Source organism: Bos mutus, chromosome 2 (genome assembly GCF_027580195.1).
Source record: "Bos mutus isolate GX-2022 chromosome 2, NWIPB_WYAK_1.1, whole genome shotgun sequence".
Taxonomy (NCBI): domain Eukaryota; kingdom Metazoa; phylum Chordata; class Mammalia; order Artiodactyla; family Bovidae; genus Bos; species Bos mutus.
The window spans coordinates 119,192,609-119,480,966 of record NC_091618.1 but is presented as its reverse complement, the minus strand read 5'-3'; the positions used below and the strand labels follow the sequence as shown (position 1 = coordinate 119,480,966).

General features: G+C 38.4%; 1 long non-coding RNA gene across 1 annotated transcript; it reads right to left on the bottom strand.

Annotated features, from left to right (window-relative positions):
* Window positions 1-91,116: 91,116 nt before the first annotated feature.
* LOC138990407 (uncharacterized) lies at window positions 91,117-273,753 on the bottom strand. The gene is made up of 4 exons (XR_011466498.1): window positions 273,684-273,753; window positions 201,910-201,969; window positions 93,102-93,244; window positions 91,117-92,321 (listed from the first exon to the last, which is right to left on the bottom strand). It is a non-coding gene; the product is annotated as an uncharacterized lncRNA (long non-coding RNA).
* Between the last annotated feature and the right edge of the window lie 14,605 nt (window positions 273,754-288,358).

Below are 288,358 nucleotides of genomic sequence, written 5' to 3'. Positions count from 1 at the left end.
TTGCGACCCCAAGGACCATTGCCCTCAGGCTTCTCTGCCCATGGGATTCTAGAGGCAAGAATACTGGAGTGGTTTGCCATTCCTTTCTCCAGAGGATCTTCCAGACCCAGGGACTGAACCAAGGTCTCCCACATTGAAGGCAGATTCCTTACCATCTGAGCCACCAGGGAAGCCCGAAGTATTGGAAGGGATAATAATTACATTAAATGTAAATAATCTAAAGACACAAAATAAAAGGCAAAAAATCTCAAACTGGTTTAAAAATAAAGCAATACCCAACTACATGCTGCCTACAAGAATCTTATTTTAAATATAAGGACACAGATTGGTTCAAAATAGAATGATGGGAAAAGACATACCATGCTAACAACATAAAGCTGGAGGGACTCAATATAAAGCAAAGTAATTTTCAGAGCAAAGAATATTTCCAGGGATAAAGATTCATAAAAATATTCATTTTAAAAAATATTCATAAAAATTAAATGAATCAAGAGGACATAATAATCAAGAGGACATATTAATTTGTATACACATAAGAACAGAGCTTCAAAATATATGAAACAAAAACTTAGAGAAAGGGAGAAATAGACAAATGCACAATCACAGCTAGAATATTTAGCATATCTATTTTAATAATTGATACAAAACTAGAGAAATAGAATCAGTAGGGTAGAGTATCTCAGAATTATACTGTCAACCACTTTAATCTATTTGACATTTATAGACTATTACCAGTTAACAACTGCAGAATACACATTCATTTCACATGTACAGGGAATGAATACCAAGACAGACAATAGCAGGACTATAAGCAAGTCTCTATAGATTTCAAAAGACTAAAACTTTACAGAGAATATTCTCTGACCACTACAAATTAGAATTCCACAAAAACAAAAACACCGATTATACAGAAAATAATTCACCTCTTTAAGCAATGGATCAAAAAATTAAGAATATTGGAAAATATTTTGAATGAAATGTCATCTAAAGTACCACATACCAAAATTTGTGGGATGTAACTAAAGTTGTATGTACTTAAAGGTATTTAAAGCATCAATTGATTATTAGAAAACAAGAAAGCTCTCAAATTCAGTATAAAAGTTTCAATCTACCAAATTGGAAAAGGAGTGGTAAATTAAATTCAAAATAAATAGAAAGAAGAGAACAAAAATATGGGAAGAAATAAAATAGAAAGACAATAAACAAAATCAATAAAATCTAAAATTCATCCTTGAAAAGATTAATACATTTAATCAACCTCTTGCCAGACTGATAATAGAGAGAGACGGAGAGAGGATACACAAATTACTAATATCAGGGGTAACAGGAGGATCATGAGTATATATAATATGGGCATTAAGAGGATAGTAAGGGAGTATTACATAAAACTTTACATCAATGAGCTATAAAATTTAGATGAAATTTAAAAATTCCATAACAGAATACTATTGAAGCTTACCAAATTAAAAATAAATATCTGATATGATCTTATGGTTAGCTTCAAATCATAGCCTTACCACTTAACCCTTAGTTCTGAGACTTTGAGTAGTTCTTAAACACTCTTTGTTCCATACTTCTTACATGTAAAATAAATATGATAATATTGACAGGAGTACCAAAGTATAATCAAGCTCATAACTCTAGAATTTATGCCAAAGCATAAACAAACTCACAACCCTAGAGTTATGAAGAGTAAATGACTTAATACATATGAAGCATTTTAAATATCAAACACTTGGTACACATTAGCTATCAGTACTATTGCTATTATTATTCCTGATCAAAGGGCAAACAAATATTTGGTAATTTTGTGGCACTGAGGGAAAGGCTATTGATAGTACAACTCAAATCATTTTTGCAACCATTTAGTTGGCTAGTCGGCTAACTAGAAAAATGGCTTTCCCCCATGTTGTTTCTTAATATGCCAAGATGTCTTGCATTCCTTTTTTATTAAATATCATTACAAGAATAATGCATTCTTTTTTCAGCTGCTGGTAAGGAGTTACTTCCCATTATGTTAGAAGTGTCCCAGCCAGCAGCTCATGGTATTCTTAGCTGAGGAGTATATTTTATGACCTCTTTATGGTGTTCTCTGAAAATTAACAAGGTGACTACATTAAAATGTTTATTAGTGTGTTTATGCTTTGGCACTCCTGTTAGACTTCTATTTAATTTCAAAAAGGGATAATGATTGGGAGGACGGTTTCGTACAAACAGATAATGTGAATGGCAAAGGAAACTAAGTATTTTAATAGGCTGCAGACGCCCTGAGTACTGTGGAAATGCTGCCTCTGACACCATAAAATGTGAGTCCAGAGATTTCTTAGATTACAAAATTTGAGTTGGATTGTATCTATGAGGTTGTTTTTACTTATTGCTCATTTTACAGGTGTGGAAAGGAACCAAGAAAAAGAGAAGTTCAGAAACTTATTCAAAGTCAGATCTCAAAACAAGTTCTTGGACCTCTTGACTCACAGTCCAACCTTTTCCACTATGCCAGTTTTCCTCTCTTGTTGATTTTCCTTTCCTGAATGATAGTCCCTAAGCTTGCAGCTGAATTTACTTTTCCACAGCTCAAACAGACTATTCATTCAGAAGTGTTTCCATTAATCATTAAAATAGTTGATTGAGGCTTAAGCCCAATATTATTCTGTTTAAACTATTTTGCATTTACCTAACTAATCCCCCTTCCGAAAGAACAGAACTCCAAGTTACTTATAATAGACAGTTTCCAAACTTTATTAGTGCATAACTAAGCCATCAATAAGCAACCAAGGAAGTATGTGAGATTTCTATCAACAATTATCTCCTTAAGGCGAATTGGAAATTATTTCTCAAAGATTTTGAGTTCAATTACTCTGATTTCACTTGAAAGAGTAGTCAAGATAGTTCACTTGCACCACTTAATCTGTTTAACTCCAGAAATGAATTTTATATATGGTCGACCCTGAGGCAAGTCATTCAGTTTGGAAAACCTTTGATAGAGAGTTTAGGAAACTTTACCTCTTCACAGGATCAAACAACTACAAATTGAACTTCTCAAAAATATGTAGAATATGCCTAACCTAGAAAACAAATCTAATAAATTTAAGTATGGGGTAGGGGAAGGGAGTGAATAACCAATATTATACTCAGTGTTCTCAGCTAAGAAAGCTTTATCCACATATGGAGCACACTATGTTTCAAGGCCTAAAATTAAGGTTTAATATTATATGCTGCCTTGATGCCTGGTGACATTGGCAGGGCTTCATAACGCCTACTACAGGCAGGTCATCCTCCTCACTCTTCTGCCAAGCACAAGTCCCCCTACCCAAACAATCTTCCTTATCAAGTAGATCAAGTAGTCCTTTCTTATCCCTGAGTAGCAGTTTCAGTTCCCTTTCAGCCTGCAGAATTATCCAAACAAGGTAATCACAGCCTCTGGGAATCAGGCAGCACCCTCACTAATGTTATCATGAACGCTGCCGACCACAGCTCCTGGCTGTTCACCCTGTCCCCAAGGACAACCCTCCTGTGGCCCAGCACCGTGTGCCATGTCCTCTCCCCAGGCTATGGGTACATGTGACCAGAAAACTGCTGTGATCTCATCTGCCCGATGTTGGGTGTCACATGTAGGGCTTTCCGCATAACCCTGGGGCTGGACTCCCTCTAACAATGGAGTGAATAGGTGGTGACTGAAATACACACGTGAATGGCTCTGATTTGTTGCAGGTGAGCCCAGCTGAAAGCGGAGAGCCCAGTGGGCTGGTCCTTTTCCACACTATCTGCACTTGCTTGGCTCAGGGACCGCTTTTAAAGGTATGAAACCACTAAAATTATAAACCAAACCTTTTATAACTCGCATCCTTTTTCAATGGGAGGCTAGCTATTTTCCATTTCAGATGACAACAAGAACCAAGGAAATGAATGAAATGCTAAATGAGATTACACAGAGAAAGTGCCAGGTGTTAAACACTTTACTGGATATGCTTCGTTATCATCTAAAAAAGGACAGATTATCATTTTTAATTTGATGCAAGAAAAAGAATAGTAAATGATTTCACATGGATTTTAATACAACGATGATACCATAATGACAAGATAATTTTTACAAAACACTTATAGGAGATTTACAGGTTAAGATAGCAAACTTAAAAACAGATTTATATCCTCCTGATATAATCTTACCTCCTGAGTAACATATATATGATATATATAAAATCTTACCTCCTGACATATATCTTATCTCCTGAGAACTCACTGAAACAATAGTAAAGGAATAAGTATAAACTAACAACAGAAAAAAAAAGATTGAGAATGGGGCCATGAGATCAAAAGTAATTTTAATGAATATATAAAATGAATGGCTACATTTTGTTCACCAAGACAGAGTAGAAGTCACACTCTGAAAAATGAGCAAATGTCTGGAAAGTGACCCAGAGAAAGTGGTAACTCATAACCTACAAGTCAGAGAGAGAGAGAAAGAGAAACATGAGCAAAAGTGAGGGAAAAAAATGAGGGGGAATATTTATGGGTATGGTTTTTCCTGTGGTCATGTATGGATGTGAGAGTTGGACTGTGAAGAAGGCTGAGCACCAAAGAATTGATGCTTTTGAACTGTGGTGTTGGAGAAGACTCTTGAGAGTCCCTTGGACTGCAAGGAGATCCAACCAGTCCATTCTGAAGGAGATCAGCCCTGGGATTTCTTTGGAAGGAATGATGCTGAAGCTGAGACTCCAGTCCTTTGGCCACCTCATGCGAAGAGTTGACTCATTGGAAAAGACTCTGATGCTGGGAGGGATTGGGGGCAAGAGGAGAAGGGGACAACAGAGGATGAGATGGCTGGATGGCATCACTGACTCAATGGATGTGGGTCTGGGTGAACTCCGGGAGTTGGTGATGGACAGGGAGGCCTGGTGTGCTGTGATTCATGGGGTCGCAAAGAGTTGGACACGACTGAGCGACTGATCTGATCTGATCTGATTTATGGGTCTGCAAAAAGGATTTTATGATCCTACACTCACTTTCAACTAACAGGGAATGATACAACTGAAAACCAAGAAAAGAATTACATCTCTGTCTGGCTGGAATGGGAGAAGGCAATGGCACCCCACTCCAGTACTCTTGCCTGGAGAATCCCATGGACAGAGGAGCTGGTAGGCTGCAGTCCATGGGGTCATTAAGAGTCAGACACGACTGAGCAACTTCACTTTCACTTTTCACTTTCATGCATTGGAGAAGGAAATGGCAACCCACTCCAGTGTTCTTGCCTGGAGAACCCCAAGGATGGGGGAGCCTGGTGGGCTGCCATCTATGGGGTCTCACAGAGTCAGACAAGATGAAGCGACTTAGCAGCAGCAGCAGCAGCATAGCTGGAATGTGAAGTCAAGTGGGCCTTAGGAAGTATCACCTCAAACAAAGCTAGTGGAGGTGATGGAATTCCAGTTGAGCTATTTCAAAACCTAAGAGATGATGCTGTGAAAGTGCTGCACTCAATATGCCACCAAATTTGGAAAACTCAGCAGTGGCCACAGGACTGGAAAAGGTCAGTTTTCATTCCGATCCCAAAGAAAGGCAATGCCAAAGAATGCTCAAACTATTGCACAATTCACTCACCTCACACGCTAGTAAAGTAATGCTCAAAATTCTCCAAGCCAGGCTTCAGCAATACGTGAACTGTGAACTTCCAGATGTTCAAGCTGGTTTTAGAAAAGGCAGAGGAACCAGAGATCAAATTGCCAACATCTTCTGGATCATCAAAAAAGCAAGAGATTTCCAGAAAAACATATATTTCTGCTTTCTTGACTATGCCAAAGCCTTTGACTGTGTGGATCACAATAAACTGTGGAAATTTCTGAAAGAGATGGGAATACCAGACCACCTGATTTGCCTCTTGAGAAACCTGCATGCAGGTCAGGAAGCAGCAGTTAGAACTGGACGTGGAACAACAAAGTGGTTCCAAATAGGAAAAGGTGTATTATGTCAAGGCTCTGTATTGTCACCCTGCTTATTTAACTTATATGCAGAGTACATCATGAGAAACTCTGGGCTGGAGGAAGCACAAGCTGGAATTAAGATTGCTGGGAGAAATATCAATAACGTCAGATATGCAGATGACACCACCCTTGTGGCAGAAAGTGAAGAGGAACTCAAAAGCCTCTTGATGAAAGTGAAAGAGGAGAGTGAAAAAGTTGGCTTAAAGTTCAACATTCAGAAACCTAAGATCATGGCATCCAGTCCCATCACTTCATGGCAAAAAGATGGGGAAACAGTATCAGAGTTTATTTTGGGGGGCTCCAAAATCACTGCAGATGGAGATCACAGCCATGAAATTAAAAGACGTATACTCCTTGGAAGGAAAGTTATGACCAATATAGACAGCATTATAAAAGCAGAGACATTACTTTGTCAACAAAGGTCTGTCTAGTCAAGGCTATGGTTTTTCCAGTGGTCATGTATGGATGTGAGAGTTGGACTATAAAGAAAGCTGAGCACTAAAGAATTGATGCTTTTGAACTGTGGTGTTGGAGAAGACTCTTGAGAGTCCCCTGGACTATAAGGAGATCCAACCAGTCCATCCTAAAGGAGATCAGTCCTGGGTGTTCATTGGAAGGACTGATATTGAAGCTGAAACTCCAATATTTTGGCCACCTGATGCAATTAGCTGACTCATTTGAAAAGATCCTGATGTTCCAAAGATTGAAGGCAGGAGGAGAAGGGGACAACAGGGGATGAGATGGTTAGATGGTTTCACCAACTCAATGGGCACGAGTTTGGGTAAGCTCTAGGAGTTGGTAATGGAAAGGAAGGCCTGGCGTGCTGTGGTTCATGGGGTTGCAAAGAGTTGGACACGACTGAGCGACTGAACTGAACTGATGGCTGTGTCAATCCTAAAGGAAATCAATCATAAATATTCATTAGAAAGACTGATGATGAAGCTAAATCTCGAAACCTTTGGCTACTTGATATGAAGAGCCAACTCATTGGAAAAGACCTTAATGCTGGGAAAGATTGAGAACAGGCAGAGAAGAGGACAATAGAGGATGAGATGGTTGGATTGCATCACTGACTCAATGGACATAAGTTTGAGCAAACACTAGAAGATGGTGAAGGACAGGGAAGCCTGGCATAGGGTCACAAATAGTTGAACACGACTGAACAACTGAACAACAATGTTGGTTGTGTCTATGTCTTTTAAATTAATACTTTCTAGGATGTGGCATGTACCCTCAATCTAAAATTTCTTTGAGTCCCAAATAAGTTTTACCATTTTTCATAATATTGTACCTTCCAGTAGATATCAGTCACTTGTAGCTATTTAACACCTTTTAATGATCTTCCCAGGTGGCTCAGATGGTAAAGAATCCACCTGCAATGAGGGAGACCTAGGTTCGAACCCTAGATTGGGAAGATCCCTTGGAGAAGGGAACAGCTACCCACTCCAGGATTCTTGCCTGGAGAATTCAATGGACAGAGGAGCCTGACAGTCTACAGTCCAAACTCTGGGAGATAGTGAAGGACAGGGAAGTCTGGTGTACTACAGTCTATAGGGTTGCTAAGAGTCAGATATGACTGAACAACAGCGATGGTTATATCCATATCTTTTGAGTTAATACTTTCTGGGATGTGGCATGCACCTTCAAGGCATGCACCTTCAATCTAAAATTTCTTGTAGTCTCAAATTTTATCATTTTTTGTATTATTGTACCTTCCAGTAGATATTGGTGACTTGTAGCTATTTAACATCTTATACAGAGAGGGCAATGGCACCCCACTCCAGTACTCTTGCCTGGAAAATCCCATGGACGGAGGAGCCTGGTAGGCTGCAGTCCATGGGATCGCTAAGAGTCGGAGATGACTGAGCGACTTCACTTTCACTTTTCACTTTCATGCATTGGAGAAGGAAATGGCAACTCACTCCAGTGTTCTTGCCTGGAGAATCCCAGGGACGGGGGAGCCTGGTGGGCTGTCGTCTATGGGGTCGCACAGAGTCGGACACGACTGAATCGACTTAGCAGCAGCAACATCTTATAATACTGTCAATAAATTTTGGTAATTTTCCACAGTGTGCCTTCCACCCTCCAAGTTAGAAATCAAAATAGTCAGAGAAGGAGCTGATATTCCGGCAGGCATGGTATTAGAGACGTAGCATTCTCAGGGCATAGTAGGGCAGAGAATCTTTTATTCCTTTCCTTAAATAGTGGTGCTGGTGCCATCTGCACCATAAAAACGCCTCTGTGCTTAAGCACCATTCTTAGCTGTGGAGCTTCAGAAAATGGTCATGAGTGGCAAAGGTGGAAGTGGTGAATCAGTCACATTTTTGCTAGAGAAGTCCCCAAGTTTTCCTTGGGTACTATGTTTATCTCCATAGATTCATAGGCTAGCTTCCTAGCCATACCACAAATATTCCGCCAAATACATTTTAATAAATCCTCTTACTTTAGCTAGGCAGAGGGAATTCTGTTGTTTTCAGGAAGCATGACCAACATATGTTTCCATATATTCTATTTTCTCCTTACGACAATCTTACCATTAGAATGTATGGTCTTCTAAATCATTCATGTTTTTTATCAATATAATCACAATTTTATTTCTTTGTACTTCTGTACTTTCTTAAGATTTCACATTTCTTTACTTATTCCAGAATATGAACTTGGAGGTCATTTTAATTTTTTTATTTCTCCATTTCAATTTAAAATGTTGAAATCATGTTTTATTTTTCTCCTAAAGGCCTTTATGGTCTCTAATCATAATATCTTTAAAGTACATAGTACTCTTAATGTTTCTTCCAAAGGGTGGCCAAGATGGCAGAGTAGTAAAATCTTGAGCTCACCTCCACCCACTCATACCAAAATTAGAAATATTTATAGAGCAACTATTGATGAGAAAGATCAGAAGACTATTAAAAAAAAAAACTTATTGAACTAAAGATATAAAGAAGGAACCACAACAATATGTGTAGGAAGGACAGAAAAACAGTATAGTTAAGAAACCATACCTCTGGGCAGGTGACCCATAAATGCAAGGATAATTACCATTGCTGAGATTCTCCTCAAGGTGCAAGGGATGAGCCCTACATCAAGTCCCCTGGCCTCAGTTCCTGCACTGGGAAGATGAACATTCAGAATGCGTGTCTTTGAAGGCCAGCAAGACTTACTTTCAGATATGGCTGTGGGAAATAGAAACTCCACATTAAAGGCTGCACATAAAATCTCATGTGCTCTGGGACCGGGCAGACGACAGCAATTTGCAAGGATTTCTGGGTCAGAACCACTTACTGATCTTGGAGAGCCTCCTGGAGAGACAAAAGGCAATAGCAGCTGTCCCTGGGGACACTGACAGTAGTCATAGCCATTTGGGGGAGCGTGTTCTAAATGAGAACGGTGCTGGCAAGCGCCACTTTGGCATCCTTCCTCTGACTTATTAATGCCAGGATCTAGCTCCACATACCATCAGTCCAACACAAGCTTTGGGACACCCTGAGTCCTCCTGACAGCTGTGTCAGATAATGACTCTGCATCAAGTCAACACCATCATTGGGACCCCCCAGGGTTGGGCAACCAGAGATCTTGGGACCTGGCTTTATCCACTAGTGGGCCAAGACTAGACTTGGGACCCCTTGGGTCTCAGCAACCAGCTATCTCATGACCTGACTCTTCCTGCAAGCAGCCAGCAACCTCCACAAAAAGCAAAGGCTGACTACCAACTGGACCGGGGGCCAGCTACACCTACCAGACTGCCTGCAGTAATTAGCCTGCCACAATAGAAGGACCCATGCAGCCCACATAGGAAGAACCCCTAGAACATATAGCTCTGGTGACCAGAGGGGAGTGTGCTGCTGTAATGCACAGAACATCACCTACAAAAGGCCATTGCAAAAGTGGGAAATGTAAACAACTCATCAAGTACATAGAAATAAAAATAGAAAATTAGGCAAAATGAGGCAGCAGAAGCATTTTTTCAAAACAAAGAATAAAGATAAAACTACAGAGAAAGAACTAAGTGAAGTGGAGATATGCAATCTATCTAATAAAGAGTTCATAAAAGTAATGATCACAAAGATGTTCAAAGAACTTGGGAAAAGATTTGATGAGCAGAGTGAGAAGCTAAAATATTTTAGCAAACAGAAAATATAAAAAAGAACCAACTAGAAATGAAGAATAACTGAAATTAAAAATAAATTAGAAGGAATCAAAACTATATTAGACAATACAGAGGATCAGTGAGATAGAAAACAAATTAGTGGAAAGCATTGAAGTTGAACATAAAGAAGAAAAAAATAAAAATAAATTAGGATTCTGTAAGATACCTGTGCAGAGAAGACAATAGCACCCCACTACAGCACTCTTGCCTGGGAAATCCAATGGACGGAGGACCCCGTAGGCTGCAGTCCGTGGGGTCACTAAAAGTCGGACACGACTGAGTGACTTCACTTTCACTTTTCACTTTCATGCATGGGAGAAGGAAATGGCAACCCACTCCAGTGTTCTTGCCTGGAGAATCCCAGGGACGGGGGAACCTGGTGGGCTGCCGTCTATGGGGTCACACAGAGTCAGACACGACTGATGGGACTTAGCAGCAGCAGCAAGATATGTGTGAGACAATATTAAGTGTGCTAATTTACATTATAAAGGTCCTAGAAGGAGAACAGAGAGAAGCACAGAAAATATAGTTGAAGACATAATAGCTGAAAACTTCCCTAAATAGGGAAAGGAGCAGACACCCAAGTCCAGGATACACAGAGTCCCAAATAGAATCAACCTAAAAAGGACCAAGACACACTGTAAGTAAAATGGCAATAAATAAATAAAGAGAGAATATTAATGTGGCAAAGAGAAAGCAACAAGTTATATCCAAGGAAACCCTCATAAAGTTATCAGTTGACTTTTCAGCAGAAACTCTGCCAGACAGAAAGAGTGGCACAATATAATCCAAAGAGATAAAAGGGAAAAACTACAACCAAGAATAGTCTAGCTGGCAAGGCTGTCATTTAGATTTGATGGTGAGATCAAAAGTTTCACAGACAAGCAAAATCTAAGAGTTTAGCACCAACAAATCAGCTTTACAATAAATATTAAAAGGACTTCTCGAAGTAGGAAAAAAAAGGTCAGAACAGGAAAAATGAAAGTTGTGAAATGAAAAATATCATTGGTAAAGCAAATATTCAGTAAAGGTAGTTAATCAATCATGTATAAAGCTAGTAGGAAGGTTAAAAGATTAAAAGGAATAAAATCATCTATGTCCACAATAAGTAGTTAAGAGATTCACAAAATAAAACATGTAAAATATGATATCAAACACAGTCAATGGGCAGGGGGCAATAAAAATATAGGGTTGTTAAAATGCATTTGAACTTGAGAGATCAGCACTTTAAAATAATCACACACACAATAGAGAGAGAGCGATTGATGTATAGAGATACAGGTATAAATATAGATCGCTATATATAAACCTCATGGTAACCATAAGCCAAAAATCTGTAATATAATAGATACACAAAAGAAGGTAAATGAATCGAAAAATAGTATTAAAGGCAACCATCAATTCAGAAGGGAAGAGGGCAAAAGAATGAAAAAAGAAAGAACTACAAAAAAAATCCAAAACAATTTTTAAAATGGCAAAAAAGTACATATCTATCAATAATTAAATGTAAATGGACTAAATGCTCCAATCAAAAAGGCATGTAATAGCTAAATGGATACAAAGACAGGGCCCATGTATTTGCTGTGTATAAGAGATACACTTCAGATCTAAAGACATACATATGGATTGAAAGTGAGGACATGGAAAAAAGTATTCCATGTAAACAAAAATTAAAAGAAATCCAAAGTAGACATGCTTTTATCAGGCAAAATAGCCTTTAAAAGACAAGGATGGGCATTATATAATGAGCAAAGGCAATCCATGAAAAAGATGACAGTTGTCATATATATGCACCCAACATAGATGCAAATAAATACATAAAGCAAATATTGATAGACATAAGGGAAGAAGCTGACAATAACACAGTAATAGCAGGGAACTTTAACACCCCACTTATAAATAGACAGATTATCCAGACAGAAAATCTATAAGGAAACATCAGCCTTAGATGACACATTAGATCAGATTAGTAATCAACTACAAGGGGGAAAAAATGCAGAAAACCACAAATACATACAGCAGAAATCCACAAACAACATAATACTCAACAACAGCAGATCACTAAAGAAATCAAAGAAACCAAAAAATACCTGTAGACAAATGAAGATGAAAACACAATGATCTAAAATCTATGGGACACAGCAGTAACAGTTCTAGAAAAGCACAGAAATGCAAGCCTCAGTAAACAAGAAAAAAATCTCAAATAACTTTTATTATTATAAAATAATAATCTTATACCTAAAAGAACTAAAGAAAGATGAACAAATGACTGAAAGTAGTAGAAGGAAATAAATCATAAACATTAGAGCCGGAATAAATGAAATAGAAACTAAAAAACTCTAGAAAGCATCAAAGAAACTAAGAGCTGGCTCTTGACAAAGAGAAATGAAATTGATAAGCCTTTAGCCAGGCTTATCAAGAAAAAAAAAGAGGGCTCAAATCAATGAAATCATAAATTAAAAGGAAAAAAGTATGGAGATTGCTCAAAAATCAAAAACAAAGCTACCATATGATCCAAAAATACCACACCTGGGTATTATTCAATAAAATAAAAACTTGAAGCAAGCATGAATAGATGAGAAGTGACATAAATATAATGGAATAGTAGCCATAAAAAAAGATGAAATGTAGCCACTTGTGAAAACACAGATGGACCTAGACAATAATATACTAAGTAAAATAAGTCAGACAGAGAAAGACAAATACTATATGATTTCACTTATATGTGGAACTTAAAAAACAAACATGTTAACCATGGTTAACCATCATATCATATCAGATCAGATCAGTCGCTCAGTCATGTCCTACTCTTTGCGACCCCATGAATCACACCACACCAGGCCTCCCTGTCCATCACCAACTCCCGGAGTTCACCCAGACCCACATCCATCGAGTCAGTGATGCCATCCAGCCATCTCATCCTCTGTCGCCCCCTTCTCCTCTTGCCCCCAATCCCTCCCAGCATCAGAGTCTTTTCCAATGAGTCAACTCTTCCCATGAGGTGGCCAAAGTATTGGAGTTTCAGCTTTAGCATCATTCCTTTCAGAGAAACCCCAGGGCTGATCTCCTTCAGAATGGACTGGTTGGATCTCCTTGCAGTCCAAGGGACTCTCAAGAGTCTTCTCCAACACCACAGTTCAAAAGCATCAATTCTTCAACGCTCAGCCTTCTTCACAGTCCAAATCTCACATCCATACATGACCACAGGAAAAACCATAGCCTTGACTAGACGAACCTTTGTTGGCAAAGTAATGTCTCTGCTTTTGAATATGCTGTCTAGGTTGGTCATAACTTTCCTTCCAAGGAGTAAGCGTCTTTTTATTTCATGGCTGCAGTCACCATCTGCAGTGATTTTGGAGCCCAGAAAAATAAAGTCTGACACTGTTTCCACTGTTTCCCCATCTATTTCCCATGAAGTGATGGGACTGGATGCCATGATCTTAGTTTTCTGAATGCTGAACTTTAAGCCAACTTTTTCATTCTCCACTTTCACTTTCATCAAGAGGCTTTTTACTTCATCTTCACTTTCTGCCATAAGGGTAGTGTCATCTGCAAATCTGAGGTTATTGATATTTCTCCCGGCAATCTTGATTCCAGCTTGTGCTTCATCCAGCCCAGCGTTTCTTATGATGTACTCTGCATAGAAGTTAAATAAGCAGGGTGACAATATACAGCCTTGATGTACTGGTTCCTATTTGGAACCAGTCTGTTTTTCCATGTCCAGTTCTAACTGTTGCTTCCTGACCTGCATATAGGTTTCTCAAGAGGCAGGTCAGGTGGTCTGGTATCCCCATCTCTTTCAGAATTGTCCACAGTTTATTGTGATCCACACAGTCAAAGGCTTTGGAATAGTCAATAAAGCAGAAACAGATGTTTTTCTGGAACTCTCTTGCTTTTTTGATGATCCAGCAGATGTTGGCAATTTGATCTCTGGTTCCTCTGCCTTTTCTAAAACCAGCTTGAACATCTGGAAGTTTATAGTTCACCACTGTTGAAGCCTGGCTTGGAGAATTTTGAGCATTACTCTACTACTGTGTGAGATGAGTGCAAATGTGCAGTAGTTTGAGCATTCTTTGGCAATGCCTTTCTTTGGGGTTGGAATGAAAACTGACCTTTTCCAGTCCTGTGGCCACTGCTGAGTTTTCCAAATTTGGTGGTATATTGAGTGCAGCACTTTCACAGCATCATCTCTTAGGTTTTGAAATAGCTCAACTGGAATTCCGTCACCTCCACTAGCTTGCTTTGTAGTGAAGCTTCCTAAGGCCCACTTGACTTCACATTCCAGGATGTCTGGCTCTAGGTGAGTGATCACACCATTGTGATTATCTGGGTCATGAAGATCTTTTTTGAACAGTTCTTCTGTGTATTCTTGCCACCTCTTCTTAGTATCTTCTGCTTCTGTTAGGTCTATACCATTTCTGTCCTTTATTGAACCCATCTTTGCATGAAATGTTCCCTTGGTATCTCTAATTTTTTGAAGTGATCTCTAGTCTTTCCCATTCTGTTGTTTTCCTCTATTTCTTTGCATTGATTGCTGAGGAAGGCTTTCCTTGCTATTCTTTGGAACTCTGCATTCAAATGGGTGTATTTTTCCTTTTCTCTGTTGCTTTTTGCTTCTCTTTCCAGAGCTATTTGTAAGGCCTCCTCAGACAGCCAGTTTGCTTTTTTGCATTTCTTTTTCTTGGGGATGGTCTTGATCCCTGTCTCCTGTCATGATGTTCATAATGTCATGAACCTCTGTCCATTGTTCATCAGGTACTCAGTCTATCAGATCTAGTCCCTTGATGTTCATAATGTCATGAACCTCTGTCCATTGTTCATCAGGTACTCAGTCTATCAGATCTAGTCCCTTAGAACTATTTCTCACTTTCACTGTTTAATTATAAAGGATTTGATTTAGGTCATACCTGAATCATCTAGTGGCTTTCCCTACTTTCTTCAATTTAAGTCTGAATATGGCAATAAAAATACAAATTATTTCTCAATAGCAAAATAGTCAAGGAAGTATCAAGAGAAACTCTAAAATATTTTGAAGTCAATGAAAATCAAATGTAATTAATTAAATTTATGAGATACATTGAAAGCTGGGCCTAGAGGGAATTTTATAGCATTCACTGCACATTTCAGAAAAGAAAAAAGGTCTGATATCAATAATATAACCTCCTACCTTAGTAAACTAGAAAAAGAAAGCAATTTAATCCTAATAAGGAAACTAAAATAATAAATATTAGAATATAAATCAACAACATTTAAATAAGAAAACAACAGAGGAAAAAAATCAATGAAAACAACCTCTCATTTTTAAAAAATCAACAAAACAGATAAACCTATAATCAAGCTAACCATGTATAAGACCAATAAAATACAGGTAGTAAATCAAAATAAAATATGAATCACCATTACTGATCCCGTGGACATTGAAATGATAATAAAAGAACACTGTGAACAATTATATGCCCATGGATTAGAAAAGTTATATTAAAAACTATTTCCATTAAAGACTAACACTACCAAAATTCATACAAAGGAAAACAGATACTTTGATTGGCTTACATATATATGAAAACATTCTTGCCGGAAAAATCCCATGGACAGATGAGCCTGGCAGGCTACAGTACAAAGGATCAGAAAGAGTCAGACATTACTGAGCAACTAGTCACATATATTAAAGAAATGAAATCTATAAATATTTTCAAAAATATAAAGCATTAAGATTTATAATGCTTAACCTGATGGCTTTAATGGTAAATACTAAACATTTAAAGAAGAATGATATCAATTCTGCACAAACTCTCCCAGAAAATAGTAGCAGGGAAATAACAAGGCCAGTGTTATTCTAACACCAAAGACAAAGACACTATATACAGACCAATCTCTCTCGAGAATACAGACGCAAAAATTCTCAAAGGGCTACCAAGTCAAATTCAAATAATTGTACACTAGAACCAAGTAGAATTTATTCCACCTGTGCAAAACTTGTCCAACATTTGAAAAACCAATTAAGGTAACTTATTACATCAACAGGCTAAATAAGAAAAATCGTATGATTATATAAATTAATGGAGGAAAAATATTTGACAAAACTCAACACTTATTCATGATAAAAACTCTCAACAAGCTAGGAATAGAGAGGAATTTCTTCAACTTGATAAAGGTCATTTACAAAAATTACAGTCAAAATCATACTTAATGATGAGAAAGTGGATGCTTCCCTTAAGATGGAGAATAAAAAAGGATGTTCCTTCTCACCACTCTTATTCAACATCATGCTGGAAGTCCTGGCTAGCACACTAAGAAAAAGATATAAAAGATTGGAAAGAAAGAAATAAAACTACCTTTGTTTGCATATGATATGGACATATTTATAGAAAAAAAATCATAGAATGAATGAAAATAAACAAAAAAACTCTGAAACAAATAAGTGATTTATCAAGATTGTGGGATACAAGGTTAATATACAAAAGTCAGTTGTTTACTATATATAAGCAGTAAAAAAAATGATAATATTAAATTTAAAAAATACTTACCACTAGAAAGTTAATTAGGTATAAATCTAATAAATGATCTCTAGAATCTGAATGAGGAAAACTAAATTTCTGATGGAAAAATATTGTTAAGATGTCAATTAGTTCTTTCCAACTTGATCTATAGTTTCAATGCAATTCCAATCAAAATTACAGCAAAGTATTTTGTGGATATTGAAAAACTGATTCTAAAATTTACAAGGAAACAAAATCTCAGAATAGCCAACACAGTACTGACAAAGAATAAAGTAGGAGACTCAACTTCAAAACTTACCATACAGTGACAGTAATCAATTCTGTGTGGTTTTGGTGAGAGAACAGGCATATAGATCAATGCAACAGAACATGGAAACCAGAAATAGACCCAAACAAATATAGTCAATTGAACCCTGATAAAAGAACAAAAATGATTGAAAGAAAAAGGATAATCTCTTCAATAGACAGTCGGATATCCATAAGCAAAAAAATAAATCCAAACACAGACCTTTCACAAAAACTAAAAGGAATCATAGATCTAAAATATAAAATATACTATGAAACTTCTAGAGGCTAAAGGAATAAATTCTAGGCTTGAATTATACAATGAACTTTTAGATATACCATCAAAAATGCCTTTGTGAAAGACAAAATTAGTAAATTAGACTTTATTAAAATTAAAAGCTTCTGCTCTACAAAATACACTTAATAGAATCAAAATTCAAGCCACAGACTGGGCAAAATATTTGAAAAATATGTATCTGATAAAGAACTTACATCCAAAGTATACAAAATACTGTTGAAGCTCAACAGTAAGTAAAGAAACAATCGAAGGAGGAATTGGGTTGGATTTTTGCCATTCTAATAAGCCATTCATCGTTACTGTAATTTGCAATTCCCTAATGGCAAACAGTGGTATCTTTCACATGCCTTATGCTTAAAACAATGAAATACACACTTATTAGAATGACTAAAATCCAAGTCTTGATAATACCAAATGCTAGTGAGGATGGAGAAAAACAGAAATTCATTAAATGCTATTGGGAACACAAAATTCTATAACCACTTTGAAAGAAGGTTTGATAACCTATTATTCAGCTAAACATAGTATTACCATATGATCCAAAAAACAGGCTTCCAGGCATTTACCCAGTTAATTTGAAAATTCACACTAAAACCTACATGTGAATATCTATAGCAGCTTATTCACAATAGTCAGAAACAGGAAACAACAATGATGCCTTTAAATAGGTGAATGGATAAGCAGACTGATACACACATACAGTAAAATAATATTCTGAGATAAAAATAAATGAGCTATCAACCATGAAAATACATGGAGGAATCTTAAATGAGTATTTCTACATCTTAAAATCCTATATACTCCATGATTCCGATTGCAGCACATTCTGAAAAAGGCAAGACTATAGCAATGATAAGACCGAGGGATCAGGAGAAAGGAAGCGCTGATCAGGAGAAGCACTGGAGGTTTTTTCAGAGTAGTTAAACTTTTCCATGCAATAGTGTAGTTGTAGAAACGTGACACCATATATTTGTGAAAATTTAGGTGCTGATCTAAGTAACTGGAGAAATGAATGGAATCTCTAAGACTAAAGATAAAACAAACTGTACATAAACACTCTTCTCTAGTCGAGAAAGCTATCTCTCATGGGACTACAGGTTAAGAATTCTGATACCGTTATATATGTACACTAGAAGTGAACAGTTAAGTATATGGATGACTAATGGTGGGAGTTGGATTTCGCACTGTTAGAGTGTAAGGTTATATAAGTAAGCAAAAGAAAGCTAGAAAGATCTATGCAGTAATAGATTATGAGTTGGAGACATTAATATAAACTCAGGTTTAGCTTTATATAGACACAGTTTATTTCATTTCTTACAGAAATATTTATGTGAAAGTTAAAGTCAGTCGTGTCCAACTCTTTGCAACCCCATGGACTATATAGTCCCTGGAATTCTCCAGGCCAGAATACTGGAGTGGGTAGCCTTTCTCTTACTTCTCCAGGGGATCTTTCCAACCGAGGGATGGAACCCAGATCTCCTGCGTTGCAGGCGGATTCTTTACCAGATGAGTCACAAGGGAAGCCCAAGAATACTGGAATGGATAACGTATCCCTTCTCTAGCAGATCTTTCTGACCCAGGAATCGAACCCAGGTCTTCTGCATTGCTGGCAGATTCTTTACCAACTGAGCTATCAGGGAAGCTATAGATATGTGTAAATATACAGAGCAAAAAAATACATGTATGTATATTAATCTATCAGTTGAAAGGGCCTAGAAGCAAGCACACTTCAACAAGTGTGTGTTGCTACTTCAACAAGTAGCAACAAGCACATCTAGCACCCAGATCTTGGTTTCTGAATACTCTACATCATTAAAATGAACCAGAGTTCCTAGAAGAAATAGTTGGTTCTAAGACTGGGACAAGAAATATATGAGTAGAGGCTAGAGTATCTTATAGTGTCAAAAAATAAGGATATGCTAAAAAACACAAAACTATAATAATGGTGGAATGTCAAAGGGACACAGGGTCAACTGAAAGAGCTCTCAGTGGCCAAGGCTGGAACAATTTGAGCAACAAATAAATAGTAATATTAGTTATAACCCTAAGTAAAAAAAAAAAAAAATCCATGAGCCTATACTGATTTAACCACTGCTGGGTTATCCAAATTTGCTGATATATTGAGTGCAGCACTTTAAGAGCATCATCTTTTAGGATTTTAAATAGTTATGTTGGAATTTCATCACCTCCACTTGGACAAAACTTGGCAACTGAACAGCAACAAAATACTGATATAAACAGTCAAATCAACAGTAAGAAGAGATAAATCTCCCATGCGGAAGAATCCAAATAATTTATGTAGATATTCCACTTTTAAGTAGAGGAGTATAATTCCTTACTCCTTAATGTGAGCTGTGCATAGTGATTTCCCTTCATCCAGTGTGAAAAGAGGAAGAAGAGTAACTTCATAATCAAGAATCCTAACACTACATCAGCTAAGTGATCAAGGTCAACAGCAACAGTGATGTTGACAGAATGTCAAAAGAATGTATGACAGAATGTATCCTTGATTCAATGTGATGAAAATGGCTCTTCATCTTTGTGGTCTTTCTCCCAAACCCAAAATCCCAGTCACTCAAGATTAGATCATCAGGCAATTTTCAAATGAAGACATTCTACAAAATACCTGACAAGTACTGCTCAAAACTATCAAGGTTTTGTTATTAAAAACAAGGAAAATCTGAGAAATTGTCATGTCTAAATAAGAGCATAAAGAAACAGAATGACTACATGTAAATGTGATATTGTGGATGGGTCCTGGATTAGAAAGAGACCATCAGACAAAGATAAAAGAAAATGAAAGAAAGTATAAACATTAGTTAATAATAATGTATTAGCATTGTTTTGCTAATTGTAATTCTTACACTATAATTATGTAAAGTGTTAATAATAGGGGAAATTGAGTAAGAGGTATATGGGAATTCTTAGGCCCATCTTCACAAATTTTCTGTAAATCTAAAATTGTTTTAAAAAATAAAGTTTATTAAATGCTAAAAGAAAAAAAGGCAAATTTATCTTTGCACTGCCAGCTCTGTATAAATCAACTTAAAATGACACATCTTAAATCAGAAAAACACATTATATTAGCAAAAAGAAACCCCAAATGCAGCTTTTCCCTTTGGCCAAAAGATTATCCTCCTGTTTCTTATAACACCTGTAGAGCTTTGTAAGAAGATCAGAAATGACAACCAAGTTTTCATAAGCCATTTGTTCCTATAAAATTTAACAAAGCTTTCATATATACTAAAGTCAATAAACTTACCAACAAAATGACCATTTTAGGTAAGTGTTACTAGTCTAAAGAGGGACCTTAATTAATCTTGGAAATAGATTATTCATATTGGATGTTGTGTTAAGTTTGAAAGTCAGTCCCCAGGAAAGCCAAGAGAGAAACTATTCTCATACCAACTTCCTCTCAAAACCTCTAGGATTGATTTTCAATTAACGGTATCTCTGAAGTGAATCTATGTATTATTAGTGTTTGTTAATTTGGGCCTTATGTAGACATTGTTTAACATAGGCACTGATTAAAATAGACATTCAAAAGTTAATGTGAAGAGGGAAAGAGTCATAAGAAGAGAAAAGAATTATCAAGAATCTGTGTATCATTTAGTGTTCCATGTAGACAACAGAAGACATTGGGGCTATAGCAAAGCAAAGAAATTTAATACTGAGAATGAGGTTTTTACACAATTGCTGGAAAGTTTACAAGTGCTCTGGGCTGGGCCTCTAGGAGCAATTCCCAGATCATCACTGCATAACTGGAATAAACCGCCACCTTGACTACAGACAGGAAACTGGGAAGCAAGAAGACAGTGCCTCACATCTGCTCCAAGTATCAGGAAGCTGCTGCTGGAAGCAGCAGGCCCTGCAAGGAGAAAAATGCATGACCCTTCCAGGCCCCCCTCTCTCTACTTCACTCTGCTCTGCATTCAAGACTCTCATGAAAGCATTTGATTGATTGAACTTAAATTACTTCTGGAGCTTCTGCTCAAAAGGAAGTCTGAAAAATGTACTTTTAAGCTCCTTAGTCTCTGCCATACAGAAAGAACATTAAGGAAGGTGGAATAAATGTTGAGTCAGTCGATCTAGCTTATCCACCATGTGTGACATTGGATGACTGTAATGTGAGTAATGCATTTGAGGGGCTATTATCAACTGGCCTCTTACTAGAGACATATTTTTCCTCTAGAGTTTAACAATGATCTATTCATATAGATCTTGTGGCAGATGTATCACTCAGAAACCCAGATGAGCCAAAAGTAGAACACCCACTCAAGTTGTCACAACATCATAGATCATCTGCATTTGTTCTCCTAAAACATATACATACCACAGGATCTGCATCCAAAATCACTTTTTCAAAGATTTTTCCAAGATTCATGTAATCTCTCTTTGGATTTCTTGCAATGTGCACACATTCACACATATACATACACTGTCTCACAAACACACTCTATTCAGTTTTAAACATAAGAAGAGCCCCTGTGGATATACACATACCTATTAATTATCAAGATGACTTTATCCGAGCTCACAACTTTCATATTTGTCCTTCCAAATTAAAATCTTTTCCCCCAGAATACAAAGTTAGCACTGGCTATTTGTAGCATTATCAAATATTCTTACAGGCTAAGCTCCTACTTGAGCTCTTGCTTTCTAACATAGACAGCTTCATCACTAACTTAGCCTGGTTTTCTACAGATAAAAATAAATGATTAAATTTCTATTCCATTAAGTGACAAACAAGTTATCCTAGAAAAAATACTAAATAGATATAAAAATTAGCCTAATTATACTTTGCACAGAGTAGTATCCTGTGGATCAAGTTGGAGGAAAAAAACTCCTTAGACAAACAAAAATTAAAGAAAATCTAGTAGGACTGGTTTCCAAGATGGATTAGAAAAGATTATTAAAGTCAAAAGAATTATTGTTGAATGGGATATGAATGATCTCTTAAATAGCAATCAGAACAAGAGTCCTGTTCCGCTTGTTCAGTTCTCCTGTGGATCTTGATCAGCCATGTGTCACTCCACTCCTGTTGCATTTGTGGGTAAAGACAGATGAGATGCAAGAAACTGCCAGCCATTTCTGAACTGCTGCAGAACCTTTCAAAGTGCCTCTCAATTAAAGATGGTACCAATGAAAATGCATAATTTTGAAACAAAATCTTCCTCTATTTTTTATTCATTCTTTAAATTTTTTCTAAATGACATACTCTACGATAGAAACTGTTACCAAAAAGTTCTTTAAACCAACTGGAAATAACAATAAAGAAGAGATCTGGGCACAAAACTTAAAAAATAAAAGCTAAAATAACCTTCTCTTCCCAGTCTATAAAATTCCTCAGATAAATTTTTGAAATGAGTATTCATCACTCAGAAAGAGTGCCAAGAAATAGTTATTTAAAAGGACCCTAAATTTAACATGCTTTCACTTGAATTGCTACTATATCAAGAAAAGAATGTACCACATTGAATTTACTAGCACACATCAATTTATTCAATGAAACGTCTATTCCCCAGGTAAAATATACTTCATTTTATCTTCACTTTTGTACACCACACTTGAAGATAGGAGTTGTTTGTGAATGTCTTCAGGAGAGACAAAAAAAAAGGAAGAAACAAAAATTTGCACTATCAGATTTTCACTAAAGTCCAGTCTTACACACACTATAATTTTATGAACCAAAATCAGCAAAGCATAATATAATAGGCTTCTATCAAAGAAAGTTACTTTTTAAATCAGAAGTAACCTATATTTTATTTTTCTTTAGATATGAACTTTAAGAATTATTTTATAATAAAATTAAAGCTGTCAAAATCACAGGTGAATAGTAATATTCCCTCATGCTTCATTTTTCTATCAAACATTTCTAAGACTTTTTGAGCTAGAAAACTATAACCCTATCTTTTCTCTATTTTTGGTTATCAATCAACTGATAATAATTTAAAAATAGGTAAGTAGCAGAAGTTTATTAAATAACAAAACTTTTTAGACCATATACACAGGGCAAAAAACCAGCATATAGTTAGTACCTACAGCCTTGTTGTGGTGAAGGAGCTTGCATAACTCAGTGAAACTGAGTCAGGCCATGCAGGGTCATCTAAGACAGACATGTCATAGTGAAGAGTTCTGACAAAATGTTGTCCACTGGAGGAGGGAATGGCAAACCACTCCAATACTCTTGCTGTGAGAACCACATGAACAGTATGAAAAGACAAGAAGATATGACACTGGAATATGAGTCTCTCAGGTGAAAGGTGTCCAATACGCTCCTGGGGAAGAGCAGAAGGCAATTACTTACAGCTTCAGAAAGAATGAAGCAGCTGGGCCAAAGCCGAGATGATGCTCAGTTGCGGATGTGTCTGGTGGTGAAAGTCCAATGCTGTAAAGAACAATGTTGCATAGAAATCTGGAATGTTAAGTCCATGAATCAAGGTAAATTGGATGTGATCAAAAAGGAGATGGCAAGAGTGACCATTGACATCTTAGGAATCAGTGAATTAAAGTGGACCAGAATGGGTGAATTTAATTCAGATGAGCATTAAGTACAGTAGGCACGAATCTCTTAGAAGAAATGGAGTAGCCCTCATAGTCTACAAAAGTGTCTGAAGTGCAGCACTTGGATGCAATCTCAAAAATGACAGAATAATCTCAGTTCATTTCCAAGGCAAACCATTCAACATCAGAGTAATTCAAGTCTATGTCCCAACTACTAATGCCAAAGAAGATGAAGTTGAATGATTCTATGAAGACATACAAGACCTTCAAGAACTAATACTCAAAAAAGGTGTCATTTTCATCATAGGGGACTGGAATGCAAAAGTAGGAAGTCAAGAGATACTGGGAGTAACAGGTAAGTTTGGCCTTGAAGTATAACATGATGCAGGGCAAAGACTAACAGAGTTTTGCCAAGAGAATGCACTCATCATAGGAAACACCCTTTTCCAACAACACAAGAGACGACTCTACACATGGACATCACCAGATGGTAAATATCAAAATCAGATCAATGATATTCTTTTCAGCCAAAGATGGAAAAGCTCTATACAGTCAGCAAAAACAAAACCAGGAGCTGACTGTGGCTCATATCATGAATTCCTTGTTGCAAAATTCAGACTTAAATTGAAGAAAGTAGGGACAACCACTAGGCCATTCAAGTATGACCTAAATTAAACCTCTTATGACTATACACTGGAGGTGATGAATGGATTCAAGGGATTAGATCTGGTAGACAGAGTACCTGAAGAACTATGGATAAAAATTTCTAACATTGTCCAAGAGGCAATGATCAAAACCATCCCAAAGAAAAAGGAATGCAAGAAGGCAGAGTGGTTGTCTAAGGAGGGGTTTACAAAAGAAGAAAAGTGAAAGCAAGGGAGAAGAGAAGCATATACCCAACTGAATGCAGAGTTCCAGAGAACAGCAAGGAGAGATAAGAAAGCCTTCTTATATGAACAATGCAAAGAAATAGAGGAAAACAATAGAATGGGAAAGACTAGAGATCTCTTCAAGAAAATTGGAGATATCAAGGGAACACTTTTTGCAAGGATGGTTCAATAAAGGACAGAAACAGTAAGGACCTACCTAACAGAAGCAGAAGAGATTAAGAGGTAGCAAGAATACACAGAAGAATTGTATACAAAAGGTCTTAATGACCTAGATAACCACAATGGTGTGTTCACTCACCTAGAGCCAGACATCCTGGAGCATGAAGTCAAGTGGGCTTAGGAAGCATTATTGCAAACAAAACTAGTGGAGGTGATGGAATTCCAGCTGAGCTATTTCAAATCCTAAAAGATGATGCTCTTAAAGTGCTGCAATCAGTATGTCAGCAAATTTGGAAAACTCAGCAGTGGCCACAGGACTGGAAAATGTCAATTTTCAGTCCAATTCCAAATAAGAGCTGTGCCCCCAAATTTCAAACTACCATACAATTATGCTCATTTCCCATGCTAGTAAGGTTATGCTCAAAATCCTCCTAGCTAGGCTTCAGTAGTAAGAACTTCCAGATGTACAAGATGGATTTAGAAAAGGCAGGCCATACCATCATCTCGTTTCTTCTGTGGCCCAAGATATGCACTGACTGTACACCCTTCAGGGAAGATAGTCCATCTCATTGCAATAAGAAAAGTGTCCGGACCAAAAAAAAAATTCTTTTTGGAAACCATCTGTTTTGTCAAAAGTTATCCATGCTCTAATTTGAATTATTAAGTTGGGGCCACTAAATACAGCACAAAAAGGGAAACCAATACCGAATAAATATATAATCTCCCCAAATTTTCACAAATTAATTCCACATCCACCATTTCAGTGTGAACATGGTTTTGATGAAATGTTTTCATAAGAGGCAAACAAGTGTCAGGGGACATTCTGCTTAAGCTAGTTATAAAGGACCAGATTTCACTGGGAAATGAATCTCAAAGGAAAACTGCCTTCACATTGTGTTCACATCTGTCCTCACAGGCTTTTTTAAAGCAAACAAATACAATAAGGTTGAGGCTGAAGGAGTCTGTGATAAAGAGGAATCAAACTACTGATATTTCTCCCCTTCTCTGGGGAAAAACACTGAGTCAGTGCCAAAAGTAAATGATATGGACTGATATGGACCCATTTTTTGTTTTCATTTTAGCATGGGTGACCTCTATGAAGATCATACCAGAAAGGGCAGCTAGTTATCCCCAAAAGTTTTCTTAATTACACCTAAATGCTTACTTTTCAGAGTTTTTTTTTAATTGAATATATTATGCTACAATGGAACAGTCACCAGTTAAGTGTATCACAAGCAACCCCAAATCATCTTTTCCTGGCAGAATCCATCATATCACAGCTAATCTTATCACATTTTTATAACGTGAACCTGAGCCAGACAGATTATCAAATATGTTGCAAGAGTCTCAGATAATTCTGGGTGTTTACTGATGTTCATTCTATATTCCCCAACAAGGTCATTGTAAGAATATTTTTCGGTAATATTCTTATTTATCCTATCAAGAATATTTACAATTAAAATGAAGAAAGTATCAGTGGAAAGAAATTGATGAGTTGGTCTATGAAAGAATCTATAAACACTGCACATTTAATTCAGGCAAGTATGACAATGGCTTCTAATATTAGAAGGTCACAGCCTGAAGTATATTCCAAACTTGATACAACTTCTCCTAAGATAACAGCTACTGATTATCTTGGCAGAGCTGGTTTATCCAGCTATATTCTCTCTGCAAGAAGAACAAGGATATGTTCTTAAAAGCCAAGAAGGCATAAGGACTCAGATGAAAATCTAAAGGGATTCCACATAGTGTCAGATGTGATAATCCTTTATTTTTCCCCCTAATCCTTTATCTCACTTTTGTGAACATGGGAATAATGGCTATACACAGAAAGCTTAGGGTTAAAGAAGCTGATGTCCTGGAAGGAGAAAAAAGTTCAAATTTTTTTCAGCCATTGGTGCAGGATATAGGAATATTTAGATTTTGAGAGACAGAAGTAACACTTTTCAAAGATTTCTTATAAATGTTATTGAAGTAAGTTTAAAATCAACAAATTATGTGGATATTAAACATATTGGAGCAAAAGCAATTAAGAAATTGTTGTCAGTTTTTTTTTTTAATCATAGTAAAGCAAGTAACTGAGGGGTTGCACAGTCATTAAACAATAGTCTAGATTTAATATTCAAAACAAGGAAATAAGGTTAATTATTCTTAAATATTTTTAAGTAACAGGCTCTTCCACAAGGTGGTAATAGCTAGTTCAATTTTCAGTCACATGTCTCACAGAAATTTTCATTAAAATTCTTACAGAGACAAAGTTTTAACAGTAGTAGAAGCCAAAGTTACTTATAAAAGTTTACTAAATTGTGGGAGGCAAATTCCCTTATAAAACTGCATAGATGAAATGATTAAGAAATGATCAATGTCCATAACTAGGCTGTGTGATAGGATAGCCACTAGTCACATGTAGCTAATAAGTGCTTGAAATGTGACTATTCCAAATGGGAACATGCTGGAAATTTAAATTCCATGTCAACTATCAAAGACGTTCAACAAAAATAAGAATGTAATTACTTCATAAGCAATTTTTCTATTGGTTACTTGTTTAAACAATATTTTAAATATTGGGCTGACTGCAACATATTATAAAAATTGCTTTCATTTAGTTTTCTAAATGCAGTCACTAGAAAATTTTAAATTACATTATGTGACTGGAATATTTCTAAGAATGCTGGTTTCGATGTTTGGCCCAACAAAATCTCTCTAGAGAGAGATTACATTAAAGGAAGTTTCCACTCTCTTTCAGGGAGGCCTTAATGTAAGAGAAATGATGCCAAAACCACTGATCTCCCTTTCATATGAGATATATTCTTAGAAGTTCTTGGTGGTTCAGTGGGTAAAGAATCCACTTGCAATGCAGGAGATGCACGTTCAATCTCTGGGTCAGGAAGATCCCCTGGAGGAGGGCATGGCAACCCACTCCAGTATTCTTTCCTGGAGAATCCTATGGACAGAGGAGTCTGGTGGGCTACAGTCCACAGGATTGCAAAGTCGGACATGACTGAAATGACTAAGCACACAAACACACATTCCTTGAGAGAGTCAAATTGGTTCTTCCTTCCATACTTCTGCCATCTATCTGTAACTTTCTCCTTATATCCATTAATGAAGCTACATCTCCTAGCAATGTGATACAGACAGAATAAAGAGCACAGGCTGTAACAGAGTACAACCTGAGGTTTCACTTTAATAGGACTGAGACAGGAAACACCACAGGAATCTTCAGTGTTAACAAGTGGCTAAAACTTTCTTCTAGCACACTGTTCAGGAATAAAGACACCTATTCATGTTACAGAGAATAGGTAGGTAATCAAATAAAAATAACTCTTTCCCTATGTCAAAGGAGTAGTTAAAAAAAAAGATTTTATAAAATAGAAATTTCACTAGTAACTGCGACGATCAACTTTTGCTCTACTGTGTAGTCGAAGAATCAGAATCTGGCAGCACAGAGATATACAATAAAGAGGATCAAAGCAAATGAACATATCTTGTCCAGTGGCATATTGGGTTTGCCTAGATCTCTTTCAATTCAAGAAAGATTTCATAGGATAAAACAAGGAAATGAACCCATGTAGGTAACATTCCAACTCAGAGAAACACTGATGAACTTTCAGTGTTGGAGAGCCTAGGATGATGATAGGTTTGCAGCTGGAGTCTTGAGAGAAGTCCATGGATCCTTGAGGAAAAAGCTGACATGGCCTCAAGAGTATACCTAGATTTCCTCATCCTTGAATAATAGAGGAAGGGACTTTCCCAGCGGTAAAGTGGTCAAGACTCTGAGCTTCCAATGCAGAGGACATGTGCTTGATCCTGCTCAGAAAACAGATTCCACATGCTATGTGGTGCAGCCAAATAAATCAGTTCAGTCCAACTATTTGCAACCCCATGGACTGCAGCACGCCAGGCCTCCCTGTCCATCACCAACTCCCAGAGTTTACTCAAACTCATGTCCATTGAGTCATTGATGCCATCCAACCATCATCATCCTCTGTCATGCCCTTTCCTCCCACCTGCCAAATAAATAAGTAAATTAAAAAAAAAATCTATAACTAAATAGAGGAAGATGCAGACAATGGAGCCAAATAAATCCAGAAAACCAAGAATCTTCCCCCAGACTTTTGTTTGGCTTCAATCAGCAAATGAGTTATCAACAATGATCATTGTAATTCAAGATGATGGAAAGAAACTGAGTTCATGAAGACACTGTTAAGCCCCTGAATCAATAGAATATCAACCCAACTTCTAAACTATCAATTAAAATAAAATAATTTTTCATATATTCTCTTTATTTTCAACTACCTTAAAATCCATTATGTTACTTTTCATAAGAAGCTTCTTAATTAATACGAGAAGACTAATAGGATAGAAAATTGTGATGGGCAGTAAATCTTAAAATTCACATTGCTAAATCCAAATAAACAATGTCAGATTATGGGAATGTGTCATATATGTGATAAATTTAAGTTTCTTAAAATACAAAAGAGACACTACAATGGAAATCCTAATATTCACTTGGTACTAAAATTTCTCTACTAGAATTTGGAGCAAGGTGGGGCAAAGCCAGAGCAAGAGTTTTCAAAGATTTCACCTGGGATGTAGAAGTAAACCTTAGGGGAAAAAATGACCAACGAGAGGTATAGTAATAATCAACATCACGGTGTTGTAATGTGCTCCCTTCACCTCTCTCCTTCCATCTACAACTAGTAAAACAGAACTTTTATGATTTAACATAGGATGCCCTATCCAACACAGTAGGATGCTAGAGAGATCCTCTCATTTATAGACCTGAAAATGAGTGGATTGAAACATAAACAGAAGGCAGAACCAGGGAAACAGTGAAGGTGGTGCCTGAGATTTCAGCTCTCTGGCTGCAGCAGCTAAGTCTGCACCCCAGAGAACCTCGTCAGAGATGGGGAGGTTGTGCACACAACTCTGCCTTCCCACCAGCAGAGGCACCCACGACCACAGGGAACCAGGCAGCAGAGGCAGCAGGGCCCATGCACTACATACACTATTCTTCCAGCTGCAGCGGTGCCCACAACGGTGGCCCCCCATCCCTAGCAGCGGCCACAGTGCCCACAAACCCAATGACCCTGGGGGCAGTGGGGGCACCTGTGGCCCCAGCTTACACTTCTCCTATGTCCACCGCAGCAATGGTGCCCATGACCCAGGTGGGGCATGACATGGCAGAGGCACCTGCCATTCTGGTGCCCCAATAGTGGCACCAGTGACCGCAGCAAGGCACCAGCAACTCCAAAAGCACACAGAGCTATGACGCAGGTACCAGCAGCACCTCCAGCAGAGACAGTAAAGGGTAGAAAATGCCCATTCTCAAATATAGCCAGAGGCAGCTCAGGCTAAAAAAAAAAAAAAAATTAGGTATTCCACCTACTGAAAAATAAAATAAAGGCCTCTAATTGCCAATAAATTGAATTGTTTTGAGTAAAATTTTTTGGTTTTCTTGTAAATTTTTATTTTATATTGGAGTGTAGCCAATTAAGAATGCTATAACAGTTTCAAGTGGACATCAAAGGGACTCAATCACACATATACACATATCCACTCTCCCCCAACCTCCCCTCCCACCCAGGCTGCCACATAACACTGAGCAGAGTGCCCTGTGCTATATGGTAGGACCTTGTTGAAAATCCATTTTAAATAGAACAGTGTACATGTCAGTCCCAAACTCCCTGACTATCCTTTCCCACATCCTTCCCCCTTGGCAACCAAAACTTTTAAAGCTTACCTAAATAAGAGAGACATTTGCTACTTCAAATATACTGGCTGAAGAACCATGAAAAACCATGATAACATGATATTACAAAAAAAAAGGACAGTTCTTCAGAAACCAAACTTAAATTCACAGAATTCTGCAATCTAACTGAAATAGAGAATTTCAAATAGCTGCCAACAAGCTACAAGAAAACTCAGGCAGTTCAGTGAGCTCAGAATAAAATTAATGAACAGATGGAATGAATACTTTACCAGAATGACTGAACTAAGAAAGAACTAAACAGAAATTCTGGTGCTAAAGAACTCAATAAATGAGATGAAGAGTTCAATCGAAAACATTGGAAACAGAGCAGACCATATGGGATAAAGAATTAATGAGCTCAGAGTTAGAAATCTAGAAACAATTCGGGTAGAAAAGGAGAGAGAGAACATTTTTTTTTTTTTAATGAAGAAATTCTACGAGAACTATCTGACTCCATCAGGAAAGGCAACATAAGGGCAATGGGTGTCCCTAAAGCAGAAGAGAGGGAGGAGGGAGCAGAGGGTTTACCTAAAGAAATAATAGCTGAGAACTTCCTGAATCTGAAGAAGAAACTGGATATACAAGTCCATGAACCTAAGAGAATACCTAATTATCTCCATGCAAAAAGACCTTCTCTAAGACATTATAAGAAAACCATCAAAAGTCAGTGATGAAGAATAAATTTTAAAGGCAAACAGGGAAAAAGATAGTAACCTACAAAGGAACCCCCATCAGGCTATTCAGCAGACTTCTCAGCAAAAAAACTCTATCAGTCAGAAAAAAGTGGAATGAATTACACAAAATATTAAAAAATAAAAACTGTCAGTTAAGACTACACTATCCAGCAAAGTTGTTTTTCAAATATGAAGGAGAAATTAATGCATCCCCAGACAAAGGCTGAGGAAGTTTATCATCATTAGACACGCTTTGCAAGAAATGTTTAAAGGATTTCTTTTACCTTAAACAAAAAGGCAACAGTACACAAACCTTTAAGATGATAAATAGAATCAGAACGTAGTTCCAACTTCATATCAGAATAGGAGGTTAAACATGAAATTACAGCATGAATGTTAAAGGGGAAAAAGGCAGCAACTTGGTAACTAACTCACAACATAAAATGGATAATTTGAGATTTCAAAAACATAAGAGGAAAAGAGGAAAAGATGGGATCTGCATAAGTAAAGATAAGATTCTATCAGCAGAAAAAGGACTACCATGCTATCTATGTTTTGTGCAAACCTTATATTAACCACATATTATTAATCTAGAACAGAGACACAAAACTTAAGAGAAAACTGAGAAAAACATCATTGAAAACCAAATTAAAACACAGACAGAAACACAAGAAAAGAGAAATAACAGAGATATGGAGCAACCAGAAAACAAAACAACAGTATTTGGTCCTTGTCGGTCCATAAACACCCTGGATGTCAATAAAAAAATGAAAAAAAAAAAAAAAGACTGAATGGCTGAGTATATTTAGAAAACAAGACCCAACTATAGGCTGATTCCAGAAGACTCATTTAAGCTCTAAAGACAAACTCATTCCAGGTCAAAGTGAAGGAAAGAAAGATGATTCTCTAAGCATATGGCAGCCCAAAAAAAGTAGGGGTAACCATACTCATATCATACAAAACAGATTTCAAGGAAAAAAGATAGTAAGAGACAAAAGTAGACACTACTATACATGCACCTAATATAGAGGCACCAAAATATATAAAGCAATTATTAATAGACATAAAGGAGAGACTGAAAGCAACAAAATAACTATAGACAACTTTAACATCGAACTTACATCAGTGGATAATTATCCAGACAGAAAATCAACAAGGAAATATCAGCCCTAATTGAAACATTAGACCAGATGAACTCAGTAGATTTATATAAAACATTCTATCCAAGTGCAGAATATACATTCTTCTCAAGTGCACTTGAAATACTTTCAATGATGGACCATATGTTAAAACACAAAACAAGCCTCAATAAACTTAAGACAAATCACACTGAGCATTTTTTCTAACCACAATAATATGAAACAAGATGTCAACTAGAAGAAGCTAGAAAAAACACAAATATGTGGAGACTAAACAGTGTGCTACTAAACAACCCTTAGATCAACAACAAGAAAAACCAAAGGACAAATAAAAAATACCCATAGACAAATGAAAATAAGACACGCCAAAATCTATAGGATGCAGCAAAAGTGGTACTAAGAAGAAAGTTTATAGGAACATACTCCCTTAAGAAACAAGAAAAATCTCAATCTAACCTTACACTTAAAGGAACTAAAAAAATAAAATGAACAAAGCCCAAAGTCAGCAGAAGGAGAGAAGTAATAAAAATATGTCAGAAATAAACAAAATAAAGACTACAGAGACAATAGAAAAGATTGGTGAAATTAAGAGCTGGATTCTTAAAAAGATAAGATTAACACACGTTTAGCAAGACTCACTAACAAAAAAAGAAAGAAGACCCAGATAAAAAAAAAAAAAAAAAATTCCAGGACCAGACAGCTTCATAGCTGAATTCTACTAAATTACTTATCCTTCTCAAACTCTTCCAAAACATTAAAGAGGAGGGAATGCCTCCTAATTCATTCAATGAAGTCATCATTACCCAGATAACAAAACCAGACCAAGACAACTACAAGAAAATTACAGGCCAACATCTCTGCTGAACTAGAACTAAATGCAAAAATTGTCAACAAAATCAGGCAAACTTAATCCAACAGTACATCAAAAGGATCACATACCACACTCAGCTGGGATTGATTCCAGGGATGCAAGGATGATTCAATATTCACAAACCAATGTGATATACCACATTAACAAAATGAAGAATAAAAATCATATGATCATCTCAACAGATGCAGAAAAAGAATTTGATAAGGTTGAATACCCATTTATGACTTTTAAAAACTCGATAAAATATGTATAGAAGGGACACACTTAAAAATAATAAAGGCTATATATGACAAAACCACAGTTAACATCACACTCAATGATGAAAACGTCAAAGTGATCCATCTAAGGTCAGGAACAAGACAAAGGTGTCAATTCTTGCCCTTCTTATTCAACATACTATCACAGTCCTAGCCAGAAGACTTAGCAAAGAGAAAGGTAATAAAAGACACCCAAATTGAAAACAAAGTCAAACTGTCACTCTTTGTCAATAAAAGTTTTATACGTAGAAAACCCTAAAGACTCCATCAAAAACTATTAGAAACATTCATTGAATACAGTAAAGTTGCAGAGCACATGTCAACAGAAAAAAATTTATTGCATTTTTATACACTCACAATGAACTCACAAAAAGAGAATTCAAGGAAACAACCATGTTTACAACAGAAAAAATAAAATACCTAGGGGTAAATTTAACCAAAGAGGTGAAAGACCTGTGCACTGAAAACTATAAGACGTTGAGAGAAATTGAAGACACAGAAAAATGGAAAGAATTTCTATATGAATGGAATGGATGAATCAATATTGTTTAATGTTCATATTACCTAAAACAATCTATAGATTCAATGCAATCTCTATCAAAATCCTAATGCTTTTTTAACAAAAATAAAACTAAAAATTATAAAATTTCAGTGGAATAACAAAAAAATAAACCCCGAATAGCCACAGCTATTATTAGATGCTGAGAAGTTATTTGATAATATTTAGCAGACCCACCTACTAAAAATCTAATAGGAAAACAGAAAGTCACTCAGTTGTGTCCAACTCTTTGCAACCCCAGGGACTATACAGTCCATGGAATTCTCAGGCCAGGATACTAGAGTGGAGAGCCTTTCCCTTCTCCAGGGGTTCTTCCCAACCCAAGGATTGAACCAGGGTCTCCTGCATTACAGGTGGATTCTTTACCAACTCAGCTATCAGGGAAGCTCTTAAATAGGAAAAAAAATCTATTTAAATATAAATAAATCTACTCAAAGTTCAATAGCAAATATCACACAGAGTTAAAACACTAAAATGATGATTTATAGTTTGGAACTCAGGTGTTCAATACTGTCGTTATTTTTTATTCTTATTTTGGATGTTCCAGAAAATTTATTTTAAAAAAGAAATAACTCCTATTTTAAAAGGGATAAAGCAGTCATTTGCTGATAATGCAGTTGTATACTCAGAATACCAAAGACATTCTAACTTAAAAATTACTAAATTTTACAGAAGAGATTTATAATGTGAATGGGTAAAAAAATATACAAGATCAACAGTTTTAACTTAGTATATGACTCTACATCAAGAAACATAAATGGAAAAAAAAAAACAATAGTAATGAAATAGATAGAACTGAACCTCCCAGGGGCCAAAAAGCACATGAAAAACTTTATAAAATTTAATTGACACTACACACATTTAAGAGTCGGACACCACTGAGCAACCGAACTGAACTGAACTGAACTGAACACACATTTAAGAATGTATGTTTACACACTCTTTTAAATTCCACTTTTAAAAACAAATAGCAACAACAGCAACAATGAAAAAACTCTAACAATGTTATATTCTGGCCAGGACATGGAGCCGCTGGAACTGATAGACTCCCGGTAGGATTCAAATAGTACAACCACTTTGGAAAAACAGTGTGATGGTGTTCTTTAGATTAAACATAATTTATTGCACAACCCGGCAATCTCACTCTTAGTTATTTAGACAAGAGAAATGAAGACATATGTTTCCACACTAAAAAGTGCAAGTGAAGTCGTTCAGTTGTTAACAACTCTTTGCTATCCCGTGGACTGTATGTAGCCCACCAGGCTCCTCCGTCCATGGGATTCTTCAGGCAAGAATCTGAAGTGGGTTGCCATTTCCTTCTCCATCCACACTAAAACCTATATCCACAATAAAACCCTATCCACCAGTGGCTCAGATGGTGAAGAATCTGCCCTGGGTCAAGGAAGATCCCCTGGAGAAGAGAATGGCTATCCACTCCAGTATTCTTGCCTGGAGAATGTCGTGGATAGACAAGCCTGGAGGGCTACAACAGTCCATAGGGTCACAAAGAGTCAAGCAGCTTTATTAATAATCATCACAAAATGTCTATAACCTGGTAAATGGAAAAACTGTGACTATTCAATAGAATATTCACTCCATGATGAAAATTTGAACTACTAATACTTTCAACAATTTATACACATTTTAAATGTATTATGCTAAATGAAAAAAAGTTGACACCAAAGGCCACATTCTATAGGCTTTCACTTATATACTATTCTGGAAAAGGCAAAACGAACTGAAGAAGAGCTCAGTGGTTGCCGAGGTTGGAGGTAGGGAAACAGTCAACAAGGTACACAAAGAGGTGAAAAATTGTCTTGTCTTGATTATAATGGTGGCTACATAACTGCATACTTGGTCTAACTCATCAAACAGCACATCTCAAAAAGAGGAATTTTATTGAATATGAATTATACAATCAACAAATCTAACTTAAAAAAATTAATTGAAAGCCTCAAACAAGGTGTGAATAAAAGGGAAAAAACCATGTTCTTAGATCATGGCTTAAAAGCAGAAAATATTAATTATCTTTAAAAGTATCATGTAAACTGATGTGATTCCAATTAGAATCCCCAAAGTATGGTTCTAGAATTGAATAAAATGATCTTGAACATTGTATGGAAAAATTAGTGTTCAAGGATAACTAAGAAAAAAGGAATGAGAGATAAGTAAGGACACTCATACTAAATACCAAAATATACTATAAAACCACTATGATCATATTAGTAAACAGACTAGAGTATGATAAAGTATATAAAAACAGATTCCAGTATAATTTATTGTATGATGTTTAAAAAGAAAGTTTTTGACTGCTGAACAGAAAGCATTTCTCTAAGTAAGAGAACACAATATTGAACCCCTATCTCATACCATAAACAACAACAAATTACAGAAAGATAGAAGACCCAAATATCTTTTAAAATTACAAAGAAATTTTTTTAATTTAAGTGTGGAAACTTTTCTTAACAAGACAGGAAAGCCCTGAATCTATAAACAAGAAAGGAGACATATTTTGATAAAAATAATAAATGGTTTATATAAGAAAAATACTAAAAATATTTCAGTGCACATATGTGCAATAAAATACAAAGAGCTCTTTAAAATTCACAATAAAAACAATTCAGTGGAAAAATGAACAAAGGATATAAGTAGTTCACTAATGAGCAAACTAAATGACAAAAACAAAATGAAAAGAGTTTAAACTTATAAATTCAGAAAATATAGATTAATATAACAATGAAATCACTGTATTTATTAGACTATCAAAAATGAAAACAAATGACATATGTTGCTGTTTAGGATGTTATTTAGTTATGATCAGACATTGCTGGTAGAAATGTAAATTATTGCAATCTTTTTGGAAAACAGTAACACAATATCTGCTTTTTTTTTTTCCTCTTAGCAATCCTGTTCCTGGGAATACATCACCAGTACAGAATATTCCTTGTACTTTTGCTCATAAAGGCAAAAATGTTAGAAGAAAAATTAATACTCATTCATAAAGAGAAATGTCAGAATAATACTCATCATGAAATATTATACAACAATTAGAATGGAATGAATTATTAATAGTTTTATACCAGTTGACATGATAACATTTCCATAAGGTATTACTGACTGAAGAAAAAGTCATTTAATATGATGATTAGATAGATATAGATAAAATCCTATATGTCTGTACAAAAGCCTGTAAGTCTATAGAGGAAAACATAAGATAAAAGCAAGGTTATTAGATATCCAATAGGGTTGGAAGGAGGTAGGAAAGTGTGCAGATGACATAGAAAAAGAAAGGATGAGACCACTCAAAAAGGAAAACTGCACTGATTTCAGTTAATATGTAAGAAACTTATCTCTTTTATGTACAATTACAGGTATAAATAAATATATATGATCCTATGGATGCATGAATTAATAACTTCAAAAAACAAAATTAGATTTACATCTGATATATGGGAACATCAAATGATAATTTTATGTGGAGAAAAACAAAATTTTGAGTGTATGGGTATTATTTTCGTATGTTTTTGAATGAACAAAGAGAAGGATATAGAATGATGATACCAAGCTATGAATCTTAACCCCAGAGGCTTGAAAATGGGTGACAGAGAGGTGCATGCAGTAAGGTGGGCATAATAAACAGGTTTGTGATAATAACCTTTCCTCTACTCATCCTATTTAATTGTTACAAAAAGTATATCTAGCTATTGTTAATTTAAACAACATCAAATAAAGGGAAATATATTGCAATGAAGGAAGAAAATAAAATTACTATTTAAGGTTAATGCTTTCAGAATAATTGGGGGAGTAACACAGATCTAAGGAAATAATTTACTGTGAGTCCCTGGAGAAAGTTTCATTTACAAACATGCATTTTAATCCAAACCAAGCACTAATCATTTACTTTGATAGAGCCCATAGACTAGCATTTCTGCAAATGTAAGTTTTTAAGTGACCTCCTTTAGAATTACTTGGGAAACCTGTAAGGGGAACATGCCTAAACTCCATTCCATATTTTCTGAATTAGCATCTCTAGTGTGAGACAGGAATCTACATTTTTAACTGCTCTCCCTCCCCAAGATGATTTTTAGGCAAAAAATAAGCTGAGAAACATAGCTGTAGACCAGTGATTCCAAGAGTTTACAGATAACACAGGCGTGCTAAGTTGCCTCAGTCGTGTCTGACTCTTTGCTACTCTAAGATAGTAGCTGGGGCTTCCCCAGTGGCTTAGAGGTAAAGAATCTGCCTACAACGCAGGAGACACAGGTTCAGCCCCTGAGTCAGAAAGATCCCCTGGAGCAGGAAATTGCAACCCACTCCAGTATTCTTGCCTGGAGAATCTCATGGACAGAGGACACTAGCAGGCTACAGTCCGTAGGGTCACAAAGAGTCGGACATGACTGAAGCGACCAAGCATGCATGGACTGTAGCCCACCAGGCTCCTCTGTCCATGGGATTCTCCAGGCAAGAATGCTGGTGTGGCTTGTGATGCCCTCTTCCATGGGACCTTCCTGATTCAGGGGTGGAACCGGTGTCTCTTACCTCTCTTGCATTGGCAGGTGGGTTTGTTCTTTTTTTTTTTTTTTACCACTAGAGCCACATGGGAAGCCCCTTAGAGATCATAAGAATCATCATTTAAGAAAATATGATTCAGCAAGTTTGGAAAACACAGCCTCAGGCAGTGTTAGCAAAGACTTCTATAAAACAATTGACACAACCAAAAAACAGGGCCACTACTTTACTGAAACATAGCTATAATTTTTCATCAATATTAACAGTGTTTATGCAACAGAAAAGGAAAACTGAGATCACAGGTTGCCTTGGTGAGGGATTTATGCTAACATCTTCTCACATTTACAGTCTCCCTTTCCACACAGGCCACGTTATTATAACTAGTAACTTCCTCCCAGTATGTGGCTGATTCCCTGGCCCATTATTTTGGGGATTTTGTCATTTAGTTCAGTTCAGTAGCTCAGTCGTGTCTGACTCTTTGCGATCCCATGAATTGCAGCACGCCAGGCCTCCCTGTCCATCACCAACTCCTGGAGTTTATTCAAACTAATGTCCATCGAGTCGGTGATGCCATCCAGCCATCTCATCCTCTGTTGTCCCCTTCTCCTCCTGCCTCCAATCCCTCCCAGCATCAGGGTCTTTTCAAATGAGTCAGTTCTTCACATCAGGTGGCCAAAGTACTGGAGTTTCAGCTTTAGCATCATTCCTTCCAAAGAACACCCAGGGCTGATCTCCTTTAGAATGGACTGGTTGGATCTCCTTGCAGTCCAAGGGACTCTCAAGAGTCTTCTCTAGCACCACAGTTCAAAAGCATCAATTCTTCAGTGCTCAGCTTTCCTTATGGTCCAACTCTCACATCCATACATGACCACTGGAAAAACCATAGCCTTGACTAGATGAACCTTTGTTGACAAAGTAGTCTCTGCTTTTCAATATGCTATCTAAGTTGGTCATAACTTTCCTTTCAAGGAGTAAGCGTCTTTTAATTTCATGGCTACAGTCATCATCTGCAGTGATTTCGGAGTCCGAAAAATAAAGTCTGACACTGTTTCCACTGTATTCTCATCTATTTGCCATGAAGTGATGGGACCAGATGCCATGATCTCAGTTTTCTGAATGTTGAGTTTTATGTCAACTTTTACACTCTCCTCTTTCACTTTCATCCAGAGGCTCTTTAGTTCTCCTTCGACAGGTAGATGATAAACTCCAACAGGTAGATGATAAACTACAAATCCATTCTAAATTCCATCTCAAGTCAACTGTGTGGTTTTGGATTGCTCACTTCGCTGTGCCTCAGCGTCTTTGTTATATGAAGAGAAGGGACTTTTACAGATGCATGTAACATCCGTCTATAAATTTCAAGCTATTCAGTGGAAGAGAACTTTGCAGTAAATGCAATGTTCTAAGAAAATTTAGGGGATTGCCATAATGCACTGATAAACCAATCTTAAATTAGCAAATAATCTGGATATTCTATGGCCTTCTCACCTTATTTGTGGGGAGGGGTGCCTTTCTGCCATCTTTTCAGCTTTTGTCAAGCTTTGGTTTTTAGACATAATAAATTTAGCCAGCTTAGAGATTTATGTATAACAAGAAGAAATAAAAGTTTTAGTTGGTATAAGAATTCTTCCTAGAAAGAGAGAAACCCTTTGTTAAAACAATGCAGCAATAATCTTATTTGGAACAGAAGATGAGAAATAATGGGGCTTAAATATGGGTAAAACTGTTCTTCTTAAGACAAGACTACAGACTATTTGCTTTACAAAAAAAAGGAAAAGAAAAGAAAAATGAAAAGAGAGATAGAAATAAATGAACAGTGGAGGTGAAGCAAGAGGAAAGGCTGTGAAATGTGTGATGGGATTTCTGCAGAGAGCACCCATGTCTGCAATGGAACCTACAAAAATCACAAAGTGCTTGCTGCCAGCAGATTTTAAAAAACAACAATGCAAAGTAAAGCAAAACAAAACAGAAAAGTTGAAGTTCTGCACATCAGCAACAAGGGGAGGAGATGAGGCAACATTCTCTGCTGAGAACTTGCAGAGATTATGGGAAGCATTTTGGTCATACTTTCGGGCTTGAAACCAAGTTTACAGAAATTCTCAAGGGGCAGAGAAGCTCCTAAAGACATTTAACAAAATGACATCTGTATATTTTGGAGATCAACCATTAGCACCTTATTAAGAGTCTGAGAATTTACATGTGGATCCAGAATGAAAAGTAGCATATCTGGGTCAAATGAAGGCTTTGATACCAATAATGACATATAACTATCTCAAGAACAACATCATATACCTTAAAATTTTAACCCAGATTGGTTCTCTGACATCTGTACACAAACAAGCTTAAGCAGATATCAGTATGTTAGGTCTGAGACTGCTATATAGTGTTTTTGTTATGCAGGGAACATCAACTGGCAAAACCAGTTCTATTGTTTAGACAAACACCTTTTAAGTGGGAGTAATATAAAAACTATTCCGTAATTGATGTCCAACATTCAGATATTTATTTACCAGCTATTTATTGAGTACCGCTTATATACATGCCACTAAAGAGTCCCTAAAGGGCTTCCCTGGGGGCTCAGATGGTAAAGCGTCTGCCCGCAACGTAAGAGACCCAGGGTTCGATCCCTGGGTTGGGAAAATCCCCTGGAGAAGGAAATGGCGACCCACTCCAGTATTTTTGCCTGGAAAATCCCATGGACAAAGAGGCCTGGTAGGCTACAGCCCATGGGGTTGCAAAGAGTCAGACACGACTGAGTGACTTCACTTTCACTTTCACTTTCAAAGAGTTCCTAGAGGAATTTAAAGATATGTAAGAATTCATTCTGGAAGAATCTCAATAACTAGGTAAACAGAGTTTTATTCATATAAAGTTAAAAAAAATTTTTTTTAATTGGCTAGAAAGGAATTTCAGAAGCTCAAGTGTTCTTGGTTATATTTTAGGAACTATGTTAATAAGTTGGGCTCCTCCAGTGGTAAAGAATCTACCTGCAATGCAGGAGACTTGGTTGGGTTCAATCCCTGGGTCAGGAAGATTCCCCAGGAGAAGTATGTGGCAACCCACATGGATCCCGCAGGGTAAAGTGATTGGAGATTTGTTCTCTGTGGATCGAAACTTCAAGAAACGAGAATGGCAGGGCAATTAAGGCGAGGAGGCTGGGCCTGCCCAGACCATGTATTTCTTGTTCTTGAAGTCAGGAGACCTTCCTGCCCGCACATGCACAGATAAGACTCCTTGAAGGTAAAAAGGGAGTGAGGCTAAATAATGCTAGGCTATCCAGATGCCTCTTCGGGTAAAATCTATCTTGGCTAAGCGATGAGTGCACACACATGGGAGGATCCTGAGATATACTAAATACGAACCAGGCACTAAATGTGAACCAGGTAGATCAAATGACTGGCCAAAGGAAAGCTGGGGGCAGTGCCCTATAAAAGGAATTCACACTGCCACAAGGGTGAAACTCGGTGACTCTCTCTCTCTCTGAGTTCACTCATGTGTCTATCCTCAAGTACTATACTCTTTTCCTCTAATAAATGCTTTACTTGTTTCAGTACTTTCCATCTTTGTGGAAATTCTTTTCTGCAAAGCCAAAAGCCAGGGTCCTTGTCACTGACTACTAGTCTAGTGGCTAGAATCTGGTGCTTTCAACCCAGCCCAGCATCTGGCTGGAAACCCAAGCCCTGCTCCAAGCTCTTGCAGGCCAAGCCACCCAAGATCATATCCCGTATTCTTGCCTAGAAAATCCCATGGACAGAGAAGCCTGGTGGGATACAGTCCCTGGGGTCAAAAAGGGTCATGAGTCAGATAACGACTTAGCAACTAAACAACAACAATATTAATAAATTACACATTAACAAAAGCTATATTTCAGGTGACAGAAAGATCAAATTGGATTTAGTAACCAGTGATGTCTTCACATAATGGAGAAGATGGACTTGGTTAACATTCCAGTGTGAACAATGATATGGAAGCTAAAATGTTAGGACATGGTCAGATCTGCAGGGCTGAAATGTGGTCTGTAGGGAGGAATACTGAGGGATGGAGTGGAAGGAATGGAGAAGCATCAGCAGCCTAGGATCTATCCCTCTCTAGTTTATGAGATCCATGGCTGACTGCTTAACATCTTTGAATGTGTGTTTTCAGATTATAAAATGGAAATTAATAATATCTACTCTGCCTTCCTCACAGCTGTGCTATAAAAATCAAATACGTTCAAGTATGTGGATGTAATACAAATGCATTAAAGTTTCATATGAATATAAGTTAGTTTTCATTTTTTTTACTGTCAGAGTCTGACCTACATTTTTAAGATGGGTAACCTCTTAGATTCTCAAGGAAGAGTTTTAATGGACTTCATCTCAGCTATTCTGAGACCTAACACTGGTGATTTCTCTAACACCTATCTGTTTTCTCAGATTCACAGTTTAAGTTTTGCCCTGGCATTCTTTACGTTTTCAATATCCAAATAAGACCCATTTCAAGGGTTTCTGCCTCCTGCTACCTCGCTATGATACTGCCTCCAGAATTAGGAAAAATTACTGTGCACCTGTGCTCAGTTGAGACTGCATGCCCATTATTGGACAACAAAATCTGCATAGCTCACCTCTGATGAGAAAATTAATATAGATGAACATGGACTGTAGTGCATATTCTCAACACTAAACTGGGTGTCTGGATTTATTTTGAGAGTAAAAGGAACCAAAGGCTTTTAAAGCACATGTTGGGAGGGTAACAAATAAAACAGATATATGATTTCTTGGTAATATTAACCTTACAATTGGATTAAGGATAAATTGAATGGAAAGGTACCAATAATGTACCAGTGTTTCATTATCAAGTTTATATATATATCATCTCATGAATATTCAAAATACTCAATAGATATTAACTTATGGCAGACCTTAATCTAAAAAGGAATTAAGACAGTTTACAATAATACAGACAACATTATAAATTTAGATTGTAAAAACTCTAAGAGAAAAATAGATGAAATGTAAAATGAAGGTAGGAAAGATATAATAAACTGAATGATAATGTTAATGTATAAAATCACTCTTCAGAGTTACTTATCTTTGTTGAAAAAATGCCAAAAATTCATCTGTGTATGTTTTTAGCATCCTAAAGAAAGAAGAAAAGCCAATATGTTTAAGAAATTAGAATTATAATTTTTAAAATAACACTTTGTCATTTATTCAAATATTTGTTGATTATCTATATAAGGTGAAAGCACAGTTCTATGAGCTACCAACATGATGCCCAAAATATTTGCCTCTTAGAATTTGCATGTGAGAGACAGATAATACACAAATATATACTACAAGATCAGGTAGTGAAAAATTGAAGGAGGGAAATTAAGGTATGAAATCAGTTCAGTTCAGTTCAGTAGCTCAGTCGTGTCCAACTCCCTGCAACCCCATGAGCCACAGCATGCCAGGCCTCCCTGTCCATCACCAACTCCCGGAGTTCACTCAAAATCATGTCCATTGAGTCAGTGATGCCATCCAGCCATCTCATCCTCTGTCGTCCCTTTCTCCTCGTGCCCTCAACCCCTCCCAGCATCAGGGTCTTTTGCAATGAGTCAGCTCTTCGCATCAAGTGGCCAAAGTATTGGAGCTTCAGCTTCAATATCAGTCCCTCCAATGAACACCCAGGACTGATCTCCTTCAGGATGGACTGGTTGGATCTCCTTGCAGTCCAAGGGACTCTCAAGAGTCTCCAACATCACAGTTCAAAAGCATCAATTCTTTGGTGCTCAGCTTTCTTTATAGTCCAACTCTCACATCCATACATGACCACTGGAAAAACCATAGCCTTGACTAGACAGACCTTTCTTGACAAAGTACTGTCTCTGCTTTTTAATATGCTGTCTAGGTCGGTCATAACTTTCCTTCCAAGGAGTAAGCGTCTTTTAATTTCATGGCTGCAATCACCATCTGCACTGATTTTGGAGTCCAGAAAAATAAAGTCTGACACTGTTTCCACTGTTTCCCCATCTATTTGCCATGAAGTGATGGGACTGGATGCCATGATCTTAGTTTTCTGAATGTTGAGCTTTAAGCCAACTTTTTCACTCTCCTCTTTCATTTTCATCACGAGGCTCTTTAGTTCTTCTTCACTTTCTGCCATAAGGGTGGTGTGATCTGCATATCTGTGGTTATTGATATTTCTCCCGGCAATCTTGATTCCAGCTTTTGCTTCCTCCCGCCTAGCATTTCTCATGAAGTACTCTGCATATAAGTTAAAGAGTGACTAAAACAGCAGGTATAGTTATTTTAGATTAAGTAGCCAAGAAAAGCATCTTTGAGGAGGTAATATTTGAGCAGACATGACAGAAGTTGATTTCATTCTGAATTTGGCAGGAAGCCACTGAAGATTTTAAGCAAGGAATGATATGATCTAATTTATATCCTTATAAAAGGATTTCTCTAGCTTTTGCATGAAGAACAGATTGCGGGCTGACAAGAGACAAAGTAGGGAGATAAGTTAGGAGGTTATTCCAACAGATAACATAATGGCCTAGATAAGCGTGACAGCAGTGAAGGTGATGAATAGTTGGATTTTGAATGTATTGTGAAGGGAGCTTGCAATATGAACCAGACATGGAGTGTGAAGAAAACAGCAACATCTAGGAAGACCCCTAAGTTTTTATATTGATCAAATGAATGGTGGACCTATTTACTGAAAGGAAGATGCCTGGGTAGAGCAGGTTTAAGAAGCAAAATCAAGACATTAATTTTGATATGCCTATCAGATATCTAAAATGAAGATGCTTGAAAAGCACACATCTGAAGAAGGAGTCCGGACTGATGACATAAGTCTTATGATAGAATTTAAATATTAATTTAAATTTTAGATAGGACTAGATAAGATTCCTAGGAAGAAGAGAATGTAAATAAAGAGGCCGTACCTAAGTACTAAGTCCTATAGGCATTTCAACACTCAGAGGTTGGTGAGTTATTTTCTCTTTGCAACCATCCCCTCTAAGGTGATCAATCATTTCAGTTTGCTCAAGATTGAAGGCTTTCCCAGGTTGTAGGATTCTGAGTACCAAAGCCAGAAAGTCTCAGGCAAATTAGATGAGATGGTCACCCTAAACCATCAATCCATCCATTTTCACTCTTTCTTCCCTGCGCTATGCCCCAGGAAGCTGACCTCAACAGACTGCCATCACCCCAGCTCCCTTCCCTCTGTCTTTCTAGGATTCACCAAATGGGAGGCATCAGCAGATTTGAAGGTGGGATGAAAGGCATGGATATTTATTTCTGTCCACCTCCACCTCCCTGGAAAAAAAAAAAAAAATGGTGGATTTCACTCCCATGGAGCATGCCTTTTTCAGGAACCAAAGGCCTTTTTCCAAGCTCCATTGCCATGCCCTATCCCCCTGTACATCTGGGCCCGAGGGTGGTAATAGCTTCCTGCTGATGCTAACCCCCAGGTGCTTCATAGTCTTTACACAGCAAAGTCCTGCTGCCACTAACCTGTCTAAATAGCCCCTAAGTTAAACTCTCCCAGGTCAAATATGATAAAGCTAACAATAGCTTGGGAAGAGCAGGAGGGTCCAAGGAAGGGCAGTGAGGTGGAAAGGAGCAAGGAAGTTCAGGAACTGGGAAGCCAGGGGAGTTGTGAATCATCAAACTCAGTGATACTCAGTTTGGTAATACCTTCTCCTAAGAGGGGTTTTATACACTTGTGGGGTGTTTTTTGCTCTCAATAATAATTGTGAGGGTGCTACTGGTATTTAGTAGGCAGGAACTAGGGAGCTTGAGGTCCTCCTATATTCTAGATGGTCCCAGTTATCAAACTTGAGGTCCTCCTATATTCTGCATGGTCCCAACTATCAAACAATTGCCTCATGTCCTGGTAGGTTTTGAAATACCTGGTTGAACATTCTTAAAAGTGGGGAGGGGGAAGGTTTGATCTGATCTTAGACTTTATTTCAACATAACATATTTTTGCAGAGTTTTAATACATATTTTCCATTTTCAATAAATGCAAACACCATGTAAATCAAAGGGAGGTTGTATGGATTTATTTGGAAATTTACAAAAGTAATTCATCATTTCAGAAAAATTATGTTATGACAGCATGGTATTTAATTCTCCATCATAACAATCACTTCAGTCGGTAATTCTACATTTACCACAAGCAGATTACTATTTATATCTTCTAGTATAGTTGTGTTAGAGCAATCATATATTAAAGAACATATGTTATTTTTTTCTCATATTACCATTAGGCAATTATATTGATTTTTAAATATTGTGTATATTGACAGATGATAAAATCATTGAAATTTATTTCAAAATAGCAAAAAGGAGCATAACAATTTACATTGTAAAGCATATAAATATTTGTTGTGAGGGAGGTAGTGGGTCTGATAGTTAAGAATAACTGATAAACATGGACACTGAAATCAATGAGAATGATAACAGCTAACTGGTAGACAGAGTCTGGTGGGAAAAATGAGAAGGAATGACTAGGACCATGGCTCTGAAACTTTGCTGCACCTTCAGATCACCTGGGAAGCTTCTGTGAGTCCTAACACTCAGGGCTGGCCACATCAGAATTTCTGGGTGAGACCTAAGCATCACTCTTTTTAAAAGTTCTCCAGTATGTCAAATCTGAAAATCTCTAAATGTAGAGATCAGAAGAACACTATAGCAAGGAGGTTTTGAAGGAGATCAAATCTGATGGAATTTCATTTAAAGAATCAATGGTTTTCCAGGAGTGGAGAAAGGGGAAAATATGGTTTAAATTGACAATGGGGAGCAAGAACCCCATTCTACCTCCGAGTCTAAAGAAAATAATAGTTCCCACTGGAAAGATTTTCAGGAATCTGGAACCTTCACATGTGACAGATTTAATTATGAGGAATAACTGTAAATTAGAGGAATGCAGTAAAGGGAACATTTAAGAATGAGGTTGGGGATAAGAGGATGTTTGCTAAATTTCAGAGGTACAGTGGAAGGGCATAGAGTAGCTGAGAAAGGAGACAAGTTTGAGTTATCTTCGGAGATTACAGAGAATACGCTGATGAAAAGAGTTCCAAGAATAACCTGTGAGAGGCAGATGGAACACATGATGAGCTGTGTCTTGATGTCTTTAGAGGAAGATGGACAACCCTCCTGCTGGTGCTTGGGGAGTGCTCTGCCCAGGGCCTCTGGCATCCCTCCTCCTACTTCTAGTGTCCTACCCCCAGCCTCTTCATGTTTTGCTTGTAATGCTTGGAACCTGCAACTCTCTTTAGAAGATTGCCCTTGAGCCAGTGGAGCCACCTAGAAATACCTGCAGGCTTATGTTCTCACAGAGACAGCCTTAGCCAGTCCATGGCTGGTGCAGATATATGAAGATCTCCCTCACCTCATTAGGAAAACTCTAGAGCTTAATTTATATGCCAGAGTTTTCCTGTGGGATCAAGCTGAAATGATCCTTCCTACTTTGCTGAAAATTGTCCCTTTGCTTGGCTTCCTCTCCTTTCTGGTCTTGCTTCTCCCACTTCCTCACCAGTTTCTCCTTGAAAACACCTTAATAAATCACTTGTTCTTGAGTTCTTGTCTTGGGGTAAGCTTCTGGGACGCTTGACCCAAGACAGCCTCCTCCTTATGGTGGATCAGTAGCAGCATGTGTAAGCAGGAGCAGGAGATGCAATGGAAGGTTTCTAAGGTACCTGCTAAGGCTGAGCAAGTGGGGGACAGTTTTACTATGTGTAAGTCAAACTACTGAGATGACTAATTTTGACATATCAGAGTAGGTTTTTCCACATGTCCTTGTAAAGAAGACAAAATTCTCAATAACATCTTCCAAGAATTCCAACACCAATTTTCAGAAGGAAAATACATTATCTATCATTCAGTATAATTGAATACTGTCATTTTTTGTGCATAAAAAGTCTTAATATATTGAAGAAAACTGACATTATACAGAATTTAGTTTGACCAAAATGGAAATGATATGGATCAAGCGCAAAGAGATGTCTCTAGAAACTCCCAAATATTTGATACGTATTTAAATCTTATAACTTTAAAACAAACCTAATCATTTAGAAACAAGCAGCAATGTAGGTTGCCAAAACAACATGGCAGTATGTGTACTCAGGTTTTCTATAGTCTGGTTTCATCTTGGGATAGATTCTAGAGTATCTAAAAAAGAAGATAGACCCATTTCCTTCAGGTAACCCCCCCTAAAATATTGCTTAAATAGTAAGTTCAGTTCAGTTCAGTCACTCAGTCGTGTCCGACTCTTTGCGACCCCATGAATCGCAGCACACCAGGCCTCCCTGTCCATCACCAATTCCCAGAGTTCACCCAAACTCATGTCCATCAAGTCAGTGATGCCATCCAGCCATCTCATCCTCTGTCATCCCCTTCTCCTCCTGCCCCCAATCCCTCCCAGCATCAGGGTCTTTTCCAATGAGTCAACTCTTCGCATGAGGTGGCCAAAGTACTGGAGTTTCAGCTTTAGCATCATTCCTTCCAAAGAAATCCCAGGGCTGATCTCCTTCAGAATGGACTGGTTGGATCTCCTTGCAGTCCAAGAGACTCTCAAGAGTCTTCTCCAACACCACAATGATTATGCATTGGTAGTAACAACGAATGCATCCACCTGACTGTGTCTTGTCCCCTCCAATATTCAATATTTCAGGGGCTGAGTTCAAAATGTACTTAAATCCAAGTCCCAGACCTAACACAACAGGAACAGAGATCTTCATAACCCACTGCTTCATATTAGGGAATATTGATTATACAGGCTTTGATTCCTCTCTCTAAAAGTACCCTTTAAGTTCCAAAGGGAAGGGAAAAAGAAGAGAATGTGCCCAACAATTAATAAGTGGGTGAATTAGAGAGATAATTGGTACAAATGATTAACAAAACACTCTCATTTTAAGGACCATCTTGAAAAATCACATGATGGCTACAATATGGAATTTTCTATTAAATTCTTCCAAGGATAATACCAACATAATGCTTTTAATTACCAGCATGGTAATATGAAAATGTGATTGTAACAATAACTGAAGTCATCAGGTTATTGTCCTCTCTGTTTTAATGAGGAGACATTTCCAACATTCAAAGTAGCAAAACTATGTAAGTTTATAGTTGTACCATGTATGACTGCCAAAGCATAAGCTCTCTTGAGACCTTTAGTCAAAAGGCAGCTCACTGAAATGAGACCCCACCCCAAAGCAGAACAGTGAAGGGTAAATGGTTCTCTGTGGAGCTAGAGAGGAAAAATCCTTACTGTGGAGTGGGAGGGCAGATGTCCCAGTTTGACCATTTACCCAAAAAACTGCACAGAGGGAAATCCCCTGCAGAGACCCTGAGAACAATAAAGTTGCTATCGGAGAAAATCAGTGTTTGATAGTCGACTGCAGAGCCACCGCTGGATGAAGGAGCAATAATCCTCAGATGAGGGGGTCAACAAATTCACCACCACTTTCCAACAGGCAGAACCCCCCCTTCTGTACTCCTCACCACCCACCTCAACACACACACACACACACACACACACACACACACACACACACACACATTTGGGATAAACAGGCCCAGCATGTGGAATATAAAACTGGAGGAAGAAGAGGAAACACACTACATTCCCTTCAGCTGAAAAGAATTTTTACTCTCCTTGGAAGTCAAGTGTGAGCTGAATGCTGGGATTTTGAAGAATTTTCAACAACCATTGAAATAAATATAGCATTTGCTCCCCAAAGTAACCACAAATGATTATACCACTTGCTGTCAATTTTATATTATCTTCCTTATCCACTGGTATATGCCAGCCAGGATGTGTTATTAGTGACCATAGGGGAAAAAATCCCCTATTTTTACACTGCTGAGTTGGGATCTTGCATTTCTGTAAGGATCTGACCTCCATCAGTAACCCGAACTTCAACAGATTGACCTGTAAGCCATTAAAGAAAAAAGTGTGTAGTAGAAAAAACTATACTGATCTAGCTATCAGTGTGACTAGCTTATACAACTGTATGATTTCAAGCAAGTTTCTCTCTTTCTTTTTGAACATCTGAGTCTTAATTTTCTAAACCTTAAAATGCGGTTCATAATGCTTATCTAAAAGTAAGCGCTCAAGATCAAGAAATGTTTGTTTTCATATATGTATGACTGAGTCCCTTCACTGTTGACCGGAAATTACCACATTGTTAATCAGCTGTACCCCAGTACAAAATAAAAAGTTTAAAATTTGGAGGGAAAAATAAATGTTTGTTTTCATCTCACTCATATCCTCAACCTGCAGGTCAATTTTGAATGCTGTTTTTTTTTTTTTTTTCAAACAATGGACATGCAATTCATTAATCCCTGTGAATTTATATTTTTAAATTGAATTCTTTTCTTTTTAAACCATGCTAAAGAAGTGAACAGATCGTTGCCCTCTAGGATTTTTTTTTCTTTCATTTTGCATCTTTAAATGATACTTAACATTTAGACAGCTATTATACTAAAAATCTAGGATATGTGTGAATTTAGAGCCCCAATTCACCTTAGCTTGTTAAATCTGTGCCTTAACAGCTTTTACAAAGCAGGAATACCAACATAGCTGAGTTGTATGTCTTTCCTGTGTGCATATTTGTCTTCCTTCATTGTTATTTGAGTTAGTTTTTTTAATTTTTTTAAGACAAGAATATGTTTGCATTTGGCCTAGTTCAGTTATAATAAATTCTTACTCTATCCCATGACAGTTTTTCTTAGGCTGTCATATAAGTGTCCTGTATCCTGTCAAATTTGCAATTTAAATACTTGGATTTTTTTTGTCTTACTTTCTTATGGCTTATCTTCTTCTAGTTTTTGGTGATAATTGTACCCTGACCCTCAAAATCTCTAATTTGCATGCCCCTAGTAATGGATTTTGGAGAAGGCGATGGCACCCCACTCCAGTACTCTTGCCTGGAAAATCCCATGGATGGAGCAGCCTGATGGGCTGCAGTACATGGGGTCGTGAAGAGTCGGACACAACTGAGCGACTTCACTTTCCCTTTTCACTTTCATGCATTGGAGAAGGAAATGGCAACCCACTCCAGTGTTCTTGCCTGGAGAATCCCAGGGATGGGGGAGCCTGGTGGGCTGCCGTCTATGGGGTCGCAGAGTCGGACACAACTGAAGCAACTTAGCAGTAGCAGCAGCAGCAGTAATGGATTTATAGGAGGCTGCTATAATTGTCCACAACAGTGCCTAGAGTCTTTAAAATAGTTCCCTTGGCAAATCCTATCTATAAACGTTTTACAAGAAGGGTAAGTCAACATGTTTAAACAGGCTTCTTCAGAAAGAACCTGAGTAAATTATGGAGTAGAATAGAAATACTGCTACCCAAAGCATTTTTCATTCCCACAAAAACTATAGAGTGGTTTCAATGTTCAGTGACTGACTTCGTTTAGGGAAGAGATAGAGGAAAAGGAAACAAATTTTCAGGTACTCTTTTGGAATCTAAAGTCTTCATCCTACTTTACATAAACATAGACAAATCTAGATCACATCTCTTGAAATTCCCTTTCAATATACCTTGACCTTGGGTAAGTTTCATTAGTAAGTTACCTCTGGGCCTCAGTTTCCTCATTTGCAAAGTGAAGATGATCACAGAAATCTCTTTCCTAAGATTCTTCTGAGGATTTAATGAGATTATACACTAAAAACGCTTAAAATAACCCCAGCCCTCAGTAGGCACTCAGCAAGTGTTAGTTATAATTTTACTCCTCTGTCACCAACTCAGTAGCTTCTTCATCACCTCCATGCCCTATCTAGTGGGGCAAGGAACATAGAGAACCAAAGCCAGGGAGGGAAGACCAGTCCTGTTCTTGCGTTTACTCATATCTAGTTGAGCATCTCATCAATGAGAACTTCAGATCTTTTGTTCCAGTTCATATCCCTCTGTCCCCTACTATTGCATAGACTCCCCATATATCTCCTGAACCTTACTGTAGTGAACAAGATTACAAACGAAACATGCTAGTTTTAGTTTCCCATTTATTATTACTGTCACAGGGAACAAGCCACAAATTAGGAAGAATCAGAGCTAAGAGAAATCAAGCTAAGGGTATGTAAGATTAATAGCAATTGAAAAAGCAGCTTCCAATACAGGCCTTCCTCAAGTTTCCAGTGTTCTCTACTCTGTGACCCTCTTTTTGTATTAGCCATGGAAATATCTGAGAGATTTATCAGGAAGCCAAATAGATGCTCTGATCATTAAAAGAGCAGCATACAATTCCCATTTGTAACCACCATTAATTGAAAATGATTTCCCTACATCTAACTTGTTCAATGTGTCCACTGCTGTGCTCAGTTGCAGCTGTTTCTTGGTGACTCCAGGAACTGTAGCCCACCAGGCTCCTCTGTCCATGGAATTTTCTAGGCAAGAACATTGCAGGAATTGCCATTTCCTACTCCAGGGGAAATCTTCTCCAGGAAATCTTCTCAATCCAGGGTCAAATCTGTGTCTTCTGCATCTCCTGCATTGGCAGGCAGATTCTTTACCTACTGAATAACCTAGGAAGCTCCTGTCCAATAAAAACATATTTAATAACTATTAAATGCACTGAGAAGGCAACGGCACCCCACTCCAGTGTTCTTGCCTGGAGAATCCCAGGGATGGGGAAGCCTGGTGGGCTGCCATCTATGGGGTCGCACAGAGGCGGACACAACTGAAGTGACAGCAGCAAATGCACTGAAGTATGAAATAATAAAATACAGCCTTCAAGTAGCTTATTATCTGAGCTTTCCTGGTGACTCAAATGATAAAGAATCCACCTGCCATGCAAGAGACCTGAGTTCAACCCCTGGGTCAGAAAGATCCTCTGAAGAAGGGAATAGCAGCCCACTCCAGTATTCCTGCCTGGAGAATCCCACAGATAGAGGAGTCTGGTGGGCTACAGTCCACAGGGTCGCAAAGAGTCAGCCATGAGTGAGCGATGAACACTTTCACTTTCAGCTTATTACCTAATGGGGCAATAAGCTATGTGTACAAATAGACGTTATATAAGACAGAAAATATTAAGTGCTGTGGCCAACACATAACAAAATCTCACAGGCAAAAACTGAAAAGTGTAGTCCATGAAATTCAATTTTTGCCTCAGAATGTCTACTAAAATAGCTACTCCGTATTCAAGTAAAATTTGACTAAGCACGTGGTCTGAGCAAGGCCCTGTTCTGGTTTCTACATTAGGTTCAAAGGTCAGCAGGAACCTGTAATCTTATTGATGATGTAAGATGTACAGACATGTGATCATGTAAGAGGCTGAATGGTAAAAGGAGCATGGGAACACACAGCAGAAAGTATTTTGGGGAGGGGGTTGTGGGTGACATGGATGAAGACAACACCTCCCTAGTCCAAGACCACTCTTGGGGCTCAAGTGGTCTCCTGCCATTGAAGCAGAGCAAGACCCTATGGTCCTTCTGCCCATGTCATCTACCTGCCTTTTGTTTGTAGAAAAGTTTAGTTAAAGAGTAAGTTCAATCAGAGAAGTGAGAACATGCAGAAACAAAGAAAAAAGGTCAAGGGAGACCAAACAATAATAATGTTCTCATTAAGCACAGGCAAGGACCTTTATTTATAGTTCCTCCTAAGGGGTTATATTGGAGAAGGCAATGGCACCCCACTCTGGTACTCTTGCTTGGAAAATCCCATGGATATAGGAAGGCTGCAGTCCATGGGGTTGCTGAGGGTCGGATACGACTGAGAGTCTTCATTTTCACTTTTCACTTTCATGCGTTGGAGAAGGAAATGACAACCCACTCCAGTGTTCTTGCCTGGAGAATCCCAAGGACAGAAGAGCCTGGTGGGCTGCCGTCTGTGGGGTCATACAGAGTCGGACACGACTGAAGTGACAGCAACAGCAGCAGCAAGGGGCTATATAGATAATATTCTGAGCCATATCTTATGAGTTCTCTTATAGATACTGAAACTTTCACCAGGTAGAGAAGTTAACTACATGAGGACCAGACTGTAGCCATGACATGAGCTGGCCTCAAAGAAATGGAAACAAACTGACCCTGGACCTAAAGACAAACTGTACCCAAAACAACCAAGATGATGCTGGTCAGACCACTGATGACCAGTTTGGAGATGACTGTCAGAGCTGACTGTGCTGTTTCTGCATGTAGCCCCCTCTCCGTAAAACCCCTCACCTGCTGCTTGGGGCTGGGGGGTGGAGAGGGAGTCAGCCTTTGGACAGATGTCCACCCTACACCCCACCCAGTTGCCCACATCTGAAATAAAGCAGATCTGAAGTCTACCAACTGGCCTGATTATTGGCTTTTGAGCAGCAAGCAACCAGACCCCCCACCTTTTGGTAACAGCATCACTTTGCAATTGTCTTACTTTCTCGCTTTCCCCTGACAGCCTCTCCTAACTTACATTGTGGCCAGGCTGATTGTAAAATGTAAAATCAGATCATAGTTCTTCCTTTTCTTTGGCTTTTTGAAATCCTCTCACCCCTCATCACCCTAGAGTCAGACACGGTGCCAGGACCTATGGATTCCCAGCAGATGCTAGGCCCACCTACTTCTGTAGGCTCGGTTCACACCACTTGTTGACTCCACTCTGTCTATACTGGCTCCTGGCTGGGCCTTGGCTATGTCAAGCATGTTTTCTTCTCAGCATCTTTTACTTAGTTTCCTAGATCCCTCTTCTCCACACTCTGATCATTGGTCATACCCAGATTCTAGCCTCTTGAAAACTCCTCTGCCCCAACCTGGTAGTATGCTGCTGCCAGAGTTTTTCCTCCTATACCTGAGTGATAGCTTGGAACTCCACCTGCTTTTCTGGTGCTATCTCCCTTTACTGTGATCTCCCTTTACTGTCCCTGAAATAGCTCTCAGAGTAGATTCTTAAGGCTCTTCTTGGGGGCAAAGTGGCCCCATGTACCCTTATTGAGGCACTGGATTAGATAATGTCTTGGCCAAAGTGTGGTGACAGTGGTGTGTGTGAAACACATGCTCCACTTCCAATGCTTTCCATCCTTACACGTGTGATTTCAATCAAGTTGCTTAACTTCTTCTGAGTCTTCTTTTGGAAGGATCTCTATTGTTACTCCTAGGTTTAACCTTCTTCATTTCTCCATTTCTTCATCCCACACATATTTATTGAGAGCCTATTTTATGCATGGTACTATGCTGGCCCCAAGGACTGAACTATGAATAAGACAGACCTTTATGCCTTTAGGAACTAAATCTGAGCACCAGGAAATAGACATTAAGTAATTTATCTCACATACTGATGGAATGTTCTCTCTCCCAGACCCTTGATCAGAGTATGTCCCAGATGGGGAAGAAGACAAATTGGGGGTTTTTCCAAATCCTATTAGAGACCAGAGAAACAGAACATCTTTCCCAGGAATTTCAAATGGTTCAAGGTACAGTGAATATTGTCATTTCAAAGCATCCATTGTTAGTTGTTTTGCTTACTTGTTTGTTTTCCTAAAAAGTAGATGGCTTTGCTGTTTGAAAAGGCACAGTAATGGGTCCTGCTTCTTAAGTCCTCATTATGGACTAATAAGCTCTGACCACAGTCTATAAGCAGTAAAGCTCAACAAAACAAAATAAATTCCATCTGCATGAACTGTCATCTCTCATCTCCACTAAGGAGAGTATAAACTGTACAGATTAAGTTAGATTTAGAAGAAGTTTTCATTACTCAATAAGGATCTAAGCTAAGTCTATGAGAATTATTGTTTTCCCTGGAGGGTATGTATGTAAATTGTTTTAGCAATTTCTACCAAGAGATTTAAGAAAGAAAGAGGAAACATACCTTCACTTCATAGGAGTAGAAAGTTTGCTAAGGTTAGCTACCTTGAAATTAAAAACCCTGTCTAAGTGGTCTTACAGAATGCCTTCATTGTTTTATCTTAGAACTCAGATTTTAAGAAATATTGCATTGTGGTAAATTTCAGGCCTTTGCTAAACCTTAAAAATAGAGAGCATGAATTATAAAGCATGATCAACACTTCTGAGTAGGGCGCTGAACAAACAAATCACAATTTACCCCAGGTAGTCTGAAGAGAAGATCTTACTCTTTAAGATGTGAAAGAGGACATACCTAGAGACTGGGGAAAGTAGTTAGAAACTAAGATTGCCTGTAAGGAGAGCCCACGTGAGATTCTTGCCCTTGAACTTTTGGATCAGTGGTATTTCGCATAGTTTCAAGATGTTTTTCTCCTGCACTATGATTTCCTCTGGTAATCTAACCCTTCAGTCAACTGTGCCACACATGGAAAGCCTTTTGTTAGTTGGATTGTGGGTAATAGTTCAGGAAAGAGAACTGTGGCCTTTCCCACATCACCTCCTGCTGAGGCTGGAAGCAAATGCTGAAAAAGTCAGTGGACCCAAAGTCCCACAGAGGGAGGCAAAGCAAATAATATTTACAGCATTGCTGAGAGGAGAAAGAGGAGCCCTTGATGTGGAAAAGTAGATGCCAAGTGAGTGAATTCAAAATGGCCAGGAGCCAAACACTCCTTTCCCCCAAACATATCAGAGGAAGGAGATTCTCAAAAGGATGAAAATGGCATTTAGGATACAAACACACACACAAAATTACAATTGTGGTGGGTGTTCCCAGAGAAAGCGGCAGAGACTAAGAAAACAAAGAATGGAGAAACTTAATTCCCAAGGGTTTTGAAGACTGAGTGGAGTTTATCAAGGTGAAGGGGAGCCCACCAAGTGCACCCCTGGCAAAAGCAGAGGGGTGTCCAAAGAATTGAAGGAAGGCCAGTGTGGCTAAATCACTCACCCTAAGACATGATGAGGCTGGTGAAGGACTTGAGGGCATTTTTTTTTTAATATTGAATTTTATCCTAAAGCAAGAAGGTTGAACATTCCTCCAGGACCCTAAATCTAAGTGCCAGAACCTGAGGAAGTAATAAATTAGTGCCATAACTTGCAAGAGCAGGAAAACACAGTCCAAAAACAGTTTATTAGAGCAGGTATACTCCAAGGATGATCATGAAGGACTAATAGGACAGATCAAGAGGATGAAACAGGGTTTCTAGACAAGAAGAAAAGAATACTCAAAGTCCAGAAGTTGAGAATGATTCTTTATAATTACAGGAAGTAGCTAAACCTATCTGTAAGGACTAACTCAATTTTTTCTCTCCCATAGAAAAGATTGTTTCCACTTGCAAAATATCTCAATTTCAATTTTTTTTCTTGCCAGTAACATGTGAAATTAAATACTTTAAGACAAGATGAGCTTTAACTTTAATTGACAACTACACTGCAGGATAATTCTTATTGTTATCATTTAAATACTAGAACTCCTTCATGCTAAAGTTTTACTAATTTAATCTAAAATAATTTTTTCAAGGAATTGAATATTTTTTTTAACTACATCTACATCATACGTGTATACACACAACACACAAACCCTAATTCCTGATTACCTGCCTAGGTTAGTGGACCACCTGCAGTGTTTATAAGCAACTGAAGTGATATTTGTCAAGTCAAAATTTTGTTCTAGATCACTTTTATTAAGAAAAATAATTCTCTTGGTTGGAATGCTTTGAGCTGCAAATGACATAAAAGTAATTCTAAGTCATTTAATCAATAATGGGTGTACAATTGTACACAGCAAGGCAGGTGGTTCCAGAATTGAAAGTTTATAGGTACGGTGATCCTAGTAAGGGTCTGGGTGCTCCCCATCTTTCTGCCCAACCAGTCCATCCTAAAGGAAATCAGTCCTGAGTATTCACTGGAAGGACTGATGCTGAAGCTGAAGCTCCAATACTTAGGCCACCTGATGCAAAGAACTGACTCATGGGAAAAGACCCTGATGCTGGGAAAGATTGAAGGCGGGAGGAGAAGGGGACGACAGAGGATGAAATTGTTGGATGGCATCACCGACTCAATGGACATGAGTTTGAGTAAACTCCGGGAGTTGGTGATGGACAGGGAGACCTGGCGTGCTGCAGTCCATGGGGTCACAAAGAGTCAGACACGACTGAGTGACTGAACTGAAGTGAACTGAACACACAGGATGTCAGAGATGTCACCCTCCTGGTTGCAAGGTGGTGATAGCAGCTCTGAGTGTCAAACACAGTCATATCAGTACCTATCCTAGGAGAGGAAGGCTTCTTTTATAAAGCCTCTCTTCATCGGAAAGGAAAAGTCTCCCCAGAACTCTCTGGTGGCAGTCTTCCCCTCAGGCCTCACTGGCTACATCTAGGTCACAGGTACATGAATAAAGCAATCACTAAGAAGATGAATAGAAAGAAAATGGTTTGCAAGACAAATTGTGATTTATGCCCCAAGGCATTATGAGTTGTACCTTTCCTAAGCAGAGAGGAAGGTGAATGCTGAAATAAACCTGGCGATCTCCTAGAAGGGAATAAAGAGGGGAAGGCAAGAAAAGGTAAGACAAAGGGCAGAGAATGAATATTTCTGAAACCAGAGGGCCTGTTTTAAGAGAGTCTAGGAAAACCACAGGAGGGTGCTCGGGCTTGAAGGGTGAGAGGAGAGTGGGTACCAAAAGCAGAAGGAAGAGGTTCTATTGATAGCCCCACACCCCCTGAAGTCTTTAAAAGCTAGCCCAAGGCAATCCCACTATTAAGGAGCCAGAAAATCACCTTGACCTCGTTCTTTTGTTGAAGTTTCCCATTGGCCAACCTTACCTGGAAGTCAGCAGGCAAACAGTTCACACAGCAGAGTCTCCTGTGGCAGAGTGAGGGGAATGGGGCAGAGTTGGTTTGCATGTGCAAATCTAGCACAATCAATACACTCACTGATTAAAACCATTTTCTCTGTCATTTCATTATAAATAAAAAAACACACGCATTTTCAAGCAAAACAAAAGATTGCTACTTTTAATTCAGTAAAATAAAGAGTTGTTCTCTTTCCCTTTCTCTTCCTCTCAAAGCATATACAACATTGACTGTTTCCTTCAGGTAGTAACTTTTGTTTTTTCAGTCTGAGCAGTTAGTGACATGTTAGTAACCATTGACAATGGTTAAGCACACAGATACGGGATAAGAAAGGGGAACCCAGTGCCTTCACTGTACATGTTGGATAGAAAACCTCCATCAAGTTGAATTGTGAGAAATGCAGTTTGGTGAAGGAACAAATAGCTTAGTTTGATTAAGCTATTTCAGAGAATTTATATTTTGAAATGTTTTTCAAAGCCTTTAAAAAAATTAAATAATTCTAACCTACACAGACCAATATTCTCATTTTGCCTCCCTGGGTTTTGTTCCAATTTTTTTACAAGATCCCCTAGCATTCTTTAGAATAGTTGAGATTTTTCTAGACTCTGATTCCTGCAGCATGAGGAGATGGAGGGGAAAAGGCAGAAAGGTATGTATAAATCACAGAAAAAACAAGTAAAATTTGAAGGTATCTTCAGATTTTTAGTTTCGAATCTGAAAGAAAAGTGAAATTCACTCAATCATGTCCAACTCTTTGTGACCCCCATGGACTATACAGTCCATGGAATTCTCCAGGGCAGATTACTGGAATGGGTAGCCTTTCCCTTACTTCTCCAGGGGATCTTCCCAACCCAGGGATTGAACCCAGGTCTCCCTCATTGCAGGCAGATTCTTTACCAGCTGAGCCACAAGGGAAGCCCAGGGATACCGGAGTGGGTAGCCTATCCCTTCTCCAGCGGATCTTCCAGTCTCAGGAATTGAACTGGGGTTTCCTGCATTGTAGGCAGATTTTTTTACCAACTGAGCTATCAGTGAAACCCCAGTTTCTAAGCTACACCCATCCAACTTTCCTTCTGTCCTTTGCTGCTCTGATAATAGAACAAGAAACCATCTGAAGTTCATTAACTATTGCAGTTGGCTTTCAAGAGCCTCATTTTGTCTTGTTCCTGGCTAAAGTACTAGAGCACATTCCAAATGCAGATATCAAGGTGCGAATACCACGCTTAATCAATTAACTCTCTATTTTAAAACATGATGGTTTCAAGTGAAAGATCCAGAAACTGAATAAGATAGTTATGCAGGCCCTGTTATATGGTACTAATTGGTTTTTAGTACCTATTCTAAGCCAGAGAAATTTAAATGGGTTAATTTGGAATAGCTGTAAGTAGCACTTAATCTATTCATGCCTGAAATGCATACTTTATCTATGGCTAAAATTAAGAAATCCCTTTGAAATATTTGATATCAAGAATAGAAAAGCTGGACTTTATTTTAAGTAGCTAATTCCTAATAGTTGAGTCTTGTTGCTAATAGAAAGGCAAGATTATTAGCTCACAAATATACGGTCCACAAAAAAAAAATACTTTTATCTGTTCTATTCACTAATGTACTTTCAGTGCTGAAAACTGGCCCAATGTAAGTACTCAATTAATATATGCTGAATAATGAATGACCAGCTAAAGCAACAAAGGTCCATCTAGTGAAGGCTATGGTTTTTCCAGTAGTCATATATGGATGTGACAGTTGGACTATAAAGAAAACTGAGCACTGAAGAATTGATGCTTTTGAACTGTGGTGTTGGGGAAGACTCTTGAGAGTCCCTTGGACTGCAAGGAGATCCAACCAGTCCATCCTAAAGGAGATCAGTCCTGGGTGTTCATTGGAGGGACTGATGTTGAAGCTGAAACTCCAATACTTTGGACACCTGATGCAAAGAGCTGATTCATTTGAAAAGACCCTGATGCTGGGAAAGATTGAAGGCAGGAGGAGAAGGGGATGACAGAGAATGAGATGGTTGGATGGCATCACTGACTCAACAGACATGAGTTTGGGTAAACTCCGGGAGTTGGTGATGGACTCCTTCATGGGGTCACAAAGAGTCGGACACGACTGAGCAACTGAACTGAACTGAGCTAAAGCACCAAATTAAGACTATCAAACAACTGAAGTATCAAAAAATGTAGTTAATGTATTCTAGGCATTAAATACAAAATAATATCAATAACAACAACATTTGTTAATTATTACCATTTGTGAATATTCACTTTTTGCCAGCCCAAGTTGAGTGTTTTATTCATAATACCTCATTGAATGTAGCTTTCCTGGTAGCTTAGCTGGTAAAGAATCTGCCTGCAATGCCAGAGACCTGGGTTCGATCCCTGGGTTGGGAAGATCCCCTGGAGAAGAGAACAGCTACCCACTCCAGTATTCTGGCTTGGAGAATTCCATGGACTACCCATGGGGTCACCTGAAGAATTCCATGGACTGTCCATGGGATTGCAAAGAGTCAGACACAACTGAGTGAGTTTCACTTTCACTTCATTTTTCACTTTCACCCCATTGAATCCTCAAAATAGGTAGTGAGAATTCAATTCTTTAGATGAAAAAGCTGACTCAGAGAGTCTTTTAGGGAACCTAGAATTCACATTCTGAATTGGCTCTAAAGTTCAATCTCTTAGGCACAAAGCTATATCTACAGCTTTTATCACCAAAGAGTAACACCTCAAACCTGGAAACCACGATTTGGTTCTTGAACCAGAAAACCTCGCATGACTTAGGTTCAGGCCATTCTAGATTTAAATGTCTGTGAGACCACTTTCCTTCAAATGACTGTGGACAAATTATTTAATTTCCATGGGCTCAGTTTTTTTATCTGCAAGATGTGTTCAATTATCCTACCACATGAACACTTTATTAGAACTAGAGGGAATATTCTCCCAAAGCTTTCCGAGTGTATAATCAGTGCTTACTTTTGTGATTTTCTGACTCTAACACACAAAGCACAATGAAGTAGATGAGTTAAATTATTATACTGTGAAACAAACGTGTAGGAAAGTAATCTAAGTCATTTTAACCCTAGAAACACTTGTCACACCTGTTTTGTTCCTTTTTTTGGGTGGCGATGGAAAAGATATTTCACTTCCAGGATCCTAGGATGAACCCTCCATTTCACTTTGGCAATACAGAAAGCTATTTCTACTAAATCTTCAGGCCCACTGTCAGGGAATACTAGCCACTGTTGATGACTAATCAAGGAAACACAAGAGGTCAGACTGACATTAAAATAAAATCATTCTTGTTTCATGTATTTATGGCTTTATTTTCAGAGCCCAAGGAGATCACAGAAAAGTAGAGAACATTGCCCATAATTACTTTTTACTAACTCCTAATTACTAGCTGTTTTTGTTTATTAAACTTTGCGTTTCCTTCATAAGATCAGACAAGTATTGCTTAATATTTCAAAATTACAGGTGAGCACAAGGCATCCTCTGGGACCCATCCTCCCTGCTCTATTTTTACTGAAGGGTATTTTTAATTACTTAAGCCTTACATTTTTTTTCTGAGAATTATTACCTACCAGAGTAGATCTTAAAATGAATATAATATCTAAGCAAATGTTTGCCTGAGTTCCTCATTTCCTTGAGGGCTTTCACCTTGGGAGGGCAAACCATAATAAGAATATGTATTTTAAAAAAGGAAGATCAAAAGGAAGGGAAAATAAAATTAGCATTTATTTTGAAGATTTTAGGAATTATTAGCTTCTTACAGATATCTGATAAACAGTAGACAAAAAAAAAAAAAAAAAAAAAAGTGAGGTCTTAATAGGATGGTTAAAAAATGAAGTACTAATAGGGAGAGGAGACAGTATCAGGTGATAAGAACTGTCAGGTGACAATTTATGTGTTTGGATATGAACCAAACTGGTGTAAAGCAGGATTTCAGTAAGACAAAGGAGGATGTTCTGGATTTAACTGAGAAAACAGTGTAGTTCTGAGAACAATTTCAGAGAAGTTGGACTAACACAGTCTCTCAGCTGAGGCTGCCTCTCCCGTCATGGAAATCAGAATCTATGAGAGTGGGCTCTGGGCATCCATACTGTTTTAAGTTCTTGATGATTCCCACAACTAGCCAAGCCTGAGAGCCCCTGGGCTAAGCAGGGAGACTGAGCATGTGATTCCTCCCATCACTTTGAATTACACAAAACTTTTAGTAGGCAATGTCATTCTTTTCCAAAGAGAAGTAATAGACGCAGCACATTTTCCTGTATGAATTCACTGCCTGAGCTCCCTGACAGCTGGTGACAGTGCCGTGTGCTATCAATGAATTGCAGCTCAAGCCTGAGTGACAGACTTAGAAACAAGAGCCTGTTGCATCTCTACACTCCCCTATAGCTAGTGAACATCTAGATCTCTGCAGCAGCTGTAGGTAGAGCCTGTCCTCTTTGCAGCCGCCCAAGGAAACACTTGCCACCCCAAGCAGCTGTCCCAAGACATGAATTAATTAACCTCTGCCAAGATCATAACAGCTGCTGATATCAGCTGCCACCAGTGTGCAGTGAAGGGAGGAGCAGGGGAGTGCATCTATAGCAGGCCACTTGAGAGGCCCCAAGATCACTCCCAGAATTAATAGTGGTGGATGGAACGCAAAAGGGTTCATGTTTGTGAAACAACTGCAAATACGCATCTGCACATGAAGTCACTAATTAAGGAGGACACACTTTGACAAGAAGCTATTCACAATGTTCCATTTCCTTGGAAACAAATATCCAGCATTTTTTTTAATTGTATTGAAATACTATATTTCAGAGCCACAGGCCTAGCTTATCCACTGTTTCTTCTTTAAAAAATACAATGTAGGCACTAATGAATTTTCTTCTCTGTACTCAGGTTTTATAAACACCGAAGGGCTTTTTTTAAGCTACTTTACATGAATGAATTTTTCCTTCATTTCAAACAGTAGCAGTTTACATATTTTTAAAATGTTTTTTTAGTGAATTGAAGTACATTTAAAGGTGTTAACAGATTCTAGGGTTTCAGACACATATTCCAATTTCTCTGGCACCTGGAGGAGAATGTTGCTAAGCTGTGGGAGGGAGTAAGCTTCACAATCCAGAAGGCACCACGTCCTATGCTTATTTTAGCACTTAACTTTTATCTTTTGCCCTCATGATCACATCCTTACTTTCCTACTCTTAGGTTTTTATATTTTCAATGTCTTATCACCTGAGTTTATCACATTTTTCCTTAATATCTTTTTAGTTCATGGCATGGTAGGTTAACCAAAGACTTGTAGTAAAAAGCATAAACAAAGGATAGTTTTGAAGTAATCTCACAATGATTTCATGTACTTTATGGTTCAAGGTCTATAGATTTAAAATGACACTGATTGAATCTTTTCTATCCTAAAGCCTTATTTGCAAATATAGTATTTTAATTCTACCAACAATGTATTTTTGAGATCATTTTTCGCTCCCTCAGGGTAAAACATTTCTGATACACTTTTTATGAGATTGTCCAGGAGAGAACACATACATACAAATATACCTTTGGAGAAGAGAAAGATTTAGGAGGAAACTAGAGAATTGATGCTTTTGAACTGCGGTGTTGGAGAAGACTCTTGAGAGTCCTTGGACTGCAAGGAGATCCAACCAGTCCATCCTAAAGATCAGTACTGGGTGTTCTTTGGAAGGTCTGATGCTAAACCTGAAACTCCAATACTTTGGCCACCTGATGCAAAGAGCTGACTCATTTGAAAAGACCCTGATACTGGGAAAGATTGAGGGCAGGAGGAGAAGGGGACGACAGAGGATGAGATGGTTGAATGGCATCACCGACTCAATGGATATGAGTTTGGGTAAACTCCTGGAGTTGGTGATGGACAGGGAGGCCTGGCATGCTGCGGTTCATGGGGTGGCAAAGAGTCGGACACGACTGAGCGACTCAACTGAACTGAGAGAATTAGAGAAAGTTCAAAGAAACATTATGTAGGTAGACAAAAGGTAGAAGTTGGAACTCACATGGAATAAGGGAGGAGTAAGGAATTTATCAGTCAAAACAATGTCAGAACAAATTGCAGAACTCAACTCAAAATGCTAGAGCAAAATAAATATTAATTCTTGTAAGTATCCACTTTCAATTGAATCCATGTTTTTGAAAAATGTCATTAGGCATCTGTTTCTCTTTCTTTTTCCTCTCCATTTTCCTTTGTAGACCTTCATTCCTGGCCAAGACTGCTTAAGTGTTGATAGAGCACAAGAAGATCTGTGCTTTCAGAGTACCAGCTTAGCAATCACAGAAGAAAGAGAGCACCTCTTTCAAATATATCCAGTGTAGGAGCTGTATTTCACGGAATCAAATAAGTTCAAATGCTCTCCTCTGAGCTGAAACATTGCCAGGGAATATATCAATACACCCAGGTAATTGATGACTACTGGATCTGAGAAGAGTACACTTGTTCCTATCTGAATCCAAAGGACTGAAAGTAGAAAGTCTGAAAGAAAGAAGTCTTTCTACTGAAATTAGAACATAGAAAATCTCAGACACACATACATGAAAATATGCTCACTAGTGTGCATACAGGATCACACACACATATTCCTATATCATTCAGGAATTCAGATGGAATATTCAAAATAACTCAAGGAAGGTTTGACAAAGAATATTAACTAAATAAAGATATGGGCATGGTATAGAAAAGAAAAAGAAAAAACCACAGGAAGTAGGAACAAGGGGAAACAGTAATAGAATCTGGGAGAAGAGAAGCTTTCAGAGAAGACTTCTTTGAGAGAAGCAGGGGTCTTTGGTCAAGAACGGAGCCAGCAGAAGACAACTTGTCAGGCAAGAAGTCAGGGGAACATGTACCCCAGCTCTAGTCTCCTCTCTCTCTCTCTGATCTCGGCCAGAGATCCCTATTGGCCAAAGTGAACAGGAAGCCAGATGGTGCCCAAGGAGCTCCTGCTGCTGCTGCTGCTGCTGCTAAGTCACTTCAGTCATGTCTGACTCTGTGAGACCCCATAGATGGCAGCCCACCAGGCTCCCCCATCCCTGGGATTCTCCAGGCAAGAACACTGGAGTGGGTTGCCATTTCCTTCTCCAATGCATGACATTGAAAAGTGAAAGTGAAGTCGCTCAGTCGTGCCCGACCCTCAGCGACCCCATGGACTGCAGCCTTCCAGGCTCCTCCGTCCATGGGATTTTCCAGGCCAGAATACTGGAGTGGGGTGCCATTGCCTTCTCCACAAGGAACTCCTAGGGCATCATAAAAGATACTGTTCTGGAAGATCGAGACGATATCCAGCATATACAACCCCTACAGAAAGATAGATCGTAATAGTTTTCAGTTGTAAATATGACAGAATAAATCCCATTACAGTAAATGGCATGGAAATAAAGGTACCTGTATAACTTAAAGAAAATCTCCTCAAATCCATATTACCTCTAGTCCCAACATTTATCTCTACTTTTCTTCATAGCTAAGTGTCTTAAAGGAATAGTTAACATAGCCTGCTTCTACTCCCTCATAATCCATTCACCACACGCTTGCAATTTTGGCTTTCATCCCCAACACTCTGCAACAGTGATTTTCCAGAGATGGTCCCCAGACCAGCAGCATCAGGAACATCTGGGAACTGGTTGGAGATGCAAATTCAATTGGCCTTATCCAAGACATGCTGAATCAAAAAGTAAGAAATTAGGGCTTAGCAATCTATGTTTTAGCAAGTCTTCTAGGTTGATTCTGAACCATAGTAAAGTTTGAGAATCACTGTACTACAGAAATAGAAATGTCTAAGTTTACCAATGAAACTCACCATTCTAGATTCTGTGAACACTCTTCTGTCCTCATCTTTCTTGACCTTGAGATGTTTATATTCCCTTCGACATTTGTGATATTTTCCACAAAGGGAATCAGCCTCTCTGTCCTCCCATACTCCTGTCTCAGGTCATAAAGCAAGAATAATCAATCCTTTTGAAAATATTAGGAAGGAAACTGCAGCCTGTGTCTCTACTCACCATATCCCAAACTTCCCCAATACTGGTGGGCACCTGACTGATAACAAGCAAAATTAATGAAGTTGGAAAAAAAAAAACCTGTTCTCATGTTCTATACTTTATTTGTTTTCAAGTTGTCTGCTTGTAAGTTTTACTGTATGTCCTTCCTTTTTCCTCCTTCTTCTACACACAAAATTGAGTAGGGCAGTGTGGGGAGGTGAAAACCTGCAGTCTTCTAGCTATTTTGCCTGCTACTGGGAAGAATAGACTCATTCAAGTAGGAAAAAAGAAGGGGTCTATCTTGGCTTCAAATCTAAGCCAAATTTTCATCAACAAATAATGCAAATATCTTTATCTGGCTCTTACAGATATTTTTTCAATTCAGAATCCATGAAACCAGGTGAGAAGTGTGGCCAATTATCATCCTAAATCCCCAACACAAGATGTATTGGGTGAAAAACTGAGAATCGATATAGGACCAACAATTTTGGGTCAAAATCTGACATGGACAGATTGAACACTCTCATGTGGCCAAAATGAACATCTTTAACACAGGGAGGCTTCTCAGTTCTTTGAAGTCAGCAGAAGCCATCTGTGGCTGGAGTCTACCTGAGTGTGGCTAGTGTTAACAGGCTTTGGCTATGTGGCTAGACTTTAGTATAAGTGAGCAAACAACCAATTTGAGGTTCAAACAACACTTTAACTGGTGGGCTTGAGCTGAGACCCACACTTAGGCTTAAGCAGAAAAGAGATTCATCTTAGCAGTCATGATGGCATTTCAGAGACGTCAAACAGAACAAGCAGAATTCTGGTTATGAGTGCAAATACAGTGTTCTTTCCTGAGATCAGGAGATACTCTTTGGAATTTAAACTGGAGATGCACCGTTGCTTCTCCTGGGACTGGGTCTCACACAGAGTGAGTAAGAACCAGAATAGCCTCTTATGAAATGGGCAGACTTTCATGCACGTACTCAGCCTGGAATATGAAGTACAGGGCTGGAGTAAATTTCTCAATCTGTAGGAGTTGCAATTTTGAGAGTCCTGAACATTGGTAGAAGAAACCTAAATCTGTTTGCTCCCACCTCTATCCTGCTTCTTAGCTCTGCTAAATGAACCATAATGGGGGAAAAAACTCTAGTCCTGATAAAGATGAACTTAAGTGGTGGAGATGGGGCCACTGGAATCGTAAACATTGTTTCAAAACAAGGGAATTAAAACTGAACAACAGAAAAGTTTTGGGGGCTTCCCAGGTGGCGCTAGTGGTAAAGAACCTGCCTCCCAGTGAGAGGTAGGTTGGATCCCTGGGCTGGGAAGATCCCCTGGAGGTGGAAAGGGCAACCCACACTGTATCTTTGCCTGGAAAATCCCATGGACAGAGGAGCTTGGTAGCCTATACTCCATGGAGTCGCAAAGAGTCAGACACAACTAAAGTGACTTAGCACTAGCAATAGAAAAGTTTATTTTGAAGAAGCATGTAGCATCTGTTATAGGCTTTCATTGGACTTTTTTCTTAAAGCTATGAAAGCTTTGGACTTGCAGAAGTAGAAACTATTGATAACCAATTGACTGACCAGGGAAAAGTTAAACCAAAAATATTTATACCATTTCCACCACTTTTTCCTTCTTCTCCAGATACCACTAAGTGTATGATTCTTGGCTGACTTCTGCAGTGAGAGTCTGGATGGTATTTTATTCTAAACTCTGGTTATATTATTTTGTTAGATTGCTGCCATGGGCCTGCAGATTTATTCTTTCTCAATCATATGAGTAAGGAAGTAGTATTACAATGACCCAGTGTGTCCTGGGTTCTCAGGTTGCTTTACAGGAAGCAGTGAAAACCACTACAGGTTATAGCTGAAGGAACCCTCACTGACTTAAAACCCCAACTCAGATGAAAAAAACCAGCAAAATAAAACATGAGAAGTATAGTGAAAGTGAAAGCCGCTCAGTCATGTCCAACTCTTTGCAACCCCATCGACTATACAGTCCACGGAATTCTCCAGGCCAGAATACTGGAGTGGGTAGCTGTTCTCTTCTCCAGGGGATCTTCCCAACGCAGGGATGGAACCCAGGTCTCCCGCATTGCAGGCAGATTCTTTACCAGCTGAGCCAAATAAAACATAATGGAGAGTTAAATTTTGGATTTTAATTCTTTGGGAATTTAATTCAGAAGCAAATTTATTCTGGGCTTTAATTTTTTCTCAGCAATGTAATAATTAGAGGGTGTTCTGATTGCATAAATTTGAGCCATGTTTCTACTGCTGGCATTGTGTTATCTGGAACATTTTTATATTGTAATTTGACTGAATATGTAACTCCTGGTGAATTATATAAATCAATACAATTTGAGATGGATAAGAGAATAGGGAATATATTTATAATTCAGCATAGTAGATAGATTATTAAATGTAATCTTTACCCATTTCAGGTGATTCTGGGGCAAAATCTGAATTGCTCACCATGGTTCAAAGAGGACAGCAAGGAGTGGTGAATGATGACAGGAGCAACTTCACAAAGATGGGAGCAAGACTGACCTTAAACATTGCTGTTCTATCCTGCATACTAAATTTCTTAAAGGTTTGATTTAAATTTCTTAAAGATTTGATCAAGCCAAAGTGTCAAGAATGTAAGTGTGGAATGTAAGAAAATCATTCTCTGATACTGATTATATTCCAGTTTTAACTCCTAACATGGGAACTCCCACACTCTCCAATCTCTTCATTCACTCAGTTCAGTTCAGTTCACTCAGTCATGTCCAACTCTTTGCAACCCCATGAATCGCAGCACGCCAGGCCTCCCTGTCCATCACCAACTCCTGGAGTTTACTCAAACTCATGTCCATAGAGTCAGGGATGCCATCCAGCTATCTCATCCTCTGTCGTCCCCTTCTCCTCCTGCCCCAATCCCTCCCAGCATCAGGGTGTTTTAAATGAGCCAACTCTTCACATGAGGTAGCCAAAGTATTTGAGTTTCAGCTTTAGCATCAGTCCTTCCAATGAACACCCAGGACTGATCTCCTTTAGGATGGACTGGTTGGATCTCCTTGCAGTCCAAGGGACTCTCAAGAGTCTTCTCCAACACCACAGTTCAAAAGCATCAATTCTTCAGTGCTCAGCTTTCTTCACAGTCCAACTCTCACATCCATAAATGACCACAGGAAAAACCATAGTCTTGACTAGGCGGACCTTTATTGGCAAAGTAATGTCTCTGCTTTTCAATATGCTGTCTAGGTTGATCATAACTTTTCTTCCAAGGAGTAAGCGTCTTTTAATTTCATGGCTGCAATCACCATCTGCAGTGATTTTGGAGCCCAAAAAAATAAAGTCTGCCACTGTTTCCCCATCTATTTGCCATGAAGTGATGGGACCAGATGCCATGATCTCAGTTTTCTGAATGCTGAGCTTTAAGCCAACTTTTTCACTCTCCACTTTCACTTTCATCAAGGGGCTTTTGAGTTCCTCTTCACTTTCTGCCCTAAGTGTGGTGTCCTCTGCATATCTGAGGTTATTGATATTTCTCCCAGCAATCTTGATTTAAGCTTGTGCTTCTTCCAGCCCAGTGTTTCTCATGATGTACTCTGCACAGAAGTTAAATAAGCAGGGTGACAATATGCAGCCTTGATGTATGCCTTTTCCTATTTGGAACCAGTCTGTTGTTCCATGTCCAGTTCTAACTGTTGCTTCCTGACCTGTGTACAGGTTTCTCAAGAGGCAGGTCAGGTGGTCTGGTATTCCCATCTTTTAAGAATTTTCCACAGTTTATTGTGATCCACACAGTCAAAGGCTTTGGCATAGTCAATAAAGCAGAAATAGATGTTTTTCTGGAACTCTCTTGCTTTTTCTATGATCCAGCGGATGTTGGCAATTTGATCTCTGGTTCCTCTGCCTTTTCTTTTTTTATTAATTTTATTTTATTTTTAAACTTTACAATATTGTATTGGTTTTGCCAAATAACAAAATGAATCTGCCACAGGTATACATGTGTTCCCCATCCTGAACCCTCCTCCCTCCTCCCTCCCCACACCATCCCTCTGGGTCATCCCAGTGCACCAGCCCCAAGCATCCAGTATCGGGCATCGAACCTGGACCGGCGACTCGTTTCATATATGATATTATACATATTTCAATGCCATTCTCCCAAATCATCCCACCCTCTCCCTCTCCCACAGAGTCCAAAAGACTGTTCTATACATCAGTGTCTCTTTTGCTGTCTCGTATACAGAGTTATTGTTATCATCTTTTTAAATTCCATATATATGCATTAGTATACTATATTGGTGTTTTTCTTTCTGGCTTACTTCACTCTGTATAATAGGCTCCAGTTTCATCCACCTCATTAGAACTGATTCAAATGTATTCTTTTTAATGGCTGAGTAGTACTCCATTGTGTATATGTACTACTGCTTTCTTATCCATTCGTCTGCTGATGGACATCTAGGTTGCTTCCATGTCCTGGCTATTATAAACAGTGCTGCGATGAACATTGGGGTGCACGTGTCTCTTTCCCTTCTGGTTTCCTCAGTGTGTATGCCCAGCAGTGGGATTGCTGGATCACAAGGCAGTTCTATTTCCAGTTTTTTAAGGAATCTCCACACTGTTCTCCATAGTGGCTGTACTAGTTTGCATTCCCACTAACAGTGTAAGAGAGTTCCCTTTTCTCCACACCCTCTCCAGCATTTATTATTTGTAGACTTTTGGATTGCAGCCATTCTGACTGGCATGAAATGGTACCTCATAGTGGTTTTGATTTGCATTTCTCTGATAATGAGTGATGTTGAGCATCTTTTCATGTGTTTGTTAGCTATCTGTATGTCTTCTTTGGAGAAATATCTATTTAGTTCTTTGGGCCATTTTTTGATTGGGTCATTTATTTTTCTGGAACTGAGCTGTAGGAGTTGCTTGTATATTTTTGAGATTAGTTGTTTGTCAGTTGCTTCATTTGCTATTATTTTCTCCCATTCTGAAGGCTGTCTTTTCATCTTGCTTATAGTTTCCTTTGTTGTGCAGAAGCATTTAAGTTTAATTAGGTCCCATTTGTTTATTTTTGCTTTTATTTCCAATATTCTGGGAGGTGGGTCATAGAGGATCCTGCTGTGATGTATGTCGGAGAGTGTTTTGCCTATGTTCTCCTCTAGGAGTTTTATAGTTTCTGGTCTTATGTTTAGATCTTTAATCCATTTTGAGTTTATTTTTGTGTATGGTGTTAGAAATGCTCTAGTTTCATTCTTTTACAAGTGGTTGACCTGTTTTCCCAGCACCACTTGTTAAAGAGATTGTTTTTAATCCATTGTATATTCTTGCCTCCTTTGTCCAAGATAAGGTGTCCATATGTGCGTGGATTTGTCTCTGGGCTTTCTATTTTGTTCCATTCATCTATATTTCTGTCTTTGTGCCAGTACCATACTCTCTTGATGACTGTGGCTTTGTAGTAGAGCCTGAAGTCAGGTAGGTTGATTCCTCCAGTTCCATTCTTCTTTCTCAAGATAGCTTTGGCTATTCGAGGTTTTTTGTATTTCCATACAAATTGTGAAATTATTTGTTCTAGCTCTGTGAAGAATACCGTTGGTAGCTTGATAGGGATTGCATTGAATCTATAAATTGCTTTGGGTAGTATACTCATTTTCACTATATTGATTCTTCCAATCCATGAACATGGTATATTTCTCCATCTATTAGTGTCCTCTTTGATTTCTTTCACCAGTGTTTTATAGTTTTCTATATATAGGTCTTTAGTTTCTTTAGGTAGATATATTCCTAAGTATTTTATTCTTTCCATTGAAATGGTGAATGGAATTGTTTCCTTAATTTCTCTTTCTGTTTTCTCATTATTAGTGTATAGGAATGCAAGGGATTTCTGTGTGTTGATTTTATATCCTGCAACTTTACTATAATCATTGATTAGTTCTAGTAATTTTCTGGTGGAGTCTTTAGGGTTTTCTATGTAGACGATCATGTCATCTGCAAACAGTGAGAGTTTTACTTCTTCTTTTCCAATTTGGATTCCTTTTATTTCTTTTTCTGCTCTGATTGCTGCGGCCAAAACTTCCAAAACTCTGTTGAATAGTAATGGTGAAAGTGGGCACCCTTGTCTTGTTCCTGACTTTAGAGGAAATGCTTTCAATTTTTCACCATTGAGGATAATGTTTGCTGTGGGTTTGTCATATATAGCTTTTATTATGTTGAGGTATGTTTCTTCTATTCCTGCTTTCTGGAGAGTTTTTAACATAAATGGATGTTGAATTTTATCAAAGGCTTTCTCTGCATCTATTGAGATAATCATACGGTTTTTATTTTTCAATTTGTTAATGTGGTGAATTACATTGATTGATTTGCGGATATTGAAGAATCCTTGCATCCCTGGGATAAAGCCCACTTGGTCATGGTGTATGATCTTTTTAATGTGTTGTTGGATTCTGATTGCTAGAATTTTGTTAAGGATTTTTGCATCTATGTTCATCAGTGATATTGACCTGTAGTTCTCTTTTTTTGTGGGTTCTTTGTCAGGTTTTGGTATTAGGGTGATGGTGGCCTCATAGAATGAGTTTGGAAGTTTACCTTCCTCTGCAATTTTCTGGAAGAGTTTGAGTAGGATAGGTGTTAGCTCTTCTCTAAATTTTTGGTAGAATTCAGCTGTGAAGCCGTCTGGACCTGGGCTTTTGTTTGCTGGAAGATTTCTGATTACAGTTTCAATTTCCGTGCTTGTGATGGGTCTGTTAAGATTTTCTATTTCTTCCTGGTCCAGTTTTGGAAAGTTGTACTTTTCTAAGAATTTGTCCATTTCTTCCACGTTGTCCATTTTATTGGCATATAATTGCTGATAGTAGTCTCTTATGATCCTTTGTATTACTGTGTTGTCTGTTGTGATCTCTCCATTTTCTGAAAGTTCATGGTTCACGTATTGCTGAAGCCTGGCTTGGAGAATTTTGAGCACTGCTCCCAACTAAAAGATTGACAAATATGGGTGAGAGTCTACCTTCTTTTGGGGAGAGTTAATATAAAAGTCTTTTTGTAAATTCCCTTTTTTGTAAAATACCATCTTCCCTTAGCTATTGTGATGTCATTCTCTTCAAATATTTCTCCCATCTCTCTGTCTACTCCTTATTGTCTTTCACCAGCTCCCTCCTTCCACACATCCCTTCAGTGTGTTCTCCAGTGTGTTATCATTGGTGCTTTCAGAGTGATCTTTCTAAAATGCAAGTGGAGACATGTCACTCCAGCACTTAAAATTTTTTCAATGGATTCCTTTAACTTTCAGAGTTAAAAAACTACTTAGTTTGGTCTGTGAAACTCTTCAGAATCTAGTTCCTGGTCAGTTCAGTTCAGTCACTCAGTCGTGTCCAACTCTTTGTGACCCACAGACTGCAGCCCACCAGGCTTCCCTGTCCATCACCAACTCCATAAATAAATGAGTGGAGACATGATCAAATTTACAGATTTGAAATAACACCTTGATAGCAATGTAGATGAATATAATGGGCACCCAGTAAATATTGGTGAATGAAAGTGTGAAGGTGTGAGAATATGAACCCTGACTGAAGGATGTGTTGAGGAAAGTGAAGAAGGAAGACAGACTCAGAGATAATAAGTTGGTCAATCAGCAGGAAGGGTGAGTAATTAAACTGAGGTAGGAGATTGGAGGGGAGATGATAGCCAGATTCTTTTCTTTAGTTGGTAGTAGTATTTTTCAAGAGGATCACAAGGAAGAACAGTTTTAAGAGTTCACACTTCAATTTTAGAAATATTGGTTTCACATTTCCAACCACAGCCCAATATGAATTGTTTGTTCAATCCTTTTGAAATAGCTTACTTTTATGTGTGGGGACGCTAGTGGTAAAGAACCCACCTGTCAATGAAGGAGACTAAGAGACAGGGGTTGGATCCCTGGGTCAGGAAGATGCCCTGACATGACATGAGGAGGGCATGACAACCCATTCCAGTATTCTTGCCAGAAGAATCCCATGGGCAGAGGAGCCTGGTGGGCTATGGTCCATGGCGGGGAGGGGTGGGTTGCAAAGAGTCGGACATAACTTAAGCGACTTAGCATGCACACACGTGATTTTTAGAATTTCTGTGTATTTCACACCTGTTCTGCCTTCAGTATACTGTGCCTCTTTTGTTCCTGACACTTTCATTCTTTGAAAATCATTTTAAGCCTCCTCTATTGTAGGACACATGCCATGAGTCCTCTTTCAATTCATAGTCAAATTATAACCATGATTTTGTGGACCCATTCATCCATTAATCTATTCAATATAAGTATCTACTTAATAATTATTAATAATTTGTTAAATAATAAAATGTTTTAAATACTTGTGTGCCATGTGCTGTCTCTGCTCTGTGCCCCTACTTCTAACATTTAACACATTGCACTGGAGTACTTGATTTATAATATATCCACTCTATTCATTATTAACACTTTGAATGTAAGCACACTGGTTTAGTTGGTCTAATCTTCCAAGAACCTAGCCAATTATTAAGCACAGAAGTTGCTGAGAAAATGAATGTGAAGGAATAAATGTAAGAAACTGATGGTAGGTATAGGTGTTAAGTTCTAGGCAATGGTCCCTTTGAAAATCTGATCACTGTAAATTCTACTCTGAGAAAAACCTCACATAATGCCATATGTCCAAAATTAAATTTTTCATCAAGCTGAATGAAGCAGGCATTAATAGGACAGAAAAGCTAACAAGGATTGAAAGACAGAGGAGAAGCAGTTGCAACAGGGCATCTCTCAAGTCAAATTTGCAAGTTCTGACAAGTAACTGGAGTCCTTTTATGTATCATTAAGAGTGAATTTCTCTGAGCCAGAGTTGGATTCATAAAGGAGTAAAACTCAATGAAATACTGCTAGTATTATTATTCATAGGCCTTATGGAATTGTAAATGCATCTTCCATTATTTCAAATATATCACAACCTTATAACTGTGATTCTATAACTTTCTGTATTAAATATTACTATGTCTTAAAAATCCTTACAGGAGTACAGTTTTGAAATCAAGCTATAATCCCCTCCCCAATTTTCCAGATATAAACAAACAGATTACACAATTACCATTCAATTTTATTGCTACACTTAATAGGTTGTCCAGGTTTGTTCAATAAAGACAAAAATCTATTTATTAATGACTCATAAATTTGTTTGCACTTTAAATTTTCTCTTTTAATAGATATATACTCAACTGTCAGCATTCATTCATAAAAATATTCTAAATCTGTCTTGTTTGTTCTTATATATAGCTACTAAAGAAAAGATTAAGCATGCTGTGTTTGAGGGCAGAATGGCAAACATATATAGTATTACAATACAGAAGTAGTAATATTTAGCTTTAATTATGTTTCAATTAGATGTGTAAGTCAATAAAAATGCACAAATATATTAAAAGGTCATAGCATTTTCACTGGCCTACCTCTTGTTCAGAGAGATTTAAAGAATTAAAGATAAATGACAGAAACTTTATAGAATATGATTAGTTGATTATGAGAGGTCAAAAAAAGGTTTCAGGGTGAGGGAAAAATGGATTGGGAGTTTGGATTAGCAAATGCAAACTATTTTACATAGAATGGATAAACAGCAAGGTAGCTTGTTTGGCAAGGAAGTTATAATCAATATCCTGTAATAAGCCATAATGGAAAAGAATACAAAAAACAATATATATGCATAACTGAACCACACTGCTGTACAGCAGAAATAAACACAACACCATAAATCAACTATAATAAATTTTTTTTAAAGAAGGATTTCTAGCCTGATTGACTAGTCACATAGAGTAACTATAGATAAACAGGAAAATCAAAATGAGGAAGAAGAAAATTTATTAGAAATTAATGAGTTTGGCTTAAAGGTCCTGAATCAAATGTTTCAGTAGGATATCAAAATGACAATAAACATTAAAACACCACTTTTCTTCCTGGAGTCACACGCACACAATAAAGAGGTGACCCCTTTTACTTGATGGTAAAAGGGATGCCAAGATGTTGCTCCTTTCCCAAAACACTGCACCCCAAATAAGCACACTGGTCACAGGGAGAGGTTTTCTTCCATTGAGGCCTCCTAAGGACTGTCCACTTCAAAAAGCAAAAGTTCTTTTTATTGCCAAAATGCACCCTCTATCAACCTCCAGACAAGAACCATCTTGCTTTAAGGAAGATGTGTATTACTCAACATAGGCTAGGCTGATGTAGTAACTCCCAAATCTAAATGAATTAATTAAACTTTATCTTTCCCTTACAGTCTTTTGTCACTTGTGTGACTCCCTAGGGCACGTGTCCACTCTGCAGTCACTCAGCAATCCAAGCAGCTTTGATCTTATGGTACCACTGTTTCAATATGTGGTCTGTATGCTCCCCACTGGGGAAATGAAAAGAAGCTGAGAGATTGCACAATGGGTATGGTGCTTTACTGTATGAATCTGGCCAACCTGAAACTATTTTTCCCAGAAGAGCCTTCCCCTTTAAGTTTCCCAATTAGAAGTGGCCAACATTAAGAATAGTCCAAAATTTGGAAGGCAGAAGTGAAATAGCAGTGGTTATACTCTGAAAGTCATCATGGGCCAGATACAGTGAGAGACAGACGGAGAGCTATCAGCAGATTCCACCTTGTCTTTGCTCTTTCCACAGTGACAAATGCAGTGGTGCAGAAGATTTCAGCTTCTTCTATCACCAGCCTCTCTCATCAACAGTAATTTCCATCTCCCCACCAGTCACAGAGGCAATAACCCTCTGTAGATTTCCTTAGTTGTTTTTCTTCACAGTCCCACGCTAGTGGGTAGACACATCTGATTCACAAATTCCCTGATAAGCACCAATTTATCTGCCTGTGTCAGTGCTTCAGCAGTACTACTTTATGGTTTTTCAATGATCTGCCAATTGCCGTTTTACACTTTTATTTTTCCTTCTCCTACAATTTTGTAAATTCTTATCCAACAATAAAACCCTTGATCCACAATACTCATAGTGGTTCTACTTTTCTGACTTACTTACTGCTACATTGACCTGCTACAATGATTGGTACCAAGGCGGTTCCAGGGGAACAGAAATTTAAGGATGAAAAAGAGTTCACTGACTAAAGAGTAATACAGGTGTTAATGATCCTGTTGCCAGCAGTAAAGGGAAGTCTGATGTTCTGCAAAATACAGGGGCAAAAATGTCACTTAAATTGTTTCCTATACCCAGATAGAAGGCAGGGCTTTAGGTGATCATGCGTTTGCTCTTATAAGAAATTTTAATATAAATAAAAGTATAACATATTGGCTGTTTGTTCTAAGTACACTAGAAAACATGAATTTGATGGACTCAGGATGTTAAATTCCCACCTCAATGATGGTTAAAGAAACAAAGTTTCTCTGCCTGCTCCAAAAAGTTACCCACATTTCTTTAGTTGTACGTCAAGATTTCTGAGAACAAAGCTTGAAGTCCAATGCCCTGTTTGGCTGAATAACAACCCCAATTCCCAACCTCATAGTGAAAGGTAGTGAGAAAGAATGGGGCCCTAAAACATATTTTGGGAACATTCCAGTAAAGTATAGAACCCTGACTCCCTAGAGCAGCCTTGTCCAAATATAGAGATGGCCTCCTCTGAGGTAGTAATCTTGAAGGGATCTACCTGATCAATACCAGCTCCACTAACTCGCCTTGCTTCTAGACTTACAACCAGACCTAAGTCCTGGCAAGTTCCAAGTGGTCAGGTTCAAAATACATACCATACTCCCAAAATATTTGCAAGGCTTTTTTCACTTGTATGACAATGGCTCGAAAGAATGTTGAATTGTGGTAAATGGAACATGACGTTGATTGTGCTGAATTTGTCGATATGGTAAGTGCAATTGGGACTCATAGCTGCTACTGTCGGAGAAGGCAATGGCAACCCACTCCAGTACTCTTGCCTGGAAAATCTCATGGATGGGGGAGCCTGGTGGGCTGCCATCTATGGGGTCGCACAGAGTCGGACACGACTGAAGCGACTTAGCCTATTGTAATAGACAGCAGAGCCAAAGTAGTAGTTAAAATGATTTGATCAACAGTGATCCTTAGCATTTGACAATTTATCACAGTGTACCTAGGAAGGACAACTAAACTCTTATTTAATTTGTGGAAGCAGAAATTACCTTGAAACAGAAGGAACGTCTAACTTGAATCATTAAAATAGTCATAGTTCCTTAACCAATTTCAAGATTTGAACCAGTTCAAGCCAATACTCAGAGCCATGTGGATGAAAGGAAGGCTGAGTCCCTTGAGGAAGGATCATAATACATTACCAAATAATATATTATAAATATTTTTCTTATCCTTTCCTAAGGGACATGTGGCATTTTACCAGGTAACCATGCATTGGAGAGGAAAGTATTACCCAATTTTAAGGGAATTATTGGACACTGGCTCTGGATTGAGATAATTTTTGAAAAACAAAACACCGCTGTGGACCACTAGCTAGTCCAGGCTTTTAGAAGTTAGGTAATTAATGAAATGTTGACATGGTCTATCTCATAATAATTCCAGTGTGTCCCCAAAATCAACTCATGGTTCTTTCCCCACTTTTAGAGAGCATTACTGGAAAAGACAAGATAGAAAGCCTGTAGAAACTCCACCTCAGTTTTTTGACTAATGGAGTAAAGGCTAGTATAGTGAGCAAGAGCAACTAGAAACCTCCAGAACCACTTTTACACACCAAAATAATACAGTAAAGTCAGTGCTTCATTCCTGGAGATACTGCAGTTCTAAGTATCAATATTAATTACTTGAAAGATACAAATGTGGTGATTTCTACCCCATTTCCATTCGACTTGCCCATTTTTCCTGTGCAAAGGGCAGATGGATCTGAAGATATTGACAGTGGATTACTGTAAACTTAAGCAGGTGGCAACTCCTATTGCAGCTGCAGTTCCAGATGTGATTTCTTTACTAAAGTAAATTAACATGCTTCCTGGTATATTACTACTAAGTATATGGATGCCTTGGTTTTTAGCCAAGGGCTGATAATTTGTTTTTGGATGGTCAGGGACTTGGGAAGGAACATGACTGGATTTGGTGAAGAGGCGTTTTAGGGAAGTGTATGAGTGGATCTCTGAAAATAAGAACAGAATATGAAGATATTTGCATCCTATATCAATGCCCACGAAATAGCAACACCAGCAGAAGAGGTTTCAATAATCAGGTGGAAAAGATTACTCTCTATAGATGCCAGTCAGCCTCTCTTGACTTTGCTCCAACAGCTGAAATATCAAGTGGCTATAGTAGTAAGGGGGAAAATTACTTATGATCTGAGCAACATGGGCTTCCATTCTATCAACTGCTGAGTACTCAACCTGAGAACAACAGATTAACACTAAGTTCCAACATTGTACAAGATTTCCCAGGGAAACCAGACATCTTAAGGCAGGTTGATTACTTTTTGAGTCATTTCCTTCATGAAAGGGACATCAATTTTTTTCTCACTTGAGAAGACACTTATTTTGGATACAGATTTGCAATCCTAGCCCACAAGTCTTTAACCAAACTTATGATAAACTTATAGAATGCCTTACCTACCAGCATTGTGTTCCATACTGCATTGCTTCTGTTCCAGGAATTTATTTTACAGTAAGAACAGAAATGGGCTTTTGTTTAGTGAATTCACCCATCTCTCCATATTCCCCAGAAGCAATGAAATGGTCTTTCAAAGACTCTGATATGGTGACAACTAGATGATCACTTATGGGAGTTGATGAAATGTCCCTAAGCATTTAGTACATGCTCTGAATCAATGCCCAATATATGATTCTGGGTTTTTCTTCTCCACAGCCAAGCTTCATTGGTTGGAGAAACAAGGAATAGAATATGGAATAGCTCTTGCCCCTGTTACTCCTAATGATCTGTTAGCAAATTTTGGCTTCCTGTCTCCACTAATTTAGGATCTACTATTATAGAGATCTTTGCTCCAGAGGAAGGGATGCTTCTAATGGGGGAACACAACCATAGTTCCCAAAAACTGAAGTTGAAATTGCCACCTGGTCACTTCTCATAGCAATGACTCAGATGCCAGAGAAGGAACTAATTGTGGTGAAAAGAATAACCAATGACTACCAAGGGAAATTGTGTGATTGACAGAATTCTAAGACGGCTCCCCAAATTCCCACTCCCTAGCATATATGCTAATATAATTTCCTCCCCTGAATGTGCCCAAGACCTGTGAATATGGTCAGATAGACACTTCTTGATTAGATTACATTATCTAAGATTCAGTTTCTCCTGCTGGATTTGAAGAATGAAGCTGTCATGTGCTAAGGATCTAAAAGAGGCTCTTAAGACCTGAAAGTGACTCTCTCCTTCTGCCAACACACAGAGAGTAACTGGGATCTCAGTCCTAAATTCACTGGGAATGGAATTCTGCCAACTTAGTAAATAACCCCAAGTATCAGATGAGATCAAAGTCGCAACTGACCACTTGGTTTCAACCTGAGGAGACCCTGAGCAGAGGACCCAGTTAAACTATACCTATACTCCTGACTCAAAGAAATTCTGAGATAATAAATGTGTATTATATTAAATCGCTGAATTTTTATAACTTGGTTTGCAACAATAGAAATCTAATGCATTTGTGTTGCTTCCTTACAACAGGGGAAGAGGCAGTCTGTGACACAGATGATCCTCCACCTATGTCATAGGTGGCATAGGTTAACCTCTTGTGCTGCTGCTGCTGCTGCTAAGTCACTTCAGTCGTGTCTGACTCTGTGCAACTCCATAGATGGCAGACCACCAGGCTCCCCTGTCCCTGGGATTCTCCAGGCAAGAACACTGGAGTGGGTTGCCTTTTCCTTCTCCAATGCATGAAAGTGAAAAGTGAAAGTCAAGTTGCTCAGTCATGTCTGACCTTCAGCAACCCCATGGAGTGCAGCCTTCCCGGCTCCTCTGTCCATGGGGTTTTCCAGGCAAGAGTACTGAAGTGGGGTGCCATTGCCTTCTCCAAAGTCACTTCAATTGTATCTGACTCTTTGTGATCCTATAGACTGTAGACTGCCAGTCTCCTCTGTCCATGGGATTCCCCAAGCAAGAATTCTGGAGTGGGATACCATTTCCTAGTTCAGAAAATCTTCCTGACTCAGGGATCAAACGTCTCTTGCATCTCCTGCATTGGCGGGTTCTTTATCACTGAGCTATCTGGGAAGCCTAGGCCACCTCTTAGGACTCACATATTCTTCCAATAAAACTTACTGCTGCTGCTGCTAAGTCGCTTCAGTCATGTCCGACTCTGTGCGACCCCATAGACAGCAGCCCACCAGGCTCCCCCGTCCCTGGGATTCTCCAGGCAAGAACACTGGAGTGGGTTGCCATTTCCTTCTCTAATGCATAAAAGTGAAAAGTGAAAGTCAAGTAGCTCAGTCTGAAAAAGTACAAATATTTAAAATAATCAGAACTGCTAATGGCATAGACCTTTCAGGAGTACAGATTTGGTATATCCCACCAGTTAAAAAATACAAAAACTATGATCAGCTAAGCTGCTTTTAAGGGCAAAGGGAATATGGAATGTGTATTAGAAGAAGGAAGTTATAAATGCCAGCTGCAACCATGTACAAACTTAAGACTGTAGTAGTTATGAGTATTTCCTCCTCTGATATGAATGTATTTGTGCATGTATATCCATAACCACCATTATTCTAAAGTGTTAGTTGCTCAGTCCTGTTTGACTCTTTGAGACCCCATGGACTATAGCCTGCCAGGCTCCTCTATCCATGGAATTCTCCAGGCTAAATGGGTAGCCATTCCCTTCTCCAGGGGATCTTACCAACCCAGGGATTTTACCCAGTCTCCTGCATTGCAGGCAGATTCTTTACTGTCTGAGTCACCAGGGAAGTCCCATGTATATACATGAAGTGAAGTGAAGTGAAAGTCACTCAGTCGTGTCTGATTCTTTGCAACCCCATGGACTATACAGTCCATGGAATTCTCCAGGCTAGAATACTGGAGCGGGTAGTCGTTCCCTTCTCCAGGTGATTGAACCCAGGTCTCCAGCATTGCAGGTAGATTTCTTTACCAGCTGAGCCACCAAGGAAGCCCATATATATCCATATGTTTAGGTAAATAGATATGTTAATCAATCTTTTTATTTATTATTTTTCTATTTCCCTACTCTATAACATGTGTTAATAGCATTTAACATATCAAAGAGGAAGTATGACTCAGCTAGAAAAAGAGTAAACATCACCCAGAGATAGAGTCTTAGTGTCCTCTTTGGGGAGAGGATACAGAGTTAGCACGTTTTCAGTTGCAGGTAGCTGTGTTATGTTAGGAAACATGGTATGTTAGAAAACTTAGACAAGTGAGCAGTAGTGATGTTTACTGTTTCTTTTTTGTTTTTGCTTTTCACTTTGTAGTCAATATACTTTATTTCCCCAAACTTTAAACTCTTTATTTTGTATTAGGGTATAGCTGATAAATGACGTTATGACAGTTTCAGGTGAACAGCAAAGGGACTTGGCCACATATATACAGGTATCCATTCTCCCCCAAACCCTCCCTCCTGTCTTTTTTGTTTTTAAGTGTTAATTATTTTAAAGAAAGGAAAATAGCCATGTGCTAGTTATTTTAAAACTGCCAGGAATATAAAAGTTATCTCTTATAAAAGTCAAGATGTTCCCTTTTTCACTCTCCCAATAATCCTATTTAAAAGGAGTCCTTTATTTTATAACAAGGCACAGGACAAAAGGCTTGGATTGAAGTTACATTACTCTCCTCTACAGAGTCCATTTACTTGCTACACCTATCACTGGTCAGAGGAGAAAGCAAACTGCAAGGGGGAGTAAGAGGCCATAAAATGCTTCTTAAAATAAAAGGTCTAACATCCTTGTTAAAAACAACAACAACAGAACAAAAGTGAAAATCAGGACTAGATGGTAAGAAAACAGAGCAAAGAGCATCCTAAGAAGTTAAACTGTAGATTGAGGAGAAGATAGGACAGCAATCTGAGAGCAATAAAGTTCTTAGAAGATTTTTCTGAAATGGAGGAATCTGAACACATTTACAGAACCCAAGAATGATGTCAAATTGACAAAGGAGAAAAAAAAACAAGATTGGTCAGTAAAGATGAAAGGCTGGAATGAAGAGCATAAGGATCAGTTCGGTTCAGTTCAGTTTAGTCACTCAGTCATATCCGACTCTTTGCAACCCCATGAATCGCAGCACGCCAGGCCTCCCTGTCCATCACCAACTCCTGGAGTTCACTCAGACACGTCCATCGAGTCAGTGATGCCATCCAGCCATCTCATCCTCTGTTGTCCTCTTCTCCTCCCACCTTCAATCTTTCCCAGCATCAGGGTCTTTTCAAATGAGTCAGCTCTTCGCATTAGGTGGCCAAAGTATTGGAGTTTCAGCTTCAACATCAGTCCTTCCAATGAACACCCAGGACTGATCTCCTTTAGGATGGACTGCTTGGATCTCCTTGCAGTCCAAGGGACTCTCAAGAGTCTTCTCCAGCACCACAGTTCAAAATCATAGAATGTACTTTAAAAATGAGAGGTCCCCATATCCCCTGCCAATAGGGAGAGACAGAAGACCAAGAACAGAGATGTCAAAAAGTTCTGATAGAGAAAGAAGTATAGTTTCTTTTTTCTCTCCTCTCCCAACATACACCTACCCCCACTGAAAGCTTTTTTCCAATGACCAAAGCTAATAAATAATCAACAAAAAATCAAATATTAAAAAGAAATATGCCTTACTTATATAGAGGTATGTCCCGGCTGAATCTAAATTAAGATTGTTACCAAAATGCAAGTCTATGTGTCCATTGCACAGTGAGGCCAAATGATACCAAAACTTCAGAGTTTGGGACAGAGAAAGGTTTAATGAGGGCCATGCAAGGAGATGGGGTGGATCATGCCTTAAAAATCCGAAACTCCCCAAAAGCTTTCAGCAAAGTCCTTTTCTAGGACAGGTGAGTGAGGGGCTTGGTGAATTGTAAGCTTCTAGGTGTCAGACATCCTTTGTTCTCGAGGTCAGGTCACAGTCAGGTAATGATGCTCCTATAAACCTCCACCAAAGGAGAGTTATTCTGTGTTCTGACAAGAAAGGGCCAGGTCCCCAGGCACAACTTTTCCCCTCTGAGGTCCAGTCCTGACTAAAAGGGCACAAATCTCAGCTGAGCTTGCTCAGGGTTGGGACCCCAGGCCCTGCCTAGCTGTCATCAATGAAGGAGCCAGGTACCCAAGACCTAACAGGCCCTCAGACTCCTCAGGCCACCCAAACACAGCAGATCAGATCCCGCAGACTGTGACCCAGGTGGACTGCCACTGCTACTAAGTCTCAGAGGCAGGGATGGGGGAAAGGGCTCACTCCTGCCTCATGTCCTGGGCCCCACCAGTGGGCAACCTTGGCAAGGGCTCTGGAGCCTGAAGGACACAGCCCCCAGCATTTTCCTGGGACCCTGGTTCACCCACTGGCCTGAAGCCAAGTGAACTGGAAGGGGTGGAGTAGGGCAGTCAGGGCAGGATCTGCCTCTTACCTCACCTTCTGCTTCACAGCACCACCGCTCAGACACCTTTGGCTGAATGTGCCGGAGAACGGGTTGCATGCTTGGGGAAGGGGCCCACTGTGGTGCTTACCAATGGCTGAGCAGGATCACTAATGGTTACTCAATGACAGTTGCCTGCTTGGGGGAGGGATCCATGCAACGATTATTGGTCTCTACAAAACGTTGTCTGGTAGCAAGGTATGGGGAAAACATAGGCACAAAAAGCTGAATGCTAAGGGCTGTGCACAGCTGCACTCTATTGCAAGATTAGAAGGATGATGCCGACAGAGATGCTCTCAACCCTGCTGCCGCCATTATTGTCTGGCTCCTAGACACAAAGAAAGATGGAGGGAAAGAATTCTTGAGTAACTGCATGGAACAGAAAGTGACTCTTACAGAATTGGGGGGATGGAGAAAAGAGTATATATAACATATCACCGCAATACATTAGTTGGGAAATTATCTAAATTCATCACTAATTTGATTATTTTTATAATGGCCAAGCTGATTTCCAAAGAAAGAAAAGGAAAAAAGAGTAATTAAGAAAAACATTAGAACATAATCTAATCTTTAATAGTCACGCTACAATCTCATAGCTAAATGGTCCGTTGCCAAGCTTCAATGAAAATGATGAAATCTGGCTTATACCTGAAAATATGTTACAAAAAAAAAAAGCATAGCTGTTTCAAGAAACATAATGTAATACAGTGCATCAACTTTACTTTTGGTCCTTAAAACCTCCATAATAGAAATCACAGTGTTACATGCTATTTCCTGTAATGGTAGTAGCAGCAGCGGTAGTAGTAATAGCTAATATCACTAAGAGCTTACTCTGTGTTAGACACTTTGCTAAGTGCTACATTTACCTCATTTAACCCTCATAACCTTAGAAAAGAAAAACTATTACTACCTACATTTCACAGATGCAAGAAATTGGAGTTGAGACACTTAACTGATTCACTCAAGATCACACAGTAAGAAAGAAAGCTCAGTACTTAAGTCCTCAGCTCTCTGATACACAGGTCAACCCTCTTACATTCACAAGCTTCCAAAAATGTTCATCTACCTATAAACACTATGCATCCCCCAGCAAAAAGTTCTTTCCTATAAATTCTATTAATTTTTCATGACTGCAAATCTTTGATGAACCTCTACATAAAAATAATTATTTTGGTTATTTTCTTGGCCTTATTGTCATCCAAAAGACCATCTCTGCAAAGTCTAGGTTTAATTTAAATTCAACCTAAGCTGGAAAGGTTTGTCACTCTCCTGAGTACTACCATTTCCGGTGTGAAATTCCTGACCTAGTTCTAAAATAAGGGATACATTCACATAGCTTAAATGAAATCTCTAAGGTTAGAGTTGAGTTATTGTTCATGTCCCATTTACACAGAATGTTGACACATGAAAAAAATCCATTTCTTATCATAAATGTTTAAAAAGTAAAAATAATTGTGCTTATATTTTAATAACAATGATCCATGCTACTTCGGCTTTGGGTTCTATGTCTTATGGTCAGAATACACCACTTGTGGTCAGCCTTAGTGTATATGACAGTATTTTATGTTATGTCTGGTAAAGCATCAGGCCTCCCAGGTGGCATTAGTGGTAAAGAAACCACCTGCCAATGCAGGAGACTCAAGGGACATGTGTTTGACCCCTGGGTCAGGAAGAGTCCCTTGAGGAGGCCATGGCAACCCTCTCCAGTATTCTTGCCTGGAGAATCCCATGGACAGAGGAGCCTGGCAGATTACAGTCCATGGGGTCGCCAAGATTCAGACATAACTGAAGTGACTGAGCACCCACAAGCATGCAAGGCAAAACATCACATACTTAATTAACTCAATTTACCTTTAATCTACCACAGCCTTGTCTAACTCCATGAAACTATGAGCCATGCTGTGTAGGACCACCCAAGACAGACGGGTCATGGTGGAGAGTTCTGACAAAATGTGGTCCACTGAAGAAGGGAATGGCAAACCACTTCAGTATTCTTGCCTTGAGAACTCCATGAACAGTAGGAAAGGCAAAAAGATAGGACACTGAAGGATGAACTCGGCAGGTTGGTAGGTGCCCAATATGCTACTAGAGATCAGTGAAGAAATAATTCCCGAAAGAATGAAGGGATGGAGCCAAAGCAAAAACAACTCCCACCTGTGGATGTGACCGATGACAGAAGCAAAGTCTGATGCTGTAAAGAGCAATATTGCATAGGAACCTGGAATGTTAGGTCCATGAATCGAAGCAAATTGGAAGTGGTCAAACAGGAGATGGTAAGAGTGAACATTGACATTCTAGGAATCAGTGATCTAAAATGGACTGGAATGGGTGAATTTAACTCAGATGACCACTATATCCACTACTGTGGGCAAGAATGCCTTAGAAGAAATGGAGTAGCCATCATTGTCAACAAAGAGTCCAAAATGTAGTACTTGGATGCAATCTCAAAAACGACGGAATGATCTCTGTTCATTTCCAAGGCAAACCATTCAATACCACAGGAATCCAAGTCCATGCCACAATCAATAATGCTGAAGAAGCTGAAGTTAAATGGTTCTATGAAGATCTACAAGACCTTCCAGAACTAACACCCAAAAAAGGTGTCCTTTTCATTATAGGGGACTGGAATGCAAAAGTAGGAAGGCAAGAAACCCCTGGCTGCTGCTGCTGCTGCTGCTAAGTTGCTTCAGTCATGTCCGACTCTTCACGACCACATGGACTGCAGCCTACCAGGCTCCTCCGCCCATGGGATTTTCCAGGCAAGTGTACTGGAGCGGGGTGCCATTGCGTTCTCCAAGAAACACCTGGAGTAACAGGCAAATTTGGCCTTGGAGTACAGAATGAAGCAGGACAAACACTAATAGAGTTTTGCCAAGAGAATGCACTGGTCATAGCAAACACCCTCTTCCAACAACACAAGAGAAGATTCTACACATGGCCATCACCAGATGGTCAATACCAAAATCAGATTGATTATATCTTTGCAGCAAAAGATGGAGAAGCTCTATACAGTCAGCAAAAAAAAAAAAAAAAAAAAAAGACCAGGAGCTGACTGTGGCTCAGATCATGAACTCCTTATTGCCAAATTCAGACTTAAATTGAATAAAGTAGGGAAAACCACTAGACCATTCTGGTATGACCTAAACCAAATCCCTTATGATTATACAGTGGAAGTGAAAAATAGATATAAGAGACTAGATCTGACAGACAGAATGCCTGATGAACTATAGACAGAAGTTCATAACATCGTACAGGAGTCAGTGATCAAGACCATCACCAAGAAAAAGAAATGCAAAAAAGCAAAATGGCTGTCTGAAGAGGTCTTACAAATATCTGAGGAAGGAGAGAAGTGAAAAGCAAAAGAGAAAAGGGAAGATATACCCATGTGAATGCAGAGTTCCAAAGAATAGCAAGGAGAGATAAGAAAGCCTTCTTCAGTGATCACTGCCAAGAAATAGAGGAAAACAATAGAAAGGGAAAGACTAGAGATGTCATCAAGAAAATCAGAGATACCAAAGAAACATTTCATGCAAAGATGGGCTCAATAAAGGACAGAAATGGTATGGACCTAACAGAAGCAGAAGATATTAAGAGGTAGCAAGAATACACAGAAGAATTATACAAAAAAAGATCATCATGACCCAGATAACCATGAAGATGTGATCACTCACCTAGAGCCAGACATCCTGGAATGCGAAATCATGTAGCCTTAGGAATCACCACAAACAAAGCTAGTGGAAGTGATGGAATTCCAGTTGAGCTATTCCAAATCCTGAAAAGTGATGTGAAATTTCAAAATGCTGTGAAAGTATTGCACTCAATATGCCAGCAAATTTGGAAAACTCAGCAGTGGCCACAGGACTGGAAAAGGTCAGTTTTCATTCCAATCCCCAAAAAAGGCAATGCCAAACAATGCTCAGACTACCACACAATTGCATTCATCTCACACGCTAGCAAAGTAATGCTCAAAATTCTCCAAGCCAGCCTTCAATAGTACATGAACTATGAAATTCCAGATGTTCAAGTTGGTTTTTTAAAAAGGCAGAGGAACCAGAGATCAAATTGCCAACATTTGTTGGATCATCGAAAAAGAAAGAGGGTTCCAGAAAAACATCTATTTCTGTTTTATTGACTATGCCAAAGCCTTTGACTGTGTGGATCACAATGAACTGTGGAAAGTTCTGAAAGAGAAGGGAATACCAGACTTCATGACCTGCCTCCTAAGAAATCTGTATGCAGTTCAGAAAGCAACAGTTAGAACTGGACATGGAACGACAGACTGGTTCCATATGGGGAAAGGAGTATATCAAGGCTGTATATTGTCACCCTGCTTATTTAACTTATACGCAGGGTACATCGTGAGAAACACTGGACTGGATGAAGCACAAGCTGGAATCAAGATTGCCAGGAGAAATATTAATAACCTCAGATATGCAGATGACACCACCCTTATGGCAGAAAACGAAGAAGAACTAAAGAGCCTCTTAATGAAAGTGAAAAAGGAGAGTGAAAAGTTGGATTAAAGCTCAACATTCAGAAAACTAAGATCATGACATCCGGTCCCATTATTTCATGGCAAATAGATGGGAAACAGTGGAAACAGTGGTTGACTCTATTTGGGGAGGGGGCTCTAAAATCACTGCAGCTGGTGACTGAAGCCATGAAATTAAAAGATGCTTACTCTTTGGAAGAAAAGCTATGGCTAATCTAGATAGCATATTAAAAAGCAGAGACATTACTTTGCCAACAAAGGTCCGTCTAGTCAAGGCTATGGTTTTTCCAGTAGTTCATGTATAGACGTGAGACTTGGACTATGAAAAAAAGTTGAGTGCCAAAGAATTGATGCTTTTGAAGTGTGGTGTTGGAGAAGACTCTTAGAGTCCCTTGGACTGCAAGGAGATCCAACCAGTCCATCCTAAAGGAGATCAGTCCTGGGTGTTCATTGGAAGGCCTGATGTTGAAGCTGAAATTCCAAAACTGTGGCCACCTGATGCAAAGAACTGACTCATTGGAAAAGACCGTGATGCTGAGAAAGACTGAAGGTGGGAGAAGGGGAAAACAGAGGATGAGATGGTTGGATGGCATCACCGACTCAACGGATGTGAGTTTGAATAAACTCCAGGATTTGGTGATGTACAGGGAGGCTTGACGTGCTGCAGTCCATGGAGGCGCAAAGAGTCAGACATGACTGAGCAACTGAACTGAACTGAACCTTTAATCTGGAAGGTAATGGCTAAATAGAAAACAGCTATCTTTACCTTACACTAAATCGGGTAAAGAGGAGCAGAAAATGAATTAATTACATATCTGTATGACATGAAACTGACAGTTGTTACTGATTGTTGCATTGATGGAATACAGACATTAATTCTGGCTCATATAATAAAGTGTCAGCAACACTAATTGCTGGGGTCCAGCCCCGGTGGATCCAGGGAATTCGAAGCAGGGACGGCATCAGTGAACTGGATACAATAGCTTTAATTAAATATTAATTAGAGATATAAAGAGTAATAGAATAAGGATAGCTCAATAGGAAAATTCAGCAGAGAAAAGAGGCTGAATAACTTGGTTTACGTGGAAAGCCAATAAAATTCCAAGGCAAGGAATTGGCACCACCTACGTAGGCCACAGGAGTCCTCCCGTTCTCCCGAAGGAGAGGAGACACTAAGGCCTCCACGGTCAGATCTTAGAAGCCCAGTAATAATTAGTAGGCTTGACGAGCCTCCACGCTCCAGATGGGAATTCAGCCAGAAGGTTAGAGAAAGAACGGCATGGGGAGACCAAGCTTCGGTGAACAAGGCCTGCACTTTATTTTCCAAAGTAGTTTTTATACCTTAAGTTATGGATAGAGGATAATGGGGGAAGGGGTAGAGTCATGCAGTAAGCCAGGCTTTCTTCCTGCAAACTTATCATATGCAAAATTTTAAGTGATTTACATCATCTTCTAGCCAGGAGGCCTGTTAACATTTTATGACCCTTTCTTCAGAAAACTTATTTTTCTCTAAAGGTGATTATTCTAAAGTCAGGCACCACCCTCCAAAAGCATTAGATAAAGTTGCATTCCTATAGGGCAAAGGTGTGGTGGGCTATAACAAGAAAAGAATTAACTCAAGGGTCCAAGGTTACAAACATTAAAGCTACTACTTATACTCCTATACACCAATTATGTTAATCAATACACTCCCAGGGACACAGTAGGTAAGGGATGTGGAAACAGCAGCAAACATTGGCCCAACAAGTGAAAAACCCTTCACCAATACAATTTCTAATCAATCTTTTAACTGCTCAAAGGAATCTGTATTTAGACAGTTTAGAACATCTCATGCCTCTCATGGTTGGGAAGCTGTGAACAATCACATGTGGCCGGAAGAACCTGTTCAGGCAGGCTAGAGAACTTCCAAAGAAGTTTGTAGGTTGAAACACTCTTGTCACGCCCAGGAACTTTATCATCTGGAGCTGTAATTTAACTCTTTTTCAGAGAGAGGTGGTGGGGGACAGCCCCCTGTAAAGTCAGAGGTGTAGGTGACAGCACAAAGCAGTAAAGTAGGCAGACTCTGGTTTGGGGGGTAGATGCTCAAGAATTTCCAGGGGGACTCCTGAGGCTCAATCCCGCCTTTGTGTATGCCGAGCCTCCTTCTTCATGACCTTTGCCACGGGCGGAGTTCCTCACGCTGGCTCCCAGCATCTAATAAAACCTGCTGATTAGATTTATCAAAATTATGACCTGTGACACTTAAAAGCTTCAGAATCAGAAAATGCCTTTGTTTCATATTGTTTTATATTATTCATACAGAAAAAGTATTTAAAAGAATATAATAGAATTTATATATTGTTTCAAAATATAGTTTAAAACTCCTAAGGTAACTACTAAATGATAAAGTTATAGTTGTATTAATTTTAATTTGGTATAAATTAATAAAAACAATAATATCCAACAGGATTAAGGAAGAATTATAGGTTAAATAAAAGAAGGAGATATGTTAAGAAAAATATTCAGGGAAGAATGTAAAAAACTATGTTTAGTAAAAGCATATTATATTTGGTTACAAGCAACAGAAGTTCTCTTAACCTAGCTTAATGAAAACAGGACTTAAAGGTAAATATGCATATGTCATGGGCATTCAAAGAGAGGAATAAAGAACAACTAGATGGAGAAGGCAGTGGCACCCCACTCCAGTACTCTTGCCTGGAAAATCCCATGGACGGAGGAGCCTGGTGGTCTGCAGTCCATGGGGTCGCGAAGAGTCTGACACGACTGAGCGACTTCACTTTCACTTTTCACTTTCATGCATTGGAGAAGGAAATGGCAACCCACTCCAGTGTTCTTGCCTGGAGAATCCCAGGGACGGGGGAGCCTGGTGGGCTGCCGTCTATGGGGTTGCTCAGAGTCGGACACAACTGAAGCGATGCAGCAGCAGCAGCAGACCACAACCATTTCAGAAATGGAACTAAAAACGTATAATTAAGGCTTGGCTTACCATCTGTCGCTCTCAGATATCACCCAGGTCTCTGCTCTCCCTGTGACCAGCTTCCTAGGCATGGGCATGACCAACTTGGCTGTGTTATCCCAGCTCCCGTCTCAGGCTGTTCTTTTCTTTCTTTTTTTTTTTGGAGGTAGAATCTTTAAAAAAAAAAAAAAAAGTTTTATTTTGTATTGGGGGTTGGGAAGATCCCCTGGAGAATGAAATGGCAACCCACTCCAATATTCTTGCCTAGGAAACCCCAAGGACAGAAGAGCCTGGCAGCTTGTTTGTGAGGTCTCAAAAGAGTTGGACAAGACTGAGCAACTAAACAACATAGCCAATTAACAACCTATCACTGAATGAACATGAGTCCCAGTTGCATCAGCTGTGGATTGTTAGCTCTTGGTTCAGGTCTCCATCCCAAAGCACATCAACTGTGGCATGGGCCCACATGAAAGATAATTTTAAAGGAGAGAAAGTTTGGTAGAGAAAAAAAACACCAAAGTGTACAGCTACCTCCAACTACAAAAAGGGCAACAGAAACAATAAAATGCAGGCTTTAGTCTATATAATTAAAGTTCAAGTGAGTAAAAAGAGAACATTTTTATGGTGGCATATGGGATCTGCCCAAATACAAAAAATAAAGAGACTTCCCCAATTTACTTGCTCAATTTTTCTTCTACTTTTTAAACAGGAGAAAATAAAATAATTCATTTTAGATTATTGTAAGTTGAAGAAACATGTTTAACAATGCTTTAAAATCTATGTTGGTTTTTTAACACAACAATGGTTTTTTAAATAATACAACTAAACTTAGAACAGTTTTAACATACATATTTTCAAAAGGAGAGGTGTCTGATAAGTACTTTCATGGTATCCTTACAGTAGGATTTCTATTGTGGTCAAACAAAAAGACAATAGTTTAATATGATTTATTTTAAATTGAGTTTTATTAGATGTACTCATAAAATATTCAGTTCAGTTAAGTTCAGTTGCTCAGTCGTGTCCGACTCTTTGTGACCCCATGATTCACAGTGTGCCAGGCCTCCCTGTCCATCACACTCCCCGAGTTTACCCAAACTCATGTGCATCAAGTCGGTGATGCCATCCAGCCATCTCATCTTCTGTTGTTCCCTTCACCTCCTGCCCCCAATCCCTCCCAGCATCAGAGTCTTTTCCAATGAGTCAACTCTTTGCATGAGGTGGCCAAAGTATTGGAGTTTCAGCCTCAGCATCAGTCCTTCCAATGAACACCCAAGACTGGTCTCCTTTAGGATGGACTAGTTGGATCTGCTTGCAGTCCAAGGGACTCTCAAGAGTCTTCTCCAACACCATAGTTCAAAATCATCAATTCTTCAGTGCTCAGCTTTCTTCACAGTCCAACTCTCACATCCATACATGACCACTGGAAAAACCATAGCCTTGACTAGACGGATCTTTGTTGGCAAAGTATGTCTCATAAAATATTAGTTATTAATTAAAAAAATCAAAATTTCTAATATAAATATGCCTTTGGGATATATTTCTAATATTCAACTATAAAAACATATACATATATAATACTATATAGACTATCTTACAAAATTATATGAAAATGTCATAGGCACTGTTTTTCATTCATGACAGATACATTTCTCATCACTTAGAATCTATGAATTATTTTCTCTTCTCTGTGGAATTCTTAGTAGTGTACTTTCCTCATAGAAGACCTTTTAAATTCACTGATTTTAATTTGTGGTGGTCCATCTTTCCTTTATCTGCAATTCCATGGTTTTATCAAGTGCCCATTTTGTGAAAAGGACTATACTTAGTGATGCAATTAAGTTTTAGACTGGTTTTAATCAATGATTAAGCTTCCACTTTATTCTTTTTTCCTGCAATTCCCTAACAGATGAAGAAATACATAGACAAACTAGTAAATCCTTAGATACTTGAAGATTGATTACATTTCCTAATAATTTGCCAACCTTAATTTGTTCTCCTTTGCCTCTATCTTCACTTTATTGCAAAATTCCTCCCTTAGCAATCTTTCTCTGTGCATGACAAGTTAACATCAAGGAAAAAATCTTAACATTTTTATACATAATTAATCACAAGTTATGTTTAATTGGTCATGTTTCTTTAAATGGCTTCCCTGGTGGCTCAGATGGTAAAGATTCTGTCTCCAATGCAGGAGACTAGGTTCAATCCCTGGGTTGCGAAGACCTCTAGAGAAGGAAATGGCAACCCACTCCAGTATTCTGGCCTGTCATATTTCAAGTGCTCCAGTCCATGGAGTCTCAAACAGTTGGACACAACTGAGTGACTCACACACAGGAGGCTTTAAAAGGAGTTAATTGTAGAACTTAGAATTTAAAAAAATATATATATGAAGCTGAATTTACTGCTTTTTAGTTAAGAAATGTTTCTGTGGATGGAAACACTGCCAGTTAGCATTTAGGGCAATAGTGCAGAGCAGTTGATGGTTTCCAATTGCATGCATCATTGCTCTGAGTATAGTACAAATAGCTTCACAAATTTATCATCTATCTGGAATTTATGTTCCAACTTTCTTCCAAGTAACTGTTAGTGCAAGCCTCCGCTTCGATTTTCTCTCTTGCAATATCAAAAAATATTGTTCATTTAGCATTAACCACATTTTGAAAACTTTTTTTCACAATAATGACTCTAAAATGAAGTCCTATTATAGCAGAGTAATAAAACCTTACTACCTACAATTTCAGATTATGAAAGGTAAGAGCAGTACTCTGAGGATCAGTGAGTTAAAGACAGAATAGGAAAGCTATGGACTAATATTCTAGGGTTACTTCACTCAGAGTATTATTTGCTAGGAGACAAACTAGTTGCTAATGCCAAGTCAGGGGGGGTAACTGTCTTAGCTCAGGTGTAAGCAGGTTGAGGCCATTATGTATTAAGTGATGAATCCCAAACCCAAATCAAAAGATGTCAGAGGTCAATTCTTTGGTGAGGATTGTCAGGAATTATTCAACTAAGGCTGATGGCAGTATCAGAGTCAAGAATGAAAGGTGAATGGGATGGATCTTCAGCATCAAATAGGAAAACTGTAAAATAAAAAATATTACATCCAAAAGTCAAAGGCCTAGAAGGCAAGACGAGAGCAAGAAGTAAGAAAAATAGAATATTCTCTAGCCAAAGTGTCCAAAAGAATTTTCTGCAGCAATGGAGAATTCCACCATTCACTACCCAAAAGGTAGCCTATCCACATGTGACTTTTGAGCACTTGAAATATGACAAGAACAACAAAGGAACTGAATATCTTTTTTATTTGTTCTTTTTATTTTTATTTTTTATGATTTTTTAAATTTTATTTTATTTAACTTTACAATATTGTATTGGTTTTGCCATATATCAAAATGAATATGCCACAGGTATACATGTGTTCCCCATCCTGAACCCTCCTCCCTCCTCCCTCCCCATACCATCCCTCTGGGTCATCCCAGTGCACCAGCCCCAAGCATCCAGTATCGGGCATCGAACCTGGACCGGCGACTCGTTTCATATATGATATTATACATATTTCAATGCCATTCTCCCAAATCATCCCACCCTCTCCCTCTCCCACAGAGTCCAAAAGACTGTTCTATACATCAGTGTCTCTTTTGCTGTCTCGTATACAGGGTTAGTGTTACCATCTTTCTAAATTCCATATATATGCATTAGTATACTGTATTGGTGTTTTTCTTTCTGGCTTACTTCACTCTGTATAATAGGCTCCAGTTTCATCCACCTCATTAGAACTGATTCAAATGCATTCTTTTTAATGGCTGAGTAATACTCCATTGTGTATATGTACCACAGCTTTCTTATCCATTCATCTGCTGATGGACATCTAGGTTGCTTCCATGTCCTGGCTATTATAAACAGTGCTGCGATGAACATTGGGGTACACGTGTCTCTTTCCCTTCTGGTTTCCTCAGTGTGTATGCCCAGCAGTGGGATTGCTGGATCATAAGGCAGTTCTATTTCCAGTTTTTTAAGGAATCTCCACACTGTTCTCCATAGTGGCTGTACTAGTTTGCATTCCCACCAACAGTGTAAGAGGGTTCCCTTTTCTCCACATCCTCTGCAGCATTTATTGCTTGTAGACTTTTGGATCACAGCCATTCTGACTGGCATGAAATGGTACCTCATAGTGGTTTTGATTTGCATTTCTCTGATAATGAGTGATGTTGAGCATCTTTTCATGTGTTTGTTAGCCATCTGTATGTCTTCTTTGGAGAAATGTCTATTTAGTTGTTTGGCCCATTTTTTAATTGGGTCATTTATTTATCTGATCAGCTACAGACTTAAGGACCCAAAGAATATCATGGTGGTGAGTTCCCTGAGTTTTCTTTTTGCCTCATATATTCCTGACTAGGAACTTAAGAAGTTGACAATCTAGAAATACCAGTGTGCACAGGAAAAAGGAAAGAAAAATCCTTAGTAAAACCTCCTGTGTCTAGCCAAATAAAGAGCAAGTTTACCAAGTGATAAGACTTTTAAACAATAACTTATCTAATCTAGACAAACACCACAGAAAAAAACTACACCCCTACCTTCATATTCAGAGCTCTAGAGGCCAAGTGGGAAGTTTGGACTTCTATCTTCATGAAACTATAATGAGGTGTCCCCAGACCCCTATCTGAGTGGTGTAAGAGAGGCCAAACGGAGATCTGGGACCATTATTACCTCAAGCAGGTAACTTTCCCACAGTGCAGGTGGAGAGTCTATGGAAACCAGCACTTCCGCCTCCATCTGGAAGTTCTGAGGTACCTTTCCACATTGTTTCCGGGGTGGTATCAACAGAGGCCTAGTGGAGAGTCAGGACATTCATGATTCCTCAGTGGTATCAAGGCCTCCACACAGTACAGTGGAGACCATGTGGGGACCAGAAATCCCCTCAACACCTAGAAGTAATTGGTAACCTTCACCTCAGTATCAACACAGACAAAATGGGGAATTGGACTCCTATCTCCTCTTGGCAGTAATGAAGCAGTGTCCTTTCCTCCCTTCCCAGCCAGGGCAATGTTAGAGAAATCCAGTAAAATTAGGTTCAAATAGGATCCAGAGCCTTGTAATATGAAAATATCCAAACCTCTAGCGAGACTAACAAAGAACAAAAAGAGAAAGACATGACAGAAACAATCAGTATCAGGGATGAAATAGGAAGTCACTGCAGACTTTGTAGACAAAATGACCATAAGGATATAAAACAAACAACTTGATACCGTAGTTTGACAACTTAGATGAACTAGGCCAATTCCATTTGTGAAAAACACAAACTGCTACAACTTATCCAATATGAAAGAAATAATTTAAGTAGTCCTCTGCTTATTTAACTTATATGCAGAGTACATCATGAGAAACACTGGGCTGGAAGAAGCACAAGCTAGAATCAAGATTGCTGGGAGAAATATCAATAACCTCAGATATGCAGATGACACCACCCTTATGGCAGAAAGTGAAGAGGAACTAAAAAGCCTCTTGATGAAAGTGAAAGAGGAGAGTGAAAAAGTTGGCTTAAAGCTCAACATCAGAAAACTGAGATCATGGGATCTGGTCCCATCACTTCATGGGAAATAGATGGGGAAACAGTGGAAACAGTGTCAGACTTTATTTTGGGGGGCTCCAAAATCACTGCAGATGCTGATTGCAGCCACGAAATTAAAAGATGCTTACTCCTTGGAAGGAAATTTATGACCGACCTAGATAGTATATTGAAAAGCAGAGATATTACTTTGCCAACAAAGGTCCATTTAGTCAAGGCTATGGTTTTTCTGGTGGTCACATATGGATGTGAGAGTTGGACAGTGAAGAAAGCTGAGCACTGAAGTATTGATGCCTTTGAACTATGGTGTTGGAGAAGACTCTTGAGAGTCCCTTGGACTGCAAGGAGATCCAACTAGTCCATCCTAAAGGAGACCAGAACTCCAATACTTTGGCCACCTCATGCAAAGAGTTGACTCATTGGAAAAGACTCTGATGCTGGGAGGGATTGGGGGCAGGAGGAACAACAGAGGATGAGATGGCTGGATGACATCACCAACTTGATGCACATGAGTTTGGGTAAACTTGGGGAGTGTGATGGACAGGGAAGCCTGGCACACTGCGATTCATGGGGTTGCAGAGTCGGACATGACTGAGCGACTGAACTGAACTGAACTGATATCAAGGAAATTGAATTTGTATTTTTAAAACTTCCAAAAAAGGAATTTCTAGGCCCCACATTTTCTGAAGACATCATTGTCACAATTCTACAGTATCTCTTTCAGGAAATAAGAGAAAAAAAAAAAAAGAAATAAGAGGTGGAAATAGTTCCCAACTCATTTTATGAAGCTGATACCAAAGACAAAAACAGTGCAAAAAAGAAAATAGGAAGAAATTAAAGAAGGAATATAAGAACAAAGCAAGGGGAGAGAGAAGAAGGAAGGAAGAATAGAACAATTCTTAGCAAATTGAATTCAGAAATATATTTTTAAAAAATTATACACCATGACCAATGGAGTTTATTTCAGGCTTGTAAAAGTGCAATCTTTGAAACCCAGTGTAATCCACCATGCTAAGGAGCTAAAGAATAAAAATCCCATGATCATATAAATGGTGCAGAAAAATCATTTGATAAAATTAAACACTCATTAACTATAAAAGCTCTAAGAAAAATAGGAATAGAAAGAAACTTCCACACCTTGATAAAGATCTATCAAAAACCCCGCAGCTGACATTGTAAGGAAGTGTTAGTCGCCCAGTCATGTCCAGCTTTCTGTGACCCCCGTGGACCATAGCCTGCCAGTCTCCTCTGTCGATGGAATTCTCCAGGTAAGAATACTGGACTGAGTAGCCATTCTCTTCTCCAAGGGATCTTCCTAACCCAGTAATCAAACCTGGATCTCCTACTTTGCAGGCAGATTCTTTACCATCTGAACCACAGGGAAAGACATTATACTTGACTGTGAAAAGCTGAATACTTCCCCCACAAGACTGGGGACAAGGTAAGGAAGTCAGCTCTCACAACTCTTATCAACATAGTGCTGGAAGTTCTTGCCAGTGCATTAAGGCAAAAAAAAAAAAAAAAAAAAAAAAGTTAAAGGCACACAGATATGAAAGGAAAAAATACAACTGTCCCTAATTACAGATGGCCTTATTGACAACATTTAAAATCCCAAGGAATCAACAAAAAAGAAAAGAAGGAAGGAAGAAACACACAGAACTAAGTGAGTTCAGCAAGGTTGTAGAATTCAGGATAAACATACAAAATTCAATTATATATTTATATACTAAAAATGGACACCAGAATGTAAAAGACAATACTCAAAAGGTAAAATACTTAACTGTAAATCTAACAAAACATATGCAGAACGTACATGCTTTATCTACACAACACTAATGAAAAAATCAAAGAAGATATAAATAAATGAAAAGACATACCATGTTTATGTCTTGAAAGATTCAGCATAGTAAATTTGTCTCTTTTCCCCAAATTGATTTACAAACTTGTCACATCATCTGTCAAAATCTCAACAGGATTTTTTTGTAGATACTGACAAGATTATTCTAAAATTCATTTGTAAAGACAAAGGAACTGGATTAGCTACAATAATTTTGTAAAAGAAAGATGAAGTACCAGAAATTAGTTTATCCAGTGATCAAGACTAGGTGGTATAGGTGGAAGGATAGACAAAAGATCAATAAAACAAAGTAGAGAAGGCAGAAATAAATCCCACACAAACATGCCCAACAGATTTATGGCAAATTTCATTGTTGTCTCATTTTAAAAAATTGTCACAGTCATCCCAACCTTCGGCAATCACCACCCTGATTAATTAGCAGCCATCAGCATCAAGCCAAGACCCTCCACCAGCAAAAAGATTACAACTCACCAAAGGTTCAGATGATGGTTAGCATTTTTAGCAATAAAGTACTTTTAATGAAGTTAAAAGTATTTTAAGATGTATTTTTAGACGTAATGCTTTTTACACCCTTCATAGACTACAGTATCGTATGAACATTACTTTTATATGTACCACAAAACCAAACAAATTCATGTGACTAGCTTTATTGCAATATTTGCTTTTCTGCAGTGATTTGGAACCAAACCTGCAATATCTCCAAGTTATGCCTCCATCTAGAATATTTTTAAAATCTCTCAAGTTTCAACAGTAAAAAAGCAAACAATCCAATTAGAGAACATACAAGAGACATTGAGACATTTCACCAAAGAAAATATACAGATGTCAGTAAACACATGAAAAGATGTTCAACATCATTACCCATTAGAGGGTTGCAAATTAAAACTGTAGTGAGATATCACTACACATATGAAAATAATTAAAATAAATAAAACTGGTCAGTCAGTTCAGTTCAGTCGCTCAGTCGTGTCCAACTCTTTGCAACCCCATGAATCGCAGCACGCCAGGCCTCCCTGTCCATCACCAACTCCTGGAGTTCACTCAGACTCACGTCCATCGAGTCAGTGATGCCATCCAGCCATCTCATCCTCTGTCGTCCCCTTCTCCTCTTGCCCCCAATCCCTCCCAGCATCAGAGTCTTTTCCAATGAGCCAACTCTTCGCATGAGGTGGCCAAAGGACTGGAGTTTCAGCTTTAGCATCATTCCTTCCAAAGAAATCCCAGGACTGATCTCCTTCAGAATGGACTGGTTGGATCTCCTTGCAGTCCAAGGGACTCTCAAGAGTCTTCTCCAACACCACAGTTCAAAAGCATCAATTCTTCGGCACTCAGCCTTCTTCACAGTCCAACTCTCACATCCATATATGACCACAAGAAAAACCATAGCCTTGACTAGACCAAGAATAAGAAATACCTGGATCACTCACACATTGCTCATGGCAATGTAAATAACATAGTCACTCTGGTAAATAACTTGGCAATTTCTTAAAAGGCTAAATATTGTATTACCATAGTATCAGCAGTTGCAGTCTAGGGCATTTATCCCAAAGAAATGAAGAGTTAAATTCACAGACAAATCTGTACATGAATGTGTATAATTTTATTCACAGTAGTAAAAAAACTGGAAACAATCCAATGTCCTTCAATGGTAAATACTTAAATTCTCTGGTATATACATACCACAAAATACTACTCAATGATAATAAAGAATTATTAATACACATAACCACATAGATGAATCTCCAGATAATACGTTAAGTGAAAAATACAAATCCTAAAAGGCTATATAATATATAATTCCATTTATATGACATTCTTGAAATCACAAAACTATAGAATTAGAAAATACACTAGAGAGTGACAGAAAAGGAAAGAAACAGGTATCGGTGTGATTATAAAAAGGAAATATGATATATCCTTGTGTGCTGAAAATACTCTGTGTTTTGACAGTATTGATATCAATATCCTGGTTTTGATATCATACTGTGGTTTTACGAGATATTACCATTGAGGGAAACTGGGTCAGGGGTACATTGGGTCATTATGTTTTATTTCTTACAATTTCATGTGAATTTACAATCAGCTCAATATAGTAAACTGAATTGAAAAGAATCACAGAACTTAAAAAAAAAAAGAGTAGCATAAGGAATGTTTAGGGTCAGGGTGGACAACAAGGAATTTTCTTGAAATGGAGTTTCTTGGCATTGTTTGATAGTTATATGCATTTGAAGGTATATCCTATGAAGGAGGAAGAAAAGATGTTTGCTTTAAACTGGCAGTGGTCTCAAATCTTTTTGGTACCAGGGACTGATTTGGTGGAAGACATTTTCCATGGACCAGGGGTGGGGGATGGTTCCAGAAGGGTACAAGTGCATTACATTTATTGCGCACTTTGTTTATAATCTAATGTTGCTACTAATTTGACAGGAGGTACTAGTCCTCAGCCTGGAGGTTGGGACTCCTACTTTAAAGGATAAAACTAGGGGAAATTATAAGGGTTAGAAGAATACAGATTAAGGCTTAGTGCAGGGAGAGAGCTTTTCTGCAGTAAACAAATGGGTGTCCAATATTGGAATGGGTTGCCTGGAGAAGTGAAATTAAAGGTGACAAATTTAAGGAGGAAGAATGGCATGACCGCATTTGGTGGAGGCTGGGCCTCATCAGGGAGTCACAAATTGAAATGCCAACAGGGAGCTACCTAGGTAACAAACATCAACTACTAAAGCATGGTGAGGGAAAAAAGAAAGAATAAGAAGGATGAGGCTATGGAAAACCAAAGCACTTCTGCCCCTCAGCTCTGGAAGATGGTTGCTTATGAGAATGCTGGCCTGGAGGAGCTAGGTCTTCAGAAGTTTCAAAAGAAGCCGAGAATCTGGCTTTCTTAATGAAATCTCCCAATAATCAAAATATCTTTACTAGTTTGCTTTTGATGTACAAATACTATGAACTTTAAAACTGTAGTCCAAATAAAACTTACCTAGAACTTATTCTATTATTTTTTAATTTTGGTACTTTAAAATGAGTCATCATATAGAATTAATTCTATCATTATATCTTTGCATTTCAATTTCCAAAAACCTTACATTTATATCTCATCATAGATTGCTGTTTCCATAAAAATACCTTGAGCAAATACCTCATTTGCTACAGTTTGAGTTTGATATTAAGGTAGTCATTAGACCAGTGCCTTTCTGTTAAGTCCTGAATATGATGGCCCATTTCTGAGGGGAGGAGGACATTTATGAAAGTTCTAGTTGTATTGCAGAATACATCATCTTTACCACATATTCACAGATACAATTATATGTCTCATTGTTTAAATTAATTTGTGAACATATGTCTTTTCTCCTGATATGATAGGAACCTTCTTGAAAGAAAGCATCAAGTCTTAGATTTCCTGTTTCTGTCCTCTGTATTGCTTGCCAAAGTTTGGATTATACAGTATGTGCTCAAAAATAGTTAGTTCACAAGGTCCTGTATCAAATAATATAACTGAACATATTCCCGGCCAAAAAGAAAAGTTAGAACAAGGGAGACAGAAAATTTATTCAGTCCTATGCTCTACAGACTTACCATCAGCATTACCACAACCTCCCAGCCTCTCAGCTGACCTCTCCCTCTTCAATTTTTAATTCCATTTCTGTTTCCCCAAGTCTTCAGGAGCTCCCCAACAGGCAGTGATTGAACATTTCATTCACTGTTTTGAATGTCAAAAAGAAATTAAAAAAAACAATGAGGCAAAATCTTTCTGTGTTCCACACATCACATCTTATGTAACTGTGGCCTTGGTAGGAATGTGCATTATAAGGAAACTTAGATGGGATTTATCAACCAACACATGTGGAAAATGCCTCATATTTATTCCTTTCCTTTCTTTCAAATTCATGTAGATGTTATGGTATTAGTCAGTATCCATAATATCTACAGTAGGGGTCCTATGGCAGATGTTGGGTTTCTACAACTCATGTTGATTAACCAAAAACATAGCAAGTGCATTTGACAACAGAGAAAAGAATCCTCAAGCATATAGAATCTTCAACTTTCCATTTACCCATCAGACACTAATACTCTGAGTTGTAAAAATAATTTTGTATTTAAAGAACATTAAATTACCAGAATTCAGACAACTTTATGCAAAGAAGAACCCCTCCATACACACATGACTCCTTTGCTTGTATCAAATAAAATAAAAAAATTTAAGGAGCCATATATAAGGTTTTTGACAATCAAATATAGTACCTTTTAAAACAGGTGGTAAAAAATAAAGTTTAGCACAACTGGGGTCTAAAGAAGTTTCATTAAAAAAAATGCTTTTATTTGGCAAAACTAATACAATTATGTAAAGTTTAAAAATAAAATAAAATTTAAAAAAAAATGCTTTTAAAAATGTCTAGTTCCACAGAAAGAAAGAGTCCCAGAATCAAAAACTAGTTTCAGAAATGCCCAGGCACCAAGAGTGAAAGGTGCTAAGTTATGGTGCTGTGGGCATGTGCCCTGGCAGGGCTCCTGACTTCTCAACGCCTCCTGGTTTTCACTTTACTGTTTCCTGATCTGACCTAGATGTGTTCTACCTTCCCAGCCAGGAAGCTTTATTTCCTTTAAATTATTTCTTTACCTCCATCTAACTTCTGCACACTCAGTGCATTCTTTTGCCTGCCTATTCCTCCAAATGTGACACATCCCTTACTTTCTTCTCCGTTGACGGAGGAGTTATTTGGCTTTCATGAAAGCATTTTTTTTTTTTTAACAGAAAAACAAAAAAGGTCCATGTCCTACTGTGTATTTTTGCTTCAAACATCAGTTCTGAGGACACAACTTGCATAGAAAATGGTTGACCAGAATTCTGGGCATGACAGTACATAAACCTCAATGCTAGGACAGCCTTCGTAGATCCTGAAATGCCACAGAGCAGTACAAAGAAGACAGACATGCTCTCTGCTATTTTATGTCACCTTCTAGTCCTAAAAGAACAAAGGTTACCAAACAGCAGACAATTTCTCTCAAAATGCAGCTCTTTTGCTGACTCTGAGGGTTACAAGGTATTACTTAGATCTAAGTTAGATCTAAGTCCAGTTAAAGCAGTAGCAAGGTATTACTTTGCCTTTTTATTTTTTTCAATCTATAGCCAAAAGAAAGCAATGTCTTGTTTACCTGGATTACTGGACCAACCTCTTACTGGTTCCCAACTTCTGCCCTTGCTTCTCTCATCCCTTCCAGTTTATTCTCCAAGAGCAGCCAAAGTGGAGCCTTTAAAAAACATCAGAATGTTCCACTCCAAATTCAACAGTTCTGACCCTCAAATGGTATCAACACTGTGCTGACCTCATTTATTACCCCCTCAAAACTCCCCACCCTACTAAAGCCTCAACAGTCTCTCTGCTGTTCCTTGAAAACTCCAGGTAGTCTCTAGTACTGGGGCATCTGCAACAGAGGCTCCTCTGCCGTAATCACTTTCTCATAGACATCACTTTCAAGATTGCTCATATATTAACATCTCAGAGAGACCTGCTTCAAGCAAGCTATAACAGATCAAAATTCTTTTTTCTACTGTACCTCCAACTCCTTTAATCCTAATCTAATTTTCATTTGTCCATATCATTAATTATGTCATTTGGATACTATCTGTTTACAATGGAGGGCTACAAAAGCAGGGATCTTTGTTTTATTCACCCACTTAATTACCTAAGTTGGAAGGAAAGTTATGACCAACCTAAATAGCATATTGAAAAGCAGAGACATTACTTTGCCAACAAAGGTCCGTCTAGTCAAGGCTATGGTTTTTCCAGTGGTCATGTATGGATATGAGTGTTGGACTGCGAAGAAAGCTGAGTGCCAAAGGATTGATTCTTTTAAACTGTGGTGTTGGAGAAGACTCTTGAGAGTCCCTTGGACTGCAAGGAGATCCAACCAGTCCATTCTAAAGGAGATCAGCCCTGGGTGTTCTTTGGAAGGAATGATGCTAAAGCTGAAACTCCAGTACTTTGGCCACCTCATGCGAAGAGTTGACTCATTGGAAAAGACTTTGATGCTGGGAGGGATTGGGGGCAGGAGGAGAAGGGGATGACAGAGGATGAGATGGCTGGATGGCATCACTGACTCGATGGACGTGAGTCTGAGTGAACTCCAGGAGCTGGTGATAGACAGGGAGGCCTGGCGTGCTGTGATTCATGGGGTCACAAAGAGTCGGACTGAGCGACTGAACTGAATTACCTAAGAGGCTTATTATAAATGGCAGAGTAGAAGGACATGCGCTCATTTTCTCCTGCAAGAAATCCAAAATTACAGCTTGCTGCTGAACAACCATTGATAGGAGAATGTTGGATCCCAACAAAAAAGATACCCCACATCCAAGGGCAAAGGAGAAGCCCCAGCAAGATGGCAAGAGGAGTAAAATCATGTTTAGAATCAAACCCCATACCTGCCAGAGACATTCGGAGGGCTCAAACAAACCTTGTGTGTACTAGGACCCAGAGACCCCACAGAGACTGAGACAGAACTGTGTGTGAGTGTCTCCTACAGAGGTATGGGTCAGCAGTGGCCTACCACAGGGACAGGGACTCTGGGTGCAGCAGACCAAGGTATGGCATAAGCCCTCTTGGAGGAGGTTACCATTAACCCCACCATAGAGCCACCAGAAAGTATACAGGATGTGGGAAACAGACTCTTGGAGGACACAAACAAAACCTTGTACTCACAAGGCCCCAGGAGAAAGGAGCAGTGACCGCAAAAGAGACTGACCCAGACTTAACGTGAGTGTCCAGGAGTCTCTGGTGGAGGTGTGGGTCGGCAGTGGCCTGTTGCAGGGTCAGAGGCACTCAGTGCAGCAGTGCATGCATGGGACCTTTTGAAGGAGGTCGCCATTATCTTCATTAACTCTACCATCGTTTGGCCTCAGGTCAAACAACAGAGAGGGAACACAGCCCCACCCATCAACAGAAAATTGGATTAAAGATTTACTGAGCACAGCCCCTCCCATCAGAACAAGACCCAGTTTCCCCCTCAGTCAGTCTCTCCCATTAGGAATCTTCCATAAGCTTTTATCCTTATCCAAGAGAGCCAACAGAATGAAAACCACAATCACAGAAAACTAATCAAATTGATGACATAGACAACAGCCTTGTCTACCTCAATGAAACTATAAGCTATGCCATGCAGGGCCACCCAAGATGGACGGGTCATGGTGGAGAGTTCTGATGAAATGTGGTCCATTGAAGAAGGGAATGGCAAACCACTTCAATATTCTTGCCTTTAGAACCCCATGAGCAGTATGAAAAGGAAAAAAGATAGGACACTGAAAGATGAACTCACCAGGTCACTAGGTGTCCAATATGCTACTGGAGACCAGTGGAGAAATAACTCCAGAAAGAACAGACAGAGCCAAAGCAAAAACAACACCCAGTTGTGGGTGTGACTGGTGATGGAAGTAAAGTCTGATACTATAAAGAACAATATTGCATAAGAACCTGGAATGCTAAGTTCATGAATCAAGGCAAATTGGAAGTGAACAAACAGGAGATGGCAAGAGGTGGCCAAATGCAGGCTTGAAGCTCAACATTCAGAAAACTAAGATCATGGCATCTGGTCCCATCACTTCATGGGAAATAGATGGGGAAACAATGGAAACAGTGACAGACTTTATTTTCTTGGACTTCAAAATCACTGCAGATGGTGACTGCAGCCATAAAATTAAAAGACACTTGCTCCTTGGAAGAAAAGTTTTGACCATCCTAGACAGCATACTTAAAAGCAGAGCCATTACTTTGCCAAAAAAGTTCTGTCTAGTCAAAGGTATGGTTTTTCCAGTAGTCATGTATAGATGTGAGAGTTAGACTATACAGAAAGCTGAGTGCTGAAGAACTGATGCTTTTGAACTGTGGTGTTGGAGAAGACTCTTGAGAGTCCCTTGGACAGCAAGGAGATCCAACAAGTCCATCTTAAAGGAAATCAGTCCTGAATATTCATTGGAAGGACTGATGCTGAAGCTGAAGCTCCAATACTTTGGCCACCTGATGCAAAGAACTGAATCATTTGAATAAACCCTGATGCTGGGAAAGACTGAGGTGGAAGGAGAAGGGGATGACAGAGGATGAGCTGGTTGGATGGCATCACCAACTCAATGGACATGATTTTGAGTAAGCTCCGGGAGTTGGTGATGGAGAGGGAAGCCTGGGGTGCTGCAATCCATGGGGCTGCAAAAAGTTGGACACGACTGGGTGACTGAACTGAACTAATTACCTAAAACAGTGCCTGGCATATGTGTGGTAGACACTCCATTAAATTTGTTGAATAAATTGATTGTGGTAAATTGGCTCTTTATTGAAGAAAAAAACATATTGTTAACAAAGCATTTGTAATTCACAATTACTGAATAATCAAAAACTTCACGCTCTGATTTCAAACTCATTGACTTCTTTACCCCCACCTCTCTCCCCCAAAAGATTTATGGAAGACCTTCAATACTCAAAGCTTATAGGTAAGCTGTAAGGTTCCAGGTTAAATTTGAGTTAGCAAGTGAATGGACAACTTGGAGAGCATTTTTTAATTGCCTTCATCTAGGATAACAAATCCACTTTTGCTCTCAGACTAGTTATCCACTCTCTGGTGCAAAGATATGGGAACTAGAATATTCCTACAGTATCAAAATTGTCTCCAGAACTTGGTTCAGTATCAAAATTCTCTCCTGCTGTTTAGTGCATATGTCAGTTAGGCAAACTCATTCCTGGATCTGAAGCTTTTCCTGGCAACATGACCTTGACCATGGCCCCTGACTCTGACTCAGACTCCCTGGTCTCCTAGTGATGCTTTTTAGTCCTTGCTTTCTAATCTCCTTGCTCTCTAGGTTTTTTGACTATGCTCACTCATACTCTCAGTTTGTCCCTAGAATCTTAGCTGATTTTCCAAATACTGACCTATGTGATATAGATCCCCTCATGAATCACTTTCTTGTTGTGGTGAAGGGGCTTGCATAACCCGATGAAGCTATGAGCCATGTCGTGTAGGGCCACCCAAAACAGACGGGTCATAGTGGAGAGTTCTAACAAAATGTGATCCACTGGAGTGGGGAATGGAAAGCCACCCCAGTATATTTGCCCTGAGAACCTCATGAACTGTATAAAAGGACAAAAATATATGACACCAAAAGATGAGTCTCCCAGGTCTGAAGGTGTCTGATATGCTACTGGGGAAGAGCAGAGAACTACTAATAGCCCCAGAAAGAATGAAGTTGCTAGCCCAAAGCGGAAATGACACTCAGTTGTGGATGTCTCTGGTGATGAAAGTAAAATCTGATGTTGCAAAAACAGTATTGCATAGGAACCTGGAATGTTAGGTCCATGAATCAAGGTAAATTGGACATGGTCAAGCAGGAGATGGTAAGAATAAACATCAACATCTTAGGAATCAGTGAACTGAAATGGACCGAATGGGAGAATTTAATTCAGATGACCATTATATCTACTACTGTGGGCAAGAATCCCATAAAAGAAATGGAATAGCCATCATAATCAACAAAAGAATCTGAAATGCAGTACTTGGGTGCAACCTCAACAACAACAGAATGATCTTGGTTCATTTCCAAGGCAAGCCATTCAACATCACAGTAATCCAAGTCTATGCCCCTACCACTGATGCCGAACATGCTGAAGTTGATCAGTTTTATGAAGACCTAAAAGACCTCTAGAACTAACACCAAATAAAGATGTTCTATTCATCATTGGGGACTGGAATGCAAAAATAGGAAGTCAAGAGATACCTGGAATAATAGGCAACTTTGGCCTTGGAGAACAAAATGAAGCAGGACAAAGGCTAACTGAATTCTGCCAAGAGAATGCATTGGTTATAGCAAACATTCTTTTTCAACAACACGAGGGACAACATTACACATGGACATCACCAAATGACCAATACCAAAATCAAATTGATTACATTCTTTGTAGCCAAAGATGGACAAGCTGTATACAGTCAGAAAAAAAATGAGACCTGGAATTGACTGTGGCTCAGATCATCAGTTTCTCATAGCAAAACTCATGCTTAAACTAAAGAAAGAAAGGAAAACCACTAGGCCAGCCAGGTACAACTCAGATCAGATTACCTATGAATATGCAGTGGAGGTAACAAATAGATTCAAGGGATTAGATCTGGTAGGCAGAGTGCCTGAAGAACTATGGATGGAAGTCGTAATATTCTATAGGAGGCAGTGAACAAAACCATCCTGAAGAAAAAGAAAAGCAGGAAGGCAAAGTGGTTATCAGAGGAGGCCTTACAAATAGCTAAAAAAGAAGAGAAGCAAAAAGCAAGGGAGAAATGGAAAGATATATCCAACTAAATGCAGATTTCCAAAGAACATGGAAAGACAAGAAGGCCTTCTCCAATGAACTGTGTATAAAACAAGAAGAAAACAACAGAAGGGCAAAGACTAGAGATCTCTTCAGGAAAATTGGAAATATCAAGTGAACATTTTGCCCAAAGATGGTAATTAAAGGATAATAAATGGACATAAATGGTAGAGACCTCCAGTACTCTTGCCTGGAAAATCCCACGGACGGAAGAGCCTGGTGGGCTGCAGTCCATGGGGTCGCTAAGAGTTGGACACGACTGGGCGACTTCACTTTCACTTTTCACTCTCATGCATTGGAAAAGGAAATGGCAACCTACTCCAGTGTTCTTGCCTGGAGAATCCCAGGGACAGAGGAGCCTTGTGGGCTGCCGTCTGTGGGGTCACACAGAGTCAGACATGACTGAAGCAACTTAGCAGCAGCAGCAGTCCCTGAAGAGATCAAGAAGAGATGGAAAGGATGCACAGAAGAACTGTATAAAAAAGATCCAGATGAATTGGATTGCTATGATGGTGTGGTCAGCCACCCAGAACCAAACATTCTGGAGAGCAAAGTGGGCCTTAGGAAGCACTGCTGTTAATACAAGCTAGTGGATGCAATGGAATTCCAATAGAACTATTCAAAACCCTAAACCCTAAAGGATGATGACGTCAAGATGTTGCATCAATATGTCAGCAAATCTAGAAGACCCAGCAGTGGCCACAGGACTGGAAAAGGTCAATCCTCATCCCAATCCTCAAGAAGGGTAGTACTAAAGAATGTTCTAACCATCGAACTCATCTCCTGTGCTAGTAAGGTCATGCTTAAAATCTTGCATGCTAGGCTTCAGCATTATGTGAATCAAGAACTTCCAGATGTCCAAGCTGGGTTTAGAAAAGGAAGAAGAACCAGAGATCAAATTGCCAACATTCGCTGGATCACAGAGAAAGCTAGGGAATTCTAGCAAAACATCTACCTCTGTTTCATTGACTATCGCAGTCTTTGTGTGGATCATAATAAACTGTGGAAAGTTCTTAAAGAGATGGAAATAACAGACCATCTTACCTGTCTCCTGAGAAACCTGTATGTGGGTCAAAAAGCAACAGTCTAGAACCCTGTATGGAAAAACTGATTGGTTCAAGATTGAGAAAGGAGTATGACAAGGCTGTCTGTGTCATCCTATTTGTTTGATCTATACACTGAGCACATTATGAGACATGCCAGGCTGGATGATTTACAAGCTGTAATCAAGATAGGCAGGAGAAACATCAACAACCTCAGATATGTGGATGATTCCACCCTAATGGCAGAAAGTGAAGAGGAACTAAAGAGCCTCATGATGAGGGTGAAGGAGGAGAGTGAAAGAGCTGGCTTAAAACTAAATATTTAAAAAACCTAAGATCATGGCCTCTGTCCCCATTCAGTTCAGTTCAGTTCAGTCGCTCAGTCGTGTCCGACTCTTTGCGACCCCATGAATCGCAGCACGCCAGGCCTCCCTGTCCATCACCAACTCCCGGAGTTCACTCAAACTCACATCCATAGAGTTGGTGATGCCATTCAGCTATCTCATCCTCTGACATCCCCTTCTCCTCCTGCCCCCAATCCCTCCCAGCATCAGAGTCTTTTCCAATGAGTCAACTCTTCACATGAGGTGGCCAAAGTACTGGAGTTTCAGCTTTAGCATCATTCCTTCCAAAGAACACCCTAGAATGGACTGGTTGGATCTCCTTGCAGTCCAAGGGACTCTCAAGAGTCTTCTCCAACACCACAGTTCAAAAGCATCAATTCTTTTGTGCTCAGCTTTCTTTACTGTCCCCATTACTTCATGGCAAATAGAGGACAAAAAGGTGGAAGTATTAACATATTTCCTCTTCTTGGGCTCTAAAATCACTGCAGATGGTGACTGTAGGCATGAAATCAGAAGACGTTTGCTTCTTGGCAGGAAAGCTAGACAAACCTATGCAGTGTGTTGAAAAGCAGACATTACTCTGCTGAAAACATCCATATAGTCAAGGCTATGGTCTTCCCAGTGGTATCTGTGATTGTGAGAGCTGGACCATAAAGAAGGTGGAGGGCCAAAGAATTGGTGCCTTTGAATGATGGTGCTGCAGAAAACTCCCCAGAGTCCCTTGGACAGCAAGGAGGTTAAACCAGTCAATCTCAAGGGAAATCAATCCTGAATACTTGTTGGAAGAACTGAAGCTGAAGCTGAAACTCCAGTATTTTGGTCATCTGATGTGAACACCTGACTGATTGGAAAAGTCCCTGATGTTGGAAAAAATTGCGAGCAGAAGAGGGCGTCAGAGGATGAGATAGCTGGATGGCACCACCGATGCAATGGACATGACCTTGGGCAAACTTCAGGAGATGGTGAGGGACAGAGAAGCCTGGTGTGCTGCAGTCTGTGGGGGTCACAAAGAGTTGGACATGACTGGAAGACTGAACAGCAATGATAAATATAGAGATGTATCACACAGATACCCCTTCTCAGAATACTTGTTGACCAGCTGTGACAAGTGCAGGCAATAGGCAGTCTCCACTCCCAACCCCAGCAGGGACTGCTTCAGCTGCAAAGGACCATCTGCCCAGGGTAACAGGCTTCCGTGAGACAGCAGGTACTTCATGATGGCCCAATGATGGACCCACTAAGGAGCAGTTCTTGCTCCATACTCCCTGTAGATTGGCCAAGGTGTTGTCAAGCATATATCACAAGCCAAATTCTCCCTCTATCCAATTCTTCTCCCTCCTCTTTCTCCTTCATCAGCATTGATCTCTAATAATCATCATGTGTCTCCACACATGATCTCAATATCTACTTCTGGAGACTCCAATAATAATAACCTCCAACATTCTCAGCTAATAGAAATGTCAAGATTAAGAAAGTTGAAGAGGTAGAAAGTGAAGTACAACATACATGAGTGTTACTCAGAGAGCAGTATATTATACATGAGAGACTTACCTACCACTGAAACCATGCTAGTAACACTTAAGAGTCCTCATTGTATTCTGCATTCTCAACATCCGCTAATAATATAAGAAAGCTACTTTGCTTTCTTAAGACTTTGAGCCAAAACTTTCTTCTAACTCACACTCTGGAAAATCTTCCTTTCGGTTGATAATTCTTTTACAAAAACAAAAAACAAAAAAAAACAGGACCTCTCTGGTGGTCCTCTGGTTAAGAATCTGCCTGCCAATGCAGGTGACACTAATTGGATCCCTAGTCTAGGAAGATTCCACACACAGCAAAGCAACTAAGCCTGTATGTCCCAACTAGCAAAGCCTGAGGACCCTACCGTGCGTGCTTTGCAACAGGAGAAGCCCATGAATCGCAATCAGAGAGCAACCCTCCACAGCAACCACAGAAAGTTTACACAGCGACAAAGGCCTGGTGCAGTCAAAAATCAAATAAATAAATAAACCTTTTTTTTAAGTTCTAAAAAAAATGAAAACCCATCAGTTCTGGAGATGATCAAAATATGATTTACGTTCTGAATCAGGACATAGGAAAACTAAACTTACTGTCTCATAGAGTTTATAAGAACACCATCCTGATATCCTTATATTAGCAACATTCATTTGTCAAAAATTTACTTTCAACTAAATGCCTTTCAGTTTTAAAACAATTTTAGAATAGAGTGGACCTTTTTCACTTCTAAGATACAATGAACTTGGTAATATTTCTGCCACTGGTTTGTACCACCTTCTGTTAGCTTCTGTTAGCAATCATTTATTTACACCCCTCATTGTGATATTTCCCTATATTATTTAAGGTAAAACTTTCTTTGAACCAATGTATCTAATATCTGGGAGACACCTTCACTCACTCACTCACTAAGTCACTTCAGTTGTGTCCGACTCTGTGTGACCCCATAGGCGGCAGCCCACCAGGCTCCCCCGTCCCTGGGATTCTCCAGGCAAGAACACTGGAGTGGGTTGCCATTTCCTTCTCCAATGCATGAGAGTGAAAAGTGAAAGTGAAGTCGCTCAGTCGTGTCCGACCCTCAGTGACCCTATGGACTGCAGCACCTTATGTAGATCCAAAACCATGCACAGGCGCCGCCTCCCCTTTGCCTGAGGGTGAATATAGTTAACATTTTCCAAAACCCCTCTAGTCATCATGCGACCCTTCCGAGCGGCTGATTTCTGTGCCAAGCTCATTCGGCTTGGACCCTTATGAGAGGTTCTAAATTCCAAAGGCTGCTTGTTTGAAAATTCATGAGGTTCTCAATGATGCAGTTCCTTTTTTGGCTGCCCCATTGCTGGGTTCGTTCAGACAACAAGCTGCTTAGGGATGGATAATTTTTCCTCTTGGCTGCCAAAACCCACAGGGCAAGAGGTTGGTATTTCACTGCTATTGTAGAATTTTCAGAAGTTTGGAAAACAGAGAATTTTATTTTTTGTTTTGTTTTGATATAGGACATTTTGACAATGGCTTTGGCAGTGATACAAAAATCTCCATGCTTGTTAACCAGAATAACATTTGCAGCCATCTGGCTTGCATGTAGCACCCTCTGAGTAAGATAGATATAAAAGCAACAAGCAATTAAGAGGTTTAAAATGGTTTTCCCATTAGTTTCTGAACTATCCCATGATAAAGATATATCAGGTAATGGAAGGATTGCTGATTCTTTGTCAGCGCATTTCCCATCATGATAAAAATTGTCTGATGCCTTGATTATTTCTTTATTTCTCAATCTCCCTTTCCCACCATGATTCTTCCAGATTTCTGGACTTGGATTTTCCTTTTGTCCTAAACACAACATCCCCAGTCATGACAAACCACAAAATCCATTAAAATCTACTACATGCCCAGTTATATATATTATTCTCTTTTGAAAATGACTAAGGCTTGATTCCAAAAAATAGAGTAATACTTTTAAAACAACATAATATGAATCACTGGCTTTTAAGTTTCTGGGCTTAATCTTTATATGATAAACTTTAGGTATTTTATTAGGATAGTTTTAAACAACAAAACACAGAAGAAAGTTTTGATTCTTGAAACTGAAAAGACATAGCTCCTTTAGACCAGGAATTATACCTTTGATCTCTTTAAAATTATTCAAAGGTATTTATTATAATATCTACATTTACCTAGATATATAAACAGTACCATTGACTAAGACTTCTGTCAATTTCCAGTTCAATAATAGATCAAAGTTTTCCAAAGGGCTGGAAGCAAAGTCTGAGCAGTTGTGCTGAAAGTAAAGAGTAAAGTGAGGTAGGATTTGAGAAAAGATGCTTACTTTCCCCCTTCCAGCTTACTCCTTAAAGTCCTATCCTGCCTGCCTGGGAAACACGATCTGCTGGTAACCTGCAGAAGAGGCTTTGTGCTGCCACATATTTTGCATAAAGTAACATATTTTTATCCAAGGCTTTCAGAGACTTCTCACTTAGTTGTCAGGTTCAGAAAACCCAGAGCTGGAAGAGATCAGACAGGAATTTTCCCAAACAAATTAGCATGTTGGAGGATGATGTAAATGGCAGCATGAATTGCCCCTATGCTTGAGCACGTTTTGCAGCACAGCTAAGATATTAACAAGTGATGGTTTCATGCACTTGGTCTAGTGATTTACGAACTTGCTTCCTGATTTAATAGAGTGCTAGAAAGGATTGTTGTTATACCAACTAAAAGAATCATAAAATGGTAATGAATGTTATGAAACTTCATGAATATTTCATCTGAAGACAGGCTGTCAGATTTATCTTGAGGTTAAAGAGCACATAGGCCATAAATCAGGTTTGAGATGGAGCTGCTTGAAGTTCGTAGTTGGTGAAAACTGTTTACATGTTAGGCAAGGCTATCTGTGGGTGTTTATTATTTTACTGACACATTAAAACCCAGTTAACCTAAGATAAAGAAAAAACTTCAGATTTAAAATATAGCACTTTAAAAAGAATTAGCAAAGTTTCTAGGAAAGCACTTGGATTTTTTTGGAAGAAAATTGACTTTATTGTAATTTTCCCATTGAATTTATTAAGTATTCAAAACTATCATCAATGTTCAATAAAAAGGTATCATAAAGCTACTAAATTGACACAATAATATGGAGTAATGAGCACAAGCATGTTCTTTAGCTATGAACTACACATATAGTCATCATTTATATTAAGCCTTTAATATATCATCAGTTTCAAGGCAATTTTTCATTTGAAATAGTTTAGAATTCACTACTTATATCCTAGATAAATGTGTTTCATTTCTTCCAATAGAACAACAACAACAAAAAGAAATGCTTCTCTAGGCTACATTAATGACATACAAGTGAAATTTAGTTCAATGATTATGAAGTTCCCTTCTAGCTCTGTAACTAGCTGAGAGCAAGCCCCTCCTTTATATTACCTCCTTTAAATTAAGTTTTTTCCTTTTTGTGTTTTTAAAAGCACAGGAAATGTGATTTAAATAGAGATGACCCTTCTGGTAAACTTTTATTTATCTGGCAGTGGAAATAGAATCATTCATTAATATATCTGATGTGTCACTCAGCATAATTTTGAATGCTTACTATGTGACATGTACTTTGCTAGGTGATAGGGATGAAACTGTGGATGATTAAAACATGGTCCCTACCTGTAGAGCATTTTGCTTCAAAAAATAGGTAAATAAGAAATTATAAAAAGTGTTATGGCTGACATAATAAGGGCTTTTATGAGAACGCATGAGATGGGTATATGTCCTAGAGTTTAGGGATCAAAAATGGCACTTTGCAGAAAAGAATGTCTAAGGTCAGACCTCCAGGGAAGCAGAGAGGAGTAGACCAGGAGGAAAGAAAAAACATGACCTATTAGGGAAACTGAGGAAAGCTTGTAATAGTTGAAGTGTACTGAATGTATGTTTTTGGGGAGAAGATGGAGAGGAAGGTGGGGAAGGAAGCAAAGGAGGGCACAGACCATGCCTACAAACCCTGTAAGAGAGTTGACGGGGGAGGACTGGGGAATGACATTATTTTTATTTTAAAAAGATGTTGAACATCACCAATGCTCTTGAATGGTGGAAAAGAAGATAAATAAATAAATACACTCTCTAAGAATAGAGGAAGATTGGGGCAAATATCCTGAAGAATTTCCTAACAGGAATGGAGTAGTTTTGAAAGGTAGATGAAAAGATATCTTTATGAAGGTCTTGAAAATAAAAATTATCCTTCATTTTAAAGAGGGGAAGATAGCTTACATTCTAAAGAAATATTACTATGCATGTCTTCATCCTCATCCTACTCAATACCTAGAATATGTTGTATTAAAATAATAATTAATATTGATTAAGGAAATACAATCTATCATCCTTACATGTTTTATCTATTAGCTTATTTAATCCTCATTTTAAAATCTGTGTAGTAAATACTATAATTATCTCAATTTTAAAGTTGATGCAATTAGGCACAGTCAGAGAATGTGTCTTTGTCATACAACAGTGAGTTGCAGAGCTGGGATTTGAACCTAGGCAGTCAGGCTCTGCCCATAATTGCAGGTCCCAGTGTTCCCAATTGTGACATACTACATAGTCACACAGTTATCATCTAAAAGATAAAAACTGTTCTCATTTACCCTTGAATATTCTTTTATGTCTATTTATGAGGGAGTTCACATTTTGAAGAAGAAGAAAATTCTAATTTGATTTTGTGCAAGGCAAACATACATTTGCAGATTTGACACTTGTAGCAATGCATTTGCCCACTGATTATTGATGAATGAAGTTTGTGTTCTTACTTTGGTGCTAGTGATCAGTAAATGCACTGTGCATGACATCACTTATAAGGGAATAAATAATTTTAAAAACTTTCCTTCACAGAATATTATCACACTGAACTGTCATTCACATTACCCTAAACTGAGTTGTAATGTTATTACCTAGTAGGTGTCACATCCTTCATTCAAAATGGAAGCTGTGCTTTTCATTTCTAGAGGAAAACCACTCTACATGCTTAAGCTGATCTATAGGGGATAAGACCACAGCCTCTCCAATACAAAGAGTCATTTGTCCAATTGTCTGACCTGCTCCAGCCTAGTAAATAAGGACAGCATAAGATGACAAAAGGTTTCCAATGGGAACGGATTTATAGTCAGAATCAGTTTCTTATGTTTTCATTCATTTTGAATGAATACAAAAAATAATCTTGCTGCTAATACAAATGCAGCAAACTGAGCCATTAAATTGACAGTGTGATCTATCCCACTTCACACTGCTTTATAAGCAAAATGTATCATTCTCGGGAGCTTTCTCCTGTTTAAATAATTGTAAGAAATATATTTCTTGCCTTTACTTTTATTGATAAAACACAGCATGTCATCTTAATTCATCCTTCCACTGCTCTATTTTATCATCTTCTCCAGAGTGATTGGAATTCTGATCACCCTGTGTTTTGCTCTCAGATTGAAAGCCTCTATCTATTCATCTGTTATTCTTCACGAAGCAAAGCTCTGGTATAACATCTGTTTTCTCACTGAATCTTCACCAGAGATTCAGATGCCAGCAAGCAATAACCTCTTGGAAATCCTCGAGGGTCCCTGCTATGTCTGGGCTTGAAGCTAACAAAATTAGTGGACAAAGTGCTGTTATTTGATTTTCATTCCTGAATTTGATTTGAGGTCCATGAGCTTAGTGGAGTGCTGATGTTTTACCATTATTTGAAGCTAGTCATCACTTGATGAAAGCTTTAGAACAGTGCAAGCATTAATTGCATATCTCAAATTTTACTCTTTCTCTTTTCCTCCATTGATGTTCAACTAAGCTCACATCTTAGTTTAATCTTAGAACACACTTCTAAAAACAAATGATGATTTAGAATTTCAAGTCTGAAATTGGCATCAGTTTGAATTTTGTTATTTCTTGATGGAATTTGCTGAAATTTTTATCCATATATTTCAAACTACTGAGAAAAAATTGTAGGCAAATTTAAATCAGAAGCATATTTTGGTCAACACGTGCATGCATGCTAAGTCACTCCAGTCGTATCCGATTCTGTGTGACTCTATGGACTGCAACCTGCCAGGCTCCTCTGTCCACGGGATCCTCCAGGCAAGAATGCTGAAGTGGGTGCCATGCCCTGCTCCAGGGGATCTTCCCTACCCAAGGATCGAACCCATCCTCTTACATCTACCTGCGTTGGTGGGCGGGTTCTTTACCACTAGTGCCACCTGATCGTGATAAAAGTCAAAAGAAATACATAGCCTAGAAAATGCGTGGATATTGATCATTTTTATAATTAGTCATAACTGATGCTAAAAGACAAACTGTGTACTTTAAACTGGTTTATCTGTGCATATTAACACATAAAGATTTATACATGTAACTACTTGGGGCTTCCCTTGTGGCTCAGCTGGTAAAGACTCCGCTGGCAATGCAGGAGACCTGGGTTCAATCCCTAGGTTGGGCAGATCCCCTGGAGAAGGGAAAGGCTATCCACTCCAGTATTCTGGCCTGGAGAATTCCATGGACTGTATAGTCCATGGGGTCGCAAAGAGTCGGACACAACCGAGCGACTTTCACTACTGTAACTACTTAGATACAATATTCATATATATATACACTATGGTAATAGAATTTTTCCAGGTTTCCTTTTCTTCAGTTTTACTGAGGTTTGACTGACAAATAAAATTGTAAGGTATTTAAAGTGTACATTATGTGATTTACATATACATTAAGAAAAGATTCCTTCCACCTAGTAAATCAGCATATCCGTCACCTCACATGTTAATCTCCATGTGTGTGAGAGAATAAGTTCTACTGTCTTAGAAAATTTCAACTATAAAAAAATAGAGTTTTAAAGTCAATATTAGGAGCAATGAGTCATCTACTGTTCTATTATCCATTAAAACAAAATAATCCATTCAAAACTTAGCAGTTTAAAACAACAGTTTATTCTTTTTAAAGTCTCTCAATTGACCAGATGCAGCTGGGACATTCTTCTGCTTTGTGTAGCATTGGCTGGGTTCACTCATTCAGCTGCGTTCAGCTGAGGACTGAGCTTGACTGAAAGATCCAAGAAAGATTTTACTCATAAGTCTGGCACTTTGATGCTCTCTCTGTGGTTGTTCCACATGTCTAGCTTGGACTTCCTCAGAACACGGTGGTCTCAGGATAATCAGACTTTTGCATAGCAGCTGGCTTCAAGAGGTATAAAGTGGAAGATGCCAGTCTCCTTAAGTACTAGTCCTATCGTTGGCATAGCATCACTAGAGCTCATTCTATTGGGCAAAGGAAGTCACAAGCCCAGCTCAAATTCAAGAGGAATAGACTCTACCTCTTGGTTAGCAGAACAACATGAATATAGAAGAAAGGCAGGGGGACTATCTAGCGCACCTACTGAAATTCAGATTTCAAGAGTCTATTTTAAAAATTAGACCAGAAGTACTCTCAGACTTCTTTATTATCAATGTGGCAGTGGTGTTAGTTGCTCAGTCATGTCCAACTCTTTTCGATCCCATAGACTGTCACCCACCAGGCTCCTCTGTCCTTGAAATTCCCCAGGCAAGAATACTCAAGTGGGTAGGCATTTCCTTCTCCAGGAGATCTTCCCAACTCAGGATTTGAATCCAGGTCTCCCTCACTGCAGGCAGATTCTTTACCACCTGAGTCACTACTAGACCATAATTGGTTTTTCCAAAATATTCATCTGTCTAAAGCTCTAGACTGGACATGAATAAAATGAGAATTTTCAAAAATATTTAATCACTCTGTCTAACGCTCCTCTGCTGTCTCCCCATCTTGGGCCCTTTACCTTGTGCTCATGGAATCAAAGCTGGTCTCTGAGGTTTCCTACCCATCCAGATGTATTTTACTAGTTTAATCATTGTATAAATTGACACTATGATCGTCCCTTGCCAAGTATGAAGTGCCAAAGAATAAACTTCATTTTGGGGAAAAAAAAAAAAAAATCTGCACTATATGTTAAAAATTTAATTTAATGGACATCTACTAATTTTAACACTGAAATTAATCCTCTTATTTCAAAATTATTGTCTTTCCCTCACTTTGCTTCCAATTTTCACTAGCCTTTTCTTCTTCAGTTAACATTTTCCCCTGGAATACAATTTGAAACCAAGCAGAAAATGAAAATTGAAGGCAAATTTATAATTTGTTTACATGTATGATCTACTCAATCTAGTCAAAACCAATCAACCATCCAGAAGGTCAAAGCTCTGAGCTTTGCATAGCTTGAGAAGTTGCCAGGCTGTGTTTCTCTCTATCTCACTCAAAGTAGCTCCAGTTTTCAATTATCCACACCAATCATGTTCCCAATTGACAAGAGTAACTAAGAGGTAACTTTATATTTAATAAGTGTTTAATAAGTGCAAACACAAAATATTTTTTACAAATAAATCAAAGAGAGTCGACCTAGTTCTTTTGTATAAAAACACTGATCAAGGTCCTAAAATATGCTAGCCATTGGGACTATAAAAATATATGATCTCTTTTTCAAGGTTTCAGAAAGCTAGGAAAGCATAAAATACTGCTTGAGGTCTCTGGTTTTGTTTTCTTGAATCTTTAGTAATATGAGCCAATATGACCTCTCATCAAAGTTTCCATTTATAATGCTTTCAGTACCCTCACGTGAGATTAAACCAAATAAAACTGCTGGATGGACATAAGGACATTTAACAATAAAAGGTTTCTAAATTAAAGAATGATTTCAGGCACAGTTTTCTCATCTGCAGATCAGAGATTCGAAAGACAAAAATTTCACACAGAAAAGTCCTCTGTAGGTTACTACAAAGTGAGGTGGTCAGCTTCCACAGGATATGAATGATACCTGGAGGGTTTGGTTTACTGATTAATTCAATACATATTTACTGAGCACTTCTGTGCCAGCTTTGGCTGGGTATACAACGTAAAATGACTTTCCTCGTGGCTCAGATGGTAAAGCGTCTGCTATAATGCGGGAGACCTGGGTTCGATCCCTGGGTCGGGAAGATCTCCTGGAGAAGGAAATGGCAACCCACTCCAGTATTCTTGCCTGGAAAATCCCATGGACAGAAGGCTACAGTCCATGGGGTTGCAAAGAGTTGGACATGACTGAGCGACTTCACAATGTAAAATAAAAAAGATGCAATCTCTGCTTTCACAGAGCCTCCTGTCTAATGGTAAATACAGACATGCAAGTAGTTACATTTAGTGTGATGTATTTTAGAAGCAATATGAAGTCCCATGGGAGCATACAATAGGGTTCTCTACTCCAGGGCTGGGGGATCAGAAAAGATGAGCATAGTGTGTTAAACAAAAGTTTTTAGGGCCGGGAGAACAGTGTTTCAGGCAGAGGGAATAGAATTGTGCATAGACCCAGAGTTAAGAAAGGATGTTGTCTTCTGGAAACATAAGAGATTACGTCCAGCAGAAGCATTATTATGATAGGAAATTGTTGAACGAGAGTGCAGTGTGTGCGTGCTAAGTCTCTTCACTCGTGTCCAACTCTTTGCAACCCCATGGACTGTAGCCCTTCAGGCTCCTCTGTCCCTGAGATGCTCCAGGAAAGAGTACTAGAGTGGGTTGCTATGCCCTCCTCCTCCCTTCCCAACCCAGGGATCAAAACCATGCTTCTTACGTCTCCTGCATTGGCCAGCGGGTTCTTTACCACTAGCACCACCCGAGAAGCCATGAGAGCACAGCTTCAGCAGCTGTGCTGTTGAATCTTGATGAGTGCGAAAGGGGGATTTTAGTTATGTAGCCCCATTAACATCCCTATTCTAAAGATTTCCATTTATAGAAGACACTGTGTATGTTTTTAGCTTTGTACAGCTTATGTATCTGTATTTGAGCGTAACACACACACAAGAAACAGGAAGAAAATATATCAATATTTTCCATCCATGCTGGATGGTGGGATTACAGGTGATTTTTTTTCTAAATTTGCTACTTTTAATTTTTTTGTATTTCCAAAACTTTACACAATGAAAGAAAAGTGAAAGTGAAAGTCACTCAGTCATGTCTGACTCTGCAACCCCAGAATTATCCAGGCCAGAACACTGGAGTGGGTAGCCTTTCCGTTCTCCAGGGGATCTTCCCAACCCAGGGATCAAACCCAGGTCTCCCGCATTGCAGGCGGATTCTTTACCAGCTGAGTCACAGTACCACACACAAATAGTATACATAACAGAAAAACATCATTGTGTAAATGTAACATAACATGTGACTATAACTCCAAATTATGTTTCTGAACTTTTATAAATCTATTTCTAAGGGACATTTTCTATGCAAGTGTTCTTTATATTTTTTAATAAGAAATATTTTGTATTTGGAGGCAGTTGAATTGAGTGAATAACTGACTTTAGAACTGGATTCTTTAAAAGAACAAAAGCGATATTAAGAAACACAGAAAAGCATACATTTTAATGATGTTGCCTACTCATAGAACATAATCCTTAAATTCAGTAAATATGTTTTATATGTATTTCATATATTTTTCACACATAATTTCATATATATGTGATTTGAATCCAACATAGCAGAAACTATTTTGTACACTCTGTGAATATCCTGAACACTGCCAGAATTCATCTCTTACACAAAGTACCTCTAAACTTCAGGAAGACATAACTAGAAGTTAACATCTTTCTAACAGTTTTCTGTTCACTAGTCACCCCAATTTTTGCCCCATTATTTATTTGTAAATTCTACTTATCAAACTCAAATCCACAAGACCATCACATGGTTCAGAACTTAAACTCAGAGTAGACAGGGAAACTAACTCGTGTTTAACCTTGTGTGTCTGCCTGAGACCACAGAAGATGTACACGCAATGAGTGCACCTGGTGACAACTGCAGTAAAGTTGGCAAGAGTGACGCGCGCCCTCGAAAAGCAATAAAAATAAAGAGTGCTTTGTCCCCCGCGTTCCATTTCTCAGAGCTGCGTTTGTGCCATTTTCCATAATCCAGGCATGACTGTCAGCACAGAAAGGGAATGATCTAGTCTGAGCTCACACATACAGACCTTCCAAAGCCCCTGGCATATTCAGAACATCAAAATTCATAGCTTAATTTGTTTACTTTAAGGAAACTCACTTGGTTATCAAATATGAAGTGTCACAGCTAAGATTTTAAAAAGAAAGAAAGAAAACCTAACATGCCTGAATTATTAATTATCAGTTTACAGTTTAAGTCTTTACTTGGCAAAACAATTCACTTTTCAAAGATTGTTATAACAAGTCTTAGGCACAGCTAGAGCAAACATTTGTGCTAGTATTAAATCTGGCTATTTCCACATATGCTCACTGTGACTTCAGGCACAGAGCCGTAGGGAGAAAGGCCAGCAGTCACTCATTCACATTGTGCTGATAACAGCGATTTGGGTTGGTAGGCAAGCTGTGGCAAAAGAAACATGAATATTAATATTTATACCTTGCCTTTCTCCTGCCTTAAATCTACTGAAGATTTTGTCATATTTATCTTTAGGCTATTCTTGTAAGGAACACAAGTATCAATTTAAAAAGAAGAAGAAGAAAAAGTTAAGGTTTCTGTACTTCTGTTCAAGTAGTGTAGTTCCAATTAAGAAAAATATCTTTGGTATTTGAAGTCCCCAAACTGATATTCCCTGATTGGACAAGAAAAGGTGTTCCAGTTATTTACTTTCTGTGTAGCTGCTATCAAATCAACAGTGTGACTTACCCTTCTCCCTGAAGACAGGAAGAAGACTTATCAAATCCAAAAGAGATTGAATGGATTCTCCTACAATAGGAAACCTTGTTCCAGACCCTTAAAATCTAGGGGAGAAAAGAGAGCCATGACTTAATAACTGCATGGTAACTGGAGATGTTAAAGGGATCTGTGGGCTTATTTGCACTATTTCTCATTCTTGAAGCAGACTACCACCCAAAACATGTTGGGAATATTATAAGCCACAAGTGGTGAGACAGGCAACATTTAGTGATGGATTCTGATCAATCCAAACCCTTGTGTTCAACTAATGTGTCCTAATGCATAAAATTATATTTTCATGTCATTCTTAGAAACTGAGAAAAATGAATGCCTCTAAGACTTCCCTTCCTCCTTCCTTGTTTCCCTTTTTCCTTCCTTCCTTTCTGATTTTCTGAACTAAATTAATTCATTTGCAAAATCTTTGGGACAATTTACTAAACATTCGTATTTTATGTTCAACAACTTGGCTTGCCCAATAAAATCTGCAAGTAGTAGAAGGAACACGAGGGAAACACATAGGAAGTGAGTTCAGATGCTTTCAGATGGAGTGACCCAAGCTCCATCCAGCCATTACAGCCACTTGCAAATAGAAAGAAACAGCCTAGAAATTGTAGAATAACAAACTATTTCAAGCAATGGATCAAAGAGAAATATATAAGGTGCACATGAGACATAAGTTATAGGAATAAGAGAAAGTGCCTTGTGGAATAAATGGCTTAAAATAGGCACTACAAGATGGATAGGATCTAATAGATCCTCTATGAGCATAGTATGAGACCAAGGGAGGGACCAAAATAGTCTGACGAGAACTAATAATTTTGGAATTTTATGAAGCAACATTAGACAGAAAAAAATCAGCCCAGATAAAAGCAGGGTTTGAAATCCTTATCAATTGCAGCAATTACAATTTTATTTCAGATTAAAAGGAAGATTAAAACAGATGTTGCCGGCATTGGATTTGTAATTTCCATCATTATTATGATACACTGTAAATCCTGGAATATAAGCTTGGAATCTTGAAGAAAAAACTACTATGATCACCGGCCAACTTATTCCAAGTTGTTCTACATCTCTATTTGGGTAATACAACATTCATTCTCCTATATATGGCCCAAATACAGGAAGGTAATTTTTCTGTTCAAAATAAACTAATAAAGTTTTCCATATATTAGAAGTATATTTGCCCCTACAAGTACATCTACTTATACATGAGGGGATTTGAAAAGTCAGTGAGCATATCCAACCATCTCTGACAGAAAAATTAAATAACTATGACATCTTGCATATAAATTCAAATACTTAATGCCAAGTCACTTGCATTTGAATTTCATGTGTTTGAAGAGATGAATGCTATGTGTTCACAGATTCTTTTTATGTTTTTAGAGAATAAAACGGATCACAAATCTATCCTCATTCGTTAATTCTTACAAAAGAGATGGCTTGTAAAGATAAAGGCCTTTATTTTGTTTCACAAGTTACCCAGCAAAGATTTTCATTTGATTGTAAAATATTACCAAATGTTTCTAGGTAGTTTATAAATATACGGCCCTAAGAGATAAGAGATGAGGGGAAAGAAGGGGAGAAATGGGAATAGTCATGCATGGACCTATAGCCTACAAGCAGAAATAAGATATGCACACACACTCATGCATACTATAAAGTTAAAGATGATGAATGTAAAAAGATGAAGCAGGATGATATACAAAAGAAGTATTGCCATTAAAGTCAACCAACACTGGATCTGATTTTCAGCTCTGCCAATGTGACTCTTGACAAGTTACTTAAACAATTTGGTTTAATTTCCTTTTTGCTATAGAATGAGTGTAACAGTGTACACCATTTATAATTGTTATGGTGCTAAATGAAGTAACATGTACATGATGTGACTCAGTGTCAAGGTCCAAGAATCTGCTCTGTAATAGTGACTATGATCATTACAGGAAGAGAACTAATAAAGCACTATCGAATTGCAGAGGAAGGAGAAATCATTTTAAAAAACATTATAGAAATAAAATGTACAAAACTTGTGGGAGGTTGAAACTTATTAGAGGTAAGGGGGAAAGGAGGCAAGTTTGAAAGTTTTGAAGACAAGTATATTAAACGGTGATGCTGGTGGTGCCAATTAACAAAAATAAAAACAAGGAGGTGGGAGGATGAGGAGATTAACCAATGATGGGAACTGCTGTTTACAGAAAAGGACATCACTAGTTTTTACCCATCTTGCATTTAACCAAGTGTTTTTCAGATGTTTAGAAATAGGAAGAACATAAAAGTCCTTATCCCATGGGTCTATTTTAAGCAAATTAAATTACAAGCTCAACAAAAGTGATACTATATGAGATGCACTTTTTCAAAACTTCACCTGCGCAGGCCCCCTTGGACCACACAGCTGGTTCAGAATTACCTGACTGTGCAAGAAAATGGCTTTGACAGATTTGAAAAACCTGGCTGCTTAAGGAACAAATCGTATTGTACCCACCTAACCAAAAATGAATCAAAAACTTCCAAATTCTCCATGCTAAAAGAAAACATGAGTCTTCAAATAAACATGATGTAAGCTTAGGTTGGGAGAAGGCAATGGCACCCCACTCCAGTACTCTTGCCTGGAAAATCCCATGAACAGAGGAGCCTAATAGGCTGCAGTCCATGGGGTAGCACAGAGTCAGACACAACTGAGGGACTTCACTTTCACTTTTCACTTTCATGCATTGGAGAAGGAAATGGCAACCCACTCCAGTATTCTTGCCTGGAGAATCCCAAGGACGGGGGAGCCTGGTGGGCTGCTGCCTATGGGGTCAAATGGAGTCGGACACGACTGAAGCGACTTAGCAGCAGCAAGCTTAGGTTGGAAGCTATTTGAATGATGAAATCCTCTATTACATGAAGAGACCTATGACAAACAGAAAACCCCCCAGGTGATTTCACAAAGTGCCAGTGATTTTCAACTTGGTAACCTCCAGGAATGCTGGTAAAGGCAAATTACTGGGTAAAAGCGTTTTTCTGTTCCTTGCAGATAGGCTCTTGGCCTACTTCCAAACACTTCATATATTTTGCATTCTTTAATTTTAATTCAGACGAGCTTGGCACAATTATATTAAAATTATTCAAAATGTAAAGCTACTTTAAAATACTTCCTCCAGTGTGTTAATAGAGAAAACACTTGTGTCTGAACTAGCCTTAGTAACATATCCAGGAAATAAATGAACTGACTGATCGTATGAACAGTTTTCCCCAGAAGAAGTTGACTAAATGAGTTGACTCTGCCAGGTCACAGCGAATAAAAGCAGATCCTACAACAGGCTATATAACCTCTGGAAAAAGAAAGCACCTTTTAAAAAAAATTACTGCAGTTGTTTAGTCTTTGGACTTCATCCTAAAATAAATGCAATTGTTTTCTTGTTTTTCAGCTTCCCTAAAAGTAATATGCGTTGCTCTTTCTAACTGTAGTTTTCTGGATAGAGTTCTGAAGGTGTCTAGAATCCTACCTCTTCCATACTTAAAAATGAAGTAATATAGTCATGGAGCCACACATCCATAAACAATGGGATATAACTCTCCAGGAAGTGTTAAACTTTCTTTGGGAATGTGGCTCCATAGAAAATTCTCCCCAAGGAAAAAAAATCTATCTCATGTGGTATGTTGAGGGGAGTCCTTTATATTTTGATTTAACATTCATTCGTTCCTTTTGGAATTTTGAGTCTGTTCTAATGAAGTGGGTGAACCTAGAGCCTAATATACAGAGTGAAGTCAGTCAGAAAGAGAAAATGAATATCATGTATTAATGCATAATATGGAATCTAGAAAGGTGGTACTCATGAACCTATTTGCAGGGTAGGAAGCAGTGGAGATGCAGATACAGAGAACAGACTTAGGGACTTAGTACAGGAAAGAGATGATGAGATGAACTGAGAGAATAGCATAGAAACATATACATTACCAAATGTAAAATAGATAACCAGTAGGAATTTGCTGTATGATGGCAGGGCGCTCAACCCAGTGCTCTGTGACAACTGAGAGGGGTGGGATGGGGTGGGAGGTGGGAAGGAGGTTCAAGAGGGAGGGGACATATGTATACCTATGGCTGATTCATATTGATGCATAGCAGAAGCCAGCACCATATTGTAAAGCAATTATCCTCCAATTAAAACTTAATTAATTTAAAAATGAATAAGTAAATAGAAATTTTTAAATAATTTCCATTAATTCCTTTTTGGAGAAGGCAATGGCACCCCACTCCAGTATTCTTGCCTGGAAAATCCCATGGACGGAGGAGCCTGGTGGGCTGCAGTCCATGGGGTCGCTAAGAGTTGGACACTACTGAGCGACTTCACTTTCACTTTTCACTTTCATGCATTGGAGGAGGAAATGGCAACTCACTCCAGTGTTCTTGCCTGGAGAATCCCAGGGACAGGGGAGCCTGGTGGGCTGCCGTCTCTGGGGTCACACAGAGTCAGACACGACTGAAGCGACTTAGCAGTAGCAGTAGCAGCAATTCCTTTTTAATACAGAAAATATGAAAAGAAAAATAAAATTGTTCACAATCCCATAATACACATAAACTCTGGTGATATTTAAAACAGAAAAAAAAAGATGAATAATACATGCAAATAGGAAGAAATTTCAAATACCACTGAAAGGTATAAAACTAAAAGTCTCCTCATTCCCATCTCTAAACTCTTTTTGCAGAGGTGAACAGTGTTAACAGTTTCCTGCCCATCCTCTAAAATAATCGACATATCAGCTACACCAATCTTTAAAAATGTTTCAACTGAAGAATTATACAAAACAATTATCATGTTGTTGATTTGCATTTTTACGTAATAAATCTTGGTTGTTGTTCAATCACTAAGTCATCTCTGATGCAACCCCATGAACTGCAGCACAACAGGCTTCCCTATTCTTCACTTTCTTCCAGAGTCTGTTCAAACTCATGTCCATCGTGTCAACGATGCCATCTAACCATCTCATTCTCTGTCCTCCCCTTCTCCTCCTGCTCTCAATTTTTCCCAGCATCAGGGTCATTTCCAGAGTTGGGTCTTGGCATCATGTAGCCAAAGTATTGGAACTTCAGCATCAGTCCTTCCAATGAATATTCAGGTTGATTACCTATTGACTGCTTTGATCTCCTTGCTTTTCAAGGAACTCACAGCAGTCTTCTCCAGCTCCACAATTCGAAGCATCAATTCTTTGGCGCTCAGCTTTTTTATGGTCCAACTCTCACATCTGTACAAGACTACTGGAAAAAGGGCCTTTGTTGGCAAAGTGATGTCTCTGCTTTTTAATACACTGTCTAGTTTTATCATAGCTTCCCTTCCAAGGAGCAAGTGTCTTTTGATTTCTTCAGTGCTGTCACCATCCACAGTAATTTTGGAGCCCAAGAAAATAAAATCTGTCACCCTTTCCACTTTTACCCCATCTATTTGCCATGAAGTGATGGGACTGGATGCCATGATCTTCATTTTTTGAATGTTGGTTTTTTTTTTTTTTTTGAATGTTAATTGATTTTTTATATTATTTTTTAAATTATTCATTTATTATTTCAATTGGAGGCTAATTACTTTACAATATTGTAGTGATTTTTGCCATACATTGACATGAATCAGCCATGGGTGTACATGTGTTCCCCATCCTGAACCCCGCTCCCACCTCTCTCCCCATCCCATCCCTCTGCATCATCCCAGTGCACCAGCTCTGAGCACCCTGTCTCATGCATCGAACCTGGACTGGCTATCTGTTTCACATATGATAATATACATGTTTCGGTGCTATTCTCTCAGATCATCCCACCCTTGCCTTCTCCCACAGAGTCCAATAGACTGTTCTATACACCTGTGACTCCGCTGTGCTGCATATAGGGTTATCGTTAACATCTTTCTAAATTCCATATATATGCCTTAGTATATTGTATTGGTGTTTTTCTTTCTGACTTATTTCACTCTGTATAATAGGCTCCAGTTTCATCCACCTCATTAGAACTGATTCAAATGTACTATTTTTAATGGCTGAGTAATATTGCATTGTGTATATGTACCACAGCTTTCTTATCCATTTGTCTGTTGATGGACATCTAGGTTGCTTCCATGTCCTGGCTATTATAAACAGTGCTGCGATGAACACTGGGGTACACGTGTCTCTTTCAATTCTGGTTTCCTCAGTGTGTATGCCCAGCAGTGGGATTGCTGGATCACAAGGCAGTTCTATTCCCAGTTTTTTAAGGAATCTCCACACTGTTCTCCATAGTGGCTGTACTAGTTTGCATTCCCACCAACAGTGTAAGAGGGTTCCCTTTTCTCCACACCCTCTCCAGCATTTATTGCTTGTAGACTTTTGGATCACAGCCATTCTGACCAGTGTGAGATGGTACCTCATTGTGGTTTTGATTTTCATTTCTCTGATAATGAGTGATGTTGAGCATCTTTTCATGTGTTTGTTAGCCATCTGTATGTCTTCCTTAGAGAAATGCCTGTTTAGTTCTTTGGCCCATTTTTTGATTGGGTAGTTTATTTTTCTGGAATTGAGCTGTAGGAGTTGCTTGTATATTTTTGAGATTAATTCTTTGTCAGTTTCTTTGTTTGCTATTATTTTCTCCCATTCTGAAGGCTGTCTATTCACCTTTCTTATAGTTTCCTTTGTTGTGCAAAAGCTTTTAAGTTTAATTAGGTCCCGTTTGTTTATTTTTGCTTGTATTTCCATTACTCTGGGAGGTGGGTCATAGAGGATCCTGCTGTGATTTATGTCGGAGAGTGTTTCCCTATGTTTTCCTCTAGGAGTTTTATAGTTTCTGATCTTATGTTTAGGTCTTTAATCCATTTTGAGTTTATTTTTGTGTATGGTGTTAGAAAGTGTTCTAGTTTCATTCTTTTACAAGTGGTTGACCAGTTTTCCCAGCACCACTTGTTAAAGAGATTATTTTTAATCCATTGTATATTCTTCCCTCCTTTGTCAAAGATAAGGTGGATTTATCTCTGGGCTTTCTATTTTGTTCCATTGATCTATATTTCTGTCTTTGTGCCAGTACCATACTGTCTTGATGACTGTAGCTTTGTAGTAGAGCCTGAAGTCAGGCAGGTTGATTCCTCCAGTTCCATTCTTCTTTCTCAAGATTGCTTTGGGTATTAGAAGTTTTTTGTATTTCCATACAAATTATGAAATTATTTGTTCTAGTTCTGTGAAAAATATCATTGGTAACTTGAAAGGGATTGCATTGAATCTATATATTGCTTTGGGTAGTATATTCATTTTCACTATATTGATTCTTCCAATTCATGAACATGGTATATTTCTCCATCTATTTGTGTCCTCTTCGATTTCTTTCATCAGTGTTTTCCATATATAGGTCTTTTGTTTCTTTAGGTAGATATATTCCTAAGTATTTTATTCTTTTTGTCACAATTGTGAATGGAATTGTTTCCTTAATTTCTTTTTCTGTTTTCTCATTGTTAGTGTATAGGAATGCAAGGGATTTATGTGTGTTAATTTTATATGCTGCAACTTTACTATTGCTTGTTGAGTTTTAAGCCAGCATTTTCACTCTCCTCTGTCACCCTCATCAAGAAGCTGTCTATTTCCTCTTCAGAGGAGTGCTATCATCTGCATATCTTAGGTTGTTGATATTTCTCCCATCAATCTTGATTCATCTGGCCTGGCATTTTCATAATGTACTCTGCATAGAAGTTAAATAAACAAGGTGACAATATACAGCCTTGATGTACTCCTTTCCCAATTTTGAACCAGTCTGTTGTTCCATGTCTGATTCTAACTGTTGCTTCTTGTCCTTCATAGAAGTTTCTCAGGAGACAGGTAAGGTGGTCTGGGTCTAATTTTTTATTTGCCCCTAATTTATACTTTCTCTTCACTTACCCTCAAGCTTTTCCATTTTTATGTCTCTCCCAACACCCTAGTGTAGTATTTTGCATGCAACAAGTGTTGATAATAATTTGCTTGAATAATTATATGCTATAAAAGGTAGACTAGTAAAAGGACAAAAATTATATGTAATATAGTAGGTTATTGTTTTGATTGACATTTGTTTTATGAGTGAACTTGAGCATCTGATTATATTATTACTGGTCCTTCATAATTTTCCTTTTTTTTTGGCCTAAGCTTCAATAGGCATAGAATTTCTTCATATTCTATGCCTATTTTTGTATTGAATTATGCATTTTTATTATTGATTTGTACACACTGTTGTAAACAAAAGAAATGGTCAGTTTGTTATATATGTTGCAAATATATTCCCAGATTCTAATTTGTCTTTTAATTTCATGAAAGCTCTTTATACTAATTCTTTTATATCATTATAATATTTTACGTAATTACATAGCCAAATTAGTCAAACCTTTCCTATAAGGCTTTTGGAGTCTGTGTCTTATTTGGAGATGTCTTTGTACTTTTAAATTGAAAGTAAACACAAACATCTTTTACAGTTCTAGTTTTTACATTTAAATTTTGACTTATATATTCAGTGAAACCGTTTTATCAAAAAGTGTTTCATAATGTAAGTGAAGTATCAGATCTGTTTACTACTGCTTAATGGTTATCCAGATCTCGATACTATTTGATGTATAAACTATTGTTTCTCTAATGATTTTTAAACAAAACCAAATATGATGAATATTTGGGTCAATTTCTGTTTTTTTTTTAAATTTGAATCTGTCTATTAGACCACCTGACCTGCCTCTTGAGAAACCTATATGCAGGTCAGGAAGCAACAGTTAGAACTGGACATGGAACAACAGACTGGTTCCAAATAGGAAAGGAGTACATCAAGGCTGTATATTGTCATGCTGCTTATTTAACTTCTATGCAGAGTACATCATGAGAAACTCTGGGCTGGAAGAAGCACAAGCTGGAATCAAGATTGCCAGGAGAAATATCAATAACCTCAGATACACAGATGATACCACCCTTATGGCAGAAAGTGAAGAGGAAATAAAGAGCCTCTTGATGAAAGTGAAAGAGGAGAGTGAAAAAGTTGCCTTAAAGCTCAACATTCAGAAAATGAAGATCATGGCATCTGGTCCCATCACTTCATGGCAAATAGATGGGGAAACAGTGGAAACAGTGTCAGACTTTATTTTTGGGGGCTCCAAAATCACTGCAGGTGATTGCAGCCATGAAATTAAATGCTTACTCCTTGGAAGGAAAGTTATGACCAACCTAGATAGCATACTGAAAAGCAGAGATATTACTTTCTCAACAAAAGACCGTCTAGTCAAGGCTATGGTTTTTCCAGTGGTCGTGTATGGATGTGAAAGTTGAACTGTGAAGAAAGCTGAGCGCCGAAGAATTGATGCTTTTGAACTGTGGTGTTGGAGAAGACTCTTGAGAGTCCCTTGGACTGCAAGGAGATCCAACCAGTCCATCCTAAAGGAGATCAGCCCTGAGTGTTCACTGGAAGGACTGATGTTGAAGCTGAAACTCCAATACTTTGGCCACCTCATGTGAAGAGTTGACTCATTGGAAAAGACCCTGATGCTGGGAGGGATTGGGGGCAGGAGAAGAAGGGGACGACAGAGGATGAGATGGCTGGATGGCATCACCAACTCAATGGGCATGAGTTTGAGTAAACTCCGGGAGTTGGTGATGGATAGGGAGGCCTGGCATGCTGCGATTCATGAGGTCGCAAAGAGTTGGACACTACTGAGCGACTGAACTGAACTGAACTCTTATTTCTAATTCATTTTGTCTTTATAATTATAGAATTCATCATTCTTCATTATAACTATGATAAATAATATTCAGACATTTTATATGTGTATTATTGCAAATAAACTTAAAAATCAACTGATCAATTTTCCCTTTCCCGTCTCATCTCCCTCTTTAATTTAAAAAAAATAGCATTTCAATTATGATTGAGTTCACACTAAATTTGTATAAATTATTCCCCAATGTCTCAGCAGGAAAGAATCTAGCTGCAATGCAGGAGACACAAGAGACCCAGGTTTGATCCCTGGATTAGGAAGATCCCTGGAGGAAGAAATGGCAACCCATACCAGTATTCTTGCCAGGAAGACCATGGACAGAGGATGCTAGTGGGCTACTGTCCATGGGGTTGCTAAAGAGTCAGACACGACTGAGCATGAGCACGATACATATGTCGATATATACATTGTTGGAAAACTGGAATATCCTTACCAAACCAAATCTTCTATACAAGAAAAATTATTCTACTCTATATAAAAATCTTTTAATTTCCCTCCAAATTATTTTTCTTAAGATAGTACTTATTTCTTCTTAGATTTATTTCTAAATACTTTGTGATTATTTTTAACTGGCATTATAAGTTGAAATATTTTTTGTCAATTTGTTCTTATTAAAGTTAGTTGATTGAACATTTATTGATTTGAAAATACTGATTTTGTGAGTGACCACTTGGCTGAATTTTGTATTTTATAATAGTTTCTATGGTGATTCTCTTAAGTGATTCAAGCCACAATCACATCATCCACAAATAATAATATTTGTCTCCTTTTCAGTATTTACTTTATTTTCCTGTTTAATTGCATTACTTTGTGCTTCTATAAAACACTAAATAAAATCCTAACTCCAGGAAGGAAAAGGAGAATGGATAAATTCTAACTTTTGATTCTCAGATTCTATAAGCTTAAAATTAATTTTAAAACACTTCCCTCATATAGTTGTCCTGAGATTAAAAGTATGATACAGTTAACAGGCCTAGGCCACAGTATGCATTTAATAAATGTTATACACTTCTCTCTCCTGGAAAATTTTAGATGCTTTCAATAGTTTTAGGTATCCATTAAAGAAGAATATTATTTTTATTTAAGTAAAAATTATTTGCTCCCAAAATATTCAGTAATAATTAAATCATCACATATTTATTATGCTGCTTCTATGAGTAAGACATGAAAACTCTGGCCTTGGCACTTCCAAAAAGACTTTCTAACCCCATCTCTTGCCTACGCTGCAGCTACCCTGGTTCAGGCTCTCACTACCCCAACTACTAAGCGGCCTCCTATTTCAGTCCACATTGCAATAATAGCACACACATTTACAGAGCTTAACAAATGCCAGGTATTGTTCTGAGTATTTTACAGATATTAGCGTTAAATTCTCATACTTTTATTTCCATTAAACAAATGAGGAAAATGAAACAGAATTTAAGAAACTTCCCTACGTCTTTCAGCCTGAAAATGGTCAATATGTAAACCCAAGCTGATTCAAGGCTCATGCTCATAATAAGCATTTAATGCCCATCAAAGTATAGCATTCATACGTCTGTTCTTCCCTTCATTCAGTGTTTGATGTTGATTCTGCCTCTTTCATATTTGTTTTTTCATTTCACATCTCTATTTTCCTTTATATACTTTTATTGGGTATCCTAAAATCAGCCCTAATTAAATTCCTTTAATTGATTGCCATTGTCTCCTAACCAGTCTACTCAACTCCACTCTGCACACCATCCTCCTTGTTTTATCTGAAGTTCTTCTGCTGGTTTAGTGTTTTTGAAATAGAATTCAAGTGCAGATTTCTTAATGTGGTAATGTCTTGTAAGTCAGATTCCAATCCACGAAGTACCCCAAAATATTTCTATATGTATTGCATGCTTTGTCCAAGTTGAATTTTTCATTATTCCTTGAGGATACTCTATGTTTTCCAAACTTTGATTCATTTTTTATACTATTTCCCCTTCCAAGGGTGACCTCACCTTATCTCCTGGGAAATTCTAAGCCATTTCTCAAGGACTCTTTCAATGTTCATTCCTTCAGGGAATCCTTTCTCCAACCCCAGGCTGGAAGTGGTTTCTCCCTCTTCTCACCCTAGCAGTTTAAACTATGCTGGTGGCATAAAATGTGGAATCACATTCTTTTTTCCAGATAGTTATGTGTATACATATGGTCACAGTTTGGGCCAGTGTGCTAATAAAATATTTTCTAGAGAAGACTGTATTAAAGTAAATTTAGAAAGGGTGTTAACAGTGGGTTGAGTTTGGGTAGGCAAAGTAGATTATGAGAATATTAATAGTAAGAGAAAAAAATAGAAGAATAAGGAGGTAAGACAACTAAAGGGAAAATTTGTATAAAGGAGAAGTTGAAAATAAGCTGAAAGGTAAAATGGGGTCAGACTATGGAAGACATTTAATTATGTGCTAAATAATTTAATCCTGCACACAATGGAAGACTTCTAAAAGTTGTACATTTAGGAACAGAGTGCCTGTAAGTGGTGTCCTGAGAAGGTTAATACGGTGCAGAGTATAGGATGGATTTGCAAATGGCAAGACCGGAGGCAAAGGAATAACCAACAGTGGAGCTAAGATGAAAATTCAATTAACTTTCTGGTTAAACTTTAGTCAATTTATAGATGTGATTGGCCAGAGCATATTACTGTATCAAAGAAATTGTCTCAAATCAGCTACTTAACAGCAAAATCTTTCAGGTCAAAAGGACAATATTCCTCTTGGCAAACTATTCTATAATCAAATATTCTGTAATAGCAAGAAGAGAGTTTCCAGGCTAGTATCTATCGTTAATAAAGGCCTGCACTTGTACAGTTCTCTCTTTTCGTTCCAATCCCTGGAAACCCATTTCTGTATCTTCTTAATGGGAAAATGGAACCAATATTTGTAGAAGGATTATTAGGTTTCATATTTAATCTTTACAACAAGGCTACAGTTTAGTTTTTTTCCCCCATTTTACAGTTGTGGCACAGGAGTCTCAAAGAGTTTGGGTAAATTACACAAGAAAACATAACTGGTATGGAGTACTGACAAAAATTTGGCTACTAAAAGTCTTATCCACTTTCAAGTCTTCTATGCCCTCCTCTAAAATGTGGGTCAATCTTAGTTAGACACACTGCATAGTATGTTTGATAGAACTTTCACAAGAAGTTCTAAATGACACTAACTCTAGGGAAATAGGCCAATCATTAACAATTTAACAAAAGCCCTTACTCACTACTTATATAATTAAAGAGTGAGTAGATTAATTTGTTCTGTAGTAGTTTACTTCCCTATGAATAGAGAAGAGGGGGGGAAAGTGACATAACTAATCTTTTAAAAATCCCTTTTAGCAATTCACCTTCAAAACCCCAAATTATTTATTTTCAGCTAACTTTTACATCCCAACTTTCCCTTACATTTTTGTTTAGTTAGTTATTGGCTGCACTGCTCGGCTTACAAGACCTTAGCTCATTTCCGAGACCAGGGACCAAACTCTAGCAGTGAGAGCACAAGAGTCCTTACCACTGGCCTGCCAGGGAATTTCGTACATGCCCCAACTTTTAAAGATGAAGTTTTGCACAGGGGGTAGCACAATGTTTTGGAGATATCCACAGGTACTGAGAGTGTCCTGTTACAGTGTGACCTCCGCAGTAGCCAGTCTCCGAGATGGCCCCCAGTGAGCCTCCCTGCCTGGCACTCTTGCCTCCGTGTAGTCTCTGCTCTTACTGTATGAGGATTGCTCTGTGTGACCAACAGAATACAACAGATATGCACCTCCCAGATTAGGTCACAGGAATATTATGGATCTGCCTGTCTGTCTGGGATCACTTGCTCTGGAGAAGCTGCCAGGTCATGAGATGTCCACATGGTAAAGAGCTGAGGTTTTCTGCTAACAACCACATGAGTGACCTCACAACTAAATCCTTCAGCCCAAGCAGAATTCAAATGATTGACAGCCCTGCTGACACTTGGACTGTAACCCCATAAGAGACACCAAGCTAATCCACCCCAGGTAAGCCATTTCATAATTGTTGACTTATAAAATTTTTTATAAATTTCATAATATTTATAAATTTTTATATTATATTTTATAAATTTATAATTTTAATAAAAAAATTCTCCAAGCCAGGCTTCAACAGTGTGTGAAACACAAACTTCCAGAGGTTCGAGCTGGATTTAGAAAAGGCAGAGGAACCAGAAATCAAATTGCCAATATTCATTGGATTGTTGAAACAGCAAGAGAGTTCCAGAAAAACATCTACTTCTGCTTTATTGACTACGCCAAAGCCTTTGACTGATTGTGTGGATCACTACAAACTGTGGAAAATTCTCAAAGAGAATACCAGACCACCTGACCTGCCTCCTGAGAAATCTGTATCCAGGTCAAAAAACAACAGTTAGAACTGGACACGGAACAACAGACTGGTTCCAAATCGGGAAAGAAGTACATCAAGGCAGTATATTGTCACCCTGCTTATTTAACTTATATGCAGAGTACATCATGAGAAATGCTGGGGAGGAAGCACAAGCTGGAATCAAGATTGCCGGGAGAAATATCAATTACCTCAAATATGCAGATGACACCACCCTTATGGCAGAAAGTGAAGAGGAACTAAAAAGCCTCTTGATGAAAGTGAAAGAGGAGAGTGAAAAAGTTGGCTTAAAGCTCAACATTCAGAAAACGAAGATCATGGCATCTGGTCCCATCACTTCATGGCAAGTAGATGAGGAAACAGTGGCTGACTTTATTTGTCTGGGCTCCAAAATCACTGCAGATGGTGATTGCAGCCATGAAATTAGAAGGCGCTTACTTCTTGGAAGGAAAGTTATGACCAATCTAGACAGCATATTAAAAAGCAGAGACATTACTTTGCCAACAAAGGTCCATCTAGTCAAGGCTATGGTTTTTCCTGGGGTCATGTATGGATGTGAGTGTTGGACTATAAAGAAAGCTGAGCGCCAAAGAATTGATGCTTTTGAACTGTGGTGTTGGAGAAAACTCTTGCGAGTCCCTTGGACTGCAAGGAGATCCAACCAGTCCATCCTAAAGGAGATCAGCCCTGAGTGTTCACTGGAAGGACTGATGTTGAAGCTGAAACTCCAATACTTGGGCTACCTGATAATGAAGAGCTGACTCATTTGAAAAGACCCTGATGCTGGGAAAGATTGAGGGCAGGAGAAGAAGGGAAGGACAGAGGATGAGATGGTTGGATGGCATCACCGATTCGATGGATACAGGTTTGGGTAGACTCCGGGAGTCGGTGATGGACAGGGAGGCCTGGCGTGCTGGGATTTATGGGGTTGCAAAGAGTTGGACACGACTGAGCGACTAAACTGAACTGAACTGAACTTATATGCATGCATGTAGAAAAACTTTTATCATGGAAGACACAACTTAACCTTGAGTCAAATCTTTATAATCAACATTGAAATATAAAATCAGTAACAGTAAAATTTGCATTAGTATAGAGATTAGTGACAATTACTACATTTACTTATCATTTTTTTTATGCTAGCAGGTTGTATTTGTGTTTCTGAGGGGAAATGAATATCTTGATGAGTTGTCATTTACAATTTGCACCCAATTCCACTTTGTCTTTTTTTTTTTTCCAGATACCACTAAGCAAGTGAAATGATAGGACAGGAGCTGGGTGTTCTACAATTCAACTAATTTCTGACACTATCTACCTAGAGATAGCATCATTTCCCACAGAATAAGGGTTCACTTCTACAAGCCTGTGCTTCTCCTATACACACCCTCACTCTCACCCCACTTCAGATGCCAGTCTCAAGTCCAAGTTTTCACCTGAGCTTCTGACCTACTGGCTATAGATCAGAGGTTCCAATGATTTCCTCCTCAGATTTGATTAATTTGCTACTGCTGCTGCTGCTGCTAAGTCGCTTCAGTCGTGTCCAACTCTGTGTAACCCCATAGACGGCAGCCCACCAGGCTCCCCCATCCCTGGGATTCTCCAGGCAAGAACACTGGAGTGGGTTGCCATTTCCTTCTCCAATGCCTGAAAGTGAAAAGTGAAAGTGAAGTCGCTCAGTCAAGTGTTTGACTCTTCGACACCTCATGGACTGCAACCCACCAGACTCCTCCGTCCATGGGATTTTCCAAGCAAGAGTACTGGAGTGGGCTGCCATTGCCTTCTCCCTTTTGCTTCCTAGATTACCTTTAATTGTAAAAGAATGTGATGCCAGAACAGCTGGGTAGAAGAGACATACATAGGGCAAGGTATGGGGAAAAGCTCAGAGCTTCCATGCCCTCTCCTTGAGTGCCACTCTCCCCAAATCTCCATGTGCTCTCTGGATGCTCTCTGAACCCTGACCTTTTGGGATTGTTATGGAGGCTTACATTACATTAGCCACTGATGATTAATTCAATCCCCAGTCCCTCTTGGCTCCCAGGAGTGAGCGGGTGGCACTGCAAGTCATAAGCCTGTAGTTATATGGTTGGTTTCCCTGGCAATCAGCCCACATCATTAGGTTACCTAGGGGCTTCCAAAAGTCACCTCATCAACCTTAAAAAAGACAACTCTTGACATGTAAGAAATTCCATAGGAGCTATGTGCCAGGGAACAAAGGAAGACTAACCACACATTTGCTACTGTAAATCATGATATTAATTGCTCAACATTGTATATTTCTGTGAGAAAAAGAAGGGAGGGAAAGAAAAGTGAGGAGAGAAATATGTAAAGATTAAAATGATTTGGTCCAAGAGTTGGCAAACTATATAGACTGAATCAGTCTGCCTGTTTTTATATTTTTGTATGGCCTGTGAGCTAAGAATGATTTTTGCATTTTAAAATATTTTTTGAAAATATAAAGATAATGTTTAATGACGTGTTAGAGAAATTAAAATTTTAATGTTTATAAATAAAGCTTTATTGAAGCACAGCCAAGTTCATTCATTTACAACTTGCCTACGGCTGCTTTAGTGCTACAACAACAAAGTCAAGCAGTTGTGTCAGAAACCATGTGACCCACACCACTTAGAATATTTTACTATCTGACTTTTTGCAGAAGTTGACCAGCCCTGATTGAGACTAAATGAGGATCAGAGTAAGAGTATGGGGATGATAGGTGCAGTTTTTATTCTTAGTATAAAACACAAAGGGTCACTCAGAATCCATTATAATGCTGATAAGGATGTTTGTCAACGTTTTAGTAAACTAATGGAAGTTGTGAAAGGAAAATCGAAATGGAGTTGATATTGCTAAGAGAGTGTCCTAGGATGGAGTCAGGAGGCCATCTCAGAAGTGTGACTTCTGCACATAGCAGATTCCATAGACATCCATGGATAGATCATATCCATGGATATTCCATCCATTCCATAGATGGAATTTGACCTTTTGACTACTGTTGTTCAAATGAAGCATCCAGAACAACTGACAGAAACTTGAGATAATTATCCGACCCTTAGCCTAAAACAGCTCATGATAACCATCACTTAAGCACCAACGTTTCTCCTCTTGTTTCAGAGTACAAGCTCATGGTTTTGCCTTCACAAGTCGCTGACTCTTTCTTTCTCAGGACATTTTCAGTTTTACTTGAATCTGTGTCTTTTGAATTACAGTTCTTAAGACTAAATGAAACTCTTTTTCTTATTTGCAGTCTTCTTTTTTTTTTTTTTGGTTGACAGAATATAAAAGTTTTCTTTCCTGATTTTATAGCTAAGATGCTGGAATATTTGCCCTGCACATCTATGACACTCTGCTAATATAAAGCTGCAAACGCCAACATACATCTTCAATAACTATAAGTCAATTTTCCATGGTTACAAATCAGAGGCCATAATAAGATTTTTCATGAATGTGTGTGTGCCACAGATATGAAAGTTCAGAGAGAATAAAGCTGAGGGTGTTTTTTCCATTTTACTCTTTTATTTATTTAATACCACACTGTAAATTATTCAAAAGCCATATGCTCCTTGCAGCATAGCTTCTATTGTTCTTTAGGCTATTACTAGCAGAGGATCAATGTGCTGACAGGTAACTCAACCACAAACTATAGTTTTAACCAGGGACTAAGGAGGGTGGAACATGGGACTGTATACATTTCTCTTTAACTATAGAAATAGATGCCAGCAAGAAACTTTAGCCTGCATTCCCCATCTAAAAGGCATATCTAATCATAAGGTAAACGACACAAGCACAGCAGCTTAGACACAAAAAATGCAGTCTCTCATCTCTAAACTAGACTGAATTTAATCTATCCTGAATGACATTCTGATTTTATCTTCTATAGAAAATCAATCATTCAACAGCTTTTCAGAGTTGGCTATTGAGTGCCTAAGAGTGGATGTGATTACCCAAGAAGAGTGACAGGCCGGGGATAGAACGTGATCGTCTCATGGGATCACACCTGGCTCTGAGCTCCAGTAGCTGGGGCCTGGACAGGGATAAGCAGAAGTGACCCCAAGCTACAGAACTCAAACTACAGAAAATCTCCAGGAGTCAAGAGATTTCAAGAAAACAATGCCCAGGTGGGATAACCACACGTCAAGCGCCTCCTGATACGATGCACTTACCACGGCCAAAAATGTTTAAACTAACCCTAAGCAAACTTTTAACATCTAATTTTCAGTTATGAAGAAACACAGGAAAGAGAGAATAATGAAGAGAAAAAGTCTGACAAAATCAGAATATAAAGTTTTCAATAAGAAATTGGACTCTCATGGAAAAGACAATATTGGGGCAGGGTGGAGGGGAGGAAGAGAACTATTTTAGAATAAAAGGCGTTGAAGAGATATAATTTAAGAGATTTACAGGCAATGTTTAGTCCTTAATTATATCTTGATTTTTAAGATACAACTAGATATTCTGGGAGAAAATGAGGGAAATTTGAATATGTGGTTATGTATGAGAATGTGCTTTATTTAAATTTAGAAACATATACTACAATGTTTAGGTAAATTCTTCCAGATCTATAATTTACTTTAAACCAGTTTAGCCCTTGCTTTATATAAGAGAGGAAACAATATTATATTTATATGCAAGTAGTAGTTATATGTGTATTAATTCAACTTTTCTGTATTATTGAAAAATTTAACACACAATGCTTTTTGAAAAGAACAAACAAAAAAGTCTTTCTGGGCAAAGGAGGGGAAAGCCATATAGCAGCTTTACCAGAGCACTGATATAAGGGTTTACACTAGAAGGACAGAATCCAACTAAGCCACAAAAAATAGGCAGAGAAAACAGATTCAGAAAAAGAAAGCGCGAGACCTAGAGTGATGCCCCGAGATGCTTGCACATAACCCAGTGGTCTTTACATTCTTTGGACAGCTCTCATCCATGGCACAGGAGCTGACAACATACTGGGCATGTTTACAAAGAAAACTGAGCCCTGACCCTTTGCCCTCTGACCCTCTTTCCCCTGTTTGCAAATTTCAGCTACTAGCCTTCCTAATCATTTTCTAATGGGACCATACTGATTTTTATATTAGTCTTTACTTATGTATCTCTCTCATTTTATACCTATTTCAAATCTCATCAGAAGATTCTGAAAACACTAGCATCATTTTCATTTGTTTCCATCTTTTTTAACTTGCATGAATCTTTTTCTTTCATATTTTGAAAGTTGTTTTTGATAGCACTCAAGCTTTGAAGATTTTTTGCTTTCTATATTTTCAGGCTATAAGAGTATTGTCATCATTATCTCTTGTTTGGAATCTGTCCCCCTAAAACCAACAAGACACATGCTTCGGTCCACAGTGCCCTTTCCAGGACTGCACAAGGACTTGGATGGCAGCATTCCTTCTGCCCCAAGTCCCAGAACAATCCAATCCAACAGCCAATTCTTCTTCATGGCCTAGAATTAGTCTCAGAGTAGTAGCTTCCGAGTTTCTAACTCTGACTTCTGAAAAATTATACAATCGAATAAAGAAATAAAGAATTTAGCACTAGGTGCTATTTAACTGAGGTGATTAAACAGAAATCCAAATACTTGAATTCCCTAAATTAACATTGAATTTGTGATCTGTGGAAAGAATAAGAGTTCCTTTCCTCCACTTGGCCACTTACATTTATCCTTTTATACTCACTTAAGTGCTCAATGATTATGTCCTTGATTTCCCCAGGTATCGCTCTATAACATACTTTATTACTCCATCTTATCTTCTGCTGGCTTTTGTCAAAGGTTGACAAAATATGAGAAGTAGAGTTGGAATTAGAAAATGAAAGTTGACTTCCTGTGAGAGCGGACTCTATCACAGTGCTTTCTCACCAACAGGAAAGAACAAGCTGGTGAGAGAAGAGACTTTCATTAGAAAGCAACTATTAGCTCCTATCAGGGAGGGAGAGGAAAGCTAGACATAAGTAACAGTATCTCCTAAGGAATTAGGTGTAGGAATGATAAAATAAATCCAAGTTTTTAGCAGAGCAATATTGGTACTAATAAACCAATGAAGGGAACTTGTGGAGCGGAGGGATGGCGTGGGCAAAACTGAAAGAGAACTAAACCCTGATCATGGGTGTGACTGTTACAGTGGTGTAGAACCCAGTGGATGCTTTGGGCTTCTTCTGAGACTGGGTCTCAAGCAAACCATTATCCAAATAGCATCACCACTATCACATTTAATGCCAGCTGACTCCATGCGAGGGAGAATGCCCAACACAAAAGAATATCATGCCCTGGGACCAGTGTTGATTCTGCTAGTTATTTATTTGTCAGTTGTACCCACAATACACGAAATCACTTTTAAAAGCCCATGTATTAGGACTGTTTATATTAGATTAACCCTTACGTGTAGGTTAAGGGAGATTCTCCATAGACGCCCTTTTTCATATAAGGAGAACTTCATATGCTTCAGCCTCTAGAACAGAAGGGTAGGACAAGTAATTTGGAAAGAATACAGAAACATGTCAGGGGAGACTGTAGTAGAAGGGAGCGTGTAGCTACCCTACATGAGTATAAAATACCAGATTCATAATAATTCTTGAGGTACTAAGAAATGTTAAAATTGTCTCAGAGCCAGGTTAGTGATTTAGAGAAATCTTGAAAGAGAAAGAATCCAGGTGGCTAGAAATGGTAATGTTCAATCAGAGAAAAAGGAAAGAATACAGAAGCTACAGATGTGGATATTTAAATACTCAATAACTGATTATTATAAAGTTAGTTTGTGAACACTATAAACAATGCAGTGACTGCTAAAGCAATTGTAATATTTTGAACCAACAGCCAAATCATACCTAACAGTGAAACAAGACAGAAGAGATAATTTAGAAATAATAAAACTGGAAAATTGAATACAAATTTTTCATTATTTCCAGATGATATAATTGTGTAATCAGATAGTTATAATCAATTGAAACTCATTTTAATTAATAAAGCAGTTCAGTAAATTAGCTAAATAAAAGATAAATAAAAACCAATAGCTTTTCTATATTTTGTCAGCCACCATTAGACATTTTAACAGAAGCAAAATCAGAGAGATGACACCTGGCTAATAACACATGAATCAGCCTTGTGCAGCTTCCAAAGGAAACAGATAACAAAAATTCAGAAAAAGATGAACAGTCTTAACAATGCTGAAAATTAAGACTATAGGCCAAACTGCTGTAGGAACTGAAAAAATTTGGCACTAATTACAAGAACTATTGAGATCAAATGGCTAAGTCTTGTGGCCAAGTCATATGCATATGTTCATTATTCATAGCAGTCAAGCAACGGTGCTTCGTTTTTTTTACCTTAAACAATTATAAAAATATAGGGTCAGGCATATTTTAAAATTAAAGGTTAAAAACTAGTAAAGTGTAAGACAATGCAAAGTATGAAAATAATTCAAAGAGAACAGAAGTAGAAACAACAAAAAAGTCCACACAGCAAAAGGTAGTTGGAAAAGGAGAGAAAGAAGGAGAAAGAGGAGTGGTGGGATGGAGAGAAAAAGTGAACCAAAAACAGAAAATGTAAAGCAATATGGGAAGAACAGGCAAGTAAAAAACTCAATTATGGCAATAAATAAAAATGGGTTAAAAACGAAGTCTCCAGTATTAAACCTTAAACAAAATACAACTACACATTGCTTATAAGAATCACACTTAAGAAAATGTGACATAAAAATTTTAGACATATATGGAAATGTTTATCAAACAAATACAAAAGGATACAAAATTAATATCAAAGTGATACAAATACAAAGATCATCAGCAAATGAGATGATATATTAAGAAACAAGAAAAAATTATATCATGAACCATTATGCATCGTTTAAATGCAAGAAAAAGAACAAGTGTAACTGAGCAAGACCCTATGTGGCCTTCCCAGGACAGACCCCTACCCCAAGTTTTCTGCCTACCTTTTTTTGGTAGAAAAACTAGTCTCCCAGGCCTCCCCTGAATCACAAAATTTGACTCAAGAATTAATTACTGAAAAGATGTGAACAAAAGTAACAGTGGGGAGAACTGGTAACAATTTAAGTAGTAAATCAGCCATATAGCAGTCACAGAATCTTTAATTTCTCCTTGAAATACACAAATAACAGTGTCTGACACACATTCCTGAGTGATTTTACAAGTGGAAGAAGTTAACCATATGGTGACCATGAACACATAGACCCCAGATCAGCTGAAGCCTGAGGACTGATAAAGTTAACACATGACACTGCCCTGTTACCTTACCATCAGCCAAGCAGAGAATTTTGCGCAAGGCTGATCACATACCCCATGGTCTCCTCCCTCATCTTGCCCTTAAAAACTTCCCTGAAACCCACTGCAGAGTATGTGGTTTTTCTGCATTCATGCCTGCATTCCTTGTTTGACACCTACAGTAAATGCTGCATTTTCCTTCATAACACATGTCAAAGATTGGCGTTATTCTGAATGGGAGACAGGACCCACGTTTGGTTCAGTAACACAAGAGTAATTTTTTTTTTTTTTTAGAAAATACAAGGAGAAATTGACAAAATCACAATCAAATGGGAGGTGGTATATAATTCTTGGCTTCCCAGGTGGCTCAGTGGTAAAGAATCTGCCTGTCAATGCAGGAGATGCAAGAGACCATGTTCTATCCCTGGGCTGGGAAGATCCCCAGGAGGAGGAAATGGCAATCCACTCCAGTAATCTTGCCTGGAGAATTCCATGGACAGAGGAGTGAATTCCATGGACAGAGGAGTCTGGAGGGCTACAGTCCATAGGGTCACAAAAAGTCAGACACAACTGAGCACACACACACATGCAACATACCATAAGTTGTTCAACCAACATACCATTAGATTGTTCAACCATCAATCAAACTTAGTCTTCAATTGATCAATTAGAAAAAAATAAATCTGAACAGAACAATAATATAGATCAAACTTTGGATCCACAAATAGTTTTTTTAGCTATATAGTTAACATTTACCAGCAGAAAAAGATTTTTTATTCATTCAACAAGTACTAATTATAATTTATGTGCAAGATAACCCTAGTACCCTGAGCCAAAGACAATACCATTGTGTTGGTCATAAAAAGGACTCCAGGACTCCCCCAAAGCAACAGTCGTTTTTACTACACTCTCTGATCACAATGTAACAAAACTATAATTAAATACACACACACACACACACCATTTTTTAAATACTCCTGAGAAGAACTGACAGAGAAGGCAATGGCACCCCACTCCAGTACTCCTGCCTGGAAAATCCCATGGACAGAGGAGCCTGGTAGGCTGTAGTCCATGAGGTCGCTAAGAGTCGGATACTACTGAGCGACTTCACTTTGACTTTTCACCTTATGCATTGGAGAAGGAAATGGCAACCCACTCCAGTATTCTTGCCTGGAGAATCCCAGGGACGGGGGAGCCTGGTAGGCTGCCTTTTATGGGGTCACACAGAGTCAGACACGACTGAAGCGACTTAGCAGCAGCAGCAGAGAAGAACTGAAATCAAAACTGCAATTAATAATATCTATAAATTAGTGGCAATGAAAGCATTGCATATAAAAAACATGGACGGTACAGAAAAATTTAACTCAGATGTCAATCTATGGTCTTAAATGATTTCATTATTAAATAGGAAATATTAAAACTTAATAACCAAAGTATTCAATTCCAGAGAGAAAGATGAAAGAGAACATAAGTAAAATAGGTCTGGTTAGACTATAGAAAGTTGAAAGAGTCCATCCTCTCACCCTAACAACCAAAACAAACCACATAAGCTAAAAAAAAATCAAAATTTTTAAGCCAATCAGAAATCTAAGGATATAAAGATACCTAAATAAGTTAAGAAATGAAAAAGCTCTGCACAGGAGAAAGGAGACCACAGCCACTTTTATCTCATGCATAGTGGCAACAATGAGGACAGACGTGCCATTGATGTGTAAGGAGGAATTCCACATGGAATACACTAGAATGCAAAGGAACCTCTGCCACAGGGTCTCTCTAAACCCATATGCCAACCTTTTCCCACAGTTCTTCTCTTGATACAAAAACAATTCCCCAGCAATTCAGAAAGCTGGTACTCAGAATATAAAGGAGAGAAAAATCATCAAGAGTTTGGAAAACTGGTGGCTCACCCATAAAGCACTAAATTTCTTGCCAGTGCTTCATCTCCAAACATTTTTGAAAGGAAAGTCTTGATCCTACTCTAAGATGTTGAAGCCACTGGTGAACTGAATCAATCAAAAACTAAAAAAATTCATTAGTAACAGATTAGCTCAACAACAACGAAAGACCACACTTACTTTGGTGCCACTCTAGCAATATGGCCAAAGAAGTATCATGCTCATTTAGGAGGTAAGTTAACTTCAGTGTCTAGTATCCTTTTATGCACAATGCCTTCTACGCAATTAAACATTCAGAGACACACCAAAAAAGCATGAAAATGTAGCCTGCGATCAAGATAGAAAAGATCTACAGGAGACCCAGAGACTGCTCAAAGGTTGGAATTATTAGACAGAGACTTTCATATCTAATAAAAATATTAACAGATCCAAGGGAAATGTGGACAACGTGCACGAAGACAGAATTTCAGCCTTGAGTTGCAAGCCAAAAGGGGTGCTAGAAATGTAAAATACAGTAGCAGAAAGTTTGACTAGATATATATCACAGTAAACATCCTCATTTTATTCTTGATCTTAGAGGAAGAACATTCATGAAGTTAATGAAGTAACCATTAGGCATGGCAACCCACTCCGGTATTCTTGCCTGGAGAATCCCCATGGACAAAGGAGTCTGGTGGGTTACAGTCCCTGGGGTCACAAAGAGTCGACACAACTGAGTGACAAGCACACACATTAATTGGGGCTTCTCTGGTGGCTCAGCAATCAAGAGTCTGCTTGCCAATGCAAGAGATGCGTCCAATCCCTAATCAGAAGATCCCCTGGAGAAGGAGTACTCCAGTGTTCTTGCCTGGGAAATCCCATGGACAGAGGATCCTAGTGGACTATAGCGCATGGGCTCACAAAGAGTTGGACATGACTCGGACTGAACAACAACAACACGAAGCTAATTGCAAGGTTGGAGGAGAGGAAGGACAAAGTTTTGTTTTGTTTTTTTTCTTTCTTTTTAGATGTCTTAACATTGAAGAAATATCCTTTTGGGTTTGTTGGGGGTTCATTTTATTATACGGAGAAGGCAATGGCATCCCACTCCAGTACTCTTGCCTGGAAAATCCCATGGACAGAGGAGCCTGGTAGGCTGCAGTCCATGAGGTCGCTAAGAGTCAGACACACGACTGAGCGACTTCACTTTCACTTTTCACTTTCATGCACTGGAGAAGGAAATGGCAACCCACTCCAGTGTTCTTGCCTGGAGAATCCCAGGGACGGGGGAGCCTGGTGGGCTGCCGTCTATGGGGTCGCACAGAGTTGAACACGACTGAAGCGACTTAGCAGCAGCAGCATTTTATTATAAACGGAGGTTGAATTTTGTCACATTTTTTTGCATCAATTTAGATAATTTAATTGGCATCAGAAGTGGGATTCTCTAGAACAATCCTGAAAAGGGTGAGGGGACAAGGACTGATGAACCTTTAACACTGAGTTAGCTAACAAGTTACCTGCAACTTGAGATAGCAGTCGCACCACCAGTTACTGGAGGTAAAGAATTCCATTCAGAAATAGCAGACCCCATACCCAAGGACTTGGCTCCCTAAATACATTAAAAAAATGCAAAGTCATGACAAGCTAAATATACAGTCCTTTTGGTTATCTTTGTCTGCAATAGCTAAAATCAAAGTAAAGCAAAGTATTGAGGTAAATTCTGGTGCTACAGATTTTAGTCTCTAGCCTTAGGGCCATGACCAAAAGGAAAAATTTGTGCTGGAAAAGCAAATAGAGCTTCTATAACATCTAGTTGGACTTTCCAGGTGGCACTAGTGGTAAAGAATGTGCCTGCCCAAGCAGGAGATGCAAGAGGCACTGGTTTGATCCCTGGAAGATCCCCTGGAGAAGGAAATGGCAACCCACTCCAGTATTCTTGCCTGGAAAATTCCATGGACAGAGGAGCCAGGTGGGCTACAGTCCATGGGGCCTCAAGAATCGAGCATGACTGAGCACACACACACACACACAACCTCTGGTTACCAAAAAGATAGTTGGGGGAGATGGACAAAAGACTACTGAAATCAGAAAGTATAATATGAAGGAGTTATTGTCTCATTTTATGAATCAATGTCATCAGCTTCCTGAAAAACATTTACTAAATTGATAATGAGAGTGAGAAACTTAGGGGCAGTTTTTTGGTTTTGTATGTTGCAGAATGGAGAAGCATGTTTGAACTGATGCAAGACCCATCTCTCTACTGAACAATCACAGACGACTGTAGAATTTCTCTGGGAGGAAAAACCCCGAATAGAGCTGACAAGAAGACCACGTGAAACCGCTACTGGTGATGCTGAGAGGCTATGAATTGGGTCCTACAGGAATGGACAGTTACTCTAGACAGAGATTTGCGTAGCTGGTGGTAGAAGCAAATGCTTAAAACTGTGAAAGGACTGGGACAGAGCTTACTATACCAATTTGGATCACCAAATGACATTCCTTTAGACCAAGCAGCACAGTTTACAGCCAATAGTCTGAGAATATTTTAATGATAATTCATAAAACGTAGCAGAGGTTTTTAAATTTGCATTTTCAGTGTTTGAAACTTGAACTCAGGCACAACTATGATAAAGGAACAACATACTATTTTACTAACTGGAAGACCTGCTTCATTTTACTATAATTCTTCATTTATTTCTTCTCTATATTCATCTTAAAATACTCATAAGTTACATCTTCTCCATAAACTATTTGGTGTCTACAAGAATAGCACATGGCAAATGCACAAAAATCTGTAAAGGTAATGGAAATGATAGTGTTGATGACAATGAATGATATGTAGATAAAAAGTATGCATAGCTAAGTGAAAATTTTTCCATTTCATTATTAAAGAGTATCTAGCAACAAGGAGAACAAAAGAAGAATAGTTAACAGAAAAAAAATTATCAGATTTTTAAAAGCAAAATCCAAAAGGAAGCAAAGAAAGAAATCACTTAACAAAACCATTCAGTAAAACATGAAATAAGAACCAGGAAATGCCTAAGGCACTGATACAACAGCAATTAGACCCACATTTTCCATTAACATTCTATCTGATGCCTCAGGGAGCCTCAGCTCACATTCCTGGGAGACATCATTCTTGAAGGTTGGTTTGCCTCTTGTCTTGTCCTTTTTTCTTTCAGAATTATTAAACTCTATCAATGGTATTAAAACAAATGTCTATCATGGGCAAGAAATTGCTTGGAATAAGAATTTGATTGTTTTGAGAATGGATTACTTGATTACTTTGATTTTGATTGAGTACAGGGCATGATGAATGGGCATTGCCATTTTACATTAATTCATTAATAGTAGATAATCATTCCTTTATATTCAGTAAATGCCATTTTCTACATTTTTTCCCATAATTCTTAATACCATGGTAGTGATGAAAGAAATATCAGAGAAACTATAGGCTTTTCCAAGGCCAAGATCATACGGGATGTAGTCATCAATATTAAAACTGGAAAGGATGTAAGAGTTTATCTATTTGAACCTTCTCATTTTGATACAGGAAAAGCTTTAAGTTTGTTGAGACTCATCTAGAATCACACAGGTGGGTTAGCTGCAGATCTAAAGTAAAGCCACAATCTCCTCACTACATTTTTGCTACTCCCCACTTTGTACATTTCATAATCCATCATATTCTGTAGTCAAACCGGGAATCAATTTGTCTTAATTGGGGTTTTCCCAAGAAACAGAATCAATAGGATGTATTCATATATAGAAAGAAATTTATTATTAGGAATTGGCTCAGAATTTTGTGGATGCTGGCAAGTCCAAAATCTGCAGTGTGGGCACAGTTAAGGGAAATTCACACAAGGATCATAAAGACATATCTACCTTAAGTCACAAAGGAAGCTTTCATTCAAGTCTCAAAGTTTATGGACAGGAGATGAATTTACAGATATCAAAATTCCACCACTATAATTTTGACCAGGTTTTGATATTTCAGAAAAATGAAGTCATTTAAATGTAAAAGAACTATTTATTATCTTCCATTCCTATCTTCTGATGCATTTGGATTTCTGATCTATACTCACAAGCACTAAGTTTACTTTGAGTACAATTCAAGGCAGTTGCTATTGCAAAATGACTTGAATATGAAAGTAGTCTTTTTAGGGTCACCATCTGTTGTTCATGACACTTAAAATAAAGGAGATTTCAGTTTCTAAATATTCCACAGAAACATATGAAGAGAATTCAAAAGGTTTGGGTTTCTAAGAAAATATAATATCCTGTAAGCACAATGAAACCCTTTCTTCAAAGTGTTTATAACAAAGAAGTGCTTAATTATCTTTGATATACATAGATCTTTTCTAAAAAAAAATAATACATTAATTAGATCAAGCCTTCTGTAAAGCAAGTGGAATGATGAAAATCAGTGATATTCTTACTTATAATCATGTAAGGAGAAAAATTAATGAAGGTAGCTTCACAAAGTAAATGGCTCTGGGAAAAGGCTAACTGATGTGTTCCCCTTATTTTAGACATAAATATGCATCAATTGTGCAATGACAGAGTTGAGCTTTGAAGGCCAAGTGTTCTAACAGTGTTTCTCTAGAGGGGTTAATCAGAGTTCCTAGGCCTTAGAGACTCATTTTTAAATGATCTGAATATGCTAGAATGTCTCATAGGAATAACTGATGAATACTAATTAAGATTCCAAATTCCTCACAAATAAAAAGTTAAAAGACAAATGTTTAGACATAAGAGTACCTTCTAGTAATGTTTTGAGCTCCTTGGATGAAGGGTTTTCAAGAACAGCTCAGTTGGACTATTACAGAAGAATAGGAGCTGCCATCTTTTGTGAACCACTCTAATCTATAATAATCTACCCTGTCAATAAACCAGTTAAACTGTGGCTTTGTCAGAGAGCCGGGGTCAGAAAGTATTATCGTTGATTGTCATTTTGCTCTCTACATGGTGCACTACACATCATTTTAAAATGATATGCTGTGTTCAATATTTTATATGACTGAAGGATAACTCTAGACTTGAATTTATTGCCACACATACCTGCAGCTAAATCATATAATATTACTTCAAACACTATTTTCAAGATATCAGCTAACATAACTGATGATAAACTATTTTATATATAAATTCATTTTGTCTCATTTTTCATTTTCCACTTTACTGCTTTATAGCTATATAAAATATCTTACACCTGGAAAATTCTTTGACATCTTTACATATAATCTAATTCTGTTGGAGTTGGATACCTAAAAAAGAAAACTTGTTCCCTTAATGAAAAATACTTTAAGGTTTTTTTTTTTTTCTTTTTTATCTTGCAGTTGCTATGATTTGGGGAAGAGCTCTTTGGGGACAAAAATCAATGCCTTCCTATTGCAAATGCTTGTTTTCAATATGACTGAAGAAAAAAATCAGGATACAAATGTTTTGTTACATTTTTCTCTGAATTACTGATATCTTGTGCAAATATCAATTCATCCTGATTTCAATTGCAATTTTATTTAATTGTCCTCAACTTGTCTCACAGTGACTATTCCAACATGTAAGCATTAGCAATCATCTTACATTCCAAAGTTTAAACCAGCAACCTCATTCAACAAAAATCAATGAGGTGCTTTCCAAGACATTGTATCATTTAGTATATAGAAAACTCAATAAAACAAGAGTGTTCTTACTTAAAAGAAAGAAGAAACTTGTTTAATATGGGCAGAGATCACACAATGATTACAGAGAGCATTTATCCCTTTGAAATAAAAATATTGACCAACAACCTGAAGACAGATTTGCTCACAAAGTTTTTTTTTTTCTTTTCTGAAAATGTTACGACAGCCTAGCCGTATAATTAAGTGAAGAGAGACCAGGATTTCTAAGTACAGAGACTGACATTGTATTTGTTTTTCACAGTTTTAATAGAACCTCTTAATGAGATGTGAGGCCCACAAACTAATAACTACAGCTCCTAATTTTCTTTTTTTGTTATTAAAAATATTTTTTTTCAAACTTTAAACTTTATTTGTATTGGGGTATAGCCAATTAACAATGTGTGGTAGTTTCAGGTAAACAGCAAAGGGACTCAGCCATGCATATACATGTATCCACTCTCCCCCAAATCCCCCCTCCCATCCAGGCTGCCACACGACATTGAGTAGAGTTCCATGTGCTATACTGCTGGTTATCCATTTTGAATATACTGTGTGTACATGACCTCCTCAAACTCCCTAACTATCCCTTTCTCCTAGCAGCCATAAGTTCGTTTCCTAAGTCTGTGAGTCTCTCTGTTTTGTAAGTTCATTTGCATCATTTCTTTTTAGATTCCACATATAAGAGATGACATATGATATTTCTTCTTCTCTGTCTGACTTACTTCACTCAATATGGCACTCTCTAGGTCCATCCATGTTGCAGCAAATGGCAGTATTTCATTCTTTTTAATGGCTGAGCAATATTCCATTGCACATAAGTACCATATCTTCTTTATCCATTCCTCCGTCTACGGGCACTTAGGTTGCTTCCACGTCTTGGCTATTGTAAACAGTACTGCAATGAACATTGGAGGGTACAGCTCCTAATTCTCTTAAACTCAAGGCCATTTAGGCACAGTGGTTGCAGTGTTAAGGCAGAAGCCGTTAGCCAAAGGAATTCTGCACAATTATTTTGTACAATGTACACTCCGTCTATAAGGCATTCTATCTTGATATCCAGGATCACATGCCAGTAGATTGTGGTTAATAAAATAGCATAAGATTTTATAAAAAATATTCTACACAGATCAAACACATGACTGTGTAATGGGCACTTACCTATGACTAACCTCTGAAGGTCCTGGATATACTATTATATCTCGAGTCGAGATAAATCAAGAAGATGATACAGGGAGCAGAAGAGCCACGTATTTGTGTCTCTCTCACTCAAGTACAGATAAAGTCCATGTAACTTCAGGTAAATTAATTGGTATCTAGTTCTCAACCCCTTTCCCACCTCCATAAAATAAAAATGATGCTAGTTGCCAAGTTTTATGGGGATGCCAAGATATGAAAAGATTATCTTTTCCATCTACACTCTAAATTCTGAGATGAAATATTCCATGTAAATTGTATTAAGATAGCATTATTTTCCAGTGTAAATTTTATATGTATTTATAGTTACTCTATGGAGATAATAGATCTCTAATAAATTGGCTGATATGAAGTGTCCATAAACTTACTGAAGACTGACAGTGGAGGAGTGATGGTAAGAATGCAGGTCACATTGTGCACCTTAGTTTACCCAATGTCATTAGTCAATTATATTTCAATAAACCTGAGAGATTAAAAGGAGAAAAAAAACAAGAAGGCTAAATGCTAAAGGCAGTGGCCGCAGGACTGGAAAATGTCAGTTTTTCATTCCAATCCCAAAGAAAGGCAATGCCAAACAATGCTCAAACTACCACACAATTGCACTCATCTCATACGCTAGTAAAGTAATGCTCAAAATTCTCCAAGCCAGGCTTCAGCAGTACATGAACCGTGAACTTCCAGATTTCCAAGCTGGTTTTAGAAAAGGCAGAGGAACCAGAGATCAAATTGCCAACATCTGCTGGATCATGGAAAAAGCAAGAGAGTTCCAGAAAAACATCTATTTCTGCTTTATTGACTATGCCAAAGCCTTTGACTGTGTGGATCACAATAAACTGTGGACAATTCTGAAAGAGAGGGGAATACCAGACCACCTGACCTGCCTCTTGAGAAACCTGTATGCAGGTCAGGAAGCAACAGTTAGAACTGGACATGGAACAACAGACTGGTTCCAAATAGGAAAAAGAGTACGTCAAGGCTGTATACTGTCACCCTGCTTATTTAACTTCTATGCAGAGTACATCATGAGAAACGCTGGGCTGGAAGAAGCACAAGCTGGAATCAAGATTGCCAGGAGAAACATCAATAACCTCAGATATGCAGATGACACCACCCTTATGGCAGAAAGTGAAGAGGAACTCAAAAGCCTCTTGATGAAAGTGAAAGAGGAGAGTGAAAAAGTTGGCTTAAAGCTCAACATTCAGAAAACGAAGATCATGGCCTCTGGTCCCATCACTTCATGGCAAATAGATGGGGAAACAGTGGAAACAATGTCAGAGTTTACTTTGGGGGGCTCCAAAATCACTGCAGATGGTGATTGCAACCATGAATTAAAAGACGCTTACTCCTTGGAAGGAAAGTTATAACCAACCTAGAAAGCATATTCAAAAGCAGAGACATTACTTTGCTAACAAAGGTCCATCTAGTCAAGGCTATGGTTTTTCCAGTGGTCATGTATGGATGTGAGAGTTGGACTGTGAAGAAGGCTGAGCACCGAAGAATTGATGCTTTTGAACTGTGGTGTTGGAGAAGACTCTTGAGAGTCCCTTGGACTGTAAGGAGATCCAACCAGTGCATCCTAAAGGAGATCAGTCCTGGGTGTTCTTGGAGGACTGATGCTGAAGCTGAAACTCCAGTACTTTGGCCACCTCATGCAAAGAGTTTGACTCATTGGAAAAGACTCTGATGCTGGGAGGGATTGGGGGCAGGAGAAGGGGACGACAGAGGATGAGATGGCTGGATGGCATCACCAACTTGATGGACATGAGTTTGAGTGAGCTCTAGGAGTTGGTGATGGACAGGGAGGCCTGGCATGCTGCAGTTCATGGGGTTGCAAAGAGTCAGACAAGACTGAGCGACTGAACTGAAAGGCAAATAAAATTCCAGGCCTGCCACATTTATATAGTTTTAATGGTTTGAATGTAAAGAGTAATGCAATGGGAATTAAATAAAAGAACAGAACATGGGTGGATCATCAGAAAGAGGAACTAAGGGTTTCCAGAAACATATGTTAAACTGTGGTAACAGTGACAATGATGATTAAAATGAAATAAAGTATTTAAATATAAAGAAACATTACATCTTCAGGTAAAAACATAACATCTTTGCAACTGAAAAATCTTTGACCAAGATTTTCAAGAGAGTTTCTATTCTTATTAATAGGTTTATAGCACACTTTTACAGTCATAACTAATTTCCACATACAATAGCTAAGTGAAAGTGAAAGTCGCTCAATCGTTTCTGACTCTTTGCAACACTATGGACTGTAGTCTGCCAGTCTCCTTTGCCCATGGAATTCTCCAGGCCAGAATACTGGAGTTAAAGTAGCCATTCCCTTCTCTAGGGGATTCTCCCAACCCAGGGGTTGAACCCAGGTCTCCCACATTGCAGGCAGATTCTTTACCAGCTGAGCCTCCAGGGAATAGCTAAACCATCTATCAAATAACCTATCAACCCTTCATGAATGTATCTGTGTTTCTGTCCAATGGGACATGTCTTATTCTGGTGTGTACATATTCAGAATCTCTACTAGAAATCTATTGATCATGTAAGATCAGTTCTCCTAAGGAAACAGAGTTATTAGCAGAAGATAGGAATGCTAGACATTGAGTAGGTATCTTATTGGTTTACTATGAAGCTTTAAATAAGACTACAAATGCAAAGTATTTAGCACAGTACCTGGTACATAAGAAGTGGTCATTTTTAACGTTAGTTATTAAGATGGGGACTCTCTCTTCCATTCCAAATGTTCCCACTTTTGCCTGTGAAGTAAGAATACTTCTTTTTGCCCATGCCATGCAGCATGTGGGATCTTAGTTCCACAGCCAGGGATGAACCCATGCCCCTTGCAGTGGAAACACGGAATCTGAACCACCAGATCACCATGGAATTTCCAAGAATGACTACCTTTTGAGTTCAGAAATAATGAGAAGGCATTTTCCTCTCTCAGCCTTTCTTTTCCTTTCTCTTCCCTCGCCTCATCTCCTCACTTCCTTCCATTCGATGAGAAGAGTGATTTATCTCATTGGTAAGGTTTGGAAAATCAGTAGTCAAGAAGGACTCACTCTGTCAAGATTTCCCTTTTGCAATACCCTGTCATCAGGAAGGAGAAATACATTCTTTCCCCTGCTCTATAAAAAGTACAGTGAGATCATAGCTCATGGTTTGCTTTCTAGAAATTAAACCAGAAGCCTACCTCTTCCTTTGGAAAATAAGGTATGTTGATTCCCCGTGCATTTAGCCACATGTCTGCTTTAAGTCTCTTGTTAAATGGCCACCCCAAATATGCTAGAAGGGCAAGTCTCAAGAAATCTGATTATAGTAGTAGGTCTACAGTCCAGATTTACCAGAAAAAAAATCAAACTAGTATCATGCTTCTGTATACAAATCATATATACTGTTTTTTACTGAATCCAAACTCAGAGGGAGAAAAGTGGGATTAATCATCATGTGTTTGACAGATATCTTCAAGAGCAGCAGCTTTAGCTGTTACTATTGCTATTGATATTGGCACAGCATTAAACAAGAAAGAGATTTACAGTGGCTGTTCAATGCAATTTTAGGTTTAGGCATAGTCATCCATAATGCTTTACTAGAAGCTGTCTGATAGACACAACAGCACGTAGCCAAGGAGGTGGCACTGAAACCTATTAAACACAACAGCTAAGATTGGGTGGATTATAGCCTGTGTGTGTGTGTGTGTGTGTGTGTGTATGCTCAGTCGCTTCAATCATGTCTGACTCTACGATCCCATGGACTACAGACCACCAGCCTCCTCTGTCCATGAGGATTCTCCAGGCAAGAATACTGGAGTGGGTTGCCATGCCCTCCTCCAAAGGATCTTCCTGACCCAGGGATCAAACACACATCTCTTATGTCTCCAGCATTGGCAGGCAACTTCTTCACCACTAGCACTATCTGAGAAGCCCCAGATAATAGCATACAAACCTTAAATTTTTGTGATACAAAGACATTTCTTAACCAAAGAATACATATATAAATAAATAAGCAAACCAAACTTTGGGACCTTGACGTTCCAAATTTGAGAAAAAAGATTAGACATAACTTGTATATAGGAATGATATCAAAGGGTCTTAACATTGGCTTAAATAAATATCCAGGTTAACTGAGCCTGAACATATACTTATAGGCACATATTCTTTGGAGAAGAAAGTCAAGAAGGCAGGACAGGAGTAAAAATCAGAGAGGATCAGAAAGGAATAAAGCATGGGAGAAAGAGACTTTGCCTTCAAAGGAAAAGCAGTATTAAAATTTCTTAGTACTTCTTTAATAAAATGGAAGAGGTTCAAAGAGCATTAATTTGATCATCGTTTTAAAACTCTTAAGCTTAAACTACAACTCTCTCTTATTTCATTAAGTCCTATAGAATTTCAAAAAATTTATATATTTCTTTAAATTATATACTATTATAAAGTTTTTCTTCCTTAGAAAAACTTATCAGACTGTAGCAGGAAATCTGAATCCACAAGAAAAATAAACAGGCCTTCACTACCATCAAGATAAAAAATTATCCTATTTTTACTGCTCCATTAAAACACTGAAAACTTGGAATTTCTAGAAGTAAAAATTAGAGAATGATACTCATTGGCTATGAAATTCTACATTCAAATATAATCTAAAGTACATTTTAATAGGACTATCCCATGACACCAAAGTGATATTTATATACAGATGAAAATAGTTTGAATTTGCACAGATAGTATTGACTACTCTTGAATAATATATAAATAACAGACACAAGAATAATTATTAACAAAGAATAGTCAGGAGTACACACAAAATTCTTCTGATGAACTGCCAAGAACACACCAAAAATAAAGTTGTTTCTCTGATGTCATGGGTCACTGCCAAGTAATTCCTTAATTTTCATTTTTACTTATATATAACAGAGAGGGAAAAAAGGGGGAAATGCTTAGATTTTTCTTTGGTTAGTGAGAGATCAAGGACTGCCTAAGAATTTGAACTAGAATATGGTGATGAAATATAATTTTGAACCTTATTTTAAGACCTTTGCAAAATTTTGAATGTAATTGGAAGGAATGGTTTTGAGAGTAAGGGAGATTCTGTTAATACTTCCAGGTCAAGGAAAGACATAAACAAGGAATCCTCAAGGTAGAGATGGCAAGGAGTTGTAAGAACAGTGGTTTTAGATTATTCTCTGTTGTCTGCTATGCTATAGACAGCCACCATGATTTCAAATCTTCAATTAAAGTGTACTTTATGTAAGTGAAGTATTGGGGAATATAAGAGAATCACAGTAACTCTTTGGCAAAGTCAGGCAGAAGTCAAACAGCAAGCTTCAGGAGTGATGTAACAAGCAAGGAAAAAGAAATTCAGCATGAAATCACACAATAGGATGCTGGGAGATAGGAAAGACCTCCCCTGCCCTATCCTACATCTGGAACTTCCTAGCTGCCAGGCAATGGCCAAACTCAATTTTCCGATATGCTTGCATACAAATATATGGCTGGACTGCCCACTATTTTCAGATAGATTATCTTTTCCATGCATCATTCATTTTAATTCACTTAAGATTTTTAGTCACTGTCATTCCTGCTTCTCAATTTGAAATTAGTGTTAGCCTATCTTCAATTAAGTTTGTCTAGAGTTATTCAGTTCAGTTCAGTTCAGTTCAGTCGCTCAGTCGTGTCCGACTCTTTGCGACCCCATGAATCGCAGCACGCCAGGCCTCCCTGTCCATCACCAACTCCCAGAGTTCACCCAGACTCACGTCCATTGAGTCAGTGATGCCATCCAGCCATCTCATCCTCTGTCGTCCCCTTCTCCTCCTGCCCCCAATCCCTGCCAGCATCAGAGTCTTTTCCAATGAGTCAACTCTTTGCATGAGGTGGCCAAAGGACTGGAGTCTCAGCTTTAGCATCATTCCTTCCAAAGAACACCCAGGGCTGATCTCCTTCAGAATGGACTGGTTGGATCTCCTTGCCGTCCAAGGGACTCTCAAGAGTCTTCTCCAATACCACAGTTCAAAAGCATCAATTCTTCGGTGCTCAGCCTTCTTCACAGTCCAACTCTCACATCCATACATGACCACTGGAAAAAACCATAGCCTTGACTAGACGGACCTTTGTTGGCAAAGTAATGTCTCTGCTTTTGAATATGCTATCTAGTTTGGTCATAACTTTCCTTCCAAGGAGTAAGCGTCTTTTAATTTCATGGCTGCAGTCACCATCTGCAGTGATTTTGGAGCCCCCAAAAAATAGTCTGACACTGTTTCCACTGTTTCCCCATCTATTTCCCATGAAGTGATGGGACCGGATGCCATGACCTTTGTTTTCTGAATGTTGAGCTTTAAGCCAACTTTTTCACTCTCCACTTTCACTAACCCCATAATGTTAATGGTACTTATGAGCTATACCTTTCCAATCAATAGATTTTAGAGTTTAAGATTAATAGGAGTTATAGCTCAAATGCAGAATTATCCATCTTTCTGGCTCTAAAGCAGATAAAAACCTAGTACATGAAAGGAAGCACATGCATGCTTTGAAACTACAAAGCATTTTTGGTTTTCCTTACCAAAAGTATGGACATATAGAGTAGGTAGGTCACAGGCTCACTTGTCCAACCTAAGAAGAACTCTACAAAAAAATTGGGGAACCATTTACCTATGAAATAGCTTCAAACTTGCACTCTCAACTGAGAGTAAAGCTATTATTTTTTTCTGAATCATCAAGAAGTCACAGTAAGTCATGACTAGATTTGAACCATCATATTCTAAATGGGTCATTCACAACATCAGGCAAATTTTATAAATGATATAGATTGAAAAGGGACCAGAATTACATTGTCATTCTATTGAAACAATAGCTCCATTGCCTGAATGCATCTATAATGAATTAGTTATAGGTGCATATTAGATGCATTTTAAAATTATCTTTCATGACCCCAATTGGAATAACAAGAGAAGGCAACAAGAACCATTTACACTGTGCAATTGATGATCCTCATATAACTTCTGTGTAAAATTACATTTCACTCAGAGATAAGTTATTGAGAACTAAAGAGTGATTTCTTGCTTCAAAATTCCCTTTGTTCTTCAAACTACCTTCACATAGTTTCTTGGTAGCCAAGGCACCAGGTGGAAAAAGGTGGAAAATCTACTTAATTTCTCAAATCCACGTGTTTAATATTAAATAACAGAGAGTCTGTAATCTGGCCTTATACTTCCACCACTGATCAACCAGACAGTGATATAGTAGAAAAGGAGGTAAAATATATCTTCTTAATTTGTATTATTTTCAGGTTAACATTTAGAGCATATGGCTACCATGGCAATAAGCTAAAATAGTCAAAAGAGGTGGTGAAAAGTTTTGAATAACAAATTTAAGTCCCTAAATTATGGATACAGAATTTTAAAGGTTTCTATTCACAGACTATAAGAGAAACACAACCTAGGATTACATGAGGGTATGTGTTTATGTGTGTACAAATTCATAAAGTACAATTATGAACAGTTAATGAAAGGAAAGTAAATTTAAACATGTTATCTTTCCTCCCAAAGCAAAACATAGATATTCAATTATTATTATTATTCCCCCAGAGAAAAAAGCTAAAATAGAAGAATAATTCAGTGTTGGTAACCTTGATCTGGAGAAGCAGTCCACTTCTCAAAGACAAGCCCCTGGGCTCACATAATGGCAGAACAGGTGATTCACATCAGTGAACAGATTGTATTGTCTTACTTTAGATGAGTATTACCTCTGGGGAAAAAAGAGTAGCTGAGAAACTCTTGGCCTTCATAAGAAAATTTAGTTTCTATTTAAAAAGCAAACAAGTTGATTTTAAAAATGGGCAGAGGAATTGAACAGACATTTTTCCAAAGAAGATACACAGATAGCCAATAGACATATGAAAAGATGCTTAACATGGCAAATTGTCAGAGAGAATGGCTATAGTTAGTTCAGTTCAGTTCAGTTCAGTTCAGTCGCTCAGTCATGTCCGACTCTTTGCAACCCCATGAATCGCAGCACGCCAGGCCTCCCTGTCCATCACCAACTCCCAGAGTTCACTCAGACTCACGTCCATCGAGTCAGTGATACCATCCAGCCATCTCATCCTCTGTCGTCCCCTTCTCCTCCTGCCCCCAATCCCTCCCAGCATCAGAGTCTTTTACAATGAGTCAACTCTTCGCATGAGGTGGCCAAAGGACTGGAGTTTCAGCTTTAGCATCATTCCTTCCAAAGAACATCCAGGGCTGATCTCCTTCAGAATGGACTGGTTGGATCTCCTTGCAGTCCAAGGGACTCTCAAGAGTCTTCTCCAACACCACAGTTCAAAAGCATCAATTCTTCGGCGCTCAGCCTTCTTCACAGTCCAACTCTCACATCCATACATGACCACAAGAAACACCATAGCTTTGGCTAGACGGACCTTTGTTGGCAAAGTAATGTCTCTGCTTTTGAATATGCTATCTAGTTTGGTCGTAACTTTCCTTCCAAGGAGTAAGCATCTTTTAATTTCATGGCTGCAGTCACCATCTGCAGTGATTTTGGCTATAGTTAAAAAGTCTACAAATAACAAATGCTGGCAAGGATATGGAGCAAAAAGAACACTAGTGTGCTGTTGGTGGGCATGCAAATTGGAAAACAGTATGGAGGTTTCTCAAAAGGTTAAAATAGGAGTACCATATGATCCAACAATTTCACTCCTGGGTATACATCCAGAAGTGGGGGAAAAAACCCTGAAAAATGCTACTTCAAAAAGATACATGCACCCCAGTGTTCATAGTAGCAATATTTATAATAGTCAGTATATGGAAGCACCCATCAATAGATGAATGGATAAAGAAGATGTGGTATATATTTATACAGTGAAATATCACTCAACCATAAAAAAGAATGAAATTATGTCATTTGCAACAATATGGGTCAATCTAGAGATTATTACACTAAGTGAAGTCAGGAGAAAGACAAAAACTCTGCTATCACTTGTATCAGGAATCTAAAAAATAAAACAGATGAATATAATAAAACAGGAACAGAATCATAGATACAGAGAAGAAACTTGTGGTTACCCATGGTGAGCAGGGAAAGCAGAGAGGCAAGAGAGGAATGGGGGATTAAGAGACACAAGCTACAATGTATCAGATAAATAAGTTTCAAGGACATGTTTTACAGCACTGGGAATATGGCCAATAGTTTAAAATAACTTTAGATGTAGTATAATCTATAAAAATATTAAATCACCATATTGCACACCTGAAAGTAATTCAACATTGTAAATCGACTATAATTTAAAAAAAAAAATTTAGTTTGGCTTATCAATTAAGGGGATTATGAAACATGGAATTACCCTAATAAGGGTACATTTTCAAACCACTTTACTTGAAAAATATAGTATTTTATGATTTCTGGCTTATTACCTAATTATACACAGGTCAAGGGTTTCATTTTAAAAATACTAATGTTTTCTGGCAACCTCACCTTCTCAAGGTCCAGGTTGTCATGTGTCGTGTGTCATAACAGTTAAACCTCTGCTTCATCAGCTTCCTAATCTTACCTGTGCCTGCTGCTCTTTATTGTCTAAGGCAATGAATGTCTGGGTCAATGTCCTGCTATCTCACATACGCAGGATTTGCTTAACCCATCTAAATAGTTCTCCATCCTGGCCCCCCAGGGAGTAGTTCTAACTTGAACAACTTATCTGTCACTTTGATTTTCTGATTAATAATTCAATGACTAGAGCTAAATTTTTTATGCAATTAATGAAGTTTTGATGGTTCAGCCTTTATTCCTAACCAATGACAAAGTGAGAGTAACGAACATGTGAAATATTGAAGGTTTTGTGTGTTTGGAGGGTAGGATTTAAAATATCCAGTATAGGCAATCAGAAAATGAACAACTACTATTCTTGATTGTCAGAAAACTGGAAAAGACTAAATCAATAAAAAATATGTTTTTCTAAAATCTTCGGTTAGCAAAAATTCACTGAGCTGTGTGAGATTCCAATTCTATTACATCCCTGGATATTTCCTGAATGTTTAATGTGGCTAATAATAAATTTATACCATTCTAAGATTGCCAAAGAAAGATGGAAAGATTTTATTTCTTAGTTTTTGTTTGGTTTTATAACAACATTTTTTTTATAACTTTAAATCATTTCACAGAACTTCAATCCCATTTTGAAGGAAAAGAAATAGCTGTTGACAGTGCTTTAGAAATTAGGATTAAGCTGCCAGTAACCTTGATGTCAGGCAGTGGAGCAAGCAATAAAATAATGACATGTGAAAAGATAGCCTTATCCTGGACAAGGTCAGACCTGGTCCTCCACCAGAATCCATTAAAAGAGTATTTCGCTTATTGATTTGTTTGTTTGCTTGTATAAAAATAAGAATGGGTCTCTTTCACTCTAAATCTGACTCAAAAATTACATACTTTTGGTCTGCTGATACTTTCCTTAACTTAGTTAAGAAGAGCTATCCTGAGTTATCACTACTAATAAAAACTATTCAAGACATGGAATTGGCCCTGCGGATATTTCTGTTATTTTTGGCTCAACGGGAATTCTAGAAAGAACTGTCTCATACCTGTTAACTGTCAATTATGGGTAATCATAAATTTTAATTTCTCTATATCTTCACTGAAAATATCCTGATAAATCTAGATGCAATTAATTTGTCATCCTCTGGAAATGTTATTTTCCATATTTTTCTATTAAAAATTGAAATTTTAACTGAAATTTCTAATAAATGAAATATTCCCTTCATTTTTATCAACAAGAATTGCTTGGTGTCTCACATTGTTGTTCAAAATTTTGTTTGTCTTTTGTACATAGTTTGCTAGCCTTGTCTAAAGCACAGTGTCTTTTATTGTATTGAGAAGACTCCATTTGAGATCTAATTAAGGGAACAATATATCACTGTTGACTAACAGTACAATTAGTTGTATAGAGGACTCTAGAGCTTATTCATCTTGCTTAGCTGAATCTTTATGCCTATTGCTTAGGAACTCCCTATAAAATAACAATTGATGTCAAGTACCTGCAAGAATTCTAACTAAAATTGTGTTGATCAAATTCATATCCCCATATTTTCTTATCACATTCTTATGATTATATATTTTATGTGTATTTTTTGTAAATACCTATTTAATATCCAAATTCTAACCAAAGTTTAAGAATTTAATATGGCTGTCATCTCAAAATGGCCTTATTTTTATAGTACTTTTATTTCAATAATTGAAGGTAACTCTCTATATTGTTTCTTATGATGGTGTTGAGATAATCAACAATTATCTCAAAATTTTTAAATGCATCTAAAACGCTCTCCTAATCTACCTTTGTACTTCTCTAGAAGTTGGCAAACATGGAGAATATCTAACGCAGAAACTGTCCCAAGTCCAGTTTTCTCCAGAATAAATATCTGTCCTCAATTTTCTGTTGCAATTTTGGCCCAGAAGTCTTGAATTCTACTCTCAACTTTGCCAAAAAATAAATAATCTAAGCCTTCCTTCTTTGGGCCTCAATTTTCTCATAGAAATGAGGAATTGAGTTAGACAACTTTTAAGTTTCTTTCTAACTCTAAAATATAATTATTGGTACAATAAACCAGTACTAAGTATTTTTAATCAAATTATAGTAACGGACACATAATCAAAAGTGAGCCCTCAAGTAGTATACCTAACAGCAAGGTCAATACCGTGGACTCCTCCAGCTTCCATCTCTTGATCAGCATTGGAAAGCTTTGGAGTAGAAGGAAAGAGCACTTTAGGGCTCTGAACAACTCAGCTTCCAGCAGTCAACCGCTTTTCCCATACACCTCCCGTTATGTAACAACCTCTCTGACCCTCAAAGGGCTTCCTTGGTGGCTCAGACATAAAAGAATCTGCCTTTCAATGACCCTCAGCTCAACATTAATACTTTTCCAATGTTCATATCAACACTACATCTTGAGTAAACATTTTGAACCAGAATGTCCTTAAGTGGGAGTCCTGCGATAACTGAGTGTCATTACCTTGCCCTCTTTCCCCCTAAATATTCCTCACAATGAAATATAATTTGAACTAGTCATTCTTAACCTCATTACAGAGTCAAATTAAATTCAGACTCAGTTATGAAAATATATTCATGCAGTTACTCTACTGTTTTGCTCTTGGTTTCTCTTGAAGATTAAATAAACCAAAGACCAGGTGAAAAACATTACTGAATATTCTTTAAAAACCTTTATACAGAGATTGTCTTATATTGTTTAGGGCCCTCTGAAAAAGGATTCATGCTGATTCAGCATGGATGGAGATATATGCTTTCAGAATTCAGAATCAGGAAGAAGTTTATTGCTCCTAAAGAATTTATGAATTCAGTTTTTGTTACATAGTTATGATTTCTATTTTATATTTTCCTCATAGTCAGTGCAGCCTAAAAGCTTAGATCTTAATTTAAACCTCAAACTTGGTACTTTTAGACTAGTGGTATTAAACAGATCTTATCTCAAAAGTTAAACAAAGAATAAAAATTTCTGGATCTACACCAAGAGCTTCTTAGTAAGTAGGTCTGGGGTAAGGGCCTCAAATCTGCCTATTTAATGAGTATCCAAAATAATTATGATACAAATCGCTCACAGAACTCACATTGAGAAATATTAGTTCAGTTTTAAATTGCCTCACCTCTTTTTGATACTTCAAATGTATCTATTTTATAGCTGTAGATTTATTATAAAATTATTTTATTATAGATTATCTTAATTATTTTCTTGACTAAGCAGAATAAAAATAATAATTTGTCCATCTCTGCATAAATACAAGCATATAGAGATGGTAATTAGTGAGAGTGAAGTTGCTCAGTCATGTCCAACTCTGTGATCCCATGGCCTGCCAGGCTCCTCCATCCATGTGATTTTCAAGGCAAGAATACTGGAGTTGGTTGCCATTTCCTTCTCCAGGGGATCTTCCTCACCCAGGGATGAAGCGGGGTCTCCGCAATGCAGGCAGACTCTTTACCATCTGAGCCACCAGCAAAGCTCAGAGGGTGATTAACTTGTAACCAATAGGAAAAGTATGGGCAAACATCTTCGTATCCTAAGCAAGATAGGTTTGCTTAAACAAAATCATAAAGACAAAAAAAAAGAAAAAGGAATGAACTTAGTTGCATCCAAATTAAAGAAATCTATTTGATGAAGGATACCTGACTCAAAATTAATAGACAATTGACAGAATGGGAGAATATAGGTATTATTTCTGAAGCATCTAAAAATTATATGCTATTCAACCCAATACACATAAATATATACTAAAATCTACCCAGAACCTATACAAATCAAGAGAAAAAAATAGCAATGCCAATGGGAAAATGGACAAAGAATATGAATAAGCAATGTAAAGAAAAAATATCAAAATGTAACAGCATTTAATGAGATGTATAGGTTCACTGGTTATCAGAAAAATGCAAATTAAAACAAAAATAAGATATCCCCTTACCTTTAATAAACTGGCAAACATTAGGAAGCCAGGCACTGCCAAGAACTGGCAGGAATATGATAACTTAAGAATGCAGCTATTCTGAGAGCAACCTAGCTGTCAAAGAAGCCTGACAGCCCTTTTCTTCCCATAAGACTTTCCAGGTAGGAAATACACATCCATCATTACATTCACCAAACCACCTGGAACCCAAATTAAGTCATCGCTTTCTCTTTAAACCACTTCCCGTTTGACTTGAAGGAAGACTGAAACAGTGTGAGAGAGTGAGAGCCACAGGACACCTATATCCTGCTGAGAAGCCTGTCTTCAAACTCCAACGTGTGACCTATTTGCAGCCTCCATGTCAGGGAAGGTCACACAATCATTGCCATGCAGCCTCCTACCATCTCCTTTGAAAATCACACATCAGGGACCCATACCCTAGGAATGTGGCATCTGTGGAATTGGTGATTCAATCAAATTTACCACTTTATTAAATATTGCAAATGCTTATATAAGTCCCATAAATGAGCAGATATAACTAAGTAAAAAATATTTGTGCTGATTTCTAACTCAGAAGAAGAAGAGATTCATGTTGCCAGAGTGGGTTAATTTTTGTATCATACCGGGCATCCTAATATTTTTACAGTCCTTTCTAGTTCTAAAAGTATAAGATTCTAAGTAGACTAGACCCAGTTACCTAAAACCTACTCAAATGTGACCATCCAACTCAAGAGAAAGATAAAGAATGTGTTAATTTTTTTTATCATTATAGTTACTCTTCTGACAGTATGGTTTAAAAATAATTATGCTTAAAATTTTGTTAACTGATTTTTAAATAAAACTTATGAATAACGCATACTAATTTCACTTATGGATTTACCCTTCAAATTGAGAGAAATGTTATATTTCGAGTTTTTATGTAAAACAGAACATTTTTCTCCAAAGAAATTAGATTCTTTTAATTTCAGAAAACCAGGTCAATTTCTGTATCTTACCAGTATACCACTCGAGGCTCATAGAGCAGTGTCTCAAAGTTTGGGCAAGATTACAGGTCTCAGAATCACCTGAGTTATATTTTAAACATGCAAATTACTAAGCCCCATCCCAGTTCTATGAAAGCAAAACGTCTGGGGACAGAACTCAGATTTAGCATTTTAAAAGCTCAGCATTATTCTTAACCAATAAACTCACAAGCTAATGTACTTAAGCACTGAAAGTAAAATGGGAAAACCACTGTTTTGGAATCTGCATTTGTGAAAAATTAATTTTTTCAAGATGCATTAAATAGGACCTCTTCCCTATATAACGTTGCTTCTATAGAAAATCAGCTTGGCTTAATGATTAGGGCTATGCATTAGAACTCAGTACATGCTTTATTCCCTCTGCCACCATTTCCCCCTCTGAATGCTATCAGTAAATTATTTAAATTCACTGTGATAAATAGGATACACAGTAATTCCTTTTTCCTGACTCAGAGGCATAGTGTGAGGTTAATTAAATAACAGCTGCAAAACACTTTTGGCTCCATAGAAAAAGACATTATATAAGACATTATATTATATATGCAGAATCTTTTTTCTCTCTATGAAAATAAGGTTAATTGTTCCTGAGAACTCAGCCCGTGGTAGAGAAAACAACCATGACATGGCTTTCACAGGTATTAATTCACAAGGGCAAAGATTTTGTGACAGTGGGTGTAGACCCAGGGAATGCTATGCTTCTGTTCTTTGCACAAAGACCACTGCCATCTTGTGGAGAACAGTCATTGTCCTCACCTTGGGCTTCTATCTTACTTGTGTGACATGGTGACAAGATAATTTGGGCTTTCTACTATCAAGCATTTGTGACATATATAGTCTTAGTCATCCTAAGGCCTATTATCTGTGGAGGGCTATGTGAGACCACTCTGAAGGTCAGGTAGTGTTAATGGAAGAAAGAGCTTTATAAACAAGACATTTCCCTGGGGCTTTGAAACCATACCTATCCTTCAAATAGGGCTTGCCACATAAACTTGCTTTTGTGTTCCATTATTGTCTGGAATTAGAGCTAAAGAAGAGAAAAAAAGTCATCACTGGTGATCATGAAATCCAATCATGATTGCTCAGGGAAAAATATGTTGGAATGTAAATGTTGTTTGTATTCATTTGTCAAAAGAAGAAGAGGGATCGCTTACAGAAAATGAAGAAATAAGTTCATCAAACAGCCCTGAAGACTACCAAGTTTGATAAATAATTGTCATATTTTGACAAACATGATGAATTTTTAAATCCCATCCTACAAAAATAGGTTTTTATGGAAAGAAGATTCCTTTTCTAGCTATTCTCGTGTTTGTTGAAAGGCTTAGACATATACCTAGAGAAAACACAGTCAAATGTCTTTTTTTTTATTCCAGAGAAAACTCTGCCTTAAGAAGTAATACTCCATGGAAAAAAAAAAAAAAAAAGGGTCTTTCTGGTCAGAAATGCTGCTTTTTACTTCTATAGCACGAATTCCTTAAGAAATACACATTTTTATTTGCATTTTTAAATTTATGTGGCTGAGTCAGCCTTACGCAAAAAATTAGTAGATGAAATTTGTCTTTTCCTACTTCAAAACTTTTACTCCACTCACACTTCAAATATCTTCCCTCAGCTAGGCATTTTCTCCTCTCTGTCCTGAGGTCCTAACTTCTCCAGTCATCAGACAACTGAAATTTAAATAAATATACACTAAAATGTTAGAGGTGAAATAACTCACTCCACTGAGGAACAGGTACATCTTTGGAGAATTATGAATCACCATTTAATACAAAAGGTAGAATATAAAAACATAGATTCTAAGAAACTGGGCAAAGGAAAGAGTTTGGTGAATTTTTTTTTTTTTTTTTTCTAGAACTCAAGGTTTCATTATATGGGCAGCCAGCTACTCAGCTTATTGATTTTTAAAAGGTAAAAGAACAGTTGCACATGAGGAAAATCCTAAGTCCTTAAATAAAGTGGGATCTTCTTGTGCTGGTCTCAAATCTTATCTCAGTAGAGTTGTTTCATCCAAAAGAAATAAGTCAGATGACCCAAAGTACCAAAGAATAATATATGAGTTTACTGAAATGTCTTGAAGAGGCTGCAAAAAGGGGGACCCAGAGTATGACATACAATACAAAGAAATGTTTTCAATTATCTTTTTTGGATAGATTTTTCTCTTAACTCTCATGAATAGAAGCAATCAATCCACTAAATTTTTCATCTTTGTGTTTCCAAAAGCACCCCCAGCCTTCTGTTCCATTATTGACCTCCAAGTGAAGCATTTTCTGACATGAGCAGAATTCTTTATGCTGCATTTCTACCTACCGTCCTAATATGGTATATCAGAAGCCCAATAACTTGGCCATGACAACAAAAATTCTGCTTAAAGAATAGAGATAGGCTCAAAGACTATATATATATGTATCCTGCAATAATTTTTCTCCTTTAGTGAAGAGTAATATTACATTTACCAAAAAGAGGAAGAGTCTCTGTTTCAGTACCATTTTGTCCCAATCAGGGCTGGTTCATATTCAGCCATCTGAAAGGGCCCAAGTGTACAAATAACTGGTACCAGGAATGCTGGTATGCTCAGATCTGGTATGCTCAGATCTAGGTACGTGGTGGTTTAATCAATCATTAGGAGCACCATTTCCCATACAGTTGGCCTGGCCAACTCCCACTCACTCTTGGAGCTTTCTGTTAACTCACACACTGACACGGGTTCTCTGGCAGAGACTGCTGGTTACCCTTTCCTAAGGCCATGATTTGCTTGTTTCCAACCAGTCCATTCTGAAGATCAGCCCTCGGATTTCTTTGGAGGGAATGATGCTGAAGCTGAAACTCCAGTCCTTTGGCCACCTCAAGTGACAAGTTGACTCATTGAAAAAGACCCTGATGCTGGGAGGGATTGGGGGCAGGAGGAGAAGGGACGACAGAGGATGAGATGGCTGGATGGCATTACTGACTCGATGGACGTGAGTCTCAGTGAACTCCGGGGGTTGGTGATGGACAGGGAGGCCTGACGTGCTGCGATTCATGGGGTCGCAAAGAGTCGGACACAACTGAGCGACTGAACTGAACTGAACTGAAAGCAACAAAGCTCTCAATTTTTAGTTGAAGGCATGACCACCCCCAATAAAGAATACATTTCCACTTTTGACTTCCCTTTAAGTTAAATATGAGCATAAAATTAATTTCTGGCTAGTGATAGGTGAGCTGAAAGGATATGTTCCTCATCTGAGCTGTGCCCTTAAGAGAATTCTCAGTGACTTCAACTCCTCCTCTTTCCCTTTCCTAATGGCCAGAGTAAGGATGTGAGTGGGGACCATAGTGGACCGTGTGGATGAAGCAACACATTGAAGATGGCAAAGCAACCAGATAGAAGGAATCTAGAGCTTTGATATTATGGAACCACTATAGCAGCCCTGCAATTCTGTTCCCAGAATGTCAGGTATGAGAAAAATTATTTCATTCATTTTGGGTCTCAGTATACAAACTCAGGAGCCCTTTGTGATTTCCCTGTGGGGGAAGCACCCTAGGGGGGCTTCTCTTGAGACACTTATTTCTCTGCTTTAAATAATTGTATTTTCTTACCCACAGATTGTAACCCCTGGGCAGGCAGGATATCTTGCTAATACCTGTATCTCAGTGTCAGGTACACTGTGCGTTTACAATAACTATTTGATGGCTGGGTAAATGGATGGATGGATGAATAAATGAATGGAATAGACAACTGATAATGTGATCAGCTTGAATTCACTCACATTCGGTTATTTTTGCCTGATAATTTAGTGGACTTTTCCAACTTGGGATTTGGGGCATAAATTAAAATTGTAACAGAAAAGAAATAATACACTTTGAGAGAAAAAAATATACAAAGGGTAAAATATGTGGGAATTTTCTAAAATGATCCATGTAGGCATGTACATAATTAATGAAAACACATTTCTCAAGTGGTATTCTCTTTTAATCAACAGTCTTTCTTCATACAAAGTCCTAGTACTAGTACTAGTTCTGTTTTTATCTTTCTTACTTTTATCAAAAACAAAGACATCACTTTGCTGACAAAGGTCCATATAGTCAAAGCTATGGTATTTCTAGTAGTCATGTATGGATATGAGAGTTGAACCATAAAGAAGGCTGAGAGCCAAAGAATTGATGCTTTTGAATTGTGGTGTTAGAGAAGACCCTTGAGAGTCCCTTGGAGTCCAAGGAAATCAAATCATCAATCCTAAAGGAAATCTACCCTGATTATTCATTGGAAAGACTGATGCTAATGCTGAAGCTCAAATACTTTGGCCACCTGATGCGAACAGCTGACTCATTGGATAAGACCCTGATGCTGGGAAAGATTGAAGGCAAAAGAAGAGAGCAGCAGAGGATGAGCTGGTTGGATACCATCACCGACTCAAGGGACATGAACTTGGACAAACTCTAGGAGATAGTGGGGGACCAGGGCAGCCTGGCATACTGCAGTCCATAGGGCTGCAAAGAGTTAGACACAAGTTAGCAACTGAACAACTTTTATCAAGGTGGTCTTCTACTGAGAGAGGTGAAAACTCTAAATAAAACAAGCTGTAAATTTTCTTGGATTCTATCTGTACTTACATAAATACAGTTTCTAGTGAACAAAGCCTCAACTGTTGCTAATCCTACCTTATCATTCATCTGTCTCCATATCCATGCATTATTCTGCACCGCTGTACAAGAGAAACTGTCTAACCAGTCACAAAAAACAAACTCTGCATTTATACATTACAATTTGCACTTGGTACAGAGTATCCAACCGGGCTGAGAGGACTGTTTGACCCATTCTTTACTCCCTCTAGGTCTCTTCAGTTGCTGTCTGCAGACACTTCTATGGATTGCACTTTAAATTGATCCAAGTAGCTCTCCTGTCTCAAGAGGGCATTTGTCTCCATGGCATGAGACTGGCCATATTTTCCTGAACTTTGGGACCACCAGTAGCTATATCACCCGCTCAAGCTTCACAGTTTGCTGGTCTGCTCATGCTTTTGAGTTTGTTTTTCCCTTTGGAGGGGGTTTCTTGACCTTCAGTTTCCACAGATTTCTCTGTTCCTTCTCTTTTCAGCAAGCTGGAGGTTATTTAGCCTGCCTGAAGAATCTAGACATAAAGCATAGCAGTCAAGGGAAGTACCTCTGAAAGTATTTCTTCTACTCCCTATCTTCCTAGTTTCCACCCTTCCCAAGATACACACTCAAGTATTCACACACACACACACACACACACACACACATCCTCTATTCATCACCTTTTCCTGTCCTCCTTTCAAAATTGTTTTTTCCACAACTACTATGGGACAAAGGTCAAATGCTCCTGCTTATTTTGCTAAAGCTGCAGCTGGTATTCAAACTGCTGCTGTACTTGCAGAAAAATTATTTTCAATATTTGTTTTTCTTTTAAATCTTTCACAATCTGTTTTATGTGGTTTACTCTAATGACTGAACAAGACATAAAACATGATCTTGTCCTTCAGAGGTTTTATGCTAAGAACAACAAAATCAAAAAGTTCTATGTCCATGCAGTTTGTTTTTTTTTAATGGTATGCTTATATTTCTCTGTCTACAACATGACATAATATTGTGCTACGCATTTTAGCTTTTTTCACTCAACTGTCTTGGGAGCTTGAAGCCAAAGCCCTGGCAATGCTGAGTAAAAGGGAATCAGAATAAATTATTTTGCTTTCTATCTTAAAAAGATAATCCATTTCAGATTTGACTTCTTTTATGTACAAACTCACAACTCTCTGCAGCTACGCAGTGCTTATTTTACCATCTGATGAGTTGCTTTGAATTTTTGCATTAGTGCCAGTAGAGTTTAATTATGTGCCTATAATGCACTGGATCAGTTATTAAAATACCTTATACCCAGCCTAGAGAAACACTAGGAAAATCATACGCAAAAATGTACTCATTTTTTTTTCTTCAGCTGCTTCACATATTATCAGCACCAAATTCCGCTAACTCAGCATTTTTATGACCTTTTATATAGTAATTTGTTCAGGCTTACAGCTTCTTGTTCCATTGTCTATTAGCTTAGTTCAACTATTATCGTTTAGTAGACTTTACTCGATATAATCCTCTCAATTTTCCCTACTGAATTTTAGGTCTCATTTCTCAAATATCCTCTAAACCTCATTTCATGTGATACTGCCAATACATTTCAAATTGATAGGTTTCAAACTAGGCAAAGAAATGGCAGGAGGCTGAAACATAACTTGAGAAACTGTATTTGCCAAAACCATTTATCAGAACCCTTGAAAAATAAACCACAGGCTTCATCATTTTAAATTTTCTTTACCATGAACCCAAGATAAATTTCTCAGATACATGTGCTATGATACAGCATCTTCTGAAGATTGGAATCATTAAATTATTTCTGTTTAATAAATGGGTATGCTAAGTGTCTCCAGCATGTTTTTTAAAGGCAAATACAAATAATGCAAGCTTTCTGACATTAAAACGCTTAGGCGCATGACAAAGGCACAGGTATGAATAACTGCTCTGTACGCTGATTATATGAGTTGCAATGCTGTTACTTTCACTCTTTTTAAAGCTGGTTAAAGTCAATGAAGGAATAAAATCAGCCCATATCATGGGTACTTTGAGTTACAAGCCAGAGGTGGCAACTTTGAGTGTAGAGAAACAGGTTAAAAATGGTGGAATGGAAGTTGTGAAAGAATATTTGAAAATTGATGAAATGGTTGGTTTTAACCTGCTTTGAATGTATCTATTTTAATGCCAAAATTAAATCATGTCGTGTAATTATTTCAGATATACTTCCATCTCAAAATGGAAACAAATGACATGGAAATGATGGGGGAAGGGTAATGCTTTTTCTTCCTAAATTGGGTAATTTTTTAAAGCAGCAGGCCTCTCGCAGGTGTGAAAAGGGAGAAGAGACCAGGGGCTCTAGAGAGACAGCCAACAGGCTGACTGTACGATGGGATGGTCAGATTGAGGGCCAGACTGAGACCAACCGCTTGAATAATTGATAAGAATAGCAAGCGAGTTAAGCGGTGGTTCAGAAGACACATGACTCTAAGTGAGAAAGACACGTTCTGAATGATAAATCTGCCTCCTTTGTTTCTCACCACAGTTACCTGCCATTTTTGTTTAGAATTTTTAGAAAGCTTTAAATCAGTAGGTTAAATTAGAGGTATTTTCTTCATCGATTATCACTCTCATAGCCCCAGATATATGCTGGTCGATGCTGAACACTTGTCCTGCTGAGAATAAAGCTCAGTAAAATCACAAGGGAATTTCAAAGTTTCCTTGTAGGCAGTACATTCTGAGAACTAAAAGGGAAATTCCATTTTGTTATTTAATACATTCATTTACTCATCAATAAGTATTTAATATATAATTGATTAGTCCTTTAACATAAAAATTTTATATTTATTTCTCATTGTTTAGCTAAAGCATAATGCTTGCTTTGATATCCTCATTGGTTACAGTAAAGATGAGATTGTAACATCTAATAAACCTTTCTGAGTCAAGGGTGCATGTGTGATTTTTAATTGTTTTGGAGAAAGAAGTCTATTTTGGATCCTCTGTACTTCCTTTTTTCAGAAGTCTTCAGAGAACTCTGAAAACATATCTGGAAACTATACTGATTCTTCCCTTTAGTTGAATTTACATAAGTGTGATTTCTAGCCTCCTACAAAATTCTTTTACTTTAAGATAAATATGCCTTTTAAAAATTCATCTGGCATAGGAGACAAATTTATGGTTACAAAAGGGAAAGTGGGGGACGGTGAATTTGAGGATTAAGAGACACACAGTACTGTAGATAAAATAGATAAACAACAAGAACCTACTGTATAACATAGGAGACTATATTCAATATCTTATAACAATGTATAAAGGAAAAGAATCTAAAAAATAATCTATTTGTATGTATTCATATGTATAACTAAATCACTTTGCTGTATAACTGAGACACTATAAATCAGTTATACTACAATAAAAAATATATTTAAAAAATTCATTGGCAGCTGATCCTATTCATCTTAGCTGCAGTATTCCAAGGGCAGAGGTGTCCTACTGAAGTCTTGCCAAAAAGTACACACATTCAATAAGCATTTATTGAGCACCTTCTCTGTACCCAGAAATGGCTAGACAATGGGTATATAAATATGACACCAATTAGCCTATTCCTGTGAAGAACATGCTTTTATCATAATTTTTATATATTGCATATTCATACACATATTCAATTATTCATTAAGAGGTACCTGAGCATATTCAAAAGCAGAGACATTACCTTGCCAACAGAGGTCTATCTAGTCAAGGCTATGGTTTTTCCAGTGGTCATGTATGGATGTAAGAGTTGGACTGTGAAGAAGGCTGAGCACCAAAGAATTGATGCTTTTGAACTGTGGTGTTGGAGAAGACTCTTGAGAGTCCCTTGGACTGCAAGGAGATCCAACCAGTCCATTCTGAAGGAGATCAGCCCTGGGATTTCTTTGGAAGGAATGATGCTAAAGCTGAAACTCCAGTCCTTTGGCCACCTCACTCGAAGAGTTGACTCATTGGAAAAGACCCTGATGCTGGGAGGGATTGGGGGCAGGAGGAGAAGGGAAGGACAGAGGATGAGATGGCTGGATGGCATCACCGACTCAATGGACATGAGTCTGAGTGAACTCCAGGAGTTGGTGATGGACAGGGAGGCCTGGCGTGTTGCAATTCATGGGATCGCAAAGAGTCGGACATGACTGAGCGACTGAACTGAACTGAATGATATAGTATGGGCTTCCCTGGTGGCTCAGAGATGTGGGTTTAATCCCTGGGTCAGGAAGATCCCTGGGGAAGGAAATGGCTACCCACTCCAGTAGCCTTGCCTGGGAAATCCCATGGACAAAGAAATCTGGCGGGCTATAGTCCATGGGGTCACAAAGAGTCAGACATGACTTACCAATTAAACCTCAATAATGATATAAGGTGCTAGGAACTGTGATAGAAATATGAACATATATTCCAGAGTTAGAAATATAAATACAAAATATTTTCAGCCTCCTTGGTGCTCATAGACTAGTAGAAGGGATAGAAAATGCATAATGGGAAATCTCTATAATAACCGTGTTGGGGGAAATATGACAAAAGCACTCTGATAGCACAGAGTAAGATAACTAGCTTTACCTAGAGCCATCAAGGAATTCTGTACAACCATTGTGTATGCTGGAGTCAATATTGCTAGACAAATAAGGAAAGGGAGTCCTTGATTTTCTCTTTCACTTGGGCAGCAAGTTTCCTACCAACACGTCTCAATTCATTCTAAAAGAATACCCCCTTCAGACCACCCACCAAATGGCTCTGTATCCGGGCATGGTTACCACTTGGCATCTGCTGAGATGTACGGCAAGGGTATTAATTACTGCTCACCATGTGATTAATGTGGCTGATAGTCCTTGATGAGGTCAGTGTGTTTTGTGGATCTTAGATTAATGATTCCAATTTGACAGACAGCAAGCCACTAAATGGTTACCAGGTGGCAAAAATATTGTGTTACCCTAGGCAGAACTGAAGACAGTAACAGAGCTAAGAAATCAATTCAGAGCAGGGTTAATTGCCTGAAAACAAGTTTTCCCATTGTTTTCCAAATAATCCTCATGCAGAAACTCTAATGGTTCCCATTTTTATTTTTAGGAAACAAACTGATTTCTCAGTCAACTCTACCAAAAATCAAAGAAATTATTTGAAGATAAAACACTATACTTCACTGGGGTACAGTGAGGGATATCAGTCTCAGACTGCACAGCAAATGTCTAGCCTTCCTAGGGAATGTCGTTCTTGTTCAGTCACTAAGTCCTGTCTGACGTTTTGCAACCCCATGGACTGCGGCACACCAGGCTTCCCTGTCCTTCACTGTCTCCCGGAGTTTGCTCAGTCTCAGGTCCATTGAGTTGATGATGCCATCCAACCATCTAATCCTGTGTACCCCCTTCTCCTCCTGCCCTCAATCTTTCCCAGCATCAGAGTCTTTTCCAATGAGTTGGTTCTTTGCATCAGGTAGCCCAAAGTACTGGAGCTTCAGTTTCAACCTCAGTTCTTCCAATGAATATTCAGGGTTAATTTCATTTATCATTGACTGACTTGATCTCCTTGCTGTTGAAGGGACTCTTGAGAGTCTTCTCCAGCACCACATTTTGAAAGCTTCATTTCTTCAGCACTCAGCCTTCCTTATGCTCCAACTCTCACATCTGAACATGACTACTGGAAAGACCAGAGCTTTGACTATATGGAGATTTGTCAGCAAAGTGATGTCTCTGCTTTTTAATAAGCTGTCTAGGTTTGTCATAGGTTTTCTTCCAAGGAGCACGTGTCTTTTAATTTCATGGCTGCAGTCACTATTCACAGTGATTTTGGAGCCCAGGAAAATAAAATCTGTCACTGTTTCCATTTTTTCTCCTTCTATTTGCCGTAAAGTGGTGGAATGGGGCCATGTAAATATTAAATAACTTAACTTTACTACTTACACATTTAGCCATTTAGATAGATGGAGCATATTTATGAGAAGACTTTCAGCAGAAGACACTTCCTGATTTCCTTCAGGAAAATTCTATTAGTATTTTGTCTTAAATGAAACACCCACTTAAAAAGATAAAAAGAAACAGAAGTCAAGAGAAAAAAAGATTCTGAAGAAAATTTAATGGAGCAAAGTTTTATTTCTGTTCCCTATCTAGCAAGAACAGCAAAAATCCCAACATAGAACTCTCTGACGTCATCCTCAGGTCATGAGCTCATTGATGAAGAAGTCATTCGTTTTTATATTCCCATCCCTGAGCATTGGATCCAATATAGGGGTTGAATAATTTTGCTGAGTTATTTAGCAACCAAATTTGAGAGATGATTCGGCCTTGACAAATATGCCATTGTACACACAGGACCTTGGCTTATCTTCAGTTCAGTTCAGATCAGTCGCTCAGTCGTGTCCGACTCTTTGCGACCCCATGAATCGCAGCATGCCAGGCCTCCCTGTCCATCACCAACTCTCAGAGTTCACTCAGACTCACGTCCATCGAGTCAATGATGCCATCGAGCCATCTCATCCTCTGTCGTCCCCTTCTCCTCCTGCCCCCAATCCCTCCCAGTGCTGAAGAATTGATGCTTTTGAACTGCGGTGTTGGAGAAGACTCTTGAGAATCCCTTGGACTGCAAGGAGATCCAACCAGTCCATTCTGAAGGAGATCAGCCCTGGGATTTCTTTGGAAGGAATGATGCTAAAGCTGAAACTCCAGTACTTTGGCCACCTCATGCAAAGAGTTGGCTTATCTTCGCCAGAGTGAATCTGCAAAGAGGCACACAGTGCCCATCACTGAGCACACTCAGGCGTGATGTGTAAGGCTACAATAAAAAATGAACTCACAGTCACTCTCCTAAGGAGATTAATATATTTCTTGAAGCAGGATGGCTGTCAGTGGGTAAAAATATTTTGTGTACCAAAGATCAGAACATTTCATCCCACAATGCTTTGTGTGTGTTTCATTAAACAATGCTGACCTAACTTATGACCCCTCCACTAATGCAATCTTTATTTGTCATAAATAATACTGCTAAAATGGCAAAAAAAAAACTCATGTTCTCAGCTACAGCTAGAGTGATGCTTTTCAAAGGTCAGTTGATCATGTAATTCCCCAGCTAAAATCTTACATTGCCCCCTCAATTTTCTTCAGGGTAAAAGCCCATATCCATGTAAAGTCTGGTATCTTTTACCTCCCTGGCCCTCTATGCCCCTCTTTGAGTACTTGCAGCCCTCTCTTGCCTTGGCTTTCATACCACACTCACTGCTCCTTTGTCATGAAACCCTCACTCAGAGTTCAAGTCTTTTTGCTGGAAGCCTCCAGTTTCAGTAAGGTCTACCCACCGATCCCATTTACATTTAGATCCTTTATCACCCAACACTTCCTGTCCCTCTTACGCTGTTTTGCTTTCTGCACAGTACTTATAACACACACACACATACACACACACACACATATTCAACTTAGGGTTGACCTCATTCTACTAGAAAATAAGTTCCATAGGACAAAGATTTTGTCTGTTTTTCTCTGCTGTATCCTCACTCCCAAAGAAATGCCTGACACCTAGGATGCATTCAGTATTATTGAACAAATGGATCAATCAATTACAACCATCATGACCTTTGCACATAGAAGCCGCTCATAAGAAGCTCATAGAGATCAGAAACAAAATTAGATTTTAATTTCTTATTGGGATGAAAGGGTAAGGAAGTACTGAAGAAATCAAGCTACAAATGCTCCTTCCCCATCATTTATAATAAAAGATTTTCACAGGTATCTAATAAAAACCATTAGAAAAAAATGAAAAAGAAATGATCCTCATTTTGAAAGCAGTTTAGAGGTATTTGGAACAATGATGAATGCCTATGTATACTACAAGGAAAAGAAGATTTAGTCTGGACTTCACTTTGCCAAAGCTTCAGGCAATCTGCCCTTACAGAAAAATTCCCCTTCAATGGCATACGTATGTACATATGTGTGCATGCTGAAGTAATATCACGTTTCAGTTACCATTCTAGCCCTATGTTAAGTAACTAGCCCAAAGTCATTTATAAAATAGATTTAATACTCAATACAAATCTGTAAGAGCCTACATATATATATGAAAAATTTCTTCATGTATTTCATAATCATTTTTAATTTTTAATGGTTTAAAAAATAGATCTCCAGGAATAGAACACCAAATTATAACCTCATGGTTATAGAAAATTAAGGTTCAAATAATAGAAAGTAACTTGAGAACCTTGTTCAAAACAAATTAGGTGAGAGCCAAAAAGAGTCAATATCTGCAGCAGTTCACCTAGATTGGTTCAAACTATTATGAAATTCTACTATACAGTTCTATTTCCTCAAGCTTGGAATTTTGGGGGCTTTTGGTGTGTAAAAAATGACATAAGAATTTTGGCTGCACAATAAAACTTAAAAGCAAAAGCTTTAAAATCCCCTTGGAAACATTAAACTGTTAAATCACTGTCAATTCTAAATTTAATTTAACTCTATGTAATTTAAATCTATGATGCCATCAGTTGTGTAATGCAATGTTATCCTATGTCACTAAGAAAGAACAAAATGTTTCTAATTATAACTGTAATAAGTATTTGATTATTAATATATATCCCAATTTCAGAGATTTTAAAGTGGAGGAATTATCAGTCTGAATCAATGAACATTTACTAGTATTCAGGGTTTCCCTGGTAGCTCAGCTGGTAAAGAATCCACCTGCAATGCAGGAGACCCCAGTTTGATTCCTGGATCAGGAAGATCCCCTGGAGAAGGGATAGGCTACTCACTCCAGTATTCTTGGACTTCCCTGGTGGCTCAGCTGGTAAAGAATCTGCCTTCAATGCAGGAGGCCTGGGTTTGATCCCTGGGTTGGGAAGATCCCTTGGAGAAGGGAATGCCATGGACTCTATAGTCCATGGGTCACAGAGAGACACAACTGAGTGACTTTCACTTTCAGGAGAGTTATAACAAAGTTGGTCAAATCTTCTCTTTTTCTACCAAGGAAATAATAAGAGTAAATGCAATATCTAGTAAACCACTATTTAGCAAGAATGTTCTTGTAACACTATGGATTATCAAAGACTACACCAGTGTCAAGAAAAATCATTGAATATTCTAGAATGAAATAATTCTGACTTGCATGAGTCATATATTAATCATTACCCACAAGATCTAAAAGAAATTAGCCTGGATAAACAAGAAATTACACTTTAGATATAGTCTTTCTGAAGCAAATAATATGCTTCCAAATAGTAATATCTTAGACTAATATTTGTTCTTCTTAAATTCATGAAGTAACTGATTTTCTCAAATTGCTTTTGTTGAAATTCTAAATTTTCACAAAAAAATGACTTTGGTTGAAAATATTCACCAATACGGTATTTTATATCCAATTCTTCCTCATGCTGTGCTCTAATGGGAAACTAGAAAATATCATTCTAAAAATTGTTTTGACAAACAGCAGGTAAATCAGAAAACACAAGCAAGATAATGCTTAAAAATGGGAGAGGATTTGGCAGCCAAATAGCCAGGAAAGGAAAATGAAAACTACGAGTATAAAGATTGAAAGCTTTTATAGAATTTCAAGGATGCATGACTCAATCTTTCTAAATGGGAATTATAAACAATAAGAAATGTCATGCAGCAATTTCATTTTATGTAGAACTATGGAAGTAAATGTACCATTTGATTTAATAATGAAGGTATGAAAAAGATAAACTGTTAACAAAATATAGTCTGTGGTAGCCTCTTCAGTAACGGTGTATACATTTGAAAAGGAGAAAGTCAATAGACGTAAGATTCAAAAACATTATTCATCTCCTTCTCACAGCAGGGTGACTAAGCCTGCTGTCACCAAACATGTTACCTCATTGTTCCCTGATGGAGTTCCTTTAATAGGATGAGATGAATGCAAGTGTTTAACTATTTTAACATATCAACAACAGAAAATAAAAGCAGCTATTGAAACAAATGATCTGGCTCTCCGTTAATTGAATATGTTTATGTCTTTAGACAGAAAAGCGCTGATGCCTAAAATTTGTGTAGTACCAGAGGAATAGAAGTTTTCCAATTAAACAGCAAAATAGGTTCAAAACCAAAGAGTCTCCCAATCCCTCATAGACAAAAGTGCTTAACATCCATCTGTCAGAGAGCCCGTGTGTGTTAATTTTAAATGTAAACTGAATCTAAATAATGATTTCAAATGTTCATCATTTCCTAACTTATGTTGATCCAAATGCAGAGACTGCTTAAATTATTAATAAGTCAAAAAAAATTATTAATAAGTCACATTGCCTATAGGAGAGGTGTCTAGATCCAGAAAGCCTCCGTCTGGAATGCAAGACACCTTACTATAAAGGCCATAGAATTATTTGTTCTCTAAGGTACAAACAAACCAAAGAACTATCACTTGGGAAAAGTCACTTTGAAAAAGTCAGAGCGTTAGTCCGGCAATGAACCACTTCAAAATTTCCATAGTGATGGTCTGACCTTTTCTCAAATCAAAACAGAAAATAAACCCCCTCACTTCTCATCCTTTAATGTGTTCTGCTTTCTTCCCAATCTTTTCTTCTGTTTCATTAAGTTCCCTTTTTCTGAGCCTCCCAATATCCTCATTTAATCTCTATTCATAGAGAACAACTCAATAAGCCTGTGCCAAGGAAGAACCTAACAAGCTATTTCTTCTGGTAAATGTGTACATTTCTAAAGGTGATGCCCAGGGAATCACAGTGTATCATTAACAGTGGAATTTCTGGAGATGCTTTTTAGGTCCCCCTTGGGGCGAACAACTTAGCTTAGCTTCCTTTACACTTTCATACCAAGTTAAACCGTATTTCCTACTTCACAGGCCACAACTTTCAAAGTTCCCTCTACCTACCAGGGATGGGGGAGCCTGGTAGGTTGTCGTCTATGGGGTCGCACAGAGTGGGACACGACTCAAGTGACTTAGCAGCAGCAGCAGCAGCATTAATATTATTAAGAGTTTTGAATGGGAACACACAAGATTTTCCAGCATAAAAGTTAGAAATGAAATATTTCCTGCCATATCAGTAAACAAGGATGTCACGGTCATCAGCCACTGCAGCCCTCCAATGCGAACTGGTGAGCCCTAAGGACACTCAGGAAGGAGAAAAATACCTGTAATCTAGCAGATATCAGACTGCACCCACTCCCTTCAGTGAGCCCCAAGGGAGCTCAATGTCTTGGTCCAGGCACGGGTTGGAAAAGAATTTCCAGACACGAGACAGAATGAGCGGGAAATAAAGGTTATTAGAATGGGAGACACTGTTAGAACAGCAGGCCAGCTCAAGGGAGAATCGACGTTGAACAGAGGTCCTTAGTCCACTTTTATAGCCAGGGTACAAGGAACGGGATAGGGGTCTTGCTGGTCACTTGCTGATTGGATGAGTCACGTATACTGGATGGGGAAGAGTAAGGCAAATACATTCTTCCTGAGTTATACTGCTCAGGAGGACCCGAAATCCATTAATAGCTACAACATGGGGGAGGAAAGGATGATAAGGGTCTGGTTTTTCTGTTCCTGCATTCCAAGACCCTCCTTGGTTTTATCTCCTCTTTTGTCCTTGGGTCACCACACTTAGGATGTGAAAAACACGGGATACAGGCCCCAGATAGCTGAGATATATTTAAAAGGAATGATTTCAGTGAGACCAGACTCTTGCATCTTCTCATAAATAAAGCTCTAAAGTCCTTAACTTGCAAAATACAGCTTGATTTGTGGCTGCTGTTTGCTGTTCAGTCCAATTCTTTGTGCCTGCATGGACTGTAGCTGCCAGTCTTCTCTGTCCTTCACTGTCTCATGGAATTTGCTCAAATTCATGTCCCCTGAGTCAGTGAAGCTATCTAACCATCTCACTTTCTGCCCACCCCCTTCTCCTTTTTGCCTTCAATCTTTCCCAGCATCAGAGTCTTATTCACTGAGCTTGCTCTTCACATCAGGTGGCAAAAGTATTGGTTGGAGCTTCAGCTTCAACATCAGTCCTTCCAGTGAATATTCAGGGTTGATCTCCTTTAGGATTGACTGGTAATTAACAATAATCTTTTGATGGTCAGATTACCTGCCCTTTGTTATAAAATTTCTATATAACCTGGCCTTTCCCCTCTCCTCTTCAGAGCAGTTCTCTTGGGGTCACTTAAGATGCTGCCTGCAGGGTTTGAAGTCCAAAAAATTCCCACCAAATAAAACAGAATTCTCAAATGTTAGGTTGTGAATATTTTTTAAGTCAACAATAGAATAGAAATATTCACACAGTTTCACAAAGCTCACCTTGTTCAGAACGAGAGGCGTTCGATACTCGAGTAGTTCTACAGAGTTTTGCAAGCAATTATTATAGGATATCTTCATTCCATCTATTCAGTACTAGCTAATGAGATAAAAATAGCAGCCTTTAATCAAGTCTGATGTAAATTTTTTTTTTTTACTATCATTGGCTTTAAAATAAGGACTATAGCCTGAGGGCGCCTAAGAACTGTGGCCAATGGCAAAAGGAAATGAGAGTATTTTAAACTCAGAACACTGGTTATAGAACTTTGGTAAAAATTTTCCTTTTATGTAGCGGTAATAGGCCCTAACTTGTAGCCACAAGCATGGATTTTCAGCCGTAGAAGGAAGGGGAAAGGGAATAGAAATTGGGGTGGGGGTGAGGCACGGAGTGATGCCTTTCTGTTGTATAACAACATCTCTCCATTTGAATAACAAAGCATAAAGACAAAATAACCCTCCACTGTTAAATTCATACTAGGACAGGAGACAACAACCAAGGTTTCTCCATTGAAACAACTTTGCCACAAATTTAAGCTCAGTGTCTTTAATACAGTGATCCCAGGCCTAGATACACATTGAATCATCCGGGAAGGTTTAAACTGTACTGAAGGCAGGGAGCTACCCCGAGCTTGGCACAGGACTGGTCTGGGGTGCAGCCTGAGCATCAGTCTATGTAAAAGCTCCCCCTGGGTCCTTTGGATATGCAGGTACCCAGCGTTCGTCAAAGGACAGAAGACATTGCTGTTCCAGACACCCGTCTGAGCTGACTGCGCTCGTCTGAGACCCAGCTTCACCCGACGGTTCACCTCCTGCGGAACCTTCACAGCCTTCCCCGCATTTACTCAGTGAAATGGGGACAATGGTGGATCGCAGTCTCACGTAGTAGCTCCGTGACACGCTGCACAATTCCTCTCCACCCTCCTACCGCCCGCTCCGCCCCGCCGCGCGGGCTCTGACTTCAGCTGCAATAGAGAAAGAGACAAACAGCCTCGCCAATAAACGACCGCTGCCACCGTATCGCCTTTCTTTGACTAAAGAGCCAGAGCCTGCCTTCCGGAAACACAGACAGAGTAGGAACGAGGCTGCCATCTGGCGGTCATCCTGGGCTTAGTACGGCGTCTCTCAAAAATACGAATCCTACTTTCCCACATCAATGACAAGCTAGACACAGGCTTAAATATTACTGCGGTGGAAGGGCTCTGTACTGACAGGCAAAACCCGAAGCGACGGCAGAACTAGCCCTTTCTGCAAGCCAAATGAAACACAGGCTCGCCTTCAAAATTTCCCTTCATCCACCTGTCTGCCTTCAAAAGTTCTTTACGGACTTTCAGGAAAGAGGTTAGCCCAAATGGAGAAAGAGTTTTCTTACCAAGAAGAATCTAGCCCAGCGTTTCTCAAGCTCAGTGTGCATTAGAATTACCTGCAGGGCTTGTAAAAGTCCAAATCTTTGGGCCCTGCTGAGTATCCCATTCAGCAGATTTGGCTTTGGCCTTGAGAATCTCTGCTTCCCAGGTGGTGCTAGTGGTAAAGAACCCACCTGCCAATACAGGAGACCTAGGAGATTCAGATTTGATCCCTGTGTTGGGAAGATCCCCTGGAGAAGGGAACAGCAACCTATTCCAGCATTCCTGCCTGGAGCATCCGATGGACAGAGAAGCCTGACTGGCTTCAGTCCATAGGGTTGCAAAGAGCCGGACAGGACTGAAGCAATTTAGCACACAGCACACCGAGATTCTGCCTTCCTAACAAATTCCCAAATGATACTGTTGGTCCGGTGACCATCCTTGAAGAAGCATTGGACAAACTGGTAAAGATCTCTTAATTCTTAACAGTTAGTAATCTAATAAACCCATCAGTCTGCTGAGGAAACAAAACTGGGTGAAGTATCCATAACCTAGAGCAGCGACCAGGGTCAAAAGAGGGTGTCACTAAGAGACTGTTCCTAAATATCAGTGGCATAGCGTAAGTAACCAAAAATACCTGCAAAGAAGTGATCTAAATGAGAATTGGACAAAAAATGTCTCTCCATTGTTTTTGCCCACTGTCCCGTGGGGGTCTCTGAAAATATTTGTGGTCTACTACCTAGATACCAAATCATACCAATCCATTTAGTTCAGGGGGGGAGCAGATCTGATTTGAAAGCCAAATTGACAAGCTACGATAGACTTCAAACTGAGGATGTTATACAGACATAAGATGACCAGACGTATTAGACTGCATTCCAATACCGCCATCTAGTGGATTTTTCTTTTATGCTGCTGCTGCTACTGCTGCTAAGTCGCTTCAGTCGTGTCCGACTCTGTGCGACCCCATAGACGGCAGCCCACCAGGCTCTCCCATCCCTGGGATTCTCCAGGCAAGAACACTGGAGTGGGTTGCCATTTCCTTCTCCAACGCATGAAAGTGAAAAGTGAAAGGGAAGTCGCTCAGTCGTGTCTGACTCTTAGCGACCATCTTACCTAATACTAAAAGGGAGGTTCAGTTCAGTTCAATCCAACTCTGCGACCCCATGGACTGCAGCACGCCAGGCTTCCCTGTCCATCACCAACTTCCAGAGCTTATTCAAACTCCTGTGCATCGAGTCAGTGATGCCATCCAATCATCTCATCCTCTGTCGTCCCCTTCTCCTCCAGCCTTCAGTCTTTCCCAGCTTCAAGGTCTTTTCCAATGAGTCAGTTCTTTGCATTGGGTGGCCAAAGGATTGGAGTTTCAGCTTCAGCATCAGTCCCTCCAATGAATATTCAGGACTGATTTCCTTTAGGATATACTGGTTGGATCTCCTTGCAATCCAAGAGACTCTCAAGAATCTTCTCCAATACCACAGTACAAAAGCATCAATTCTTCAGTGCTCAGCTTTCTTTATAGTCCAACTCTCACATCCATACATGACTACTGGAAAAATCATAACTTTGACTAGACGGACCTTTGTTGGCAATAGCTTTGACTAGATGGACCTTTGTTGGAAAAGTAATGTCTCAGCTTTTTAATATGCTGTCTAGGTTGGTCATGGCTTTTCTTCCAAGTAGCAAGCGTCTTTTAAGTTCTTGGCTGCGGTCAACATCTACAGTGATTTTGAAGCCCAAGAAAATAAAGTTTCTTACTGTTACCACTGTATCCCCATCAATTTGCCATGAAGTGATGGGACTGGATGCCATGATCTTAGTTTTCTGAATGTTGAGTTTTAAGCCAACTTTTTCACTCTCCTCTTTCACTTTCATCAAAAGGCTCTTTAGTTCTTCACTTTCTGCCATAAAGGTGGTTTCATCTGCATATCTGAAGTTATTGATATTTCTCCCAGGGATCTTAATACCAGCTTGTGCTCCATCCAGCCCGGCATTTCGCATGATGTACTCTGCATATAAGTTACATAAGCAGGGTGACAATATACAGCCTTGACATACTCCTTTCCTGATTTGGAACCAGTCGTTTGTTCCATGTACAGTTGTAACTCTTGCTTCTTGATCTACATAAGATTTCTCGGGAGGTAGGTCAGGTGGTCTGGTGTTCTTATCTCTTTCAGAATTTTCCATAGTTTGTTGTGATCCACACAGTCAAAGGCTTTGGCATAGTCAATAAAGCAGAAATAGATGTTTTTCTGGAACTTTCTTGCTTTTTTGATGATCCAGCGGATGTTGGCAATTTGATCTCTGGCTCCTCTGCCTTTTTAAAAACCAACTTGAACATCTGGAAGTTCACGGTTCATGTACTGTTGAAGCCTGGCTTGGAGAATTTTGAGCATTACTTTGCTAGTGTGTGAGATGACTGCAATTGTGTGGTAGTTTGAACATTCTTTGGCATTGCCTTTCTTTGGGATTGGAATGAAAACTGACCTTTTCCAGTCCTGTGGCCACTGCTGAGTTTTCCAAATATGTTGGCATATTGAGTGCAGCACTTTTGCAGCACCATCTTTCAGGATTTGAAATAGCTCAACTGGAATTCCATCACCTCCACTAGCTTTGTTCACAGTGATGCTTCCTAAGGCCCACTTGACTTCGCATTCTAGGATGTCTGGCTCTAGGTGAATGATCATACCATCATGGTTATCTGGGTCATCAAGATCTCTTTTGCAAAGTTCTTCTGTGTATTCTTGCCACCTCTTCTTAATATCTTGTGCTTCTGTTAGGTCCATCCCATTTCTGTCCTTTATTGTGCCCATCTTTGCATGAAATGTTCCCTTGGTATCTCTAATTTCTTGAAGAGATCTTTAGTCATTCCCACTCTATTATTTTCCTCTATTTCTTTGCATTGATGACTGAGGAAGGCTTTCTTATCTCTGTTGCTATCCTTTGGAACTCTGCATTCAGATGGGTATATCTTTCCTTTACTCCTTGCCTTTCACTTCTCTTCTTTTCAAAGATATTTGTAAGGCCTCCTAAGACAACCATTTTGCCTTTTTGCACTTCTTTTTCTTGGAGATGGTCTTGATCACTGCCTCTTATACAATGTCACAAACCTCCGTCCACAGTTCTTCAGGCACTCTGTCTATCAGATCTAATCCCTTGAATCTATTTATCACTTCCACTGTATAATTGTAAAGGATTTGATTTAGGTCATACCTGAATGGTCTAATGGTTTTCCCTACTTTCTTCAATTTAAGTCTGAATTTGCCAATAAGGAGTTCATGATCTGAGCCACAGTCAGCTCCCAGTCTTGCTTTTGCTGACTGTATAGAGCTTCTCCATCTTTTGCTGCAAAGAATATAATCAATCTGATTTCAGTGTTGACTATCTGATGATGTCCATGTGTAGAGTGTTCTCTTGTAGGGAAAAGACTAAGGGAGGTACTGATTTGCTTTTTACAGAAGAGGGCCGCATCATTTGCTAATTGTGATACAATCCAAAAGGGCAAGTAAACAAAAACAGTAAATTGTGGCTTCGGCAAAGACATTATTGCAATCATACATAATATATTGTTTGAAAATAGAGCAAAGCTATTAGCTGAGGTACTGCATACACAGAGAAGTATGTACAAATAGCCTCCTCAGAGTAGTCTGGTAAGAATAGGTACTGAAAATGAGAAATGAGAGCAAAGTATTATCAAACCTCCTCATGATAACTGATAAATAATTATATGAAAAGGAAAAAGCTCATGTTCTGTATAAATATACAATGAGCCATATAACTACATGTCCTTATAAACAAAACAGTAGAATAAGTTGAATTCTCTCTTCCCTAACATGGACCTCAAGGAAAGACAGAGTAAGGAAGAAACTAGAGGTACAAAATCACTGCTACCAGCCCTGAGAATGGGTCAGAAAGGAAGCAATTCAAGATTTTAAAAAACTGCTTCACTTTCCACAAAATGTTATGTGCAAACTCAGTTCTAGGTGAGCTGATAGTTTAAAGATAACCATTTGCTGAACATTTGCAAGAAGCAATTTTATTTTTCTAAGCACTGTTCCAAACCTGACTGATGGACTGCCTCTTTACTGCTTGCAATATCCCAGGCAGACTCTACTGATGTCTGATGATCATGATTCATAAAAATCATAAAGTTTCACCAAGCCCAGGCTATTGAAACTAGTGACCCACAGGGGTCTAGCCTGACCCTCCTCCTCTGACTCCAAGATCATGAGGCCAACCTTGGAACTTGTTTAAAATGCAACTTCTCAGGCCCTAGTCTAGAGGAAAAGTCACTCTGAACAGCTGTCATTTGGGATGAAGTGCAGGGTCTCTCATTCTGTTATTCGATTGTGGTATCAATGCAGTTGACTTGATACTGCACACCGCTCAGTCTCACACTATTCCTCAGATATTTTTATAAATATTGTTGAGAAAATTTTACCTAGCCTGTAATTCCTATCCTACGTGAGATTTCAATATGTCCAGGATTTTTAAATTACGTATAAGAAAGTATTTCTAATTCTACAGAGAAATCCTGAATATATTACATTTCAGTACCTTCAACTAAGTTTTTATTAAATTGTATTTCTATTTCTCATATCAAGAATCCCTCATCTAATAAACCTTCATTGAATTTTATATGTCCTCAGCACTCTGCTTTGAAGGAAGGATAAGTATCTTCGGCTGGGTTCCCAAGAGGCAGCCTCTGAGATGAGGATTCATGAGCAAGTGATTTATTAAGAAGCTGCTCCCAGGAGAAATCAGCAAGGGAGTGGGGAAAGCAGAACATGGAGGAAACCCATGCAAGGATGTGTTTCAGACTAAGTCCCACAGAAAGTGGACTTGATCTCACGCTACAGGGAACTCTGATATTTATCCAAACTGGAAGCAAGGGAACTGGGCTTTCATACTCCCAAGCACATTGCTCATGAGATAAGGAGCCTGAGACTAGCCTGGTGATGAAGGTTCACAAGTGCTGGCCACTGGAATCAAAACCATGCCAAAACTACAGGAGGGACAAACAGATGAGTGAAGGGGATACAGGGGATCTGGTCGGAGCTCCAGTGCTTCCAACTTGGTTTTCTTACATTCTAGGTAAGTAACAGAAAGATAATTAGAGACCAATATTAGATCAAAGATAGCCAAGTGTGAAGTTACGGTAAGCCTACACACATTATAGTAAACCAAAAGCAGCAGCTTCCAAAACTCTACTGCACATCCAAATACCCTGAGGATCAAAACTATATTGCTGCCAACCCTGGGCACTCTGACTTACTCGGTTTGGAGTATAACCCGCGCACTGGAATGTTTTAAAGCCAAGCCCACCTCCAGGTGATTCTAATATTCAGGAAAGTTTGGAAACCACGGATCCAAGGGAAGAAAGACCAGTGTGAATTGTTTTCAATGATGAAGAGACATCAGGAAGAGGGGTGAGGCTGAACTGGCCTTGCAAGATGGTTAAAATCGAGGTAACAAAAAATAAGAGACAGACATCGCTGTCAAGAAACGCAACATAAATTCAAAGTCAAAAATTTGCACGACTAATAAAAGAAAATAAAGAAACCAACTTGAAAAGGTCTTGCTAAGTGAAAAATATGGTTTTATAGAAAAAGTGAATTCTTATTACAGTCAGTCCAGAAGTCAAGCAAAATTTTTGAACTTGACCCAGTGGGCAACCACTGTAGATTTTTGAATAGAGGCGTGAAATGATAAAAGTAGTGCTTAAAGAAAAGTATTCCAGCAACAATAAAGACGACAGATTCAAATTGTAAGAGACTGGAGTCACAGAGCTCTGCCAAGAGGCCATTTCAGTAATCCTGGTATTTGATAAGGTCTTCACTAGAGCAGTAGCTGTCAGAATTGAAAGGAAGGCACAAATAAGTAAAGGTATTTTAAAGAAAGAAAGGTCTGGGATCTTGGATATAGAATTCAAAAAGAGGAAGGTGTTAAAGATAACTCCAAACTTAAGAGGCAATAGGAAGTATTAACTGATGTGTTTTCTCCACATGTATGTTAACCCCCTGACCCACCTTCAGCTGGGCTAGAGGACACAAAGCAGCTTTTGCTCTATATGGGATGTCAAAGAGGGATAAAAGAAAAATGACACTAAGGTGTTTGCTTTAAATTAATATTTAATTAAAAATAATAATCCTACATTATGTATATAGCACAGACTATTTTAAAGGAAAATTGTTTAAAAAGCTTTTTCTCTGCCCTCCCTCCATGCAAACTCTCCCTGGAAAGGAAGACTATAATTAGATGGGAAGAAGAGAGCTTAGACACTTAGAGTAAGAACTTTGAACACTGTCATCTCACATTCCTCTGCCTCTTCCACATTTCTGTCTTATGGATCAAAAAGAATCAGAAGAATCACAACCTTCCTTTATCCTTGAGGATCCAAAGATATCGTGGGAGACTATCCTCCTTTTTTCCCCACCACAATGATATTGGGCTTGGGATGTCTCAGGTGTGCACGTCTTAATGATTGGCCCTATATCTCTGGAGAGCAGACCTGAAGAGCAATTCAAGTTACCTGAAAGTCGTTGGCCTGAAGAGATGTCAGATGTGATGATGAAGAATTACGGCAGCAGAAAAGTGAAAGTGAATGTCGCTCAGTTGTGTCCAACCTTTTGTGACCCCATGGACTATACAGTTGATGGAATTCTCCAGGCCAGAATATTGGAGTAGGTAGCCTTTCCCTTCTCCAGGGGATCTTCCCAACCCAGGGATCAAACCCAGGTCTCCCGCATTGCAGGCAGATTCTTTACCAGCTGAACCCAATACCTAAATTTGTACACCATGGTGGTGGCCAAAGATATCTCAGCAAAAGTAAGAATTTATATTGATGCCCACTGATGATGGCAGGATTATCCATGTCAGCTAATGGCAGTAGGGGACAAAGCAAGACTGAGACAGAGATCCCTCCCACCAACAATACACCTCTGCAGTAAAGAGAAAAATAAGAAAATATCAAGGATATAATACAATAAATAAACATATATATAATGTAAATGTGCATGCATGCTAAGTCATTTCAGTCATGTCTGTCTCTGCAACCCCATGGACTATAGCCCACCAGGCTCCTCTGCCTATGGGATTTTCCAGGCAAGAATATTGGAGTGGGTAGTCATTCCCTTCTCCAGAGGATCTTCCAGACCCAGGGATGGAACCCACATCTTTTATGTCTCCTGCATTGGCAGGTAGGTTCTTTACCACTAGCACCATATGTATATACTAAATATGAATGGGAAAGCACTGATTTTGATGGAATTTAATAATTAAATCATCAAAGTAATTGAGTTTTCTTAAAATTGATTGGGTTGTTTTGTTACTTTGAGGAAGAATGATGCTTGAGTTGAAAATATGATTACATTTTCATTATAGTAAAATAAAGAAAATCCGGGAAGCCTATAGGGACAGGCTACCCACTCCAATATTCTTGGGTTTCCCTGGTAGCTCAGATGGTAAAGAATCTGCCTGCAATGAGGGAAACCTGGATTTGATCCTTGGGTTGGGAGGATCCCCTGGAGGAGAGCATGGCCATCCACTCCAGTATTCTTGCCTGGAGAATCCCCATGGACAGAGGATCCTGGGGGGCTACAGTCCTTGGGATCACAAAGAGTCGGAAACAACTGAGCGACAAAGCACAGCACAGTACATAGATTCGTTCAGTAGTCACTAGAATGAAGGTGATCATTTAAGCTGAGAGTGAATGTGAAGAGAAAAGCACATAGGTAAAAGCTCTGAATTACTTCTATAGAACATAAAAGTAAGCTTGGTATTTAAAATATTAAAGAGATTATGATGCTAATTGTGTTTTTCATTATTTGATTAAGTTAAATAAATTATAAAAATGTAGTATGCCAATACCTTTTCAGCTATTATATGTGAAGTGAAGTGAAGTTGCTCAGTCGTGTCCGACTCTTTGTGACCCCATGGACTGTAGCCTACCAGATTCCACCATCCGTGGGATTTTCCAGGCAAGAATACTGGAGTGGGTTGCCATTTCCTTCTCCAGGAGATCTTCCTGACCCAGGGATTGAACCTGGGTCTCCCACATGGTAGGCATTGTAGGCAGACGCTTTTATCGTCTGAGCCACCAGGAAAGATCAGAGGTACATGGAATAAAGAGGTCTCAAAAATGAAAATGTGAGGGCTTTCCTGGTGGCTCAGTGGTAAAGAAACCACTAACCAATGCAGGAGAGAGGAGTCACTTCCTGATCCAGGAAGATCCACATGCCTCAGAGCAACTAAGCCCATGTGCCACAACTATTGAGCCTGTGCTCTGGAGCCCGGGAGCCTCACCCACTGAGCCTGCATGCTGCAACAACTGAAGCTTACACGCCCTAGAGTCCATGCTCCATGACAAGAAAAGCCACTGCAGTGAGAAGCCCATGCACCTCAGCTAGAGAGTAGCCCTCTCTCTCTGCAACTAGAGAAAGCCTGAATGGTAACAAAGACCCAAGGCAGCCAAAAATAAATAACTAAGATTACTTTTTTTAAAGAAATGAAAATGTGGATTGCTGAAATATATGGCAAAGGCTGAAAGATAAGGTTGGAAAAAAAAATTTTTCCCAGAATAAAAAACAAAACAGAAAAATCCCAATCTTTAACATATATAAATCTTCTTCATCTACCTCTATTTTAACTTTGAATATCAATTCTTGTTTTCTTTTCTTTCTTTCCTTTCTTCTCAACATATTTGTTTTGTTTTCATTACTTTATTCCCCACTTGGTACCTTGCTTTAGTTTTGTTTTCTGCTTTGTGCTTTAGATAGTTTTGTTCTTAACTGGTAAATATAATTTTTGATTTCCTTTGTTTGCCAGGTCAATCTACTGTACTTTATTTTTGTTGGACTGTTTTGACTTTACTTATGGAGAAGGCAGTGGCACCCCACTCCAGTACTCTTGCCTGAAGAATCCCATGGACAGAGGAGCCTGGTGGGCTGCAGTCCATGGGGTCACTAAGAGTCAGACACAACTGAGTGACTTCACTTTCACTTTTCACTTTCATGCATTGGAGAAGGAAATAGCAACCCACTCCAGTGTTCTTGCCTGGAGAATCCCAGGGACGGGGAAGCCTGGTGGGCTGCCATCTATGGGGTCGCACAGAGTCGGACACGACTGAAGCGACTTAGCAGCATGGATGTATATGTATATGTGTATATTCCATTATTTTAATTATTATTTGCCTGATTTTGTAACTGCCATTTGTCTGAGGTTCATCTTTGGTTTTTGTTTTTGGGTATTTGTTTTAATCTCACTTAATGCCATAACAAATCACTTTTGGAATCTTTGTTCCTGACCAGAGATCAAGCCCTGAACCTTTAGAGTGGGAGCACTGACTCCAAGACCCTAGACTACTGGAGAACTAACCCTTGGGGGTATCAAATAGTGAGAACTCACACAAGGAAAACACTTGAATACAAGACCCAGCATCACTCAACCACCAGTAGCACCCTGTGCAAGATGCCTCATTTAAACAACAACAACAAAAATACAAACCCAGTCATTAGCAGACAAGATTACCACCTCACTCAGCCTTGCCCATCAGAGGAAAAACAAATAAACAAACAAAAAACTCAGCACAAATTTCGCCCTATACGAAGCTTACACAAACCACTGGACCAACCTTAGGAGGGCAGAAACCAAAAGGAGGAAAGAATTCAACCCTGAAGCCTGGGAAAAGGAGACTTCAAACACAATAAATTAAAAAATAATAATAATGAAAAGACAGAGAAATACTACACAAACGAAGGAACAAATTAAAAACACAGAAGTCCAAATAAATGAAGAGGAAATAGGCAAACTGCCTGAAAAAGAATTCAGAATAATGATAGTAAAGATGATCAAAAACCTTGAAAACAAAATGGAGAAAATGCAAGAATTAATTAACAAAGATCTAGAAGAATTAAAGAATAAACATACAGAGACAAACAACACAATTACTGAAATTAAAAATATTCTGTAAGGAATCAATAGCAGAATATCTGAAGCAGAAGAACGAATCAGTGAGCTGGAAGATAAAATGGTGGAAATAACTTCTGAAGAGCATGATAAAATAAAAAGAATGAAAAGAACTGAGGATATTCTCAGAGACCTCTGGGACAATATCAAATGCACCAACATTCAAATTATAGGGGTCCCAGAAGAAGAAGAGAAAAAGAAAGAGTACGAGAAGAGTTTTGAAGAGAACTATAAAGTTGAAAATTTTCCCAACATGGAAAAGGAAATAGTCAAGCCCAAGAGGTGAAAAGAGTCCAATACCAGATAAACCCAAGGAGAAACACACTAAGACACATACTAATCAAACTAACAAAGACCAAACACAAAGAAAGAATATTAAAAGCAGCAAGGGAGAAGCAACAAGTAACATACAAGGGAAACCCCATATATTTAACAACTGATCTTTCAGCAGAAACTCTGCAGGCCAGAAGGAAATGGCAAGATATATTTAAAGTACTGAAAGGGAAAAATCTACAACCAAGATCATTGTATCCAGCAAGGATCTCATTCAAAATTGATGGAGAAATCAAAAACTTTTCAGACAAGCAAAAGTTAAGAGAATTCAGTACTACCAAACCAGCTTTACAACAAATGTTAAAGGAACTTATGTAGTCAAGAAATACAAGAGAAGGAAAAAGATCTACAAAATCAACCCCAAACAATTAAGAAAATGGCAAGAGGAACATATATATCAATAATTACTTTAATGTAAATGGATTAAATGTACTCCAACCAAAAGACACAGACTGGCTGAATGGATACAAAAACAAGACTCATATATATATATATATATATAGATAGATATAGATATATAGATATATCTATATCTATATATATATGCTGTCTACAAGAAACCCACTTCAGGCCTAAAGACACATATAGACTGAAAGTGAGAGGGTCAGAAAATATATTCCATGCAAATGGAAAGCAAAACAAAGCTGGAGTAGCAATTTTTATATCAGACTAAATAGATCTTAAAATAAAGAATATTACAAGAGATAAGGAAGAACACTACATAATGATCAAGGGAGCAATCCAAGAGGAAGACATAACAATTGTAAATATGTGTACACCCAACATAGGAGCACCTCAATACATAAGACAAATACTAACAGACATAAAAGGAGAAATTGATAGTAATACAAAAATAGTAGGAGACTTTAACACCCCAATCACACCAATGGACAGATCATCAAAACAGAAAAGTAATAAGGAAACACAAATCTTAAATGATACATTAGATGAGATGGATCTCATTGATATCTTCAGGACATTGCATCCAAATGCAGAATACACCTTCTTCTCAAGTCCGCATGGAATATTCTCCAGAATATCTTGGCCACATCTTGGGTCACAAAAAAAAAAAAAAAAAAACCCCAAAGGTAGGCAATAAGAGAGAAATGATGGGAGATATAAAGGAGTCCCAGGAGATCCAACATCCAAATATTAGGTTGGTGCAAAAGTAATTGTGATTATTTGCATTTGTTGATATATGCTATTTGATATTGGAACACATTCTAAATAAATGTGGTTATGTTGTACATCATTTCAATACAAATTTCTAATTTTATGGGGTTTTTTTGCTAATGACATTACTTAGTCTTTATTTTATTTTTATTTTAGACTAGGGAAATGATCAGAGAAGGCAGTGGCACCCCTCTCCAGTACTCTTGCCTGGAAAATCCCATGGGCAGAGGAACCTGGTAGGCTGCAGTCCATGGGGTTGGGAAAATTCGGATACGACTGAGCGACTTCCCTTTCAGTTTTCACTTTCATGCATTGGAGAAGGAAATGGCAACCCACTCCAGTGTTCTTGCCTGGAGAATCCCAGGGACGGGGAAGCCTGGTGGGCTGCCATCTATGGGGTCGCACAGAGTTGGACACAACTGAAGCAACTTAGTAGTAGTAGTAGTAGTACGGAAATGATATTAAAAATTAATTAATTAAATCAAATTAATTAAAAAATTAATTTGAGCAATTTTCTTATTTGAGTTCAGAGTGGGTTATAAAGCATCAGAGACAACTCTCAGCATCAACAATGCATTTGGTCTAGGAACTGCTAACAAATGTACAACGCAGTGGTTGTTCAAGAAGTTTTGCAAAGGAGACTGAGAGCCTTGACCAACTGAAAGTCATCATCAAAGCTGATCCTCTTACAACTACATGAGAGGTTGCTGGAGAATTCGGCTTTGACCACTCAGTGGTCAATAAGCATTTGAAGCAAATTGGAAAGGTGAAAAAACTTAATAAGTGGGTGCCTCATGAGCTGACCAGATATCCAAAAAAAAAGCAATGTCACTTTGAAGTGTTGTCTTCCCAACTGTCTGCAATGTGGGAGATCAGGGTTCCATCCCTGGGTTGGGAAGATCCTCTGAAGGAGGGCATGGCAACCCACTCCAGTATTCTTGCCTGAAGAATCCCCATGGACAGAGCATCCTGGCAGGCTGCAGTCCACGGGGTCGCAAAGAGTCAGACACAACTAAACAACTACGCATAGCATAGCATATTAAATGCAACAACAATGAACCATTGCTTGATCAGATTTTGACCTGAGATGAAAAGTGGATTTTATACAACATCTGGTAATGACAAGTTCAGTGGCTGGACCAAGAAGAAGCTCCAAAACAGTTCCCAAAGCCAAACTTGCACCAAAAAATAGGTCATGGTCACTGTTTGGTGGCCCACTGCCTGTCTGATCCACTATAGCTTTCTTTCTGAATCCCAGAAAAACCAGTACATCTGAGATGTATGCTCAGAAAGTTGATGAGATGCACCAAAAAATGCAATGCCTGCAGCCAGCATTGGTCAACAGAAAGAGTGCAATTTTCCCCCAGAACAGCACCCAACCACACATCACACAACCCTCACCAACCTCTACCACTTCTTCAAGCATGTCAACAGCTTTTTTCAGGGAAAACGCTTCCACAACCACCTGGAGGCAGAAAATAAATGCTTTTCAAGAGTTTGTCAAATCCTGAAGCAAAGATTTTTATGCTACAGAAATAAACAGACTTACTTCTTGTTGGCAAAAATGTGACTTGTTGACTGTAATGGTTCCTATTTTGACTACTAATGATGTGTTTGAGCCTAGCTATAATGATTTAAAATTCATGGTCTGAAATGATAATTACATTTGCACCAACTAATAATAATAGAGAGAGAGACAGGAAGACAGAGCGAGAAGACAAGGAAAGGGGAAGGAAGAGAAGAGAAGAGAAGAAAAAATAGAGGAATGAAATTTATCAAAGAAATAGTAAAATTCCCTAAGGTAGTTTCTGCAGTGAATAACATTTACATATTTATTTTATGATAGGTAATCTGTTTCAATTCAGTTCAGTTTAGTCACTCAGTCATGTCTGACTCTTTATGACCCCATGAATTGCAGCACGCCAGGCCTCCCTGTCCATCACCAATTCCCGGAGTTCACCCAAACCCTTGTGCATCAAGTCAGTGATGCCATCCAGTCATCTCATCTTCTGTCATCCCCTTCTCCTCCTGCCCCCAATCCCTCCCAGCATCAGAGTCTTTTCCAATGAGTCAACTCTTCACACAAGGTGGCCAAAGTATTGGAGTTTCAGCTTTAGCATCAGTCCTTCCAATGAACACCCAGGACTGATCTCCTTTAGAATGGACTGGTTGGATCTCCTTGCAGTCCAAGGGACTCTCAAGTTTATTGGTTCTTATTTCACAGAATCAACCCATGGACAGTATCAGAAGATACCATTTTAATTATAGAATTGAGCATAGATCTTATGAGCCTTGACAATATGTACATTGGGATTTAATGCTGATGGTTTGGGAGGTGAAAACAGGAAAAGAGATCTGATGAAAGTATGAAAACCCTGCTGTCTTCACACTAAATGGCATAGAGGGAAGATAAACTGTTTTAGGATAATAAATTTTGAGAATATTATTTAAAGTAGTTAATAGTAACCAAGAGAAACCCTAGAAATAAGTTTATGTCTGACTAAATTGAGAGGCAGAAAAGACAGGGGCAGGATAATACTGTGTGCCTGACAAAATTACTGAGGCAGACAGCTTCCAAGATGGCCCCCACTGATCCCTGCCTCCCACTACTACAGTCCTCTGTGTAATCCCATCCCAAGATGTAGGCTGGGCCTAGTGATTCACTTCTAACAAATTAGAATACAACAAAGTGATAAGATATTACTTCTTAGATTTGGTTACAAAGAGACTTTGGCTCCATTGAGGGGACCCACTTTCACTTGTTCTGAGGAAAAACAGTTGCCACTTGGTGGTTGCTGACATTACAAGGAAAGTATGGTGGCCTCTAGCTGAGGAACTGAATCCTATCAACAACAAAGTGAGTGAGCTTGGAAACAGATCATCCTTCAGTTGAGAGTTCAGGTTCCACCTGACACCTTGATTGCAATTGCATAAGAAGTCCTCCTGCTCCTTGGAAGAAAAGCTGACAAACCCAGAGAGTGTAGTAAAAAGCTGAGACATCACTTTGATGATCAAACTGATGATCCATGTTGTTAAAGCTATGGTTTTTCTAGTAGTCATGTACAGATGTGAGAATTGGACCATAAAAAAGCTGAGCACCAAACAACTGATGCTCTGAATTGTGGTTCTGGAGAAGACTCTTGAGAGTCACTTGGACAACAAGGAGATCAAACCAGTCAATCCTAAAGTAAATCAACCCTAAATATTCATTGGAAGGACTGAGGCTGAAGCTGAAGCTCCAAAATTTTGGCCACCTGAAGTGAAGAGCCGACTCATTAGAAAAGACCTCGATGCTAGGAAAGATTGAGGGCAGGGGGAAAAGGGGGCGGCAGAGGATGAGATGGTTGGATGGCATCAGTGACTCAATGGACATAGTTTTAGCAAACTCCAGGAGATGGTGAAGTACAGGGAAGCTCGGCATGCAGTAGTCCTTGGGGTCGCAAACAGTTGGACACAACTTAGCAACTGAACAACAAGTCTCTGAGATGGAGGACTTAGATAAGCCATGCCTGAATTTCTGACCCACTGTAAGATTGTTGTTGTTTTTGTTCAGTCACCCAGTCATGTTTGACACTTTGTGACCCCATGGACTGCAGCATGCCAGTCTTCTCTGTCCATCACATCTCCTCTCAGGAGTCTTCTCCAGCACCATAGATCAAAGACATCAATTCTTCAGTCCTCTGCCTTCTTTACAGTCCAGCTCTCACAGCCATACATGACCAATGGGAATACAATAGCCTTGACTATTCAGACCTTTGTCAGCAGAGTAATGTCTCTACTTTTCAACACACTGCCTGCCTCTTGAGAAATCAGGAAGGAAGCAACAGTTAGAACTGGACATGGAACAACAGACTAGTTTCAAATCTAGAAAGGAGTATGTCAAGGCTGTATGTTGTCACCCTGCTTATTTAACGTATATACAGGGTACATCATGAGAAATTCTGAGCTGGATGAAGCACAAGCTGGAATCAAGATTCCCAGGAAAAATATCAATAAACTCAGATATGCAGGTGATACCACCCTTATGGCAGAAAGCAAAGAAGAACTAAAGAGCCTCTTGGTGAAAGTGAAAAAGTTGGCTTAAAGCTCAACATTCAGAAAACTAAGATCATGGCATCTGGTCCCATCACTTCATGGGAAATAGATAGGGAAACAGTGGAAACAGTGACAGACTTTATTTTGGGGGGCTCCAAAGTCACTGCAGATGGTGACTGCAGCCATGAAATTAAAAGATGTTTACTCCTTGAAATAAAAGTTATGACCAAACTAGACAGCATATTAAAAAGCAGAGACATTACTTTGCCAACAAAGGTCCATCTAGTCAAGGCTATGGTTTTTCCAGTAGTCATGTATGGATGTGAGAGTTGGAGTGTAAAGAAAGCTGAGCTCTGAAGAATTGATGCTTTTGCACTGTGGTGTTGGAGAAAACTCTTGAGAGTCCCTTGGACTGCAAACAGATCCAACCAGTCCATCCTAAAGGAAATCAGTCCTGAATATTCATTGGAAGGACTGATGCTGAAGCTGAAATTCCAGTACTTTGGCCACCTGAAGTGAAGAACTGACTCATTTGAAAAGACCCTGATGTTGGGAAAGATTGAAGGCGGAAAGAGAAGGGGCTGACAGAGGATGAGATGGTTGGATGGCATCACCGACTCAATGGACATGAGTTTGAGTAAACTCCGGGAGTTGGTGATGGACAGGGAGGTATGGCGTGCTGCAGTCCATGGGTCACAAAGAGTCAGACATAATTGAGCGACTGAAATGAACTGTCTAGTTTTGTCATAGCTTTTCTGTCAAGAAGCAAATGTCTTCTGATTTCACGACTGCAGACACCATCTGCTGTTATTTTAGAGCCCAAGAAGAGGAAATCTGTCACTACTTCATGTATCACTGCCTTGTCCTGATGAAGGGGCTTGCATATCTCAATGATGCTATGAGCCAAGCCATGTAGGGCCACCCAAGATGGGTGCGTCATAGCAGAGAGTTCTGACAAAACGTGAGTCACTGGAGGAGGAAATGGCAAACTACCCCAGTATACTTGCTGTGAGAACCTCATGACCTCTTTAAAAGGATAAAAAGATATGACACCAAAGATGAGTCCCCCAGGTCTGAAGGTGTCCAATATGCTACTGGGGAAGAGCAGAGAACTACTAATAGCCACAGAAAGAAGGAAGCAGCTAGGCCAAAGCAGAAATGACACTTAGCTGTGGATGTGTCTGATGATGAAAGTAAAATCCAATGCTGCAAAGAATCCGATGCTGCAAAGAATAGTATTGCGTAGGAATCTAGAATGTTTAGTCCATGAATCAAGGTAAATTGGACCTGGTCAAGTAGAAAATGGTAAGAATAAACATTGACATCTTAGGAATAAGTGAACTAAAATGGGTATGAATGGGCAAATTTAATTCAGATGACCATTATATCTACTACTGTGGGCAAGAATACCATAGAAGAAATGGAGTAGCCCTCATTATCAACAAAAGAATCCAAAGTGCAGTACTCATGTGCAACCTCAAAAATGACAGAAGGATCTCGGTTCATTTTCAAGGCAAGCCATTCAACATCACAGCAATCCAAGTCTATGCCTCTACCAGCAATGCCAAGATGATGAAGTTGATCAGTTCTATGAAGACCTAAAAGACCTCTTAGAACTAACACCAAAAAAGATATTTTATTAATCATTGGGGATTGGAATGCAAAAATAAGAAGTCAAGAGATACCTGGAGTTACAGACAAGTTTGACCTTGGAGAACAAAATAGCCTTTCAGGGCAAAGGCTAACTGAATTCTTCCAAGAGAATGCATTGGTCATAACAAATACCCTTTTACAACAATACAAGAGATAACTTTACACCTGGACATCACCAAATGATTGTAAGATCAATGTACTAAAAATTAACTCATTGATTTAGAATGAAAACCAAAGATGTCCAGGAATGAAAAGAACATGTGCAAAAGTAAGGAAAGTATTATTGCAAACACAATAGATAAAAAAAAAAAAAAGTCCAAGTTAAGGAAATAGGTATCTTTCAGGACAAATTAGAACAAATGAAGTCAAAGTAACAATTAACAAAGAGAATAACATTTTCCCAAACTATAAAAAGGGCTCAGTGTGTTGCATACAACATTGATGAATGGAGCCTCATGCTTAGAAATCACCTGGATAAAATAATTTCAGGGAGGCAGAGAGGCAAAAGTTTTCCAGTGTTCGAGGAAAGTTTATAAACTCTTTCTCCTCCAAGACACTGGCCACCAGAAGCGTGAAGCTGTCTATAAAGTTTTGAAGAAAACTGATTGTGTTCTAAGGTTGTTTATGCACAAAAGACACTGAAAGGCATCCTGAGGCATTAAAAAGCTATCACAATAACCCATCAGCTTTTCTCAAAAGCCAATATGCAGAGATAAACTCTACACAATTGAATGATCAATAAAAATACTTGTTAAGAAAACTAGGATACAAGAGGTCTATGGGAAAACACTGGTATCAGTTAAATATGTGGAATAAAATCTAAATAAAAACATGATAATATGTATCTGATACTTTATTATTCATAGTAAGGTTCAAAAGTGATTTAAAGTTTAATAAATTAGATGAATACATGATATAGTTTAGAACCTTTTAGGAAAGTGAAAAGCAACCAATAGAAGAGTTTATCAATTAAATTTTACTGTATAACAAACCACCCTAATGCCTACTGGGCTAAAGCCCCCACCATTTATTTAGCTCATGATTCTGTGGATAAGCAGTTTAGGTTGTGTTCAGCCAGGCAGTTGTTCTGTTCTCAACTGGCCTCACTGATTCATCCAAGTTAAGCTGCCAGGTGGACTGGAAACTAACTAGTTTAGGATAGTCTCTGGTCTCTGCTGGGACAGCTCATCTTTTCTCCATGTCATCATGCTTGTGCCAACATGAAAGCCTAGGGTTTTTCACGTGGAAACAAGAGGAAGTTTCTAAGAGAACAATTCCAAGTATGAAAGGCCCCTTGAGGTCCAGTCCCAGAACATGATTACACTTCCACTGCATTTTTTTTTAGTCAAAGAAAATTACAAGTTCAGCCTAGACTTGAGGGATGGAAAATTTGACTCTAACTCCTAATGGCAAATTTTGCAAAATTACACTGCTAAGAGAATGGAGATGAGAGAGAAATAATTATTACCAATTCTGCAACAGTCTACCATAGCCTGATATCTGGCCATACTTATTAACAACCCTCTCACAGGCAAAATATACTCACTTTTCCTGAGACATCCCAAAGTCTAATTACTGCATAATGCTCTAAGTTCAGAATCTTGACATAGCCATCTGATCTGAATGCCATTCCTTTTGACCTAGAGATCTCCAATCTAAAAAGCTAAATTATCTATCTCCAAAAACCCGATCACAATAGTGAAACATACCAGGGTTTCACACAACAGATATTCCCACTCAAAAAAGAGAAAGATAAAAGGTGCACACCATAGTCATGGTCCACAGAAATTCTGAAATGCAGCAAAACAAATATTTCTAGGTCCCCCCACTCAGAGAAAGCTTCCTTGATTAAGGCACAAATCTGATCCTTGAAAGTAGTTTCTCAATAAATGACCCATGACTCTAGCCTCTAGATGTCTTTTCTTTTTAATCCTGCCACATCACCATGAGTATAAGCTTCCTTGATGACATTTGGTCTAGAAGTCTCTTGTCCCCACAGGTGACAGCCAGAAAATCCCCAGAAAAAGAGCTATCTTATGAATATGTGAAGGAGTCCTGTGGAGCCACTGAAGTTCACTCTACATTGATGACTCACTGACTCTGAGTTAAATAAATATTGTTTTGAGACATTTAATTTTAAGCTGGTTTGTTAAACAAAAACTGTAGCCCCCCAGGCTCCTCTGTGTATGGGATTTCCCAGGCAGGAATACTGGAGTAGTTGCCATTTCCTTCTCCAGGGGATCTTCCTGATCCAGGGATCCAACCCACATCTCCTGCATTGCAGGTGGATTCTTTACCACTCAGCTGCCAGAGAAGTCCCTTATATAGGTTATTGTATCCTAAATAAATCATTTTTATTCATAGTTCAATAATTTATAAATATCTGTTCTTTTATTTTCGTGTATTTGTAATACTACTGTTATACTGTTATATAATATATTGTATATCATAATACTATTGTCCTAATGCTAAAAAAATATAACAGTATACCTACTTCAGGAGATAAAGGAAAGAAAATCATAGTCATTATAAAGAGAGTAAATAAAGTCAAAAAGAAGACAAAAACAAGATGACAGAATATCAAGCATATCATTCATTACATAAAAAATAAATGAGTTAAATCCCTCAGGTAAAAGGCAAATACTCTCATTAGGCTAAAACAAAATCTAACTATATGTGGCTAACAAGAAACATATCTAAAATGATACAATAGAGAATTGTACAGAATAAAATAGTCAAAAAACTACTAGGTAAGTAGAAACAAAAAGAAATCAGGGATTGCATTATTATTATATAACTAAAGACCCAAACTTTAAGTAGTCTCTTTATTTTTTAGAGAAGATAAGTCAATAATAAATATAAAACTGTTATGAATACTTATTAACATCATCAAAATATATAAATAGTATTACAAATACACAAAAATAAAAGAACAGATATTTATAAATTATTGAACTATGAATAAAACTGATTTATTTAGGATACAATAACCTATATAAGGGACTTCTCTGGCAGCTGAGTGGTAAAGAATCCACCTGCAATGCAGGAGATGTGGGTTGGATCCCTGGGTCAGGAAGATCCCCTGGAGAAGGAAATGGCAACAACTCCAGTATTCCTGCCTGGGAAATCCCATGCACCGAGGCACCTGGAGGGCTTCAGTCAGTTCATGGGGTCCCAAAAAAGTCAGACATGACTTAGCAACTTAAGAAGAAAAAAAAAAATCTCATACAAAGAAAACAAATATATGTTATTCTCAAGCATCCTTTGAACATACTAAAATTTGATCATATAGAAGATAACAAAGAAAACTTCAAGAAAGTCCCAGAAATAAAAAAGTCAAGGGCTCATTTTCTGACCGTAAGCCTGAAGGCCTTAATTCAGGAATCTATGTATGGGCTTCGGAAAATCTATGCAGCTCTTGACACTATCATGTGTTTATGAGCATTTTTCTCAGTATTGAGTGCATAGTTCTCATCAATTTTTCACAAGACTGACAAATGACCCCAATCTCTCATAAAAATGACATTGGGAACTAATAAATACAATATGAAATAAAAAATTAATACCCTAGGCACACAAAAGCAGTTCATTTTTAAAAAGAATAAGCATTAGTATTAAATTTAATATGACACAGATACTGTTAAAACTATTGCTTCCATTTAATTAATAGGTGTGTGTAAATGGAATTGCTTTAGGTTTGAAAGTAGACATAAAGTTTCATATTTATTAATCAGCAATCCGTAAATGAAAGCATAGTGCACCCACAATGCATTCCACAATATGTTCTTGTTCTTTGAATATATTTTTTGTTGAGGTCCTTTAATGGACTGGAACCTGGTGGTCCGGAGTCGACTGATGAGAAAGTAAAGGAGAGAGAAAGAGGCTGATATTCCTTGGTTTACACAGAAAGTCAATAAAGCCCCTGCAAGGGGCTTGCTCTGTTCACGAAGGCCTGAGGCACCCTCTCGATGGGGTGAAGGTGCAGAGCGCCTTCTCGAGAGGGTCTTAGAAGCCCAGGCAGGAAAGTGCACTCAGAGGGCCTCTGCGCTCCAAAGAAATAGCCTGAGAGAGAGAGAGAAAGAAAGAGAAAGAAAGACAGGGGGACCAGAGCTCTGATGGAGCAAAGGTGTTTTAATCAACATTGTGTGGGTGTATATACTGTCTTACAAAGTAGTTATTCTCAGCAAAGACAAAGATTAAAATTCCAGACTTACAAAACATAGGCGATCCATATTAAAGAGAGAGAGAGTTGTAAACAATCACTTTTACCGTGTGGTTCACAAGAAGGAAAAGGGTACTTATCACTGTATAGAAAAACTAATGAAGGAAATGCCTGGATTCCTCAGCCCCCTGGAGAGGCTTGCCTCTCCTCTTAATTCCTAGTTAATAAGGAACAGAGAATTCCTGATAGATCCAAAACAGTACACAGAAACCCTCCTGTTAAATGCTTCCTGACAATTTTTTATCAGTTAGAACTTTTTCCTGGCAAGGAAAAGAAAATCTAATTCAAAAGGCCTTAAGCAAAAGAGAGTTTAATGATAATGAAATTGGAACTTGTAGGGATAGGTTTATCTTGATGCAGAAGCTCAAAGCATGTCACCAAGACCTCGGAAATTTCCATCTCTACTTCCTGGTCTATCTGCAGACAAGTTCCTCTGTTATAAAAGCTAGAGCATGGAGGATACCAGAAATTTACATAATCTTAGCTCTATCCTCTATCTCAAGAGTCTCCAGAAATTCTCAAGAATTTGGCCCTGATGGCATCACCCGGGCATCCCTGAACTAATCAGTGAGGGAAGGGAAGAGTGGGACCTGATCAGCCACACCTGACTCACAGCTTACCCCTAACCCTCCACCAACCCCACTTCCTGAGAATGAGTGATGTGTGGATCCCAAGTTTAAAAATAGAGTATTACCTAAAACAGCTGAATAAATGGCAGAAAAAGAATAAATGGTGCTAGGAATATCATATGTGTATTTTACTGAATATAAGAACTTCACATTTACATGTTTAATGTCCATCCTTTTAATTCTTCCTCTTTTTTTAATAAAACAGGGCTATTAAAATTGATAGAACTTGCTGTCAAAATCAAATACTGGTAAATGCCTATTCCTTTTTCTCAAGTCTCTGTATTTTAAAAATTAATAAAAATTATACAGTTACTGGAAACTGGTAGTTTCAAGTTATTAGGGTTCATCATGAAGTAAAACTATATGTGCACATCACTAATCAACAGGGAAATGAAAATCAAAACTACAGTGAGATATTACCTCATACTTGTTATAACGGCTATTATCAAAAAGACAAGAAACAAGTGTTGGCAAGGATAGAGAGAAAAGGGAACTTCACTGTTGATGGAAATGTAATTTGGTGCAGCTACCATGGAAAACAGTATGGAGGCTTCACAAAAATTGGAACTCAAACTATCCTATGACCAGCAATTCCACTCCTGGGTATATATCCAAAGAAAAAGAAAACACTCATTCAAGAAGGTATATGCACATCCATGTTCACTGAAGTATTATTTAGAATAGCCAAGACATGGAAAGTGTCTACCAATGGACGAATGGATAAAGAAACCATGATACACACACACACACACATGTATACATTCACAAGAAAATACTATTCAGCCATTAAAAATAATGAAATCTTTTGTGATAACACGGATGGATCTTGACAGTGTTATGCTAAGTAAAATAAGTTAGTAAGTCAAATAGATAAAGATGAATACCATATGATCTCACTTGTATGCAGAATCTTAGAAAGATAAAAAATGAACAAACAAATGAAAACAAGCTCATAGATATAGAGAACAGATTAAGGGCTGTCAGTAGTAGGGATGGGAAGTAGACAAAATGGATGAAGGAGATCAAAAGATAAACTTATAGCTAAAAGTAAGTAAGTCTTAAGGATATAATGTACAGCATGTTGACTACAGTTAATAATACAGTACTGCATATTTGAAAGTTGTTAAGAGAGTAGATAGGGCTTCCCTGGTGGCTCAGATGGTAAAAGAATCTATCTGGAATGCGGGAGACTTGGGTTCAATCCCTGGGATGGGAAGATCCTTCGAGTGAAGGCATGGCAAACCACTCCAGTATTCTTGCCTGGAGAATTCCCAAGGACAGAGGAGCCCGGTAGGCTACAGTCCATGGAGTCACAAAGAGTTGGACACGACTGAGTGAATAAGTGTATCACAGTACAAGAGAGATCAATCTTAAAGGCTCTTATCACAAGAAAAAAATGCAACCATCTATGGTGACAGATGTTAACTAGACTTATTGTGCTAATCATTTTGCAATATATACAAATATCAAATCATTATATTACACACTTGAAACTAATATAATGTCATATGTCAATTATTCCTTAATAAAAATTAGAATTTAAGAAAACACAGTCTGCCTCAGCTGTTCCATTTATATGAGTATACCTAAGAGAATTGCTAATAATAAATAAGGATGCCCATGGTTACTTTGGGCAAAAAATTGAAAACAGTATAAATATCCACTAACCACAGAATACACAGATTGTGGCATATTCATTACATAGATTTTGAAATTAAAAAAGAATCTATTTTTATATCATGAATAAATCTTGAAAACACTGTTGAATGAAGATATCAAAAAAAAAAAACAAGAGCTATCTATATTTGCATTATCTCATACTTAACATGTTGAAAATAGATTCAAATAAATGCCCTATTTGTAGGGATTTAACTAAACCTTGAACTCTTTTGATGTTTATCATTAATGTTTCATACATTTCAGCAAAATCAAATCAGATTAATGCACTGTTCATACTCTCAGAACATACTGGGATTTAAAACTAATTGAATTCTTTGCTTGCAAAGATATTCTCTTATTTATAACTAGAAGTACAATGTACAGAAACTCAGTATGGATAATTAATGGGAGATAAAAGACTCTTTTTTAAAAAAAGTTCAATGAAGTGGAAATGTCATATAAAAGAAAGGCAAGATATGAGAATAAAAAAAGAAATCTAGCACGCTGAGAAAAGACAAGGGACCAAAAATTGTTCAAAGAATGTCTAAGCGCTTAACCTCCCTGACCTCAGCATAGCGGAGAAGAAAATAAAACTTATTTAACATTTCTTGAGCTTCAGGATGTATTGTAGGTTGAAGGAACACAAGATAAATTATTTAGACTGTTTCAACGGAGATTGGCAAAAATCCCAACCTGTCATAAACGGGGTTTAAAAAGCTTGATACGCCATAAATAATTTATAGTTTCTAAACCAGAAAAGTTCTAAATTTGAAGCCCTGCATTGAATAGAAGACTCTATATAACCACAGTGCATTCATCTCCTTTCAGGAGCTGACTGGAACACTTTACAAAAAGGTCACTATCATAAAGAAAAGCACAGTATCCCATCTCTTGTTTCCTATTTTCAGAAATTCAAGCCAAATACAGAATATGTAGGATGTATATCATAGCAATTTTTAAATAAACAAGAACAGCAATCTCTTTATTTTTATAGGAGAACCAGATAAATTCCACATTTACCCCAGTTCCATATCATAAAGTATACCACAATACAATGTGTCTTTAAAGTGAACCAATAATTATAAACCTCTTGGGAAGAAATGTGAGTGTAGAATAATTTTTAAGTTTTTATAAGATTTTTTTTTATTTTTTACACTTGCTTGCCCACAACTAATTTGACACAATTTTTAACAACTTGCCTTTATCAAATGTACCCAAAGTATTCAATTAGATTCATGCAGAAGTTTCTCTTTCTTTCCACATTCATGATTCATTGGTTTACAAAATAACTCACTTAGATTACATGATAATAATAACAAATATAACTGAGAAACAGGTTTGAAAACAAGACATTTCATCTTTTAGAAGCATGCAACACATCAGGACCCCTGGTGAGAGCTGATCTGATTTGGCATAGCCATGGAATCTCAAGATCATCAGTCAAAATGTTCTGCAAAGGAAATAGAGGGCATTGGTCAATCTGACAAATGTATTAAATGTAAGTCAGATAAGAACACTTCCACAGTACAATAAGCAAAACAGTTACTATCTGTGGAGTGTGCGCTAAGGACCTTGGCTCTATGCCAAATACTTCACCCACCATCTATCTGATTTAAACATTTTATCAGACCGAAGTCAAAAATAGTCAACAGGGACAAAGTATTTCTTTGTGATTAACACTGCTTTTTATGAACTATCTCATTAAATCTCCAGAAAACAATGAAGAGTGACTATTATTATCCTTTTTTTCCATATGAAGAAAATGAAGCTTAGAGCACTTAGTAATTTGCCCAAATTCATACAGCTGGTGTCTATGGAATCAGAATTTTAACTCAATCTGATGTCAAAGTCAAAGTTTTAAACGTATGTGCTATGCTGCCAGAATTCACTGTTGAAGATCAAAAGAGGCAAGGGCTCACAAAGTGAGATCAGAGACCTTCTATATTGAGATTTAAGGTTGCAAGTCCTACTGATAACGGTCTCTCCATCCCTAGTCCAAGTGTGCTTGTCAGCGTTATGGGTGATTCTGTGGTGTACTGGGAGATAAAAGGACCTGTGAGTACTTGGGAAGTAATTGAAATTTGCAATTTGTACGATCCTTGGGAATGTTTTTCTCTCTGAGAGAGATCTTTTTAAGACAATGCTTGATTCTTGCGGCTTGAGGAATGCTAAGAACTATAAAAATTTCCTAATATTCTGCCAGCAAATATCCTGTATGGTAGGATATAGGGTTAGGGACAAGGATAGGAAATGGGTCCTGATTAGCTAACAATTATTAAGTTTTGATTACAATTATTACTGTGGTTTTATTATTACTATTGGCTTCCCCTGTGGCTCAGCTGGTAAAGCATCCACCTGCAATGAGGGAGACCTGGCTTCAACCCCTGTGTTGGGAAGATCCCCTGGAGAAGGGAAAGGCCACCCACTCCAGTATTCTGGCTTGGAGAATTCCATGGACTGGATAGTTCATGGGATCGCAGAGTCAGACATGACTGAGCAACTTTCACTTCACTTCACTTCACTTATTACCACTACTATTGTTTCCATTACCACTCTGGGGTCTTTATTCATGCCATCTCTTCCTTACTCTCAATCCCTGAAATTTCCTGTTACTTAGGGTATAGCCGGTTCCAACCCAGGGCATTTTCCTGACCGTGCTAACTCATCACAATTGTTCCTGGATGTGAATTCTTATAGCAGTTACTGTCCCATCACTTTCTACATTGCTGGCTGTTTTTTATGCACACTTGACTTATCTTTACTTATACAAAGATTATACATTTATCTGAGAACTACACTATGTCTTACATGTCTCATCAACCTCAGTATCTTCCTTGAGAGAGACATTCAACCAAAATATATTGATTTTCTTCTTAAAGGAAACACAACCACCGCCCAGCAGAACTGAGAAATCGATTGGCTTCAGATTCCTTCTTACTCACTGTTGTGACCCGCATACCAACTCATGGCAAACAGGTAAGGAATGGGGGTCAGCTTGTTCACTGGAATGACAGGATTTCACTCTGAAGTCCTGAGAGAACAAATGGCAGTTTCCCCATTCTTAAACACAAACAACTAATCCGAAAATGAATAAACAGAAGAAACTTAGCCTTGACTGTTTTCTAATTTATTAGTGCTGGAGACCTTTCAACAAGTATGGATTAGGAAGTCCATAGCCTGTTTATGAGACAGCCTTCTTATTACTGAAGTGCCCCTGTCTGCAAAACACAGTATCAATATACCAAGCTTCAAACATGTTTGCTTAATTTTCTGGTTAGTATCAGAATATGGGCCTCATTTCTTGCATTCCCTCTCACTGAACAACATATAAAAGATTACCAAAAAAGAAAGGTTCTACTTTTATTTTATAAAATTTGACTCATTATGACACTAAAAAAAAATTCTAGAGCACTGTTAAAGCCAATTTCAAATTATTTAAAATAGAATTAAGCTAATAAGTTTCTGCTATATGTCCCTTTTCCCCTTACCTAGGACCTTGATATTTAAATGAAAGAGTTTTAAGAATTACCTTTTTAAAATAAATATTTTACTACATTGTTCTTATTCTAAAGATTAGAATAAGATGGCAAAAGATTGCTAGGATATCTTAGTTTTTGTATAATGGCAAATAAGTTTCCCCTTCTTTTAAAAACTCCAAGATACATTGAAGTTTTCTGAATAATTGGCTAAGCAATGAAATATGCTGGAAAAAGAAAACAAGAATTATACCATGGAAAGTGTAATCACCAAGAGGAAGAATGGATAAGAGCAACCCATTTTCATGCATACAAACGATACAAATGTTTAAGACAGCCATTTTGGTAGTAAACCTGTTTTCAAAACAAATATATTTTAACTATTATCCTTAATTAAGAAAAATTAAACTTTTCATTGAAAAATATGCACGGAGAATACTCTTGAGTTATTTCTGAGAGGTGCTGAGTAAAAAGACTCACACAGCTCATCTTTGAGTCAATCTCAATAACCTCCTCACACACCTATCAGCCAATCGTCAGCAAGCCTGCTCTCTGCCTATGTCCATATCACCTGTACCCATTTCTCCCCATCTCCACTGCCTCTTCCCTATTTCCAGTTACTATCATCCCTTGTACTGGACTAATAACAGTGCTTCTTTTCACATTTTTTTTCCTCCTTATTTGTTGGGTGTTTATATTTTCTTTTTTATATTTAATGAACTTTTTTATATTTAAATGAACTCTATTTTTAAAATTTATATCATGAACATATATTATTTAATAGACTTTATATTTATTATCTAAATCTACTATACATTATGAAATATAGATTTAGCACTGGATGAGCACTTTTATATAGCCTTCACTTAACCACTTCACGAATATTGTCAAATCCAGTGGTCAATTCTCAGGTTTCATCTTATTTGATCTACTGTTAGCATTTGACCCTCATTCTTCCTTGAAATATTTTTCATTTGATTTCCACCAAAGTCTTCCTGATTTTCCTCTTACTTCCCTGGCTGCCTTATCTCATACTCCTTTACTGTGCCCTCCTCTGCTTCCTAACCTTCACAGTACCCCAGGACTCAATCCTTGACTGCTTCCTAACTCCCTAAGTCTCATAGTTTTAACACCCGATGCCTCCTAAATGTAAATCTCCTGTCCAGACCTCTCCCCTGAAAATGCCCCTCATATAGCCATCTCTCTACCCATCCTCCACACTTAGAAGTTCAGGCACCCCAAACTCTCCACATTCAATACTGAACTCCTACTCCCTTGAAAACTAGCTCCTCTCCTTAACTCTTTGCCATCCAAACTGACAGTAAACTGTCATTTACTTTCAAAATATATCCAGAATCTGGGACATGCTTTTTTTTTTACTACCTTGATTATTATCATTCCAATCCAAGCCAATATCTTTTCTTGATTACTGATGATCCTCCTAATAGTACACATTTTTAAATGTTAGGTTAGACTCACAATAAAAACTAGAAATCTACTCTTCCAATTATTAACTGCCATACCAGAGAGTCAATTGCTTTTGGTCCTTCCAATTTTTCCTTCTGGTATTTGTTGCCACATTTTAAAACGATGTACTTCTTCTTTGTCAGCTTTAGATATCTACTTGCTAGAAGAAAATTATTTTAATCCTTTATAATACTACATATTTCTATTCCCTGTGCCACATTATATATACATTTATATACATGTGTGTATGTATATATAATTTGGGGTACAAACAAATACTGTGTTTATGCTACTGTGATTTTATAAACCTTATCCATAACTGGCAATATTGTAAATTATGATGATGTGTCTTTTCATGAATACTTTGTTTATCCTGAACAAGTTTACTCATCTTCATCAGTGGATATCTGCACTAATTAACCTCTAAACTCACAACCCAAAATGTGAATTTCCCTTCAACAAATTCAAATGTGGTGATCAGGCGGTCTCTGCATTTCCTCCTGTCTTTCTTGGAGAGATTACTCCTGAAGCCTTTTGCTTAGCACTTACCCAGACCGGTTGTTCTCTAGGCTGGCAGCACTGGTTTTCTATGACTTTCATTCAGGGAATTCTTTTAGCTTCTTATCAATGTTGGAACCCTTGTTTCCAGGACCCATGTCATCTTTCTGGTTTACACCTTTGTTTGTTTGGGTGAAATTTTCCTTGCAAATTTCTAAGAAAGACTGCATCAGAGGCATTTTTTTTTTTTTTTTTTTTTGAGATCCTGCTGCTGCTACTAAGTTGCTTCAGTCGTGTCCGACTCTGTGCGACCCCAGAGACGGCAGCCCACCAGGCTCCCCCGTCCATGGGATTCCCCAGGCAAGAACACTGGAGTGGGTTGCCATTTCCTTCTCCAATGCATGAAAGTGAACAGTGAAAGTGAAGTTGCTCAGTCGTCTCCAACTCGTAGCGACCCCATGGACTGCAGCCCAGCAGGCTCCTCCGTCCATGGATTTTCCAGGCAAGAGTACTGGAGTGGAGTGCCATTGCCTTCTCCATTTTGAGATCCTACCTTCAGAAATATCTTTATTCTACCTTCACAGTTGATTGATAGTTTAACTGAACAGAGAATTCCAAGAAATGTCCTGTCTCTGTTTTTGCTCTACTTTCCAGAAATTTCTCAATCTTTCTAATACTCATAATAATTTTTAAAATCTTCTGTTCCAACTTCTTTTCCAAGGTCTCTTTTTTATTCTCCAAATATACTTTTATTTCTAGTATCCCTTTCTTTTTGAAGAGATGAAATATCTTTTGTGGCAGTCATTACTAGTCGAGTGATACTTGATTCCTCCCTTGTTGCAGACACAAGACTGCTCTTTCCTGCCCCTTGAAGTTAGCAAGCTGTAGGTCTTACTTTGACAAATAACTTGGGAGAAAATGACTCATCATTTCTAGATGAAAGTATTTAAATAACATGATCAAATCTCCAGCCTCTCTTCCTTATTATGGTAGAATGTGTATTGGTAGTGGCAGCAAGGACTGATATGAAGACCAAAGCAGCTTGAAATAGTAGGCCAATAAATAGAAAATAGCTACCCTGGGGAAAAGTGTGGGCCTGCAGCAGATATTACATGAGCATAAAAAAAAGCTTAGTTGTATTTAGGCAGCCAGATATGGGGATTGGTTGTTACCACAATGCATATATTTGGTACCACAAGTGGGGCACTGCTATAACAATGAACATCTAATATGGTATGTTGGCTTAGTGGTTGGATAGCAGGTAGAGAAGAAGTTGATCTCAGAGGCAATAAAGATGATTCTTGCCATGTAGTTGCAAATATTTGTACAACTACGAACTGGGAGACAGATTGTATTATCACTGATAATATTTTTCCTACCTCTGCCTGTAGTTCCAAAGGCAGCAGTAGAAAAAAGAGAATTGAATTTTGTGATAGACTTCTGTGAGCAGTATTTGACAAGTTATTGCATGAAACAGTTGAGATCAGAAGAGAACTGTCCAGCTTTCAAGTAGGAATGAAACAGATAAAAGAAAATGAGTCCAGAAATGTGAAGACATGTTACATTAGGAGAGATAACTGATTGTCAAACATAGACAAATATAAAATTGAGAAAGTCTTAAAATAAGGAAAGCTCATTGAAATTCAATTTAAGCAAGGATTAAAGTGAGAATATAGTTGTAATAACCATTAGCAAAGCCTCTGAGTAGTTTAAATGTTCTCAGGTCACCCAGTAAATTCTTTCAATTAGATAAAAAGTGTAAGAAGATGCTAAATGGTGTCTCTCACTAAAATCTAATCAACACAAAATCTTGAGCTGCTAAATTTCCTGAGAGATGAATGCTCCAATTTCCTGCATGGAGAGAATAAGCCTGTCTAGGAGTAATCTCAGATGAGGGAGGAAGGAAGAGAGCTGGAAGCTTTACCATTCAAAAAAAAAAAAAAACCATTTTCATTTAGTCTCACTGTTCTTCAAGATGACACTCAAAGCTCCAGAGAATAAGCGTCCATTCTCCTGCTCAATACTTATAGTGTAGCTAAAGTCCTCTCTTATTCCATGATTGCTGTTATTGTTGTTTTTCTGAATTCACTGCTTTTTGTTCCTTCTCTATCATTTTAACGGAGTTACAGGAGGGAAAAAAGGTAAACATAAGTGTAAAATCTATGATATTTAGCTGGAAAGTAATACTACAATCCCCCTTACTTGATCTCCCTACTTCTCTCCAGTGTTCTGTAAATCATTCTCAGTACTACAGCCAGAATGACCTTTTAAAACATAATATGTGTTTCCTTATATTAAACCCTCTAATGGATTTCTATTGCATTAGAATAAAATTCAACCCCCTAATCATAGTCCACAAGTCCACACATGATCTGAGCCATATCTCTTGGCCCCTAATTCTCTATGTTTAAGTCACTCTAGATTTTTGTATGTCCCTTGAATATACCAAGATAATTTCTATCTTAGGGCCTTTTATTTGCTGATCTTATAGGAATTTTCTGTTTCTAAGTTTGTAGAAGGCCAGTTGTTTTCATTTATTTTTCAGCTCAAATATGACCTCTGCAGAAATGTTCCTAACTATATAGTACTCAGTCTACAACTGCCTGACTCATCCCAGTCCCAGTCTCTAGGTATCCCATCCCCTTCTTTTGTTTTTTCATGGTATTTATAATTCTGTTAATGATCCCATTACTATATGTTCCACATGCACTACTTGTGTCTATCTCTAGTCAAACCATTTCCAAAAGAATATGAATTTAAGAAACCTCATTTGTCTCATCCATCATTAACTTACCTAATAAGGAATATTATCTGGCAAGATTAAACAGCCAGTGCATTTTTAAATGAACAAATACATGACTGAGCACATCATTTCTACTTGTTGTTGCTCAATCGTGAAGTCATGTCCAATTCTCTTGCAACCCATGGACTGTAGCACACCAGGCTCTTCTGTCCTTCCCTGTCTCCAGGAGTTTGCTCAAATTCATGTCCATTGAGTCAGTGATACTATCTAATCATCTCTTCCTCTGCCACCCTCTTCTCTGTTTGTTTCAGTCTTTCCCAGCATCAGGGTCTTTTCCAACGAGTCAGCTCTTAGTATCACGTGGCCAAAATGTTGGCCCTTCAGCTTTAGCAACAGTCCTTCCAGTGAATATTCAGGGTTGATTTCCTTTAGAATTGACTGGTTTGATCTCCTTGCAGTCCAAGGGACTCTCAAGAGTCTTCTCTAACACCACAATTCGAAGACATCAATTCTTTGGTGTTTAGCCTTCATTATGGTCCAACTCTCACATTTACACATAATTCCCGGAAAAACCATAGCTTTAACTGCATGGGCCTTTGTCAGCAAAGTGATATCTTCCAACAGTTAAAAAAAAGGAAACTTCTCAACTCATTTATTTAGGTCACTTGCTATAAAGCAAAATTTAATGGGCAATACAAGTTAGGAAAGCTAATCTCTACTGAGCTTCGATGCAAGTTCCATAAGCAAATCTAACTTAGCAATAAATAAAGGGTAATATATAATATTATATAAATTATATAATATATATTATTATATAATATAAATTATATAATATAATAATAAGTCAAATCTAACTTAGCAATAAAGGGTAATATATAATATTATATAAATTATATATTTATATAAATTATAAATATTATAAATTATATATTATATAAATATATATAAAGGATAATACATATCATGACTCTCATCAGAAAGATGAGATTGATTTCACATTTGAAAATCAATCAGTATAATTTTCCACAATAACAAAATAAAGGAGAAGAATACAAGTGGTTCAGTAAATGCATAAAGGTTTTCCTCAGTGCCTCAGTGGCAAAAGAATCACCTGCCAATGCAGGAGATGCATGTTCAATCCCTGGGTTGGAAAGATCCCCTGGAGAAGGGAATGGCAACACACTCCAGTATTCTTGTCTGGAGAATCCCATGAGAAGAGAAGCCTGGAGGGCTACACCACACAGGGTTGCAAAGAGTCAGACATGGCTTAGTAACTAAACAGCATCATCAAATGCAATGTTTTCACTGCAATCAGCAATAAAAATAAACAAATAAATGTACAAAAATGTTTTATAGGAGAGAAGCTCTTTAATATGCTAATAAGCCTCTTCAAAAACCCTATAACAAACATGGCTTTTGTTGGTGAATTATTGAAAAATTTTTCTCTACGATCAAGAATGAGAAGTAGGCAATCCTATCCCTACTTCTCCTAACTTTTATCCTAGAGGTTCTAAAAACTGCAATAGAAGATAAATAAGGTTTGAAAATGAAGAAAAATCATTGTCATTTGAAAATGTTATAATTGTGCACTTTAAAAATCCATAAATTTCTACCAACTTTGAGAATTGAATAAATTAATTTTTCAAGTCCAAGAATATAAGGTCACTGTTTAAAACAACTGTATTTTTATATACGCCAACCACAACATAAAAAAGGTAAAACTTTGAAATTCTGCTATAAGAATTGCATCAAAAATGATACTAGGACAGTTTTACATCTGTACTTCCAAAAAAAAGGAATTTGATATCTTGCTCACACCACATCCAAAAATCTAAAGAAGAATTCTAGATTTAAATGTGAAAGGTAACCTATAAAACTTCTGGAATAAAATCTAGAAGAAATTCTTCATAAACTTAGAGTGGGCAAAAACTTCTTAAACAGGTCCCCAAAATGATAACTATAGAGTGAAAACATGATACAGTTCTATACATTAAAATGTAAATCTTCCATTCCACTTAGGACACCAAAAAGAGAATGAAAGGGCAAATCACAGAAGGGTGAATTAATTGCCATACATATTTCTAACGAAGAAACTGTTTCCAAAGTGTCAATCTATATCAGTATCCATACTTAAATCTGTATCTCTTCATTTAAATCAATAATACAAAGGCACAACTCATTACGAGAAAATGGACCCCAAAACTTTATAAAATAGCTAGCTATGGAATTCCCTAGCGGTCCAGTGGTTAGGGCTCTGTGCTTCCGCTGCAGGGGCACAGATTCCATCCCTGATTCCTGGTGTGGGAAGTAAAATCCAACGTACCATGCAGTGTGGCCAAAAAAAAAGGGGGGGGGAGGTGATGGCTTTTAAAATGTTTATATCAGAAAAATCGCATTTTGTTAAAAATTACCCTTAAAAATCCTTTAAAATGGTGAAACATTGAAGACCCATCTGCCTTCTCTAAATCTAAGTCAGGTTTTTTTTCCTAGTATTGGAACATATTGTTCTTTCTTCAACTGAGCACCTGATGAATGTATTGGCCACTATGTGAAGAATTATGGTATATGAAAAATTCATAATTTTAGATATTAGAATGATACTGTCAAGGCAAGATGCCTGGAGAAACTGGGTTAGAAGGAAGGAACAGCAGATTAGCAGTTCACATAAGGTACTCACTCTGAATAATCTCCAGCTTAGCACATATGGTTTGTACACATGCTCAGTTGTTAAGTGTCCAACTCCTTGGACTCCATGAACTGTAGCCTGCCAGGCTTCTCTGTTGATGGGATTTTCCGGGCAAGAATACTGGAGTAGGTTGCCATTCCCTTCTCCGGGGGATCTTCCTGACCCAGGGATGGAACCTGAGTCTCCTGAGTTGGCAAGTGAATTCTTTACCACTGAGCCACCTGGGAAGCCCGTCACACATGGTTTGAGTTAACATTAACTAAATGTGTGTGAGACTACAATATTTGAACATGGAGTAAAATCCTCTTCTCAAGGACATCCTGAGAGTTTTTCAAGATAGGTGGGAATACGTTATTATTGGAAAGATTATCTGTCCTTTCTCTTAAGCACAATTATTCTAATTCTATACAATGTTTTTGCATTTGGTTTGTGAGATACGAGTGCTAAGTATGACCTTGGCAAGATACTTCATCAACTGTATAGCATGGATTATAGCTCTTGCTTCATAGGATTGCTATAGCTTAAAAAGGCACCTAGCAAAGAGTAAGTGCTATATAAGTACAATATATATTAAATAAATAAGTAAATAAAACTGCTGATCCCTTTGCTGTGACTACTTTAATAAAGCATGTAAATTGAGAATAAGACATTCACAATAAAAGTTTTAAAACCTCCTCTATTTATATTAATGTCTTCTTACTACTTCATATCATAACAAATCTAATACAATAAGATTTCTTTCCAAACACTCTACTTACTCTTCATTCATAGTTAGCAAATATCCTAAACTACCTTAAGTATTTCCCTCTGAAACACAGGGCTTAGCACAACTCTAAGAAATTCATTTAGTCCAAGTCCTCAAGTTGGGGACAAAAGCCTTTTTCAAGATTCATCACAATGGAGTCTCCTGCTGAATTAATTGCTCCCGCTGATCATCTGTGCATGGAACCATAATTTGGCTTACAAATAAGCCACCTTATTTGTAAAGCACCACCTACCAGGCCCTTCAAAGTCTGGGGAAAATCCATGATAAATAATAAAACACACAAACAGAGTAAGCCAAAACTACCTCTCAACAATATACATTCCCTGCTGATCTGAATAAAAAAGGAGAGAAGAAAGCATCTTACAGTATTCACCAATATCACATTTATATAGAATTTTCATTTAAAAATACATGTATTGTTTTACCAAAATTGATGACTTGCATTTTATAAATGCAAAGCAAACAGAATTATTCTAAAATAGTTTAAAGGCTAGATAGTATTCTATAGTTGCTTATGATTATTTTCTTTTCCCTTTTGTTTATTTTACTTTTGTGCTTTAGACTGAATTGTGTCCCCACCCTCCACCCCAACACACACACACACACACAAATTCATATGTTGAAACCCTAACACTCAGTATAATGGTCGCAAATGGAGTCTTTGGGAAGTAGGTTAAGAAGGGTGGGGCTCTCATGATGACATTAGTGCCCCTATAAGAAGAAGACACCAAGTAGCCTGCTCACATGCACTCTCTGTCTTTCTCTCCCTTTGCCAACCCCGCATGTGAGGATTAGTTTCAAGGCAGCCATCTGCAAACCAAGAAGGGTCCTCACCAGAACTTGACCATGCTGGCACTCTAATCTTGTATGTTTGGCCTCCAAAACTGTGATAAAAGACATTTCTGTTGTTTAAGTCACCCAGTCTATGGTATTTTGTATGACAGCCTGAACTAAGATGTATTTGTATATTGTACTGTTTCAAAACATTCCCCTTTGAGTCTCAGCTCTTTTGTCTCCTGGTTTTAGGACCATGAATGAGTCATCTTAACTTTTTCCAGATTCAATTTTTTTATCTGTTTAAAACTGAGAATGCTTGTTCTGTCTTCCCCATAGACTATTTAGAAGGAAATGAAGTATAAGAAAACCCTTATGAAAATTGAAAAGAATGTCTTCTAAAGCTATTTTCAACTCAGAATCAATGCAAATAGGAGTAATGTTAAAATGATTTGACTTTTAAAATTTCATTACATTTGCTGCATTTATTCTGATGTTAAATTTACGTATTTAAATATTTTATAATTGATATTTTATATGTAATCCAAATAACCTTAGAGCACATCCATTGCAGATGCTGAGAAGGGTCATTTTCACAGTTTGCCTCCAAATTGTTGGGTCATTTTTTCTATCTGTCTCAAAGCAGAACTATAGCTCTCCCTCCTGTGTCTTCCTAGGAGAGCTGAAAGGGAGTTATCAACTCTTCCTGCCTCTGCAGTACTATTCATACTGCCATTCTAAACCTCTGGCTACATACGGTTGCTGATGTCATACCAAGGTTGCTGTCATGTGCTCAGTTGCATCCCTCTCAAATTCATGAGTTGAGGTCCTAACCATTGGTACCTCAGAATGTGACTATTTTGAAAACAGAGCCTTTAAAGAGGTCATTAAGCTAAAATGAGGTCATATGAGCAAACCCTAATATGACTGGTGTCCTTATAAAAAAGTAGAGATTAGGATACAGACACTGAAGGCACAAAGAGGAAAGACACAGGGAGAAGACAATCATCTGTGAGCCAGGAGACAAGTCAGCTCACACCTTGGTCTAGGATGCCCAACCTCCAGAATCATGAGAAATACAGTTCAGTTGTTTATGTCAACCAGTCCGTGGGTTTTTGTTACGGCAGTCTTGTGGACTAACAGATACCCTCAGTATGGTCCTAACCCAAGCTTGGTCTCAAGGGTCCCCTCCGCATTTTCCCTTCTCCATTTCTGCTGATCTAAACCCCCACCTTCTGGAACTTCCTTGGCAGTCCAGCAGTTAAGACTCCACACTTCCACTGCGGGGGAGCTTGGGTTCAATCCCTGGTAGGGGAACTATGATCCCACATGCCAAAAAACAACAAAAAAGACCCACCTTCTGCAGCACAGAAGGTGACCCCTCTCCAACCCTCCCTTCCTAAAGCCCAGCTCTTGCAGGGTGCCTCTAAGAACACACTTTCCCCTTTGTGTCATCTAGCACATTCCATAGGATACTCAGAGGCTTTCAATAGGCAATCACGGGGGCTGGAGTCAGAGAAACCACAAGAGCAGCTTCACAATTTACCCTGAATTAGACCTGCCTCTTAACCCTCAGAACTTATAAAGCTTGAGCAGTCTCCTTAGACCCAGGTGTAAGATTTTTCTTTCAAAGTTTCCTTTGCCCTTCCCTGCAATCTGCTTTCTGTTCTCTTAGCCTCTTCCATGGGACATGCCTGTGGATTACTGGATCTCTTTCTTGACCAGGATCCAGGTTTGTTCATATAAAGCTCCTGAACCCCTATGAAAATCAGGAATGAGACTAGTTGTCTATTTCAGGGTCTTCAAACATCCTCATATTCAAGATTTCTGGTCCAGAAAATCCTGAAAACCTCTGGGATACAATCCTCATAAGGCTCTATGAGAGACTCAGCTTGGTCTCAGCTGGTAAATCCTATCACATAAATATTCCTTAGTAGTGTTTTATTATTTGTCATAAGAATTATGCGTATGTATGGAAGGAGACAGAAAAATATATCTAGAAAATTACTAGTAAAGCTTGAAATTTCATAGAACTATATTTTATATCTTTTGTGTTTGTGTGTATGAAAGTCTGGTTATAGGAAAGATTACAAAAAAAGTGTATTGACAGTTAATGCTATTTGAAGAGAACTACCATTGTGAAAATAAAAAATTTACCTCACAAGTTCTAATTTACAGTTACCTTGCAAGCCTTTTAAAATGTATCTAACATCTCCCAGTAAAAATCTCACAGGGAACAAACATACTGTTCAAGGAAACTATATTTTTAAAATAATTCAAAACATTCTTTGTAATACAAGAGCTCATTCCATCCTCTCATGGAAACTGAGCACCCACAGGATTTATTTTAGGGGAACAGCAAACTTAAGACCTGAACTTTATAGAGAGGCACCCAGAGCAGTGATGGTTTTACATCTCCCATGCTGCTGCTGCTGCTAAGTCGCTTCAGTCGTGTCCGACTCTGTGTGACCCCATAGACGACAGCCCACCAGGCTTCCCCATCCCTGGGATTCTCCAGGCAAGAACACTGGAGTGGGTTGCCATTTCCTTCTCCAATGCATCAAAGTGAAAAGTGAAAGTGAAGTCGCTCAGTCGTCCCCAACTCTTAGCGACCCCATGGACTGCAGCCTACCAGGCTCCTCTGTCCATGGTAGGAGCCAATCTTCTGGGGATGTAGGATCCATAGTCATCTGTTAATCAGAAGGGAATCTTGTATGCAGAGGTTAACATCTTTACCCCAGGCTTTATGAGTTATTTCTACATCAGCATAAAACTTCCTTTTTTAATTTCTTCTTTGGCAGCATCATTCCAATGCAGCCCACTGAGAATGACAGAGAGCTGAGAGACCAGTGGAAAGAAAGAAAATTGAGGCCCCTGGGTTCTTTTTATTCACAAACACAAAATTTTCCTCAAAAACAATGATACAGAAGAAAAAGCACCAGTTTGCGCAAGAATGAGAGTTGGGATGGGGGGAGGAAAAGAGGGGCAAAGGAAGAAGAGGAGAGGAGACTCCTTAAGAATGTTTAACCCAATGTCTTAGGGAAATTTTAATGTAGGCAGTGCAATACATCCCACAGTTACCAGATGTTATATGTATATAACACGTGTTTTGAGGAATATTATCAGACCCTGCAAATGTTCAAAGTAACCTCTTACTTGAGCCTTTCCCTTTCTGCTTAACATGGCCCATTTCCAGAAATTAAAGTCATGTACAAAAGTCCACATATATCCAATAATAAGTTATACACTTCCAGCTTTTTACCCTTGACATGTCAAAGGCAAATGCCTTTAGAAGATCAGCTAATTGCCATTAGTTGCCAGTGAAAGCACCTACTCTTAGCTGAACTACAAAATAAATCTATAATTAAAGTATGTGCTTAACCAAAACACAGAACTCTAGAGAAAGGGACTTGTTACACAAAAGTCTTGGGTTGTCCAAAGATTACCACTGATCTGTATGGGCTCTAAGTGGCAGGTCCCAGAAAGGACCTAAAACAAAGACTAAGGACCAATAACCTGGAAAGAAGGAGGAGGAAGGGATAGAGAATGAGGGTGTGCACACACAAGCCGTACAAGGGTGACAGAAATGGAGAGACACAGGGAGAAGATCCGTGATTGCCTGCAACAAAAGCAGCAAAAGACAAATGTCTGTTTTACAGAGGGGTGACCCTGATTCTTAATTTCAGAAATAGTTTATTCTGTGCATCTGTCATGAATATTCTGGAGAAAAGCCCTAAGCCATAATTTTTACAGAGTTAAATTCCAGTGGTTGGAGATATTTGTGAAAACTAAAAGAGCATAACATTAATCAATGAAAGGAAAGAGGGAATTTCACATAATTTTTTTAAAGACGATTCATGTTGATGTATGACAAAACCAATACAATATTGTAAAGTGAAAAATAATAATAATAATAACCTAAAAAATAATAATAATAAAAATAAAAAATTTTCAACTTATGTTCCATGGAAAGCCATGAAACATAAAACTTGACATGAAAAAATAATAATAATAATCTTTTATTTTTTAGCATCTTGGTGGAAGCCTGAACAGAAAGAAGACATGGAGGAAAAATACAAGAAGCCTGAATAAAGTATCAGTTCAGTTCAGTTCAGTTCAGTCGCTCAGTTGTGTCTGACTCTTTGCGACCCTGTGAATCGCAGCATGCCAGGCCTCCCTGTCCATCACTAACTCCCCGAGTTCACTCAGACTCACGTCCAACGAGTCAGTGATGCCATCCAGCCATCTCATCCTCTGTCGTCCCCTTCTCCTCCTGCCCTCAATCCCTCCCAGAATCAGAGTCTTTTCCAATGAGTCAACTCTTCGCATGAGGTGGCCAAAGTACTGGAGTTTCAGCTTTAGCATCATTCCTTCCAAAGAAATCCCAGGGCTGATCTCCTTCAGAATGGACTGGTTGGATCTCCTTGCAGTCCAAGGGACTCTCAAGAGTCTTCTCCAATACCACAGTTCAAAAGCATCAATTCTTTGGTGCTCAGCTTTCTTCACAGTCCAACTCTCACATCCATACATGACCACTGGAAAAACCATATCCTTGACCAGGCGGACCTTAGACTTATGTTAATGACAATGTATCAGTGTTGGTTCCTTAGCTGTGATGAAAGGACCATGTTAGTAAGATCTTAACAATAGTGGATATATGGGGATTCTCTGTATTATCCTTGCAACTTTATGTCTAAAAACTCTCCTGAAATAAAAAGCACATTGACAAACAAACAAAATAAATAAATAAATAAATAAAGATGGTTCTTTTTGTTAAATTCTCTGTACTGGAAAATGCAGCATGAATTTGTCCTTGGCATTAGAATACATTACAGCTCATCTCTTCCTGGGAGAACTGTATTCCTGTCCACTGTGCTCAGCGAGGGTGAACTGGGAGCAGCTTATCAGATTACGCAGTATTACGAACTGCATACTGCTCTCATCTGATTGCTTTTCAATCAGAATCTCACATCTTTGCCAGATACAAATTATCTTACATAAAAGAGCTTTTGAATACAAAGTGAATGAGTTTCCGCCCCCCACCCCCCGGAGGTCTTAATGCAATCCTTATTTGCTTATGAGACCCAACTTGCTCACTGTAGTCTTCACGGATGCCATGTTTCTGTGACACAAACAACACAAGTACAAAATATATGGCCTTCCCACTAAACTGCAAAATAATCCAATGTACTTTCACCATAAATTAGAAAAATAAGCAATAGTATACTTTTTTTTTTGCATATTCTAAATCATAGTGTAATTACAAATATAGTTTCTATTCCCAAAGAGTGATGAAGAAAATATGTTGATATGGGTATAACATGGAGGGAGAATTGTGCTGAGGAGAGAAAAGGAGAGAGAATGGCTAATGGACAACAGAAAATAAAACTTTGCTTCTCTAATCTCTAAGCTGTGGTTGGGAAATATACCTAAGAGTTTTGAAGTTGACTCAACAGTCAGCTAGCCTCAGTTCAAAATCATCTCTAGGGCTATTCACTCTGAGGTCTCTGGAAAAATAATTTCACATCTTTGAGACACAAGGTTCTCAGCTATTAAAAAAAAATAATATGATTGAGTTTTGTCATATCCAGGAATTTTATTATTATTTTCAGATAAACTGAATATATTGTGTACGAGGCACAACTGTGATCTCTAATTGTTTGACATATTTTTAAATACTGGAAAAAAATGTAAATTACAATGAAAAGGACAAATTTAATAAAATTAGATGCCTCAAATCATTTTTTAAAGTTTCTTATTAAACAAACATTCATGGGGTACCTACCATATGCCAAGTACAGTCCATGGCACTAAATTGTAAATAAATGGAGAAATGGATGGTCAAATGAACAGCAAGAGGGAAAGAAGGGAGGAAGTCAGCTAGTTGCTTGGTTGAATCCTCAAGCCTATGACAAATCACAGAATAGAGAGTGTGTGCATTGCACTCATTAGAACAGAACTTTCTCAAATAAGTATTGTTATTGTTGTTTAATCACTAAGTCTGTTCCAGTCTTTGAGACCCCATGGACTGTAGCCGTGGGGTCTACAGGGGACAGGCTTCCCTGTCCATGGGACTCTCCAGGCAAGAGTACTGGAGTGGGTAACCATTTCCTTCTCCAGGGGATTTTCCTGACCCAGGGATCTTCATGATCCAGGGATCAAACCCACACCTCCTGCATTGGCAGGTGGATTCTTTACTGCTAAGCTACCAGTTCAGTTCAGTCACTCAGTCATGCCTGACTCTGCAACCCCTTGTTCTGCTGCATGCCAGGCTTCCCTGTCAATCACCAACTCCAGAAGCTTGCTCAAACTCATGTCCATTCAGTTAGTGATGCCATCCAACCATCTCATCCTGTCTTTCCCTACTCCTCCTGCCTTCAGTCTCCTGCTGAGCTACCAGGGAAGCCCCAAATAAGTATAGTGCTGATCAAATATGCTGCAGTGTGATTTTAGTTGATATACAAAGGAATCATTTATTAACAATTATAATACATAACAGCTATTAAAATAAAAAGTATTTTCTATTATTGACTATATTACTATATGATTTATAATCAACTATATATACCATTGATTAAGATAAAGTGACATAAAATAAGTGAGATGAATTAAAGTCAATTTAAAAATTACTACATAATAATATAAATGTTAGGTGGGTATAGAAAGCAAAAATCATGAAGATGGCATTAAAATGACTGATAATGAAAAGACATAAGATTAAACATCTGATATTTTGCTGTAATTCTCTTGAATTCATAGTCTATCTTACCATTCTATTTTTTTTTTTTGAATTCTCAGGCTATAGAAGAGCAGCTCTTCTCTAAACCAAGGGATTCAAAATTATATACACATATATACATATTTCATAGGCCAGTGTTCTTTCAACAAATGGACTCTCAAAGAGTTATCTAAGTGTGAACAGTAGAGAACCCTAAGAACTTCATGGGAGCAAAATGGTGCTAGAAAAAAGAAAATGATAAAAAAAAATAGCATTTATTGAACATCTACTCTGTCTCATGCTTTGTACTTAATATTATTTCTAATCTTTATAGCAACCCTGAGAGCTAGGGTTTATTGTTTTTTGTTTGTTTGCTTTCCAACTTTACCTATAAGAAAACTAAGTGTAATAGATTTTAGTATGTTTTCTTAAGATAGTATTGAAGATGCAGGCATAAATGAATTGAGCTCTTATCATACTGTTAATAAAATAACTTTTAGTTTCTATTACTGGTGCAGTTTTCTACTTTAAATCAACTGTTTACAAAGGAAATTTCTCTCACAACAAAACTGTGTAAAGCGATTATCCTTCAACTAATATAAATAAATTTTAAAAAGGAAGAACACTAAAAAAAAGAACATGTGTGTTTCTCTATGAAATAAGGCAAATTTATCAGAGGATATAGAAATATGAGAGCTATTGGCACTTACCATTGTGAATGAAAGACTGTATGTTCTATTAAATAGAACATTCACCATTGTGAATGAAAGACTGTATGTTCTATTAAATAGAACATTGTCCACAGAGGTATCTGAGAGGAAAATAGGAGGCTGGAGCATTGAAGCACTGCTTTTAGGAAACTGGGAAGAGTTCTAATTCCTGCTTCATCCCTCAGGATCTCATCCATGAAGGACATTAACTCACTAGGGTACCTCAAGCTCAGAAATGACTACTGAGAACTCTGTTTTGGATTTCAGGCTGCTTGTCTATTTTACTTATCCTTCTAAAATTACTTGCGATACATGTACCTAACCTAGTGAAGATGATTCTTTAAGCATAATATAAATAGAATTATTTATAACCTGGTCTATAATAATAGGTGATCTTAACCTTAGTAAGTAAGAGAGAAAACAGGAAAGTGTAAGTGCTTGTATTTTTCTTAAAATTAATTTTAGACTTTGTTAGAAGATCATCAGCTTATGCATTGATCTTATGTGTATGAAAAAAAATTTAGGATAACTTCCATAAGAAAATAAATGCAGCAAGTAACTTTCAAATAGCTAGAGGAAACTTTTCTAAAAGGTGTAATTAAAACACAATTAATCCACAAAAGGCAGACAGAGAAATAAAAAGGAAAAAAGAAAATCGAATACATAAAATAAGATAACATTAATAAGTCCTAGAGGAAAGAACTCAATTCCTTAGAAGAAGAGAGAGAGACCATGTGGGGAGGCCCGTATAAACAGGAACTGACTCTCCACGCATCTTTAATCGACATCAACGGGCAGACACATGAATGAAAAAGCCTGCACACGTTTCCAGCATCTAGCCTTTGAGTCCTCCAGACACCATGAGCTGACGCAAGCATGTCCACTGTGCCCTATCCAAATTCCTGATCCAGGGAACCCATTTGTATAATAAATCGTGTTTTCAATGCCACTAAATTTGGCGGGGGGGAATGTATTATGTAGCTATAGTAATATATTCAGATCTCCATAAAAATAAAATACTAATGATAAAGCAAATGGGTTTAAATCTAAAGTATTAATGAACCCTTCTAAAGCATATACGGGAGTGATTTTTACTGTTTTTGCAACTTTCTAGAAATTTGAATTTATATCAGAATGTAAAGTTATTGAGAGAGAATAAGCAACAGAGAGAGATAAAAGAGACACGGGGAGAAGAAACAGAGGCATAAACAATAGAAAGAAAAGATGTAGCTCAGGTCAGAATTTTTTTTTTTAATGCAGAAGATACTGATGCAAGAAGGACAATGTAAGCAAGATAAATAAAAAGAAATCCACTTGACATATTAGAGGAAAACAGCAGAATACTAAAGACAAAAGTCTTAAAAGCAGCCAGAAAGAAAAGCAATTATACAGAAAGGAATGGCAATTAAACTGACAGAAGTTTACTAAACAGTAGCAATCGAAGTCAGAGATAATGAAGTCATATCTTCAAAGTGTTGGAAGAAAAAAAAAAAAGCCATAAAACACTGCTTCTGCTGCTGCTAAGTCGCTTCAGTCGAGTCCGACTCTGTGCGACCCCATAGACGGCAGCCCACCAGGCACCCCCATCCCTGGGATTCTCCAGGCAAGAACACTGGAGTGGGTTGCCATGTCCTTCTCCAGTGCATGAAAGTGAAAAGTGAAAATGAAGTCGCTCAGTCGTGTCCGACTCTTCATGATCCCATGGACTGCAGCCTAGCAGGCTCCTCCATCTATGGGATTTTTCAGGCGAGAGTGCTCGAGTGGGATGCCATTGCCTTCTCCGAGAAATTAGCATACCTTTACTGAAGAAAATTTTAAAAAGATGCACTTCCAGAAGAAAAGTGTTCCCTGAAGAAGGTATGAAAGAAATGGTGAGCCGAGGAAGTGCTGAGTGTGTGGAGAATGTGATGAACATGGTGAACAACTACACAGTCTCTTTCAGAAAAGGGCTTGTTGCTCCATTAGCTGGAGAGCTGTCAGCAGATATCCTTCATCTATTGGCGCCTCCAAGAAGGGCCCCAATTTAAGAGAAGCACCTTAGTGAAAGTGAAAGCAAAAGGTGCTCAGTCATGTCCGACTCTTTGCGACCCCATGGACTATACAGTCCATGGAATTCTCCAGGCCAGAATACTAGAGTGGGTAACCTAACCCTTCTCCAGGAGGTCTTCCCAATCCAGGAATCAAACCAGGGTCTCCTGCATAGCAGGCAGATTCTTTACCAACTGAGCTATGAGGGAAGCCCAGAAGCACCTTATTCAAGGTCAAAGAGCAGCCCACATCTGCTGGTAAGCCTAGGCAGGGATATAGAGGCTTAGCCATTTTGGACAGACCTGGGACAATCCTGGCAGGCCATTGAGCTCCCAATCCCTCTAGGCCTTCCTGTTTCCTTTCCCTCCCTCCCCTGTAGGTGATGGACCCAAGGGTGCTCGCTAATGAGCACCCTTCACTCTAAGGGAAGAAGGAGGGAAGGAAGGATGAAAGAAAGGGAGGGAAGAGAAGAGGAAGAGAGGAAAAGAAAGAGACAGAGAAAGGGAGGGAGTATGGAGAGAAGAAGGAAGGAAATAGAAATCACAAATTATTTAGAAATGAAGGAAAATAAGAGCACTGCATATCAAAATCTGTGAGATGTAAGGAAAAATAATAATATGAGGAGATAATTAATTGTACTTATGGGAATTCAAGAAAACAAAAACTGTGAATTAAGATTAAAATTCCAATAGCTAATTGGCAGTGGTTAAACAGGAAATGGCAAGAATAAACATTGGCATTTTAGGAATCAGTGAACTAAAATGGACTGGAATGGACAAATTTAATTCAGATGACCATTATATATACTACTGTGGGTAAGAATCCCTTAGAAGAAATGGAGTAGCTCACATAGTGAATAAAAGAGTCTGAAATGCAGTATTTGGGTACAGCTTAAAAGCAACAGAATGATCTCAATTTGTTTTCAAAGCAAAACCATTCAATATCACAATAATCCAAGTCTATGCCCCAACCACTAATGCCAAAGAAACTGAAATTAAACGGTTCTATGAAGACCTACAAGACCTTCTAGAACTAACACCAAAAAAAATGCTTTTTTCATCATAGGGGACTGAAACGGAAAAGTAGGAAGTCAAGAGATACCTGGAGTAACAGGCAAGTTTGGCCTTGGAGTAGAAAATGAAGCAGGGCAAATGCTAACCGAGTTTTGCCAAGAGAACGCACTGGTCATAGCAAACACCCTCCTCCAACAACACAAGAGACGATTCTACACATGGACATCACCAGATGGTTAATACCGACATCAGATTGATTATGTTCTTTGTAGCTGAAGATGAAGGAGCTCTACACAGTCAGCAAAAACAAGACTGTGAGCTGACTGTGGCTAAAATATTGAACTCCTTGTTGCAAAATTCAGATTTAAATTGCAGAATGTAGGGGAAACCACTAGGCCATTCAGGTATGACCTAAATCAAATCCCTTACTATTATACAGTGGAAGTGACAAATAGATTCAAGGGATTAGATCTGATAGAGTGCCTGAAGAACCATGGATGGAGGTTCATGACATTGTATAGGAGGTGGTGATCAAAACTATCTTCAAGAAAAAGAAATGTAAAAAGGCAAAATGGTTATAAGAGGCCTTACAAATGGCTGTGAAAAGAAGAGAAGTGAAAGGCAAGGAGAAAAGGAAAGATACACCCATCTGAATGCAGAGTTCCAAAGAAAAGCAAGGAGAAATAAGAAAGCCTTCCTAACCCATGGCAGATTCATGTTGAAGTATGACAAAACCAATACACTATTGTAAAGTAATTAGCCTCCAATTAAAATAAATAAATTTATATTAAAAAAAGAAACCCTTCCTAAATAACAATGCAAAGAAATAGAGGAAAACAATAGAATGGGAAAGACTAGAGATCTCTTCAGGAAAATTAGAGATACCAAGGGAACATTTCATGCAAAGATGGGCTCAATAAAGGACAGAAATGGTATGGACCTAACAGAAGCAGAAGATACTAAGAGGAGGTGGCAAGAATACACAGAAGAACTATACAAAAAAGATCTTCATGATCCAAATCACCATAATGATGTGATCACTCTCCTAGAGCCAGCCATCTTGGAGTGGGAAGTCAAGTGGGCTTTAGGAGGCATCACTATGAACAAAGCTAGTGGAGGTGATGGAATTCCAGTTCAGCTATTTCAAATCCTAAAATATGATGCTGTGAAAGTGTTGTACTCAATATGCCAGCAAATTTGCAAAACTCAGCAATGGCCACAGGACTGGAAAAGGTCAGTTTTCATTCCAATCCCAAAGAAAGACAACACGAAAGAATGCTCAAACTACCACACAATTGCACTCATTTCACATGCTAGAAAGATCATGCTCAAAATTCTCCAAGCTAGGCTTCAACAGTATGTGAACTGAGAACTCCCAGATGTTCAAGGTGGATTTGGAAAAGGTAGAGGAACCAGAGATCAAATTGCCAACATATGCTGGATCAGAGAAAAAGCAAGAGAATTCCAGAAAAACATCTACTTCTGTTTCATTGACTATGCTAAAGCCTTTGACTGTGTGGATCACAACTGTGGAAAATTCTTCAAGAGATGGGAATACCAGACCACCTTACTTGCCTCCTGAGAAACTTGTATGCCGGTCAAGAAGCAACACTTAGAACCAGACATGGAACAATGGACTGGTTCCAAATTGGGAAAGGAGTATGCCAAGACTGTATATTGTCACTCTACTTATTTCACTTATATGCAGAGTACATCATGCAAAACGCAAGAATAAATGAAGCACAAGCTGGAATCAAGATTGTCAGGAGAAACATCAATAACTTCAGATATGCAGATGACACCACCCTACAGCAGAAAGCAAAGAGGAAGAAAAGAGCCTCTTGATGAAAGCGAAAGAGGAGAGTGAAAAAGCTGGCTTAAAACTCAACATTAAAAAATCTAAGATTATGGCATCGGATTCCATCACTTTGTGGCAAATAGATGGGGAAACAATGAAAACAGTGACAGACTCTTTTTCTCTTGGCCTCCGAAATCACTGCAGATGGTGATTGCAGCCATGAAATTAAAAGACACTTGCTCCTTGGAAGAAAAGCTAAGACCAACCTAGACAGCATATTAAAAAGCAGAGACATTACTTTGCTGACAAAGGTCCATCTAGTCAAAGCTATAGTCTTTCCAGTAGTCACGTATGAATGTGAGAGTTGGACTATAAAGAAAGCTGAGTGCAGAAGAATTGATGCTTTTGAACTGTGGTGTTGGAGGAGACTCTTGAGAGTCCCTTGGACTGCAAGGAGATCCAACCAGTCCATTCTAAAGGAGATCAGTCCTGGGTGTTCATTGGAAGGACTGATGTTGAAGCTGAAACTCCAATACTTTGGCCACCTGATGCGAAGAGCTGACTCATTGAAAAAGACCCTGATGCTGGGAAAGATTGAGGGCAGGAGGAGAAGGGGACGACAGAGGATGAGGTGGTTGGATGGCATCACTGATTCAATGGACATCAGTTTGAACAATTCCAGGAGATTGTGAAGGACAAGGAAGCTGACATGCTGCAGTCCATGGGGTTGCAAAGGGTCAGTCACAACTGAGAGACTGAACAACAACAAAGGAACAATTACCATGATGCTAAGATTGAACAAGATAGAAAAAGAGAAACTACTTTAATTGACCTCACTGCAAATGTGATAAATTATTAGCAAAATAAATCCGAAAATATAGATTAAAAAAATTTAATCTTGATCATTTGGGTTTTATTCCTTAATGCTAGGGTGATTCAACTTAACAAGTATATTATTGCAATCCTTTATGTTATCATATTAAAGGATCCAAAATGTAATCATGAATCTTGTAATCATCTCAAGGAAAGACCTAAACAAAAAGTCTCAGGAAAACTCTTGCTGTTGCCCAGTCTCTAATTCATGTCCAGCTCTTTTGAGACCCCATGGACTTAGCCCACCAGGCTCCTCTGTCCATGGAATTTTCCCAGCAAGAATACTGGAGTGGCTTGCCATTTCCTTTTCCAGGAGGTCCTCCTGACCCTGGGATCTAATCTGAGTCTCTTGCATTGGCAGGCAGCTTCATTACCACTGGGCAACCAGGGAAGCCTGTAAAAACTCTTAGTAAAATATAAATTGAAAGTCCTTAACAAGGTGAATTACATATGAATATATTATATATAATATATATGTATATACATGGAAATGTAATGATAATCATTAGAAGCATTCTTATTAAAGTCAAGAATAATGCATGAATGTCATCTAGCAATCCTGCTTTATAGACTGTAGTGGAAGTTGTCAATGCAATAATTTTTTTAAAAAAAGACATTGTGAAAAAGAGACAAGCATCATTGTTTATGGAAGAAATAATTGATTCTCAGAAGATCAACTGAGAAATAATTAGCATTAATAAGAGGTCTGTAGGGGGTCAATATGGAGAAGGCAATGGCACCCCACTCCAGTACTCTTGCCTGGAAAATCCCATGGACGGAGGAGCCTGGTAGACTGCAGTCCATGGGGTCGCTTAGAGTAGGAGACGACTGAGCGACTTCACTTTGACTTTTCACTTTCATGCATTGGAGAAGGCAATGGCAACCCACTCCAGTGTTCTTGCCTGGAGAATCCCATGGACGGGGGAGCCTGTTGGGCTGCCGTCTATGGGGTCACACAGAGTTGGACACGACTAAAGTGACTTAGCATAGCATAGGGGGTCAATATAAAATCAAAATACAAACACTAATAGATCTCTAAACACAAAAATTATCAGTTATAAAATAACATAGAAAAGTAGATTCCACTAATAATAAGACAAATACGAAAATAAGGTATCTAAAAAGGTTCTAATAAGAAACACAAAGACACATTACATCACATTTATATTTACTTCTCTATTATATCTAAAATTTAATTTTTAGTGTGATATGAGATTAACACCTAACATTTCTTTACAACTGGATATTCAGTTACATCAGAAACATAAATGGATTGATATATGCAAATTTTTTAAATGGAACAACTCATAATGTGTTAAATATGTAATGTCTCACTGATATAACAGTTGACACAACAGCAGTAAAATTTCAATAAGGTACTTTATAAAACCAAATAGTCTAAATGCAAGATTTATGTTGAAAGAAAAAGGTAATAAGCTTTTGAAAATATAATAAACTTTTGAAAAAGAACAGCTAATACAGATGTGCCCGATATAAAAATCTATTTTAAAACTATGATAATTTAGATCTTGAGATAATGGTACCATATTCAAGTCAATGTGGGAAAGGTAAGCTATTTAGCAAATATTTGGCTCATTAGCCTTTCATTAGAGGGGAGAGGAAGCAAATGAAACCATAGAATATAAAAACACTGGATAATAATTCTATAGCAATGGAATGGGGAGGACTTCTTTGAGGAAGACAGCTTTAATAAAAAGAAAGATTAACATTTTTAAATATAAAAATATGTAACTTCTGTCTAATAAAAACCACAAAAAACTTTTTTTTAAGTAGACAAAGAAAATATTTACTATATATAAAACACAAAAAATTAAAATCTAAGTATAAAAAGAATTCCTACAAATCAAAAATAAAAGACAAAAAAAGCTCAATATATAAAGGGACAAAGCTATAGGAATAAGCAATTTGTAGAGGAAAAAACATAAAAGATAATTAGATGTTAAGTTTCTGTACCTCTCCAGTAATCAGGAAAATATAAATTAAAACTACAAGGAAATAAAATTTTTCATCCAAAAATTGGCATGAAGTAGAATATTAATATGATTTAACTTTGAGGAGAGTATTGGGAATGGACATGCTTTGTCAAAATACAAACATGTAACAGCTTTTAGGAGGTGATGTAAATTGCATCTACCAATGCTATATATATGCATACCTTTTCATACAGTGATTCCAAATTTTAGGCACCTATCTTAGACAAAATAGTCATAAATGTGCTATAAGAGTTATGTAGAAATAAATCATCCTTGTATCTATTGTAACAGTGAAAAAGAAGAAGTATCCTAAAGGAACACCAATAATGCAAGAATTAAATCATAGTATTAAATAATATCATGAGTGGCTTTGCAACAACTAAAGAGATGTAAGGAAAATCTATACACACTTGTCTGGAAAGATTTCCAGTATACTTTTAAGTGAAAAAAAGCAGTCAACAGAATACTTACAAATGGAATCTTCTAATGATCTCCAAAAACAAGCTATTGGTCCATATGCATACAAATATGTGTAAATGGATAGAAAATAGAATAAAAATGTATATATAACATACTGCTAACTGTTTATTTCTGGGGAGAAAATGGGATTTGATCTGGGGAAAATACCTCTAATCTCTTAATTCCTCACACTGTTGAAAAATTTAATGATGGTAATTTATTTATTTACTGCTCAAGTTAAAAAAAAAATCTTAAGTATGTAAGATTTGTGTCATATTTAGCATACTTTATACTTACATTTCCCTCTGAGTAACTTCTTCAGCTCATGAACTTCCAAGTACAGAGTGCAAGAAAACTCACTTGACATTTTTCTTTTGGGGACTCTTGCACAATGCTTCCCAGGTGACCCCAATGGTAAAGAAGCCACCTGCCACTGCAGGAGATGTGAGAGACTTGGGTTTGATCCCTAGGTTGGGAAGATCCCCTGAAGGAGAGCACGGCAACCCACTCCAGTATTGTTGCCTGGAAAATCCCAGGAACAGAGGAGCCTGGAGGTCTACAGTCAATAGGGTCACAAAGAGTTGGATACAACTGAAGCAACTTAGCACACATGCACAATTCTAACTCACAAATTAAATTTACCAACTTAAATGAATATCAATCAAACGTGTTTCATGGGAAATAGATGGGGAAACAGTGGAAACAGTGGCTGACTTTATTTTGGGGGGCTCCAAAATCACTGCAGATGGTGATTGCAGCCATGAAATTAAAAGACGCTTACTCCTTGGAAGGAAAGTTATGACCAACCTAGATAGCATATTCAAAAGCAGAGACATTACTTTGCCAACAAAGGTCCGTCTAGTCAAGGCTATGGTTTTTCCAGTGGTCATGTATGGATGTGAGAGTTGGATTGTAAAGAAAGCTGAGCGCCGAAGAATTGATGCTTTTGAACTGTGGTGTTGAGAGAGTCCTTGGACTGCAAGGAGATCCAACCCGTCCATTCTAAAAGAGATCAGTCCTGGGTGTTCATTGGAAGGACTGATGTTGAAGCTGAAACTCCAATACTTTGGCCACCTGATGCGAGGAGCTGACTCATTGGAAAAGACCCTGATGCTGGGAAAGATTGAGGGCAGGAGGAGAAGGGGACGACAGAGGATGAGATGGCTGGATGGCACCACTGACTCAATGATGTGAGTTTGGGTGAACTCCGGGAGTTGGTGATGGACGGGGAGGCCTGGCATGCTGCAATTCATGGGGTCGCAAAAAGTCGGACACGACTGAGTGACTGAACTGAACTGAACGTGTTTCATAAAACAAAGACATAAATATAGAAAATGGATCTATGAAGTTGCCACAAAGCCCAGTTTGATTACTGATTTGAAAATTCTACAATTTTGGTAGTGTGACTGCTGTACTGACTTTTGAACATCTTGCTAGTCAGTACTATATAGTAGAAAGGGCTCAGCATTTAAGCTCAGAAGAGTTTAATTGTATGAGTTTTTGCGTACATTACTTAGCTTTCTTTATGTTCTTACCAATTGTACTTTCTAATTGTATTAACTTGGGTAAGTTACTCAATATTTCTTACACTCATTTTTTTCTTCTAGAAAATGGGAAGAATAACAGTAATACGTCTTCTTACACAGTTAATCTAAGGACTGAATGAAGTCCCACGGTCATCTTTAAAGCACTACCATGGATCTATTAATATTATAGCAGCATTTCTTCCAGGTAAATGTTGTGCAAAGACCAAAACAAAGACACAAAGAACTTTTCACTAAAGACAGACTAAAATCTTTCTAAAATGCAGCATTTGTGTTGCTCCTTGCAATACTATATGAAAGAAATAGTAATACTCTTTGTTTTTCTGTTAACACTTGCTAATGTGTAAATAAAAGTATTATACAGAATCTATACTATTTTGTGTTGTCTCTAAATAGGATCTGTTATGTTTAAAGACAGTTCAGAGAATTTACAAGATTTTCTTCCTAAAATTACTGTTGTACCATATTACAACACAAGGGGGCAGTATATCTTTAAAAAAATCCCTTTGTCAAATGAATAATTTATAATTCACTGAGGTGGTGCAATGGAATATCTTGTAAAAATGCGTCAAGATTAAAATAATTTAGCATCCATGTCAATTGTAACTCATAGCCATTGGGGAAAACATCATAGTATTACATTTCTGGAAATACTTGAATAATTCTTAAATCAAAACCTCATGGCTTAACAGATGTAGAGATGAAGTGTCTGCCAACCAGAGTAGAAAGAACAGATACTGCATTCCAATCCCAGTCACTCAAACTGCCTTCATACTAGAAGCAGATCAGGGGTCACACTGCTGTTCTGGCAGTAGCAGCAATTAGTAGGTGCAAGAGAAACAAAGTAAAGTTACTTTTCCCCTCCAACAGTGTGCATTTGGGAAAGATCAAATAAATGAAATGGCTGTTTCCCTGGAAACAGACAGCAAGAATCATCCCAAAGAATTCTCTACCCTGTGCTTAAAGGGTTGACTTATATGAACTTCAGTTTAATATATACAAACTACCAAGGATATACAGTCCAGTGCTTCTTTTTACTGTGGCTCGAATGGCTTTTTACTCATGGGTCAAGTCAAAGGTCAACAGGAATAACCTCCCTAATGGTCTGAAAAAGTAAAACATAACACTACAACATGGGCTGAAACTCCTAATGGCTGCAATAATTCTAAATATAGGTCAGGTGGCAGAGGAGACCAGCCTCCTATAGGCCAGAGGTGTTAATAATATCTGTGGAGTATTCACAAGCCAGGCTATCTCAAACTTCAGTTAATTTATTTAATCTTCTAATCAACACTGTTTGAGATGGGTACTGGTACAGAGGTTAAGTAAATAGCAAGGGCTGGGCTGCAGCCAAGATTAAACCCAGAGGGACTTACTCCAGAGCCTGTGCACTTAATCAACGCATGATACACTGCTTTTCGCCAGGCTGAGTTCTGCACTAGCATTCAGGCAGCCTGGACTTCAATCTTCCACTGACACTACACCTGTGATGCTGGGAAAACTGCATCATTTCTGGGCCTCACTTCATCCCAGCCCACCAACCACCCACTACCATCACCTCCATAAATAAAGGAACTGGACTAGGTAATGCACAAGGTTTTTCTTCGACTCATAATTCATGATGGTATTATGAAAGCAGCTATTAAGTTGATCCAAAATGTGAGATCTTATATTTTTAGAAACCTACGTGCAGGTCAAGAAGCAACAGAACTGGACGTGGAACAATGAACTGGTTCAAAATTGGAAAAGGAGTCCGTCAAGGCTGTATATTGTCACCCTGCCTATTTAACTTATATGCAGGGTGTTGTGTGTGTGTGTGCTCAGTCATGTCTGACTCTTTGCAACCCCAAGGACTGTAGCCCACCGGGCTCCTCTCTCCATGGAATTTTCCAGGCAATAATACTGGAGTGGGTTGCCATTTCCTACTCCAGGGGATCTACCCCACCCAGGAATCAAACCCATGTTTCTTGCATTTCCTGCATTGGCCTGCCTTCTGTGGTTTTTGATAGCAGCAAAGAAAATTTGTTTTCCTAATTTTTCATTCAAAAGCATACAGTCAGTCAGTCATCAGTTTACTTGTCTATAAAAGCTTATGGCTATCTCTTATCTACTCTTTTTCTATAAACAAGTTTTGACACAAAAGGCTATATGTGAACAGTGTACTATATATGAACACTATAATTAAATGACAATTGAGGGGTATTCACCTCAAGAATATAAAAAGGACACTGAATATGGAAGTTCTGGACAATAAATATGAATTTCACCCACTATACTTCAAAACACCAACTATACCTGGCTATAATCCTTCCACTGAGAATTAAGCAATGTGACAGCTTTGAGAAGCTAAGCATAACATAACAGAAATCATATGAGCTTTAAAAATCCTCTGACTGCAATTGCTGAACTTTTCATTAGTATTCCCAGAAATTTAATGCAAGACACCAAGGTCCTATTAGGTAATCTTACAATCATTCTAAGAGGTCTTTAGATATTCTGATAGAATATCAATTTAGCATTCAATTATACTGTTTCACATTCATCATGAATATTAAAATCATTTCTTAAAAGCATAATTTCAAACTGGCCATTCTTATACACTGAAGGAAATACTTCTTTTAAAGCATTTTGGCTGTGAGCATTTTAAATACTTTGAAATTTTCAGACATGAAGTCAATTTATTTCTGCTGTATTCTCAGGGTGGTTTTGCCAGAGACTTATTGGGGAAAAAAAGATATTATTTTTAAATATAAAAAATTTAGAATTCAACTAAATATCAAAACTGCTAAATTTTCAGATTTGAAAAAAAAATGCCAGAAGCTAAAAAATTCAGAAAGTAGTTTTCTAATCAAATTTAAAATGCATTGTACTTAGTATTCTATTTATTAAATAGCAATATCATCCTTGAGATTTTATAATTCCTGATTCATGAATTAATTCTGGCCTTTTCTCCCATAAGGTAAGTGATATGGAGACAGCTATAAATTTGAGAATAAGCTTCATTAAAGCTGACTGTGTGGATCACAACAAACTGTGGGAAATTCTGAAAGAGATGGAAATACCAGACCACCTTATCTGCCTCCTGAGAAACCTGTATGCGGGTCAAGAAGTAACAGAACTGAACATGGAACAATGAGCTGGTTCAAAATTGGAAAAAGAATACATCAAGGCTGTATATTGTCACCCTGCTTATTTAACTTACATGCAGGGTGTTTTGTGTGTGTGCTCAGTCGTGTCCAAGTCTTTGCAACCCCATGGACTGTAGCCCACCAGACTCCTCTGTCCATGGAATTTCCCAAGCAATAATACTGGAGTGGGTTGCCATTTCCTACTCCAGGGGATCTACCCCACCCAGGAATCAAACCCATGTCTCTTGCATCTCCTTGATGGGCTTGCATCTCTTGCATTGGCTGACAGATTCTTTACCACTGTGCCACTTGGGAAGACCTATATGCAGAGAACACCATGCGAAATGCTGAGCTGGATGAGTCACAAGCTGGAATCAAGACTGCTGGGAGAAATATCAATAACCTCAGATATGCAGATGATACCATCCCAATGGTCAAAAGTGAAGAGGAACTAAAGAGGCTCTCGATGATGGTGAAAGAGGAGAGTGAAAGAGCTGGCTTAAAATTCAACATTCAAAAAACTAAGATCATGGCAAATAGATGAGAAAAAGTGGAAGCAGTGACAGATTTTATTTTCTTGGGCTCCAAAATCACTGTGGACAGAGACTGAAGCCATGAAATTATAAAATGCTTGCTCCTGGGAAGAAAAGCTATGACCAACCTAGACAGCATATTAAAAAGCAGAGACATCATTTTGCCAACAAAGATCTATCTAGTCAAAGTGAGGTTGTTCAGTAGTCATGTACAGATGTGAGAGTTGGACCATAAAGACTAAACATCAAAGCACGGATACTTTCAAATTGTGGTGCTGGAGAAGACTCTTTAGAGTACCTTCGACTGCAAGGAGATCAAGCCAGTCAATCCTGAAGGAAATCAACCCTGAATATTTATTGGAGGGACTGATGCTGAAACTCCAATACTTTCGCCACATGACGTGAAGAGCCACTCACTGGAAAAGACTCCACTGCTGGGAAAGATTGAGGGCAGGAGGAGAAGCAGATGGCAGAGGATGAGCTGGTTGGATGGCATCACTGACTCTGGACATGAGATGGTGAGTGACAGGGAAGCCTGGTGTGCTGCAGTCCATAGGATCTCAAAGAGTCAGACATCACTTAGTGACCGAACAACAAAAGCTGAAGAACACTTCTTTTTTTAATAATTCATTTCTTGTTATCTAGTACCTACACAAATCAGGAACTCAGTTCCTGATAATCTGAAGGACTGAAATTATTATTTCAGAGGCTACGCATTGCTGATAGAAATTCGCCATTCACATTAGTTATTATAATTAAAAAATACTTTTTTCTAATCAGATAGATGAGAAATGATATCTCACTATCATATTACTTTTATTTCTTGCCTACCACCAACATTTTGCTCATAACATTTGTCATATATAGTTTGCCCATCTTGCTGTTTTCTTTTAAATTTTTTTTAGAATTTTTCCATAATACTTTACAGTTGTATGAATTAACTCTACTTGATATTTTGCAAAAAAAAAAAAAGTTTTGCCATTCAGCCTATTTTGTATTTTCCTACCTGGAATGAAGCAAGTTAGCATGGTATCTATAACATAAAAACTGAGCATATATCATATATATCATTACCATTATAATCTTGTGATAATCCTACAAATGTTAGGGATAGTGAACATAATTCTAATTATCTTAAAGACCTACATATATATCAGTGTATTTTTCAGAGTAATAGAGAACTAAAATAATAGTCCAAACTTTTATAGAATTCTTCCTTGAAATCCACTCAAATCTAATAATTCTCAAAAGGCACATTAGATCAAACCAAAAAACTTCTTCCAGAGTCATAAACAGACTAAACTAGAAAACAGGAATCCAGACAGTAATAACATAATGAGCAAACCAGCTCTACCTATGCCAAAGTTAATTTTAAAAGTTGTTTGGATTGATTATTAGATTGATTTAAGCTACATTTAAACAACAACAAAAAAACCACCCAAAACTATATCCAGTCAAGAGTACTCAACTTTAATAAACTTCAAAAGCAATTTTGAAGTTTATTACCTTATTCTCAATCTGTAGATTATTATTATATTTTTTAAGTTGCCATGTTTGAAAGGAGAAAAGGAAACTACCATTTATTATGTTAAAGTAAAATGCCTTTAGAAACTGTGAATTATCTAATTTAACCCTCATAACTTCTCTGGAAGGAATACATTATTTTCCAGAGAATTCAGCTAAGGGCCTTCAGACTTGAAAATAATGATACTATGTTATTTATCAATGTGCACAAAGCGACTGACTTGGGAGCAACAATCTTTCCATAGCATGCTTCTAATCTCTTTATGTGGAAAAATACTTGAACTCAGTGATTAATTTGAAGTTTAGAAGACACAGGATTGGCAGGCAAGAGCTGACCATTCAACAAATGTATAGTGAGGGCCTATGGAGGCCATGGGTGGGAACTGAGAGCCCCTGCCTTTAAAGGGCTGAAGACTTAGGGCATTTATAGAGTTACTTAAGAGCCAAACACTTACTTGGGTTTCCATAAAAATCTGGTCCCATTTCTCTTTCTAACCCAAACTTTTCCCAAGTGCCTTGTAAATATAGGTAACTCGGACAAATCCCTGCCATGCTTCTGGTCTTTGATGACAATAACTAGATGTCTTACATTCCCACATGAAACAGCATCTCTCTGAGCATGGTGCTATTCTTTAATAGCACATTTTGGACCTCTTCCCCAATTACAGGATGGCAGGATCCAGTTATAAGAAACCTAGACTTTCCAGACTAACTGCAAGAAGGCTTGTGCTGCTGCTGGAGCTACACAAATGTGGAGATTACATGTAATTTTGACTCTGTGGTACCACTTGAAGGTACCAGAATAGGTTTCTTTCAAGTTCCCTAAAGAGCTCCTTTATTTGCTTTTAACAGTTCTTGCAACTGCAGTCATAATCATTCTTTCACCAGATACAGAGCAGAGATACCCCAAGATGTGTGCCTACTTGTTTCTCTTATGTGATGTGTTGCACTTAGTCATTCAGTCATGTCTGACTCTTTGTGACCCCATGGACTGTAGCCTGCCAGGCTCCTCTATCCATGGGGATTCTTCAGGCAAGAACACCAGAGTGGGTTGCCATGCCCTCCACCAGGGGACCTTCCTGATCCGGGGATCAAATCCAGGTCTCCTGCATTGCAGGAGGATTCTTTACCATCTGAGCCACCAGGCCGCAATTGTCAATCAGAATATCTCTCCAGCACGTTTGGGTGTTTCCCAAAAACAGCATTACAGCCCACGTACTGAAGGAGGCTGGCAGGCACACCCCTCTTCTAGAGACTGTCTCCAGGTACCACCTACTTACTGGTCCCAGCTAAAAAAGTTCTCTTAAAATTCAAATATCTAAATTCAAAAGGGAATTGCTGTGGTAGATTCCAATCAATTCTGTTGCCAATTAAGAGTAAGAGGTCTTTGACGTGAAGACTGATCCTGGGGCAACTTTGGATGGGTGGGGGCAAAGATCAACCTTAGAACAAATTCCAGTGAGCACATGGGGAGCCATTACAGGAAGCAGCGACCCCACTTGTGGAAGGCAAAGAAAAATCTCATTTGCCATAAAAAGTAGGCAATGCGTTGAAAACAGTTACCACCTACCCTAATTCCATCCTACTTTACAGGCAAGAAAAACTTTAATCCATCAATATAAAAATGTTAAAAATGTAAAAGTTCTTCTTTGGGACTAAAATTTTGATTAGAAAGCCATGAAATTTTTGCAAAACCAATTGCAATTCCCACTAATAGAAATCTCCACATAAGCATAAGCAAAGAACAAAATAGCGTATGAAAATCTTCAGTAAATGAAAATCCAACTATTGCCGTTTTGATCATCTCTCTTAATCTTTCCTCCATACTGTTTGCTCCAGCAACATTGTTCTCCTTGTTGTTCTTTGAAAATAATAGAAACCTTCTTGCCAGAGGCCTTTGCATTCTGAGTGTTCCTCTTAAGCCAACTCTCTCTCCAGCTATTCACATAGCCCACTGCCTCACCTCCTTTCTGCTTTTGCTCAAATATATCACCTTCTCGAAGAAGAAGCTATTTAAAATTGTAATCTATTTGCCAATTGCTTCCCCACCTGGCATCCACGATCCCCCTTATGCTAATCTATTTGTTAATGGTATTTATCATGTTATATTAAACTATGAGGTTTATTTGTTTACTCTTGTACAAGAAATTGTTCACATAGAAGGTCTGATGTTGGTCTTTAAAGGGGCCTGCTTAGGGGGCAGTCCTTGGCTGGGCCTGAGATGTTTAGAATCTTCCCTATTTTACTTACTAATAAGGTTGGTTGCCAAGGCTACAGGCAAACCTCAGAGATATTGCCAAGTCATTTCCAGGCCACAATAATAAAGTAAGTATTACCAAAACAGTGAGTTACAAAAATATTTTGGTTTCTCAGTGAATATAAAAGTTGTGTTTACACTATACTGTGGTCAAATTATGTGTGTAATAGCATTGTCTAAAGAAAAGTACATACCTCAAAAATTCCTTATTGCTAAAAATGCTAACCATTCCCTAAGCCTTCAAGCAAGTTATAATCTTTTTGTGATAAAAGCATCAAAGATTACTGACCACAGATCACCATAATAAATATAATAATGAAAAAGTTTGAAATATTGGATCATTACCAAAATGTGATACAGAGACATGAACCAAGCAAATCACTGTTGAAGAAATGAGGCTAACAGTCTTATTCCACACAAGGTTGCCACATATCTTCAATCTGTAAAACACGATATCTGCAAAGAGCAATAAAGTGCAGCACAATTAAACAAGGTCTGCCTGTATTTGTGAAAAACAGCGTGATTTACAATGAACACCTGCTTTCCTTCTGGGAGTATGCAATTTGGTAATACGATGCTGGTTTCACAGGCACAGAATGCCTATGTGACTGGCCCCTAGTTATAACTCTGGATGAAGTCTCAAGTGGACTTCCCTGGGCAGAATCCATGGCATTGCACACATGTTGCTTCATTTGATCACTGGTAGAAGCAGCAAGTTCTCTGCAATGTGCCAACCCCTGGAATGAGAGAACTTCAAAGGCTGTGCCTGGAAGCCCTCCAGACTCTGCCTGAGGAGTCTTTTCCCTGCAGATCCTGATGTGTGGCCAGACCTGTGAGTACAAACTCCTCTGAGTCCAATGAGTATTCCCAGCAAGTCACCAAACGTGAATGATCATGTGACCTTCAAAATATTATGTTTGTTGTTGATCATATTTCCTCCCCCTAGAATGTAAGCTCCCCAAGGCCAGGGATTTAAAAATCCCTTTAGCTCACTGATGTATCATTTATATATATAAAACCTCTTTAGCTCACTAACATATGCCCAGTGCCCAGAACAAGGCCTGTTGCATAGAGGGCATTCAGTTAATACTTGGTGAATGAATGAGGATAAAACAAATGTCCTAAGAGATAGATTTTTTTTAATAACTAAAATATAAACCTATATTGTCAAAGATCTTTAAGAGAACATTGTATTTATAAAGACAGAAAACCACCTGCTAGCAGGAAATACTGCCTTTATGTGAAAGGAAGGAGATGAATTACAAACATTAAGTTGATAACAAATAGCAGACTGCATACTGCAGAAACATCACAAATGTGAATGAGAACAGCTCAAGAAATTCTCCTCAAATTCAGAAGAAAAGGATAAAGAGTGAAAATGAATTGAAATTTCAACAGTCAAAATTATAAACACTCAAGGAGAAATCAAGTTACCTACATTGCATATAGGAGGCTTCCTGTAACTGTTGAATGAATTGAATGAATAGAACTCATATTGGTATCAATATATCCTCTTCAAGTTTTCAGTGACAGATCCAGAGGGTAAACAAGTTCCAGTTTGTCCTCCTCTTTTGCTCCATGTCTAGCACTTTTTCCTGACTGCTAACCATGCTAACCAACACTGGTTCTAGCCCATTACCAGACACCCAAATCCTCCCCTCCCTGGGTGTACATGTTGCCCCTTCCATCAAAAGGTGGAATTTGTTTCTTGACACTAGGCTAGACTTGTGAATTGACTAACAGAATGCAGTGGAGGTGGCTTCCACCTCTGCAGTCTTAGAAGCATGCTTCCATGCTGGAAAGAAGTCCCAGCTTTCTACCTGGAGAGAAAGGCTACAAGGAGAAGACCTGAGGCACCCAGACAACAATGAGCGCTAAGGTTTCAAACATATGAGAGACCTTCTCAGACTTTCTAGCCCAGTTGCCACAGAACTGCTAGTTGAATAGGATGACATAAGCAACCTCAACCAATACTACATGGAGCAGAAAAACAGTCCAACTCAACCTAATTGACCTACCGAATTGTGAGAAATAATTAACTGTTTCTGTTTCAAACATCAAGTTTTATGGAAGCTTGTTGCACAGCAGTGGGATTCCCAGGTGGCTCAGTGGGATTCCCAGGTGGCTCCAGCCAAGGCAGGAGATTCAGGAGATATGTGTCTGATCCCTGGGTCAGGAAGATCCCCTGGAGGAGGATATGGCAACCCACTCCAGTATTCTTGCTGGAAAAATCCCAGGGATAGGGGAGCCTGGCAGGCTACAGTCGATGGGGTCCCAAAGAGTCAGACACAGCTGAGTGACTGGGCACACGTGTTTGCACAGCAACAGGTAACAAACAGAGGGGGGTTTATACTGTAAAGATGATGGTGTTATTCTCTTTTCCTCATCCCCTTTGGGCCTTAACAAACGCATATTAAGGTCATCTTCGTGAATATTCAGGGATAATGGATAATTTTTTAAAAACTAAAATGAGGGGATGGATCACAAAGGTGGCTCAGATGGTAAAGCGTCTGCCTGCAATGCAGGAGACCAGGGTTCGATTCCTGGGCCAAGAAGATCCCCTGGAGAAGGAAATGGCAATTCACTCCAGTACTCTTGCCTGGAAAATCCCAAGGACTGAGGAGCCTAATAGGCTACAGTCCATGGGGTCGCAAAGAGTCGGACATGACTGAGCGGCTTCGCTTTCACTTTCAAAATGAGGGGATACTTGTCCTACCAAACACTAAAGCATCTCTAGACTTTAATAATCAGAAAAAGAATAGCAGTTATCATTTATTAAATGCTTACAGTGTCTTAGGCATCGTTTAAAGTTTTGCCATGACAAATAAATCATGCCATTATTCTTCACATTTCCAGATGAAAATCTGAAAGTAACTTTCTAAGCTTTTACAGTAATAATTATAGGGCATCAATGCTAAACCAGAATAACAGGAAAGATAGCCAACAAAACTACACATGTATCAAGATAGGGCAGGACAGATTGTCTGAGGTTATTAAGATGAATTACATATGTAAAAACATTGGGCCTGCCCATGCATTGCACTGAATAAATAATCATTGGAATTGAAAAGCCTTCGGCCTTCTGAAAAGTCTCCTAAGGGATCTGAGACAACCATGATTCTCACCTAAGGAAAAGAAAGGTCATGAGAAAAGAATGAATGCTCCGTGATTTCAATCACTCTGTCATCTTGCTCTGTACAACTGGGTTGTAGCAGGGAGAGAATTACCAGGGGAGGATCAAGTAAGATCTCTGCTTGGCACAGAAACTTTTTTGGGGGAGGAAAACTCATCCCTTAGGGAAAAGAGCAGATCTCCTTCATTTACAAATTAAAGCTGAAAAAAAAAAATAAACCTTTGCAATGAGAGAGGAATACCATCATTCCACAGAAGAAAATGATGCCCGGTGGCTCATATGATTTGCTCAGGGTCGTGTTTTGGTGCCAGAGCTGTTTCCTCCTCTCCTCCAGAGTAATTCTTTCCCTACATCCTTTCTACTCCAAACCCACTTGAGAAGCACCCTCTCCAGCCCCAACCCCTTCACTTTCATGAACTGACAGCAACTTAAAGAAGCAATAGCACCAAGGCAGTGTCTGTCCTGTTCACCTGTGTCTCAGCACCCTCAGGAGCCCTCTCCAGGAGCACTGATCTAGGGAAGAATGGGAAACACATCAGTCAATAGTTATCTCCACCTCTCCTCAGCAAAGGCAAGCTACAGCATTTATAAAAGTAATTTTGTTGAATATATCAATCATCCATTAACACACAAGCATTCATTTCTACCTATGATTTCTTCCTGCAAGCTCTGAGACAAAACATTATCCTTTGAAACCAAAGATTTGTTTTTCCAGCATAATTATGTTTTGCTTTCACAATGAATATAGTCATTAAATAGGAAGAGTTGATTCTTTCCATTTCTCACCAAGAGGGCAAGATGTTTCCTTATAATTGATGTTCTGAAGTGGGCAGCCAGCACTTTGCCTGAAGTGCCATTTCATCTGCAGTAATGAGACTTTCGGTCCATGAAGCCACATAAAAACCATATGTTTCTTTATTTAAAGATGACTGTTCACCAAAGGCTATGCCAGGATAATACTGAAATTCAAAGGAGATCAGAATGTATGACTAATGAAAGGATTCTTCAGGATCATGAGTTTTTACAACATCCTAAACAAAGAAAACTCTCTCTGAAGCCTTCAGACAGGTTGAAATACATACCATGTTATAATATTTTCTTCTCCAAATAATCCTTAAAGAATTAATATAAATAAATAAATAAAAATTAAAAGTGTAAAAAGAATTGATTTTCTGCTGCTCATGTTTTCAGGAATTGTTGTATCATCAGCCTTCCAGTGTCCTTCCAGTAGAGAGTCATGAATATTCCCTCACCCATTCTTGGCAGAGATCATCCACCAATATTTCTCCTCAATGCCACTTGCACAAATTGACTGGGAAGATTCTTTGTTCTTCAGGAATTTCTCATCAACTGCTGTCCTTTAGATTTCTACAGTATCCCCAGTCGTTTGTTGTTATTTTGTCACTAAATCGTGTCCAACTCTATTGTGACCCCATTGTCTGTAGCCCACCACGTTCCTCTGTCCATGGAATTTTTTAGGCAAGAATACTGGGGTGGGTTGCTATTTCTTTTCCAGAGGATCTGCCCAACCCAGGGATTGAACCTGCATCTCCTGCATTGCAGACAGATTCTTCACCACTGAGCCACTAGGGAAGCCCATAGAGACAATAAAAGCATCCTCATTTTTCTCAGCTTAGGCAGTCCACCAGGCTACTCTTGGGTTCCCCCTGCCAGCACACCATGGTCTGGGAGCTCTCTCAATATAGTCAGCTGGGGCCATAGCAGGGCTCATCTCATTTATTCCCTGTTTCTCAAGGATTAGTGTCCTTCATTGTCTGATATTTTGAAAACTATTGTTTCGTGTATTTGTCCAGTTTTTTGTTTGTTTCAGGCAAAGCAAAAGTCAATATTCAGGTTTGGTTTTTTTTTTTTTTAGAAAGACGGTAATGATAACCCTGTATGCGAGAGAACAAAAGAGACACAGATGTATAGAACAGTCTTTTGGATTCTGTGGGAGAGGGAGAGGATGGGATGATTTGGGAGAATGGCATTGAAACATGTATAATATCATATGTGAAACGAATCACCAGTCCAGGTTAGATGCAGGCTACAGGATGCTCGGGGCTGGTGCACTGGGATGAACCAGAGGGATGGTATGGGGAGGGAGGTGGGAGGGGGGTTCAGGATTGGGAACACGTGTACACCCGTGTTGGGTTCATGTTGATGTATGGCAAAACCAATACAATATTGTAAAATAATTAGCCTCCAATTAAAATAAACAAATTTAAAATTTTTGAAAATAAAGTTTAGTGTGAAGGTGAGTATGATTCTGACCTTTTTAAAATCAAGATCCAGACTTCGATGGGTATAAGAAAGAAAAGTGACCTGAGGGAGTGTCTGAGGGGAAGAGGGCATTAGGGGTGGAAACCGAGAATAGGAAGGTATCAGACACTAAATCTACTCTACCTTCCAATGTGTTCTAGTGATGACCTGAGAAAAGAGTTCAAGAAACTCTAGATTCCAGTGCTATGTCCAGGCTTATATTTATGATTCAGCATTTACAACAATAAAAAGGCAATTCTTTACTCTTTAAGGTAACCTAGCCTATGATACACAAATAAGAAGCTTACATAAAGCCATCTTCCTTACAACTTGTGTTCTATAAACTGTCCTTAAGTCTATACTTGCTGATGGGCAGCTCGTTGCAAAGCATTAGGACTCCAACATGGAGATAAGGGCATCAGCTCCCACAATAGACAGAATCTATAGGAACCCCTGTGTTGGATATCCCAATTCCCCACCACTCCTCCCATCATCCTCCTCAGTCTCATTCAAGTCACAGAGCACCTAATAGTTATCTGACTGACCAGAATTAATCCCTGAAGGATGTCTGTCATTCTAACCTACATAATCTTTTACATCTCTTGAGGAATGAAGCAGCTATGTGGATGAATTTGGGCAAACAGCGATTTTCAAAGAGATTTTTCCAGTGCAGAGAGCAGAGGAGACACTTACTGAAGTTTTTCATTATTATTCCAATAATAAGAAACAGTATAATTTGCATGTCCAGGGATGTTTTCCTTATAAAGGTACCAGGACCCTGGCCTGAACATATGGCAGGTTAGATGGAAAGTCTTTGGTAAAATAAGTCACTGATTCATTCCAATGAGATGTGAACCTTCTCTAGCGCCTGCTCACGGTTAAAACTGTTGTTGCTCAGTCACCAAGTCATGTCTAACTTTTTGCAACCCCATGAACTGCAGCACACCAGGCTTCCCTGTCTTTCACTAACTCACTGAGTTTGCTCAAACTCATGTCCCTTGAGTCGGTGATGTCATCCAACCATCTCATCCTCTGTCGCCCCCTTCTTCTCTTGCCCTCAATCTTTCCCAGCATCAGTCTTTTCCAATGAGTCAGCTCTTCACGTCAGGTAGCCAAAGTACTGGAGCTTCAGCATCAGTCCTTTGAGTGAATATTCAAGGTTGATTTCTTTTAGGATTGACTGGTTTGATCTTCTTGCTATCTGAGGGACTCTCAAGAGTCTTCTCCATTACCACAATTTGAAAGCATTAATTCTTTGGTGCTCAGCCTCAATAAACCAATCCTATCTCTTTATTTGAATAAGAATTAGAATTCTGTCCTCTGAATGTTAATCCATGCAAATCCCACAGACATTATTTGAATGAACGGAAACTGTCAGCATGGCTCCATTTAACCAGCATGTTGCTTGGATTTTTATGCATGACAGAGCAGGGCTGAAATGTGGCAGGTGTGAATAGGCCAGATGACACACTGAGTCAGACTGTGCTCAGGGGAATGAGTCTGATGATGCAAACTATTTAGAGGGAGGAAGAAATACCAAATAATAAGTATGTTCTCCTTAAAGCAGAACCTCAGTTACTGATTTAGAAGGGAGAAAATAAAATAATGCTTAAGAACTGGGTTGACACAGAAGGTCCACTAGGAAACAGCATAATGAGTTCTAATCTGCCCTTCACTGAAGGAGAACAGCAGTGCTTCAGGTATCGTTTCTATATGAAGAGGCTTTTGTGTGGTCTTCTGAATAAAGGGTTGCCATTTCCTTCTCCACTGTATAAAGGGCAACTGCTACTGCCATACCTTCTACATACTTCTGTCTAAATCCATGTCCAGAAATAAAATGTACAGGCACAGATAACTCTCCACATTTTTAGCCATACCTAACTACAGTCTCTTTATACACAAGTTTGTGTTCAGAAGTTTCTAAGACAGTTATAGCCAGGGTATTAACTACAAAAAAAGAATCTCCTTGATGGTTATAAATTTAGTCTGATGCTAAAGGTATGGTGTTTGGCAAGCATGAGCTCTTAGCTCCAGTAGGCCCTCCGAGTAGCATATACTCTCCAAACCCCTACTGGGATAGCTAGCCCAGGCTAGAAGTTGTTGTTCAGTTGCTGAGTCTTTGTAGCACGTTAAACTGCAGTACACTAGGCTTCCTTGTCCTTCATTATCTCCTAGAGTTTGCTCAAACTCATGTCCACTGAATTAATGATGCCATCTAACCATCTCATCCTCTGTCGCCCCCTTCTCCTCCAGCCCTCAATCTTTCACAGCATCCAGGTCTTTTCCAATGAGTCAGCTCTTCGCATCAAGTGACCAAAGTATTGGAGCTTCAACTTCAGCATCAATCCTTCCAATGAATATTCAGGGTTGATTTGCTTTAAAATTGACTAGTTTGATCTCCTTGTTATCCAAGGGACTCTCAAGAGTCTTCTCCAGATATGCCTCAATTTCTTGTTCAGTACTCTAGTCTGAAATTATGGCTGTTTTATTTAATAAGGATTATGATCCTTGTTAATTATTTGAAACTGCTCATATATGGAGAGATGGAGCCCTCTCTCCTGTAGTCTCATTTGTAGTCTGGAGTCTGATTTGGAGTAATGTGATGATCTGGAGAATTTGTTACCCTAGCTTTGCATGTCAGTCTTGCCTAAATTACCTTACTTCTACCTACCATCTTCCAGACGGCCACCATCAGGCCAAAGTTGATTCTGGGCATTACTGCTAATTACCCAACTTGAAGGAAAACCTTAGAGACAAGGCCCTTATCTCCATGTCCATAGAACTCTGGGTAACACATGGATGAGGTTCTGACAGTCTATGAACCCTCAACACTAGTTTCATGTATAGATAGCTTTGGATATATGCAAATGAATTTTCTTCAAAGTTTCAAAGGATCCATAGCCCAGAAGTTTAATATCCACCATGCAGAAGAGCAGCCCATTCTTCCTGTCCTGGTCCCTCATAGTTTTAGTTTCTTTCTGCCCCCTACTGATGAGTGTCACTGAAATCCTGAAAAGTACAATGAATGAACCAGATAGAATTATAACTACTTCAGAGCAGTTTTATAAGTCAGCTACAGCATTACAAAATGTCCTCTTTACTCCAATTTCTTCCTCACATATCCCACTTGGGGTTAAGTAAAATCAGCAACTTCTATTACTTAATGATACAACATTCTAAGACAACTTGTTAATGGATATTTAATTGATTTTCATCCAATTAAAACATTTGTTCAAATTGCACAGGATGCCAGTGGAGGGTGTCAGTTTCCAAGAATATTCTCTGCCACAAGTTCTATGGTTTTTTTTCCTTTGCTTGACTCTTCCTGCTGTTTTAATTAAGCTATCATGGTCTAAAGGGGTAAAATCCAAACTTATTCACAGTTGACATTGAAGAACTTAAACACATACTAATTAGCTTCTTTATTTGAATATCCTCTCATACTGACTTTGTGATCTTCTGAAATTAAAACTCTCTTATCAAATCACAATTCCTGGCTTGTTGCACTTTTTTTTTTTTTTACTGATTCCTTTTTTTTCTTCCGCTATTTTTTTATTGCAGTAGAAGACAATAATGTAAAATTTACTGTCTTGACCATTTTTCAGTTCTTTCTGTTGGCTTCTTACAATTCTTACTATGGCTGCACAGGTGGTGCAGTGGTAAAGACCCCATTATAGGACACCACTCACAGGTATTAAAAAATACACTATTTTTCCATTAGATTTCATTTTCACCTCAAATAAAAAACCTGTTGATATATTTTTATCTGACATTTTTCTTCACACTGTGTCCAGCTCTTCCCCACTCCTCCCTGGAGATGAAGTTAAGACAGCTCCCTGCTTGGTTGATTCTGCAGGGAAATTACAAAGAAAGAAGAAAGTTCTTTTTAAACTTTTCTAAGTTCTTTTTTTTTCTTTCAGTTTTTGATTCTTTATAGCAAGAGAGTCAAACTACCCACAGAACCTACCAGTAAAAACCAGCAGTAAAAAGAAAATGGATTTCATTGCCAGTTACAAGAATGAGGTTAAGGTTTGAAATTCCTTACAACAATACTTCACTATCTCATTGTATCAAAAATTATTGGCTATGCATTAAGATAAGCCATATGTATCTGGTTCCTAATTAATAAATATTATCTTTTCATTTAAATTAAATTTAAAACAATAACTTTCAACAAATGAATTTCTTCTCAATTGAGCTATTATTGCTGGAGAGAAAAATTACCAAAGTCAAGGGTATATGGATACATGTATCAGAATTTTGCTCTATTTTGTTGTTATTGATTTGTCAAGAGAACAAAGAATATATACACATACATTTATATTGCTGTAGGGAACTGTTCAGTATTTCAGCATGAACACTGTCAGTACAGAGCAGAATGGAGGCTTATGTGTGAAAGAAGGTAAACAGTGGTGGGGAAGGCAAGTCTACAGGGCTAGCTTTAAAAGTGAAGTTTAAAAAAATTAAAAACAAAACAAATAAACAAAACCATTACAGAGCTTCAGAGCAACCCAAGATCTGGCCATAAAAGGCCCTAAGAAGGCCATAAGTCCTGGGAGAAGTAAGAACACACCTCTGCATACTCCATTTCCAGCTCTGGAATTGTAATCAGGATCATAAGTGACTTCAAGCTTGAGTAGCCATATGAATAACTGAAAGTGTGTGCATTTAGTAACAAGGAGTGGTGGCAAGAGTGACAGACGAAAGATTCCATCTGAAAGCCTTCCAATGTAAAGAGAAAGCTGAAACACTGAAACACGAAGTCAGAGAGATAAAGACAAATCGCATATGACGTCACTTACATGCAGAGTCTCAAACATGACAGAAATGAACTGATCTATGAAACAGAAACAGACTCACAGACATGGGGGACAGACTTGTGGTTGCCAGGGTGGGGGTGGGGGAGGAATGCATTGAGAGTTTGGGATCAGCAGTTGCAAAATATTATATATAGAATGGATAAACAAGGTCCTACTATATCGCACAGGGAACTCTATTCAACATCCTGTTATAAACCATAGTAAAAAAGTCAGTCAGTCAGTTCAGTCACTCAGTCGTGTCTGACTCTGTGACCCCATGAATCACAGCACGCCAGGCCTCCCTGTCCATCACCAACTCCCAGAGTTCGCTCAGACTCACATCCATCGAGTCGATGATGCCATCCAGCCATCTCATCCTCTGTTGTCCCCTTCTCCTCCTGCCCCCAATCCCTCCCAGCATCAGGGTCTTTTCCAATGAGTCAACTCTTCGAATGAGGTGGACAAAGTATTGGAGTTTCAGCATTAGCATCAGTCCTTCCAATGAACACCCAGGACCGATCTCCTCTAGAATGGACTGGTTGGATCAAGAATATGAGAAAAAAGTGTGTGCATGTGCACACATAGCTGAATCACTTTGCTGTACAGCAGAAATTAATACAACATTTTAAAGCAACTATACTTCAATAAAATAAATTTTAGAAAAAAGAAAAGATAAAGATGATATAAGTGATAGAGGCAGATTTATGTAGTAAAATTTGCACTGTATTCAAAAGAACTCTGAAGCATTTCATAAGAGCCTATGGGGCACAGTCTTTTGGTAGGAAGCTGAACAAAAGAAGGGGTATGTTTGGGGAAATGGTGGGAAATATTCAAACAATCTGAGATAAGCCCTGAAGCTGAGAGATGACAAGGGTAGGAAGGAGAAGAGCAGCTGCCTCTGAAGCGTATAGCCTTACTCTCTCCACCTCTCTTCAATCTTTACCCTCCTATTCCCAAAGAATCTGTATTAAAAGATGGTGAAAGAGTGAGCAATGGATTAGAAGGTTTTGAGGAAGCAAGAGTAAAGGAAGCACACTGGTGAGAAGATCCTAGGCTGGAATAGATAAAAGGAAGGGTGCAGCCTGAGGCCAGGGAACTATGTCTGCATGATCATTCTGATGAAAGGGAGATCCATCACCTGTTGGGGCCAAATGTCAGCCAAGCAACTCCATGGTATATCACCTGTATCCATGGAGGTTACTCTGGAAATATCATAGCAGTGATGTGAACTAAGAACTCCCAAAGAAATATCCATTGTTAGCCACTATTTTAATGATTGTTTTATCCTACTTCTTGCCTTTGTAGCATAATATCAGTGTCATGTAATACTAGACTCAAACAACTGAGAAAATATTTTAAATACTCACTTGGTTTCAAATACAAGGTTGTGGGGGTGTGTGTGTGTGATTTCTGGTTGGTTTATGTTACTGAAATCAAGAGGAGAACTTCTCTGTGTTCTTTAAAAAAAAAAAAATGATTAGCTAAAAGGCAAACTCTGCTAACCAATAAACAAATGAATCTAGAAAAAAAGAAGAGAAAGAGAGGGTAGAAGTTGGTCTCTAGCATTCATCTTTGTAAAACAACAAAATCATATTAACTGGAACCTGTGACCTTCACTATTTCAACACAGAAAAAAGAAGTCAGCATCACTAATTGACAATTCTGCTTGGAAGTCTCTCTTACGATGTTTAACTTGGTTGGTACAAATGGTTTTTGCCAATTAAAGTTGTGCAATATTCTCAGAGATTGAAATATTCTCAGCAATGACATCTTCTTGGAAAAAAAATAGTTGGGTTTTTTAAGTTCTTAATTTAAGAATGTTTTAAGAAGGGCTTGCCACTAAATATTCATTTTTTAAATATCATAATTATTTTCTAAATTACTATTTGGGGATGTTGAGAATGAAGACCCAGAAATTTCTCCATTATCAAAGCATGAAACATATTAAATAGTAATATTTTGTTACATAATACTTTCATAAGCCTGAGAATTTCTGAGTCATTAAAGCTATTTCTGTTGATCTACTATAAGTTGGTCTTTTGATCTGCTGCAAGTCCAAGTCAGTAGAAACAAGCAAGAAACATCAATCTGATTTAAATTAAACAAAATTGCATCAAGTAGCTATGTAAATAAAAGAAACAAAAAGAAATGTGTAGATTACTCACATAAGAAGAGGTGCAAATGGACAATAAACATATGGAAAAAAGACAGCTTAACCCATAGCCCTAAAGAGCATGGGGCTCTAGACTAAGGTTACCTACATTTAAGTCTAGACTGTTATTCCTAGATGTGACCTTGGCCAAATCACCGATCTATGCCTTAGTTTCATCTGTAAATATAATCAGATAACATACCTCACAGGGATACTGTCAGGAGCACAGAAGAGAATTCACTTAAGTGATTTAGCAAATAATTACCATGGTATATATACTTTATAAGTATTGGCTATTATTACTATTATCAAGAAATAAACTCACACTGTTAGTAATTGGGAAGCCACAAATTGAAATAAGATTTTATTTTGCCTTATTAGGGTGGCAAAATTTTGTAAAGGAATTGGTGGTACAGTGTTGGTAAGAGAGGAAAGAAAGTGGTACACACAAACCAATTAGTGGGAATATTTATTGGTTCTGCTTCTCCGGAAAGCAACTGTAAGTGAAGGCAGAAGTGAGTTGTAGGAGTAAAGAGAGGCAAAATACACAGGTGCCATGTACAAAAACCACCTCACTGAGGACTTTTTAAATCATCACCTTCATTTGTTACACTCTACTCTTTGAAAGGCTTCCCTGGTGGCTCAGATGGTAAGGCATCTGCCTACAATGCAGAAGACCTGGGTTCCTTCCCTGGGCTGGGAAGATCCTCTGGAGAAGGAAATGGCAACCCACTCCAGTATCTTGCCTGGAAAATCTCATGGATGGAGGAGCGTGGTAGGCTATAGTCCATGGGGTCACAGAGAGTCGGACACGACTGAGTTACTCTTTGCAAGGCATTTACTGGAAGTGGTTCATTTAGGTATTATACTTGACAAACCAAGATAAGATCAAAATAAACTGAATACAAAATTTCACTGTGTATTTGTGGGAGTGCTCTTTTCTAATCCAATGATAGACAGCACCTTTCTTTTAGTAAATCCCTATAGATCTTTAAATTGAACCTATATTTAATAAAAACAACCATGTGGCATCTATTGAATACTGTAAATAGTCTTTGATATATAATACTTAATCTACTTTTTTTTCTTTCTTTTTTCTTTTTCTGTTGAGAAATGTTTCCAAGACTTCATATATTTAACCTGAATCAAGCTAACTTCATAAATTATGGTGGGGAAATTCTCTTAGTCACAACCTTTTGAAAAAATAAATAAGGCATGAAATAATAAACTGCTAAGTAGCAGCCATGGCATAGTGGAAAGCGAACTAATCCAGTCAGGAAGCCTGAGCTATGCCGTTTTGAGACCTCAAGCAAGTCTCTTAACCTGGCCAAGACTCCAATTTTCTCACCTGTAAAGCATAAGACTACTGTGACTTGCTGAAATCGTAATTCAGGGAAAATATATCACCCCAAAATTGCTGTTTCAATTTCTGAAACAGTTTTCTCCTCCCAGTTTCTATGGTAATAGAGATATGGCCTTGCTGAGCTTGTCTTGAAGCCTTCTTAGTCTAAGAAGGGAAAGAGCATCTACGGATCAGTGCCAAAATCAAATCCTTCCAGTATTCAACATTGCCATCACTGTGGGGAAGGGCTGGGAGGGAAAAGAGGGTTGAGAGAGGGAAAAAGGTATGATTTTTAAAGAGAACCCAAGTTCTATCCCCTCCATTCGACCTTTACAAGGAGAAGGAGAAACAAAGGATTATAAATCAAGCCAGGTGAATCAGGTCTCTCTTTACTGCCCCTGGAGGAACAAAATCAAGAATGACAATGGGAAGTCTGAGGGTGGGAGATGGAGGAAAGCTCAGGCTCAATCCTTCATCTTAATGTAGCACAAAAATAACCCTCTGATCTTGGGTACGGGGAAATAGGAATGAAGGACAATCACGTACAGTGGTTGAAAATTTGCCATGACTTGTTCTTGATGTCCTAGGCATGATCCCAAGTGACTCAAAGGGCATGTGAGAAATATAGGTTGAAAATATGGCTCTAACTTGATTTTAAAAAAACATTCAAGCTCTGAAGTCATGCAAGACCTGGAATTTTTTGCATTTTTCTTCCCTCCTTGCTTCCAAATCATATACACATACAGTACTACATTTCCACATATATTTCCTGTGATCATATTTAACTCCTTCAGTCTTAATGTAAGTTCAGACTTTGGGGGCAATGCTCAGGAGCCTGGTCTTTCACTCTTTGGGGCCTTCAGATATATGACAACCTGATCCAGTTAGAGTTTGGGGCTTCAGGAATAGAGCTCTAAGGATTATGTTTACCTCCATGATCAATATCACTTCTTTGATGCACTTAAAGCCCCCAAAATATACTACCTCCAGGAATTATTGTTTTATAATAATTGGCACTGAAATTGTTTTATAAAGATCCCACATTTCTAAAGGCTTATTTCTCAAACCAAGATGTTCTATGAACAACTTAAAGTGAGGGTTCCTTAGAATATCTCATTCCCAAGCACTTATTCTGAATAACTCTGTGGACCAGTATAGGAAGTACAGGGAGTGCTCATTTGGATCATTAAAAGTGATAAATGCTCACCATTTCTTGCTGTAATAGGTTGATGCAATCTGAGAAAGTGTCCCAAAATAATAAATGGTGTTATTTAAAAATTAATTAGCTAATACATAACATTTTGACTTTTATATGTTTTAAGATTCAGAAATTGGTGATGCCCAGTTTGATGTCAACAGGGCAGACTTAGCTGTAGGCAAATTTATGAAAAAGTGAAAGTTTTCTTTGGCACCCTCCAAATATCATTTTTCACTCTGCACTCTGTCTCTTATGAAGGCCCCTCAGCACTCAAATTGCCCTCAGTGTCTCCCGGTGGGCTGGGTACTCCCACGCAGTGTCCTCCCTGACCAGCCCACCCCAAGCAGGGCCTCATTAATGAGGTCCTTACTTCACACTAGCTTCTAATCAAAGCTTAGCTTGTCATATATTCTACTCTTAGTACATTCCTTTAGCTTTAAAAACTGTTTATTACTAAGAAGTTAAAGTCCATTAGGTATCATTAGTTATTAGATCTGGTTACATTATTAAGTATTAATATATTAAAAGTAAATTAATAAAATCTGCATTATTTTTTCACAAAACGCTTTGCAAGAATTTGGAGTAGAAAATGGCAACCACTCCAGGGTTCTTGCCTGGAAAATTCCATGGACAAAGGAGCCTGGTGGGCTATGGTCCATGGGGTCACAAAGAGTCCGACACGACTAGGCGACTAAGCACACACCTTTTCGAGAATTAGTGTCAAAGCAGTCTTCAGCAGTATCCCTACTTCAAATGCCTCAAAGCTTCTGTCATGAGTCAAGGCATGATGCCATGATAAGAGTAAACAGTAAGGCCACCACAAAATGATCTTTTGAATTCACCTGTTTTTTGTCAGTATAAACAGATAGAACATTTTATGGATGAAATTAAAGGATCATAGAAAAATAATATTACATCTTGCATTGTTTTCTTCTCTTTTGGGAAACTTTTGGTGATCCAGCCTTTTATTTCAGGGTACCTCTATTATTAGCTAAGGGGACCAGGGTTCTACCCCAAAGACAGAGAAGACTACTCTAGATGCCAAGACTCAGTTCTTGTGGTAATTTTAAAGGATTCTCATAAAAGAGACACCTATATCTCTCATCCTGGGAGAAAAGTGGGAGAAGATTTCAGATGGAAGCTCTGGCTAGGAATAAAGGTTGCATTCAACCATAACTGTCTTCATTATTGTATCTCTTGAGAATCTAACTACAGCAATAGTGACTAGAAATTATGCGAGTTTGATGGAAGCAAATAAGGTTTTTGAGTGAATTACCCAATTTTTTCTCCAACAATAAATTACATTGTTCTGTAACTATTTTTTACTCCTTTCTTATTTTGTTGCTTTCACACGGAATACCTAAGCAAGAAATCAGCCTCTCTTTGTACCCCCAGTTCACAAATTAAATTTCTCCTTATTTTAGTTTTTTAGATGAGCTAAAACAACTTTCTACCTCCCTTGTTTTGGCAGCCAGAATTCAGCTCTCCCAACAATGTTTGACCACTGGAAATTAGATTACTGGAAATCCAGAGGTTTCGGTCCCAAATAATCTTCACAAAAATAAATGTATAACTGTTGAGACAGTCAGACCTTATCAGTGAAGATCATTCAGCTTGTGCCATTTCACATAATGGTAAAAGACTAGATCTTTCCCCCTAAGATCAGGAATTAGACAAAAACGGCCTCTTTCACAACTTCTAGAACATTCAAGATTATAGTAGAGGTTTAAGCCCAGATGATTAGGCAAAAAATAAATAAATAAAAGACATCCGGATTGAAAAGGAAGTAACTCAGCTCATCTCCCGTCTTTCCCTGAAAGGGATTTACTCACATAACTTAAAAGCAGATGCCTGCGAGTCAGGCTTCTAACTTTAGTACAGATCTTAGGCTTGGCTGCATCATCCTCAGAGACTGAGGAAACTGGCAGACATCTCTAGCCTTCTCCCTCCATTCTGCTCTGACAATAAAACCAAGTTGCTAGTATGGCCCTGGAAAGAGCTTATATATACATAAGAAACCCAAGCTTTTGCATCTGCCACCAGGGAGACATGCCTCCAGATTGCTTGGCTCTCATAGCCAGTGGAGCTTATATTCACAAGTTCCACACTAGCAAACAAAGAAATAGTTCTTAATGGGCACAGAACTACCCCATTGTCTCCTTGGATATATATGCAATTATCTCAATAAATGCAGAAAACTCATTTGATAAAATTCAAATACTTTTCTGATAAAAATTCTCAATAAACTGGATATAGAGGGATCATACTCCAGTATTCTTGCCTTGAGAATCCCAAGGACTGAGGAGCCTGGTGGGCTGCCATCTGTGGCTTCGGACAGAGTTGGACACGACTGAAGTGACTTAGCAGCAGCAGCAGAGGGATCATATGTCAGTATGATAAAAGCCTATATGACAAGCCCACAGTTAACATTATATTCAACAGAGAAAGGCTGAAAGCTTTTCCTCTAAGATCAGGAAAAAAACAAGGATGTCCACTTCCACCATTTTTATTCAACAGTAGTGGAAGTACTAGCCAGAACAATTTAAGCAAGAAAAAACAAAAACAAATTGGAAAGGAAGATATAAAATTATCTCTATTTGCAGATGATATCATATTGCTGCTACTGCTGCTAAGTCGCTTCAGTCGTGTCTGACTCTCTGCGACCCCATAGATGGCAGCCCACCAGGCTCCCCTGTCCCTGGGATTCTCCAGGCAAGAACCCTGGAGTGGGTTGCCATTTCCTTCTCCAATGCATGAAAATGAAAAATAAAAATGAAGTTGCCCAGTCGTGTCCAACTCCCAGTGACCCCACGGACTGCAGCCTGCCAGGCTCCTCCGTCCATGGGATTTTCCAGGCAAGAGTACTGGAGTGGGGTGCCATTGCCTTCTCCAATATCATATTATGTATAGAAAATCCCAAAGACTCCAGAGAAAATTTAAAAACTCAATAAAATTTCAGGCTACAAAATCAATATAAAAATGTTTTTTTCTGTACACCAATAACGAACTATCAAAAAGAGAAATTTTTTTAAAATCCCATTAATAATAGCATCAAAAAGAATAAAATATTTAGGAACAAATTTAACTAAGGAGGTAAAAGATCTATACACCAAAAACTCTAAGACTTTGATGAAAGATATTGAAGAAATCATACAAAATTGGAAAGATATTTTATGTCTCTGATTGGAAGGATTAAGAGTGTTAAAATGTTGATATTACCCAAAGCAATCCAGAGGATCAATGCAATCCCTATAAAAATGTTAATGACATTTTTTCATAGCAGTAGAAAAAAAAATCGTAAAATTTGTTTTGGAACCACAAAAATCCCTGAGTAGACAAAATACCTTTGGAAAAAAAAAATGCCTCCAGCATCACACTTACTGATTTCAAACTATATTACGAAACTGTAGTAATCAAAACAGGATGGTACTGGCATAAAAACCAACACAAAGATCAATGGAACAGAACAGGGAATCTAAAAATAAATGTCACATATATGGTCAATTAATTTAGGAGAATGGAGAAGGCAATGGCAACCCACTCCAGTACTCTTGCCTGGAGAATCCCAGGGACGGGAGCCTAGTGGGCTGCCATCTATGGGGTCGCAGAGAGTCAGACACGACTGAAGCGACTTAGCAGTAGCAGCAGCATGAGATGGAAGAAAATATCTATAAACCATATACCTGATAAATAATTGATATCCAAAATATACAAGGAAGTCATACAACCTAACAGCAAAATAAATAAACAAACAAACAATTTAAAAGTGACCTGAACAGACATTTGTTTTTCAAAAAACACATACAAATGCCCAACAGGTACATGAAATTGTGCTGAACATCACTAATCATTAGGGAAATGCAAATCAAAACCACAGTGAGCTATTATTTCATACTTGTCAGGGTGGCTATTATGAAAAAGATAAGAGATAACAAATGCAAGTGGGGATATGATAAAAAGGGAAACCTTGTACATTGTTGGTGGGAAAATATTGCCACTGTGGGAACAGTGTGGGGTTTCCTGAATAAGCTAAAAACAGAATCACCATATGACCCAGTAATTCCATCCTTGGGTATACACCCAAAAAAAAAAAAAAAACATTATCTAAAAAGCTTTATTCCAGTGTTCATTACAGCATTATTTACAATAGCCAAGTTATGGAAACAACCAAACTACCCATTGACGGATGAATGGATAAGGAAAATGTGGCATAGGTATACAATAGAATATTATATAGCCTTAAAAGTAGATCCTGTCACTTGCAATAACATAGATGAACCTGAAGGGCATTATACTAAGTGAAACATTGCAGAGAAAGACATAGTTTCACTTACAAGTGGAAATTTTAAAAAAAGTCATCAAAACAAAGTAGAAAAGTTGAATAGTACCCCTTGAAGGGGTACTACTGGAAGAAATGGAAGAAATAGAGGTTGGCAAAAAGTACAAACTTTGAGTTACAAGGTGAATAAAACCTGAGGTACTAAACAAACAAACAAACAAACAAAATCTGAGGTTCTAAAGTGAAAAACGGTGCCTATGTTTAACACTACAGTATACAACTGAAATTTTCTATGAGTATAATTTAAATGATATCACCAAAAAAAAATGAGGTGATGGTTATATTAATAAATTTGATGGGAGAAATCCTTTGATAAGTGTATATTTATATCAAATTATCAAATAGTATATGCTAAACATGACTGGTTCCAAATAGGAAAAGAAGTACGTCAAGGCTGTATATTGTCACTCTGCTTATTTAACTTCTATGCAGAGTACATCATGAGAAACGCTGGACTGGAAGAAGCACAAGCTGGAATCAAGATTGCTGGGAGAAATATCAGTAACCTCAGATATGCAGATGACACCACCCTTAGGGCAGAAAGTGAAGAGGAACTCAAAAGCCTCTTGATGAAAGTGAAAGAGGAGAGTGAAAAAGTTGGCTTAAAGCTCAACATTCAGAAAACTAAGATCATGGCATCTGGTCCCATCACTTCATGGGAAATAGATGGGGAAACAGTGGAAACAGTGGCAGGCTTTATTTTTCTGGGCTCCAAAATCACTGCAGATGGTGACTGCAGCCATGAAATTAAAAGACACTTACTCCTTGGAAGGAAAGTTATGACCAACCTAGATAGCATATTCAAAAGCAGAGACTTTACTTTGCCAACAAAGGTCCGTCTAGTCAAGGCTATGGTTTTTCCTGTGGTCATGTATGGATGTGAGAGTTGGACTGTGAAGAAGGCTGAGAGCCGAAGAATTGATGCTTTTGAACTGTGGTGTTGGAGAAGACTCTTTAGAGTCCCTTGGACTGCAAGGAGATCCAACCAGTCCATTCTGAAGGAGATCAGCCCTGGGATTTCTTTGGAAGGAATGACGCTCAAGCTGAAACTCCAGTACTTTGGCCACCTCATCTAAAGAGTTGACTCATTGGAAAAGACTCTGATGCTGGGAGGGATTGGGGACAGGAGGAGAAGGAGATGACAGAGGATGAGATGGCTGGATGGCATCACTGACTCAATGGATGTGAGTCTGAGCGAACTCCGGGAGTTGGTGATGGACAGGGAGGCCTGGCGTGCTGCGATTCATGGGGTCGCGGGGAGTTGGACACGACTGAGTGACTGAACTGAACTGAAACATCTTATAATTTTGTCAATTATACCTCAATAAAGTTGAAAAAAATTTAGACTAAAAGCAATCCTTCCTTACCAAATATTGAGCAACCCTTCATTCAGTGACAAAAGCAACATAAGAAGCTCATTGTAGTAATAGGCAACCAAGTAAGCATCATTTCTTTTTTTTCTCTCAGTTTTTGAGTAAAAATTTCTCTACCTGGATAACTATCTTAATCTCCATTCTATAGTTTAATATACTATCACTATCCCTTACCACTCAAGAATCTCTCTGCTTCTCTTCTCTCTGAGGAAGGATGAGTATGGCTTAGAGCAGGTGGAAAGCCCTAGTTAATTCCTCAAGAAACTGGTCATCACCCTTGAGGTTTAGACATGAGGCATGGTGGAACAGAGATGGAAGAAGCAGGATGAAATTGAACTGAAAAGGAATAAAATGTGCTGCTGGGCTGGGCTTCCTGGTGGGAGGTAGCTCTCCTGTTGTTCAGTCGCTAATTCGTGTCCAACTCCCTGCAACCCCATGGACTGCAGAACACCAGGCTTCCCTGTCCTTCACTATCTCCCAGAGTTTTCTCAGACTCATGTCCTCTGAGTTGTTGATGCCAGCCCTCCTGCTTGAGGCCAAATCCCAGTACTCAGAGGAGTTGACAAGCTCTCAGTAAGTCAAGGATGGCATCATTACCCAAGGGAGCTCTGCTGGTGGTTTGGCATAGCTACAGCAATGTCTTCTGTGAACATTTTTGAGAGACAGGCAAAATGCAGTACTCATGAGAGGCCTGGTCAAAACAGTTCTCCAATTATTGGCTTCCTGTTGGTAAGTGGACTTCAGTTTCTGGGAAGAAGGTATTGCCTTGTCGGCTTAGGAAGAGCCTAGGATTCCCAGCCAAGGGGATAGAGTTCAATGCAGAAAGAAGAGAAGCTAGAATACAAAACCAAAAAATCAAGATAGACGTCTCCTCATGTGGACTTTGCAGATACAATTAGGAGATGAAGACGTTGAAAAGTACTGTAGCTCAGCAGTAAGGCTCACTCCAGACATAGTAGACTTAGTGCAGAGAATTCTGGGTCAAGTAGCAAGAGTAATATGAAAAACATTTAATGGCTAGGAAGGAATGAGCCCTGACACTCAAAACAGATGTAGTTATAGACACACTGATCAGAGGTACCCGTGCATACCCCTTAATAGTACCCCTTCAAGGCAGAATATCTTCAGTTCAAAATAAGTGAACATTTCTATCCAAACCTAAAAAACTAAAAATGTTTCTCAGTTGGAGAGATGGCACTGCTATTGGCATTTTGGCTGGGACAATTCCTCATTATTATTATTATCAACTATTCTTTATCTCACAAAATGTTTATCACCCTTGGCTTTAGGGACTAAATGCCTTAGTCATAGCCTACTAACAATATCATCTCTTACAACCTAATGACAATATCATCTGTTTCTTGTACCACAGTGGATGGTACAAATCTTGGTTTAGAACTGCAGCTACACAGCTCAAAAGTAAATGTCAGGTCAGGCTTAATCTAGACATTTATAAAGTCAATACCGCATCTGTTCCCTTCAGTTTGTCCCACTGCTTCCTCCACCAGCCAGCTCTGGTCTCAGATTGGCCCCTATAGAAACAATGGCTCCAGCAGTTCCAGATTTCACATTCCCAGAACACTTTCCAGAAGGAAACAGAATCCTTACCCTAGTATTCCCATCAAAAGTCCCCAGATCCCACTGTAATTAGACTGTTTTGGTCACATCCCATCCTGAAACAATACTGAATCCAGAGAGATGCAATGCTTTTATTGGCTTAACATTGATCACATGCTGCTCTGGTAGAGGGAGGGGCTGAAGTTGATTTCCCCAGGTTGAGGTGCAACCTTAAAGTGAAGATTAAAGGCTGTTGTGAAGGGGACAATTTGAGAAATGAACACCGGGAATATAGTCAACAAATGTACACTGTAAGGTTGCTACTGAAAGTGTCACTGCATGAATTGCTTGTTATCAACTAATGACAATATAAAAATATACTTATACCATAACATAAACCAACTGGATCCCTGAGTAGACTGCTGAGTTCAGCTGATATTTATTTCATAAGACTTTCTCAATGAAATTGACATCTTGTGTCTCCTGAAAAGGTACCTTGAGAAAACAGCACATCACCACTTTTGTGGTATTCCTACCAAATATGCACGTACGATTTGAATCTAATCAGAACAAAACATCAGACAAATCCAAATCAAAGAGCATTCTACAAAATAACTGACCCATACGCTTCAAAAATGTCAGCGTAATAAAAGACCAAACAACAAAAACATTGAGGAACTGTTTCAGAGTAAAGGAAACGAAAGAGACATGACAACTGAAAGCCATGTGCGATCTAGGATTTCATCTTGCCACTGAGGACTGGTAAATCGGCAAAATTTGCATAAGGTCTGTAGATTAGGTCACAGTATTCTGTCAATGATAATTTCCTGATTTTAACTGTGTTGTGGTTATGTAAGAGAATGTCTTTGTTTTTAGAAAATAAGTACTAAAATGTTTAAAGGTAAAGAGACATTTTTACAACTTCCTTACAAACTTGTATGTATGTGTGTGTATATGAGAGTGTATGTGGGAGGGGAATGGAGGGAGAAGACGAGAGACAGAGACAAAGAGAGAGAAAGAGAGAAAATGATAAAGCAGATGTGGTAAAACATTAAATTCAGGAAATCTTGCTTAAAGGTATAAAATTCATTGTGCTATTCTTATAATTTTTCTGTAAGCCTCAAAGTATATTTACTTAAAATTAAACTAAAATAAAATTTCAGAATCTATAAATAGCAGCAAAAATGAGGATGTTTCTACTAAAATATTCACTCAATTTGCTTAAAATACATATGCCGTTTTTTGGCTACTGTCTCAAGGTTTAATTCTTATTTTTGGAATGCACGATCATAAATATGTGCATGTAAGAAGAAAATCAACTATTTAAGATATAAATGTTCTTTGTTTTTTCAGGAAGCCAGAAAAACAGATACATAAACACAATCCTACCGTGTGAAAAGTGAAAATTTTGTGCTCATTTCATGAAATCTGAAATTTTAAAAAAAGTCTGCCCATTCTTCCAGAAAATCAACTGAAAACTCTTTAGAGATAATGTTGACACTTTTAAGAAATCAACCCCCCAAAAAGCAAAAAACACCCTGCAAATGTGCTAGCACTCTGGGCCCTGCAGAAGTGGAAGAGTCTCTCCCAGAGTGTTTCTCCAGGAGGCCCCATCAAATCTTTGGTCCACACTGATCACCGCCAAGATGCCCATTGGTGCATGACTTACAATGACCACCACTTCCATGCCAGGCTTCAGGTCAAAGAAATTTCAGCTAAACTTTTTCTGGGGTCCCACCACCTTGGGTAGTCATTTTTTTCCATTTTACCGCCCCTCACCCCATGCTAAGGTACTACCATTGAATGAGGTCCAAGTTCCCCCTACTTGTAGACTTACCCAGCTCTGTTAGTCTCTCTCACCAAATGAGTCTTTCTTCCCTTCCACTACAATATACCCCCCTCCAGAGGTGCCTGACTTCAGAAGACAAAAGCCAGGGAAGGCTGGGAGTAAGTCGTTTCTATTTTCAGACGTATCACAAATCTTCCCTGAGGCAAGAGTGGTCTCTATCTATTAATAACTGCAGGCTTGCAATGGAGGAAATATCAATGGAAGGTATAGGGGGAAAAAAACAAATGAGACATAATTTCATATTCACAAGAGAAGAATCTCTTTTGAAGAGAAAAAAGGAACATTTGTTTAGTAATTTTCCTAGTACAATATCCTAATTTCATAACTAGTTGGTCATTTTTTTTTAGCTCGGGAATGGAATGGTACCAGCTACTGCTTTAGGTGGTTGTGGTCAGCACTGTGGTCTTCCCTGGCAGCTCAGCTGGTACAGAATCCACCTGCAATGCAGGAGACCCCAGTTCAATTCCTGGGTTAGGAATTCCCCTGCAGAAGGATAGGCTACCTACTCCAGTATCCTTGGACTTCCCTGGCGGCTCAGACAGTAAAGAATCCGCCTGCAATGTGTGAGACCTGGGTTTGATTCTCCCGTAGCCTCTGCAGAGGTCACCTGCAGCTTGATGGACAGTTGCCCTAATGGTTCTTCAGCATAGAATTCTTTACCTGAACACTTTCTCTGGCTGCAAGAGCATGAAGGGCCACTGTCCTGTTAGGGGCAATTCTGAGGTATGTTCTCCATGCAGTCCAATATGATTACTAGCAAAGGTAACTATTGACCACTTGAAAGTAGCTGTTCCAAACAGATATGCAACTCACATGTAAAATATGCACTGGACTTCAAAATCATAGTATGAAAAAAAGATACATTATCTCATTAATGTATTTATTGCTTATATAATTATAATTATAATATTTTGGGCATATTTTGCTAAGTAAAATATAACATCGAAATTAATTTTACTTAATTTTTAAAACTTTACTTATTAGAAAATTTAAAATTACATATGTGGTTTGCATTACATTTCTGTTGGACAACACTGTATACAGTTTACTAAAGGGTCTCCAGCAGAAATGAGCTACAATTGCCCACCCTAACAACTTATCATTTTGATTCAATATTTTTCCCTTTCCTGAAAACATTAATTCGGGAATTGTGGGATTCTAAACAGGTTTTTTTTGGATGAAGTTTGGTGTAGGTGAAATCATATTGAAATTTGTGCCTTTTGTTCTAGGGGTGGCAGAAAATTTGTATTTGGGAAAAGGCAGGTCTTCGGTTACATGCATTTTTATAGACTTCGAGTTTTACAAAGCAAAGGAGAAAATGAGAAGGGACATACTCAAGACAACGAGAAGGATCAACTCTATTTTATTTTATTTTTTTTTGTGGGCATGCGTTCTCTCTGAACAGATTATGATGGTGTAGCTGGTTTTTGCTTTCTTTTGAGACAGCTAGAGATAAAGCAATGGCACCCCACTCCAGTACTGTTGCCTGGAAAATCCCATGGATGGAGGAGCCTGGTAGGCTACAGTCCACAGAATCGCTAAGAGTCGGACACGATCGGACACAACTGAAGCGACGCAGCAGAGATAAAGTGGGGTGTGGGCTCTGGACCCTGAGAAGAAGGACGGGGGGAGGGGATATCCACCTGGAGAATATGAGTCAAGCCTCAGATCATGATATCAAGTCAGAGTAAAGGACAGAACTGACCTGCCATGGAGCCCCTTTGGAAGGGCATGACTAATGGATTCCAGGAGAAACGGCACCTAATGTTTTGTCTTAGGTTTTCCTTTAGATAATGCTATTCATGTATGCATTAGTAAAGTTTTACAAAATGCCACAGCTGTGCTTTGAGCAATTAAAGATTAGGAGCCATGCCTAATGTCTTTGGGGCATAACTAGAAGGGGAAAAAAATAGCAGCTAGATGAAGTGCTTGTAAGATGACAATAGCCGGTGAGCAGAAAATCCTGAAGCAGTTATTTAAAAGAAAAACATAATCAACAATCAGCTATTAATAGTAAAAATATGCTCATGTTTATTGAGCCAGACACACCTGAACTAACATGTTCTAAGTATTTTTGTGGATTATCTCTTTTTGTTTTCATGATAACCATATGACATGAGTCATATTATCACTGCTTTATGGGTAGGAAAACTGAGATACAGAGATTCTTAAGTAACTTGATCAAGATCAAACAGCTACTAAGTGGCAGAGCCAAGGTACAAATCCTGGCAGTCACTTTTGCTTCAGGGCCAGTCACTTTAAGCACTATAATATCCTGTCTCTTGTGACAGGTTTGTGGATCAATGACCTGTTCCCTGGAGATTTTCGGAAGTCAGATGGGAAACCTGATAAAAGACACTGTATGTAAGGCTGTTTGCAGACGCTCTTACTTAGATTTTAAAAAATCAGCTTTGACAAAAGCTCTTAACTAGATAGAAAGTTTGAAAGTAGAGAACATATTTCATAAACTTCATATTCCTCATATACTTCTTATTATGACCTGTGCTTGGTAATATTTCCTATTTACTGATCAAACACATAAATATGAGAAATGTCCTTCATTTCTTTTTATCCCTAAATGTCTCAATATGTTGATCATTGACTTTTAAGCCATCCAGTCAGAAATTTTCTTAGCACAGCTTTGATCGTATGATAGAATCCTAATAGTATTCAAAGACAATGTTAACTAATTTGCTGATTTCAGATACACAATTTCTAAAATACTACCAAATGATATTAAATACTAACTAAATCTAAACCTAAACTCTAGGAGGTGAAATCCCCTTTATTGCTTTTTCAAGATCCTATCATTTTACTTAATCCAAGGATTACAGAACACAAGCTCCAGGGTTCAATAAGACTGTAGAGATCTTCCCTCTGCATAATGTAGTCTGGTCATTTTCCTTCACTGAATTGCTTACTCAAATGTCTTTAATTCTCATCAAATTGCTTATTCAAAAGAAATAGAAAACAAAGATATTTCTAATATGTGGTGCCTGAATGAAGAAGGGAAAAGCTCAGCACTGGATCCACTATTCCTTCCCAGGACCTGCTCTTTCCCTAGTGATTTCCCCATTTATTTGATATCCATTCCTAAACTTTCTGTTCCAAGAGGTTCTAGGCTTTTGGAAACCAAACTGGGAAGACCAGCAGGCCTTCAACTTCCCATTCAGCCATATATCTCTCCTGAAGAATAAGCAAAGGAAACTTTCTCTTGTATGGGAGAAAAGAAAGGGAAATTCCCTGGGAGGAAAAAAAATGGTCACTATTTCAAAAGTAAGTGTGTAAGGCACCTTGTTTGGCATTTTACATAGATTATTTTAGTTTGTCCTCAAACAACATGTACCAAAAAAAGTCTTTATTTTATTGTTTAATGTTGTAAATGCTATTATTCATCTTCATTTTAGAGTGAAGGAATGTGAAGGCAGATTGGGTTACTTAGTGGGTATGATAAACAAGCTTCTCAGATGACCTTCTGGTCTTCACACCATCATTCCATATCCTAGTGACTTGATTTTAACAAAAGCGATAGACAAGATGATGAGATGTCACCTTCAAGATTAGACTGTGCCTTCTCTGATGCTTTCTCAATTGTTCACCCTGATGGAAGCCAACAGTCATACTGTGAGCTGCTCAGTGGAGAGGCCCACATCAGTGGCTAGGAACTAATGTCTCCATAATGGGCAGCAAGGACCTGAGGCTGCCAACAGCCATGTGAGGAATCGTGGAAGTGCATCTTCTCTCAGTGGGCTCTGAGATGACTGCAGCCCCAGCTAGCACCTTGACTGCAGCCTTGTAAGGGACCCTGAACCCTGGGACAAGGCTAAGCTGGACTTGAGTCCTGACTCCCAGAAAATGTGAGATAATAAATGCAGTTTTAAGCATTGGCTTTAGAGTATTTGTTATGTGACAAATTATATATGTGGTAAATTTAAACTGAGACAGGCTGGCTCTGGGCATCGTGGTCCAGCCAGTGTGTTCTACTGCTCCCTGGTACTTGGGACCATTCCCTCAGCCTCTCCTCTCAAAGGCCAGCATTTGCAACCAAGCTCAGCACTCTCCCTCCTGCTTCCCAATGGCCCAGGTAGTGCTGAGGTTCCAGAAGACAGCACAGACCATCTCCTTCTCTTGCACTAAAGTTCCTGTCTGCTCGCTTGTACCACTAGGTCATTATCCATCCCTCCTGTTGGATTATGACTCAGAAATACCTGCTCTTGTTACCATTTCATTTATTCTCTGTGTTCTCTACTTTCCGTTTTTTTAGTGCTTCTGTGCTTCTTTTTTGCTTTTCTTTGCTATTAGACCCCATTTTTTCTTTTCATCTCCACTTTCTCCTGTAAATGGTTTTCTCCTGCCTCTGCTTTCCTTTACAGAAAAAGCCACTATGTAACTTCTGGAAACTTGAATATTTGTCTGAAAAGGACAGCTTTCTGGAAACATCGTCAGGAAAAAAAAACACAGGTGGAGGGGGTGGGCAAACCCTCTTGGGCAAACCCTCTTCTTCAGTGGGTTTCTGTTCCTCCCCACTTCCCGTATCAAAACATCCCCAATGGCAGTTAAAAGCTGTTGGCCACCCCAATTAAAATGTTTTCATAGAAACTGTCAGAAATAGTTCCAAGAGCACTTTTAAGTTATTACATGTGGGTTACATAAGCACAGGCAGCTTTTTTAAATGTTCAAAATATGATATGAATTGAGTCACACAACAGTCGGTCAAAGCTTTGGCTTTCCAGTGTGACTAACAGGATCATCTGAGAATCAGGCATTCTGGACAAAAACATATCTTAAAGAAAATCAATTAAAGAATCTCTTTTGTTCCTGCCAAGAATCTGTACTCCTAGCTTTTCAAAATATTGCTATAATTACTTTGCATTTAGATTAACTGTTTTTAAGGATAGCTGTAACAGGACCAATCACATTACAGACTGGTTAGGGGAAGAAAAAGTAATTCTTTATTTGATTTAAACTAATCTTACCTTCCTCAAGGGTCCTCCCCACTGGGTTGTGTGGGGAAACAACAACAAAAAAAACCCCAAAAACTATTAAGACACTTCTGTAAACCCAAACAGATGGATTTAAACACCCCCATTTCTGTGTTTCTCATGATGATTCAAGTGGTGTGCTAAGGAGATAGTGCTTCCTAGAGCTCTACAGACATTTAGCACCCCTGCCCCTCCTCACCTCCACCTCCATAAAATGCCAGTAGCTTTCATTAGCATGATGACAACCCTCACTGCCCTTACATAGTTCTAAACACCCTCTTGAAGGTTAGTACTTCCCACTCCCCTAAAAAAAAAAAAAAAGCAACCTAAGTATGCTCAGGTACTTAGGTAAACCTTCCCTGGTGACTCAGACAGTAAAGGATTTGCCTGCAATGCAGGGGACCAGAGTTTGATCCCTGGGTCAGGAAGATCCCCTGGAGGAGGGCATGGCAACCCATTTCAGTATTCTTGCCTGGAGAATCCCATGGACAGAGGAGCCCAGAGGACTACAATCCATGTAGTCACAAACAGTTGGACGTGACTGAGTGACTAAAACTTTTTACTTACTTTTTTAACATGCTAGATCTATCCCTTCCCAACCCTCCTCTCCAAGATGGCATCTGGGCTTTACCGAAAAAGGGACTAGCAAAGGTCCTCAGATCAGTACAGTGTTCCCAGGTCCTCTGGTCTCCATGGCAATGTTTATTACTCAGCTGGTTGGCCTTCACTGCTTTTAAAGTTAACCCTGGTAACTTTAACCTGGTAAAGTAAACCCCGACTCACAATTAAATGAGAATTATTCTCAAACGTAACACTTCAAGTATGACATGGTTGCACAGCTGACTTGCCCAATTATACTCAGGTAAAAAGGAGGAAATACTCTTACTGAAAAAAAAAAGAAAAATTGAAAGTAAGGAGCCTCAGTAAAAATATCTCTTTCTCAATGCTTATGTATCAGTAGGAATCAAATCCCAAAGGCAGAGTTTACTATACTGAAGATTTGAAATGGTTTCAGAAGAAAAGGAAATGGCTCTTTCATATATCTACAAAAAATAAAATGCTAAAATAATGCCAAAATATTGTGAATTAATTACTAAATTAATATTTCCCTCAATAATTTATTAAGTCTTCTGAAATAACTCGTATTTTGTTGGGCCTTGGATCAAGTAGTTAGCTTTGATGAAATATGTCTGCTTTTGGACAGAAAAGAGTCCTGGGAATCCTGACTTGGTACACTGGTACAGTCCAAAAGTTTCCTAAGCCATTTTACCTTGGAAGAGTGTGCCCAAGACTCTCCTTTGAAATACCCGTAGTTCAGACTACTTAGTGCAATGCTTTTCACTGAGATTACTATTTGTTAATGACATAATCACTAGCCTGTTGTCTAAAACAGAGTTTCAGGCAAACTTCAGAGAGAAGCAGAAACTTGTTTAATAATGAGACTGAATTCACTATAGTACCAATAACATCAAAACGAAAGAGAGAGAAAATTCTCTATTAGATATTTCATATGAGTTTAGTCAATGTTTCCCATGAATCTATTATGGATGTGAGGGCAATGACAAATTTCCAGGTTTTTCCTTACAATCTCTGAAATTCTTGTATGAACTTAACCCAGGGAAGGATGAGCCCTCTTCCGATCTGTCAGTTCTTCCAATGCAGTACTTACAGTGCTGTGCTCAGTTGCTCAGGTGTGTCCAACTCTGCAACCCCTGGACTGTAGCCCACCAGGCCCCTCTGTCCAAGGGGTTTTTTAAGCAAGAATACTGGAATAGGTTTCCATTTCCTCCTCCTGGGGGTCTTCCTGACCCAGAGATCAAACCTGTGTCTCCTGCATCTCCTGTTTTGGTAGGCAGATTCTTTACCACCAAGCCACCTGGGAAGCCCCAGTTTTTACAATAGCGGTGAGCTAATTAAGAAATACAGAAATACAGAACACACCAAACAAAATAGCCTCTAGCTATTAACTCCTTCGGGTTTGGCCTCAGCTTTTGAGCTCACGTCATGCCCTTCTTTGGGTGGTCTCAGCCAATGACCAAGCAAAATGTGCTATAAAGGCCTAGACTTTCACCCAATGCAACACTCTTCTAAGAGCTAATCTTCACTTTGGATCTTACTGTTGGGCTTTCAGAGACTTTGTCAGATCTGTATTGTGATCTGTTGACTCTTCTGTTCAGTCTTTTTTCCTGCTCTTTCTTTTCACAGGTGTTACTCCCCCAACACCCCTTTTATTCTCCTTTCCACTTCTTAGAGGACCCAACTGGCACATTAGTAGCAGGAAGGACCCAAAAAAGCAAGTGGTAAGTTGAGATTTTGAAACCAGACCTCTCACTTCCTGATTGGCAAAAAAAAAAAAAAAAAGAGGCCATTCCAGGTGGTATATGGGAAACAATTAGTACTTGGCACAATATGGCAGTGTGAGAGCTAAAACTTTTCACTGGTAGAGAGCACTGGGATATAATACTAGATGGGGAGAGTTTGTGGACTTTGGGACATCCTCTTGAAATACAGAATTACACACTCTATTCTGAATGGGTGAAGCAAATGTGCGGCTAGGATGACTCCCAGACAGCTGGAGAAAGTAATGGCTCATGGAGAGAAAAGGAAATGCCTGACCTGCCGGAGCTGACTCTGGAGAAAAGACATAAAAAACTCAGGGAAGTGGAAATGCTGGAGTGAATATATTATGTGAGGCCAGAAAACCTACCAGAAAATCATTTTGCACAGAAGGACCCAGAGGACACGTCATTCTGAAAGGCCAACAGGACTGTGCTAGTAAGAGAGACACCAGCATTACAAAGAAAGACATCCGAAGCTGACTTCTATTTACAGTGCAGGGTTGCCTATAGGAGAGCCTTCCATGGAACTTGGTTAATTAGTAGCAGTGAGGATAACGGGCCCTGAAGCAATAGAGGATGAGCAACACTTAACCCTCAGAAGCTAGGAAGTCATAATTATAGTGACAAGAATGTAAAGAAAGCAGCCAAGAGGGAATTGTGAATATGGTTAATAGAATATGGTTATAGTAAGGGCAAAATATGGGCTTCCCTGGTGACTCAGTGGTAAAGAATCTGGCTGCAATGCAGGAGACATGGGTTTGAGATGGCAGGTTCAATTTCTGGGTTGGGAAGATCCCCTAGAGAAGGAAATGGAAACCCAGTCCAGTATTCTTGCTTGGGAAATCTCATGGATAGAGGACCCTGGTGGGCTACAGTCCAGGCAGTCAAAACAGTCAGACACAATTTAGCAACAAAACCACCACCACGAGGGGCAAAATATTTGGGCAGCCAATGCGAGTGTTGATCACACACATGATTAAAAGAAGGAATGGATGAGCAGGAGGCTGAGGATGGTTGTCCCAATAAATAGTCACACTTTCTTGCCAAGTTCCTGTACCTGTACCAGTTTTCAAATCACTGGTGGAAGACTTAGCTGGGTCTCATGAAGAAGCACCCTGCAACACCATATCAGGTATATATTGTAGAGACTCCTTTGACCTCCTTTTCTCAAAGGGACTCACTTGCACTTATTTGAATAACTGTACACAGGTAAAGGGAATACCCATATATTTTGAGGACTATTAGATACAAGTGAGAGTTAACACTGATACCTGAAGATTTGAAACAACATCATGTCTCTTCAACCCCAATTATATACTTTGGAGTAATTTTCATATATTGTTCTTGACCTGTGGAGTAAGAGCTATAATATTTGGGAAAAGTCAAGTATAAGTCTTCAAAACTGCCTCTTCCGTCCAAGAGAGTAAATCTAAAACAATAAATCACAATGCTAGGGTATGGTGGCAATAAAAGACACAGGCATAGATTGAAATACGTATAATATCATATATGAAACGAGTTGCCAGTCCAGGTTCGATGCACGATACTGGATGCTTGGGGCTGGTGCACTGGGACGACCCAGAGGGATGGTATGGGGAGGGAAGAAGGAGGAGGGTTCAGGATGGGGAACACATGTATACCTGTGGTGGATTCATTTTGATATTTGGCAAAACCAATACAATATTGTAAAGTTTAAAAATAAAATAAAATTAAAAAAAAGATACAGGCATAATAGCTTCCATCACATTTGACAATCTGGCACCTTCAGAAACCAGATGAACTAGCAAAATAACTGTAGACTACCATAAGTTCAACCAAGTAGCAGCCCCAGTTGCAACTGCCATGCCAAGCATAGTAGTACTGCTAAAGCAGGATAATTAGGTAGACTTCACAGGGTATGTGGGCTTCCCTTGTGGCTCAGCTGGTGAAGAATTCGCCCACAATGCAGGAGACCTGGGTTCGATCTCTGGGTTGGGAGGATCCCCTGGAGAAGGGAAAGGCTACCCACTCCAGTTTTCTGGCCTGGAGAACTCCATGGACTTTATAGTCCATAGGCTCGAACAGAGACACAGTTGAGAGACTTCCACTTTCACACGGTATGTGGCCACTGATTTGGAGAAGGCTTTCTTTTCTACCTTGATCAAGAAAGACAACTAGAAATAATTGTCCATATGAAATAGCTAATTATTAATGTCCACATGAAATAAACTGACAATCGCGTGTATTGACAGTCTAGCCCTATTAACTCTCCTTTTTCATATACAGTCCAAAGAGATCTAGGTCATCTGGAGATTCTGGATAAGGTCCTTAAGATCCATTATAACAATGAAATAATGCTGATATAACAGACTGAGCGAGAGGTGGCTAGTGTGCTGGAGGTTTGTGCTATAGAGAGTAGGAAATGAACCCTATGAAGAATCAGGGCCTTGTCCTTATTTATTTGTTTAAACCTCTTATTTATTAGAGGTTTTAAGAGTGCAGTATTCTGAGAAGTGCTAGAACATCCTTTTCAAAGTAAAACACAAACTAACATCTCTTGCATCCCCTACAATAAAGAAGAAAGCACAAGACCTAAGAGGTTGCTTTGGGTTCTGTAAACAAGGTAGTCCAGACCTTGGACTACATTCCTGGCCCATAATACCTGGTGCAACTTGGCACAAGAAAGGGCTAGTGAGTCCTTATGAGTTCTAGTGCAAGTAGCCTAAATTTGACTAAAGGAATTGGCAGATCCTATGGCATTAGAATTGTCAGTTTCCAGAAAAGATGCACTATGAAGTTTATAGGAACCTTAGTAGGAAAATCATGGTTCAGGTTTCTGGGGTTCTGGATCAAGGTTGTACAACCTTTGAAAAATAAGTCCTGGGATGCTATGCTAAAGAGGGAGTACTTGACCATGACACTTGCACTGTGCTTAGTCACTCAGTCGTGTTCAACTTTTTGCAACTCTTGCATCTCCTGTTGTCTCCTTCATTGCAGGCAGATTCTTTACCCACTGAGCCATTGGGGAACCTCACTGAGATACTTACTGGTACAAAGTGAAATATATCTTGCTGAACATACTATGTCATAAATTCTGGAGACCCAGTCACAATTCATCATCCGATGAAGTATTACATTTGGTGTAGGAGGGTGCCTGTGACCACAGCTCCACTGGTTGCACCACATGCTGCATGTCCCAGAAGCTGGTGGCCTAATAAAACACTGAATGGCCTGCTGAGAGTGAAGTTCAAGCAGTTGCTAAGAGACAATAGTCTGGAAAGATGAGATGCTGTCCCGCAGGATGCAGTAGACCTTGATATGGCTCAGGGTCCCAAAAAGAAACAATACATGGGGCCAGAAAGCAATGGATTAAAACAGGAAGAGCCCCGTTTATCATCCTCCCAATTATCCACTAATGGACATAGTGTTTCCCATTTCTGTAGTTTTAAATTTGTGGAATTAGAAGTCCTAGTCACCAGAGGTGGCGTCTTCCTGCTAGGGGGCAGAGCAAAGGTCCCACTGAACTAAGCTTCATCTCCTGTCTGGGAACTTTGGCCTTTTTGAGTTCAGGGACAAGTAGGCAGGAAGAAGAGTCAACACCCTGGCAGAAGAAGCTAATTCTGATCAACAGCAGTAAGTAGGCTTCAGTTGGGGCAAGTAAGAATATGTGTGATACCAAGGTGACACGACTGAGCAACTTCACTTTCACTTTTCAAGGTGACCCACTTGGGAACCTCTACTTTGCCCAACAGTGACTGTAAATGGACAAGAACAACAACATCTGCCTGAGAAAGGGATTGTTACCCAAGGCTCAAGTTTCTCAGCACTTAAGGTTTTCACGTTAGCAATTTAATTATCGAGACCAGTGGAGGTGGTAGATAAAAGAGAGGAAAATTTAGAATAAATAGTGAAGAGAATTAAGTAATGAGTTCAGTTGTGGCTCCTGCACAGACCAACTGCAAAGATGGAAACTGTAGTTTGTCCCACAAATTTCTGTCTTTGAAGTTTCTGTTCAGGAAGAAAACAGTTCTGTGAACGTGTATGGAGAGTGAATCTACATGCAAGGGGTGGAATGTGACAAATGCAGAAATGTGCTGCTCAGATATCTCTTCAATAAAAGGCCTTTTGCCTGTTTACAAAAAATGTGGCTGAATGACAGCCTCAGATTTTGAGTTGAGGTCACAGGCTTCTTGGGGAGACTCCAGCCAAAGACTAAGCAAGACTGTGCTGCAAAGGCCTTGCCATTTTTATTCCAAGGAAGGACTCTTCATCTTTGCTCTGACTTACCTCTATCCCATCTATTGATAGTTTTCTCCTTTTACCTTTTTTTTTTTTTTTTACATTCTTAATTCTATCACTGTTTGCTTCCTTGAGGACACAAATGATAAACCTAGTCTTTCCCAGTTCCATTCAGCTCCCCTTGGTTCTTTCCTATTTCGATCAATAATTGTAGGGGTGGTATTGTGCTTTTTTCAGATATGGATACAAATGTTTACCATTCATCTCCTATACCACATATTAGTAGAACTGAAATCTATCCACTTAAATATTTTAAGACATCAAAATGTACCTTCGCGAAAATGTACCTTAAACTATGCCGAATATCTTAAATATAAAAAAGGATAGATAATACTATTATATAGTAGGAATTATCACAAATGCATCAAAGGTATCAATTAATACTATCCTTAAAACTATTCTAGGGGGTGGGGACTATTTTCATTCCAATCTAACTGATCAGGAAATGGTCCCACAGTGCGAATTAACCTGCCTAAGGGCAATCATCCATGAGTATATCAATTGATTTGTGATTTAAACATAAGCTATTCTGCTCCTGTGTCTTCATCCATAATCATTTTACTTTTGTATTTCTAGAAAGGCTTGAGGAATACCAGAACTTTAAAATTATAATAGTTCAGTCTTGGAGAAACCAGGCTTGGCTTATACATGGTTGAGGAACTTAAGATACAGTTTTTTGTTTGTTTGTTTGTTTTTTTAAGATACAGTTGTTTTAAGAAAGGTAAGTTTCCCCCCCCGCCTCCCCCCCTAAAAAAAAAAAAAAATGTAAAAAAGCAAAATGGCTGTCTGAGGAGGCCTTACAAATAGCTGTGAAAAGAAGAGAAGTGAAAAGCAAAGGAGAAAAGGAAAGCTATATCCATTTGAATGCAGAGTTCCAAAGAATAGCAAGGAGAGATAAGAAAGCCTTCTTCAGTGATCAGTGCAAAGAAATAGAGGAAAATAATAGAATGCGAAAGACTAGAGATCTCTTCAAGAAAATTAGAGATATCAAGGGAAGATTTTATGCAAAGATGGGCTCAATAAAGGACAGAAATGGTACGGGCCTAACAGAAGCAGAAGATATTAAGAAGAGGTGGCAAGAATACACAGAAGAACTGTACAAAAAAGATCTTCACGACCCAGATAATCATGATGGTGTGATTACTCACCTAGAGCCAGATGTCCTGGAATGTGAAGTCAATGGGCCTTAGAAAGCATCACTACGAACAAAGCTAGTGGAGGTGATGGAATTCCAGTTGAGCTATTTCAAATCCCCAAAAACGATGCTGTGAAAGTGATTCACTCAATACATCAGCAGATTTTGGAAAACTCAGCAGTGGCCACAGGACTGGAAAAGGTCAGTTTTCATTCCAATCCCAAAGAAAGGCAATGCCAAAGAACGGTCAAACTACTGCACAATTGCACTCATCTCACATGCTAGTAAAGTAATGCTCAAAAATCTCCAAGGCAGGCTTCAGCAATACGTGAATCGTGAACTTCCAGATATTCAAGCTGGTTTTAGAAAAGGCAGAGGAACCAGAGATCAAATTGCCAGCATCCACTGGATCATTGAAAAAGCAAAAGAATTCCAGAAAAACATCTATTTCTGCTTTATTGACTATGCCAAAGCCTTTGGCTGTGTAGATCACAATAAACTGTGGAAAATCCTGAAAGAGATGGGAATACCAGACCAGCTGACCTGCCTCTTGAGAAATCTGTATGCAGGTCAGGAAGCAACAGTTAGAACTGGACATGGAACAACAGACTGGTTCCAAATAGGAAAAGGAGTACGTCAAGGCTGTATATTGTTACCCTGCTTATTTGACTTCTATGCAGAGTACATCATGAGAAACGCTGGGCTGGAAGAAGCACAAGCTGGAATCAAGATTGCCGGGAGAAATATCAGTAACCTCAGATATGCAGATGACACCACCCTTATGGCAGAAAGTGAAGAGGAACTCAAAAGCCTCTTAATGAAAGTGAAAGAGGAGAGTGAAAAAGTTGGCTTAAATCTCAACATTTAGAAAACTAAGATCATGACATCCAGTCCCATCACTTCATGGCAATTAGATGGGGAAACAGTGGAAACAGTGGTTGACTTTATTTTTGGTGGCTCTAAAGTCACTGCAGATGGTGATTGCAGCCATGAAATTATAAGATACTTACTCCTTGGAAGGAAAGTTATGACCAACCTAGACAGCATATTAAAAAGCAGATGTCGTCTAGTCAAGGCTATGGTTTTTCCAATAGTCATATATGGGTATAAGAGTTGGACTATAAAAAGAGCTGAGCGCCAAAGAATTGAAGTGTGGTGTTGGAGAAGACTCTTGAGAGTCCCTTGGACTGCAAGGAGATCCAACCAGTCCATCCTAAAGGAAATCAGCCCTGAGTGTTCATTGGAAAGACTGATATTGAAGCTGAAACTCCAATACTTTGGCCCTCTGATGCGAAGAACTGACTCATTGGAAAAGACCCTGATGTTGGGAAAAACTGAAGGTGGGAGGAGAAGGGGACGACAGAGGATAAGATGGTTGGATGGCATCACCGACTCAATGGACATGAGTTTGAGTAAACTCCCGGAGTTGGAGGTGGACAGAGAGGCCTGGCGAGCCGCAGTCCTTGGGGTCAAAAAGAGTCGGACAGGACTGACTGAACTGAAGTTTCCAAAACAGTAACAAGTAGTTTAACATTTATGTTTTGTAACTTTTGAAAAGTCAAGATTAAGAAAATGCTTCTACTGATCACCTCAGACTTCTATTTCCAAGTCAGTCCGAAAATTTTCTCCTGTGTCTCGCCAGCTGGTTGGTACCTTTACCTAAAACAGAGGCATCATCTTATCTGCAAAGTTAATTTCTTCCTCATTACTTCACTCCGTTGGTGGTCCAATATTTTCCTATTGACTTAGGCTTGCAATCTTGTAACCTGGTAGGCACTTAACATTTGTTACAGTTGGTAACATTTTTGTTTTGGTTCTTGGTTTAACTATTGTAAAAAGTCTAAAAAGGTGTCTTGTTTCCTTAAGATTTTCACAGAAAAGTGGCTACACTAAGGTCTCCTTTTTTGTCAACTGCAGAGAATTAAGTTT